The sequence below is a fragment of the Neofelis nebulosa genome, chromosome 7, assembly GCF_028018385.1.
Source record: "Neofelis nebulosa isolate mNeoNeb1 chromosome 7, mNeoNeb1.pri, whole genome shotgun sequence".
Classification (NCBI taxonomy): Eukaryota; Metazoa; Chordata; class Mammalia; order Carnivora; family Felidae; genus Neofelis; species Neofelis nebulosa.
In genome coordinates, this window is record NC_080788.1 from 64,248,765 (window position 1) to 64,537,122 (window position 288,358).

At 39.9% G+C, this 288,358-nt stretch overlaps 2 long non-coding RNA genes across 7 annotated transcripts; one reads left to right on the forward strand and one right to left on the reverse strand.

The window, feature by feature from the left end:
* The first annotated feature begins 11,414 nt into the window (after nt 1–11,414).
* On the forward strand, nt 11,415–146,133 carry LOC131516774 (uncharacterized). Of its 6 annotated transcripts, XR_009264231.1 has the most exons (5): nt 56,568–56,787; nt 67,055–67,258; nt 106,940–107,100; nt 126,788–126,856; nt 145,978–146,133. It is a non-coding gene; the product is annotated as an uncharacterized LOC131516774 (long non-coding RNA). The 6 variants fall into 6 exon arrangements; XR_009264233.1 differs by lacking the exons at nt 56,568–56,787; nt 126,788–126,856; nt 145,978–146,133 and adding exons at nt 11,415–11,492; nt 29,702–29,843 and having other exon boundaries at nt 106,940–109,489; XR_009264230.1 differs by lacking the exon at nt 145,978–146,133 and having other exon boundaries at nt 126,788–127,277.
* Nucleotides 48,212–72,584, reverse strand: LOC131516775 (uncharacterized). The gene is made up of 3 exons (XR_009264234.1): nt 72,001–72,584; nt 57,942–58,229; nt 48,212–49,299 (listed from the first exon to the last, which is right to left on the reverse strand). It is a non-coding gene; the product is annotated as an uncharacterized LOC131516775 (long non-coding RNA).
* Nucleotides 146,134–288,358: the final 142,225 nt, after the last annotated feature.

Below are 288,358 nucleotides of genomic sequence, written 5' to 3' on the forward strand. Positions count from 1 at the left end.
TTTTCTAGCAGTAGGGTCCAGAACTTCCACAAGATTCTCAAAAGTTTATGACTTTCCAAGAGTTTGTAACCATCATTTTAGAACTTGTTGTATATTCTGGACTTATGTACCTTGGCTCCAGCTGGACATAGAGTGTACCTAAGGTCTATTGCCCATACCTTCAAGTGAAGCTGTCCATTTATATAGCATTTATGGGTGGGGCTGCCCACACACTCTGAAAAATATATGAAAGCCCAGAAACCAAAGTGAAGGTATTTATGTAGGTGTATGTTAGGAATAAGACATAGTGTTAGGTATAGAGATGTATAAGGATGCATAAGGAAATGTCCTTAACCTCATATGTTGGGAAAGCTTCAAAACTACACATTTTCTGAGTCTCATTACCCATGGCATGTCCTGCCTCTTTTTGGCTGAGGCCAAATAGACAGCTCTGCCGTTCCTGACCTTGTGAACAGCCATGCGTTTGCCAAGCCTGTGGCCTCACATGGGCCACGGAGCCCCACCATCTTCATAGGGGTATCTTTGTATAAGCAGCTTCATAAGTGGGTCTGCTCTCAGGAGAGAACTGGGAGAAAAAAAGAGAGAGAGAGAGAGAGAGAGAGAGAGAGAGAGAGGAAAAACAACATGACAATACCAAGTGCTGATGAGGATATGGAACAGCTGAAACTCTCACACATTTATTGATAGAAATGCCAAAGAATGTAGCTACTCTGAAAAAAGTTTGGCAGTTTGTAATAAAATTGAGCATACATTTATCCTGTGATCATCAACCCCACTCCTAGGTGTTTACTGAATGAAAATGAAAACAGGTTTACATTAAACCTGTATGCAAATATTTATAGAATCTTTATCCAGAGTAGCACGAAAAATGCAAACCATCGAAATGTTGTTCAACTTGTGAATCTGATAGCAAGCTCTGGGGCATTCAGACATCGGATTGGTAATCAACAATAAAAAGATGAACTATTCCTGTTTAAAAAAGCTTGGATGAATCTCTACTGCTTTGTGTTAAGCTAAAGAAGCCAGACTCAAAAAAACTGCATACCGTACGATTCTCTTTATATACCATTTGGAACAGGTGAAATAGGGACAGAAAATAGTTGGTAGTTGCCAGATTAAGGGTGAAAGGGCAGATTTTGCCACAAATGAACATTACTAAGGAATTTTTTAGGTGTAAAGGAACTGTTCTGTATCTTGTTCTTGTGGTGGTTATGACTATAGGCATTTGTCAAAACTCACAACTCTGCTCTAAAAAGAGTTAATTTTACTGTATGTAAATTTTAAAATTATAAAAGCAATAAAAAAAAGCAAGTAGCTGCTGGCTGGAGCAGAGCTCATTTCAGAGCCAAGAAGGGAGCTTGAGGTCACAAGGGGACATTCTACTCACTACTGCATGTTCCACTGGCTTTTGCCAAACTCTTGGTGTGGACAGGCTGTGGGCAGAACATGGCCATTTTCAGGATGCAGGAGCCGTAAGGTTTGACTCAGGAAACTAGAAATAGAGATAAATCTTGGGAAAAGGCAGCTGTGTTGAAGTGGACAAATTGGTATTCTCAGAATGAAGTTGGGACCAAATGTTTTGGCATTACCTCGCCGGGAAAGAATAACGTAGATCAGGCTCGTGGTGTTTGGCCAAGAGATCTGAAGGGCTGCTGGAAGACTTCCTAAGTTTGGGCCCTTCTCCATGTCTGTCTTCTCTGCTAGCAATTCAGTGCATAAAGGCTGCATCCATAAAGGGAAACCAATTCTTTGGGGGCAATCAGGTTTTAAGCATTTTTATAAGAGTTGATGGGTTCTGCTTTTACTCTTAAATGTCAGGCAGGGGAAGAACCATGTTGTGGGGGAGAGAACAAAGGGTTTAACCTCAAACTTACCTGGTTACAAGCCTTTGTGACCTTGTGCTGGTTACTTACCTTCTCTTGGCTCCATTTCTTTTCTGGGATAAAAGGTTTTTATAGAGATCAGAGAGGAGGCAGATTGAATTGAGAATGAACTTTCCTCACCTACCTACCTACCTACACACACACACACACACACACACACACACACACACACACACACACATATACACATGGTCATGGTCAGTCAGTGCTCATCAGGAGAAGCTCAGGGTCAAAGTCATGTTCTCAGGAGGAATATCCTTTCCTGATAGGGAATTGGAGATAGTAGTGAAAGATGTCTCCAGAAAAACAGTGCCCACCTTAGCGTGGCAGCCTGCTTCTTAGGTAGCTAGTGAGAGGTTCATTACAGCTCTTTTCAGTGGGAGGCTGTACAGGAATGCAAACACCTGCTACCCTCCCTCTCCTGGCACCTGTTTACTCCTTTGCCTTTGGGTTTGGCAGTATGTGGGCAGAGGCAAGCCTCCATTTGCCTCCTGATCAAGCTTCAGGGCTCAAGTCTGGAAACCTCCATGCTGTGGGGAGGGTTGGAGGTTCCCTGGTGGAAATTCAGGAATGGGGGGGTTGGTGAGTGAGTGGATTCTGAGAAGAAATGGAGAGAGGGAGAGAGAATACAATGTTGTGAGGTCTCATGCTTTCTGACCCCCCATCTCTCTGTAAGTCTTCTTTATGTGGTAAAAGGCAACAAACAAGCTAGGAAAAATGACAACCTCTGTTCCCTTTATACTGAACTGTTCAGTGTGGTGGTGCAAGTGAGCCTTCATCCTCATTTGTGTAATTCCATCGTTGTTCTTCTTTTTTTCTTTTTTAACATTTTTATTTATTTTTGAAAGAGAGAGAGAGACAGAGACAGAGTGCAAGTGGAGGAGGGGCAGACAGAGAGGGAGACACAGAATCAGAATCAGGCTCCAGGCTCTGAGCTGTTAGCATAGAACCTGACACGGGGCTTGAACACACAAACCATGAGATCATGACCTGAGCTGAAGTTGGACACTTAAGTGACTGAGCCACCCAGGCACCCCAAGAATCTTAAGCAGGCTCCACACCCAGCTCAGAGCCTAAGGTAGGGCACAGTCTCATGACTGTGAAATCATGGCCTGAGCTGAGATCAAGAATTGGATGCTTAACTGAGTTACCTAGAAGCCTCTACTTTTATTTTAGAGATGAAGTATGTAAGGCTCAGATGTGTTAAGTACATTGACCTTGATTGGATCTAGGCCATTTGGATCTAGAGCCCATGCTCTCAATCATCTTCCCATCCACAGATCCCCCAACATGAGAAATTGCAAGAATTAATTCTTGGAACTGCTAAGTTATCAGGATGGGTGCAGCAGTAATTGATGGCTTGGAAGGGCGCCTGAATATCGTCAGTGCTATTATGATCAGTGTCATTATCACTACCTCTGTGCTCTGGAGAAAGATGGTAGAGCCTTCACTCTTCGTGTTCTGTTTGTGTTCTCTCCATGGCTGTAGTGTAGTGAATTGCACTTGGGTTATTTTGATTATCTAGATAAACTTTTCATTGAGAGGACTTGATTTGAAAACAAATTGAAAAAGAAGAGAGATCTTGCTTAGTATTGATGGTCTGATGATATTACAAATTCCACACCACCTGAAATGATCACCAATAAATAGGAAGCCTGAAAAAGATTCTGAGGAGCCTTAATTAAGTCCCTGCTTCTATAGAAAAAAAGGCATTGACTTGTTTGTTAACTAAGATGGTTTGAACCTCACATTTCTTACAAAGAAAAGATTCCTGGTGACTTTTTTTTAAAAAAAATTTTTTAGTGTTTAATTATTTGGAGTGGGAGAGAACACACAAGCAGGGGAGGGGCAGAGAGAGAGAGGAGAGAAAGAACCTCAAGCAGGCTCTGTGCTGACAGTTCAGTCCCATGAACTGTGAAATCATGACCTGAGCTGAAATCAAGAGTCAGATGCTTAACCTACTGAGCCACCCAGGCACCCCCTTAGTGACTTTCTATCTTCTACCCACATATTCCCTATATGCCTGGGGTGTGCAGAACAGTGGGCTTGTGGACCCTAGTCCATCCCTTCAGGAAGAGACTAGAAGAAACTGATGATACGTTAAGTATGGATACAAGGCAAACAATAGGATGGGATTTAAACTGAGTACCCCTGGGGCCAAGTCAAGACTGTCCCTTTCCAGGCTGGCTTGAAGTCCCAGTGTTGACAGCTATTCACCACCACCCTTGAATTTTCAGAGCCACAAGGACAGAAGTCCTGTTGTGTGGTTTGGGGGAAGCTGTTGTCGGAGGCTTTGCCTTAGTTGTTTAAAATGGTGTTCAAGGGGTGCCTGGGTGGCTCAGTCGGTTAAGCGGCCGACTTCGGCTCAGGTCATGATCTTGCGGTCCGTGGGTTCAGGCCCCGCGTTGGGCTCTGTGCTGACAGCTCAGAGCCTGGATCCTGTTTCAGATTCTGTGTCTCCCTCTCTCTGACCCTCCCCCGTTCATGCTCTGTCTCTCTCTGTCTCAAAAATAAATAAACGTTAAAAAAATAAAATAAAATAAAATGGTGTTCAAGTTTGGGCCAGGTCTGATGGGTTAATACAGAGATGCAAGTCTTTTCTTCTGAACTTGTCGGCAAATGTTACATACCAAGAATTCTTTCGTTTTTCACCTATGTCTCTGAACTTCTTTACTAATAATACATTAACCAGGCTATTAAGGACTACTGATATTTACTATTCAAAATACTGTTATGTAAGAATTCTTGTTTCCAAGAATTTCTTGTTGCTAAGCTTCCACTGGACCTACCCACAAAGAGCTGAAATTTCCAGCTTTTGGAAAGGATACCTTGGTATCAGTGCATTATCAGTGATACTTTGAATTGATTGGTCATGTTTTTCAGTTGTTGTGCTTCTAGTGTTAATGACTATGCTTAAAGATATAAAGATGTATGTTTGTTAATTGTCTTGTAGTTATTATATCGTTGCCATTTTGATATTTTCATTTATCTTTTTTGTCATTGAGATCTTTGCAATGGTAAATGGAAATTAGTGGAGTAGGTGGGTCACTGGGTCTTTTTTGCTCTATCTGTAAGAACCATTGAGTAGAACATGGGGTTAAAGGTCTAGTATAAAGTTATTTTCATTGATACATTCCTGTGTTTCTATCCCTCTTGCTTGCATTGGTGTGCTGAGTGGCTATGTCTAGGAGTGCAAGACCAGCAGGGTAGATCAGAACCATAGCCTCTTGTCAGAAAAAACAAAACAAAACAAAAACAAGCAAAACGCCAACCAAACCAACAATAGCAAGAAACTCCAAGTGCATGCCCTATTGCTACACAATGGTGCTCTTTCAAATAAAAAGCAAGACCTTGATATAATTTCCCCTTCAAAATATGGAGACACAAGTCCTACTGTTTACATAGTCAAATCTAGATCGTGTGCTTGAGATCAGACATTTGAAGCTCTTCAAAATACTAGTTGACTTTGCCCAGCTATAAATCCTGCCACTCCATTAGCTCAGTTTGGCTTGGGTGACCACACCCACTACCACCATGCACTGCTGTCTCTGTGCCTCAGTTGAGGCTGTCATGTCAGTGTAGGGGTATCTACCTCTTCCTCCACCTCCACGCATGCGCATGCACACACATGCACATACTCCCCTCAATTATCCTTAATGACCTAGAGTAGCCCTTTCTGATTCTCTCCTACAGCTTTTAAAAAAATATTTTTTTCGTTTTTTAATGTTTATTTATTTCTGAGAGAGAGAGAGACAGACAGAGCACTAGCAGGGGAAGGGCAGAGAGAAGGAAGACACAGACTCTGAAGCAGGCTCCAGGCTCTGAGCAGTCAGCACAGAGCCCTATGCAGGGCTCGAACTCATGGACTGTGAGATCATGCCCTGAGCTGTAGTCGGATGCTTAACTGACTGAGCCACCCAGGTGCCCCTAAAATTTTTTTTTAATGTTTATTATTTAGAGTGAGAGAGACAGAGCATGAGTGGGAGAGTGTACTCTCTCTGAGTACAGAGAGAGAGGGAGACACAGAATCTGAAGCAGGGCTCCAGGCTCTGAGCTGTCAGCACAGAGCCTGACACAGGGCTCGAACCCATAAACTGTGAGATCATGACTTGAGCTGAAATCATGAGTCAGACACTTAACTGACTGAGCCACCCAGACACCCCTATAGCTTTTACATCATAATAAATTTTGAGGTTCAGGAGACCTGAACCATCAGTGCACAACTGGATCAAGACCCTCACTTCACTAAGTTTTTTTGTAAAATGACAAGAATAATCCCTTTCATCAGATGAAGTTTATTAAATATTTGTGGGAATCTTCATATAAAAGAATTAATTTAATGGAATGAGTTTTGTGTAACGTGACCAACGAACCAAGTCCTTTCTTGCATTTGATTTTGATTTACGTCTGTTTGCATGTGTGTTTGGAAGAGAAAGGCATAATGTGGAATGTATGTATGTTGTTTCACGCTTTCCCATGAGCTCAGTCAAATGTATCCTGTGGTATTTACATTTTATTCTACACAGAACAGAAAACACAGTTCAGTCTGTGACAACTTTCCAACAGGCAACAACTCTAGGAGAGACATGATGTTAGGAAATGTACAAGGTTACATAGTAGTGCTATAAAGTTTGATTAGTCCATGTGGAACATTCTGTACTTTGCAAAAGGAGCAAGACAGATGTTTGTCTAAATTTGATTTAAAAAGCATTTTCCTCAGATTTATACACTGAACCATATGACCGATATGTTTTTTCATAACTCTTTGCCCCATGTGTTATCCATTACGAATTCAGAAGGCTGGAAACACCAAAGCCATTGTGAGTCAGCAGAGCCCATATGCAGATAGTAGGTTGTTTTGAGATCTTTTCTCTTTGGGCTTCCCTCAGCTCATCCTAGCCATCACGCACAAGATGTCCTCCAGAATCTGGAGCTGGGTTCTGGAGCTCCTGGATGTAAATGCTAGGACTCCAGACTGGATCTCTCAGCTCTTCAGCTGAGGCCATTTTTTTTTATATGTTTATTTATTTTTGAAGGAAAGAGACAGAGAGTGAGTGGGGGAGGGGCAGAGAGAGAGGGAGACACAGAATCCAAAGCAGGTTCCAAGCTCCGGGCTGTCACCACAGAGCCCCATGCGGGGCTCAAACTCACAAGCTGTGAGATCATGACCTGAGCCGAAGTTGGACGCCCAACCGACTGAACCACCCAGACTCCCATCGCTGAGGCCTTTCTATTAGTTAGAATCTCATATTAGCAGGCATCCTTTTATTTACTAGAAAAGGAAAAAAAAACTTTTAAAAGAAAGCTTTGAGATATTTCTTTATTGAAGAAATATTTGTGCATCTAATATGGACTGGGCTCTGTACAGGGATATAAAGGTAAAGAAGAAGAAATCTTTGTCCTTCAAGATCTCTTTATATGCTCCCAAGAGTGACAGTACAGTGTAGGGAGAGCCATACATAGGTCTGGAGGGGGTGTCATGGGGTCCTTGAAGGATTTATGAATAACTGGCTGGTGAGGCTAGGGAAGACCCATGGAGGAGGTGACATTGAGTTGAGTCTTAATGGATGAGTAGGAAGTATTTCACCAGTTTTAACCCTATAGATACAAGCAAAGGATTATCTTGTTTCATTTCAGGCAAAATAAACATGTCAAAAAAAAAATCTAACATATTTGGCAGAGGGCCAAAAAAAAAGATTTTTAGATAATTCCAATTCGGGTGTCAACTGTAAGTTCTCTTTATTACGGTTATAGGCAAATACTGATAGGACATGGTATTTGGATTCCCATCTAAGAATTCACCCCAAATAGGATAACAAAAATGCCCATACAAAGTTTCAGGACCCACTAAAAGGCTTCTAGCAGAATATTTTGCAGTACAGGGAGTCCTCGCTTCACGTTTGTGATATATATGGATTTCAGTTACCCTGGTGTACTTGAATTACCCCTGTCCCCCAACCACACAGTTCAAATTTCAGTTACTCTGTTAATGGAGTATTTGCATAAAGTACCAACTTTCCTGCCGCATCCTCAGCCTACAGATGACTCGGTAAATAACAGACACACTTTATGGTGAGTGACCAATCCTGTGGTCTCCTTGTCACTTGGTCACGAAGTGTCATTTTACAAAAAAGAATAATCAAAGGAGAGAACTGGCCAACAGAGAGAAAAATGCAGCCAAGAACAGAATTTGATGATGCTGGAAGTGACATTTAAAAAAAATTTTTTTTAATGTTTTAATTTATTTTTGAGACAGAGAGAGACAGAGCATGAGCAGGGGAGGGGGCAGATAGAGGGGGAGACACAGAATCCGAAGCAGGCTCCAGGCTCTGAGCTGTCAGCACAGAGCCCGATGTGGGGCTCGAACCCACAAACCGCTAGATCGTGACCTGAGCCGAAGTCGGACGCTTGACCGACTGAGCCACCCAGGTGCCCCCGGAAGTGACATTTGAACCCAGTATAAATGAAGTTACAGAAGACCAGCTGGCTGTGCAATTGTTGACCCTAGATCCTCTATAGACCCTCCAGAAATGTAGCCAGAGGATCTTAGTGAAAATGATCCTGCAAACCTAAAGGAAGGCAGTATTTGACACACAAAGCAGGAGGATGACCTACAGGAAGTGATGCCAGCAAAAAAGTCGTCATGTTAAAGGAGCTCTTGGAGATGTTTCCCAACACTGAAAGCAAAGCACAAAGGATAAAATGTTGGAAGCCGTCAAACTGAGAAGAGTAGGACAATTTGTCAAAGCCGAGAAAAGAACTCTCCTTTCCTAAAGGGTCTCTGAGAAAAAGAAAGCAAGCCCTGTTTAAGCTCTTGTTTTTAAGTTGTTTCTTACAAGGAAGTAAAATATTTTAATTTTCAACATTTCTAATTTTTAAGTTATGGTATGCTAAATAAATATTAGTTTTACTGTTTTTTTTTTCATTTTTCTATACATTCATAATGAACAAAGCTTTTCAAGTTTTGACAGAGATTTTTAAAGGCCGTGGAATAATTGTGATTTTTCCCGTTGATTACTCAGACCGTTTTGCGTAGTGTCAGCTCCTATAGCATAACTGTTTTATAGTTCATTGCCATTAAGCAAAGCAGGAACTTCCTATATTTTGAAAAGACCAAAGACATGGCTGCGTGCCAGTAAATGCCTATCGCAAGGGACTGTATGAATCTGCTTCAGTGATCAAATCCATTCTTAAAATGAAGGCTCTACGTGTTTAAATAAGGTACTTTGCTTTCACATTTTAGAACGCTTCCATCTTGTGGTGGGGGAGGGGAATTTTCCTGAATGCAACACTAATCTTCAGTTGTATGTACATTTTGCAGCATGGCCTGTTTTAATCTGACTATCTTAGTTGCTATTTAAATCTGTTACCAGAGTTCGCCTTCATGGAGGTTAGTTGTGTTTTCTCATTTGAGTAAAGCTCATAGTGAAATTTGCTTTTTATTTATTTTTTTAAGTTTATCTATTTTTGAGAGAGAGTGCATACACAAACATGGGGGAGGGGCGGGGGTGGAGCAGAGAAGAGGGAGAGTCTCAAGCAGGCTGCCACTCAGGGCTGGAACCCAGGAACTGAACCGAACCCAAATGGTGAGATCATGACCTGAGCCTAAACCAAGAAGAGTCAGATGCTTAACTGACTGTGCCACCCAGGTGCCCCCAAATTTGCTTTTTAATTGTGGGTCATGTACTGGTTGAGTCACCAGGTTAGATGAAGGCTCTTGTTAAGGAATAGATTTTGCCTGTTCAGGGTCCATTCCCTGGTTTGCTGGGAATAGTCCTCTGCTTCAGAATATACATTTCCCATTGTATGCGGTATTGGTGGGAATCTTTTAAGGGGCCTCATACTTCTTTAGTCTTTTTGCCTGGAATTCAAGTACTGAATACAACTATTGACTATTGTACTTGATCGTCCTCAAGCAGATGCACCCTGCTTGCTGTTCATTAATTCTTTTCCTTATATTCCCAGAGCTGCCTTAATTCCTACTCTTTCTGAGTTTCATCGTTTAATTTTTCCTTGAATTTTGGAGGCTACTTGTATTCTTCCAATATATTTCCTTTTTTTATCCTGCCCCAGTTAGCCAGAATTAGTTTCTTTGCTTTTTTAAGAAATATGAACTGTATTTTGCTTTTAAACTGAACCTAGTTATAAAGGCAAAGTTTAAAACCATCCTGTGAAAAAGTAATCATGAGATGCATTTCCACATAGTAACAAATCGAAGACTAAGAAATATTAAAGACACTTGGATCAATTCAGAAGATTTCTCCTTTCTCCAAATGGAGAATTTTGTTGCAGTAGTCCTAACCTCACAAACAAGTAATTAGGTATAAAATAATGGCAGCATATCAGAGATTTATTCTTTTGTTCGCTCTAGGTCCAAGTGAGAAGGGAAGGGAACATCTTGCCACAGATTTCATTTATTTATTAAATTATTTGTTGGCCCTTACTATGTAGCAGGTACTGTTCTAGTCACTTGGGATGAATTAATCAACAAAACGGACAAAAATCTCAATGCTCTTTAAGCTCCCATCCATGGGGGAAAGACCTACGGACGACTCTTGTCAACCATTATCATTTTGAGCTAGGGACTGTTAGGTTATAATGTACAGATCAAATAGAATTCTGGCTTTTTGTCTCAAATTGAAATCAAGCCCAAACTAATAGATTTCAGAAATTGCTAAATTATTTTCATATTTCTGGCTTCTCCAGTTATTTTCCTTTTTGTCAGTCCTGGCCAGAGTTGGAAATCAAGCGTGTCTAGGCTGGGTGAATTTAGAATCTCACCATGAGAGTCAATAGCAACTGGGTGCCTGGAGCTTGGCCTAAGACCCTCCACACTCTTGTTGCTCAATAAGCACAGGATGATGGATATTTCTGATCTGAAACTGGATTTCTCAATTGAAGATGGGAGTGATCTTGCCCTGGGGGGAGGAAAACTCCTTTTCCCTTCCCCAACTTCTGGAATGAAAAGAAAATTACTATGGAAATGAATACCCGGAAAACATTCACTGGCTCAATTTCATGGTATTAAAGGCAAAAGAATGAGTCCTTTGGCAACTGGTGTGAATCCTGGCATCTCTAACTGCATCTGGCCAGTTAGCCATTGCTGTTTAAAGGACAATTGAATGCAAACACCTTTATTTTTCGAAGCTGCCAGTCAAACTCCCTTATGAATCTCTAAAGACACGAGCTTGAAAGCAACTCATTATCCTGCTTATAGAATCATTATTTGGGATCTGTTCAGTAGAAATGGTGACCTCTGACGTACAAGGCATAGGACTGGAATTCCATGAACATTGTGGCCAGTGGGAAATAGGAGACAGAGGGAGATCACAGGTAGTTGCTCTATTTGCTCTTCCCATGGACTTGTCAGAGGCCCTTTTTTTGTGTAGTGTGTCTGTAGATGTCCTGCATGACTGTGTGATTGGTTGTGTCTCTTCATGAAGCAGTAGCAGCTCCACACCCATTACCTTGTAAGGGCTTTCTACCCTTCAGTATCTCCCTTCCCTTTCCTCCCACCCTTACTCTTCTAGACCTCCATCTTCCAAAAAGCATTGGCACTTAAACCTTACTTCAGGTACTGTTTCTGGAATACTCCAGTTGTGAGAGGAGGTAATCAATTTTTTTTTTAAACCATTGGCCCTCTGTCTTCACACTATTTACTAAATCATCTGTCTTTCCTCACATGCATACCTGACACTATTTCTGGACTCTATGCTGTTCTATTGATTTATTTGTCTTTCTCTACACTGTTCTCAAACTTTCAATTCCCATGGATTTAGGGTTTGAGATCTGGTAGGTTCTAAATAATCCTTAAATTTACCATCAGCTTCTTTTCTTCCCTCATCCTCTGTCTCACTTCTGTTTCAATTTTAGTTTCTGTTTCAATCCATTCTCTTTCTCAGCATGGAATCTGTCACCATCTCCTCTATGTACTGCCAGCATTTCAGCCAGCCTCACCTCTGAATCCAAAATTCATTGTCATTTGAATATTATAATAATAGTTGGTAATGGGAAAGAGACTACTGGTAATCCTTCATATCTAGTCACTTCTTTTTCCATGGTAAGAGAACTTCTGACTTTTGACTAGACATGGTCTTCGGGATGGTGATCCTATATTCTGGGCTCTCTTGTATATAGATTTGGCCATGTTACTAAATTTTTTCAGTGGGATATATGCAGAGATGTCATGTGAAGGCTTCTGATAAACTTATTAAGAGATAATGTGGGAGTCCTTTGCCTCTACCTCTTCCTTATCCTTCCCTCCATCCTGCTTTCTGGAATGTAGCAGCCACCATCTTGGTCCATGAGGTTGAGGCGAGGCACAGAGGAACAATAATATAGTAGGGACTTGAGTCTGACTCTGTGGAGAAATAGACCTGACCCAGACCCCTTATACTAAGATGTAAATCAACTTTTCCATTGCTCAAAACACATTAAGATCTTCTGCTATTCACAACAAGCTGAATCTGAGCTAATATGTTGGAGAAATAAGATGAAGACTTCAGGGCAGAAGGATAGTGTTGGCCAGAGGTGCAAATTAAAGGTTTCTCGCATCATCTTATTCAGAACTTTAGACATCTTAAAGAAATTTCTAGGTTTGGTTTTATAGGACCCTTGTGAACTTTGGGCAAATCACTTGATAGATAAATCAAGTAATCAAAAGGCTCAGAAAGAGTCACCAAGAACTTACTATATATAGCTCAGAAGCTTAGACATCCCCACCATCACCCCCATCCTGAATTGCCTTAAAGTTACAGAGAAGTCAAACACTTTTTTTTACATGGTTTCTTGAAAAGGAGGCATGAAAATAAAGAGGAAATTTTCTGGTTATATGATTAAATTCTTCCAAGAAGCTCTGTTGGATGAGACTGGTTGAGAAGTTCTATAAGGACAGGCATGCCTGGTTACTGAAAAATGGAAGGAAAACATGTTAATGAGAATTGTATCATTATTATACAATCAGGACTCTCTCTTCTTTTGTCTCTATATGTTGTGATCTCACAAATGAGCACTGTTTTCCAGCTGTGGTGCTTGGCTCACTAATGAGTCAGCATATGATAGTGAAGCCTTCCTCCGGAAGGCTCAGGAAGCCTCTTATAGACATGATGGGCTTTATCTAGTGAAGGGAAGAGAATCTTGGCTCTAGGGCTGAGGATAGGGAAACTTATGTCTCTTCTTTGGAGAACATGTTTATGTAGACTTCCCCATGGGCCTTGATCTCCCACATACCTGCCGATTTGTTTATATGGAAGATTCCAGGAAGCCAAAGCTAAATATTTTCTTAGTTTCATAATGACCATCAGACTGGAAGTATTGGAGGCAGGGGAGAAAGAAGGACAAAGCTCCAGTGCTGTGGGCTCTTTGGAGAGTTCGCTCAAAGATCAGAGACATTCAAGTTTTAGCTGGTGTAAGAAAAATGACAAGCATCAGGAACATTGAATAGAGCACCAGTTGAAAAGTAAAACCAAACGATGTTAATGCTTTTTTTAGTGGTTATGTTGCTTACCTTCTAATTAAAGACTGCTGGAGATAAGAAGGAAGTTATCAAATAAAAATAGGACAGGCTCTGTAGTCACGATATTGGTGGTGGTCAAGAAGGTGGTGGTCAAGAGGGAAAGGCTTACCATTCCTGATGTATCATCTGCACCATCCCCCTTCTGGTGGGGGTTCTGGTTGGACCCCACTGTCTAGGACCTTGAGATTAAGCTATTGTTCCTAAAACACTGTTTAATCAGGGTAACTTAGAGGGTTAAGTTCATCAATCCACCCTCACAGTGAGAGATTTTAACTGGCTAGTTTAGAAGTTCAAGGTCTGTGGGAGTTGAGCCCAAGACAGGTACATTTTGAAGAGTGTTTAGGGGCAGGAGATTTGGAGACCAGGTCACTGCTGGGTTAGGGAAGAGGAAAGCCATGAGAGTGCCCATCTTAAAGGCAGAGAGCTAAGGACAGGGGAAGGTGAAAGGCAACATAATTTTGTACCAAGGTGGCTTTATATTCAATACTTAATTGACAAAGTGTATTTCCAAACACTCAGGCTTTCTTTACTAATTCACACTTTTAAAATGATGGGCTTTGGACATGATGAATGTCAGGGATCTCTTTATCTTCTGTAAATTATGGAGATCAGATGTGGAGATTTAGAAACCAGATGAGAAATGGGGTAGCTGGAAAAGTTTATTTCTGTTTATGTGTGGGGATATCCCAGCTTGATCTTAAGCTATGTTTACTTCTTAGAGACATATTGGGATTCTTGGTGGGGTAGAACCTGAAGAAATGTATTTACATCAATGCTTGATGAACCTCCTGGGAGAAAATCATCCTCAGGGACACCTGGGTGGGTCAGTTGGTTAAGTGTTTGACTTAGACTCAGGTCGTGATCTCATTGTTCCAGCCCCACATTGGGATCTTCATTGACACTGCAGAGCCTGCTTCGGATCCTATGCCCCTTCCCAGATCTCTCTTTCTCTTTCTTTTTCTCCCCAAAATAAATAAACATTAAAAAAAAAAAAGAAAAGTCTTCCTAAGGGAAGGAACAGGTGCACTTGATCTAATGAAAGAGATTTAGTCTATTGGCCATAAGAGGGGAGGAGACTTTTGGGTAATTGATACTCCCACCTGGCTTTTTCTTCTGGCCCAGGCTCTCATGGAGTGTTGGGTCCGGAAGAATGAGATGGAAGGTGAAAATTGGATCTTTCGTGAAACTCTGTAAGACATCCTGCACAACAGTATTGTGATGTGATGGTATCAGCTAGAAAGGAGAGGCCACAACAGTGTGTAGGTTCCACTTCTGGTGGAACACAGTGGCTTTGGTGAACTGAGGACCCCAGAGGATACATTTTGGAAACTTCAGGATGTCAGCATATTGGCTCCAACAGAGCTCAGAGTGAGAAAGTTGTCCTCCAGAGCAATGGCTGCAGTGCTCAGTGGAAACCAAAGGAGCCAAGAGCACACAGAAGAACCCAACAGGGCTGGGTAAAAGGGAGGTGGAAGAAAAGTAGGAGATGTGGCATGGCAGAAGGTCTGCCTTAATTGTGAGCTGAACAAGATTGCTGGGACCCCCTTGTCTTTCTTGGGGGAAGGGTATCAAATATATTAGAGTGATGTAGAAGTTCATGAAGCACAGGGTGGTGTGTGTGTGTGTGTGTGTGTGTGTGTGTAAAGAAAGAGATTTTATTTTCAGTTTTCCTTCAAGTCTGATAATTTCTCATGTTTTTCCATTTCAACATGTTTTCATCAGTTACAGTTGCTTATCATGACCATGACAGTCAAGTGTTATACAGTGGGAAGTGATAGGAGAATTCCTTCTTGGTGAGTATGTAGCTGACTCTCCAGTAGAATGTGTGGGATCAGAAAAGCCTCTCTAATATTTCTGTTAAATGTCGTATTTCTTGGAGTGTATGTGTGTGTGTGTGTGTGTGTGTGTGTGTTCTCTCTCATTGGTAAGGTTGCTAATCATTAAAATTACTTTGGATCCTTCCTATCTCTAGAAGACTTCCAGGACTGTCAGAATTATCAGACCCATCTCCACAGCCATAGACCCTAAGTAACTTCTGATTATAGTGTCTGCTCAGCTGTGACTTGATGGCATGAGATGCTAGATGAGACCAGGGTCATGCAACTTGTTCAATAGATCTCATGCCTTGTTGCTTTACCCCTCTTACATGTGGGTGCTGCTATCGCAAGGGGACTCAGTGAATAAAGTGCGTGTGTATGTGTGTGAGGGGGTGGTAGGTACGCCAGATTAACCAACCTACTTTTGGGAATGTACGTTTGTGAGTATCCACTTCACAGGTATATCTTTGTATAAAAAGGGAACATGTTACCATGAATAAAACCAATGCAATTTACTGAGCACTTAATGTAAGTACTTTACATAGGTCTATTTACTCCTTACAATAGCCCAATTAGATAGGTACTAATATTGTCTTCATTCTGCAGATGAGGAAATAATGGCCTAAAGAGGTTAAATAATTTGCTCCAAAATACTCAGCCAGTCAGTAGCAGAGACAGGCATATTGAACCAACTATTCTAAAGCCTATGTTAGTCATTGTGCCACGCTGCCTCATTTTTTAACATGATCTTTTTGGAAATTTAAAAATATTTTTTTCTTATCAAGAAAAGCACTAGTGGGGGTGCCTGGGTGACTCAGTCACTTAAGCATCTGCGACTGACTCTTGATCTCAGATCAGGTCATGATCTCACGGTTTGCGAATTGAACCTGTGTTGGGCTAAGCCCTGACAGCAGGGAGCCTGATTGGGATATTCTCTCTCTCTGTGTCTCTCTTTCTCTGTCTCTGTCTCTCTGTCTCTGTCTCTCTCTCTCTGTCTCTCTCTCTCTCTCTCTCTCTCTCTCTCTCTATATATATATATATATATATATATATATATATTTATATATATATCTGTCTCTATCTCCCTCTCCCTCTGCCCCTCCCCTGCTTGCACACACTCTCTCTCAAAATAAATAAACATTAAAAAAAGCACTAGCAAGTCTTTAAAAATATGGGCAAATGAAAAGGAGGACAGAATTTCTAAAAATACTCCATTCTACCCTCTTCTATTTCTCTCTCTGTGCATGTGTGTGTTCCAATGTGCTTTGGTGAAATATTTCAAGCTTCACTTTGGTTTATAGATGGATTAAACAAGCACATCAAGGACATGAGGGATATAACTAAAGTCACCCTTGGAGGTGAGGCAGGGACAGGATCAGCACGCAGGATCTCTTGGTTGTTCAACTGCTGAGGAAATTGGATCCGACAGATAAAATTCCTGCCATGAAGCTGTGTTTGGGATGGTTTTTACCACAGTAAAAAGCAGTAGGCAGCAGGAGTCTGAATCACTCACATCTCTTAAAGGTCCCCAGGGGAGGCTCCATTTTTCCAGTTTTCTGGAGAGTGTAAGGGACCATGACTGAGGACTTGTCAGTCCAGGAGGGCACTGTTTACAGGCTCTCTCATTCCAGGCAATGCTATGTTCCCCCAGGCTCCTGCTTGTTGGAACCCCCTCTTCTGCAACACTGTTAGGAACTATTGTTCTGTTCATTTCGCCACACCTGTTTTTTGCCCTATTTTGGTTAGGGCTCTGAAATGGGGGCAGTGATGCTCCTTCTATGCACAAAACTCTCCATGCAGCTCTCTAATTTTGGGGAGACAGTGTGAGAGAAACCACACCTAAATGATGAAACATGCATGCTGCCCAGTCCATGCAGAGAGAGCCTCAGCAGCAGGATCTGTCTTAATGGAGTTTGATGCTCCCATTGGAATGAGCATCTGAGGCTGGAAAGGAGCACTCTGCTCTTGGCTCACTGTCCTCTGGGAAAGCAGTAACCATCCTCTCCACTGAGACCTGAAATGTCAATGTGATGGGCAGATTGGGATTAAGCTGGACTCCTGGCAACTAGCAGCTGCAACAGAGCAAAATAACTTCACTTGAGTAAAAAGAGATAAGAGGACAAAACTGGCTCCCTTTTCCTAGCTGTCACTGATGGCTTTGGAGAAAAGGTCTCAAAAATTCCTGGGCTCTTACCTCTTCAGTGATTTTTTTTTTTGACATTGGAAGTTGTCTTCCTCCACAGGGACACTTTAGGGTCTCACAGGGCTTCTGAGAGCTGTCCTGCCCACCTGTTCCCCCATTTGGGCCAGTGGGGAAGTATTTATGTTGGAAGCAATACTTGTAGGAGGGCTTCTCAGAGTATAATATACAGATCACCTGCACCCTCTGATGTAGTTTCTTGAAAGGAAGACGCCTGAGCCTCTAGTACCTAATGAATCAGGGTGTTTGGATTTGATACCTGGGAATCTGTGTGTGAACAAATTCTAGGTGATTCTCCTATCTGGTATGGTTTGGAAACTGTCAAGGTACACTCATGACACAGATGAGCAGTAACCAGGTTCCAGGCATGGAAATGCTTCATACATGATCTCATTTGATCCTTGAAAAGGATAGTATGAAGTCCGTACTATTTTATAAATAAGGAAACTGAGGCACAAAGTGGTTATGTCCCTTATTCTAGATCACACACTTGTAAGTGGTTACAGGCAGATTTTGAAGCCACATGTGTCCTCTTGCCCATCTACAAAACATTGCATCATTCTGCAGAAATGTTGAAGAGCATGCAAGCACCGTGGGGGAGAGCCAGGGTGAGTCCAAACACAGAGACTCTGAGGGGAGAGTGAAACATGCACAAAGTAGGACAAGGGCTCTGCCTCATGAAATGGTTGTAAAAAGTGGAAGGACATTATTCAGTCAGTTTTTTCCCAATTGTATTAAAATCATGCTGGTAGCCTCATGTGCATGGCTGGCCATGTGCAGGAGAATGCCTGATGCTTTCTGGCCTTGGGGGCCACTGAGGAAGAGAGTGAGGAGACTGGGGATCCCACTGCGGGGGAGTAACAGAACCTTAGCTGAGTTGAGTCTATCTGTACTTCCTCCTGTTGCTGAGTATTATTCACTCAGATCTCCACAAACCCAGAGGCCCTTGTATTCTGTGTTTTTGAGACACTTTACTGTCATGATATGATAGGACCAGATTCCCAGCCACTGGGACTTGAAGGATGTTTGAGTCTTATTTTTTTCTAGACCCAGGGTGGCACTCACCATACACCCTCACAGTAGGATTATTAACCACCACACTGAGCTTGGAGGATCAAGTTTGGGTCTAGGTCTAGGGCCACCTTGGGATCACTGATCTTTTTATTTTTTTATGGCCTGATAAATTTGTTGCCATCAACACCATTTTGGGAAATGCTTAGTTCTTAAATGTTGACTATTAAGGGGGAGCTATCAAAAAAGGCAGCCCATGTTTTCCTCCCTCTTTTCTTCTATTTCTTTCCTCTCCCTTCCATTTCTCCGCTGCCCTGCCTCTGCCCTGCCCTTCCAAAGTAATGACATTAATTGCTATTTTCCTACAGTTTCATGCCATAATCTTGAGTTTAGACAAGAGAATTGGATGTCAAATTTATCAGCAATGAAATCATTTCTTTTTGGGATTTCATTCCTGATTCACTTGATAGAAATTTAAAAACAAGTGAAAAGATCCTGTCTTCTCAATATTGTGACATCTTTCTTAGGTCCTGCATACCTGGGATGAAACTGAGTATTGAATACAATGGATTGTGCTGATCTCTGCTCCCTTAGCATTTGTGGGTATAGGTTGGAGACCCAGGATAACTGGGTCTGTGGGATACTTGAAGCATTTCTTTCTGCATCACAACAGGCATCTCAAAGGTGTAGGTGCATGCACATGTGTGAGGACACACACACACACACACACACACACACACACACAGCCTTGAACGATCCAGGCTCCTTGGAAGAGGGAAGAGAAAAGCAAATTTGGAGATTGATATCTCTTTTGCCCCTGCCTTCTACTAAAATAGGTGAATTCCTCATATCACTTTGAGGAGTCCTATTTTGTGCATCTTATTCTGTGTGTATGATTCTGGTGAGTAGGATCTCCAGATGTTTTTCTGCTAAACTTCTTATACTCTTTTTTGTCCTATCTCTATAAAGGGTTTGCCATCTCAAGTTTTAGGAGGATTATTTTGCAGTGAGAGGTGGTCAGGATCCATCTTATCAGGTCAGTAGGTAATTGCTGCCTGGTGGGTCTGACGTACCTCAGACAGTGCCCACATCATTTAGAAGTTCCAGCTGCTCCTGCAGAGAGGGGTTAGAGGGTCCTGAACTGGAAACTGGGGGATCAGTGCCTCAAGATGGACCCTGCCATTAGCCCATGGCATCAGCTTGAACAAGTATGTTCCCCTCTTTTGGGGCTTATCCCATTGCTTCCAGAGGCTTTTCTTCCAACACACTCCCATACAATGGCCAGAGTCAGTTTTCTGAAACAGCCAGAATCACATCACCTCTTGGCTTCAGCAGCTATCTACAGCCTACCTCAGTGCCTTTCAGACCCTGGTTGTGACTCTGAAACATCTACAAAGCAAATCACAATGTCTGAGCATGGAACTTGGGAATCTAAATTTGCTAAAAAATGTTTTAAGAGCCCTTGAACCCCTGTATCCCAAAGATAGTCTAATCTCATTGCAGTCTTGCCACAGATTCTCATTCCTTCCCCGTGTCCTTTGGAGTCTAGCTTAATAGTCCTACTGCTCTTTCTTCAAGGCAACATGTTTTCAGACCCCCCATCCCCTGTCATGTGCTTGGGTGAGCCTTGCCACCCTTCTCCACCAGGGAGCCCCCCCATACAGACCAGCTTACACATCAACTCTTTTGCAGGGCTTCCCCACCTCCCAGAAGGAGAGTAGGAAGCCCCGTCCTGTATCTCTAGAACTCTTCATATTCATATTTTTATTATAAAGAGTATTGTATTGTTGCAAACATTCATTTTTATGTCTATTTCCTATGAATTTTCCAAATGAATAATCCTATCTTTTCTTTTCATTTTCGGGTCTATTTCCCTGTTTATATCTACAGGACCTCCTTGGGAATAAAAACAATATCTGAAACAATATTGGGCACCTTGCACTCTGTCCCAGTGTCACATTGCTTTACTATTACACTGGTAGGTTTTACCATGTGGAAGTCATCCCTCATTACTCTTCTTTTTTTCATAATTTTCTTAGTTACCACATATTTTTTTTTCCAAATGAACTTCATATTCACTTTTAAAATGCAACACAATAAGAGCAGCAGCAGCAGCAGCAGCAGCAATAAAGAACAATTCAAAAGCAGTAACAACAATAGCAAGAATGAACTTGGTGGGGTTTGGTTGTATTGTATAATAGTTATAGATCATCTTATAAATAGTTGGCATGACTTTGACATTAAGTTGTTCCATCTGTGAATAATGGATGTCTGTGCATGTATTCCAACTCTCATTTTCTTCAGTAGTTTATAGTTTGATTTCTTTTAATGATAGATACTTCACATTTCTTGATGAATTTATTCTGAACTTATGAGTTTTTTAATAGACTTTTCTGTTTTCTCTTATGCTGGGAAGCTATTGCATTTGTTCTATTTTTTTTCACTGGATGTTTTCAGGAAATCTCATTTGTTCAAATCATCTTTCAGTTGACTCTTGTGAATGGTCCAAATGAACAATCCCACCTTTGCTAAAAAATGTTCCATTATTAGAATCTTATTTTACAGTAACTTCTGTCAAGTTACATACAGCACAGCTTCTGTGACAATGTGAAATAATAGTGGTGGTGAAAGGTGTGACTGTCTTATTCCTGGCTTTGATGTGAGTGTCTCAACTACTTGAGGCTTAAGTTTAAAGGTGATTATTGGTAGTCAGTAGATACGATTGTTATCATTTTAACAAACTGTTTTTTCCCCAACTTCCCTATTATCATTTTAAATGAAGGAATGAAAATTACACTTTATCAAATGTCCTTGAGGCATCTGTTGAGATGGTCATCTGCTTTCCTTTGATTTACTAATGAGTTCCTAATACTGAGTAATTTTTATATTTTTGGAATGTAACCTATTTGGCCACTTTGAATTGTTCTTTTAATACTTAGCTGGATCATATGACAGACATTGTATTTATGCCTCTATATAGTGTACGTGACATTAATACGTGTATAGTATGAGTAGTGTGTGTGTGTGTGTGTGTGTGTGTGTGTATGTTGATGTCAGGTTTTGAATATCAGGCTTCTACCAACTCTTAAAATTAATTAGAAAGCTTTTCCTCTTTTGAAATTTTCTGAGATAATCCCCCAAACTTAGGAATTATATACCATTACCATTTAAGGCTGGTGTTTTCTCCCCATCGTATTCTTTTTACCTTTTTTTTTCTTCCCAATTTCAATTAGCATATTAATTGAATATGTCTTGATGAGTCATTTTTTTCTGTTCAAGTGTTCAAGTTTCCTAATACACTGACAGTTTTAAATGTATTAGTGTAGAAGTGTCTGCACTGTTCCCTTATAATATTCATATTTTTCTTAGTGATAGTTATATTCCTTTTTCTTTCCAAAGGTTGATTATTTTTTCTATTTTCTGCTCAGCTTATTTATTTTTATTCTTTCTTGCCTAATGCTTGAGGCATATGAAACCACAGTTTTTCTCTAAATAAACTGGCTATACACTATGTCTTTGATATGTTGTTTTATTGCTATTATTATTATTATTATTATTATTATTATTATTTTTGCCTAAAAACTCTAGCACTGCAAATTTGGCTTCCTCTTTGACCCAAGAGCTATTCAGGGAAGTGTTTTATCAGCTCCTTTCTAACACTGGCCATTCTCCTGTGGTACAATGAAAGGCACAGAGAGTATATTTTTAGCAGGAGATACTGAGGGAAGTCCAGACTGAGACTGTGCTAGTACAGGCAGCGTGGACAGAGTGCCTGATAAGCAGTCTGGGGTTCCTCGGTGAAAGATGCAAAAAAAAAAAAAAAAAAGGGCAGAGCATGCTCTGAGGAAACTTGGGAGAGAATTCAAAGCAAACTTCAAGATTTGACAACCAGTTGGTCTTGGTTCCGCCTTCTCTGGAGGTGATGGTTGATGGGTGCCGTCCTTCTCTGGCTTGACCATCTCCAGACTAAGCAGCTGATGAGTGCTGTGGGGGACATCGAGATTCACACACCATCTGTCTCTCTCTTCTCTGTGCTGCAGCAGCCACTCAAGAAGCCAGCATGACATGACAAGGTGTGCATGCCACCTGGGAAAAAGAGGCCTTAAAACTGCATCCTCTGTCTTTCCCCATCCGTAGGGATCTCCTCTCAGGAGCTGTGAAAATGACCTCCTCTCTCTAACTGGCAAAAGGTGGAAAAGCTGGATGATACACTTGTCTCTCTTCTGTCTCTTTTTTTTTTTCAGTCCATATTTATCCCTTTTATTTTCCCCCAGATTTATTAAGATGTAATTGACATATAACATTATATTAGTTGAAGGTGTATGTGATTTGCTATGTGTATATAGGGTGAAATGATGGCCACACAAAGTTTCATTAACATGCATTACCAGTACAGATATCTTTTTCAGGCCACCTGGGTGGCTCATTCGGCTGAGTGTCTGACTTCAGCTCAGGTCATGATCTCACAGCTTGTGGTTTTGAGCCCCACGTTGGGCTCTGTGCTGACAGCTTGGAGCCTAGAGCCTGCTTCAGATTCTGTGTCACTGACCCCCCTCTCTCTGACCCTCCCCCACTTATGCTCTGTAACAAAAATAAATAAACAAACATTTAAAAAGTATTTAAAAAAACAAGTATCTTGGGGCGCCTGGGTGGCTCAGTCGGTTGGGTGTCCGACTTCAGTTCAGGCCATGATCTCACAATTTGTGGGTTCGAGCCCCATGTCGGGCTCTGTGCTGACAGCTCGGAGCCTGGAGCCTGCTTCAGATTCAGATTGACTCCCTCTCTCTCTCTGCCCATCCCTTACTACTTCTCTGTCTCTCTCTCTCTCTCAAAAATAAATAAAAACATTAAAAAAAGAGAGACCAAATATCTTTTTCTTATGATGAGAGCTTTTAAGATGTCCTCTCTTAGCAACTTTCCAATGTATGATACAGCATTATCAACTATAATCACCATGCTGTACCTTCCATCCCCTGAACTTGCTCCTCTTATAACTGGAATTTTGTACCTTTTGATCCCCTTCACCCATTTTCCACCCCACTCCCCCTACCAACACCCTGCCTCTGACGACTACTGTGCTCTATTCATGGAGTCCAGTTTTGTTTTTTTTTTTTTTTTTTTTTTTTTTTTTTTAGAATCCTTATACAAGTGAAATCATATGGTATTTGTTTTTGTCTGATTTATTTCACTTAGCATAATGCCCTCCAGGTCCCTCCATGTTGTTGCAAATGGCAGGATTTTCTTCTTTTCAATGGCTGAATAATATTCTGTTGTGTGCACATACACCACACTTCTTTATCCATTCATCTACTGATGGAAAGTTATGTTGTTTCCATATCTTGGCTCTTGTAAATAATGCTGCAGTGAACAGGGAAGTGCAGATTTGTCCAAGACGGTGATTTTGTTTCCTTCAGATAAATACCCAGAAATGGAATTGCTGGATCAGATGATAGTACTATTTTAAATGTTTTGAAGAGCCTTCATTCTGTTTTCCATAGTGGCTGCACCCATTTATATTCCTACCAGTGGTTCACAAGGGTACTGTTTTCTCCACATCTTTATCAACACTTGTTATTTTGTGTCTTTATGAAGATAGTGAATCTGGCAGGTGTGAGGTGGTATCTCATTGTGGTTTCGATTTGCATTTCCCTGATGATGAGTGATGTCGAGCACCTTTCCATGTACCTGTTGGCCATGTGCATGTCTTCTTTGGAGAAATGTCTATTCACTTCCTCTGCCCACTTTTTAATGGGATTGTTTGTTTTCTCTTTTCTACTTGGATATAGCACCAGTGCCTTTTGCCACAAATGACACAGCAACTCCCTTTGGCAAAGATGGACTTCATTTTTGGATTTTTTTTCTGTTTTCTTTTCTCTTTTTGGTACAGCTTAAGCACTGCCTGTGTTTGGCTTGACAAGTGAACCTTCACATTGACAAGCAGCGGCTTGGAGGAGGCCTGAAATAAATGGAAGGCAGGGTCAGCCTGTACCTCTTTCTTTGTCACAGGTGTTGGCATTCATTTTTCTCTTCCTTCTTTCATCTGGAGCAAGCTCGCTGGGTTCTGGGTGTGGGGGGTGTTTGCCCACCCCTTGCCTGTTGTTTTCCGTTTGCAGGTTGGATGGGGCTCTCAGAGAGTTCTGGCTGAGCCAGTAGCTTTGCTCTACCCCATACGATGGCTTTGGAAGGGAGCTTCCTGGTTGTTTGGCCTTAAACTGGCCCTTCTGTATTTCAGACTTGTAGCAGGACGTCACATGATGGCTGGTGGCCCTGGCCAGACACAGCCTGGATTTTTGGAGGAAGGTCACAACTTTTGATCTGAAGCCAGCCTAGGGACAGCATGACTTTTGAAACAAACTCTATGCAGTAGTGTCAGTGAGTCCCAGGAGAAGTTTGAGGAAATTTATCATCAGGTCTATTCTCTTCCTTTTAAGTATTTTCTCCAAATATGGTGATGCCTCCTTTCTCCCTTTAGAGAATTTGGTATTTCTTCTTCCAGTTCACTTCTGTTCTCAAGAAATGATTTGTTAGACTCCTCCCTCCTGGGGCAGTATTTCTCCATTGTGGGTGAGACTTCCAGTTGCCCCCTGATTCCCAACCTTCAGGCCCCGAATGCTTGAACATTGCTTGGGCCTGCAGAAGCCCAGAATGAAAGACTATATTCCAGCTTCTCTCACAGCTCTCCATGGCCAAGTGGCTGGGTTCTGGCCTGTGCTGCCTCTTCTCTGCCTGCATCCTCCCTTTCCAGTGAGTGGAATGCAGATGTGCGGAGGGCCCCATTGGTTCACACGAAGGAGGACATCTGACTAGGGTTGACAGAGCAGCAAGATGGATGGAGCCTGGGTCCCAGATACTGTGGGACTTCTGTTTACCCTTAGTCTCTGGTGTAGCCTGATCCTCATGATGCCCATGAGATATTGGTTGACAGGGTCTGAGTCAGAAAGCAGCACCTGTTCTGTCAGAGGGAATCAGTAAAGGCAGGTTGTGGCTTTATATTACTTTCGGGGGGACTTGTCACATCTCTGATCACACTTGTGCTCAGGGGCCCATTTTAAAGTCTACAATGATGGTCTTTCCAAGTGAGTTTTCTACTTCTGAGCTCCCTGCAATCTTCATCCAACACAGCATATGTAGGCAGGAGAAAGTCCACCATGCTTTCTGAGCAAACATTGTGAGCTGTCCTTGGAAATTGTTCTATATACTGATGTTAGAACAGCCAGTAGGGGTACCTAGTCGGTTAGGTGTCTGACTCTTGGTTTTGGTTCAGATTGTGATCTCATGGTCATGAGTTCGAGCCTTGCATCAGGCTCTGCACTGACAGCATGGAGCCTGCTTGGGATTCTCTCTTTCTCCCTCTCTCTCTGCCCTTCCCCCACTTGACTTATTCCAAGTCAAATAAACTTTAAAAAAAGAATAGATAATAAATCTTTTTCTTGCATATGAAAATCAAATGTTCTTTATGTTTCTATGAAAAGCATTTGTAATTTTAAGCAGTTCTCTGGCATGAGATATATCAGGTAAAAATAAACAACTAGAGACCACTTCTTAGAAAATAAGTTGTGTGAAATAGTTTAGGACAAAGGTTGGCAAACTGTTACTGTCAAGGGCCAGATAGTAAATGTTTTTGGGTTTGTGGGGCCAGTATGGTTATTGTCACAGCTACTCAACTGTGCTATCATAGACTGGAAGCAGGCATAGACAACAAATACGTAAATGAATGGCTGTGGGTGGATGCCACTGAAATTTCATTCACAAAAACATGCAGCAGACTGGAGTTAGCCTGTGGACTGTAGTTTTGCTGATCCTTGATTTAGAGTTTTTAAAACTGTTAATTTTCAGGGAAGTTGTATACAAGAGTGTTTAAAGGATTAACTGCTTTTTGCATTCTGCTTGTTTTGAATCACAAGTATTTTGACAATTGCATCAATAATAATCTATCTCATGAAAAGTGTGTTAGCATTTCAGTAGTCTCTTTGTTTGAACATGAATGATATTACTAGTAAATTAGAAAATGTGTTTGCCAATAGGCAAACTCTCCATATTGACCATATGAAGTAAATGCTTCCAGATAGCAGCGAGGGAAGGGAATGGGCTGGGAGTCTTGGCTCCTAGATGTGGTGGAAATATTTTTTTCAAGAAAGTAGGTTTTTTCAAGACAAAAAACTCTGAGTTATGAGTTGATTTCTTTCTTACAGAATTATATTTTTAATTTTTTAGAAGTTAATTTGTTTATTTACTGAGAGAGAGAGAGAGTGAGAGAGAGAACGCAAGCAGGGGAGGGACAGAGAGAAAATCCCAGGCAGGCTGTGCACTGTCAATGCAGAGCCCACTGCAGGGCTCGATCCCACAGACTGTGAGATCATGACCTGAGCCAAGATTAAGAGTTGGACGCTTAACCAACTGAGCCATCCAGGCACCTCTATATTTTTAATTTTTAATATCATTTCCAGTAGCTGTATGGAAGACACCAAGCCTAGGAAAGAGTTCAAAGCTGTGTGCATCTTTTGTGCCCCTAAGGTTAGAGTTTTAGTGCATGCCTTTTAAAGTAGGACTCAAGGATTATTTGTTGGTCTTTTCTTCACAAGGGAAGAATTAGAGATGATTGGACGTTTTTGTGCTTTCATTTTTATTTAGGAAATCCTGACAGGAAAGAGGCACACACATTGAGAATTTAGCAAAACCAGAGAACCATGCCATAATATTGGGGGATTTATGTATGTGCTTTCTAAGGTACTTCTGTAGTCAAGTGTCCCTGTGGTTTTGGATTGAGGAATGAGATGTTTATTTTCCTCTTGGAAATCTGTGCCTGTGCTTTGATTTCAGTTCATTTAAATTCAATGTCTTCAGTGAATACGTTCTATATGCTCATTCCATATAGGCTAAAATTGGAAAAGAATGGGAGATCCCGGAGTTTCCACACAGAAAAGAGGCTCATTGTTTTAGATCTGATGCCCTATTCCCATTGTTTGCATAGATCAGCATCCTAATATAGGAGGACTTATCATGGTTTTCTCTGCTGTTTTACATCGGTACCTAGAAGAGAAAATATACAACCCTCTGGTCCTTCAATCCATCCAAAATTGCCGGATGCTTCTGGGCATTCCCCTTCTCTCTGATGTGTCTTGTGGGCACATGATTTTTTAAAAAAGTAATGTCATCACAGTTCTCCTCAGAAAAGTGTCACCCTGTGGTACTGAAAGGGATCCAGGCTCGCCTCATCAAATTCCTGCTTCAGACCCAGGGAAAACAAACCATGTGGACACAAGATAACCCCTTCGGCAAACAGGGTGCCCTTTGAAAGTGAACACAGCAAATACTTGAGGTGCTTTTTTTCTTGCCTTTCCTCTCCTAAGCCATTTATGGCAGAGAGGCCATAAGGAACAGCCTTGCTGCTTTTAATAAAAAGAATTCTTTGATGTTGGGGACTGAACTGGCCGTTTTGGGACTGTCAGGGGAGGGAGTCAAGGGAAAGGGGAATTAAAGTTCATGGAGGAAGCTGTAGTCTTAAGGCCAAGCTGAGATGTGACCCTCAGAGCTTGCCAAGTCCTGAGGGAACATAAGTTGCCTTTGGATGGCTTCTCAACAGCACTTGTGTCACCCTGAGTCCCAGGCCCTGTTAAGATGCTCTCTGATGTGAACGGGAAGGTCAGCCCACACAGCAGGGACCTGCCCTATCCACACAGGCTGCTAACCAGTGGCATCTTCCAAGTAGAGACTTGGAGAATAGAGACATACATATAAAGCTCTTAGCCCAGTGCCCTAGCTACCTAGTTCTGTTGATTGGTTTCTCTTCCACCAATAAAGAGGAATGCTAACTTTTTGGTTTCCACCCCTACAGAATTCACTGGTGGAAGGTAAACTACTTTTTTCTACTTAATTTACAAGCTTCCAGCCCTCCTCAAGTCCTGCTAAAATATTTCAAATATGTCCTGCTGATCCTGAAACTCCAAAAATGACCACTGCTTTCTGTGACCCAAACTCTTGTTTTTTTAATCCTCTTAAAAGTCAGAATTGTTGCCAGGCCATAGTTTTTGTTTGATTTTATGTTTTGTATTCTCCCAGGGACACAAGCAACATCAATTTGAAAAGGGGTCATGTTTATGGTTATTGTCTAGTCAGTTGGCCTTTCTAGTTCTTAGGCACTGACCTAAGACTGTTGTGTTTGGGTTCCCAACACTACCGAGAATGTTGACATTTCAAATCCCTTTTGACAATCAATCAATCTCTCTTTCTCTCTCTCTCTCTCTCTCTCTCTCTCTCTCTCTCTCTCTCTCTCTCTCTCACACACACACACACACACACGCACACACTCCATATTAAAGGAAAAGACTTTAAAAATACATCAAAAAAAGACTTAGTTTTTATTTTGCCTTTGTATCACTAGCATATTTTTAAGGCAATTTTTTCTTTTGGACTTTAAAATTAGTTTCCGGAGCCTAGACATTTGTGGTGACATGTTGATGGCCAGTCAGAATGCCTGGGAGACGTTTTAGGTCAACAATCAACATGCTCTTCCAATCTGGTTGTTTTCCAGGCCTCTTGAGTTTGGAATGCAGGTTAAAAAAGTCTTCTGCATCCTGATCTCATTTTTTTCAGGAAAGTTTCAGAGGGATAAACAAAGACTTTGACATAAGAAAGCCTCGGGCTAGAACCTCACTCACGTTCTATCTGTGTGAAAAGTTACTTGCAGGGTGCCTGAGTGGCTCAGTGGGTTGAGTGTCTGACTCTTCAGTTGTAGTCATGAACCCAAGTTCATGGGATCGAGCCTGTGTTGGGTTGCACTGAGCATGCAGCCTCCTTGGGATTCTCTCTCTCTCTTTCCCTCTTCCCCTCTCCCCTCCTCTCACTCTTTCCCTCAAAAACAAAAGTTACTTGTTTTCTCTAAATCTCAATTTCCTCATGTGCAAAATGCAGATAAAACCTGCTTGATATCCTTCTGAATATTGTGATCTTGTCTATAAAATGCCCAGCTCAATGTCTGATAATAGTGCATAGGAGATGTTTGCTTGGCCCTGTTCCCTCAATCCCTCCATGTCTGTCTATTGGCCCTTCTCCTTGCAGGTATGTGGCCTATGGCCGAGCTAGCACATCACTCTGTTGTAGCCCCAGTGAGGGATGTTGAGACTGGCCAGACGAGGTTGCATGGTCAACCCAGGTAGGGCAGAGAATCCACCCTTCCTGTCCATGTTGAAGGCAAGGAATGCAAGCTCACCTTTAGGGAGCTTTCTTACGTACCGGGTACCTTTGAGCCTTTTCTTATATATTCATTCATCCTCAGAATTAACAGCCAGACTGAGCTGGAGACACTACCACATGGGCTGGTCTGGCTGGACGGTGTTTGGCTGCTGCCCACCTGACAAGAATGAAGGATAATCAATACCTGTTCCTGATGATGTGATGCACACTGTGGCAGGCACATGGTAGGTCACCTATCTGAGGGGCCACCCTTTATCTTTTGATTTTCTGTAATTGAAGGGTAGGAGAAATGACAAGACACACAACATTCTCTAGAGGCAGGAGGCCAGATTACAAGAATGTTACTTATTCCCTCTGAACATTCATTGTGATCATACTTGAGGTGGGTAAGTACAGTACTAGGTGGTTTTTTTTTTCACAGTGCTGAGCACATTGTTGGCATTAAAAAGAGTTGGGTTGATGAAGGAAAGGAGAACCTTCTCTTCCAGTGCTGATAGCCCCTCCTACCAAAGATGGTTCATATGATACATACTTTTTCTTTTAAATATTCTCGCTCTCCCAGAGTATGAGGGTATCAGCTAGTAAGCCATTGGCCCCTGTGCTGACTAGTATTCTCAGAGGAGTTTATTCATAGAATCTGGCCCATGTTTGCCCACTTGATATATTTCTTCTAATATCCCCTCCATACTTCTTGATCTTTGGACTATAACTCCAAATGGTTGTAGATACTGGCTCAAGTCATCTCAACTTGCCTATTTATTTGGAAGCATAATAGTGCAAAACACCACAGATTCGGGCCTTAAAATAAGTGGAGTCATTCATCAAGAGAAATTAAGCTGGAATCAAGTGAAGACGTATTGAAGACTGAAGGATATCACCACAGCACCAGCAGCATATTAGTTAAAGTCACCAGCACTCAAGGCTTTTGGCCATCTCATTGTCTTGACATTGATGTATGGGCTAAGAATGTTGATTAAACTAACAGACTTTAGAAAGCATCTTCTAATGTAGTTTCTATTAAATACTTCCCCTGAGTTTATGAAAGATCCCCAGAGTGCTGACTCTGACAATCTATTAATGAAAATGTACACATGAAATGACTTGCTGTCTTTATATAAATGCTTACCCAGGAAGCTGTTGTATTTGGGGGGGGGGGGGTGTTTTGTGACCAGGAAAATGCAGTCATCTGAGAGAACTATGGCAGAGAGCACTGTGTGAATAAGGAGGTGCTCCTTGTGAGACAGAACCCTTTAAAGAGCAAGAATGGAGAGGGGGATGTGAGAAGGACTGAGTAGCACTGAGAAGTGTGGAGCAGACCTACTGAGCTGGTTTGCAGCATGGGAAGAAGGCAAGGAGAAACTGGGCTGCGATAAGGTGCCCGGAAAGTGCCCAGAAAGTGATCTCCTAAAAGCCATTTTGTCAAGTGTCTCCCTGAGGAAGGATTCATGCCCTTGGGATCAATGGGGGATACTTTAGGTTTAATGGAAGATCTTCCAAGGACCTCTCAACTTGCTGCATCCAGCCATCTCATCAGCAATTATTCTGTGACACCATGATAGGTAGTAAGGTTATGAAAAGGTATGCACGAGGCTACCTGTCCCTTCACTGAGCCAGCAGTCTCTGAGGGGACCAGATCTACACAGACACACGCACAATCTTATTTGTTTCATGACGAACGTCACGGAAAGATGGCTAATGCAGTGTGGCACGTACTATGCGAAGGATGAATCAGCCTGGCAAAACCATAGTCTGATTCACTGCTTGACAATCTTTTTCTCTGACAATGAACTATTTTTTAAATGTAAATGAATTTCAGATTTCTCTGAAATGACCAAAGACTACTTTTGTTAAAAAAAAAAAAAAAAGCCAAGGAGCTGGCTTCCTAGTTTCTTTTTTCCCTGCTCATAAAGGCAACCATGGAAGAAGGCTTAAGAGGGGCTCTGTGCTCAGGGAGGCCACATGACATGGGTAGCAGGTTCCACCCCAGGAACTCAATGTGGCCAAAACAGAGGCAGTGGGATATTGCTTCCCCCACTGCCCTGGTATGAACTGTTCTCTGTCTGAATGTTTTACCCTTTGAACTTTCTCCCACGTCACCAGAGCCTTTTATGGATGATCTCATGCATTTACTTATTTATTGATTCAGCACATATTTTGACCCCCAACTATTTGTCAGGCATGGTAAAAGTTACTGCAGATTCAATGATAGACAGGCCCAAACAGTCCCTGCCCCCAAAGAGCTTAAACTCTAGTGAGGGACACATTATAATTTAATAATAATTGCATATACTGTTTTTGTTGTCTGATTACTGCCTAAAATTACAGTTAGGCCAATTATAAGATCATTTACAAAATGCCCAACAGCTAATGATTATGAGTAGTCAGTTTCTGAAAGGTACACACGTCATAATTTTGTTATAGTGCCGATGGGTGCTACGCTGGCAAAGGATAGGGTGTGATGAAAGACTGTGGTGGTCAGGGAAGGCTTTGCTGAAGAAGTGAGTTGTAGTGTAAGACTGGAAGAATGAATAAAAGTTGGTCAGGGGAAAAGGAAGTAGAGATGAAGAACTGACAGTGATCCAGGCAGAGGGAACAGGACAAACAAAGTCTGGATTTGTAAACCCTTTGGGGGATGCTCCAGACTGGTCCCCTTCTACTTTTCAAAGAAGGTTCACAATGCCTTCAATTACCCACATCATGTACTTTTCTGTCTCCCTGCTTTCAAGTTCTCTGCCTGTAATGTTGAGCTGTGCAAGAGGCCATGTATTTTACAGATCTCCTCCTTGACCCTGGTCAGCAGGGCTTTGGTAGAAGACATAAGTGTCTAGACAAAAGATTGGTTAGTCTTTGCAAAAATCAATGTTCCAGGTCTGACTCAACCTGACCAAGAGCCAAGAGAGATGATAAGGCTGACGGAAAAGATCTCCTTAATGAATGGTAGTAAAAAACAGCCCAGAGGTGAAGGCACGAAACAGCCTTGGCGTTTCCTCAGGCTGCTGGCCCCAGACAGGCTCTTGAAAGTATCAAGGATCAGAGGTGGGCAGGTTATTTCATTTCCTCTCTGCTACTGGTGCTTTAACGCTTTCCTGCCTCTCACTCGGGTCTCCATTTCCCACACCTCCTGCTCCAAACAGTCACCCTTCAGTGTTGAGGAGGTAAGCACTATCCCTCTTAAGTTGGATTAAATGTCTAGGTTCCACAGTCTATAGGAAAGGAGATTATTCAGTCCCCTTTCCTGGTCGTCCCCTGCTTTTGAACCCTTTGGACCTTAGGATGTTCATTTATAAAATGGTTGGAGAGATGAGCCTATGATGTCACCCTGAGGGCTGAGAGTTTAAAGAACAGATTATAAATTATATGGAAAGCTGGATATTAAAGACAAAAATTCCCTTATTATTGTCTAGTATCCACGGGTGGCCATTACCCATGGTGAAGTTGTCACCTTATGGGTACTTAAGGGATCTCACTTCAGGGGACTACTAACACACCAGTGACCTTGCAAGGCTTTTTTTTTTCTTCCAGAAATAAGAGATATAAACAAGGTTTAATTATTAGCCAGGAGACATACTTTGGTCTGTCTTAATGAGAAAAATTTCAAAAATAAAGCCACATCTAACTTAAAAAAAAAAACACATAATGTAAGAGGCCTTTTCAAGATAGTGAAATATAGATCTCATTTAGATGTCTTCCTTTCCTTTTCCAGTGATCCTTGTGAGGTAAGGAACACAGCTCTTTATATTATAGACAGGAATTGGGAGGCTTAAAAAAGTGAAACTTCTGGCTCAAGCCCATGTCACTAGCAGGTAGCAGAGATAGGTTTTTGACCTAGATGTTTTGATTGAAGGTTCTGCTTTATTTACTACCTCTGGGCCCAGGAACCCATGCTCCTGGAATAAGAAACACCTCAGTCAATGGAGGGAACCTGCTATGATTTGTCATGGCATTCTGGTATGTTTTGGGAGCAATATTGGAAAAGGAAGATTTTTTTCCCCATTTAGTATCCTCGAGGGTGACTCGGGTCTTATAAAGGAGCTCCTGATTGTCATCTACTGGCTGGGATTTTGGTGCATGCCCTGAAGATCCTCAAAGGGATTAGATCAGAACTCAGTCTCCAGTTCTCTGGGTGGGTGGGTGGAGGTAGGTGTTTGGGAATGAAAGGGAGGAGCACAATGCAGAGAGTAATGAAGATTCGTGTTCCTTGTGCTGAGACCCTGTATGATCATCTTGCTCTACCCACTTCATGATGGAAGCACTGCTAGACGTTTAGAAACGCTTTTAAGCTGAGGAAGTGGGACTCAAAGAAACCCTTTCCATAAGGTTTAAAGGCTTGTCCTGGGCTCTCTTACTTCATCGGGAGAGACAGAGAAGTGGAATGATAATGGCCTTTGGAGTCAAGTAGACACAGGTTCAAAATTGGGCACTGCTGCTTTTGAGTTTGTGTGAGCTGAACTTCAGTTGTCTTACTGGTCAACTGAAACTAACAATACCTCTATCAGAGCATTTCCCTGAGGATTTAACTGTGTGAATAAGGGTCACCCCACAGTACATGTCAGAGGCAGTGCTCAAATGTTAATAGCCACACTCCTGCACCTATGATAAGAGAACTCTTATTGTATGATTATTTATTTTACTATATAATTGTTATTTATCATCTGCCCTTCTATTAGAATATAAACTTGACAAGGGCAGTTACATCATCTCTGATGCCTATACTAGTGCCTAGAACGTGGTACATATGAATAAACATTTGCTTAATAAATAATATTATTTAAATAAATGTATTGATGCTAAAGCAGAGAGGTAGAAGTCCTCAGAAAGCTACAAGAAGATTCAACGTTTTAAATCTAGGATATGTCAAAACCGTGAGTGGCCCAGGGAAGGACGTAGCTGTCTCAGGCAACTGCAGGTCTTGCTGGGTAGTGGCCTCCCTGAGGCGTGTGGTTAGGGGGCTCTGGAGGGTACCATCTCCCTTCTGGAAGAGGGTCTGCCTTCACCCCTGGAAGACCTGCATCCTGTAGCTACAGGGGTTCGCTTGCATCTGGGGCAGGGAGTCAGGCTGACCACAAATGCCAAGAAAAAAGTAGCTCCTGTTTCAATATATATAGGATCCATCTTCCCTCCCTCTGGGTCTCTAGGATCATGGTATTAGGAGCTGGATAAACCTATGTTTGGACAGTGAAGAGGGTAGCTGTGCTAAGCCTCTCCTCCGCATGTGCCTAGGAATGCTCTGTGGCCCAAAGAAGCAACTGGTTGGAATTCAGGCATCCTTGGTTTAGCACAGAGCATGAACGGGTAGACCCTTCTGCCTTTGCTTGCTTATGGGAAAGCCCATCTCTGCCTGAACTTCTAGAATGCCTACTACTGTTACACAATCCTAGTTGGGGGAAAAGTGTCGAAGGAGCAGGACACACAGAATTTCCCAGAAGTCAGGCTGCAGATTCACTGTCTTTATCAAAGGTGGTGGCACGTGTCAAAACCATGATGACACATGGGGCAACCTTTGGTAGTTGCTTAAAAATAGCTGAGGGTTTGGTTAACCACAGGAAAGCCTGGGCAGGGGGCAGTCCCTCCCCTCTCACGTTCCCTCCCTGGATGATTCAGGGTGGTCTCTAGCTCAGTGTCAGGAAGCCAGATCTCTGCAGGCCACCTATTGCCAAATGACAGGACTCATCTGGCACAAGTCATAGACAGTGACCAGAGAGGGCAGGGCAGAGGGGTGGAGCCTGGAGGACTCATGGAAGCTGCTACAGCCACATGCACATGGCCTTATGTTAGAGCTCTGTTGCTGATGATCCAGAAAGACATATGGTTGACAGATGTTATTTACAAGCAGGACTGAAGAAACTGAAAGAAGCAGAATTCTATGTAGTGTAGTCAGAAAAAAAAAATTAAAAAAAACACAAGCCATTACCACACCCATGACATTTACACATTTCTTTGTGTTTGGGGTTTACTTGTGAAACTCACATTTTCTTGTGGACGGGCTTGTGTAAAAAGAAATGAAAGTGAGCTCGGAGTCACTTTGATCTCTTTTGCCTCAATTTGGGCAAGTTCTTTACCACGCATTGTAGCACAGTTATTAGAGAGAAGGTCTCTGCTTCCCCTCCCCCCCAAATGGTGAGCTCCTTGAGGGCAAGAGCCAGATAAGACCATCCTAAATGCCAACTGCCCCCTCCCCAATATTCCACACATAGTGTTGTTACTGTTTTGACTTCTCTTCTGCCATTGCTGCTATGCATGTAGCATATTTTGTAGGTGAGTATTCTCTCCTTCTCTTATGTGTTGGCATGCCATACAGAACTGGCTTTTTGTCCAAGGTGGTCCCAAGCTTGGCATTGGGATGTGAGTTCATGAGGGGAGTTGTTTGGTACTAGTCATGGAGAGGGATGGGAATGAGAAGGACAGAGGCACTAAGGGCTCTCCTCCTGAGAATGCGGGTCCTGCTATCCATGTGGTGGTTCTGAAAGCAGACCTTCCCCACAGTGGCTTCTCTCAGATTCCAGCAGCGTCTTTGGCAGGTCCTCTCAGCCTGCAGGATTGGAAAGAGCAGGCCTGGAACGGGACACCCAAGCCCTCACTGGGGCTCTGCTCTGTGACCATGCAAGCCCTGTTACATCCTTGGGTTTCAATTTCTTCATCTGTGAAAAGAAACTGTGGGGTTGATTACCATGGTGGTACTTGTTAGCTCAATATGTAGTGAACCATCTCCCCATCCAGTACTAGGCCTCCTCCTTGTATGAGTGTCTGCCTACCCACAGGTGACCTCCTGTCACAATTGTGGTGACTCTTAGAATCATCTAGCAAATGACCGGATTCTCTTCATCCTGGCTCTCTTGGGCAAGGTCTATGTTTATGAGTGTGGGGCTGGGGTCTAGGAAAGCAATTTATGGAACAGGAAGGCAGTCTTGTGTAGTACCGTGGGGTGCCCTTCTTGTGGGAAGAGCTGTCACCCAGGAACTGTTGCTAGAATTCCCAGGACTGCCCTCATTCAGCTTTAGAATCTGATGTACAAAATCTGACTGGGGCCTATGGCCCTGGCCTGAATCAGACTAATGTGCCAGATGCCAATTTATAGAAACAGCAAGGAGAGACTTGGAGTCTACATGCCTATCTTCCTCTTGGTGGGCTTAGAAAAACAAGTCCAGTGGAATTTACAGTAATACAACCTTACAAATGCAGACTCTAACAATTCTGTGTGTGACCATGATTCACAATATATCCATCAGAGTCCTCTGCAGTTCAGATTTTCTTGGGGGCTGGTTGGTTCACCCCATGCTCTCCTCCTTCATGCCTACCTATCTTCCTTCATTGAAATCTAGGTGAGAGTGAAGATCCAGAGACTGGCAGCTTTCCCTTTTGCTGGACCTCACCCTGTTCACCTGGGGAGTGGGATAAATTCCTTCCTTCCAAGACTCTTATAGTTATGAGTAGTTTATGCAAAGCCTTCAAGGTATTAGGATGCCAAGGTAAGGCCATCCAGTGCCTTAATCTGCCCATTTGAACTACTAAGGACATTGCCAAGAAGAGCACATGATTTGAAATATTTCAACGCCAATGCAGAATGGCTCATCAGAGAACCTGAGATTGCATATGGATGGCTGGATCAGGCCCACATGGCAGAAAGGCTGAGTGCTCACTCTACTTCTCCAGCAGCATTTCTGGCTCTCCAGGAGATGCCACATGCATTGAGTTGGGAGTGATGACAAGGATATGCAGCAGGTGCTCTGTCCAACACAAGGGTCATTCCAGGAGCTTCTTTCTGAATCAAGTACAAAGCATGGTATTTGATTCCACAATTCTCTGTTCTGTTAGAACACTTGGAAGTCCAGTGAATGATCATCTTATTTGGAGTTGATTAATTCCATAAGCCTCAATTTATAAATGTCTGCAATAAAGAGCAAGCAGATACCAGTGATAATTGACAGAGCTTCAAGTCTTTAATGTCACCCTTGGACCAAACAGATGAGTCCTTGTGGGTTGACTTTCCTGGTGGAGCCGGGCATTGGGCCGGTAGGGAGGCATCTGGCCTGTTTTGCAGGCCCACCAAGGCCCAACTCAGATCCCGTCTCAGGGGACCTGTTGGAGAGTTAAGACTTGGCAATGTCTTGGATATAAAGTTGGAATCTGCTTTAGAGTCTTCCGGAAGTCAAGGTCAGTTTCTTGGTAGTTTATGAACTATTAACTTTTTACAGAGATGAGAAGTAAAACAGTAACAAAAAATAACTTTTCAGCTTTATTTTTTTATAAAATTTATTTTTTTATAAAATAAAATAAAGTTCACCAAGCACCCCAATACACATTACACATATGATCTGGAAACCATATCTAGGCTAGTGCAGGAGACTTGCTGTTTGCTTCTGAGGTGTGGCCTGCTTCCACATCTGGAGGTTTTTCATCTCTTATGAAGAAGTCTCTTTAGGTGCTTGGAAAAACCATATATACGTTTCTCTCGTGCCTTGTCTTCCCATCTAGACAATAGCCTTCTCAAAGAGCAGTGATGCTGTCGAAGATTAATTCGCATGCTCCGTTGTACCAGGCATAGTGCTTGGCCAAACAGGTGCTCTGTGATAGTTGAATTGATGCACAATAATCCTGCTATTTCTTAGTATCTCAGGGAGCCCATGCAGATGCACGTAACAGATAATCATGAGACGGCTCTGATCCTCCGTGTGAGTTGAATTCCCGGGGAAGCAGATGCTGAGATGGAGTTTGGAAGCGCAGGAGGTTTATGGAGGGGAGCAATAATGCCTATAAAAGATAAAAGGTGGGGAGGAAACAGGATCGGGCAGCGAACGTGCTCTGAGATTAGTGCACATCTCACACCTGTGACAGGAAAAGGGGGAGGAGGCAGGACCCGAGCCAAGGGAGTGGCAAACTCCAAGGCAGATCCAACAGAGTCTTGGGGAATCCAAAAGGGAGTTTCTGAGAAAGAGATCGTTCTTGCAGGAGTGCGGTACTGGGCAGAAAGGACTGGGCCCTAGCAGCCCTGCCGTGTAAGAGCTGCCCGAGGAAAGCGTGTCTTCAGCACAAAGGCCAAGGCAGATCTAGAAGGCGCCAGCACTTGGGAGGCTGTCCACTAAGTGAAAGTCATGCAGCTGGACTGCAACTTCCTTCTGGAAGGGAGGTGGAGGCAATGCGCGTCTGGCTGCACACACTCCTCCCTCGTTTCTCCACCTCACCTGGTTGTACACATCCATACCGCATCTGTAGCCACTGCCATTAAATTTGCCCCAAAGATATTTTGCAGGTTGGATTACTTCTCTGTGTCTCCTGCACGGGCCCAAGGGAGCGTCCTCTCTTTCCTGGACTCATAATCAATTTCATGAGAATGTGGCCAGTGCTGTCACACAGAGCCCCACACTCCAAAGGACACTCCACTTAGGCTTTTGTGCTCTGCCTCAGCTGTTTCCAAATTCTTAATTTTATCTTTGAATTTCTGTCTTGTAAGTGAAGCCTGATGGGACAGTGGAGTACCTGCAGGGTTCTTGGAACCTTGGCTTACACACATTTCCACATCCTGCTGCCTCCCTGCCACCTCTGGGAAGAGGTGTGTGTGGGGGTGGTGCTGGGATTGGGTATGGGTCTTGGGGCGGGCCTGGGAACGCCTGTCTCTGCCCTGGCCTGGAAGTGCCCGGATGTATTTGGCAGGTGGCTCAGCTGGGGGGAGTCTCTCGCTCACAGCCAATCCAAGGACCTAGCGTGTCCAGGTGTGGACGTTGCAATACTTTTGAAGGTCCTTCTCTGCCATAGGCAGGCTCACGGGAAAAGGAGATTTCTGGCTCAACTTCCCACTCCTAGCTCAGGCACACATCAGTAGGGCTGACAGCATGCAGGGGCGGGGTGGGGGGGTGGTGTTGGCAGCTTTTGGGCTGCATGTGCATATTGAGTCACGGGATAGGACCCCAAGGTGCCTGTGATGGTCTGCACTCACTGTATGAGTATCTCCATGCCCAAGGGAGCGTGACACTAAATAGCAAGTAGATGGGCCCTAGAACATTCCCCTCTGATCTCCGTCCCCCTCCCAGCACACCATGGCTGGGCCTCTGCACACCCCACTGCTCCTTCTGGCTGCCCTGCCCATGATCCTCGAGAGGGACTCCAGGGAAGAAGAGCCTTACATGGACTGCGCTGGGTGGAAAGCTGACATCGAAGAGGAAGACGTGCAGGAGGCGCTGAATTTTGTCCTCAGCGAGTAAAACAAGACCAGCAACCACGAGAACCCCAGCCACGCGCTGCAGGTGGTACAGGCCCACAAGCAGATCATGCCTGGGATGAACTACTTCCTGGACGTGGAGTTTGGCTGAACAAAATGCCCAACGTGGACAGCTGTCCCTTCCACGAGCAGCCAGACCTGCTGAAGAAAAAGCTTTGGTGCTTCCAGATACACACAGTCCCCTGGCTGGGCAAGACTTCCGTGGAGAAGTCCAGCTTCCAAGGTGCACAGGGGACCCTGTAACAGACCCCTTCTCACCATCATCCCCTCTTGTAGAGCTGCTAAGCTTGAGATGGGTGCCCCTGCCCTGGTGAATGTCCCATCGGCATGCCGGCTCCAGGAGGCAAATAGAGAAGGGTTCTGGGATGTTTTTGAAAAGCTTAGTGGTTCCACCTCCTTTCTTTTCATTGCTTTCCAAATGCACCAGATGTAGTGCACGTGTTCTGCTCTGTCTTAATCAATAAACACTAACATCAGCTAATAAATAAATAGCATGTTAAAAACACAACACCAGGACAGAGAGCAGAAGAAAAGAAAGAGCTTAATATTTTAATCTAAGCACTTTTATCCTGCTTTGTGAACCAGGGGCCTCATGGTTTCATTTTGCACTGGTCCCTACAAATAATGTAGCTTGCCCTGGATTACTTCCGTAACTTCCTAGCTGTCTCTTGACATCCACCTTAGTTGCCTTCCAACCTATTCACATTGCAGACAGATCCAACGCTCCAGACCAAAATCTGATTAGGTTCCTGCCTCCCTCCAGATAGGGCTGCTGATAGCTCCCCATTGGTCTCAAGGTAAAGTCCTTTAAGGCCTGTCACAGACAAGGACCATGCTCCGCCTGTTTACTACACCCGGAGGCGATTCCTCTGCGTGCAAACCGTTTTCTACTTTCTCTTTACCAGAAGGCATGGGAGGTTTCCAGGAGCACCCCTTGAGACAGTGGGAGTTGGGGATCAATGGTCCATCATTCTTTGCCCTCAGTGGGACAAATCTGAGGTATGTTCTACATGGTCTTTCTGCTAAGCTCACAGCACAGAAAAACCGTGTAGCACTTTTCACTGCCTGCATTATTGCTTTCCTTTCTTCCCTCCCTGCTTCTCCCTCAAGGAGCTCTCTGGAATGACCGCCTGTTAAACTACATGAATCCATTCCTCACCTCAGAGTCAGCTTCCAGAGGAACCCAAACTAAACCTGGCCCCATCTGCCCTGTAGCCTCATCCTGCACTGTTCTCCCTCTCACTGCCCCACATACAGGGCCTCTGTATGTGCTGCTCTTTCTTTCTGAAAAGGATTCCTACCCCTTTCTCCATCCCAACTCCCCCTTCCTGACTAACTCCTATATGCCCTTCAGATCAGCTGGAAAAACCTCCACAGGGCAGCCTTTCCAGAGTCAGTCACAGATTGGTTCTCTCTCTGACCACTTAGATTGGTTTGTAAATTTGTGTGCATGATTATGATAATTTGATTAATACTTTACCCTCAGTAGACTGTCAGCTTCTTGAAAGGAATGACCACATGCCTTATTGCTTTCCATTTTCTCTCCCAAAAGCACCACAAAGCCAGGCTTGTTATTGGTGTCCAATTAATATTCATTCAAGCCAAAAGAATTTGAAGATATTTTAAAATTGTCATGGAGGTTACTCACAGCAATGACTCAAGAACTCTCAAATCATTTAAGCTGTGTGACCTTGGGCACTTTCCTTCAACTCTCTGAGCATCAATTTCCTAACGTGGAAATGGGGGTCATAACAGCCCGTAGGTTACAGGGCTTTCTTAAGAAGCGAATGAGATCTCGCAGGTAAAGTACTTAGCAAGGTGTCTGACACATTCTAAGTCTGAATTAAAATATTAGACTTATTTCTTTCCATCAACGCAGTTTGTGAGAGACTGGGGATTACATGGAAGGATGAGGAAGAGATAGAAAATAAAACCTATGGGAAAGGCAAAAATGATGGAATCAGTAGGTCTGGAAAAAAGAAAGATGAGGGATTCTGATATGCTACACCATGAATGAAAATAGGTAGGTCCCCAGGATGTTCGAGTGGGCTCTTCTCCGTCTTCACTCAATATGAGATCTGAGAAAATTTCGACAGACGTGAGCACGTGAGATAATTTCACTGCAAAGTAAAATTTCTATTAGGAACCCAAGTTAATTGCTGCTTCCCATCTCTTATTTCTATTCTTCAGTATCGTGATAATTTGGTCTACACGTAAGCATCTCCGTGTTGCAAGAGGCTTGTGGTGTGTCACTAGAAACTGACATCCGTGTTTCAGGGCAGTGTATTAATTTCTATGCAGGCATAGTCAGCCAAGGCACATCCTGCCTTTGCGTGTTTTCTTTGACATGTGCTCTCCAGATGAGCAATTAACATTTAAATGTGCATTTCAGTGCTTTTTAAAGATGAGGAAATGTAAGACAATGGAACATACTTGTGACATAAATTCTCTGACATAATTAAAAGTTGAGATGGGTGAACTGTTGCCTAGGACTTAATTCCTATAACCTGAATCCTATTTCATTTTTGGATGTTTAGTTTAGTTGTCTACTTACATACAATGTATTGTATTTATTTTTGCATTTAAATATTTAATATTTTTATCCTGTTATATGTGTGCTTATTTAGACATTGAACAAATATTTATTTATTAAGCATCTTCTAGGTGGAAGGGGTAATGTGAGGACTCAGGAAAGAGCTTGAGATGTTTCCAACTCTAGAGGGCCTCCATCTGACAGGAGTGAAGAATCTAGAACAGAGATAATTCCTCACGCAATCAAGGATTATTTGGCACTGCTATGTTCCAGACACCATTCTAGGCACTGATGATACAGTCTTCAGTAAACAAGATAAGGTTTTTACTTTTTACAGGCTACAGAATATAATTCCAGATTATATATGATATGTTTTATAAAGAGCAATACCAAGGCATTCACAAGTTTGGAAAGGAAAGAGTACATCCATCCAGGAGATTTTCAAGGAGGAGAGGGACCTTAGAGAAAAAATAAAAATGTGACAGCTGGATAAAAAGCCCTGGGATTTCCAGGGGGGGTGCGAGATCATAGAGGGGGTAAGATTCTGATTCCTAATTCCAGTGTGTATGGTTTTTAAAAGCAATTCTCTGTAACGCCAGTTGGATGTCCTACAATTCCACACAATTCTGACACTATCTACTGGGAGATAGCACCAGATGCCACAGGTTGAGGGCCTATTCCTACAAGACTGTCTCTACTTCAGATGCCAATCTCAAGTTCCTGTACTTCTGACCAACTGGCTATAAATCAGATGTTCCCATGTTCCCCGCTTTGGGTTCAATTAATTTGCTAGAGCAGCTCATAGAACTTAAAAACTTGCTTACTCACTAGATTACTGATTGATTAAACAAAAGATATTAAAAGATAGAATCAACAGCCAGATGAAGATATATAGGGCAAAGTCCTGAACAAAGGGGCAAGTCCTCAAGGAGTTTGGAGCTTGGCGTGGTGGCAAGTAGAAGAGTTCCGGTTCACCAACTTGGAAGCTCATCCTTTTGGGCTTTAATGGAGGCTTCATTACATGGGCACAATTGGTTAAATCATTGCCCGTTAGTGATTGATTCAAACTCCAGTCCCACACGCCTAGAAGTTAGGGGTAGGACTGGAAGTTGCAACCCTCCAATCACATGGTCAGTTCTAACAACTAGCTCCCACCCTTAAGTGTTTTTCAAAAAGTCACTCGATTAACATAACTAAAGATACCTTTATCACTCTTTTCACAAGAAAATTCTAAGGGTTTTAGGAGCTCTGTGCCAGAAATGGGTCAAAGACCAAATATGTATTTCTTATTATAAATCACAGCATCATGGGGTCTTGAGTGGTTGAACACATGAGCCATGTTCAGGGGATTGCATGTTATCCATTAAAGAGTTGACTGTGAAAAAAGAAGTGGAGATAAAGTTGTAGAACTCTCTCCATAGAGCTATACAGGGTTTCTCAACCTCAGCACTATTGACACTCTGAGCTAGATAACTCTTTATTGTGGAGGCTGGTCCTGGGCATTGTAGCATATTCAGCAACATCCCTGGCCTCTATTCATTAGATAACAGAAAGTAGTGTAGGGGAGGAAAACTTTTTCCTTCATCGCTTTTAGGTTCTTTGGCTGGTCTAGTAATTAAATTGACATAAGACAGGTTAACAGGAGGAAACCAAATTTAATTACATATATACAGGAGCCCCACAAAAACATGAGATTGTTAGGAAGCAATTAAGGTGTATAGGCCATCCTGAGCTAGGAGAAGGGGATGGGGTCTGAGACTAGAAAATGGGGAAAGATGATTCACAGGAAGATGGGCAGAATAAGAGTTTGGTAAACAAATATTTGCCATGCCACCAGGAAAAGTCTTTCTTATGTAAAACAAAACAAAATAAAACAAAAAAGATATTTCTTCCTGGTACAGGCTGTCTACCTAAATTCTTTTATTAAGGGTGAGGTAAAAAAGCTCTTATTGAGTCTGTTGGGCCCTAATCATCTTCAGTCAAAATAATTCACATGCCGAAATGGTGCATTCTGGGGCAGCCTGCCATGAACCTCATCAGTAGCATGTTCCCAGTTGTGGCAAACAAAAATGTCTCCAGACATGGCCAAATGTCCCCTGGAGGACACAGTGACCCCACCTGAGGACAACCACAATATAGGAAGACTAGATTGTGGTGACCCTTCACAACCAAAGTAGAAAGTACTGATTTTAATTGGATGTAAAGGGCCCATCAGTATCAACTCAGGATTGAGCTATTTGCTTTGGATGTCACATGGAAGTTTGAAGACATTGAGAGGGTGATGGAGAGGTCACTGAAGGAGACTTGGTAATCAGAGATTAGCCAGGTCATGAGAGGAAGAGGAGAAAAGAAAGACAATGGTAGAAATATTATTTACCTACCTTTTTTCAAGTTTCCAAGTCTTTTCCAACTATCTGTTTGTTTTATTCTTCTGATTGTTGAAGGGCTAATGGCTGAAATTTGCTCTTTGAAGGAAGATACTACACAATGTTATAAAAGTAACTTCAATCATTTCTATGTTATAGGTGAAGTAGATTTCTTAAGGGACACTTCTGCCTTGGGGAGGTAAAGGATAGAAAATTGTGCAATTATGTGGGTTGATGTGGGACCGTGGGAAATTGGAGACAAGAGATTTAGTCCTCTCAGGGCTCCCTGGTGGTATTTCCAGGCTGGTGAAAGTTGAAAAGATGTGCTTGGAAAAACTTTCCAACTGTAAATTCAGCCATCTTTATAGAAAACTTTGGAAGAACAACTCTGCATCCATCTTGTAGTATGCGAGTTGTGTGTGTGTGTGCTTGTGTGCATGTGTGTATCTACATATGTGTGGTTCCTTTTTCTTGCCTTAACACTGTTAGGACTTGAACTTATCTGCATGCCCCAGTATGGTTCTCTGTTTCAGAGTGGTCGTGAGCAAGAAATATGGAAACCTGGTGGTTTCCAAGCCCAGTACTTCTGCTGATACACTGTGGGATGTTGGGCAAACCATTTAACCTCCCTATGCCACTGCTTTAGGTCATTGAGAATGAGGAAGCAAGATTCCATAAGACATTTAACTTTCAAAATAGGTTGTGGTCAAAGAGATTGAGTGTCCTGGCTAATTGGCTCTCTCTCAGTCAATCTCCCATTTCTAGATTATGATAAAATTTTGGAATGTGGTGGAGTCAACAGCTACTCAGCCTGTCTGTGGTTTTACCATACGTTTGATCTTGAGCTTAGATACATGGGTCCAAATTGTAGCCTTTAAGAAGCCCTCTCAAATTCTTCCTGAGGCTCCACTGGTGGAGAGCAAGGTGTAAGATGTCAGGAAAAAAGAGAACACCTGAATAATCGAGTGGCCAGAGCCAGCTTTTAAGAAATAATTTTGCCACCCTGCTTAGACCATTGATCTTTGGGCTTAAAAACAACTTGATTTGTCTTACACATTTTTTTGGTTTAACTCAATATGTACTAAATAAGTGCTTCCTAGCACCAGGAGCTGGGCAATAAGCAAAAAACAAAATAACACCTGAAGTTCCTTTTGTCATGGAAGTTACATTCCAGTAGGAGGAGACGATCCATACACAAATAAATGTTTGTGTAATTTTTATTTGGGTGATGATAGGTGACAAATAAGTTATAGTAGAGGAGAAAGGATGATGGGAAGGTTTTAGTCTTTTAGATAAGGTGGTCAGAGGAGGCATTTCTGAAAAGTGGCTTTTGAGCAGTGACCTGAAGGTAGTGGAAGAAGGAATGTCACAGCCAGCTGGGGAAGAGCATCCCTGGGCAGAGGGGAGCAGAGATGAACAGATTCTGAGAAGGAAGACCGGTGTGTTTGCTGAGCACAGAAGAGACTGCATGAGGCTCAGACTATGGATATAAACAGGCTAAGGAATATCCTGAGGTCCTGAGATACAAGCAAGGGTGCTCAGCTATTTTGTGTCCCTTTCTGTTTTTTCTATTTCCAGTTCAGAAATGTGCAAAAATACCTGTTGCTCTCTAGTTCACTGGGAAAAGCTAGGTTCTGGTTTAAGGCAGAACAACCAGCTTGTTGGAGAAAGGAGAAATTCAGAGAAAACTCTAAATGATGTAGTTTTTCTACCTATTGGAATGAGAGCCAATACAAATGAATTAGGGTTGGAGAAATGAGTGAGAGAGATTTGAGCATTATGATTACCATCTGTGAATATCAGCACCAGGACGCTGTGAACCTTTGGAGGGTCCTCTTGGCCCAGGGAGTCCAGAGAAGGTCAGCAGTATGTAGAATGTGGCTCCAAGTCCATGATGTTTAGTTTCTTTTTCAAGAGGGGCCATGTCTTCATTTCCTGGCACCTCTGATGGCTTAGAACACAGTACTAGACAAGTCATCAGCACGTAATCAATGTTTACTGAATGAATATGTTGTAATTGCATCTGGTGGAGCCAGAAGAATCTTGGGGGAGATTGAGGTCCTGGCCCTTGCTTATTAAAGTATGAGTTTGTTGCAAGGCCAGTATGAAAAATATCTTCTAAAGTTATCTCAGTATAGACTCAGTAGTCATAAACCAATCATTTTCCATAAAGTGGACAGCAAGGGGTATTGTCCTGATAGAGATTTGTTACCAAAGCTGTAGTGGTCACAGGATTCTGGTCTCATATGAACAATGACTTTTCGATGACCACATCCATAAAACACTTGCATACTTGCCAAAATTGAGAAACATATTAGTGGCCATGATTTGCTCCTGTATTTGTACAGCATGTGAGATCTCACTGTTGAGTGGAATATTCCAGCTCCCATTCTTGGGAGATGAATATCTTATATTTTATATTTATCTATTTTTTATGAGATGTTAAGTGAAAGAGATTCCACAAAATCACTTGGAAAAAGTGTGAGGAAATACTAGCATTCCTTTATTTTTTCTATCATCATCATCGTCATCGTCATCATCATCATCATCATTTTCATTACTACTGTGTTAATTTTTTTATTGCTTAGAGTGACCTTTAGTTATTTTTCTTCCAGATATGTTACTGAGGACCCTTTGCCATAGGGTAAATTAAAGAGTTGCTAGTTTTTTTTCAAAGAGAGTAATGATTCAAATTTCATTGATTGGAATAATAATCCATCAAGTCATGCAGAGCTGATGCTATAGTCCCACTGTTCTGCAAAATAGCATTGCATTTGTTTGCTCTTGTCTGAAACCTCTAACTTTCTTCATGACCTTAGAGTACATTACTTAGCATCTCAGAACCTCATTTTCATCACATGTAAAAATAGATTTTTTTTACATTTTAAAATTTCTTGAAATGATTGGTATATGCATTCTTTCAGGTCTTGTGAGCTGAAATCATTAGCTGTGATCATAAATAGAACTGGATAAAAACTATAATAACTGTCAGAATTTACCTATGTTAATAAGCACACTGCTTAGCTTTTTAGACATTCAAAGAGCTCCTAGGTAGACTAAAGTCTTCAGAAATAGGATTGGTCTCTACATGTTGAGACCAGCATAGGTTAAGCAGTTTAAATGATTTTTTTTCCCTCGTTGTCAACACTTCTCGCATCTGATATCCTGATTACACATTTATACTTCCCTCAGCATTATCACTCAAATTTTGATTTTTAAAAAGTCAGTATAAGCAGGGATAATCTGTACAACTATGATCAGAAAATTGTATGGGAGACCTCATTCAGCTCTGAGATTCTCTGAGCTTCAGCCCTTATGTACCATGGGTTGGTATACTCAGTCATAGCAATTATGGTAACCATTTTCTAGAAGAGCACACTGACATGCAGAGGTATAGTAACTTCTCAGCACAGGCTCACACATTATATAAAGTGGCATTCACACCCAGGCTGACTTGACCTCAGTGCTAATTTTCTTAAATACTACATTACAATGCCCATACCAAAGAAAATTATAACCCCTCAAAAATTCTCAGGCAATACATTTTATTTTATTTTATTTTAAAATATGAACATAGTAACAAGTCATAAAATGATGGAGATTTAAAATAAAGCAATGTACATTTTATATAATATCTGGGGGTATGGATATGGAGTTGGATTTAGACAAATGAAATAGTATCAAGGTTTCTTAGCCACTGTTGTGTTTTATTACTTTAGGTACAATTTGACCACCATGAGTCACAAGCTAAGAAGACTGAGCAGTTCAGCTTAGTATTGTCACTTAATTCAATTACAATAAATTTGATCATATTAAGATACATATGAGTTCTGTTGTATTTTTTTGGTGAGTGGCCATAGTTTCATGGACATTGGGTTACATTTAGTATTTCAATGATTACTTTAGTGTGGATTTTATAGGAAAAATAAAACTTGTCTTCTCCCATTTTATAGTTTAACCAGTGTTAAGAATTGGTCTCATTAGGAATGCTTTTTTTCTGGTGCTATGTTCTTTTTCATTGTTACCATCATCACCAGGCATATAATCACATTCGGGCCCTAGATTTTACTCTCCAGTAGAGTTCTCTTGTTCTTGATTTTGAATATGCTGTGTGCAGTGCTGGGATTTTCTGTACCCCAGTCTAATGCTTCACGCTTCCTGGCCTTCTAATTTGTTGGGGCATCTCCAATACTATGATGCAGGTCTAATTTGAAATCTCTTTCATTCTTTGCAGAATATGGGTCAGTCCATGGACCTTGTTCAGAAAGATAGAGTCAGCATATCACTTTGGGGTTAGTTCCAAAGAACTGGGTCATCAAGAACCTATAGAAACTGAGGTTGCCTTGGGGGCCAGGTTAGGATCAAAGCAGGCCATGACTCCTTTTGAGGAATAAGATTGTCTTCAGGAAGGGGAGAGGGCCGAGTCAGAGTGTGCCCTGGACTCTGACTTTGGACAAGTGGGGCAGGAAAATGGGAATAGACCAGATACCTTCTTGCTCCTTTTGGTTAAGTGTCCTGCCACCTCCCATTCCACTTCAACACTGGAACACAATGCAACAGAAAAGTTCCTGCAGGAAAAGGTTAGGTTGGAGGTGAGTTTTAGGTATAACAGAGCGTGAGGGGTAGGGAAACTTCCTTGACTTCCACCAAAGCCTCCTGCCAAGATCTCCCCATCTGTTTTCTATTGTCTGAGATTCCTTTAACATATGTTTTTAATTGCATAATAAGAGATTAAAGGCTTGAAATTGCAAATACGGTAAATGATGAGTTCTTTGTTGAATTCAAAGTAGGGGTGACAAAGGGGACTTTAGAAATACATGAAAAAATGCCTGACCTTTATAATGTTCCTTGGGCCAGTCCTGTCTATTTTTATCCTGGTGAGACCCTTTGTGTAACAGGTTTTTTTGTAGAATGATTCTTCATGCTCTGAACCTCTAATCACAAGTCATGAGTGTCTATTTTTAAACATTTTTTTACATTTATTTATTTATTTTTGAGAGACAGAGAGAGAGCGCACACAAGCGGGGGATGGGCAGAGAGAGGAGACACAGAATCCGAATCAGGCTCCAGGCTCTGAGCTGTCAGCACTGAGCCCAATGCGGGGCTCGAACTCACAAACTGCGAGATCATGACCTGAGCTGAAGAAGGACGCTCAACCAACTGAACCACCCAGGCGCCCCATCAGTGTCTATTTTAATGGTGTTTTCCACACAATGACACTGTCATCAGTGAATAAGTCTGACACATTGGAATATTCCAAGATTCTTTTAAAAAGTGCTTTTGGAGGATTTATGTTACCTCTGGTAGGTGACAGTGGTGTTCAGTGCACCTGCTATATATATCTAGCAAGAAGGCAATCTGGGACATCATCTAGAAAATTGAAACAAAAATGAAAGGGATGTTAGTCATTGAGGGAAAAGAGGAGCATTGTCTTGACTTTTATGAGTGAGATGCTTATTTTGGATTGAACTGAGCATTTTATTTATTTGAGTGTTCATACATTCAGCAAATACTGACCCCAAAGCAATCTATAGATTCAATGTAATCCTTATCAAAATACCAATAGCATTCTTCACAGAACTAGAAAAAAAATCTTAAACTTTTTAATGGAACCACAAAGATCCTGAATAGCCAAAGCAATCTCAAGAAAGAACAAAGGTGAAGGAATAATGCTCCCAGATTTCAAAGTTTACTACAAAGCTGTGGTAACCAAATCTGTATGGTACTGGCACAAAAACCGACACACAGATCAACAGAACAGAACAGAGGGCTAGATAAACTCATGCCTGTATGGTCAATTAAATAAATGAGAAAGGAGGCAAGAATATACACTGGGGAAAAGAGAGTCTCTTCGATTAATGGTGCTGGGAAACCTGGACAGCCATATGCAAAAGAATGAGACTGGCTCTCTTTCTTCTACCATATACAAAAACGAACTCAAAATAAATTGAAGACTTCAGTGGAAGACATGACACTGTAAAACTTCTAGAAGAAAACATAGGCAGTAAGCTCTTTGACATCATACACATATATATATATAGTAACTGTCTCTTGAGGCAAGAACAACAAAACCAAAAATAAATGGGACTACATCAAACTAAAAAACTTTTGGGGACTTCATCAAGATAAAAAGCTTCTGCACAGTGAAAGAAACAACCAACAAAACTAAAAGGCAGCCTCTGGAATGGAGAGAAGATATTTGCAAACAACATTTCAGATAAAAAGTTAGTATCCAAAATCTATAAAGAACTTATTGAACTCAACACTAAAAAAACACAAATAACCCAGTTAAGAAATTGGTAGAAGACATGAATAAACACATTTCCAAAGAAGACATCCTGATGGCTGACAGACACATGAAAAGATGCTCAGCATGACTCATCAAAAGGGAAATACAAATCAAAACCACAATGACGTATCACCTCACACCTGTCAGAATGGCTAAAATAAACAACACAAGAAACAATAGATGTTGGTGAGGATGCAGAGAAAGGGGAACCCTCTTGCACTGCTGGTGCAGCCAACACTGAAATGAAAACTGATGCAGCCATTCTGGAGAACAATGTGCAGGTTCCTTAAAAAAACTAATAATATAACTACTCCACAATCCAGCAATTGCACTACTAAATATTTACCCAAAAGAAACAAAAATACAGCTTTGAAGGGGTACATGCACCCCGATGTATATAGCAACATTATCAACAATTGCCAAACTATGGAGAGAGCCCAAATGTACATCAACTGATGGATGGATGGATAAAGAAGATGTGATATATATATGCAATGGAATATTACTCATCCATCAAAAAGAATGAAATTTTGCCATTTGCAACAACATGGATGGAGGTAGAGTGTATTATGCTAAGCAAAATAAGTCAGTCAAAGAAAGACAAATACCATATGATTTCACTCATATGTAGAATTTAAGAAACAGAACAGATGAACATATGTGAGGGGGGGAAAGAGAAGAGAGGAAAACAAACCACAAGAGACTCTTAATGATAGAGAACAAACTGAGGGTTGATGGAAGGAGGTAGCTGGGAGGTGGGCTAGATGGGTGACAGTTATTAAAGAGGGCACTTGTAGTGATGACCACTGGGTGTTGTGGGTGTTGTATGTAAGTGATGAGTCACTGAATTCTACTCCTGAAACCAATATTGCACTGTATGTTCATTAAATTAAAAAAATAAATAAAAATAAAAAGCTTTTGCAACCCATCATTGAAATGAAAAGCAACTTACTGAACGGGTGAAGATATTTGCAAACGATATATCTGACAAGGGTTTAATATCCAAAATTATAAAGAATTCATAAAATTCAATATAAAAAAACCAATTCAATTAAGAAATGGGCAGAGGACAAGAATAGACAATAGTATGGAGGTTCTTCAAAAAATTAAAAGTAGAACCGTTTGAGCAATTCCACTTCTAGGTATTTATTAGAAGAAAATGAAGACACTAATTTTAGAAAACATATACATCCCTATGTTTATCACAGCATTATTTACAATAGCCAAGATATGGAAGCAATCTAGTTGCTCGTTGATAGATGAATAAATAAAGCAGATGTGCTTTATTTATAATATCTATCTACCTATCTATCTATATAATATATTATTATAGATTACATCTATCCTTTATGTATCTCTAGCTTTCTATCTCTATCTCTGTTGAACACAAAAAAGAATGAAATGTTGCATCTGTGACAACATGGAAGGACCTAGCGGGTATTGTACTAAGTGAAAAGTCAGACGCACAAAGACAAATACTGTATCATTTCACTTATATGTGGAATCTAAAAAGACAAATGAGCAAATGAAACAGAGACACTTTACGGTACAGAGAAAAAACTGATGGTTGCCAGTGGAGGGAGGGTAGGGAGAAGGACAAAATAGGTGAAGGAAATTAAGAGCTATAAACTTCTGGTTATAAAAGAGATAAGACAGGAGGATGTTACGTACCACATAGGGAATATCGCCAACAATTTTGTAACAAGGTCATATTGTAAAACACAGCAACCAGACTTAGTGATGAACATTTCCTAATGGATCTAAGTATTGTCACTGTGTTATACACCTGAAACTAATGCAATAACTTATGTCAATTATACCTTAATAAAACAAAAATACTCAGCACTTGTTATGTTCTAGCAAGAGTACTCAGTGCTGCATTTACAGTAGTCAACAGGAAAGATGTGGTTCCTTTTTGCATAGAGCATAGTCTGGTGTCTAGAAGTGAGCCAAAAGATTCCATGAGATCAGCTGGTCTAAACCTCATTTTATAGATTAGAAAATGGAAGCACCAAGAGGTAAAGGAAATTGCCCTTTAGCATAGCTGGGTAGTGGCAGAGCAAGAACTGTAACTTGACTCTTGCAACTCCCAGTCCAATTCTCAGCTTAAACTAACCAAGTGAGTTAGCACAGGCCCACAGGCATTGTGGCAATAATCCACCAGACAGTTCCCAGTGGCCTGAAAAGGTCCCTGCCCTTCCTTAAGTCTCAAAAATGCTCCAAAAGTGACTTAAATGTTGGGGTGGATTTGGTTCATGACATTGAGCACGTTGAGGTGTGATGAAGAAGCAGAGCCATGAATTCATTTGGGAGAAAGTCGTCTTTTCCCCCTCCTTCCCCACCCTTCCCGCAGCCCCTCCGTGCATTTCTGGGCCTGCCTGAGCAGAGGAGTTTGGCCGACTACTGGACTGTTATTAAAATGATAATTAAAGAGGTAAGAGGAAAGGAGCACCTTCCAATACCATTCAAAAGAGTCAGCACTTTCTCTGGATAATGAATTCTTTATACCCTGGGTTATTGCTCAACTGAAGGGAACCTGCAACGCAGTTGTGTCTGGAATCAATGAGTATACATTCTCAACCAATAGATTCAAGGTTGACTTCTTGTTTATAAACAACACCTTAGAACAGGAAAGTAGGTGATGGCCTTGAATCATCATCCAATGCAATCATATTGTATCTGCTGCTGTTCTTTGCAAGGCTTTTGCAGGCAATTTTTAACCTCCTTTTAAGATTGCCTTTTAGAGAGCTCCATATTCCAGGGATTTTCCTGGAAAATAGGAGTTTTAAGAGTTTATTGGGAGCTTTCTTTTGGGGCACCTGGATGGCTCAGCCGATTAAACATCCAACTCTCGATTTTGGCTCAGGTCACGATCTCACGATTTGTGAGTTCTAGCCCCACATCGGGCTCTGAGCTGACAGCATGGAGCCTTCTTGGGATTCTTTCTCTCCCTCTCTCTCTGTCTCTCCCCTGTACTCTCTCTTGCATGCTCATGCTCTCAAAAATAAATAAATAAATAAATAAATAAATAAATAAATAAATAAATAAATAAATAAGAAAAAAGTTTATTGGGAGCTTTTAAATTTATTTCATATGGCACTGGAAGTGCATTTTAGTATGGAGGGTTGGGGGTTGCTCCTGCAGGCCACCCAAAGTCACCAAAGAGAAGGGTCTTTCTTGGAGTTTCTCCCAGCACCAATTTGACTAGTGGTCTTTGCGTGTGCATGCATCCCACGCCCATGGGTGAGCCCGGGGTCCAGGGAGCCACTGGATGGCACTACCATATCCCCCCTTTGTCTCCCACTCAAGTTTCCCACTCAATGAGTTTCCCAAACTCATTTGACCTCTGAACCCTTTCTTTCTGGGTTTTCCTATCAATAGTTCATGGAACTACTGATCTGAAGAACCAAACTTGAGAAACAATGAGAAACAGACATGAAGCTGGGTGAATGTAATGATGTTGCAAGACTAACCTTGCAGCAGTTCAGTTTATGAAAACGAAACATGGGATTCACAAAATTCTGCACTTTATTTTTTATCGTCAGTTCCCACAGGAGTTGGCACAGGACTCACAAGTGAATGGAGCTGTTAGGTCTATCGCCTTTAGTTCTGTAGACATGGGAACCACCGTGAACCCCTTGGGCTATGCACAGTGTCCACTTCTGCACCAGAGCACTTGCCCCATGGAGGATGTGTCTTAGATTATCAGGGCTTCCTCATGTCTGTGGGCTCACCGATGCCTCATTTCCCATCAGCAAGAGAGGAAAAGCAGGCAAAAAGATAGTCACTCAATTATTAGTCATGCTGGGAAACTTATCTGTTTCAGGAATTGGTTCCTCTCAAGCAAGGGTGGCAGATATGTGGTCCAGCTTGCAGACTAACGCATTTCCCAGTACTATCACTAATACTCAATGTGTGCTATTTCCAGCTCGTCATTTGTTCCCTGGCTTGCGAAACTACCATACAAGAGCGCAAAAACATTTCTGCTCCCTTGGGCCATTTCCTCCTGACATTCTTTGATGATTACCTCTGAAGCAGTGGGGATCACTTCTTCGCTTGGTCAACATATTTAGTTGATGGCACTTTGTCTCACCAGAAACAGGCCAGCCCTGGCTGGTCCTGGCAACATGCCTGTGCGTGAAGTTCAGGGATACAGGGTCTTGGCCTGGCTCCCAGCTAGGCTGCACTTAACAAAGCACATTTTGGAGGCATGATGATGGGAAGGTGTTATGATGGCGTGAACTGGTGGAATTATAAATATTTAGTCTGTCCCCCAGCCTCTAGCAAGAATGAATCTAAGTAAGCCAATACAGACTAGTAAGAAGCAGGGGTATTATTGAAGGTCCATTGAAAAGGAGATTCTATAGTCACCTTCCTCCCATTTTGGTAGTTATAAACTTTGATGTTTCCTGGTGATGGAAGAACTAAGGTTTGCCATTATCCAGAGAATTTTCCTTAAAGTTCACTGAATTAATCCTATATATATTAATGATATAGTACATATGTCCTATATATATATATATTAAACATATATCATTACCTACTAATATATATGATATATAATACATATCACTTACTATATATATCATATATATGTATTATATATCATATATATAATATCATTATATATATGATATATATGATGTGTATATCCCTTACATATGATATGCTTTATATATAACGTTTATTTATTTTTGAGACAGAGAGAGACAGAGCATGAACAGGGGAGGAGCAGAGAGAGAGGGAGACACAGAATCTGAAACAGGCTCCAGGCTCTGAGCTGTCAGCACAGAGCCCAACGTGGGGCTCGAACTCACGGACTGTGAGATCATGACCTGAGCCGAAGTCGGACGCTTAACCGACCGAGCCACCCAGGCTCCCCTGATATGCTTTATATATATGATATATGTATCCCTTACTATTACCAATAGGCACTGTGGTGGGTGTCCTTGTGAGTGTTGGGGAAATATAAAAATATATAACAGGGGGACCTAGGTGGCTCAGTCGGTTAAGGGTCCAACTTCAGCTCAGGTCATGATCTCATGGTTTGTGAGTTTGAGCCCCACATCGGGCTCTCTGCTGTCAGGATGGAGCCTGCTTGGGATCCTCTCTCCGCCCCCCTCTCTGCTCCTTTCCTGCTCTTTCTCTCTCTCTCAAAAATAAATAAACATTAAAAAAAATGTAGAACAGTCTGCATCCAAAGGGAATTTAATCTATTTAGAAATATAAGACATATGCCAGACTATATATCATAAGAACCGTGTGAGTCTGGATCGTGAGCTGCGATTATCGTGGAAAGTATTATGAAGGAGGCACATCTTCCTCTGGGCTAATGCCCAATAATACTATGATTACCACCACTACCACTTTTTAACATTTATTGGATACTTACCAGATTTCCGGTATGGTTCTAAATACCTTTACATCTTATTCTGGGCGTTTTTTACATGTTTGCTCATCATATTAACACGATAACACAGAAGGAGGAGGAAACGGGCATAAAGAGCCTAAGAGACTTGCCCAAAGTCGCACAGCTATAGCTAGTGGTGGAGCTGGGTTTAAATCACATGCAGACTGCAAAGCCCCTGCTCCTGTCTGCCGAGCACGCTGCCTCTGATGGAAGGATTTCAATATGTGCAGAGAAGGGCAAAGGCACTCTCGATGAGGGGAGCCCGGTCAGCAAAGGAGTGGGAGCGGTAATGTTTAAATGGAAAAGGACTGGCTGGTGGCTGCTTGATGTAACAATTGACAAAATGCCCGAAATAGAGTAAGTGCTTGATAAATGTTTGTTGGATTATTGACTGAATGCTTAGAGAGAATGCTGGGGAAATAGGCTGGTATCAGATCATGTAGGGTTTTGAATTACAGTCTAAGTGGTTTAAAGTTAGTCCAGTGGATAATATCTTCTCTAGAATGCTTGAGTTTCTGGGGAGGGCAGCATACTAGTTCATAAACATGCCATTCTAACCTGTATGTTCTCTTCTTCAGTACTTGCTAAAGAATTGCTAGAAAAACAAAACAAAACAAAACCATGCTAATGAAGTCTATTACAAAATCATGCTCTCTGAGTTTTGTGGAATCTTCACTGCAAAAGTCAGATGCTACTTACACCTGAGAGGTCAATCTTTTTTCTTATGCCTGTAATCCCTTTTAAATACATGTTAACGGGGTCACCTGGGTGGCTCAGTCGGTTAAGCATCTGACTTTTGGTTTCGACTCAGGTCATGATCTCATGGTTCATGAGTCTGAGTTCCCTGTCGGGCTCTGCACTGGTATTGTGGAGCGTGCTTGGGATTCCTTCTCTCTCCCTCTCTCTCTCTGTCCCTCCATGGCGTACGCTGTCTCTGTCTCTCTCAAAGGAGTAAAATAAACTTAAAAAATAAAGAAGGGGCAGGAACTGAAAGGTCATGCCGGAGAGAAGAGCCAAAGAGGACACAACAAATGGCATGTTTACTAACAGGATGAGGGAAGCAGGAATAAGAAGTAAGCAGAAAGCATGATGTAGAGAGAAATTACTTTATGTACGTCTTGAGCCCAAGTCTTTTGATTTCAAATTCAGTTCTGGATACTTCCTGAGATTCTCCATATTATAAATCCTGCCATTCCTTGTGAGTATTCATTGTCCTTGACTTTTCAGCTGTGTTTTATGTAACTGCTCCTTTACCCCTTTTTGAAACTCTTTCCACTGAAGTGCCCTACTCTGGTCTCTTCCTCCTACCACTGCTTTGTCTTTTTAAGCTCTTCTTCCTCTATGCCCAAGGCCTGCCTGTGTCATTTTATCTATCTTCAGGCTTTATGCTTATATCACTTTGTATATGGTGCCCCAAAGTAGGTACATAATCTACTGGTATCTTTTCTGAGTTCTCAGGGAGCTCATATTTCCAACTGTTTGCCCAATATCTCTAAATAGTTAACACTCACCTAATTATAGAAGGCTCCATGCAGTCCCATGGTCATCTTGCTTGGAGTGTCTTGTTTTCCCCCATTGACTTTGGAATGGGTCTAATTTCCTATCCAGAACAGGCTACAGCTTGCAATTGATTATGCACAATTGTTTATGTTGAGGTCACTGGATTTCCGTGTAACACCTAGCTCAAGGGAGGAGACTGAGGGTCCCAAGACACCGAGGTGTGCTTTGGCTTTTCCTCTGCTGGATCATTCAGCTAAGGAACTGCTCTTGCATATCTGTTATGTACCAGGCCAGTGCTGCTGTTGAAGACAAATTAGTCACAGGTATTAGACTCAAGAAATTAGGACTATAATATTAAACTTTTAAATTCCCATCAGGCTCACATTTTATAACTTTATAATTACACATTTATAATTTTTAGCATGAGCTATAGAATGATGGGTTTAGATATCTATTAATACTCTTCATGTGGTAAGGTCAATTTTATGTAGAGGTTAAATAGGGAATCCCCATGATCGAGAGAGGGCATGTATCATTGATGAAAGACACTTTCCCCACAAGGGTCTCCTTTCACCCTTCAAGTTGCCACAATATATGTTTTTTTACTTTGTGTTTCAGGTGATAAAGATTAACACTACGGATTGTTTTTGGAGTGGCAAATTCATTAAGCTTATTAAAATAAGCGTTCAAACCAGTATATCAGTTTAATTTCACCGTGAAGCTCTAGATCTTTCCTTCATGAGTCCTTTCTTCTTTTTTCTTCCTATTGGGTGATTCTGCTTCCCTTAGGCTCCTACATTCTGCTATTTAAGGGAAGAAACACTAAAGGTAGTGAGTGGGAGCTTCCTGAATTCTTAGTGGAAGGAGAGAGTGTGGATTCAGTGGCAAAGATATAAGAACTGTGGTAGTCTACTAACCGTGAGGTGGGTGCTGAGTAACGTACTGAGAACAGGTGAGTGTGCAAGGGTTGGCAATAGCATCAAAGGCACAAAAACAGCTGGAAAAAGTGAAATTTGTGGTCCAGTCAGTACTGTTTGGTTGTTTCTGGTACAAACAAGTAAGCAGGTAGGTGGATGGTGTGTGTGTGTGTGTGTTTGTGTGTGTGTGCATGCGCACGCGTGTGTGTGTGTGAGAGAGAGAGTCAAGTAGAGAGACACAGAGAGACAGAGAGAGAAAAAGAGATAACTAGCTAATAGAAAAAGTGAAAGGTACCTGCTTACTGTTCCCATTTGTCCTAGCCCCACAGAGTGACCCTAATGATGAAAATTTCAAGCTAGATGAGAGGGGAGCCCATGGACTTGCCCCGCTGGGTGGGAGGTGTTTTGGGGGCAGTTGCAACTCTGTAGCCCCCTCAAAATACTCCTTGAAACCCTCTGAAGCGCGAGGCTACCCAAATTTTCTCTGGATTGAAAATGATGAGGATCATGTTGGACCATCCCAAATGTCTTGGGTGTAGCCTCAACTAGCCCTCTAAGAGATTGCCTGAGGCCAGTACATTGGAGTAATACCAGCAATACAACAGCTGCCATATTGCAGGCCAATTCCATGGCACACCCTCACCCTAGACTTCTTTGCTTCCATGATTTCCTTTAATCCTCTCAATGAGCACATGAAGTATTGCTAATGGGTTTATGGATGCAGAAACTGAGGCTCAGAGTGTTTAAGTAACCTGCCCAAGATCTAAAATCAGGGGGTTTTGATAAAATGCATTTCTCTTAGACAATGTCTTGATTCTTTCTTGACCTATGATTTCACTTAAGTGCATGGCTTTCTGAGAAGGTTCTGTATTCTGTCCTAGTGAGAAAAGGTCACAGGGCCTCAAGGTCTTAGAGCTGATCTCTCTAATATGACGCAGAACAGAGGCCTCATTTCCACACTGCCATCTCTCCTTGCATGCTAGCTTGCTACAGCTGGCTCTGTGATGCAATGTCCATCTTCCTACTCTGCTCATAACTTGGTGATATCAACAGCAGAGTGGTGGAACATCTGTCCCTTGAAGACCACAAGGGAAGCTACTGTCTTCTCTCTGACAACATAAGTGGCAGTGGAGAAAGATGGGAACTGCCCCAGCCTGGGGAATCATGATGTTAAGTATCAAAGGGTTAAGGAAGAATTGTACTGAATTTGGTATACAAGTTGTTAGTTTGGTTAATCTTTGTTTCCCGGTGAACTGGTCACTCCAGACAAAGAATTTGCCTTTTTGTACAGAGCTTGCATGTATCTCAAGTTTCTGAATTTGCACACTCAGCTGATCCCCTAAAAATTGTCAACTGATGTAAAACAGCAAAAGTCAAATTGTTCAAATGCTTGGTGCTGCTGTTTATTCCAGTATGACAGATTTTACTTGTCTTTGGACTATGCAGAACAATTGAAAGCAGGTTTAAAGAAATTTGAGGTGCTCTGGCACTAGCAAACCTGAGAAGCCATTGGCTGATCTGGGCCTAGAGAGGCAAGGGGAGGAATAGCTTTTCTGACTCTCAGAGAAGGCTGGAGCCATGGAAGATGGGCTGCCAGGAAGGAGCTATACTAGTGAAGAAAAGTGATCACAGTCACCCCTCAGAGATGAAGTAAGGAGGGAGCAGGAGGAGAAATACGCCACCCTTTTTCTTGCCATTTCCAACCTCCCACAAGGGCTCCCATTGTGTGAGAGTAATAGATAACCAGAGGTAAGGTGCCTGGAGGTACAGTGGGAGTTGTATTCATGCAGTACAGGGTACAGCAGGAAAAGGACAGGATGGATATGGCAATGAGGGAGTAACAAATGGAGAAAAACCAGCATAATGTCGAATTACTCTTTGGCTCCTCAGTGGATTGTATAGTGCCCAGCACTGAGTAGAAAGTTAACAGGTGTTTTTAATTAGAACAGAACTGGAAGAGATCTCAGAGCTCAGTGGGTTCAGATCTCTGACTTTATTGCTGAGGAAGCTGGAATTGAGAGATGTGGAGATGACTTACTGAAGACCATGTTAATGGCCAATGGTTAAATGAGGATCCTGGGGCAAGTGTCTGGTTCCACGACTAGTGTTCCCTCCACACCACCACCATCTGTGGGTGAGCACAGTCGATCTTATTCTCTCAGCTCATTCTTCTGCTCCTCATTATATTCATCTTGGTCTTTTTAGTCCTTCTTGCCTCTTTCACCTTACTCCCACATCTGGAACAGTTTTCCTTTCCTTCCTCTTCGTGATCACATGCATTACCAAGCACCTATTGTGCACAAGACAATGCACTCAGTCCAGAACTTACAAATGTAAGTCCATGCCAGTCTCCACGCTCTTTCTGCAGCCACTCCTTAGCACTGGCCATTCCCTATCCTTTGGAATGTAATTCATGTCTGTGATGCCCTGACCAACTCCTGTCCAGTAGTCACAGCCTAGCTCTCATGCCACTTCTTCTGAGGGGCAGCCCCGACTCCCTCTTTCTGGCACTTAACTCATTGCACTGCTATTATCTGTGTATACATGGTGCTCCCTTAATTAAAAACAAGCACTTGTATTTTAGCATGGTTCCTATCACACAGTAGGTTTTAATAAATGCTTGGTGAGCAACTGAATAAAGGGTGATGAGGAAGGGATCTGCCGAGTGACTACATTTGAGACCCTTTGCTTCCCCCTCTATCCTGCCATGGCTACCTCCCAGCCACTCTCAGAAGATCAACACTTTTTATCCTTGGGGGTGTTACTACTATTTGTGGGGCACCTATGACCTGCCAAAAGCTAATTTAGTTGCCATTCGGCTGGTGAAGAAACTGAGTCGCAGAATAAAGACCTGCCCAAGGTCACATGGCCAGCAGATTTGTGCTGAAATTTGACCTCAAGACTGCCTGGCTCTAAGTGTATGAACTATGCTGCATTGTTTAATCTATCTTATGCTTATAAGGATATATTCATTGATTAACTCATGAAATTCAAATATTTAATTAAAATGCCACATGAAGAACACCTTCTCCAACATTTTCTTCATCACGTTCATCTCTTCTGCTCTAAAAGTAATCATTGCCTTTCACTTTATTTTTTTATGGCACTAAGATGGTCACTATGCTCCTACCATGTTCGTTGTGCTACATGATTTTCAAAGACTAAGATAAATATCACGTTTTATGTTTTCTGAAATTACCTTTAGTGCTCTGTATGCATACAGTGAACAGATTTTATCATCCTGTGACATTGGAAAGAGATTGAAATCTCCAGTTTTGAAAGAAGGCCAGATTGAGCTTGGTGTAGTTAAGCAATTCAGCCAAGTCCTCACAGTGAATGGTGGCCTAAGTTTGACCACAACTGGGAAAAAATGGGAAGCACAATTTGTTTCTTGACCTACTTATCTCAGTATCAGAACTTTTTGGGTCTTAAATATTGAATTATAATCTAATGAAGCTGTGGTCTGTCCTAAGACAAACTGCATTTTTTAAGTCCATCTTTAAGATTGGAAAAAACCCTCTAAAACTTAAAAGTGTTGAATCAAAATGGCAGAATGGCAGATAATCCCATTAGTAATTTGGGCAGCAACCAGTTGTTTATACTGAGAATGATAAAAACAGCTTCATGTAAGAATAAGACCTCAGCTTCTCCTGTTCTCTGATTTCTTAGGGGTGTTGATGCCCATCTTCACCCTTGATGGTCATTTTTTTCTTCATCTGCACAAGAGCTCTGACATGACCACCAAAGTAAACCCAGGGCCGTCCAAGGCCTAGCAAAGACACCTGGACTGACATGAGCTTAGAGTGGGTGTGATGCATGGTCTTGTAGAAGGAAACTGTGGTGCAGACAAAGCTTAACGTAATTTGTTTGATCCTGAGAGGGACTCATATTTTATATGGAAGACAAGCTGAAAGTTAAGGAATTTGTTAAGAATTTGCCTTGGTAGATCCTGAAACTGTAGTGGGCTACATAGTTCCAGGAAAGGCAAAGAAACTCTTCTGGTGTTCAAATGTGTGTATCCAACAGGGAAGGAAGAAGGCAGAGAGAGAGAGAAAGAGAGAGAGAGAGAGAGAGAGAGAGAGAGAGATGGAGGGAGAGAAGGAGGAGGAGGAGGAGGAGTTTTGATCAATATCTTTCTGGTCTCTAACCCTGAGGTGTTGATCATTTCTGTCATTATGATGGGTCTGGCAGCTGACAATGTCAGGCATGAGGTCAGCAGGTTCCTAACAAGGATGATACATCCATGAATACCAATAGAAGGGGCTCCTGGCCACCCTCCTGGAGAGGCAGACACTCAGGCATGGCTGCTGCCTGGGGAGGACAAGGGAGGCCGAGTTCCCTGTGATGAGGAGGCCGAACAGGGAGGGTTTGTACGCAGGTGTCGTGCATCACTGACTTGCTGGCCTATTTGTGTTCCATGGGTTTGTATGTGTGTACAAGGGCACGCGGGTATGTGTACCTTTTTCTGTTGCACCTTAATATATTTTTTCCCCCTCAATATATTCAATGGTTTCCTGCATGAATTCTGGCCCTGGAATTGTTGCAACCACCGATCTTATTTTTTCACACTTCATCAACACTTTAGATCTCTGGGTACTAGAACATCATAAAGATTCATGTGTTGGTGTTTCTCATCTACCCAGCTTGGTTACTGCCTAAACTCCTGTAGGCACTGTCCTTCATTTATTTGCATTTTCCTGGTCATCTTATGTCATTGTTTCAGCACCTGGCAATTACCTGCAGGATTGGCAAATACTTTTATTATATGCACTAAGAAGAAAGTGGTCACTTTGCTCTTAATTGCCATTTCCACATTTCAGTGCTGTTTCTGGTTGCACTGCAATGATATATCTGTAGACTTTGCATGCTTACCGCTAGATCTGTGGGCTAGGAGCCTGTTTGTAACACTGCCCACACCTTATATCCTACTCTTGTTCTTTAGATTCCTGGGATAGAAATAGGATTCTTTGCTCCATAAAAAGAGATTAAAGCTCTCAGAGCTCTGTTTTGTTTTGTTTTTGATTTGGAAGGTTAGAGGTAGATCTAACTAAGATCAAGATACTCTCTCAACCAACAAATGAAACATGCTTTGGCAAAGATACATATACTCGTGTGAACAACAGGTTTCAATATTTGAAATCCTAAACTAAACCTTTCTTTTTTCATGTATAAAAACACCTTTATTTTTCTCTTCACTCAAAAATTAACTTGGATGGCTGTTGATTTCTCAGTTGAGAACTGCCATGCACAAATGTGTGGCATTATCAAATTTAAGAAAAAATATCCATCTCCCCAACAAAAATATGGCTTAAAAGTTTTTAGCCAACCCAATATATAATATTTCACATGGAACAAGAAAAGAGTAATCCATATTTATAATTTTGCATTCATTAATTTTGTAACATGAACATTTAAAACAATGTATTGCAAAAATCACATTTTCGTTTGAAATACTGCTTTCTTGTTTTCTTAAATAGCTCATATTTCCATTATGAACTAAACTGAGATAAAATGTGAGGCTCTTTCATAGGTCTTATTCAGCTCTCAGATTCCAATGCAACAAATATTTATTGAATGGCTAATTTTGTGTAAGGCAAGGAATTCGCCTCTTATGATGTGGTGTCCTGTGCTGAGGACATGAGCTCTGTGCTTATATCTCAGCCTGTGGTTAGTGTCACGAGAATTCTCTCACAGAGCAGATGCTATGACCCCAAGATGGCAGTGGTAGGGAGCATCTGCTCGGGTGCAGTGGGTCATGCTGTGACTCAGGAGCGATAATTTGACATGCAGGGACAGGCTCTCAGTTTGGAAGGAAACTTGTTTTAGATTATCCTTAGGCTAGTAGAAAACAAAGTCAGAGAATGGGTAACCACATTCATTCATTTGTTCAACACTGAATGAACAATTAATGTAGAAGGCACTCAGGAAAAGAGAAATGAACAAGATGATTGTTTTCTCCAGCTCTTATGGATTTTACATTGGTAGGAACAACACACTTTACCAAAGACCTCAATATTTAGTCGTTACATTCCAATTATAATTATTTTGCAGGTGGAACAATAGGCTGCTGTGAGAAAATACAACAGGGACACCTAATTTGGATATTCCAAAAAAGTGACATTTACGTAGAACTATGGTGGGTAAAAAGAAATTAACCCAGTTAAAGTGGTGGGCTGGAAGTGGGAGGAAGGTTGTGATTCAGGCGAGGACATGGCATGTGATAAAATCCCAAGGCAGGCAGGTGTGGTCAGGGAAATAATAGAAGGACAAAGTAGAGCTTAGTGGGTTTGACCAGGCTGAAGGAGGGTTGCTGACTATGGTCTTGACTTTAACTTTATTCTAAGAACAATGAGAAGGTTTTGAGCGGGGGCACAACACGAGATGTATGTTTCAAGAAGAAGGACCGGCTGCTGGTGGGAATTGTGTTGAAAGGTGGTGAAGAATCCAGAGAAAGTGGGAACAAGGCCATTTCAACAGTGGAAAGTAGGGATGTGGTTTCTGTATATGTGTCTACTGTGTTTGGGGTGCTTGATCAGGATTAATTGGTGCTATTGAGAGTATGCGTTTCATGGGTGGCTTCTCAGTGTTAAGGTGAAAGCATTAAAGGTTTGGCACCCAGTCCCTTGGACCAATGACACATCTCTCATTTGGGGTTGTGTTTAGGGATATGTATAATGATACATGTTTCCTTAGAGCTGGGCACCCTGCAAAATTTTTTATTTATTTTTAATTTTTTTGACATTTATTTAGTTTTTTTTAAAGAAAAAAATTTTTTTAATGTTTATTTATTTTTGAGAGAGAGAAAGCAGAGTGTAAGCAAGGGCGGGGAGGGGCAGAGACAGAGAGGGAGACACAGAACTCAAAGCAGGCTCCAGGCTCTGAGCTGTCAGCACAGAGACTGACGCGGGGCTTGAAATCACAGACTGAGAGATCATGACCTGAACCGAAGTTGGACGCTCAACCGAGCCACCAAGGCGCCCCTTAGCACCCTGCAAAACTTAAAGCAGCAAGTTCTGTGAGCTCTGGCTTTTGTAATAGGCAGCGAAGTTTTGATTATTTAGCAGCTATCTGGCTGCCAACATTCTTACTCGTGTTATTTTGACAGTTAGCGTGCCATGCTATTGGACATGCCCTATCTATTGCGCAACAGCAGGGTGACTAAGTGAGGCAGGATTCCCCACGTGAAGGAAACGCTCCTACCTCCTGATGAACATCCTAAATGTCAGTTTCGGGATCAGATGCACCCAGACTCTGCAGGTTGGGTGCCCTGTCTTCCTGCCAGTGTTAGGGGTGCTGCTGCTAATGATGGAAGCTAGGCAGCTCTCCAGCCCCTTAGATGCAGCCTCCTAAAGACAGAGCCAGCTAATAGTGGACAAGTCTTCTTGCTAGTTGCTTGTTAGGTTTCATCAGGTTTCCTAGCCCTTGGTAGGTGGGAGAAACAGAGCGGAAAGACCGCAAGCTCTGAAGATAGGCACATTTTGATTGCGCCGTATGAAGCTCTGTAAGCTTAAGCACGGTGTTTAGCCTCTCTGAGCCTGACTCCCCTCACCTGTGAAAAGGGGATAATACAATGTTAGCCTCTTGGGATTCTCTTGAGGACTAGACGTCACAGCACATGCAAAGGGCCCCATAGAGGTTTCCCACACTGCAGGCATCTGATACATGTGAGTTTCCTTCCCTATGTTAGCCATGTAATAACTAGCTTGCCTAATGAAACCCAGGGGCCCCTGTTTTGCGGTAGTGGTATCAACCACATCCTCATATTTTGTAGCTGATTTGTAAGATTGTCACTTATCTGTGCTGTACCTTCCTTCTGAGGGCCAGGTTAATCGACTTTGCAGTAGAAGCAAGAAGCAGATAAGACTATCAGCTCTGAGTATATCTGACTATGATTTGTAGACTGTCAGTAACGTAATGTAGCCAGTCTGGCACTGGTCTCAGACAAATTCATGGGAAGATGCTGTGCTGCTCTCAAATAGTTAAGAGAGTGGATCTTTTATCTATGCGTTTATTGAAATCTCATCAGAACCTGTGATGCCCATCTACCACATTTTCAAGCTCATAGGTCCATGAATGTATTAACTCCATTCAAAGAAGTGCTTTTTCATCAGGTCTTAACTTGCCTTTTGCTAACCTCATAGCATGCTCCTTGGTTCTAATATTTTCTTGGATTGGGGAATAAATTCTAACCCCTGTTTTCATTTTAGGCAGGTGAGCAACAGTGAAAAAACATGAAAAAGCACTGGCCCTGGACTCAGGAAATTGGCTGAGACTTTCATTTCTGCTGCTTGTCAATTGGATAAATGTAATTTCTTTGAGACTCCATTTTCTCCTATTTGGAATGGTGATAATGATACCTATTCTGCCCACTTTATACATTGGCTGTGAGGATGGAAGTTTATCCCTGAAAGGTATGTGAACTGTAAAGCACCAAACAAATGATTTTCCTCAGATGATGGCATCACCACAGGGGCTAAAATCAATTCTGATGTCAGTCCTCCCCCCAGTTCCACTGAATCAAGATGTCTAGTGGCGGGATCCAGGCACTTCTATTTATTTGTTTATTATTTTTTTAATGCTTATTTATTTTTGAGAGACAGAGAGAGACAGAGCACGAGTGGGGGAGGGGCAGAGAGAGAGGCAGACACAGAATCGGAAGCAGGCTCCAGGCTCTGAGCTGTCAGCACAGAGCCTGATGCAGGGTTTGAATCCACGAACCATGAGATCATGACCTGAGCCGATGCCAGACGCTTAAAGGACTGAGCCACCCAGGTGCCCCTGGCACTTCTCTTTAAATTAATGAACAAGCAGTGTCTGGGTGGCTTAGTTGGTTAAGCACATGACTTCTGATCTCAGCTCAGGTCATGATCTCACAATTTGTGAGACGGAGCCCTTGCCTAGGGCTCTGTGCTGACAGCATGGATCATGCTGGGGATTCTCTCTGCCCTCTCTTTCTGCCCCTCAGCTGCTTGTGTCTCTCTCTCTCTGTCTCAAAATAAATACATACACTTTCACATAAATAAACAAACAAATGGATAATATGTATATATATACATTTAACTAAGTGTGTGAAGCAAGGGTGGAAATCCACTGTCCTGTAAAAACAGGATGATGTCACCATTCACAATATTAGAGTCTTTATTTTTCCAAACGATGAGCTTGACTCCTTCTGGCCCATCTTCAGCTGCAAGTCTTTGCCCCTCACACTCTGAGTATTTTCGGGTTTAGCCACATTCTCCCCTCCTTTCTCATCTTGCGACAGCACAGTGCTCCAGCCATGTTAGACTAGCCTAGCCTCCGTTGGCTGAAAACCCCATTCCCTTCCTTGCCTTTGTGATCCTGCCCTGTGATTCCTTGGGAGGACATTCTCACTGGGGAGCAGGGACCTGGTCTTCACGTAGCACCGATAATTGAGATGTAGACATTTCAAACGGGAAGTGATCTTATGACCATTCAGTTTATCTTCTGTTTCACAGAGGAAAACTCTGAGACCCAAAGAAGGTAACACAGGCCAGACCACAAGGTAACATAGCCGGTTAATGATAGAGTCACGATTAGAATCCAGGGTTTCAGACTCCAGACCACTGCTCTTTACACCACTTACCTAAAGCCATTAATGGAGCAGCTATTGTGTTGCAGGTGCTGGCATAGAGTTGTAATGTTAACATGCAAAACTGTGTCATGTATCTATCATTCCAAGCACAGAACGCTTATCTCTAGCACTTACAATTTTTTATTTTTATTTTTTTGCACTTATAATTTTTTGCAAATGATTCCTTTTAGTATACTTAAAAATGCCCTAAGGTGCCTGGGTGGCTCAATTGGTTAAGTGTCCAACTCTTGGTTTCCACTCAGGTCATGATCTCATGGTTCGTGAGATTGAGCCCCACGTCGGGCTCTGTGCTGACAGCACGGCGTCTGCTTGAGATGATCTCTCCCTCTGTCTGCCCATCCTCACTGGTGCTCTCTCAAAATAAATAATTGAACTTAGAAAATAAATAAAAATTAAAATGCGCTTGATCTTTAAAGCTTTTCAGGACATTATACTTTCTTCTAAGTATGTTCAGCTACCACCCACAACCTATGCATATCTACCCTGCATTATACATCAGACCTGAGTTACATGAGAGCTGGGCCTTTTCTTCAGGGATTTCAGCCACCTCCTCGGCCAGGCTCAGACCATTAGCAGAGATGGGGCTACTTCTGGCCTATTTTCCTCAATCTAAGTGCTCACGCATGGCTGCATCACGGTCACTCTGCCAGGTTGTCTGGCATTGTCTTTAGAACGGACCCTTTAACTTCTAGTCTGGTGTCCTAATGCCAGTGCTAAAGGACTGATTACCTGACGTTTGTTCTCAGTACTTTACTTTGGGAGAAATTTGTAAATGATGGTAAAAGAATTTGACATAAGGATTTTGTTAGGATTTACAGAGACTGGCTTGGGCCAGCACATCCTCAAGCTAACCTCCAAAGTTGTCCTGTGTACAGCTATGGGGTCACACTCTCAATCAGATTCTTAGACAGCTCAGGGCAGGAAAACTCCTAGTAAATGTAAAGACTAAATGAGCGTGTAGGGAGCGGTGGGTTAAGTTCAGGAAACTGTGATTTCTTTTCTCATGGCTCCTTACTCAATGTGGTGTAGAAGCAAAGACGCAGAGTTTGGAATTGCTGATCTCTAGAGAGTTCCTCCACGACATACACTTCTCTATTTGACAACCTGGTGTCTGAAGGACTGCGTTAAGCAACGTGTGCAAAACACACTGTCCTTTCAACATTTCCTCTGCGTCTCTGCATTTACAAGGCCCCTTTATTTCCAGCGTATCGGCAACATCAGTTTAGAAAATGAAAAATAGCCGGGCGCCTGGGTAGCTCGGTCGATTGGGCGTCCGCTTCGGCTCAGGTCATGATCTCGCCGTCCGTGAGTTCGAGCCCCGCGTCAGGCTCTGTGCTGACCGCTCAGAGCCTGGAGCCTGCTTCGAGTTCTGTGTCTCCCTCTCTCTACCCCTCCCCTGCTCACGCTCTGTCTCTCTCTCTCTCTCTCAAAAATAAAGAAAGAGCAAACAATTTTTTAAAAAAGAAAATGAAAAATAGTGATGGATCAGTAAGTACTACAGGTCCTAAGATCAGATGTTTGTTAATCAAGTATAATTAACATACAGTGTTATACTCGTTTCAGGCATACAATAAAGTGATTCAACAATTCTATACATTTCTCAGTGCTCATCAGGATGCATTTGCTTTGAATCCCCTTCACCTATTTTACCCCTACTCCATTCCCCCACCTCCCCTCTGGCAACCACCTGTTTGTTCTCTGTATTTAAGGGTCTGGTTTTTTCTTTGTCTCTTCTTTTCTTTGTTCATTGGTTTTGTCATAAGGTCAAATACTAACATGTATTTGAAGCATTGAAGAAAAATTGGCAAATTTATGATCTCACATAAGTTTCTAATGCCAGAGCCTATCTTGTGTTGTTTAAGATAAAGCTGCCTTCGTTTAAACCACTAGGACTTGTAAGGAAGTTATTATGAGTCTGAGATCTTTAAAGATCTCTATTTCCCTCTAGGGGTTCAGAATCAGGCAAGGGTTGAAGGACATTCTCTTAAGCTATTACTTACTTTTCCTTTTTTTTAAAAAGAAGACCCATGCATTTGGTTGTTACTGTTTTCTGCTACAGATATTTGTTAAAACTTGGTCTTATCCACATTCTTTTTTATGCTTTTTTCATGCATTGTTTTTTGTTTTTTGTTTTGTTTTGTTTTTGTTTTTGTGTTTTTAATTCAACCAATACTTACTGAATGCCAGACATGATTCTAGCTTCTGGGAACACCACAATGAACAAATGTGTTCCTGCTAGTGCAAGAAGACAAATGTCGTATCTTTAAAAGGCTTAATAAAACTGATAAGCTTTTGACAGAAGTGATGAGTAGAAGAAAGAAAGAATAAATGGAATGAGAAAAGAAATAAAACCACAGATCTATATTTATTAAAAAGATAATAGTGTGTAGAACTGTATATGCCATCAAATTAGAAAAATTAGGAGAAATATATAAATTTCTTAAAAATAGTATATTAAAACATACTCGAGAGGAGATAAAAACAAGTCTAAATGATCTGGTAACTACTAAAGGAATTGAACAAATTATTTAAAATCTACAAAGAAAACATTAGCTTCAATAATTTTAGGGGTGCATTCTGCCAATTACCCAAGGAACAAGTAATTCCTTTCAGATAACATAAAAGGAAGAATAACCTCTCAATTTATCTTATAACATGAGTAAAAACCTGGTGTTGAAACTAGACAAGGACAGATAAGAAAGAAAAATTACACAGCGGTTTTTCACTCATGAACATAGATCTGAAATGCTAAATGAAAATGTTGACAAACTGAATCCAGAAATATATTAACAAAATATAATAAGTTACGACCTAGTTAGATGTTTTCCAAAATGCGAGGTGAGTTGAACATCAGAAAAAATATTATTGTAATTCACCATTTTAAAGTTTGCAGTAAACAAAAATATGGTCACCTTCATGTAGGAAAAACATTTGATAAAAGCCAACAACCATTCATGGTAAATACGTATGGCTAAGAAAGCAAGTTTCCTGAACCTGTTTAAGAGTAGCTGCAAAAAACCTTACAACAAACTTGATACTTAATGGCAAAATGTTAAAAATACCATTCTGTTTAAAATCAGGAGCAAGACAAAAATGCCTGGTAACTGGTTCAACGCAAATGGTAAAGCAGGGAAAAATAGCAGATGTATAAAGATTAGGAAAAAGGAACCAAAATGTCAGTTTGCAGATGAAACAAATTTCCGCATAAAAGCGAGAAGGCTCTAAAAGTTTAGGTTGCATTGCAGATATCTTAAAGTCCTTGGACTCTCACATGTAACTTACTTGAAGGAAAGAGGAGTGTGACGGTTAATTTGTGTTGGACCTTAGCAGGTGTCAGGCTCAGTGCTAGATTGTTTTAAAATAATGATAATTATTATTATAACAGCTACTATTTATTGTACCAATTCCTCTGTCGAAAAGTAGGTGAATTTTTACAGTTACTGTTTCTAATCCTCACACAAATTACAAGTATTATTCAAGAAATTATTATTGCTATTTTACAGATGAGAGAACTAAGATTCTAGAAGTTAAGTAACTTACCCAAGTTGACTCCAAGCCTGTGTTCTTTACAATGCATGAGGCTTCCCAAAGATACGGAACTTGTTTCTGGTGGTGTCCTAGATGCCCAATTAAGTATCTGTGAACTGTTGCACTTAGAGTCCGAGTCAAACGCTTGTCTCACAAAAGGATCAGCACTTCTTCAAAATCAAGAGTCAGAGCCATTAAAGCAGCTATCACTTGTCCAGGATTTTCTGGTTCCTTTGCTTTTCCTCTTGGGGCCAGAAGAGAATTTCTAGGGAGCTTTCACTGTTGGATACTGGAAAGGATAGACGACGTATGTATTGATGTGCTCAGGCTGTTATAACAAGATACCACAGACCAGTGGCTTAAACAACAGCAATTTGTTTTCTCACAATTCTGGAGGCTAGACGTCCAAGAGCAAGGTGTTAGCAGGTTTGGTTTCTTCTGAGGTCTCTCTCCTTGACTGGTAGTGGGCTGCCTTCTCCCTGTGTCCTTCTCGTGGTCCTCTTGCTGTGTTGTCAGGGTCCTAATCTCCTCTTCTGTGGACACTAGTCATACCGGAGTAGGGCTCATCCTAATGACCTATTTTGACCTACTTGCTTCTTTCATGGACCTATCTCCAAATACAGTCACACTCTGAGAAAGCAGGGTCTAGGATTCCGACATATAACATTTGGAGGGACACACTTAAGCTCATAACTATATCTCAGGGGAATAATAGGATAGAGTTGCAGTCTCAGAGAGGTTGGATACTTTCGGGGTATGTGTGATCGTGAGTCCTTATGGGGAATCCTCCATGGACAAAGAACAACAGACAGCAGCATCACCAGGTTACACTGGCCGTTGACAGAAGTATAGATACTTAGGCTTTAGGCTTAGAACACTACTCTCATTGGGATCATCGACGAAAAGGCAAATTCAAGTTCAGATCTCCATTGAGAACAGGAGCAACCAACAGGATATCCCTCCCTCCTTGTTTTCCCTTCATCTTTTATGAACCTGCCAAGGCTGGTGAGTGGGAGCTTCTAAACACCCACCCAGCTGGCCATGCATTCATCAATTCATCAATTCTGTTAGGACAATGAGAACTTAGTCTCAAATTTCCAGATAGATTTGGAAAATAACAAAGGTTTGACATTTCATGAGAGTATTTTTTTTCCAGGCCATGTTTTGTCATCAGAGGCCATGCAGGGGCATACAAATAGAGTATGGGAGCATTGAAGAAACCTGAATAATAAAGTTGGACTTGAAAACATCCCTCAGTGTTGCCTCTCCTTTATTCTTAGCCTCTCCCCTCCTCTCTTCCTTTCCCCCGCCCCCTACCATGTTCCTTTATGCAGAGAAACAGAGCTCCCTTTTGAAAGATAAATCTGGAGATAGTCTCGACTCCAACACAAGGGCAAGTTCCCAAAGAGCCAGGCCCTCATTTAGTCCCTGCCCAGCCCTTCAGTTTGGTGAAGAGATACTGGAATGATCTTTATCTGCTGAGTAGAGACCATGAGTCTCTAGGTAACTTTTTTAGTCATCACCTGGATTGACATTGACCTCCAATCTGAAATTGAGGTACTCATGTATAGCTGTATTCTTTAATTGCCTTAGCATTGTGTTCACACAAGGACTTGCAGAGAATTGGAGAATTGGAGGTTAGGTCTCTAGGGTATCAATAGGGAGAATATATGGTGGTTTGAATGATAGTTAGAATATTAGAGCATTGAAGGATCATCTTTTCTAACCTTACGTTTCTGGAATATGCCAACCTTTGAGTCATGATTTATCGCATTTCTTGACTCAGGGCTTGAACTCAGAATATAGGATGTTCTTGAACCTCACAGTTTACTTAAAGCATCATAGTGATATTAGAATATCACTAGATAGTAGAAAGGAAATAGTTCAACTACACAGAAGGTAGTTAACATTTATCAAATGTTTTGCTCTATGCTTGGTCCCGTGCCTGTAACTTTATATTATTTCTTTATTTAGTAAAAAAATAATGTAGTGGCAATATTTAGCATGAAGATACACCTCCAGCATGGATTGAACCCTTGAAGGGAGCCATGTGAAATGTAAGATGCTTTATCTACTTACACTCTCATGTCTCTCCTTTCTCCTTTGTCTTCCAACTCAGTTCCCACAGGCATAGTGGCTGTACTTCAGTTATTCCTATTAAATGGTACTTTAGAACAGGTGGCCTTTAGAAGACACTCTGAACTTGAACACCTCCAGTGAAAGACCTTCCTTGACCACCCTATCTAGAGAAGCCAGCAAGTATCCCCTCCATCAAATCCTTTTATTTCATCATCTCATAGCATTTCTTATAATTCTATATCTTGTTTATTACTATCTTGATCCCCTTCTAGAATGCAGCCAATCTGTTCTCTACTCTGTCCAAAGGACCTCCAACAGTGATGGGCACAGACTAAGTTTCAATGGTTATTTGTTGTGTGACTCAGACAAATGATAGCAGCCCCACTAGCTGGCTAACTGGAGTAGTTTGGATCATGGCTTTAAGAAATCAAAGCTCATGCTGATGTGGCTGAAATCTCAAGCTTTCCCATGAATTCACAATAATGTAAGGTCTAATCTGCCATTGTAATACATGATGTCTTAATTAATTCACTAAAATATTCTTCCATTTCCTTATAATTAGTGTTGCCTGAATGGAGTGGAGTGAAATAGTGAGTGGGGCTTTGCCATGAACACTTGGGCAACTTTGCCTGCTATATCATATTTTATTGCTTGGATATTATACCTTTTTAAATCTTTTCACTTTTTGATGGCCATTTGGATTTTTTTTAATACTTAGAAACATTTTCATGCGTGTCTCCTGGCAAAGAGTTCTCTGGGGCATTGGTTTTCAAATTGTGATCCTCAGACAAAGAGCTGTGTCTCCATCCCTGACCTACTGAGTTAGAATCTCTGTGGATGGGACCTAGGGATCTGGGCTTTAGTAAGATCTCCAGGTGATTATCACACACAGTATAACCACCTATGTAACTTTAAAAAAATACCAGTAGCCAAGCCCTACCTCAGAATAGTTAAATCATAATCCCTTAGGATGGGGCCAGGTGATTCTACAGTGTTGCTGTAGAATCAGGCAACTACTTATATGAGTAGGATTGCCGTGTCTTAGGGCACAAGTTTATTAAATTTTACTACATGAAGTCAAATTGCTTTTCCAAAATGGTTGCCTGAGTTATGCTCCTACCAGCTTTTTATGAGTGCTCCTTTTGCTCTGTGTCTTCATCAGAACTTGTATTATTTGACTTTTTAAAAGTTTATTTCTTTATTTTAGGAGAGACAGAGACAAGTGGGGGAGGGGCAGAGAGAGAAGGAGAGAGGGAATCCCTAGCAGGTCCCATGCTGCCAGCCCAAAGCCCACTGGGGGGCTCAAACCCACGAAACTGCAAGATCATGACTTGAGCTGAAACTAAGAGTCAGACACTTAACTGACTGAGCCACCCAAGTGCCCTTACTTGACTTTTCAGTTGTTGCCATTTTTATAGGTACGAGGTAGGCATCTTGTTATAATTTTAATTTGTATTTATTTGGTTAATAGTGGGGCTAAATATTTCCTTATATGTTTAAAGGCCATTAATATTTTTAATTCTGTGAAAAATGCCTATTCGTGGGGCCATGGGTGGCTGATGGTTTAAATGTCCAACTCTTGGTTTTGGGTCAAGTCATGATCTCACAGACCTGACACTGAGCCCTGTGTCAGGCGCCCTGTGACCCTCCCCTGCTCATGTGCACGCATTCACTCACTCTCTTTCTCTCAAAATAAATAAATAAACCTCAAAAAAAGTCCCTATTCATATCTTCTGCCATTTTTTCCCTACTGGATTGTCTTTATATTGATTTGTAGTCATTCTTTATGTATTCTGGATGCTAATTCTTTGTCAGTTATACATGAAGGAACTACCTTCCTTCTACTTTTTGTTTTGTCTTTTAATTTTCTTCAGGGAATATTTTGACTAACAGAATTTTTTTAAAATATCATTGAATTTCCCTCTCTTTTCTGTTAGGGTTTGTGTTTTTTGTATCGTGGGTGAGAAATGTTTTTGTACCCGAAGTCTAAAAGATATTTTCCTGTACTTTCTTCTAAATGTTTTAAACCTTTGTCTTTCACATTTAAGTACTTAATCCATCTCAAATTTAAAAATTATTTATTTAGTTAGTTTGAGAGAGAGAGAGAGAGAGAGAGCGCAAGTAAGCACAAGCTGGGAAGTGGCAAAGAGAAGAAGAGACAGAATCCCAAGCAGGTTCTGCACCATCAGTGCAGAGCCCAGTGTGGGACTTGAACTCACAAACTGTGAGATCATGACCTGAGCAGAGATCAAGAAAGAGTTGAACACTACCAACTGTGTCACCCAGGTTTTCCTCAAGTATTAAAAATCAGTGGTCTAAAGTAAATATTTGTTTTCACTTATTTTCCTTATGGATAAGGAATTGTCTAGTACCATTTACTATTTAACCCATCCTTTGTTTCCTAAACTGCCGTGCCAGTCTTGTTTATATATCTATGTTGAAAAAATACATGGGTCTGTTTCTGATTTACCTATTTTATCTATACATGAATTTTTTAAAAAAAACAATGAGTCAATACTTCATTGTTTAATAATTACAGGTTATAATCAGTCACAATACATGACCAGGCAAGTCCCCTACTTGGTTTTTTTCCAAGAACATCTTGGCTATTCTTCGTGCTATGCTCTTCAGTGACTTAACAATTAGCTTATCAGCTACCACGAAAGGCTTGCTAGAATTTTAATTAGAAATGCATTGAAGGGGCGCCTGGGTGGCTGAGTCGGTTGGGTGTCCAACTTCAGGTCAGGTCATGATCTCACAGCTCATGAGTTTGAGCCCTGCATCGGGCTCTGTGCTGACAGCTCAGAGGCTGGAGCCTGCTTCAGATTCTGTGTCTCCCTCTCTCTCTCTACCCTCCTCAGCTCATGCTCTGTCTCTCTCTGTCTCAAAAATAAATAAACATTAAAAAAAATTAAAAAAAAAAGAAATGCATTGAATCTTTACATCAACTTAAGGATCGATCTCGTGAAAAATGGGACTCTTTCATTTAATGAACATAGTATGTCTCTCTAGTTATTTAGGGTTTCTTTAATGTCTTTCAATAAAGTTTTATATTTTTCTTACAAAATTTTTTATTGGATTTATTGTCTGGATCCCTTATATTTTATTGTTATTATAAATATTACTTATACTTTTGAGTGGCATTTTAGAAATGTTGGTATCTATGTGTAGAAATAAAATTGATTTCTGGATGTTAGTCTTATGTCTGGCAACCTAAATTCTTTTATTAATTCTAACAATTTCATAGATTGTTTTGAATTTGCTATGTAAACTGCTATGTTAATCTATAAATGATTGGTTTTTTCTAACTCTTTAAAAAATTTTTTTTAAGTTTATTTATTTTGAGAGAGAGAGAGCACAATTGGAGGAGGGACAGAGAGAGAGGGAGAGAGAAAGAGTCCCAAGCAGGCTCCACACTGTCGGCGCAGAGTCCAAAGTGGGGCTCGAGCCCACAAACTGTGAGATCATGACCTGAGCCCAAATCAAGAGTTAGTGGCTTAACCGAACGAGCCACCCAGGTGCCCCAGTTTTTTCTAATTCTTATACAATGTGTGTGTGTGCGTGCGTGCGTGCATGTGTGTGTGTGTGTAGGACTGTGTGTATTTGCCTTATTACTTATGAGAACACCAAATTGTATGGAATTGGTGGAAGTGGATCCTTGCCTCATTCCTGATTTTAAAGGTACTAATGCTTTGGACATTTCATCATTGAGTAATCTATTTGTGGTAGGAGTTTTGTCCTATTTTGTTTACTTTCTTATGGTGCTACTTTTGAGTGGGCTCAAAAAGTTATCCTTCTTTTCGTCTTTAGCTAAGAAATTTGGCTTGAGCCGTTGCTGAATTTTATCACTTGTTATTTCTGTCTGTATAAAAATAATTATTTAGTTGTTTTCCTCTGTAGTCCATGAATATGGTGAATTGTATTAATAGATCTTCTCACGTTGACTCAACTTTGCACCCCCCTAGTCATGATTCATTTTTCTCTTTTTTACAATGAGCATTTGGTTTTCTAATGTTTTAGTTCAGGATATATTTACATTTATTTTAGTGAGTAATACCAGCATGTAATTTTTCTTCCTTGTACTGTCCTGTCTGGCATTGGGATCAAGGTTTTACTCACCTCACAAAATATGTCTGGAGACTAGCCCCTCTTTTCCTACTCTATAGTTTGTACAGATAAGAATTACATATTCTTTTCTTTGTGTAAGGATTTTGTTTTTCCACCTTTTACTAAAGTGTAACATACATGCAGGGAAGCACAGAGCAGTTGAATGATCACAAACTGAACACACCCTTTAACCAGCACCCAGACCAAGAGACAAAATACTGCCGGCACCACCGAAGCCTCTGCCATGCCCGTTCCCACCATTCCTCCCACAGCAAGATTTCAAAGGTCGCAAGTGCTTGGATTTCTAGCACCATGTATTATTAGTTTTCCCTGTTTTTTGAATTTTATATAATGAAATTCTATAGTATGTATAAGTCAAGATATTTTGAGAACTCACACATTTCCATAATGATTATGGAGTTAGTATATTTCTTGTCTATTTTCTTTTTATAATGCATATTCTAAAAATGCATTTTTGTTCACCTCAGCTTTCAAATACATGGGTGTACACTTACTCAAAGTATTTTTTTATATTTAATCAATGCGGTATTGGTAGTTAGGTTTCCATTTTACTTTATTTCTGTGATATATTTTACTAGAGCAGTTTTGTTGAACATTTGTCAATCTTACACTTTTTGAAAAGTAGCTTTTGGCTCTGTTTCCTCTGTTTTGTTTCCATTATGTTACTTTCTGTTTTATCATATTTTTCTTTCTGCTTTCTTCAGGTTTATTGTACTGTAATTTTTATAACTTAAGTTTTATTCTTAGCTCATTAATCTGTAACCTGTCCTCATATTTATATTTTTTAGAGATTATTTTATTTTATTTTTTCCTTCAATTTTATTTTTTATTTTTTTCCAATATATGAAGTTTATTGTCAAATTGGTTTCCATACAACACCCAGTGCTCATCACAAAAGGTACCCTCCTGAGTACCCATCACCCACCCTCCCCTCCCTCCCACCCCCCATCAACCCTCAGTCTGTTCTCAGTTTTTAAGAGTTAGAGATTATTTTAAAACAATGAAGCCCTGTGGGTATCATTTTGGTTATATCCAGTTTGTTTCATTAAGCAGCATTTTATTATAATTTAGTTCTATGCTTCCCCCTATATTTCATTACATGTTCTTTAATGTATGAATTACTTAAACTTTTTTTTTTCAAAATAGAGTTATCATTCTGGTTTTGATTTTTTAAATTTATTTTTGAGGTTTATTTTTGAAAGAGAGAGACAGCATGAGAGGGGAAGGGACAGAGAGAGAGGTAGACAGACGATCTGAAGTGGGCACTGCAGTGACAGCAGAGAGCTCAATGCAGGGCTTGAACTCAGGAACCGTGAGCTGAAGTTGGATGCTTTGGCTTTGATTTTTACTTTATTGCCTTGCAGTAAGACTATGTGGTCTGTGCAACACCGACTTTTAGAATTTTTTGAGACTTTCTTTGTGATCTAGGATATATTTGATCTTTATAAATGTTTCATGTCTCCTTGAAAAGCATATCTATTTTCCAGTTGTTGGGTGCAATGTTCTAAATATATACACTAGATTTATCTTTTTAATTGTGTTGTTTAATTCTTTTCTATCCTTACTGTAACAGTGAGGATGGGTTAGGTTGTAACAAAGCTTCTCACAATTAAAGTTTACTTCTGGTTCATGCTCACTACTCATCTTTTCTGAGGAATCAGGCTAGCAGAGAATCCAACTCTGTGCTTTCAAAATTGCCACAGCAGGAAAAAGAACTTGTATGGTGTCCCACACTGATCTGGAAGCCAGCTTCTGCTGACATTAACTTCTCACATTTCATTGGCCAAAGCAAGTCACATGCCCCCAAAAAGCCTCACCTAATTTCAAGGAGTCAGGAAAATGTATTCCTACAATGTATCATGAAGGAGGAGAACCAGAATTTTGGTGAACAGCACTAAGGAATACCATACTTTGGATTTATTTTGTCTGCTTTATTGATTACTGGGAAAAAACGGAGGGGGGGTGGTTAAATCTCCTATTATAATGATGGACTCATCAATATGTCCCTATATATTGTGACAATTTTTTCTTTATACAGTATAAATATATAAATATGTATATATAAATATATATTATATATAAATATAGTTAAATATATTCTGAGGTGGCTACATTAGAATTCTAATGCTATCAAGGGAATTATGTAGGGATCGTCTTTGCCTTTCAAAATGTTCTTGCTTTGGGGCGCCTGGGTGGCGCAGTCGGTTGAGCGTCGGACTTCAGCCAGGTCACGATCTCGCGGTCCGTGAGTTCGAGCCCCGCGTCAGGCTCTGGGCTGATGGCTCGGAGCCTGGAGCCTGTTTCCGATTCTGTGTCTCTCTCTCTCTCTGCCCCTCCCCCGTTCATGCTCTGTCTCTCTGTCCCAAAAATAAATAAATAAAAAAAAAAGTTGAAAAAAAAAAAATTAAAAAAAAAAAAACAACAAAATGTTCTTGCTTTAAGTCCCATTTTGTGTGTTTTTAATATTCACTCTTTGGACAGCTTAGTAGTTGCCTTGTATAGAGCTTCCCTATTTTAATTTTTTTAAATTTTAACATGACTATTTGTTAACAGACATGAATGTAATCAATCTCTGCCCTACTCTTGAATAAGGATCTCAAAACCTTGCTCATCAAACTTTGATTCATCAACTAGCAAAATAGACACATCTGGGAACTTGTTAGAAATGGAAAATTTCTGCCCCAACCCACTGATTTAATACCTGGATTTTACAAAGATCCCCCAGTGACTGGGTGCATATTAAAGATTGAGAAGCTCTGCCCTAGAACATATTAAATCCAGTTACAGCCTTTCTAATTTATATGCTTTTGGTGCTTTCTAATTTCTAATACGCTTTCTAATTTATATTGCTTTTGGTCTGGTTTGTTTTTAACTCTACAAATTAGCCTTCATTGTAGCTATTTTATACAGTTAATGCTTGTTTTAGTGTTACCCACAAATCTACCATTTCTTTGCTTAGCCATTCCTTCTTGTACATCAAACCTTTCTTGGATCTGTTCCTTCTTTCTTAGATATGACTTTCAGAAGTTCCTTTTGTAAGGTGCTATTGGTAGTGAACTCAGCTTTAGTTCATTGGAAAATATATTTATTTTGCTTGCATTAAAAAAAATTTTTTTTTTAACGTTTATTCATTTTTGAGAGACAGAGCATGAGTGGGGAAGGGTCAGAGAAGGAGATACAGAATCGGAAGCAGGCTCCAGTCTCCGAGCTGTCAGCACAGAGCCCCACGCAGGGCTTGAACTCACAAACCACGAGATCATGACCTGAGCCGAAGTTGGATGCTCAACTGACTGAGCCACCCAGGCGCCCCTATTTTGCTTGCATTTTAAAAATATCCTCACTAGATAACATTTCAGGTCACTTGTTATTTTTCTCAGTATTTTTTAATATATTTCCATTGCCATTTAATGTCCTTTATTGTTGTTGAGAAGTCAGCTGGAAGGTAATTGTCTCCCTTTGGTAGTAGCCTGTCCATCACTGTGTCCCTCTATTCTCTCTCTTTTCTCTGTTTTCTTTTAAAACCTTGTAATGTTATGTATCTATATTGATGGAAGACCTGAATCCTAAAGTTCAAGTAACCTAATGGGTTGTGTGTTCAGCGTAGGACTAAATTATAATAAAAATACTGCTTAATAAAACATATTGGATGCAACTAAAATACCTACAGGCCTTAATTATTTTTAAAATAATCTTTAAAAACATATATAAGAAAATAAGACAGGCTAAAGATTAATGAGACAGGAATAAAACTTAAATTATAAGATATAAAAATAACATTAAATAAAGTCATTAATCATTATATCTTTGAACATGGTCTTTCTTCCATTTTCTTTTCCTTTCTGCAACTCTCATTTTGTGTATGTTGACTCTCCTAATCACTATATCTCTTAAACTTTCATATTTTCCATCTTTTTGTTTATGTGTATTTGCCTTCTAGGTTATTTCTCATATCTGTCTTCTATTTCATTAATTCTCTTCTCACCTGTTTCTCTTGAATAGAATCTGTGGAGCCCTTAAATTTGCAAATGCCCTTAGAGAAAATGTTAGCTGCAGCACTGGCTTTTTCTTCTTCTTCTCCACACTTCCATGTCATTTTTGGACTATATCTTTGCTTTATTTATGTCCCAATTAGCCATGATTTTGAGAAATATTTATATTTTATCCAGATTTTTCTATTTTTATCCTGGGATAGATTTTTCTATGAAACTATTTCACCATATTTCCAGAAATGGAAATCTGAATTTCTTTTATATTTTGTCTAGTATTTGGGGTATTTTTGTACTTACTACCATCTGTTGTTGTTAGGTTTCATCTCTTTGTGGGCAAAATTTTCATCTGATCTATTTTGAAATTTCCAAATTAACTAGTGTCCTTAAACAATTCTTGTTAAATAAATGATTCCAGTAGTTAGGGGAGCCTTCTCACAGTAACAAGACCTGCTTTTGAGGAAGTACCAGATGAGGCAATCACATGCATTTAACCATTAAGAAATCAAGCACACAGCCAGTTCAACAGAGGAAATTCCTGTTCAAGTCCCAGATTTTCTTTCCTCTCCTCCTGGACAACTTCATGGGTTGAAGAAAGTTAGGGAAACAAAATATTTTCTCTAGATGCTGACAGGATTGTACAAAAATTTGTTTTCCATGAATCGTTTCACATTTTAAATTATTTTTAAAGGACTCTAAATTTTTTTTCAAGTTCCAGACCACAAAAATTAAAATGCAAATAAATAATACAATTAAGGAAGACACTGAAAGATAGATTACAAACAATCTTAGAAAAGTATCCTCCCTCTGCTGTTCTGCCTCATCTCATCACATAGCAGCTGTAGGTCATATAAATTCCAGTTGAATATGGGCTTTCCAATTTTTCCATATTTAATCAATTAAAAGAGTGAAATCCCAACATCTACATAATATTCCAAATATGAAAATTTATTACAGTCAAGAAAGGAGAAGATATTAGCAACATTATCTAAAGATGACCAAGCCACTCAGATCAGATGTACCACTCTTCTCATCTTATGACTTAACAATTTAGGGTAAATCTTACCCCAAGATGAGTGTCTACTCTTAATCTTCAAAGACTGCCACACTTGGAGTTCATTTCTATTTATGGCAGAGCAATAAAATGTTCAAGCCTACAGTTATACAAAAAAAAAATCCTAATATTGGGAAGGATTTTCACCCAATTTATAGATACTTGACTTCTGACCTAAAGGAAGCACAGTGTGAGATATTCATGAGGACTGGAAAGGCATCAAAATAATATTGGTAAATCAAATGGTAATACTGATGTTTACACTTATTTCTTTCTGGCTACTTAGAACAACAAGAAACCCTTCAGTATACTATATAGGACCACTTAGAAAGTTTAGTTCAGTACTCCATTAATAACATTGAATCAACTGTATCTCTCTCTATTCAATTTCTGCCACCTTTGATAATAGTGGCCAAGACCAGCTCATGGAAGAAACTCACGCCTCTCTTGGTTTCTGTGATAGTAAACTCCCCTGGCTCTCCTCTTATCTTTCAGTCTGCCTCTTTTCCTTCACCTCTCCCCCCACACCCTACCCTCAGCCATTAAATGTTAGCATAATTTGAGATTTTATAGTTTGCCATGAATCATCTCATTGGATCTCACACTTGAACTAATTCCAAGTCTTTACCTCTATATATTTCTTTCATTTCTTTAGGTCTATGTTTTTAATTGCCTATTTAATGCTTCAAGCAGGACACCAATTGAAGCAGAACTTCAATTCACTGTGTAAAAAACAAATCATAATTACTCCATCTCACCTGTGTAGCCAAACTAGAAATCTTAGCTTTCTTAATGTTTCACTTTCCTTCACCACTCATGTATAATCACCAACAAAATCCAAATAAATATACAAGCAGGTGTATTCCTCTGCTTTTGCACATGGTGCTTGAAATCCTCTTGACATTCCAGTAAAAATTCAAGTCATTTTTCAAGAACTAACTCTAAAAGTGACACTTCTGTAAGTCTCTCTCAATATCCCTCAGTGGAATGAACCATTTCTTATTTTGAATTTTCCCAGTTTTCTTTTAAATATCCCTCTTAAGAGGTAAAATATGATTGCCACGCTCTAGGCATGTGTGTGCATGTCAATCACTTCCTGCAAATTGTACAGTTTAGGATACGACCTGTCTCTCGTTTGTGTATCCCCCACGAAACTTAATATAGTGCCATGAAGTGTTAGATTTTCAATAAGTATTTCCTAGAAGAAAAAGAGATGTGCATGGATATTACACCTATTCCAAACCCAGCTAGCAAAACCTACCTCTACTGAAAAAACAGAAGACACCATCCCCAAAAGAGCTTTCATGTTTATTTGTACTAAAGTTATTAAAATGAGAGTTGCTTTAAAAAATCCTTTTATTTACTGTAGGCTCTAAAGTCAATAGAAGAGGCAACTTTCATATGTATCAACTCTTAAATGGCGATAAGCAAAGCAGGCAGACACTAAACCAAGCACATTCTCTCTCCTCTCTCTCTCTCTGGCCAGTGCAAGAAAGACCCAATATCAATTTAAGTTCGGTGTAACATATGTTTAGCATTTACTATACATAAGGCTTTAAGGCAAAAAAGATAAATGAGACCTTTGCCAAGGAGTTTTTCTTCTTTTGCTTTACGAAAAAATTTTCTCTTAAGCTCAGAATGACTCCACTGTAACCAAGGAAATTTTCACATGATGCTATTGGCTGCTTGCAAAATAATTCTGTTTTCGTTGGTGATGTTATTTGCTACTTGCAATATAGTTGCAGTTTCACAGGCTTGCATATGGTAACAGAATGGACAAGAATAGAAATCACGTGGGTAATCCTGAGGACCTTAGGAATGTTTCAAGATAACAAAGAGTGATATTCACTTACTTCTCTAAAATTGTCCCAACTATCAAATTTAATTGACTTGAGCTTTCCTTAAACAACTTGTCCAAAAGAGGTAATTTACAAGCTCTCCTCAATAATTCCTGAAGTATGAGCACAATAATTACGCATACAATTCTAAATTTCATGTAAAATCAGAAATAAAAATAATCCTCTTAAGTGGACTGTTTTTGGACTTGCTCTCCACTTTTAGGATCTAATAACATAGTACACTTCCATGGCCTCTGTGAACCACAATGTACATGCTGTACTGTTTACCTCCAACAGGAAAAAAAAAAAAAAACTACTTCTTAATACATGCTATTTAACAATAATTGCTGGGGCTATTCATGTCTGAGTCCTAGAAGTGGAATTTCCTGCATTATGGATATTTCATGTTGGAAATATTGCTAGTTTGGCAGAATGAAAAATAGATGGCTTTGGCTCTGTGGGAAATAACACTCTCAATGGGTTCACTGTGGCATCCTGGAGGCTTAACTTCTGAGTTTGGTGAGTTGGACTGGATTCTGGAGGATGAGCATGTTTGGTAGGCACCAGTAGGTGCGCTAGAAGAGGAGGTTATAAATTGGCTGTACTTTACTTGAATTTTTTTGGGGGAGGAAGAAATGGGGAAGAACAAAGGAGAGCATCTAAGCCATAAATTTATATAATAATTTATGCTACAAAGTGGTTGTATCAGTCGGATACACACTATGTTATCCACAAAGGGAGAGTTATGTCACGTGTCATGTCTATCGATAAGCAACTAATTCTTTCAGTAAATGCTTCTGATGTGATTGGGTTATGCCAGGGGGTGAGGGCACAGTCTAAGAAGTCATAGCACTGTGCTCACAGACATGATACTCTAATGATTTTAGTCTCACCAAATCCTTTAATAGCCATCAAATTAGATGTTGCTTGTGAAGGTGGGTTGCATTCCAAGTTAGAAGATAATTTAGTATCTGAACTTGCATAGTTATGTGGCAACCTACTATCTCTTCATCAGATATTTAAAACTAGGGTTGACCATATAATTTATCACCTAACCCGGGGTAGTTTTGAGAGTGAAAGGAAGAGCTGCTTATAATTGTGTAGTGTGTATAAACCTGGAGAGAAACTAGTTTATATAGGGTCACCCTATCTGAAACCACAAATGTTCCCTTAATCAATAATGTATGCTGCCCAATCTGGAGCCTTCACCAGGAAGAGAAACTCCAGTTTGTCTGTATTTCTTAATGAATGGCTAGCAGAAGTGATATTCAATGGAAAGAGTCTGAAAGACACATTATTGATTCCTTCTTCCAGGTATTTAGTTTCACCATTCCCTGATGATCAGGAAAGGTCAGAAATCACATATATGAGTGATATTAGCTGAGTCCCCAACATAGCTATCTTCTTTAAATTATGCTTTTCTGTTCTGAGTGTGTGCTAACTGTCTGTACAAGACAGAACAGTGCAGTCATGTGACCTTGCTTCTGTGTGATTAAAAATGGTGGAGATTTTCCCCACTGTGTTATTGAATGGCATGTAAGAGTTCACAGGATTTTGCCTGAATGTTTGCTCTCCTTTCAAGAACTCATGAGTGTCTTTCTATCAGATAAAGATTCATACAGGCTTCTGACTTACCCTTTCATGCCTGGCTCCCAATGTTTGGTCACAGGAATCTGTTCCTGAGGTGAAGCATTCGTATTCTACTAATTCTCATGTTTCACTTTCTCTCTTTTTTTGATGTGGCACTGTCTTCTAAACTGGCTAATTTTCCTCAGTTTTATCTTTTTGTATTCAATATTTCCTAATGACCAAATAAAGTTGAAACTTTTTGGCCTGATGGTCACGGCCTCCATATCTAACCCTAAGCTCCTGGCCATTCTCACCTGCTAATCTTATCCCTTGTGTATTATTTCTCCATTTGAACTACTTGCTCTCCCCAGCACCTGCCCTATATTTTTTGCCTTTGTGCCTATGTTCATGCTATTCTCAGTCTTTTGGGATTTGAAGGAAGTTCATTGATATCTGCTGTGAGGAGTAGAGAGTTAAGAGGGAGAAGATAAAAAGAGTGTCCACTGGAACATTTGGAACCTGTTGAAAGAGAAAATATGCAACAGTCTGAACCCTTCTTCATTGTGTATGCTCTGGCTTGGTACCATTTTCCTTTCCATATGGAAGACTTGTCCTGGAAAATTCACCTCTTGAAGGAGCAGAGGCTCATTTTTAATTCTTTTTTCTGAGGTGTGGGAGAAAGTGAGTGGCTTGGAAGTAAACAAATTATGTGTTGGCACAGGCCTGCTGACACCATCTGTTTCTCTTTGGGTAGTCATTCAAACCTCTTAGGCATTTACTCCCCAAACCCCAACCCCAAGGTCAAAACCCAGGGCATATCTTAGGAATAGGATCATAGGAATTTACCTCATGCTTATAATCGTATAATCTTCTTGGGTGGGGAGGAAAGAATGGGAAACCCTTGGAGTTATTCTTGTATATGACTATGCATTCAGAATCTAGATGTTTTTGTGCAGTCGTGAGAGAAAAATGTAAAATGAAAATGTGATGTATGGGATAATAGTCACAAACCCTAATTTTTTCCATGGCCCCTTCTTTATTTATTTCCTCCTTTTTTTTTTCCTCTTGTTCATTTTGTAGGAGGGGCTCTTGGCTCTTGTTCAAGCACATTGCTGAAGAACGGAGGAAAGGGATTGTGGTTAGTTAGGTTATACGGAAAGACAACAAAGAAATCGAATACCCACCTTGGCAGTGGCCCAGATGCCTTCCAGTGGATACTGGTTTACTGTAAGCACAAAAGACCCATGCAAAAAGTCTTGAAAATGTGGTTAGAAACCTATTTACTTTTCAACGCAGGAGGAAATTGGAAACAGAAGTCTGGCTTGCCATTGAGAGGCAATTTTAAGTTAATTAATCAAGTGAGGGAATCCAATGGCCAGGAAATGGTGGCAACAGAGTCAGTTTTGCACTTTGGACCTGCAAGCAGGTCCTCGGCTGTTCCTAGTAATATAACTGTTGCATAGTCCTGGGGGACTGTTTGCCATCACAGCATACCTGGTCACTGAAAGAATGCAAACTTCCTTACTTTTTTTTTTAAATTTATTATTGTTTAAGTGTATTTATTTATTTTGAGAGAGAGAGAGATTGTGCGAGCAGAGGAGGGGCAGAGAGAGGGAAAGAGAGAGAATCCACAGCGGGCTTCACACTATTCACGCGATCAGGGCCAGCACTCACCGAGAACCATGAGATCATGACCCGAGCAGAAACCAAGAGCCGGATGCTTAACTGACTGAGCCACCCAGGTGTCCCCTTACCTGTTTTTGTGTTGTGCTGTCACTGGTGGTTGGAAAATATTTTGCAAAGGTAGCTGTAGAGTGACAGCTGCAGAAGGATGGAAATACAGGCGTTTTTATGATGATGACAGCAGTTTGTTAGGAAAAAGTTGTAAAGACCGGAGATGAGATATAAGATGACAGTGTATTCTTATACTGGAAGATGCATCCTAACACAATCTTTCCATTAGCTGGCAAGTTCACTAAAGACAGAGGTTGTGTCTCACTCCGTTTTAAGCCAACAAACTGCCTAGTTGGTTATCAGTATGAACGAAAGACTCTTCTAACCCATCTCTTTTGCCTTTTGCTATGGCTTGAATGTGTGGGTCCCCCACCCTCCCAAATTCATGTGTTGACAATCTGACTCCTGAAGTGATGTAGTTGGGAAGTGGGGCCTTTGGGGGTGTTTAGGTTATGAGGGTGGAACCCTTGTGAGTGGGATCGGTAACTTTATAAAAGAGACCCCTCAGATCTAGCTTGTTTCTTCCACCATGTGAGGACACAGCAAGAAGGTGCCCTCTATTAATCAGAAGGCAGGTCATCCTTAGACAGTGAATCTGCCAGCACCTTGATCTTGTACCTCTCAGCCCCCAATACTGTGAGAAAGAAATTTCTGTTGTTTATAAGCCACTCAGTCTATACATTTTGTTATAGCAGCTCTAACGGAAGAAGACACCCTTAGAACTATCTTTCTATAGATGTGTGCCTGATAATATTCTTCAGTATTATTGATATATTCACGATCTCTGTGACAGACTATTCCATAACCAACTCACTAACTTATATTCCAGACTACTTTATTCTCAAAAAAAATTTTTTTTTGCATTCTAACCTGGATCCTACCTGTTATTGAAACCTTTATTTTGTTCTGTCCTTCATGAAGATAGAACATGTTACCTTCTGCCATTTAAAATACTTTCCTTAAAAAGTGAATGGCCTTGGGGCACCTGGGTGGCTCAGTCAGTTAAGCATCCAACTTCAGCTCAGGTCATGATCTCACAGTTTGTGGGTTTGAGCTGACAGTTCAGAGCCTGGAGCCTGTTTTAGATTCTGTGTCTCCCTCTCTCTCTCTGCCCTGCCCCTGCTTGTGCTCTCTCTCTCTCTTTCTCTCAAAAATAAATAAACATTAAAAAAAATTTTTTAAGTGAATGGCCTTATTGAGCCACTATTGTCTACAAGCAGTGAGAAGACAAGATCACCATATATAAAACATTCATAAAACCACATTAGATGGAGTGGGTAAATGAATAATACATATGCAATGTGTTGTAATAAAGAAGCAACAATGAAAAACATTTGCATGGCTAATGAATGTTTCCTTGGGCCAGCATATTATTACTACTTTTTTGTTGATGCTCTATTTCTAAATATATTTTTTTCTTGTAACCTTTTAATTTGAAGATTTTTAAACTTAAGACAAAGGAAATCCTTGTATATCTTTCCTTTACACTGATCCACATTTGATTTTGCTTTCTCTTTCCCCACCCAACCCTGTCTCTCTTCCTGTGTTTCTCAAAACTTTTTTTTCATTATCACTCCCTCAAGAATACATTTTAGACATTTTTTTCCTAATCAGGTACCCCCGTAAAAATTTAAGACCACAGATAAACTGTGTATCTGTTTATACCATTGTATCATCTAAGAATTTTTTGCCCTCCAGGAACCAAAGCTTACTCTCTCCTTTTCTGTACCATTTGAGAATAAGTTGGAGACATTGTGTACTTTTCCCCCTGAATATTTCAGTATTTATTTCCTAAGAACAAGGACAGCCTTTTACATAAGCAAAATACAAATATCAAAATCTGGAAACTTAACACATGAACACAATATTATAATCTAAAATCCATAGTCCATATTCAAAATTTGTCAGTAGTCTCAATACTGCCCTTTGTAGCTCATTTTCCGAGCTCAGCTAGGATTCAATCCAGGATGCCACATGGCATTTAGTTGTTATGTCTCTTCAGTTACTCTTACTCTGGAGCCTTGCCTCAGCCATATTGACCTTGACATTTTTAAAGAGTACCTGAGGTATTTTGGAGAATGTTCCTCGTTTGGGTTTTCTGATGTTTTGTCCAGATTAGATTCAGGTTTTACTTTGTTGACCAGAAACCCATAGAAGAGATAGGTCTTTCACAGTCGAGCACGTCAGGAGAAACATGATGTCAGTGTGTCCCAGTCCTGGGATGTTGACTCTGATCATGTACAGAAGGTGGTACTTGCCAGTATTTCCACTGTAAAGTTACTATTTTCCCCTTGTAATTAACAAGTAATATTTTGATACTGTGTTAATGTCTTAGTTCTCATAAAACTTTCCCCTACATAGTTTGATCATCTATTAATACTTTTTTATTTGTGTTTTTTGTTTTGTTTTGTTTTTAGTTTCTTAATTATATATCATTCCTTCCATAGTTCTTACTTGGAATTCTACTGTCAGGAAGAGCTTTCTCTCTACATTTATTTTATTTTATTTTATTTTATTTTATTTTATTTTATTTTATCTTATTAAGATTACAAGATTATTTTATTAAGTAAGATTCAACATTGTATAAGTATGGACATACAGATTCTAATTTTGTTCATTGAGTCGTAATCCATTGCTATCATTTACTTTAGTGTTCAGATTGTGCCAAATTTGGCCTGCGGAATCTCTTTCAAGCTGGATCTTGTGTCCTCTGATTCTCAATGTTGGGTATTAGCCATCCATTTCAGTATCTGAGATAGCTTTTCAACACATATCTCCCTCAGTTGAATTCCAACATGGTGGGAGATCAGACACAGAGGGCATTGCATCTATAATTGATAGATCATCAGGCGCTGTCATTGGCTGACAGCTGACCTTCAACTTTTGAGCCTTAGTTTGCTCATTGGTAAAATGCGGCTAATAATAGTGTCCTCACTATTTAACTGGGTTGTTGTGGGGTAGCAAAATATTGCATAAGATATATTAGACAAGCAATAAAGCTTCATTCCTATGTAAGATTTATTATTATCATTATAATGTTTTTATAATGATAATGATATAAGCCTATGTTAGCAACAAAATACTCTGGATGATTCAATAGGCAATGGTCCAGAAACAGGAATACTTTTGATAAATAGTGAGGATCTGGATATGATATTAAAGTCTTTCAGACCAGCTCCATCTTCCAGAGTACTTCATATGCACTATTTTCATTCCTTTGATGAAATCCCAAATCACGAGGCATGGAATTGTCTTTGTAGAATATTATTCCTTTAGTGGATCCCTGCCTGTCATTCACACACTGGCACCTGCCTGACATGCAATTTATTAGAAAAGCATTCACACACACGGGCTAGATGAATCTCATTTGCGCTGTAATATCTGGAAGGCCTGGGAGACTGCAGTGCAAATGGGGCTGCTCAGAAGAGACTCTTCCCCTGAGAGGAGACATTGTTTTGTTGGTTCTTTGTTTGTTTGTTCTCAGTGTGGTCCTCCTCTGTAGTCTCAGAAAACCCTTGGAATTTTTGCAGCTGTGGGGAAGAGGCGTCGCTTCTTTAAAGTTAAGTTTTTTCTTAAAGAGTCTTGGGCTAACTTATTATCCAATGAATAAAACTGTCTTTTACTTGGCTTATAGCATTTGCACAATTACCAGGGAAAAGGGAATTTTTGATAAGTGGCATATTATAATCAGAAATCCTCTCCTATTTGGTGCGGGGTGTGGGGGGGTTCCTAGTAGGACAGAGGATTTGTTTCATATCCTCTGAGTTGAACTTTGAGTTCTGAAAAAACCTGAAGACCAAGGGGAAAAGGCCTTGCTATGTCCTGGTTTGTTGGCTGTCAGGTCAACATCTTGCTAGATTTCTAGGTTCCAGGCTTAAGTTGGAGAAACCTGAACCATATTTATGTTAGACCATCCATCATTTTCACAATTCAACTAAGCCCAGAAATTACTCCTGCAAATACTTTGTGTATTAAAGAAGTGTAAAGTAGCAAAAACCCAAACAGTATTCCCAGCCTGGAGAAGATTCCTGTTCTATGACCTGCCTACCCCTCACCAATGTCCTGTGCTAGTTTACCATAGAGGGGGAATGGTAATCAGGCCACGCCTGTAATGGTGTCTCTCATTGTTAACAACCACATTGAATGGACACTCACTGTCTACCCAGGGCCTATGAGAAACACCAAGAAATGTCAGACATAGTCCTGGCCTTCAAGGAGCTTTTAGTCTCTTCTCTTCCTTAGCCTCACTTTGACTAGGGCTGACCTAGATAGTTTTAGTCTTTGGACCTTTGGAATCCATGGAATAAGTCCCTGACATTGGAAAATTTTCTGCTCCCATCTTGTGGGTGCTTTAAGAAAATATTTCTATTCTTTTCTCCATGTATTTACTATTATTCAGGATTGAGAATGTTTGAGGAGTGTTCTGTGGCAAATTGAAGAAAGGAAGTCTTGACCTTCCCAGTCACTTCCTCTCTCTGATATCAGAAGTATAAAGTAAGATGGAAAAACAATAGCCACAACATTCTGCATCTCCTCCTACTGTGGCTGGAGTCTGTTATCCCATCCTCGGAATTTGGGTGGGATTTGTTTTGCAGAATGGGATTGTAGCAACTTGATGCAAACAGAGACTTGTAAAGAGCTTACATGTTAAACCTGACTCTGTTGCTGCTTTGGAACCCTATATTGCCACCATGTAACCAAGCCAGGGCTGGCCTGCTGAACAGGAGGGATGAGTGGCAGAATGGCCCCCATCACCCCAGCCAACAAAACTCCAGAAACAAGAGACATCTAGCTGACCAGCAGCTAACTGCAAGACTTGAATCATTGGAGCTAAAGGAGCTCAAGAACTGCTCAATGGATCCCAGCCTGAATTAACAGCTCATGAGAATGTTGTGCTAGAAATAATGATTGTTGCTTTAAGCCACTAATTTTTTCAAACTGTTAATTTTGACTCAAAAACTGCAAATGTAACAAAGTCTGGTCCACCCTTCACTCAGCTTTCTCTAATGGCCACATCATATATAGTTGTAGTACAATATCAAAAGCAGGAAATTGACATAGGTACATTACTACTAGTTATACTGAACTTACTCAGTTTTTACCATGTTTTTAAAAGTCTTCATTCATTTATATGTATGTGCATGTGCATATGTAGTTCTATGAAATTTTATTGCATATATAGATTTGTGTAATCTCCATCATGTCCACAAAAGGACTTCTTACTCCCTCTTTGTATTGGCACCCACCCCCCACCACATTCCTATCCACGTCCCCTGGCAGCCACTAATCTGTTTTCTCTTCCTATAGTTTTGTCATTTCAAGAATGTTATGTAAATTGAATCATGCAGTACGTGCCCTTTTGAGGTCCATCCAAGTTGTGAATCAGGAGTTCCTTCCTTTTTATTGTTGAGTAGTATTCCATTGTTTGGTGTACCAAGTTTGTTCTAGAAACTAGCTCTTTGATGGATATATGGTTCGTAAATATTTCGCTCAGTCTTTAGCTTGTCTTCTTACCGTCTTAACAGAATCTTTTATAGTACAGATATTTTTAGTTTTGATGACATCCAATTTGTTAATTTTTCTTTTATGTATTGCGCTTTTGACATTATACGTAGAAACTCTTTACCTACCCCTAGCTTCTAAGATTTCAGTGTTTTCCTCAAAAAGGCTTATAGTTTTATGGGTTTTTTTTTAATTTTTTTTTCAACGTTTTTTATTTATTTTTGGGACAGAGAGAGACAGAGCATGAACGGGGGAGGGGCAGAGAGAGAGGGAGGCACAGAATCGGAAACAGGCTCCAGGCTCCGAGCCATCAGCCCAGAGCCTGACGCGGGGCTCGAACTCACGGACCGTGAGATCGTGACCTGGCTGAAGTCGGACGCTTAATCGACTGCGCCACCCAGGCGCCCCTATAGTTTTATGTTTTTAATTTAAGTCTATGATCCATTTTGAATTAATTTTTGTGTAAGTTCATTGTTAGCTTACATTGGTCCCAACAGTTTATTGGGAAAACTATCCAGCCTTTACTGACCTGCTTTTGCACCACTGTAAAAAAGTCAACAATTGGAAATCATTAGAAAGAAAAATCTACCAAATTTCTTGGTTTTCTATGTTGTTCAATTGATCTGTGTTTCTGTTAATTTGCCAATAGTACACAGCTATCATTAAGCTATGTAACTATTAAAGATTACTATATTTATACAGTTTTAAAATCAGGTGCAGTGATTTCTTCTACTTAATTTTTCTTTTTCAGAATTGGTTTAGCCATTCTAGTTCCTTCCCATACAAATTTTAGAATGAGTTTTTCTATGCCGCCAGGAAATCTTTCTCGGATTTTGATAGGAATGACATTAAGCCTATAAAATAATTTTGGGGGGCGCCTGGCTGGCTCATTCGGTTAAGCGGCCGACTTCAGCTCAGGTCATGATCTTGCGGTCCATGAGTACTAGCCCCGCGTCGGGCTCTGTGCTGACACCTAAGAGCCTGGAGCCTGCTTCAGATTCTGTGTCTCCCTCTCTCTGACCCTCCCCTGTTCATGCTCTGTCTCTCCCTGTCTCAAAAATAAATAAACGTTAAAAAAAATTAAAATAATTTTGGGAGAATTGATCTCTGTACTTCCTTGAGTCTTCCAATCTATGATCACAGTGTATCTTTCCATTAATTTAGATCTTTGATTTCTTTCATCAGACTTTTATAAATTTCAGTTATAGAGTCTGTACATGTTTTTTTTTAAGATAAGTTACTCATTTTTATGGAGTCTTTCATGAGAAAATTGATAACTAATATCAAAAGCAGGAAATGGACATGCTGTGGTTCTAACATCCTGACAAGGTTATAAGTGCCAAACATGGCTCAGTTCTATGGACCGATCTACTCTAGTCTCACAGCCAGAAAATGAGAGGGAAAAGTCAAAACTACAAATCACATACGGCCTGGTGGTAGAGAGGGTCAAGAGGTGGGTTTTATCCCTGCTGAAAGCCCAAACTTGGAATGACAAGGCTTACACCAGGCTTCCAGAAAAAAGGCAGGACTTTGCTTCTAAGACCAAAATTAGTCTGGAATTGTCAACTAAAATTTAGATTTTCCCTGCAATAAAATGTGTACATTAAAATTTACATTTAGATTTCTCCTCAGGATGGTAAAGTGAGCACGTGTACAATCCCCTTGGCTCCTAGCAGGGTAGAATGATAAAAACTTATGTTTACATTGTCTGAATCTGGATGGAGCTGCCTTTATGTTTGTGACTATAGCTGTACCAGAGACATTTGATTGGGACTCAATTACTCTTATAATAACAGGTTACCACTAATGATAAATTATAGTTTTTCTTGTCATGTTGATATATCTGCTCTCTCACTTAATTTACCCTGTTTCTCATTTTTTAAATTTTATTTATTTATTTATTTATTTATTTATTTATTTATTTATTTAATATATGAGATTTATTGTCAAATTGGTTTCCATACAACACCCAGTGCTCATCCCAAAAAGTGCCCTCCTCAATACCCATCACCCACCCTCCCCTCCCTCCCACCCCCCATCAACCCTCAGTTTGTTCTCAGTTTTTAACAGTCTCTTATGCTTTGGCTCTCTCCCACTCTAACCTCTTTTTTTTCCCTTCCCCTCCCCCATGGGCTTCTGTTAAATTTCTCAGGATCCACATAAGAGTGAAAACATATGGTATCTGTCTTTCTCTGCCTGACTTATTTCACTTAACATAACACTCTCCAGTTCCATCCACGTTGCTACAAAGGGCCAGATTTCATTCTTTCTCTTTGCCATGTAGTACTCCATTGTGTATATAAACCACAATTTCTTTATCCATTCATCAGTTGATGGGCATTTAGGCTCTTTCCATAATTTGGCTATTGTTGAGAGTGCTGCTATAAACATTGGGGTACAAGTGCCCCTATGCATCAGTACTCCTGTATCCCTTGGGTAAATTCCTAGCAGTGCTACTGCTGGGTCATAGAGTAGGTCTATTTTTAAATTTTTGAGGAACCTCCACACTGTTTTCCAGAGCGGCTGCACCAGTTTGCATTCCTACCAACAGTGCAAGAGGATTCCCATTTCTCCACATCCTCTCCAGCATCTACAGTCTCCTGATTTGTTCATTTTCGCCACTCTGACTGGCGTGAGGTGATATCTGAGTGTGGTTTTGATTTGTATTTCCATGATGAGGAGCGACGTTGAGCATCTTTTCATGTACCTGTTGGCCATCTGGATGTCTTCTTTAGAGAAGTGTCTATTCATGTTTTCTGCCCATTTCTTCACTGGATTATTTGTTTTTCAGGTGTGGAGTTTGGTGAGCTCTTTATAGATTTTGGATACTAGCCCTTTGTCCGATATGTCATTTGCAAATATCTTTTCCCATTCCATTGGTTGCCTTTCAGTTTTGTTGATTGTTTCCTTTGCTGTGCAGAAGCTTTTTATCTTCATGAGGTCCCAATAGTTCATTTTTGCTTTTAATCCCCTTGCCTTTGGGGATGTGTCAAGTAAGAAATTGCTACGGCTGAGGTCAGAGAGGTCTTTTCCTGCTTTCTCCTCTAGGGTTTTGATGGTTTCCTGTCTCACATTTAGGTCCTTTATACATTTTGAGTTTATTTTTGTGAATGGTGTGAGAAAGTGGTCTAGTTTCAACCTTCTGCATGTTGCTGTCCAGTTCACCCAGCACCATTTGTTAAAGAGACTGTCTTTTTTTCCATTGGATATTCTTTCCTGCTTTGTCAAAGATTAGTTGGCCATACTTTTGTGGGTCTAGTTCTGGGGTTTCTATTCTATTCCATTGGTCTATGTGTCTGTGTTTGTGCCAATACCATGCTGTCTTGATGATTACAGCTTTGTAGTAGAGGCTAAAGTCTGGGATTGTGATGCCTCCTGCTTTGGTCTTCTTATGCAAAATTTCTTTGGCTATTCAGGGTCTTTTGTCGTTCCATATGAATTTTAGGATTGCTTGTTCTAACTTCGAGAAGAATGCTGGTGCAATTTTGATTGGGATTGCATTGAATGTGTAGATAGCTTTGGGTAGTATTGACATTTTTGACAATATTTATTCTTCCAATCCATGAGCACGGAATGTTTTTCCATTTCTTTGTGTCTTCTTCAATTTCCTTCATAAGCTTTCTGTAGTTTTCAGCATACAGATCTTTTATATCTTTGGTTAGATTTATTCCTATGCATTTTATGCTTCTTGGTGCAATTGTGAATGGGATCAGTTTCTTTATTTGTCTTTCTGTTGCTTCATTGTTAGTGTATAAGAATGCAACTGATTTCTGTACATTGGTTTTGTATCCTGCAACTTTTCTGAATTCATGTATCAGTTCTAGCAGACTTTTGGTGGAGTCTATCGGATTTTCCATGTATAATATCATGTCATCTGCAAAAAGTGAAAGCTTGACTTCATCTTTGCCAATTTTTATGTCTTTGATTTCCTTTTGTTGTCTGATTGCTGATGCTAGAACTTCAACACTATGTTAAACAACAGCAGTGAGAGTGGACATCCCTGTTGTGTTCCTGATCTCGGGGAAAAAGTTCTCAGTTTTTCCCCATTGAGAATGATGTTAGCTGTGGGCTTTCCATAAATGGCTTTTATGATGTTTAAGTATGTTCCTTCTATCCTGACTTACTCAAGGGTTTTTATTAAGTAAGGATGCTGAATTTTGTCAAATGCTTTTTCCGCATCGATTGACAGGACCATATAATTCTTATCTTTTCTTTTATTAATGTGAGGTATCACGTTGATTGAGTTGCGAATGTTGAACCAGCCCTGCATCACAGGAATGAATCCCACTTGATCATGGTAAATAATTCTTTTTATATACTGTTGAATTCGATTTGTTAGTATCTCCTTGAGAATTTTTGCCTCCATATTCATCAGGGATATTGGCTTGTAGTTCTCTTTTTTTACTGGGTCTCTGTCTGGTTTAGGAATCAAAGTAATACTGGCTTCATAGAATGAGTCTGGAAGTTTTCCTTCCTTTTCTATTTTTTTGAATAGCTTGAGAAGGATAGGTATTATCTCTGCTTTAAACGTCTGGTAGAACTCTCCTGGGAAGCCATCTGGTCCTGGACTCTTATTTGTTGGGAGATTTTTGATGACTGATTCAATTTATTCGCTGGTTATGGGCCTGTTCAAGCTTTCTATTTCCTCCTGTTTGAGTTTTGGAAGTGTGTGGGTGTTTAGGAATTTGTCCATTTCTTCCCGGTTGTCCAGTTTGTTGGCATATAATTTTTCATAGTATTCCCTGATAATTGCTTGTATCTCTGAGGGATTGGTTGTAATAATTCCATTTTCATTCATGATTTTATCTGTTTGGGTCATCTCCCTTTTCTTTTGAGAAGCCTGGCTCGAGGTTTATCAATTTTGTTTATTTTTTCAAAAAACCAACTCTGGGTTTCGTTGATCTGCTCTACAGTTTTTTTTAGATTCTATATTGTTTATTTCTGCTCTGATCTTTACTATTTCTCTTCTTCTGTTCGGCTTGGGGTGTCTTTGCTGTTCTGCTTCTATTTCCTTTAGGTGTGCTGTTAGATTTTGTATTTGGGATTTTTCTTGTTTCTTGAGATAGGCCTGGATTGCAATGTATTTTCCTCTCAGGACTGCCTTCGCTGCATCCCAAAGCGTTTGGATTGTTGTATTTTCATTTTCGTTTGTTTCCATATATTTTTTAATTTCTTCTCTAATTGCCTGGTTGACCCACTCATTCGTTAGTAGGGTGTTCTTTAACCTCCATGCTTTTGGAGGTTTTCCAGACTTTTTCCTGTGGTTGATTTCAAGCTTCATAGCATTGTGGTCTGAAAGTATGCATGGTATAATTTCAATTCTTGTAAACTTATGAAGGGCTGTTTTGTGACCCAGTATATGATCTATGTTGGAGAATGTTCCATGTGCACTCGAGAAGAAAGTATATTCTGTTGCTTTGGGATGCAGAGTTCTAAATATATATGTCAAGTCCATCTGATCCAATGTATCATTCAGGGCCCTTGTTTCTTTATTGACTGTGTGTCTAGATGATCTATCCATTTCTGTAAGTGGGGTGTTAATGTCCCCTGCAATGACCACATTCTTATCAATAAGGTTGCTTATGTTTATGAGTAATTGTTTTATATATCTGGGGGCTCTGGTATTCGGCACATAGACATTTATAATTGTTAGCTCTTCCTGATGGATAGACCCTGTAATTATTATATAATGCCCTTCTTCATCTCTTGTTACAGTCTTTAATTTAAAGTCTAGTTTGTCTGATATAAGTATGGCTACTCCAGCTTTCTTTTGGCTTCCAGTAGCATGATAAATAGTTCTCCATCCCCTCACTCTCAATCTAAAGGTGTCCTCAGATCTAAAATGAGTCTCTTGTAGACAGCAAATAGATGGGTCTTGTTTTTTTATCCATTCTGATACCCTATGTCTTTTGGTTGGCGCATTTAATCCATTTACATTCAGTGTTATTATAGAAAGATACGGGTTTAGAGTCATTGTGATGTCTGTATGTTTTATGCTTGTAGTGATGTCTCTGGTACTTTGTCTCACAGGATCCCCCTTAGGATCTCTTGTAGGGCTGGTTTAGTGGTGACAAATTCCTTCAGTTTTTGTTTGTTTGGGAAGACCTTTATCTCTTCTTCTATTCTAAATGACAGACTTGCTGGATAAAGGATTCTCGGCTGCATAATTTTTCTGTTCATCACATTGAAGATTTCCTGCCATTCCTTTCTGGCCTGCCAAGTTTCAGTAGAGAGATCAGTCATGAGTCTTACTGGTCTCCCTCTATTTGTTAGAGCACGTTTATCCCTAGCTACTTTCAGAATTTTCTCTTTATCCTTGTATTTTGCCAGTTTCACTATGATATGTCATGCAGAAGATCGATTCAAGTTACATCTGAAGGGAGTTCTCTGTGCCTCTTGGATTTCAATACCTTTTTCCTTCCCCAGATCAGGGAAGTTCTCAGCTATGATTTCTTCAAGTATACCTTCAGCACCTTTCCCTCTCTCTTCCTCCTCTGGAATACCAATTATGTATAAATTATTTCTCTTTAGTGCATCACTTAGTTCTCTAATTTTCCCCTCATACTCCTGGAATTTTTTTATATCTCTTTTTCTCAGCTTCCTCTTTTTCCATAATTTTATCTTCTAGTTCACCTATTCTCTCCTCTGCCTCTCCAATCCAAGCTCTGGTTGCCTCCATTTTATTTTGCAGCTCATTAATAGCATTTTTTTAGCTCCTCCTGGTTGTTCCTTAGTCCCTTGATCTCTGTAGCAATAGATTCTCTGCTGTCCTCTCTACTGTTTTCAAGCCCAGCGATTAATTTTATGAGTATTATTCTAAATTCACTCTCTGTTATATTGTTTAAATCGTTTTTGATCAGTTCGTTAGCTGTCGCTATTTCCTGGAGATACTTTTGAGGGGAATTCTTACATTTCGTCATTTTGGATAGTCCCTGGAGTGGTGTGGAACTGCAGGGCACTTCCCCTGTGCTGTCTTGAAAAACTTGCATTGGTGGGCGGGCCGCAGTCAGACTTGATGTCTGCCCCTAGCCCACCGCTGGGGCCACAATCAGACTGGTGTGTACCTTCTCTTCCCCTCTCCTAGGGGCAAGATTCATTGTGGGGTGGCGTGGCCCATCTGGGCTACTTGCACACTGCCAGGCTTGTGGTGCTGGGGATCTGGCATATTAACTGGGGTGGATTGGCAAGGTGCACAGGGGTGGGAGGGGCAGGCTCAGCTCGCTTTTCCTTCAGATATCCGCTTCGGGAGGGGCCCTGCCGCACCGGGATGGGGACAGACCTGCCGCCGGAGAGGTGGATCCGCAGAAGTACAGTGTTGGGTGTTTGCACGATGCAAGCAAGTTCCCTGACAGGAACTGGTTCCCTTTGGGATTTTGGCTGGGGGATGGGCTAGGGAGATGGCACTGGCCAGCACCTTTGTTCCCCACCAAGCTGAGCTCTGTCATCCGGGGCTCAACAACTCTCCCTCCCATTGTCCTCCAGCCCTCCCACTCTCTGAGCAGCGCTGCTAACTTATAACCTTTCAGATGTTAAGTCCCGCTTGCTGTCAGAACACACCCCATCTGGTCCCTCCACTTTTGCAAGCCAGACTCGGGGACTCTGCTTGGCTGGCGGGATGCCCCTCTGCCCCGGCTCCCTCCCGCCAGTCCGTGTAGTGTGCACTGCCTCTCTGTCCTTCCTACCCTCTTCCGTGGGCCTCTTGTCTGCACTTGGCTTTGGAGAATCCGTTCTGCTAATCTTCTGGCAGTCTTCTGGGTTATTTAGGCAGGTGTGGGTGGAATCTAAGTGATCAGCTGGACGCGGTGAGCCCAGTGTCCTCCCATGCTGCCATCTTCCCCTCTTCTCCCTGGTTCTCATTTTTAAAGAGAGAGAAAAAGAGAAAGAAAAACAAAAATTTATGTTTCTTTATTTTTATTTTTGTTAAACACAGTCATATTCAGAAACAAAAGGATAAGTAAGATCCAATGATTTGGAACTAACATAAACCTCTAGTGGGGAACAGAGGCTAAAGGAAATTGGCTCATAGGAAACAGACACTATATACAAACAGTAGAAGCTGAGCTTCAAAGATCATTTGATGATGAGGGCTTTGCTCATCCCTCAAAAGGCAGAGCAGCTGAACTAGGCTTCCCAGATAAAGTTGAGATCAGTGTTTACAACTCATCTAAGTCAGTGGATAAGAAAAAATTCCACTAACTTTCACTGGATCCTTCTTGCCTGTGGTTCCGGGATGGAGAATGGATATCCGGGGGAGAAGGGGAACAATAGCCCTCAATGTGGCACTACCCGTGGTGGCTGGGAATAAGGAAAATACACCCCTAAAATCACTAGATAGACAGGGGAGTCTACCAGAAAAATCTCCAAAGCAAGATAACCTTCCAAACACAAATAATAAAATAGGTAAGGAAAATTTCTGTCATGAGGATAGTTAGCAGAACCAACAGTCTATGTAGACTCTATATATGAGGAAACAGAAGTCTGTATAATCTGTAGATTTCACACATAAGGAAATAGAAATAATGGTACAATATAAAAATATGCTAAAATAAATACTTTGTAAAATGTTTACTTATTTTGGGGGGAGAGAGAGTGCATGTGCATGTATAGGGGAGGGCAGAGAGAGAGGGAGATGGAGATTCCAAAGCAGGCTCTGCACTGTCAGTGCAAATCCTGACATGGGGCTTGAACCCATGAACCCTGAGATCATGACCTGAGTCGAAATCAGATGCTCAACCAACTGAGCCACACAGGTGTCCCTAAAATAAATATGTACTTTGGAATCATCAAGTAAATCAAAGCGGAATGAGAACAAGGGATTATGAATCAAGAAAGTAAGGTATTAAAAGGATTAATCTAGAAAATTCTTATGTGTACTTATTGGAATAAAAATTGGAGCGGATAAGGTAAACTGTACACTAGACATCTGGGCCAAGACTGGGATGAGGCAAGGGAGGCACCCAAGGGGCACAATTTAGGGAGGCACTCACTGTCAGATGCAGACCTTGAACTTGCACAAGCCTGAGAGTGAGTGCCTCCTTAAATCGTGTGCCCTGGGCACCATGTTTGCCTCACCTTGTCCCAGCTCTGGTGGACATGGCTGAAGAGAAAGTTAAGAGTTACAGAAGATACAACTGAGGGAATGACCTAGAAGGCAGATGAAGAGATTTAAAATATGAAAAGTGTAGTTGAGAGACATGGAAGAAAGTACCTCCCCCACCAATATCTTAAGAGTTCCAGAAAGAGTAAGAAGAATAACAAGGAAGAGATATTAAGAGAAATAAATTGAAAAAATTTTTAACTTGAAGGTATTAATCTTTCAGTTGAGATGATTTTGTCTTAATAGAAGAGATTTTAAACAGTTTATTTTTCATTGTTGAAAATATGAAGGGCCCAAGTTCCTGATTGTCCCCTGACCCAAGCCAGTTTAACTGGGTTGGGAAAACTGTATTTGATCCTGGGGCATTGGCCCATTAAAGAGGACTGTGGATGGGGGCCCCTGGGTGGCTCAGTCACTTAAGCGTCAGACTTTGGCTCAGGTCATGATCTCACAGTTCATGGGTTCGAGCCCCGCATCGGGCTTTGTGCTGACAGCTCAGAGTCCGGAGCCTGCTTCAGATTCTGTGTGTCCCTCTCTCTCTGCTCCTCCCCAGCTTACTCTCTGTCTCTCTCAAAATAAATAAACGTTAAAAAAAAAAAAAAAAAAAGAGGACTGTGGATGGTGCAGAGGAATTGTGTCCTCAGTTTTACTTGTCTGGCTCGTAAACATTCCACCGTTTCCGGTATTCAGGTGCTTCTGAGCAGAGGTGGCTCAACAGCGAATGGATTGGCTCATCGCTTGTTGGGGAAGGTGAAAGTCTTCTGTTTGCAATGAGTAGCTTGACATTAAGCTGGATGCATGTTTGAGAACCACTCCATCTACAGGTCTTCCTTCCCCGCTATTGCATGTGAAATGTCTTCAGCCCCCTGTTATGGTCATCTGCCTCCTCTGCCAAGGGAAATGCATTTTGCCTGTCAGGCTGCAACGCTGACAGCAGAAACTGCTTGGTAGAGACAGTACTGCTTTAGTCCTTCAAGCTGTTTGCTTTTCTTTGCTCCTTATCACAATGAAATATGTAGCTAAGGCAGGAAGCCTTATCATTGCGGCCCAGCCAGTGCATAATTAAAGAAAGAGATGGGTCATTGCTTCTTTCTGTGCTTCCATGAACCCTCATGGCAATTTAGGTCTAGTAATGAGGGCAGAGTTCACTTTCCCTTCCTAACAGGTTCTTTACCACATGCATGGTAGGGTAAACAAAGGCTCAAGTCGTGAACTTGAGGCAGGAAGAAATCCTTAGCCTATAGGAGAGGGAGAATTTTGAGTAAATAATTTGAGTAGCCTTGCAAGACTCTTTGTTTATTTCAAGGTAATTAAAATGTTCTGGGTTTGGAGGAGAAATAATGCTTTGGGAATTACTCATTTGGTGTTTTTGAATTAGGGTTTTGGCATCTCTTTCCAGGAGTGAGTAATTTCTTTTTGTGGTGTCTGTGTGCAGATAACACAACAATCAAAATAACTCAGAGCCTGCAGTCAATACGTGCCTGAGAAGGATTGAAGAATATCACATTGTAAATTGGGGCTCAGCTGATGCTAAGTTATAAATTGTACATGAAAAACATAGAATCTAAATTAGGACACTCAAGGATTGGATCAACGTGTTTGTGAATATATGTGTGTGTGCATGTGTATGTGTTTACATGAGAGCAAGACAAAGAGGTGCAGAGAGACTAAGAAACAGAGACAGAGTGGTAGGGAGACAGAAAGAATGAGAGATTGACAAAAAAACTTAACTATTGAGAGCTCAATTAAAAATCAGCCAACGGATAGGGCACCTGGGTGGCTCAGTTGATTAAGTGTCCAACTCTTGGTTTCAGCTCAGGTCATGATCTCATAGTTAGTGAGTTTGAGCCCTGCATCAGGCTCCCTGCTGGCAGTGCAGAGCCTGCTTGAGATTCTCTCTCCCTCTCTGCTCCTCACTCCCCACTGTTCTCTCTCTCTCACTCACTCTTGCTCTCTCTGTCTCAAAATAAATAAATAAGCTTTAAAAAAAATCAGGAAACTGAACTAAATGAGAGAAAAATTACCTAGTTATCATAAAAACACAAATATAAAACATGAAGATCATTCACCATGTACCAAGTGTAGTATAGGATGTAAAACACATACAAAGGCATGGCTCCTTTTAAGCAGGAGGAGTGGAGAAGAGAAGTAAGGTTGGCTATAGTTGTGCGACACACTAGTGCAGGATTAAAGGGGAACACACTGCAGAGTCAGGTGGGATCAGCTAACTTTCCAGGTAGATCCCAAGATCTTGTTTGTGTGGTCCAGGGTGCTGGTTGTACAGGGCTTCGGTGAATATCAGCTTGATGTGGTGGCATGGTCTGAGAAGCCTCAAAATAGAGACAAACATCTGTCTAAATGTTTATCTTCCTCATTTGTGCCATCTCAGATAGAAAATAGATTGTATGCCAACTAAGGAATACATTCATTTTGGATTCATTTAATACAATAATAATATTTATGTTAGGATTGAACTTGTATGTTTTACAAATTGCTTTCACTTATAGCATCTGGTGGTCGCATCTTTAAGACAAGTCTGTATTGGGAAGATGTGACTGTTTCACAAGCAAAGAAACTGAAGCACAGAGATGTGGAAATACTTGCCCAAGGTTACAGAGCTAGGGGATGGCCAAGCCGGGCTTGAATTCAAGTTCATTATCCTTTCACTGTTCCATGTGTCTGATTGCCTGCCATATGAAATGCTATTTATGATTCTGCATTTTGTTTAATTTCCTATTACAACTATGTTAACAAAAGATTGTTAGAGTCCAGGGACTGATAGAAAAATTCCCGTATCTGGGTGGCTCAGTCGATGGAGCCTCTGACTCTTGCTTTCAGCTCAGGTCACTATCTCATGGTTCATGAGTTCCAGCCCTGCGTCAGAGCCTGCTTGGGATTCTCTCTCTCCTCTGTCTCTCTGCCCCTCCCCTGTTCTCTTTCTCATTCTCTTTCAAAATAAATAAATAAACTTTAAAATTTTTAAAAAGAAAAAGAAAAATTCCGCATCTAAATTCTCTCTTTGCTTGAAGTTGGTGGAGACTCATGATAATTTTTTTTGTTGTTAAGTCACAACTTTTACAGAGAGCCAAGAGGTTTGGTGACCTTATGTGTTAAAAATCATTGCTGCATTAATCATTTCGACATAATAGGCTTTAGGAAGGCCTTTCTGAGTTCCATTTAAGATAGTTTCTTATTAGTGTTGAGTGAATTGGTTTGACTTTTCTGTCAAAGTCTGTCCAAGCAGGAGCAGTGTGACCAGTTCCTGAGCCAAACACAGAGTGGGGAGGCTGGGCCAGGCTTGTCTCTGGCTTGTTTCTATAGCTGGAGGAAAATGGCTCAGAAAATAGTGTGAGATGGGCACACCACATGTCCCCCCACCCCCACCCCAAGAAGGTTAGTTTGGGAATCAGAGCCTCATTCCATTTGAAACTTTTAGCTTCCTAACCAGAAATTTTTCATTTAAGACTTAGAAAAAAACTCAGAAATAGGTTATGAGGGTCAAAGGAAATTTAAGGGAGATAGCCCTTTTCAACTTGAGCCTACATAAGATGTCTTAAAGATGAAAGTAGTAGGGGCACCGGGTGGCTCAGTCGGTTAAGTTTCTGACTTTGGTTCAGATCATGATCTCACATCCATGAGTTCAGGTTCCACATTGGGCTCTGTGCTGACAGTTCAGAGCCTGGAGCCTGCTTTGGATTGTGTGTCTCCGTCTCTCTCTGCTCCTCCCCTATTTTTGCTCTGTCTCTCAAAAAAAACAAAAACAAACAAACAAAATAAAACTTAAAAAAAATGTAAAGATAGAAGTAGTAGATGAAAAACTGAATAGGTGATTAAAGATAACGTTGGTCTCTTGTTTGGCATTGCAAATTAAATTTCTCATGTGTTTATCCCATAGGTGGTTGTTTCATATTGATAGATATTGATGATCAAGAGAAAAACAAGTGTTTTTTTCTTTTCCATTCAGGCATATATTCTTGGATAAATGGCCCTGAAAGAAACAATCGTGACGATTTGGACTTCCTATAGATAAAGCTTTGGCAGGACCACCACTAACCCCAGCATTCAAGTCCCTGAAAACCCTTGGGCTTGCCGCTGGTTACTTCCTAGAAGGTGAAGTTTCAGAAGGTTGGCACATTCCATATATCTCCAGAGTCTGAATCCATATTCTCAAGAGGACTGTGTGAATGTTAAGGCATCTCAGGCTTGTGCTTCCAGAAAGCTGAATTGGGAGGCATGATCTCATGCTTTTCAATTCAGTGTCAGTTGTGTATCCGGATTTCTGGCCGCTGATTTGACATTTCCTAACCTTATAGGTGTTTAGAATGGTGTGATAACCTCCATCGCACAGACTGAGGACCGGAGGCTCAGAGACGTGCCCTTTGTGACAGCTTACATGTGGCGGTGGTAGGATTGCTTCAAACATGAAGCCCTCACACTCTCTGTGACAAATCTGTGGGCACACGCATCAGGGGGTTTCACATGGTCTGAGCCCAGAGGAGTTCTAAGTCACTAGAAAACCTTTGCTTCTTCCTATGTTGTTTTTCTGCAAGGCTGGAGAAGTATCCCCAGAACTCAAACATCATGGCATTTCTTTTATAAAAAGCAGGCTGCTTCTTCTTCTTTAGTTTTCTTTGTGATTTCATGGCTACAAAAATTTTTTAAGTATAATTTTTTGTCAAATTGGCTAACATACAGTGTATACAGTGTGCTCTTGGTTTTGGGGGTAGATTCCCATGATTCATCAAAACAGTAGGCTTCTGATGCAAGGCCCAGAATAGAGGCTTTATAGGTCCTTACCTTTCTTCTCTGGGAGGAATTTAAATCATTACCAAGTATGATCTAAAATGCTCCCCAAGGGAGGCATCTAGGGGAAAAATGGAATTGGTAGGTTATCTGACTGATTTATCCAAGGAGAAAACTGAATTGAGAGGCATTTTTGCAGAGCTGTTTCAGGGTGTGGAAGGACTTACTTGGTCTGTGATTTGAATGCCCAAAGAAGGAGAAAAAAGAGTCAACTCAGAGGGGAAGAAAAGGCTAAGCAAAAAACACTCATAACATGCTGTTTAGCTCCTCATTGAACTTTGTGTATGCGGTCATGATAATGACCATGATGGAGCTCTACTGGGAAGACAGGAAGGCACTGTACGCAGTGATGGTGATGGGGAGGTGACGTCATCTCTTCCATCCAAAGTCCCTGGACTGTGAGTACATGTTCTGGGTCAAATTTCACTCCCAAAGAGCAAACCACTCAGTCTCTAGATGGCTTGGGAGAACGAGTCTTATTTTGTTTTTAAATACTTTTTAGTACAATCCTTATGAAAAGACCTACACGTTTCAGCCTTTATTCTGAAACCAGAAAAATGCCTTCAGAAGAACTTCTGCACATCTCCAGTTTCAGAGAACTAACCGAAAAGATCTTACTGTAAGACTTTTTGTTTTGGTGTAAAAAAATATTAGAACTTTAACTGTTGCCATGGGTAAAAACTCCATTTTTACAAATGTGCAGGTTGAGATCCTCTTTTCTAGGTGGGAATTGGAATTATGAAGCGATGAGCCTTGAGTTACAGAACAGGTGGTCTTTCTGTAGGCAGGCCACTTCCTCTCTGGGTCTCATACTCCTCATCTGTGGAATGAGGGAGTGGAACCAAGAGAAGCTTCATTGTCCCTTCTGGCACAATTTTTGATGGCAACAGTGTTTCTGCAGGCCTGGCGCCCTGACAATTCTACTGATCGGGTCTCCCAGGCCCCCAGGAATACCTGCTTAGGGTTAGGCCTGGGCCTGCCTCTGTGGAAGAGGGCTCCAGCCCCGGCCATTCCCAGCCACATGAGGACAAGGATTGTTTAGCAGGTCTCTGAGGGCGAGGGGACCCAAGAAGCTGGACTGGGCTCGTACCACGGATATGAGTGTTGTGTGAGGGCTGTTTGTGTCCCAACAGGCCGACTTCCAGCAGCACTTTTCTGGGGAAACATTCTTTGTTGTTATCAGGAAAAACAGGCTAACAAGATTTTTACATGTTCACACTCGGCCCTCCATCTGGACAAATGAGTAATCTGACTTACAGAGAGTGTGTTTACAGAAAACAGCCACGAAGAGTCTCTTGGAGCCAGAGTTAAACACAAAACGGGAAAAGGCAAAGCTTTTTAGAATCCCATTGTTGAGTCAGGGTCCATCTGTTGCCACTGGGAGTGCGTCCACCTACCAAACCCTAACTGCCCACCTCCCAGCCACAGCCAAAAGAAGCAGTGTGGTCGGTGGGTGTCTATACTCTGGTGGTGTACTGAGCCCCAAACCCTCTAGCTTCTCATCATCGGGGCTCCATAACTCATTTTAGTACTGCTTATAAGCTGCTCATCCCAGAGGCTGGTAGCTGACTCCCTCTGGCACTGTGACCTGAGACCTGTGACTCAGAAGTCCTTCTCAGGTATGGCATTGCCTTGTCCCTGACGCTTGAGGGCTGGAGATCTAGTTTGCAGGGTCATCCACCCGTGATGGGAGAAGACAGCTGGGAGCCTGAGAGACTCCTCCCTACTGTTCCAGGACCAGCTGTCCTGGCTGAAGACTCTATTCAAATTTTGTCTTTATTTTTCACATCCACCCTCATTTTCCCCTCCTTATCCTCTCTGTGTGTCACCAAAAACATACAGAGGCTGGAATAGAACTTTATAAAGATAATACTCTGTCTTTCATGGTCTTCTCTGAATCCTTAGTGTCCGGCATTCTGTTTAGCATGTTGTAGATGGTCAATAAATGTTCACTGAATTAGTGGATGTGTGAAATGTGTTTCCTCTACTGGAGTCTGAATTCTTTCACAAGTGATATCTGTTTCCAGGGCCAGGGCTGGAGGCTCTGGCTGGACCTGAGATTATTATTTTTTTAACTGTAGAAATAAAAAAACAACTGTAGGGGTACCTAGGTGGCCCAGTCGGTTAAGCATTCGACTCCTGGTTTTGGCTCCAGTCATGATCTCACCATTCCTGGGTTGGAGCCCCACATTGCGCTCTGTGCTGATGGTGCAGAGCCTGTTTGGGATTCTCTCACTCCCTCTCTCTTTGCCCCTCCCCTGCTTTCTCTCTCTCTCAAGATAAATAAATGAACTTAAAATTTTGTAAAATGTTCCATTTTAACTATTTTTAAGTGTACAGTTTGGTGGTATTAAATACATTTGCATTGTTGTGCAATCATCACCAGACATGCAATTTTTGTAGCCAGATCTGTGTGTGGGAGATGCTGGAAGGAATGGAAAATAAGGGTACAAAGCCAAAGAGGGCTTTGGGAATTGAGGAAGAAATGAAAAATGCAAAAGGTCAAGTCTACAGAGGCCGATGGTGCATAAGAAAACCTAGATCTCTGTGAAAGGGACCTGAAGTGAGCTCAGAGAGCAGGTGGGTTCCAGCGAGACCCAAGGGGGCAAAATGGTAGCCAGGAGCCTTCCGTGGGCTTGTAACTGAGTTCATGGGCCGAGGTGTTGGGATGCTTGAGGAATTGGGACACTGGCAGTCATGTCTTCGTCATCTCTCTATACCTAGATTCTCCCACAGGGTTTGGTCCATGAGAAGGCATAGAATGAAAATTTTAAATGAAATTGAACTTGTGGTTTATGGTAACGGGATGGGACATTCAGGGTGGGCTGGATAATCAGCCTGTGGCTACTGCCCCTCGGACTGTACGCAAAGGGTGTTTAGAATGCTCAGTTGCCTCTAACCTCTGCTTTCATTCCCCTCCAAAGCTTTGGCTCTATTATCTCTGAAGGGCTGTTTCAGCCTTTTTACTTTTCAGAGCATAACAATGCAGAGGAATTGAAGGGCCATTGAGGACAAGAAACCAGGTTTTCCAAAGGCCCAGTTTTTACCCAAGAAGCGGGTTAGCTAGAGGAAGCAGGAAGCACATGAATGCTTGTGTCCTTTCACTAACCTCTGGCAAATCTGACAGAGCCTGTGAACCTCCTTGCCCTCTTCCCCCAGCCACCCTGCTGGACTTGGGTGTTCCAGGAGCTGTGCTAAACGAAAAACCTCTTTGTAGCCTCTGATGGGTTTTACTCTCTGCCATGTGACTCCATTCACATCAGTGATGACTTGGACTCGCTTGCCAAAACCTTAGGACTGAAAGAGAATGTCCTTTCATGGATGCTGGGAGCACAGAGGGGCCAGGGAGTGCTCCTCAGAGGAGGCAGGGAGGGGAATGGCCGTCATTCTTTGTTTGGAAAAGCTGCCACAGCCAGGTGCAGAGTCAAGGCCCTCTGGATGAGAGGGAAGGAGGACATGTCAGGCAATAGACACTGGAGATAAACATGTGGAGATGGGAATTCGTACGAGGGTTTGAAGGTTGTGAAGGAATAAGTCTGGGAAGTGCAGATGAAGCAGGTGGCAAAACAGGGAAATATAGTATAAAATAGACAAATTTTGGCCAAATAATGAGGGACCATGAAAATTAAGCAGAACTATAGAGGTTTGATGCAACTAATTATAGGGAGTCATTGAGTTCTTGAGAATTTATTTATTTATTTATTTTGGGTACTATTTTATTTTATTTTATCATTTTTTAATATGAAATTTATTGTCAAATTGGGCACCTGTTGGGATGAGCACTGGGTGTTGTTTGAGAATTTATTAAATAAATTTTCTTGGACGTTGTTCTACTTCAGATACTAATGTAGACCCTGGGGATACAACCTGCCCTTATAGAGCTTACAGTCTAGAGAAGGAGGCAGTTAAGCATTGGACAATTTTAATGCAGTATCTACATGAAGTGATAAGTTTAAAATTTATGTAAAGATGTAAACAGGAGTAACATCAGAATCGTGGAGGTATGATATGGAGCTCTGGAAATAAATGAATACATAGGTAATGAATATCTTGTGCATGGTGGTGGAAATAGGAAGGAATGGACAGAGAGAAAGTGTATCTCTAAGGAGAGACAGTACCTGAGACATAGTTTGCCGTTAATTTGCCTTCAATATAATACTTGAATGAATGACTGAACTTTGCAATTCTGGACTTTTAAGAAGATGGCAGAAAAATCAGGTGTCTGGTTTTGAACTTGGGTGATAAATGGAGATATGGGTGACACAACAAAGGATTTGGGGAGAAGGGAAGGAAGGAGGGTGATAGGACATGCAGGGAAAGGAAGATGTTGGCTTAAGGCGTGTTGGGTTTAAAAAGACAGTAGAACACCCATAGCAAATGTCTAGTTTGTAGTTAGAGAATAAAGCAAGCAAAGAAACAATCAAGCCTTGGAAGGAAGTACCGAAGAATGCGTGTAAGAACAGGCTTGGAGGTACTCGTTGGGAGTAATTAGTCGAGTAATAATAATGGAACACATCAGATTGAGTTCTCCGTGCAAGAAAAATAAAACTATAAAAAAGGAGCAGCAAGTTAAGGATCATGGCTTCGAAATTACTCACACTCTTCTCCTAATGAATGAGGTCTGGGCTTGGTCTTGCTGCTTGACTTCTTGGTCCCATGTATCTGCGTAAGTCTGAGGAGTCTTCTCTTGGGTGCTCTCCAACTTCAGCCTCTCCTCTGTATCTTTCAAGGTTGCCTACTCTATGCTGGGGCTGCAGCTCTCGACACAGGTTTACATGCAAGGAGCTGAACCTCTCAGCTTGTGTTTTCTGGCTTCTTCTTCCCAGCAGCTGGACCCTGTACCAGGGTGAATTAGCTATAGGTAGGATCTGAATTTAAATTAGGTTGGAACTCTCTCCCTGCACATGGCCTTAGCCCTTGCCTATCCGAGATACCAGTGTTTCACTACCACCTAAAGATTTATGCTGTTTATCTTCACACATCAGACCAGATAGCCCAGATCCAGAAGCCAGGACCCAGAGATCTCATCTGTCTGCCTTGGGGTACCCTGTCCCTTTGCACCTTGCCCCATTGATCTTAACATCCCCAACCCTGACCTGTCCTGCATTTATCTTCTGCCTCTTTCCGCATTAGCCCCTAACTAAAATGCTGGCATACCTCCATGACTGGGGCAAAATGGTGAATGCATAATTCCTGCCATGACCTTCCTCTAGTCCTGGAGAGAACTGAGTCCTAATCAGGATTCTATGAGTCTGTCTGGAATTTTTTACCTCCATTTGTTTTTTGTAGTCATCTCAGGAAATTTTGAGGAGAACCCCCATTCTATGATGTGCCTGAACATCCTGGTACTGGTGCAAACCTTGGCAAAATTTTGTCCATTTCTTTTTGACTGTTTATTACCATTGGAAAATTCATGAATTCCTCTTGCAAATGAGCTGGAAGCTTAACTATTCTAATTTGGAATCTAATCTGGAAGCTTAACTATTCTACAGTAATCAGAATGGAAGCAAAGGAAATCATCATGGAAACTAAGAACTGTCACGTTTTAGATTTTCTGGAAAAGAAAGTATAACATAATTTTTTTATTAGTTGTGAAATTTTCCAAATGTTCCAGTCATTAACAGTCCGTAAAGTAACCTGAAACTATAATAGGAAGCTTCATTTGCCAACTTTACTTTCAGAAAGTCATTCTTTGAGTAATATGTTTCTGAACCAAAATTCAAAATAAATAAAAAAGGGTATAGTAAAATGTGATCTCATATCCCACTCCTTGGCTTCCCAGCTCCCTGTCCCAGGCCAACCATCTTATATAATTATATAGTATACCATTTATTTATATATATTTATATAATCACCCCTTACTTATATAATTCTTCCAGAGGTGGTCTTAGTGGTTAAGCACACAAAAAAGTGTGTAAGTACACAAACACATATGCACATACTATCTCTTTTTCCTTCAAATAGCGGTATACTACGCAACATTCTGTATTGGTTTTCACTTACCAGTATCTTAGAGGCTATTCCCTGTAAGGTTTGTTTATTTATTAGTTTTTTGATTTTTTAATTTTTTAAAAAATTTTTATTTAATTTTATTTTTTAAATAGTTTCATTTTTAATATTTGTTTTGAGAGAGAGCACGTGCAAGCATGCAAGCAGGGGAAGGGTAGAGAGAGAGGGTGAGAGAGAATGCCAAGCAGACTCAGCACTCTTAGTGCAGAGCTCAACATGGGGGCTTGATCTTATAAACCAGGAGCCATGACCTGAACTGAAATCAAGAGGTGGATGCTGAAGCTACTGAGCCTCCCTGGCACCCTTAATTTTTTATTTAAGAGTGAGAAAGAGTGAGCTGAGGATGGACAGAAAGAGAGGGAGAGAGAGAATCTTAAGCAGGGCTCAATCTCATGACTGTGAGATCATGGTCTGAGCCAAAATCAAGAGTCAGACACTTAACTGAGCCACCCAGGCCACCCTATTTCCTATAAGTATTGAGTGCTACATTATTATTTTTAAAAACTGCAGAGCATTCTGTTGTTTGAATGTATATAATTTATTTGACCAATTAATAAATTAAAAAGTACTTATTAATTCATTGAAGATCACATTTATGTTGTTTCCAATCCTGGCTATTAAAATAATATTGCAATTAATATTTTTATATTCATTAAGATAACTAAGAAACAATGAAAACACTGCACCTGTGCAAGTATAACCATAAAAGAAATTGCCAGAAGTGTCTTTCTGGGTCTAGTGGTAAGGGCATTTTAAATCTTCATGGCTATTGCTAAATTGTTCTCCATGTATACTAAATTGCTTTTTCTCTATTTATACTCTCTCATTTCTATTAATGTATATAAATGTCCCTTTGAACTGTGGCCAATTTTATAACACATAGAAGCTTAACAAAGTTTCTGTATAAAGTCAACTTAGTAGAATTAACATTGACATTGTCAAATAAGCTGAATATTTCCATTTAAAAAATGTTGGACATTTGACCTAAGGCTAGACTTAGCCTCAGGCATAAGGAAATGAAATAAATCACTCTATATAGTATGATTTGAAAGGCCCAGGAGACCTACTTGGTAATATTTTCTTAATATTTTCTGTGGACTGAATATTTGAGTCTCTGGCTTCCCCCCAAATGCATATGTTAAAATCTCAATCCCCACCGTGATAGTGTTTGGAGATGAGACCTTTGGGAGTTCTCCTATATTTCTCTTTTATCCAGATCAAGAAACTGAGGCTTAGATGTTAACAAGTTTATTCAAGATCACCAGGTCTAGGATTCAGGAATTCTTTCTTTTATATTATTGCTCCTGGTCCCTTCCATTACTTTCTTTTGTTCTGAGAGCCAGATTGCTTGTGGCATGCAAAAAGTAAATACTCTTCCTGGTTCTTTTCTTCCTTCCTTCTCTGAAATTGTGGGTTCAAAGATTATATTTTAAGGTATACTTTTCCTAATGCATGAAATATCCAAAAAAGGTGAAAGAAAAAATTTTATGAATTGAGTCAAAAAGTAATATACAAGTGTTGTTCATTTTCCTAAACACGGAATATAGTAAATCATAAAATCGTTTCAATGGACATTGAAAACGAATATTCCTGAGGCAGTATACAGAATTGTAGAATTTCCACACTGCAGCACTTGGATTGATGGCCAGTTTGGTTTAAGAGTCAGGGATTATCCATTTCAAAAAGAGAGAAGTTAAGATGGCTATATGTAAGAAACTTTTTCTTATGGTCCAGGCATCTGTTGAATTGTCATGATCATCTTAATCCACTTTGTTGAAACACTATTTTATTTGATTTCAGTGAAGTCTTGTTATTGAAAAAAGTGGCAATGAAAATCCTGAAATTCCTGGAAAAGACTTAACCAAAGCCACTGAGGAAAAGAGGAAAAGCTGGACAATACAAAGTGATTCAGAAAAGAGTGTTAGCTGTAGAGACTTGGCCTTTGACAATAGACTTGACCTTCCTTCCTCAAGAAAAAATTCAGAGTCATTTTTTGTCACCAGCATCTTTACCTCTGGCACATCCTTTATTCCTTCAACAGTAAACTGAAAAAGATTTCGTGTGTATAGACCTTCCTGGAGGACAGGGGGATGCATTCTGGCTACTTTCCGATTATTTAGTGAATATCATGTGTTAGAGCAGAGGTTGGTACACTTTTCCTGTAAAGACCAGATAGCAAATATTTTAGCCTTGTGGGGGCCACATGGTTTCTGTTGCAACTATTCAACCCTGAATGCAGAAGACATTCAACTTTGAAAGGGAATACATAGAAACAAATGGGTGTAGTTGTGTCGAATACACATTTCTTTCAATAGTCAGAGAGAGTTGGATTTGGTCCATGGACTAGTTTGCCAACTCTTGTTTTAGAGGATGGATAACTTTCTAGTCTTTCATTATTTTATTGATACATTCATCCAGTGTTTGTTGGTCATTGCCAGGTACTGTGATTTACTGTATTCTAAACTTTACTTTGTTTTAATAGAAGAGAACCAGATAAGCATCTTTACCAAGCAAATTAACAATGGCAACAATATCTGAAAGATTTAATTTGCGTTAGAAACTGAGGATTAGCCAACACTTATACTGAAACGGGTTCTTTGGTTCTAAGCGTAAAGTAATTTTATATATAATCACAATACCATTAGTCTATATTGAAGGTCTGCTTGAATACAGTAGAGCAGGATTAAATACAGTGTGTGTAGGAGCACCTGGGTGGCTCAGTTGGTTAAGCATCCAACTTCAGCTCAGGTCATGAACTCACGGTTCGTGAGTTCGAGCCCCACATGGGGCTCTGTGCTGACAGCTCAGAGCTTGGAACCTGCTTCGGATTCTGTGTCTCCCTCTTTCTCTGTTCCTCCTCCACTCACACTCTGTATCTCTCTCTCTCTCTCTCTCTCTCTCTCTCTCTCTCAAAAATAAATAAAGATTAAAAAATAAAAAAAAATACAGTGTGTGTATTTCACATAACTCAAGGGTATGTATACGGGTCAAAGACAGTGATAGTTTGGCAATGCTATGTAACAATATTTGTAATAAAATATAATGTTATATTTTAAGTCTATTCACACATTAATATTAAGGATAAAGTGTACTCACACATAAATAATATGTATGCAGGGCTTACAATGCAAAGCCAATGCACATATTATTAAGTCACAATTTTGAGAGTTTTCCAGGTCCTTGAAGCTAGTATTATCTCAGCCACCTTCCCCTCTTATAGTTTAGTATGTTCTCCTGTCAAAGGTATGGTGTGTATGGGGAAAAAAAGAGAGGAATATCTATTTCTGGCTGAAAGGGAGAGCACTGGGTCACAAGCTTTCCAGAGTAGAAAATGTAGAACACTTGTTAACATTTTCCATAAGTCCAGTAAAACTCGATTATCAAAATTTGACAAAGTATAAGAAAAAAATTTCACAGGCTAACTTCTCTCATGGTCACGGATATAAAAGTAATTAATAAAATGTTAGCAAAATGAATTCAGTGACATATGAAAATGATTTGATGTCATGGCCAACTTGAGTTTATTTTAGCAATGGAAGGTTAGCTTACCGCTCGACAATTGACATCATTACCACATAAGTATTACAAAAGAGAAGAACCATATACTTATATAAATGGATACAGAAAATATTTGATAAAATGAAACCCCCACTTATTGCTAAAATAATCATAAAAAAGACTCAGCATTTAAAGATCTAAGGGGAACATTATTAATTTTAAAGTATTAAAAGGTGTTTTACCTGGTATGCAGTATTGAACAATTACATCATTTATCACCATTTCCATTCAACCTGTATTAGAAGTCACCAGTGCAGTAAGTCAAAAAAAATGAAATCATAAAAATGGGAATATAAGTAAATAAACTGGTATTATTTGTGTGTATAGAGGATTTAAAGAATCTATAGGTAAACTATTAAAATTAATATAAAAATTCAGTGACTTTAAGAAAGTCACTGAATACAAAGTAAACGTACACAAATTAATTGCATTTCTATATGTCTGCAACAAGGAACTGGAATTTAAAATATGAAAAAGCAATTAGAGCATCAACAACATTAAATATGCAGGAATGAACATATGAAAAGAAATGCCAACACTCTAACCAGAATATTAAAAATCTTACTGACAGAAAGTAAAGAAGATGTAAGTAAATGGGGGAAATCCTTTATGGGTTGAAAGACTGGATCATATATGACTTCCTTGGAGGTAAGAGGAAAAGTAAATTTTTTTTTTTTTTTTAAATAGGCAAGTTGGGGAAAGATGTTAACATGCTTTATCTGTACAGTTTGAGTAGCTCCAGTTCAATGTAAGATTGTAGAACACTAAGCCCTGGGCACTTGGACTGTAGAGATGTTGTGTGTATGTGTGCACAGGGAGCACAGCCACTTAACACAGATTCAGTATTATCTTACAATGGCATTGGTGAAGCAAAACAGAATGTATACAGGGCTATAGATACATGATGGGAGAATGGTGCATTTTACCAGAAGTTGAAGTGTCCAGGAGAAGATATTAAGATAGTGACATTTGTTCTGGTTCAGAGATGAACCAGAATTTTCCAAGTGGATAGTATGTGTGCATGTGTGTGTTTGTGCACCGTTTGGGGTTTGACTGGGAGCAGAGCATGTGGGATTCCCAGGCAAAGGGATTTGCATAAAAAATGGCACAAGGGAGTTCAGGGAATGTATGTATGTTACAAAGCTGTAAGGCTAGGAGTATTATAATAGCTTCAGATGAAGTCAGAAAACTAGTTTAGGATCTGTTATGAACGACATCCAGCCTTGTTAATCAACTTTTCTATCCATGGGTTACTCTTCAAACTGGATCGTGCATAAGAATTATTTCCATATGTGTTTAACGTGCAGATTCCAAGGCCATATCTCCAGAAATTCTGGTTTAGTAGATATGGAAGCTTAAATTTGACCTCAGTGGCCCTTGAACATCGGTTTGAACACAACCCTTTCAAGCAAGGCAGTTTTCCAAGCAGGTGTTTTTCAGATAACACAGCACAGGTGTGGAGATTGAGTTCATGTGGGGGTTGGGAGGCAGCAGGGGCGATATGAGGCAAAAAAAGAAAAACTTATTACACTAGCTCAAATAAGAGATGACTTTAATCAGTCACTTGTAAAGTGTTAAAAGGTCTTTAATGGGTCTGGTGGCTTGCTTTGTGGTGAACACCATGAGTGAGGGAAACTAACCCTTGTGGTGTTTTGTAGCCCCCTTGTGCCCAGCATGTGCCCTATCATTCCAAAGCTGGTGTTTTTGAGTAAATGCAGGATATGGCCTCCCCACCTCAGCAAGATTTTAAGGGCATATATATTTCATTTTTTGGATTCTCCAGTTTCTCCTCATTTCTCTTTCCCCATCTTGGATTTGGTGACACCACCTTCCTGGTGACAGTGTCCTTGGGTGTCCCTGACCCTTGCCAGGCTTACTTGAGTCTGTCCTGGCCTCTTCTGTGCTATTGAGTCTCCCCTCTTTCCTCCCCTCTCCTTCCCTCCTCTCCAGAAGTTTTTCTGCAGGTGTTCTCCCTGCGTGAAACTAATCAACCATCGAGTGCTTCCAGGACCCTGATTTATCAGTTGGTACTGATGTAATAATGTATTGTAATGAGCCTTCCACTGAGCAACATGTGTAGATGCACTAATGATGCAATAAGGAATAAACCTGAAGGCTGAAATTCTGGTGACTGCATGTTCACTGATGAACCATCAGTGCATCTAGCCTCATGCCTGGCATATGTGTTTTAAATACAGAGTTGGAGAATTCATGATGAAATGTGTGAATGAATAAATACATTTCAGGACAGGCAAGACTTTGAGCATATTGTGTCCTCCCAGGAAACCAGCACAAAGTCTGCCTTGTAGGTAGCGAGTGCAAAGATGAACCTCAGCTCAGAGACTCTCAGCGCCTGCCCCCACCCCCTTCTGCACCCCCACCTCCACCCCCACCCCAAGGGGACTAAAGGAGCTCTGGTTAGCAAGGTAGATCCTGGCAGCCGGAGCCCAGAGCATTCATTCCAGACTGCTCCCTAGACATACACACCCTTCTGACTTTTGGAAATGACAACTTCTATTTGAGGCTGAACATTACTTTTAATTTATGGAGATTTGCTGGGTTGGATTTCAGATATTTCCTAGGATTTTGGAGTCCAACATTTGTTCTTTGGATTTAAAGATGAAATAATGAAGATATAATCCAGGCAAAGCTTCTGCCTCTGGGAGAAGATCTATACACAGGATCCCTGAGTAAGTGCTGGAGACGGCAGGGATTGACATGCTGACTCTTGGCAAAGCCGGCTTGGCCCTTGGGTGTGGATGAGCAGCCAGGAAGAGCTGGGTAGGGTCTCGGCAGCCACAGACCCCAGCTTTCGCAGGAGGAGCTTGAAACCCCTATGGCCCTCTGCCGTGCATTCTCTGTGGCAAATTCAGGAAAGGGATTAAGTAAGACTCTCTTCCTCTTCTCCCTGCTCCCCAATTTAGACATCAGTATGGTAAAACGATCATTTGAAATGAAAACCCCTTAATGAATATTAAACTTTCTCTTTTTTGCCACAAATTAGTTTAACATTCCTTGGAGCCTCTGCCCCCCTCCTTATTTTAAGAACTTTCACATTTTAATGTCAAAACAACTCCAAGAAGTAGGAACAGTTTGCCCATAGATCCTGACTCTGGGAGGCTAACCTGTTTTGCAGTCAGACTCCCGTGGTTGGGGTGTTTAGGGTTAGTTTTAACACGCTGTGTCTTGCATCAGCTTGGGGTTGGTTTTCCATTTCAGAACACATCTCCAGTTTCATGTAGATTTAAAGTTATCACTCTTCAGTATTAGTTGGCTCTCCACAGAGAGTTATTTGTCCTATCTGTGTTCTTTGTGATCCTGGGGGTTTTTCTTGACTGATGTGAGCCTCAATTCCTCACCTGCATAATGTAGACAGTATTGCTAGCTTCCTGGTGAAGTAGCTTTGAGGATTACATTAAAAGAATATGTTTAAAGCACTTAACACAATGCCTGGCACACATAAGTCATTCAATAAAGTTAGCCTCATAGCGATGCTGAACTGACTACAATACTAAACAGAAAATCACTGTTCCTCCTGAAGAAAAATATCATGTAAGGTTTTATTTTTTTATTTTTTATTAAAAAAAATTTTTTTGACATTTATTTATTTTTGAGACAGGGAGAGACAGAGCATGAACTGGGGAGGGTCAGAGAAAGGGAGACACAGAATCTGAAACAGGCTCCAGGCTCTGAGGGGTCAGCACAGAGCCCGACGCAGGGCTCAAACTCACGGACCGCCAGATCATGACCTGAGCCGAAGTCGGCCGCTTAACCGACTGAGCCACCCAGGTGCCCCTCATGTAAGGTTTTAATGTGTGCTGTCAAAGCCCACGTCACATTGTATTATACTTAGTTACATAAATGCGTGACCCTCTCCTCCGTTAGACTGTATTCCTTCTGGGCAAGATGGCGGTACATTAAGCTCCAAAGGCCAGGGTTAGCATGGAGCCAACCACATGTTCACATTTAAAAACCACTATTGGGTTAAAAGCCAAAGTGTGGCAGTCAGGAAGTCCTGGGCTTTAATCCTGTAGATTCCTTGGCAAGTTACCTCTCTGAGTGTTGATGCTCTCATGTATAAAATGGAGATGATAATACCTCCCTTGCTGAGTCATTCTGAACATTAAGGAGGCAATGGATGGCAGTGTTTAGTCAGGCACTGGGCTGTCAGGGTGTGTGCTAAATAAATTATAGTTTATAACGACTAAGGAAGAAGTTGACAGCATGTCTTTTTTTAAACACTGTATGCTTTTTCTCTCTGCTGCATAACCCCTTTATTTTCAGTGACATGAGAAACCTGTCAGAGCCTTGCCTTGCGGAAAGGAGTCCTTTCTTCCTGGGGTGAGAGATGAGAGCCCTGAGGAAAACACTGCATACATAGGACCTTAGGTGTCCTTGGTGTTCAAGCAGTGAAGTCTCTACCACCAACCTCCTACTCTGGGCCCGGCCATTTTTCTGGGCCGCAGGCAGCATGAAAATGTTAATCTGATAATGCCACCCTACTGCTTTAAATCACTTATGACATGCCATTGTTCTTGGGATAGATAGAACTCCAGGCCCCATATTGGTCCCTATACACCTTTCTTCTTCCTCTTCAATTACTCTCTTTCCTCTCTCTCCTCTAACCATATCTGCCTTCTTCCCATTCCGCTCACCACAAGACTTTTGCACATGTTGTCCTTGTGTTCAGCACTTACTTTTATTCCCTCGTTGATTGATTAATTCTTATTTATCCTTCAGATCTTAGCCTAAAGCTTGCCTCCTCAAAGAAGCCTTCCCTGATCAATCTGAAATGGTCAGATTTTACTATTGCGTGCTCTCACGGCATCGAATACCTATCTTTGTAATGTTATTTACAGCCACGGTTTTATATTTGGTAATTTTTAACCCACGTAGAATCTTATACTTTTTGTATGAGTATTTGATTACTCTCTGTCTTAGTCCATTTGGGCTGCTATGACAAAATATCACAGACTTGGTTGCTTGTAAACAACAAACATTTATTGCTTACACTTCTAGACTAGAAGTCCAAGATCAGCATGCCAACCTGGTCAGATTCTAGTTAGGGCCCTCCTCCTATCAAACACTTCCTGCTGTGTCCTCACATGGTAAAAGGTTCTAGGGAGTCTATAAGGTCACTTTTATAGGAGCACTAATCCCATCCACGAGGGTTCTACTCTCATGACCTGATCATCTCCCACAGGCCCCACATCCTAATACCAGAAATTTGGGGGGTTAAGACTCCAATATGTGAATTTTGGGAATGATACAGATATTCAGATCACAGCGCCATCCATCTCCTACGATATACTATGGGATCTGTGAGGTAAAAGGTCTCCTTCTATTTTGTACATTACCATATCAAAGACTCATCTTCAGGGGCGCCTGGGTGGCTCAGTCGGTTAAGCGTCGGACTCTGGCTCAGGTCATGATCTCGCGGTCCGTGAGTTTGAGCCCCGTGTCGGGCTCTGTGCTGACAGCTCAGAGCCTGGAGCCTGTTTCAAGTTCTGTGTCTCCCTCTCTCTCTGACCCTCCCCCATTCATGCTCTGTCTCTCTCTGTCTCAAAAATAAATAAAACGTTAAAAAAAAAAAAGACTCATCTTCAGCAGCCTACACCGGCATGGCCCTACCAGTTATTAAACTGCTGGAATAATTCAATGCCAGTAGACAAAAAACTGGCCCCTAAAGCCCCTGAATGCCCTCTCCCCTCCTCCCTGCTCTGCCCCAGCTGCCCTGGTCACTCACCTGAAAAGCCTGGGATGTCCCCACAATTTAACAACAAATGGAATAATCTAGCAACAGCAGTGCTCCTCAAAACCCTGGTCCAACACTCTGGCTGGTGCCCACATCATGCCCCTGTCTCACTCATTCCTGACTGTTTTGAATGTCACTCTCTTTTATTGTCAGTAACCACAGAGCAGCCACATGGTAAGTGTTTGATAAACATTTATTGAGTGAAGTGTATGATTACTGCAAAGGAGATGTGGACATGGCTGCAGAGTGGGACTCAGCTGGCCCTGCAGTTGTGACAAGGGCTGTGGCTCTGTTTCCTTATCTAAAGGGTCCCAGGAGCTTCTCAGCAGAGGTGTTTCTTCTAACTATGCATACCATCCCTATAATGTCTGGTTTTTGAGGCCTCAGATCCAAACCAGGGAATGCTGCAATTGAGGGGTTAGGGGAGGAGTGGAATGAGGGGGAAAAAGGGCCAAGGGCAAGTTCAAATTCTCTCCTCCTCTGAATCTCTGGACCTCTGAATGTTTGCTCCATGATGGAGGGATGAGTTGACAGGAATAATGAGAATTGCTTCCTCCAGACAGCAGTGCCTTAGGCCAACCCCCTTATTTCCCTATATGAAATAATTAAATTTTGACACAGTTTAGCACATTTCTTTGTTTCTTGGGTCAGGAAACAGGCATCTCAGAGCATAGCTGCCCAGGGGATATGGAAGAGGGGGCAAAATGAAGTGCAGTGTTTGGTCTCTGTCGGAAAAGTGTGCTAATTATGAAGGTGAAGACAGAGGGCAGGGAAAGAATTCAGGTTGCACCTCAAGGGAATCTCTATTTCACAATCCATGGGGGTAAAGCCCCTTTAGCTGGCCTGCCATGGCAGCTGGGAATCCTGCAGTGATAAAACTTGCAGTAAGGCAAAGGAGTGACTGCCTTCAACTCTCAGACCTTTGCCTCTGGGTGACTTCCATCAGGAGAAGTGGTCAGAAGACACAGGGTTATAGAAGAAACATTTGTAAGTCAAACAACAGCATTCATGAGTAAGCCTCAGGTCCAACCTTACTTGGATCTCATTTATTGTAAGTGGGGATAAAAAGGCGAATGAATTATAATTTTTGCTCTCAGGGACTTTGGTTCAAAAGGGAAGATGATAGTGCATAAAGATAATCATATTGAGTATGGAAGAGTCATGTGCCCAAGGAGTTTAGACACCAGAAACATTTTCTATAGGGCAGATGATGCTTCATGGGGAAGGTACCATTTGGGGTTTGAAGGCTATGTGGGTTTGGCTATGTTACGATGAAGGAGAGACTGTTCTAAGTGTTTAGGGGAGTAGTGACCTGATCCGAGCTGTAACTAGTGCACTGGGTGGGTTCAGGGTGGGAGGGGAGAAAAATGTGAGGCAAAGGGTGATAATTCTACTGGTTGGGGCCACAGCAATTGAAAGGCCTAAAAGGTGGTGGTTGGCTGGAGAACTGCCTACTCACACAGGCTTTGACACACAATTAGTCTTGGGAGGAAGCTTGGGAGAAGGAGGCTGTGAAAAAAGGAAAGTCTGAAGTCTAGGTGAAAGTCTGGAAGAATGGCAGAGCCATTTTCATAAATATGAGACCCCAGAAAAACAAAAAGTATAGATGAAGAGGTCCCATTGAGTTTGGTATAGTTTTTGTTGCACTTAAGAAGCTAACAGGATGGAGGATGAAGAATATCACGTGGGCATTTAGAGTGGAAGACAAGCTGAGGGTGAAGGTTAGGAGTGAGCTTCACATTTGGGGGTGAAGTATATAAGGTGAAAGAGGCCCCAGGCAATGATAGATTGCCCAAGGATAGACTCCAGAGAGCAAATGGGCCATAAGCATGTATTAACAGCAATCCCAAGGAAATAGGCATGGGGGTCCGGGAATTCCTGGGGCATCCCTGGTCACTGGTTTTGCATGTGACCACCAGGGGAGGTGAACTGGGAGAAGTAGGTCTAGAAGCTGAGAAGGTTGAGCAGTATCTAGTCCCAGATTGCTGAGGAAGTTCCTGGGTTTTAGCATGGAAGTTCCAGAGTCTCAGGAAACCCCGCCAATCTCAGGAAAATGAGACAGCTGATCACTCTCTGTATGTCAGACCTCACTGATGAGAACCCTGCCATAAAATTCTAGCATAAATAAACTGTCTCGCCTTCTTACCAAAGGATGAAACCTTTCTTGTCGAGGCAAATGTGCATGAGAAAAGCAACTTTGTTCACAGGTCACTCAGCAGCCCTGCCATGTGTCCAAAAGATGAAGTTTTACTTGGATGAAGCTGATCAAATTTTCCACCTAAGGGCCAGTGTTCTTACTTGAGACTTGTAAAATGGGCTCCAGCTTTGGGGAAAAATGGACAGACCATTCATGTTTTGATGTTTGCGTCTATGAGCTTGACAAGAATGGGTTTTTCACTATTGGGTGTTCTTCTTTTGTTGTGCATGTCACCTGGTTGGACTGTGGGCCTTGGTAACGGGTGAGTGACAGAAGAGACATAAGAAGAACGTCAAGAAATATGAAATTTGATATTCAAGGCTTCAACTTGAAAGAAAACTCAGTGCAAGCGGATGTGTTCAACCAAGGTCCCCCTGCCTCACTTAATGGAAATAAGCCAACAACCATTTTTGTTCTTCCATGCATGGTGGCTCTTTGGAAAACTCTTATCAAAATTATCTACGCAAAAACACTAGATGCTTTTGATATGTTCAGCTCCAAACTAGGCTATGTGGGAGAGTAAAATAGAAGAAGGAGAAGGAGAAGGTGATTGTAGATTGCTTGTTTTAAGTAATGACATAGAGGAAAATATACTTGACACAAGCAGAGAACAATGTGAAAGAAAATCTGAAAATTTTCCATCTTGTGAGGCATAAAAAAATAGGTGCTCTAGGAATTCAGAAGAGGAAGTGTGGGTCGGTGAAGTCCTTGAGGACTTCATGGAGGAAGGGGAGCTTTTGCTAACCTTATAGAAAAGAGGAAGCTGTGTGAGGTTCTTACTTCATTCTCTGGTAGGGCCCAGCTTCACCTCTATTTCTTTGTTTTTGCTTTATCACTAATGACTGTGTTTAAAACATGATAGATCAGGTGCTAGGTGGGAACAGAAGTTTCAACTTGTTTCTCTTCCCTGCAGTCATTCCCAGGTTGATGAACAAACTCTAGCTTGTTTTTTATTCAATTTCCAAACTTTCAATCCAGCCATGTACCATTGCGTAGATATTGGTGTCATTAGTTTTTGTGTTATATTGAAAATGATGAGAGTTTCCAGTGTTTCTTTTTTCTCTCTCTTATGTTTGCTGAGGCAGAGGAGTTGGAATCATATTTCTAAGAATCGTTCATTTTCCTGCTACAGTCCAATGAGATAAGATTGACTTTACTCTTCATCTTGTCAGTATTTGGTCATTTTCTCAAGTTATACCAAAAAAAAAAAAAAACAAAAAACACATGGGATTCAGTTTGACCCTGTTTGGCTTATGTTTCTGGATAATCTAATGTTTAGAAAATGACCCTGTCAGGCCCTTCCTTAGCTGGGACAACTGGGCTTGAGCTGGGTGCCACAGAGCTTGAGTTCAACAGCCTGCAAGGCAAAAGCTGAGAGCTCTTGAGTGACTCACTCTGATTTCCTTGTGGGGCCCAGTTTGCACCACTTTCTTGGTAAAGCAAACCTCTTCAGAACATGTCACAATCACTGTGTCCTTCATTTTTTGCAGAAAAGAGGAAATGCAATTAGACACGAAGCTTATTGGAAGAAGGCTTAGAAATGGAGTGGACATACAAAAGTGAGTCCAAGAGCCTGCATGGGTGGTACATGATGGCAGTGATGGGGCTGTGGGGAAAAGTAGGGGAATAAGACAGTACCCCTCTTCCAAGGCAATGGAAAGGGGCAACCAAAGGGCTGTGGGGCACTCCACACAGAGTGATGAAACACCATTCACTCTTTATGTGTGTCTTTCACTAAACTTGCAAGGTTGGGCAAATAGTGTGGTTCCTCCCTGAAGGTTGATGTCCCAACCTTTGTGTTGGCTTAGTGTGACTAACATGGAGAAATGTTAGAAGTAAAGAACTTTGGTGAGTCTTGACTCAAGAGGCTGCTTGAAAACCACCACGACTGAATTCCTAGTTGTTAACATTGCGTATCCTATCCTGTTCACGCTCAGTGCCTGGCATGTAACAAATGCTTGTTGATCGAATGAATAAATGCATGGGACTCATGAAAGAACTGTTTCTTTTTTTAATGTTTATTTATTTATTTTGAGAGAGAGAGAGAGAGAGAGAGAGAGAGAGAGAGAGCACAAAGTGGGGGAGGGGCAGAGAGAAGGAGAGAAACAATCCCAAGCAGGCTCCGTGTTATCAGCGTGGAGCCTGACACAAGGCTCGATCCCACAACTGTGAGATCATGACCTAAGCCAAAATCAAAAGTTGGATACTTGGCCAACTGAGCTACCCGGGCGCCCTAAAAGAACTATTTTTTGAAGGAAAGGGGATGAATAACAGGCTTGCCCTTTTCTTGGCAGCCATTACAATGAATACTCTCAAACATAAAGATCGATCAAATATTCCAGCCATGTCAGCTGCCCATCATCATCTTCCCCATGCCTGCCTCCTCATTCTCTAGACTTAAGCATGGTTAGGTGAGAATAACTCACAATATCTTAAAAATGTGACAGAGTGGGTCTTTGATCTAAATGTTTTTATTGAGCCAGCTTTTTTAGTGAGTTCAGTTAATGTCGCTATGGACACAAAGGATGGATTCAAGCTTTGCCTTCTGCATCTGACTTGTCCATTGCCACTTGCCACAGAGGGAAAGCGTTAGGAGTTCAAGGCCCTTTTTTGTTTACTTCAGAGTCCTCCTGCTGCTCCATTAGATGCCTGTCTAGAATTGCAGAGAACAGACGTTGGGACTTGAAAAGTTGCATATGCTGATGTGTCCGGGGCTTTGTTATCATTTTGTGGAAAGTCTTGCACTGCTCTTAAAGTTCGTCAAAAATTATGTTTTCACCACCTCAGGGGGACCAACCCAAACATTTGCTAAATTTCTGCCTGAATTGTTTGGAATCTTTTTATGGATGAAAGATGCGTGCTTCACAACCTCCTCACTGCTGGACCTGGGTGATAAGATTTCCTTTGGCTTAAATACACACACACACACACACATACACACACACGCATGCACATACAGTACAAGTGGGAGGAATCCCTGACGGAGATATAGCAATGTTGTCAAAAGAAATGACTCTTATAAATAAATAAATAAATAAACAAACAAACAAACAAACAAACAAATATGTAGGCTCAGAGCAGTTGGAGACATAACCTGGACCAAGTCAGTTCTGACCTAGGCCTGGAGAGCTTCTGTTCAATTCTGGTTAGATTTAACTCCTATTTACAGTGACAGGGAGTGGATATAAGTGTCATCTGGCTCACATTAGGAGTCTTGTCTCCCGCAACAGAACCTGTTGTACCAGGAAGAACTGAAAACTCTGGGTCGAAGTTTAATGACTGGGCTCAGGCTAGATAAGTGAATAACACTGAATTCATGTCCAACTTTTGCCAGAGAGTCAGTGCCTTTCAGCAAACGCCAAACAAAACAAGCACATGATTGAGGGTTTGTCCAGCACTTCCCCACCCCACCTTCAGAAAGGCCTTCCCGGATAGTTCTTCAAATACATCTGATGGCTATTGGCCTACAGTTACCACGTAGGTGATACTTTGGCCAGATTATATTATCCTTCAGGAAATTTATTTACCACTAACAGAACAAAATGGAACATACATCCAGGGCCCGAGGGCATCTGCTTAGCAGATAATCGTAGCAATAAAAATTAATCTCTCCCTTTAGCAACCTTGGACCTGTAAAGAAAATGGTGAGAACAATATCTCTGAAGGCTGCCAGACCAAAAAGATGAGTCTTGTCCATTGTGAAAAGAATATCCTCCCTGTCTGGATGTCTGTTTTTGTTAGGAATCATATGTTTTTCTTATGTGAACTTGTGACCCAATAATAAACTACCTGGCTATTAAACCTGCTTTCCATCCTAAACCTTTCGCCTAGGCCTGCTGTGAATAGGTGTGCCTCTGCTTGTAGCCCGAGCCCGTTGCCTACCCTAGCTTTAAGCATTTGTTCTAGGGTACTGCAAGCACCCTTCCGCTGCCATTTGACCTCGTGTTCCTGGCTGGCATATGGACAGTGGAGAACAAAGAGAAGATCCGACCCCTAGCTGCCTCTGGCAGGGCTGATTCTGACCCACGTTTATCCTCTGGTTCGTGTAGCGTGGATGCTTCATGAGTCCAGCTTGGCAAGCACTGTGGCCTTTCCATGTGAGCAAGTTTCAAGCTGGTTGTGGTTCTGGCTTGCTCTATGCCGTTCACTGAAGGGGTTTCTACGTACATCTCAGAACCCCATGTCGACCCCAAAACCTGAGAACTGCAAAAAGGCCTCAAATTAGTTTCCTTTCTATTTCTTTCAGGCTGGTCTGTGGGCCCCTCATTTGTACACATATGGCCCAGGCCCTCAGTAACTTCTCCTGTTGGACTCTCAAGAGTCTTAAACAATTTTCATGCTATTCCCTTCCCCTGAAACAATCGTTCCTAGGTCTTCTTCTCATGGCTGGATCCTTCTTTTCCTTTAGGACTTGATGTCTTCTGAGAGGCTTTCTCTGACTGAGCTGCCACCGTGCTGTTTGCAATTTTCTATCAGAGCACTACGTTCATTTTCTTTGAACCGCTTATCACAATTAGTTTGATGTATATGTCTATTTGTTTACTGCCTTTCTCTCCGAATAGAGAGTAAACTACCAAGTCTCTGTTATTCATTGCTTTACATCTAGCACTTAGCACACAGTAGGTTGTCAATAAATATACGCTGATTGAATGGATGAATGAGGCTATTATCAGCCCCTGAAAGTGACCAGAACCCTACTTCGGTTTTCCCAGAAAATTTCAGAAAACAACTTTGTTTCAGAAAACAACTTTGTCTCTCTCTACCTAAATTAGGAGAGTGGAGAGAAGAGTTAGTGTAAGAAGGAATAGCAAGACACTTCCAGGGAGACTTTCATTGCTGTCCAAGAAAAATATTGGTAGGCTAAGCTAACACCCTTGTGCCCAGACATGTCTGCCCCTACGAGCCACCCTGCCAACATTTCCCACTCTGCCTGGTGAGGCAGCTTGTGCCAGAAGCCCCTGTCTCCCTTTATGGTTAACTATTAGAGTTGACTGATGTTGGCACCTCGTTTATCCCCTGGCATCCTTACAGCAAGAATTAATCATCCCAATGAGACTTGTTTATGTGCTCAATTGATTTTGATAGTTCTGGTGCCTTCAGCAGGGGCAGCCCCTTTGGATAGAGCTTGTGGAGGGCCCGGTTGTTTCTCTGTTCTGCTACCCATGATGCTCTGAGTGACGTCGATTCAACTCTGTTCAATTCTGTCCAACCCAACCCAATCCAATTTTTACTGAACTCCTACAATGTAGGAAAATGCTGGTTGCTGAATCCATTCACTAAGGCATATGAGGATTTCTTCAATCCCCCAGAAGTGAGGTTGGCTGGGCTCATTGAGAACTTGTAGGTGCGGTGCCTCTCTCTAGATCTCAGGACCTTGCTGGAGAGTGATGCTGTGACTGCTTGTTTTCTGCAGCTGCAGAGTGACCAGTTCTGTCAGGACATGGCCCAAGGAAGGTCAGTTGAACCAATGGCCTTTTTAGTGTCCCTTCCCCCCCCCCCCCATTTCTCTCTTCTTGTCTCCAGCCCTGATACTTTCTTTCCTGCTCTTTCTTCTCTGCAAGGTGCACATTGACACATTCAGGGATATCTGTCCCCACCTGGGCTGTGGGTCATGGTAGAATCTGTCCTGAGCCAGAGATTCTACCTCAAAACCTTACTCATTATTTCCTTCATTATAATTCATTTCAAGTGATTGCTTTTGTTATAAATTTACTATGATGTCTTTCAAAAGTCTTAACTGAGTTCATATAATGGGCCAGGTACTCTGAACCTTGCTTTCAAAATAATTCACAATGAGTTAAAGAAAATAGATGCTTAAACAAGCAAACATCAAGCAAAACAAGTCCTCATGTTTTTATTTTACGTATGTATGTACACATATGTGGATGTGTATATACAGTGTTCTACGAGGGCTGTTGTCAGACCCTGAAAATTCTAAGTCAGGAAAATTCCAAATTCAGGACGAAGTCCCTGAATTAGTTCTTCTTGCCATATTTCTGGGTAGTAAGAATTTAGCTCTTTACATAAGGGGTTGTAAATTCAATTGCCTACATGACTGAGGTTATGAAATGACCTGGTCAGAAATGAAATAAGTTGTAGGACTTTGGTGTTTTGGAGAGAGCATGCCCAGTCCAAGGAGGTCAGTGGCTACCTGAAGTTGTCTGATGATTGTTATTCAATAATGAAAACCATGAAAATGAAATAATGAAAACAATAAAAAACCACTATGGCCATATATTTTCATTGTTCAGGAGAGCAAGGAGACCTGGATTTCTCATGTGACATTTCCCAATATTTGAATCCATGCCAAAGGCAATAAACAAACAAACAAACAAATAAATAAATAAATAAATAAATTTTAAAAATCCATCCTGGGTCAAAATATAGCTCATAGTCACCAATTTGTAAGACTTATTTATGAACATTTTAGCTCACCTGCAAACCATGTGGGTTAATTTCATGGGTTTTCAGGTACTCTGTGTTAATTCATCTCATGAGGCCTAGGGTCCTGAGCTACTATTTGTCACTGGCTGTTCTTTGATCATCCATTATTCTCCCCAAGATTCACCTGACTTGCTGCTATTCACGTACTGAGGCCTCACAAGATGCCTCCGCAAATCACTCATAGTCCTGTAGTTGCTTTGAGTAGCTCTGGCTTTCGTTTTCTCTTCCTTTCTATCTGACTTTTTGTGAATTCTGCCTTCCCAGGTTCTGCTGTAGACTCTCCTTTTCTTTTCCTCATTTCCTGCACTCTCCTTATGTCCTGGCAGAGACTGACTAGCTATTTATGAAAACTGTTTGTTCTTCTTCCTGGGCACCTGACTGGATCTCTGGATTCCTGGGTACATTTCCCCATCTTCTTTGAAGTTAGAGGAGACCATGTGGACTGTGTGACCAGTGATATGTGCATGAACTGACCCAGACTACCTCCTGCATGCAGTACTGCCCCCTGCTCCACCTTTCCTTTCCTTCTCCAGTGGCTTGATGCACATAACCATGGCAACCTTAAAAGCCAAGAGTTGAATATGGGAGGGCCACAAAATGGAAGAATCTTGGATCCCTGAATTAATACTTTTAATATTTGTGGCGGGGGCGGGGGGGAGCTGCCTGTTGCACAGAACCTCCTGTTTTCTACTTTGCATGAGTGAGAAATTAACTGTTGCTGCTTTTGAGTCATTATCTGTTAGATGTGTGCTAGCAACTATTAGATGCCAGCTAGACTGAAAGCAGCATAAAATCAGAGACGCTGCTCTCGTGGCTTTTTCCTAGCTGTATTCCCAGAATGCTAACACAGGAGCAGACACACCAGTGGTGCTCAGTAAATGCTTCCAGAATGAAGGAATGAATGAGCAAATGAAATGAATGTCTCCATAGAACTTCAGAGCTGGTAGGGACTGAGGTATTATACATCCCTGTTATCATACTGTAACAATTAAAGAAATGAAGGCTCGCAGAGAGGAAGTGACCTGTCCAAGGTCCAAAAACTAGTTAATTCCAGAACAGGGATCGGCAAACAGAGAGCCTCAGTCTGTTGTCCTTCACCATCCGTGCTTCCCTCCATGGTAACCATAGTAAATCAGCAGTTGCTAAGCAAAGAAAGGGATACTTTCATGCCTTAACTTCTAAGGTCTCAATGAGAATGAGTTGCATCGTCCCGCAGTGCACGTGTGAAATATGTTGCGAGCGGGCCATTCTGCTTTGCTGGGTCTTCATGGGAAACCCCTTTGTACATCACATAGCAGGAAGCCCGTGTAAGTGTTGTCTGATCTGCAGCTTGTACAGTTAGGGAAGCCATCCTCCAACAAGTGGACTTGAAAGGGTTTTACAGAAAGGGTTGGATCTGGTGTGGGGGATAAAGTCTTGGAGTAGAATGCTGTGTATACCAAAGCTCCGAGTCTGCAGAGTCTGCTGTGTGCAGCTGCAGTAGTCGCAGCAAAACGAGGCACGGTCTGACTAAAGGGCTGTTGGGGACTTCTCCAAAAAAAAAGGGGACAGATGGATAATAATAAGACTTAAAGATTATATTTGATAACTGGTACTTAGATCTCTTTTATTTGAATGAAAATAATGTGGTAGGCATAAATATCAACTCCATTTCATCTTTTAACCATTTATGTAGAGCACCTTTCCCCACACATACACAGACATATCCCAACCCAACCACTGAAAAACTGGAAGCTTCCCACAAAGACCTTGCAAAACTCAGCTCTTTGATGGAATGACTGAAAAATACAGACTCTTCTGAGGTCATTGCTCTTTGTTGCTGGGTTTATAAATCCATAATTTTGTAACCTATGTCTTTTAACTGTCTTTCAAAGTCAGGTATGTCTTGAAAAGTGCTGGTTGCCACATTAACCCTCACCATGGCATTGACCGTGTCTGCCATGGAACCTCTTCGGATGGCTAGGTAGGATGAGGTGATGGAAGCAGCATTCATGATCATTCATTCTCCTTGAGTGGGACTCCATTGCCAACTTCAAGAACTCAAGGTGGGGGTTAAATGTTTTTCCTAAAAGATGCTTTGTGCTTGCAACTTATTCTTTTGAGGGTACAGTGACTATATTTGATCAGCTGATGCTAGAGAAGGGATAGGTTCTAAACCTGCCGAGATGAGGGATATATCTTCTCGAGTCTGTCCATGTTCAGAATCTTTGGGGCCAAGATGAGACTGGTTTTAATGGGTTGGCATTTTAGTCCCAGTGTGGTAATGACAAGTGCTATGTCACTAGTAATTGTCCCAAGCCAAGGACCATAGTTCAGGAAGCTAGCATGTAGTGATACCTCCAGAGAGTCCTACCCACAACAGCATGGGCTGGGGCACCTGAACTCGTGCCACCCCAGCTAGCACACATCGTTTCTTTACTCCTAAAAGTGAGCCAAATGCTGAGCCCAACACTGGCTCCTGAGAGTCTGAGGGACTTAGTTAAGGGAACCCTGTCCTGTCCATTTCCTAGGGGGACTGCTCTCATAGGTCACCAAGGCAAATGTTTGTTGAATTAAGTGCATAAAAAAGGTAGCTTGCCAGATCCTCAGAATATGTAGGACTTTCCCAGGAGGAGTATCTACAAAGGTAAACGTGGTTGAACTTGAGGAGAGAAGTACAAAGGAGAAGCAGGTGTATGCAATGCTGTGGAAATATTTTAGTGGCCAATTTCTCTGTGCTTACATGTGTCATGAAGTTACCTGTACTGTGAATGTTTGTCTTAATTTGTTCTACCCTGGGGATGAGGTAGGGTAGGGAGTGAAGCAGAGAATTGTAGAAATTGTATCTTAAAGGTCGCTTTTCGTTTTTGACTTTTAACAAATTGCATAGAAAGTTAACAAATTGCATAGGAGGAAAGGGGAAACCCCTCTTCATCTGAGCTGTGTCATTGTGGTATTGTGCAAATTTGTGTTTCCGCAATCTCAGGGGGGTATAAACGACAGTCTTCTAAGCATGGGACAAAAACTGCTTCTCCCTATACCTTTTTGAGTTTCCCCATAGTCTTCACACACGTGCCATGCTCCCCAACCGTCCACCCCCCCCCCCCCCCACAACCAAGGAACACAATTTGCAGCGCTGCAAGATTGGGCAATGACCTTTTCACACTTTTGAGTCCTGCTTGTCATTTTGCAATCAACAAACGTAATAGATGGAATCTGCCTCAGGCTCTGTTTTGAGCCTTCCTGTTTGGTTGAGCTTTGTTCAGCTCTTTGTTCTTTTGAACTGGTCACTGTTCCCAGTGTACAAGCAGGCATCTGAAATTAGGTTCACCTTATCTATTTTCAAAGCCTGATTTTTAAAAAAGGGAATCACATTGAAAAAAGAAGCACATTTTCCCACTCTCACCCCAAGCCAAGGCACTTCAGCATTTCCAGGGTAATCTACAGGTTGGACACAGACTGAGCTTGAGAAGGTTGAGCCCAAAGGGAAAAAAGTGTTCGTGAGAGTTATGAGCAGGTGGAGAGAGGGTTTTATTTTTAATTAGGGGCTTATTTAGAATGGAAATCTGTATGTAATCTGAACTCCTGCATGCACTCTGGTGGACACTAAATGAGCGAACAATGGGAACCTCTGTTCGAACTTTATCTGAACTTCAACTCTGTTTTCCATACCTCAGTTGTCCAGGTAACTATATTGTGGAAGGCAGTGACTTACCTGTAAGGGAGTTCTCAGATCGAGGGCAGGGAAACTGTATACAGCCCCCATTGATGGGGAGGTGGGGAGGGAGAGGGAGACAGAATGAATCACTGTTGCAAACTGAAATGCCTTTGTCCCCCTGTATTAAATGCTTGTTTCCAAATCTGGAGCAGGTACCTAGAATTCTTTCTCTTTCTTCTGCGGACCAGAAGAGTCTTTTCCTCATGCATCTTCCTAGTTCTTGGTCATCTGACAGCTTCTAGGGGGACCGGTTAAAAACTTAGACTTGAGGGGGCGCCTGGGTGGCGCAGTCGGTTAAGCGTCCGACTTCAGCCAGGTCACGATCTCGCGGTCCGTGAGTTCGAGCCCCGCGTCAGGCTCTGGGCTGATGGCTCGGAGCCTGGAGCCTGTTTCCGATTCTGTGTCTCCCTCTCTCTCTGCCCCTCCCCCGTTCATGCTCTGTCTCTCTCTGTCCCAAAAATAAATAAAAAATGTTGAAAAAAAAATTAAAAAAATAAAAATAAAAAAAACTTAGACTTGGAAATGCTTCTTCTCCCCTCCACAGCACTGAGCTGCACTTGGTAGCCATGTAATAAACCCATGTAAACATATTTTCTTTTCACATAACCTTCTTGACCTACTTTCTATACAATAAGATGAGAGCCAAAAAAGTACTTTGCTTCATTAGGTAGAGGCTTTGCCTGCCTTGTCCTGACTTTTCTCTGTGCATCAATATTACTCTGCAGAGGTATTTCCATTATGAACTGCTGTCCTGGGACTGGGGAATAAAAGCACCCCAACACCTACTAATAATGAATGAGCTAAGTCTGACGGAGAGAATAACTCATTGATTCAGGGTTTGGGTGACGGTGATAGACATATAGCTGTGCTTTGCTCAAATCCAGTCCTCTTGCCTATCGTCCTATCTTTTGAAATGGATGAGTGTTTTCAAAATAATATAGCATGCAGGAAAAGAGTATAAGGCATCATTTGAGAGAAATCCATCAGTGTGCAGACAAACCTTGAGAAGGATTAAAACGTATCACTTCAGGATTATTGTTGTGGGTTTATTAAACAGTTTTCTTCGAAGGTGCTTTAGGAAACATCTGTAAGTGAATTTGATCTGTTTCTTTCTCCAAGATCTAAGAAGAAATTCATTATGAGTTGCAGTAAGGAGGGGTTGCCCTTCTCTTGAGGAAGGAGGCAAATAAGAAGGCAGCCTTTGATGTAGTATAGGAATGGCATCGATGAGATGGGATAGAGAGAAGAGAGGAGTGGAATTTTCAAAGAGAAAATCAAGACTCAACATGCCTTTAAAAGTTACTTACGAAAGTTTTTTTTAATTTTATTTAATAACTTACTGTCAGTGGAATGGGGCCAATTCACTTATGATAGGTAGAATCAACTGTAGTTAAAAAAAAAAGTGCTAAAGGGAAAAAGAAAATACCACTGCCTGGGAAGGAGGGGAAGCTTGTGAACACAGTCATCCATTAACAAAATTTTCTGCTTATGAAATTTAAAAATTTTCTCACATTATTACTCTCTTTGCACAATGCAAAAATGATTATTGTTCCTTGTGGTATGTAAGAAAGGTGAGTCTGAAAAAAGTATTCCAGATGTAAAATTCAGATTGTCTTGGCAGGTAATTCAACCAAAGGCATTTATTCTCTATGGTTTTCCAAGCCACTCTCCTGGAAGCATACACCTGACGGGAGGCAGATACAAAGCATGAGGTGAGAGGAGTAAGAAAACCCGGGCTGGTTTTTTGAGAGAATGAGCGGGCCTTTAGAGTCCTGTCTGGGTAGGCAGAAAGGCAGCCATGCCCACCAAAGAGGGAATTTCAGGAAGACACAGGCAAGAAGTAAATACTGGCCATTTCAGCATGGGAATACATCCTCAGGAACAAAGCACATACATCTTGTTGGATTTGGTGGTAAAACATTGGTTATACTCAGATTATCAAACAGAATTCCATGGATCAGTGCCTCATTCTGATGCATTTACAAAATAAACATTTTAAAGAGTGAAAGTAGAGGCTAATATTTTTACCTATTCATCGGTGAGGCTAAAATGTTTATTAACCTAGTAATATTTGGAGGCTGGGGAGTCAGGGGGGTAGACAAACTTAGACTTCAGTTTTGAATAACGTTTTGCCTTATCGTAACCTAACCAAGTCTTTCAAGGCCCTTTAAGGGTTTCCTTCATTGTCTGGACACTTATATCCACCGCCCCTTGCGTGCTGTTACGATCACCATGAGCTATTCATCTTAGTAAGAGCTTATGTTAACCCGTAGAGAGAGAGGAAAAAAAAGAATGAGACCAGAGAAGAGATCTTTATCTGCAGCCAGACCCAGGGCAGCACCTGGGAATCTTGTAACCAACAAATTGAGCTGTTTGGAATTGGGGGCCGAAGATGGGCTCTACAAACAATTATGATAGTATTAACTGAGAGTCTGTTAGGTGATTGGTGCTAAGTGTCTTCCTGTTGTGAAGCATAATTTTTATGTGCCAACTTAACTGGGCTTCGGGATATTCAGATAGCTGGTAAAACATTATTTCTGGGTTTGTCTGCGAGAGTGTTTCAGGAAGAGATTAGCATTCGAATCAGTAGACTGGGTAAAGAAGAGCCACCCTCACCAATGTGGACAGGCCTCATCCAATCCATTGAGGGCCCAAATAGGACAAAACAGCAGAGGAAGGGTGGATTCTCTCTTTTTTTGAGCCGGGACCTTCACCTTCTCCTGCCCTTGGACATGCCCTTGGAAGCTCCTGGTTCTTGAGCCTTCAGCCTCAGACTGGGAGTTACACCATCTCATTATCCTGGTTCTCAGGCCTTCAGACAGGTACTGAATCATACCACCGGCTTGCCTGGTTCACCAGGTTACAGACAGCATATTGTAGTTTTGACCTCCATAATCAGGAGTCAGTCCCTATAATAAATCTCCTGTTTTGCATGTACCCATAGCCTGTTCGTTCTGTTGCTCTGGAGAACCCTGACTAATACACCCATACTCTCTCTTTTAATCCTCAAAGCAGCCCTTTAGATAGAACCGCTAACCTTCCCATTTTACATATGTAAAGACTGAGCCCTAAAGGGCTTTAGCGATTTGCATGAAGTTACACTGCTCACAGATGACAGGACTAGGATTAGAATCTTACTTTGTCTGGCTTTAGAGCTTGAACTGGCCCCCAAAGTGTGAAACTACTTCTAATTTTATGAAGATTGATGTAGCAGATACCATTTACTCATAAAACAACGACAACAAAAACCCTTTAGACCAATCCTCTAAACTGGAGATTGAGTTTTGTGCTCACATTTGGTCACTCAAGATACAGTGATAAATTACTGACATAGGTCTACTCTTCCCAGCTCTTCTGGAGGAAGCTCTAAAGGCAAGTGATAACCAAATAAAATATTAGTACTGGAATGAACCCTAGTCAACTGCCTCACCTTTCTTTCTCCTGAGAATGTGCCTCAGTTTAATTTACTTTTACAAATATTAATTAAAAAGTAAGTATACAGTCTAGTACTGTAATAAGTACTATGATAAGCTCTGTTAACTAAGGCAAACTAATAAAAGCAAAATGCATTGGAAACAATCAGGTAAGCATAGGAGATCACATTTGTGTCTAAATAAATAATATAATTCATGTCTCTACTCCCCAAACAATTCTATATTAAAATGGTCCCACAGAGGAGTATCTTTGATCTCTGGGTGATCTAATAAAATGATATTTTTCCAAGGATCTGGCTTCAGTATCCACTTTTCCCACCAGTGGGTCCATGTGAGAGGAAACTAGCTGAACCATTCTCTGAGCCTCATACTTGCTGCTCAGTAAACATGAGCCCAATAAAGGACAGCTCATAGATCAATTTAAGGACATCACTGCATGGTTCCATTAAATCAGATAAATCAGGAAGGAATAGCTGAAGAATTTAGAAAATTACAAGAAAGAAATTAAGTAAACGGGGAATATAGAATGTGTTTGTATCTTCTGCTCATATTAAAATAGCATTTGATTGTTAAGATAATTAAAACTTAAGGGCGCCTGGGTGGCTCAGTCAGTTAAGCATCCAACTCTTGATTTGGGTTCAGGTCGTTATCTCATGATTCCAGAGACTGAGTCCCGCAATGGGCTCTGTGCTTACAACGTGAAGCCTGCTTGGGATCTCTCTCTCCCTCTCTCTCTGCCCCTTCCCCCATTAGTGCTCTCTGTCTCTCAAAATAAATAAATAAACATTTTTTAAAAATGACAATTAAAACTTAAACTCTTACTCTTGATTTTTAAAGTATCACATTAATAAACTATGTGTTCATTTTTGAAGTGATTCTTGAAATGCTTCTGGATTTTTTTTTTTTTTAGGTCATTATGTGCCCATTCAAATATGCAACTCTTGAAAATCCTCAGTTGAGTTTTTCAGAAATAGCTTCTGCACTTGGTTTTGGGATCAGCATCAGTCCATAGGTGTGTTATGAAGGTATTTGGATTTGTTTTCATGGAAGCCTCTGTGGGTTCTGATAAGGCATCATTAGATGGTCAGCTTTAGGTGCCAAGGAAAATAAAATCTGAATTCGGACCCAGCTGTTGGCAAGCAGACTCGTGAGAGTACAACTGGGATAAATTCAAGGGGATTATAGTAAAAATTATGACAACTGACAAGGTTTGAAGTAAAGATGGCTCTTTTTGTATTGTGGCCATGGTAATATGAAGGAGGGAACTCACTGGGGGAGCAGACCCCAGCCTAAAGAAATCTGTACAGACATCACGTGCTATATGGATTCTCGGTTTTGTGCTTCTAGTTTTTTATCATGATTGAGAAAATAATTCTAGAACCTTTCTTGTTTAATAATGAGTTTGTTTGGAATGAGATTTGAACACCGTCTGTGAGCAGCACTGTCTCCCACAAGTGGCCATTATTTCAGAGTTTTATTTAAAGTGAAAGTCAGTGAGTTTACTTTTGCCTTTTAAGGAGAGGTGTTACTAGACCCAGCCTTTGGTTGTTATTTCCAGAGAAAAGTTTTGTTATTATAATCCTCATTGACCAATAAATGGTCCGAGGACACCCTGGTTTTGAAAGCCCACCTCTCTTTTTCACAATGAGATTCCCTTGAACTTTTGATCAGAGAATTCCTCGGGGAATGAGAGAGACCCTGAGGTTGGACATGGTTTCCTTGTGATGATTCTGCAAAGATACACTGCTTAAAAAACCAGTGTGCGAAACAGTTGTTTTCTGACTTAATAATCACAATAAAAATACAATTAATCTAATTGAGTTCTCTTAAATCCCCCATACTTTATATATGTAGTGTCTCTAAATCCTACACAATTCCTGTAAGGTAGTCGGTATTATTGTCATTGCATGTATAAGGAAGCAAAAGCGTGTAGAAGTTAGGAAATTTGCCTACGAGCACACGGCTAGTTTGCTTCCAAAGCCTTTTCCAGGTCTAAGACACTCATTGCAACAAAAACAAAACCCGCTCCTTGTTCAAAATGATCGCACCACAGCACCACACACACACACACACACACACACACACACACACACACGTGCGCACACATGGTCTCTCTTGGGATTGATAGTCATGTTCATATCATAAGTGGCACAAGTGATATGTTCCTCTAGTACTGGACATGGGTCTGATGCTCTGTGCTAAATGACACCACCAGAATTTGGGTTGAGCGGTAGTGTTTGTACGTAGTAGCAGTGAAATGCACAAACCGCGCCCCCTACACCCTGCTCAGAACAAAGAGAGGTGACCTGCTGAATTGGAACAGGTAGCAGTGAACAGTTCCTAGTCTCCTTATAGCTATAAAGCAGCTGATAAAAAGCAAGGCACATCATCAGAGACATAAAAAACCTCTCCTTTTCTCTCTGGGACAATTCTTGAGTATACTCAGATTATATACACACCGCCGTGATCACAATGAGGCTCCTCAAGGATTCATTCCCTGCTATAGATACGGCAGTATGGAGTAGCTGCCTTGTGTATTCAGAAGAGTTGAGTTACGTAAGATACAGACAAGCTTAAGGTTCATTTGTGGTTGGGGAAAGGGGTTTAGAAGGCATTTCTCTCTACCTGTTCTGCATTTACACAGGCCTATGTCCCTCCCCACAGACCATGTCAGGCTGCAGTAACTTTCTGAAATTTAAGTGGTTTGTCTTGACAAATCTCTTAGAGGACTGCATCTTTCTCCTTCCAGCTGCCTTTTTTGCATATAACCTAAGACTCCTTAAGTAGGACATTCTATCAAATGTTCAGTTGACATTTATGCAAATGTCTTCCTCCCAAGGCAAAGGCAGCTGCTTTTCTGGTATCTTCTTGAAGACTAGACAAGAGGACAGATAGAACTAGATCCCAGTGAGAGGGACACAGAAACAGTTGGATTAGCGCTTCTCACATGGAAAGGATTTGGGTCAGTGCTGTGTAGCTATCAGGGTAGATCCTCAAACTCTGCAGTACTGGGGGCTCTGTGATGCAGTGGGAAATCCCAAGAGCTCTATTTTAGATGAATGAGTCACTTGGAGCCCTGTTATTGGTGGTGGGAATCCCAACTTGGCAGGAAATTAATCATTATGCAGGCATGTTCCTAAGTGTCCATCTATGATTGAGCCCCTGGTGGGCCCTTCCCCAAGTTTCTGTCACACAAGCCAAAAATAAGCTAAGGAACCATGTTACAAACTATGTGAAAAATGTTCTGGAGAAAGCACTGAGTTTTTCACTCTTAAATTCAAATGGCACCACATTTCTGGTTTAGCTTTGCCCCCTAGCTGAATTCCTTGCTTCAGGGTTTGGGTATCTCTGGCATGATCTTTAGAGAGATAAATTAATGGTTGTCTTAGCAATCAGGGGTTCTGGATTTGTTTACATTTTGTAGTCTGTCAAAGCAGAAGACAAAATTGTATTTTGGATCTCACATCTATCCTTTCTTAGTGATCTGACATAATACACATTCAGATGTTCTCCTTGGACTAGAGTTTAGTCTCAGCCATTATTCTCCACATTGAGTGTCTGGAGGAGATTCTTCTTTTCCCTACTATGTTCCAGTTGACCAAAATTAACTGGTGCTTCACTCTGAGCAGTGACATCCCATGAGGCATGAGTTGGAGGCATCCGACTGACTTTGGTTTTCCATTGTTCTGACTTAATGGACATACAGTTAGTGACTGCTTTTGTTGAACCAGTATGTGAAGGTCCACTATTGTGGATCCCATGGCATCCTTCTCCAAACACTTACAGAATTGAAAACCAAATAAAAGAGATATTAGACTCACTGCATTTAGGGGAAAAAATGGCATCAGCTCTGTGCTCGATTGAGGATATGAAAATAAGTAATCTGTGTCCCCACTTTCATAAAGGTCATAGTCTGTATGCATTGTGGGTTGAGCCATATAAATAAAAAATCAAACTCAGATCAAAGGAATAAGCTTGAAAATAGAAGTATGGTTAGCTGAGAGGGGGGTTGATTTTGCTGGATGAGGGGAGGCTTGGGAAAGACCAAGAGGTAACCCAGAGGTGGGATTTTAGAAGATGAATAGGGCCTTGACAGACATGTAATATAATGAAGGCACATTTCTGGCAGAGAGAAAACATGAATGATAACATGACTGGAATCTTCAGAGAAATGAGAGCACTCAAATGCATGAACAGCATGAAGTGTCCGGGGAAAAGGTAGAAATGAGAAAGTCAGTGAGAGCAAGATTGTGCAGCCCTCAGTGCCAGTACTCAGAACTTGAAATTCACCTTCTTCCTCAGGCAATGAGTAGTCATTGTGGGCTTTTCAGTAGGAAAATTATGTGACCATGAGTGCAATTTCTTTTTTTTTTTTTTTTTAGTTTATTTATTTATTTTGAGAGAGATTGAGAAAGACAGCATGAGTTGGGGAGAGGGAGATTGAGGGGAGAGAGAGAGAAAATCCCAAGTAATCACCACACTATCACCGTGGAGCCCCATGTAAGGCTCGAACTCATGAACTGTGAAATCGTAGCCTGAGCCAAAATCAAGAGACGCTTAGCCAACTGAGCCACCCAGGTGCCCCATGATTGCAATTTCTATTGCTGACTTTCCATCATTGATTTTCAAGGTAGAAAAGACTAGAAGGTGCGTCTGGCCCCACCTTTCACACTGTCCCAAATCTGAAAGGGATATAAAAACTGTGGAGACTCAGCACAATAAAATTTAAAAATAGCATTTCTTTTTTTTTTTTTTTTTTTTTTTTTCAACATTTTTTATTTTTATTTTTGGGACAGAGAGAGACAGAGCATGAACGGGGGAGGGGCAGAGAGAGAGGGAGACACAGAATCGGAAACAGGCTCCAGGCTCCGAGCCATCAGCCCAGAGCCTGACGCGGGGCTCGAACTCACGGACCGCGAGATCGTGACCTGGCTGAAGTCGGACGCTTAACCGACTGCGCCACCCAGGCGCCCCTAAAAATAGCATTTCTAATATGGTTTCCTAAAACACTTTTTCCTTTGGTACTACTGAGGCACTAATTCAAATTGATAGTGGCAACACTTGAGTGCTATAGGCAACAGGGAAACTTTATCCCCTTTTTTTGTTCCTTCAGATTTTTACTACTGAATATTATGAACTTGAGAGGCCACTTGATGCCAGAGGTAAAGCTTTCACAGGCAGACACAGAACTGAAATATTAAAAAAAAAAAAAAAAAAAGAGGGAGGGGCTCAGGGGTGCCTGGGTGGCTCAGTTGGTTAAGATCCAACTTTGGCTCAGGTCATGATCTCACCATTTATGAGTTCGAGTCCCAGATGGGGCTTTGTGCCAACATAGAGGAGCCTGCTTGGGATTCTCTCTCTCTCTCTCTCTCTCTCTCTCTCTCTCTCTCTCTCTCTGCCCCTTCCCCACTTGTGGGTGTGCACTCTCTCTGAAAATAAATAAGGTTTAAAAAAAAAAAAAAAAAAGAACAGCTTCTTTGAAAAAAAAAACAAACTTGGGGCACCTGGGTGGCTCAGTTAGTTAAGTGTCCGACTTCGGGTCAGGTCATGATCTTACAGTCTGTGAGTTCAAGCCCTGCATCGGGCTCTGCGCTGACAGCTCAGAACTTGGAGCCTGCTTCAGATTCTGTGTCTCCCTGCCTTTCTGCCCCCTACCCCCCCACCACTCACAGTCTCTCTCCCTCTCTCAAAAATAAACATTAAAAAAAAAACTTAAAAAAAACTGATTTACTTTTAAAATTCCTCTTGCTAATGTTATTTGTATTCATTGTCTATCTTCAGTATGTTGTTTGATAATGTCTTTACATCAGAGTACATGCTTATTGCATTCCAGAAGTAAAATGTGGTAGTATCTAAAATTATGCAGTACTGTTGGGTCTGGCATATAAAAATACCCACCATGGAGTGAAGTAAGTATCAAATAATTAGGTAGTTGGTGAATTGTAGATGTTGCATAGTGTTTTTAGTGATATTTGGGAAAATTGGCTGGAAATTTTGGAAGAGTTGGGAACACCATGAGCTGCTTTATTCCTATTTAAAATAATGAAACCTAGGGTCCTACTGTATAAATTCACTGGCAGGCTTTCAGGGATGGATTAGGTTTGGATTAAATTTGTGAGTCACGCAAATCTGTTACCAGTTTTGACTTTTCATAATGATGTACTCAACTCAGTTATGTCAGAAGGCAAGAGGACAAGGATGCAAATTTACACGTCTTCCTTATTTTGCTTGTCTTATGAACTACATTTAAAAAAATCTATAGTTGGGTAAAGGTGAAGAGGAGGAAGGGTGGGGAAAGGGAGTGATTTCTGGTAATTGTTTTCAAAATAACATTATAGATTTTTAAGGATATTAGTGAAGAATATATACAGCGGGCCTTTTTCAACGACTCAAATATTCAGCTTGATTTTCATATTAACTGTCTCTAGTGACACACACTGGCTTGGAACGCATGTTCCTACATCCTCTGAGAACTTCATGGAGTTTATTCTACTATGACTAGAGACTAATAGTCTCTATGCTTGTTTTATCTTATTCTTCTTTTGTGTACATTTCCCAGTCTCAACTTGTGGAAAAGCCTTATGGGAAAATGATAACAGTAAATATATTCAATGCTTCTCATATGACTAATAAGTTAACAACCCAGTTTGAGTAGCTGGAATTTTGAATTTTGCCAAGGGCTTTTCTTCCCTTCTGGGTCTTTGTTTGGCTTCAAAACAGACTTGTTTGACTTTAAAGGGATGGCTCCTTTGATACACATGTTAAATCAAGGAGATAAGCTTCTCAGCTTCTCAATGAATGAGAAGTTTTTTCTTGAATGTGTAAGGTTAGATTTTGTTTGTCTGCATTTCATTGTTTTTGGACTATTTTATATACCGCCTCAGCCTCGGTTCTTCAACCAATAGACATTGTCCAGTGGAAGTACTCTGAAAAAAGTTTAATATTACTTCAAGCAAATATCATAAAAGGCTCTTTGAGGCAACTTTATGGATAAGAAGATTGGTTATGAAAAATCAAGTTTTACTTACTTTTGTTTTTTTAATTTTTTAACTTTTTTTTTTAATGTTTATTTTTGACAGAAAGAGAGAGAGAGAGAGAGAGAGAGAAAGAGAGAGAGAGAGAGCAGGAGCAAGGGAGTGGCAGAGAGAGAGGAAGACAGAGAATCCAAAGCTGGCTCCAGCCTCTGAGATGTCAGCACAGAGCCCGACATGGGGCTTGAACCCACAGACCATGAGATTATGACGTGAGCCGAGGTCCGACCCTTAACTGAGCCACACAGGTGCCCAGCATTTGTTTTAATGCTTATTTATTTTTGAGAAAGGAAGAGAGAGATTGGAGGAGGGGCAGAGAGAGAGAGAGAGAGAGAGAGAGAGAGAGAGAGAGAAGAATCTGAAGCAGGCTCTGTGCTGACAGCAAAGAGCCTGATGCAGGGCTGGAACTCACGAACCTTGAGATTATGACCTGAGCAAAAGTCAGACGCTCAACTGACTGAACCACCCAGGCACCCCTAAAAAATCAAGTTTGAAAAGATTAGATAATTGCATTCATGAATGACTGAAAGGATTTCCATTTAGGACTGGCCTACCAAAGGCTCCTTTGCTGTCAGGAAATGGGCACCTCCAGGGAAGTTCTGATCACTAGCCTGGTGTTCTGTTTATTACACCATGTGGCTAATGAGTCTTTGTTTCCGTTTGCCAACAAAAAAAATCATATTCAGAATCGTGAGTGAGATAGTCATAATAGTGCGTTATAATGATAATTCCCTTTGTTTTTTTTCAAAGAGATTTCATTTTTATCATTCCTTTTTTTTGAGCCAGGTTGGTGAAATGAAAAGAGCATTGGATTAAGAGCCAAAGGATCTACTAAAAGCAGCTGGCACGTCTCTCCCTGGAGAATCTTGAGGGGTCAGTTAGGTAGCATGAGGGATACTCCATGCAGTTTTACCAAGGTAAGAACTTTTCATAGGTCCTTTGAGCTCTCTGAGTTTTGATATCTTCCTTGATAAAATGAAGGAGTTAGTTGGCCACTAACAGTCTCCACCTTTCTCACTTTCATATTGTTATTCTTGTTAGACTTTGGGAGGTAAGTAGACTAAGGATGGGTGATACTGTGATTTAAAATAAGAAATATAGTTTCAGTCTTCCTCCAGATTCCTGGCACAGAGCTCCTAAAACCCTAGGAGCTGCCCTGGGGAGGAGAGGCATAAAGGTGTCTTTTGTTATGTTAATGAAACGACTTCCCGAGGAGGGTGCCAGTTGCCAGGGAAACCAACTATGTATTATTTGCCCCTCCAATGAGGGGCAAGGGGCTAGGGATTGAGTTTAATCACCGATGGCTAAGGATTTAACCAATCGTGTCTGTGTAATGAAGCCTTCATAAAAATCCAAAGGGGCAGGGTTCACAGAGTTTCTGGGTTGGTACATCTGTAGAGAGGCAGGGAGAGCAGGGTGCCTGGAGAGGTCATGGAAGCCCTGCCTTCCCACATACCTTGCCCTGCGCATCTCCTCCATCTGGCTGTTCCAGAGTTATATCCTTTTTTTTTTTTTTTTTTTTTTCCCAACGTTTTTTATTTATTTTTGGGACAGAGAGAGACAGAGCATGAACGGGGGAGGCGCAGAGAGAGAGGGAGACACAGAATCGGAAACAGGCTCCAGGCTCCGAGCCATCAGCCCAGAGCCTGATGCGGAGCTCGAACTCACGGACCGCGAGATCGTGACCTGGCTGAAGTCGGACGCTTAACCGACTGCGCCACCCAGGCGCCCCTATCCTTTTTTTTTTTTTTAATTAAAAAAATTTTTTTTAAGTTTATTCATTTTTTGAGAGAGAGAGAGACAGAGTGTGAGTGGGGGAGAGTGTGAGTGAGAGAGAGAGAGAGAGAGGCAGACACAGAATCTGAAGCAGGCTCCAGACTCTGAGCGGTCAGCACAGAGCCTGATGGGAGGCTCGAACTCATGAACGGTGAGATCATGACCTGAACCGAAGTTGGACACTTAACCGACTGAGCCACCCAGGTGCCCCTGGAGTTGTATCCTTTTATAATAAACCTGTAATCTAGTAAGTAATCTTTCTTTGAATTTGGTGAGTTACTCTAGCAAATTAATCAAACCCAATGAGTGTTGTTAGCAAATTAATCAAGCCCAATGAGGCTTCTGATCAGAAGCCTTTTGGTCAGAGCACAGGTAACAAATTGGACTTGTGACTGGCATCTACTATGGGGGACTGGGCAGTCCTGTGGGTTCTGACACTATTTACAGGTAGTGTCAGAGTTGAGCTGAATTGTGGGACACCCAGCTGGTGTCCAAGAATTGCTTGATGGTGTAGAAAAAAAGCCCACACACTGGAATTGGGCACAGAATCCCAAGATGGTTAAAAAAAAAAAAAAAATCCTCTTCACTGAAGAGTAACTGAAACAAAGAGGTAAAGTGAGCATCCTGATGAAGGAGAATGAGATCTGAGCAATCACTTTCCCCACCCAGCTGTGTTTTCTTATATGTGTTAGAAGCTGATGGGGCCTGTTGTATTCTATGAGGAACTCTGTGGCCCCCCCTGTGGACAATGTTTCACTAAATGCAAATGATTTTAGAATAGAAAGTAGTAAGGTCAGACTCCAGGTGCATCCTAGAGGAAATCTGATCTCAAAGGAAAGATACCGAAGCTGCTTCTCTGGGTAAAATGGAAATGTTGGGGGTCTGAGCTGCTTGCATCTGTGAAGAGCTGCCCGGACCATGAGCAAGGACAAAAATTGTCTTTCTAGGATTTGTCAGTTGTCCAAGAAATAGCTCTGTGAGAAATTTAAGCTTGGTATTCTAAATCAACTGTATTTCTTTTTAAAACCAATGGTTTTTATCATTTTGATCCATGAACTGCTTTGAGAGTTTTACGATGGGTCATATGATCATTTTACAAAAATACAGTATGAGCCATCACAGAGAATTTTTGCAAATGATTTCAGTGGGTAAAAAAAAAAAAAAAATCCTCTGAATGCCATGGATTGGTTTTGAAAATTCAGTACACGTAAGAACAATACTTGGACTCCATTCTCAGAAATTCTAATTAATTAGATACTAAGGAGTTGGTCCTAGATTCTGAATTTTTATAAGCACCCAAGAGAATTCTGATTCAACTGAGCTGGACTAAATACTGTGAAACATTATGAGGGGGGTCCTTGGCTCTCAGTTAAGAGACACTGCCTCAGATTGCCTGAGAATTCCTGTGTTCCTGAGTATTCAGGAATTAATCCCCCAAATTAATATCATCTTTTCCAATTTCAACCTAAAAAGAACCCCAAGCCTCCCATCAAATGAATTAGCCAAATGGGAGCAAAAAAACCAAACACAAAGTAAATAAGGTTTTGTACTGATCGAGCCAGTTTGCCTGGCTTCCTAGCCGGGCATCACCTGTTGAGTGTTCGATTTCCAAGTCACTGGGTGACACGAGGCCTGGCTTTATACAAGTACGGGTGCTTGTCAGCTGCATTGTACAGTGCAAGCACAATCACATAAGAATGAGCTAGTCTCAGTGAGACCATGAGTGGTTTGTTCAGAAGCAGCATAATCAAGAGTGATTGCAAGTGGGAGCTGAGATCAGAGCCAGAGAAGTGGTGTTGAGCAGCAGATCTGGAGTAAGGCAACACAGTCATTGGAGGGGAAATCAAGGCCTCATAGGACTAGCCCTCAGTAACCATTTGGGTAATGGAATTGGAGTTGGATAGAAGCAAGCAGTTCAGGAGGGAGGCTGTGAGCAAAATGAAGTCATTGGTCTGATCAGATCCAGGCCAGTTACACACACTAGACTTGACTGGACATAAGATGTTCTATATAGACATTCACTGATGAACACTTACTATGTAGAGGTCCAGAATAAGAAACCATTGTGGATGGTAAAATTTCTCCTTTCATCTTATTTCTGATGACTACTTCTTAACAATGAATTTACAGAAACACTAGTTACTTCTATGCAATCTCATTAGCAATCTTCTTTATTAGGGTGTTGTCTAGTTCAAGAGGTGGAAAGTTTTTTCTCTGCAGCACTGAATAGCAAATATTTTAGCCTTTGTGAACTACAATACCACCTCTGTTGTTTATTCTTCATTTTTTCCTTTTTACAAGCCGTAAATAATGTGAAAACTATTCTTAGCTCTCTGGCAGTACAAAAGAAGCAAAAAAACAAAAAACAAACAAACAAAAAGGCACAGAAAGGATTTAGCCCCCAGGCTGTAGTTTGCTGAAGTTCCACTTGAATATCCCAACAACAGCAGTAATATTATTTTGTTTTTACATGACATTTAATATTTTCTATTAACAATTATAGTTCAGTGGGAAAAAATAATAGTTACTTATTTCCCATTGAGAATATGTCTCCTCCCTTATGTACTGATAGGAGAGCCTAAAGCTGTGGGATGAGAAATACTGTTTTCTAAACTTGAGTCCTTTTGGGGGCGCCTGGGTGGCTCAGTCGGTTAAACATCCAACTTCAGCTCAGGTAATGATCTCACCATGAGTCGAGCCCCACTGTCGGGCTCTGTGCTGACAGCTCGGAGCCTGGAGGCTGCTTCGGATTCCGTGTCTCCCTCTCTCTCTGCCCCTCCCCTGCCCTCCCCTGCTCTCTCTCTCTCTCTCTCTCCTTCAAAAACAGTAAACATTAAAAAATTTTTTTTTAACTTGAGTCCTTTTATAGCCGCCTAATATTAAAATCTGTAGAGGCAGAGTTGAATGTTAACTTGGTGTCATTTGACATAAAAATTCAGATGTAACAATGGTCTGTCCCTTTTGGGCTCTATTTTAAAAACTAGCTAATGTGATTTTTGGATTACTTGGATGATTATTTTATTACTTGAGTGCTACCATGATATTTATTTAAGTCCAAGTAGACATTTGAACATAAGATCCTTTTGCTTCTCAGTAGTATTACCTTAACTGTTGCCACATAATAAGATAGGAACAGAGGTAAATTTAATAAAGGCCAAGTGATTTCACAGTTTTCAGGTCTTTTAATAGAGGAAAAATGGTTGGATATTGAATCATCATATAACACATGGCCTGTTTAACACCAAACTAGAAAGATCCTGCAACATTCTGTACCCTAAAGAAAAGGATCAATTTCAGCAAAAGAGCATTCTGGTTACATCCAATTTATGTTGTTTCTTCGAATTTTGGTGATGATGTATTTGTAAATTTGTGTATAATTTTTCCTGTTAGGAATATATGAATGTGTATGTTTGTGTGTGTGTGTGTGTGTGTGTGTGTGTGTGTGTGTGTGCATGTACTCAATTTAGATCGATCCCAGAGGTGTTAGGAGACTATCACAATGGTCAGTGTGAAAATGATAAGAGTTGGGCACAGGGTAGTTACAGTCAGCATGGTTAGAGCAGGTCTCTGCTGGTCCATGCAGGAGCATTTTACATAGCAGCAAAAGACAGCCCTTCCTCTGGGCAGATGAAGAGGCACGTGACCTACAGCAGTGATCGACTGGATTTTAGCCTCATCAGTTTCCTCAGCCGGGCCGGGCACTCTTGCTCAGGGGCGTGCTTCTGTCCTGACTAAAAAGCAGTGAATCTGAGAGAGAATGTGGAAATGTAATATTCAGGACCTGGTAGCCAATTAAATCTAGAAGTCAAGGACTGCTCCCCAACTTCTGGCTTTGGTGACCATTGTTTTCAAAATAATCTGATTTATTGAATCTTTTGCAACAATTGCAATAATTATTATTAGCTTTTGAAAAGCTTTGATGTAGTCAAGGAAAACAAAACCCATGGAAAGGCTATTAAAAGAAGACAACATGGCAGCAATAGGAATGGACAAGACACTCACTACAAAGTAGAAACCTGAAAGACTTGACCACTTCCTCTTTCCTATGTGTTTACTTGAGAATGTCGTAGGCATGAATCCATAGTGCCCTCTACTGCCTCACCATGGGTCTGGGGCAACATGGAACAGTGTGACCTACTGTCACCTCTATGTTTTAATGCCACCTTCCTTGTAGATGGACTTGGAGCTGTGGTTCTGGGAAGCAGAAGCATGGCTGAGTAGAAGAACCAGGAGAGGATTTGGTAGGCACAGGGGAGCAGCTGAACCTTGGCCTGGTCATCCCTTTCCTCATTTCTCAACAGACAGATAAAAATATTTATTTTGTGCTGGATGCTCGCTAGGTCATACAAAGTAAAGATGACTTTACTTTGTAAGAGAAATGAAAGCACTATTCTTCATCCTTTAAGAGCTTATGCCAAAGCGGGAGGCAGAACCCACCTGCAGCACACTGAGAACACTTAAGGAAGCAAACATGGGCAAATTAGTGTCTTCCACTCATAATTGGTCTTAATAACCTTCTCACAGTGTCCTCTCACCATGAGAATATAGCATTCTGTCTGTAGGAGGAATGCCAAGTGAAGATGAAACCTGAGTGCAAGCATGGGTTTGTGAGTGCCTCTTGAATGTGTGTGTGTGTGTGTGTGTGTGTGCGCATGAGTGTATTCTGTTACATTAGGGGGTGGTGAATAATTTGCAGATGGCTTAGAGGGGGATAAATTAGGTCTGTATTTTTGAGTATGGAGAGGAGGGAACAAGAAATGCTTAGCGGAAAGGAGAGCAAATTCAGAGGTAAGAATCAACAGTGAAGTTCAAACACAGTAAAAGGAGAAGTTAACAGCATTTCCCAGCTGGTTACATATGACTACTGTCTTACAAAACGTTTCCATACCCAAAGTCCAATCACCAAGAGCCTGAAGGTTTATGGCCCCTTAGTGGTATCTTCTTTTTTTTTTATTATTATTTTTTTAAAAATGTATTTCTTAATATTTTGATTCTTTTTGAAGGTGAGAGAGACAGAGCATGAGTGGGGAATAGCAGAGAGAGAGGGAGACACAGAAATCAAAGCAGGCTCCAGGCTCTGAGCTGCCAGCACAGAGCCCGACTTGGGGCTCGAATTCACAAACTGTGAGATCATGACCTGAGCTGAAGTCAGACGTCCAACCGACTGAGCCACCCAGGCACCCCTAGCGGGACCTTTTTAATGTTGAGCCAGCCTTTTGCTTGCTGGAGGCCTGATTACTGTAATACTTGGTCTAATTCTTTTCATCTTGAGCCCATGGTCTTAGGCAGAGCTGAGCAGCTGGTGCATATTTTTGTTCTCTTGTGGTGGTGAGCACTTTAGCTATTAATCTTTGTAGCACAAAAACAAATGGCAAATAGCTCTTAACCAATGTCCCGGAGTCCTCAGTCAAGTTGATGTTTTGTTTGGTTGTGTTATAGAGATTTAAGGACAGTTTGCATCGTATCCATTCCTTATAGTTGCATATGTTAAATGCAGCCCTAGAACAAGGTGTAAATTATTGGAGACATACTTGGAGACAGTTTAGTGATGAAATGCCAGGTCTTTAATAGGCTTTGATGGGATTAGCTTAGTAATAGTTACATGATGTGTGATTTGTGGCAATGAAAATGCTAAAAGGGACAATTGCTTCATCATAATTGACACACCTTTAACAGAATGATATTATCTGTCCCTTTGCAGTGTTCATATATGTTTAAATGAAGGATACTTGTCATCATGGCAATGGCAAGACTAGCTGGCAGGGATCATGTTGCAACTCTGCTTCAGCCAGTGAGGACACAGAGCAGCATTGTAGAAGCAAGACTGTGGGCCATGGAATCAGGTTGCCTGTTGGCATCTTGGTTCTACTGCTTGCCGAGCAACCTTGGGCAAGTGACTTAACTATTCTCTGAACCTTGATTTCTTAATTATAAAATGGGAGTCATATTAATGTGTACCTGTTATGATGGGAATCAATGGAGACAGCATGAGTAAATCACATGCAAGTGTTAGGCACGAAGTAAGTGGAGTGTTAGTTTCCTTATTGTTGTTGGACCTGTTACTTTCTTGTACTTTATTTATCTGGAATTTAAAATGGAGGTAATGCTTCCTGGGAATGTTTTAAACTTGTACAGTTGAGCTCTTCCTGGAAGACGGAGTAAAAGGACAATGTACGAGAAGAATTGATATGTTTTGATTAGAAACCTAGTACCTAAACCAGCTACTGCCCCGCCTCTATTTCTGCTGCCCAACACACATTTTCTTTGTGTCCAAACTTTATTGCCCTACCTCAAGAAACATATGGATTTAGGAGCCTTCAGATTGAACTGCCTTCACCCTCTTGCCCAGGCTACAATTCCAAACTCATTTCCCAAATTTTTAGTCCGCAAATTTGACATAAATCCTTTTGGTAAAAGAATCTTTGAGATGTGTTGTTGTTATTGTTATTGTTGTTGTTGTTGTTGTTGGTTCCAAGCTGAAGAAGTAACATGCCTGTAAGTCCTCCTAATTGAATGAAGGTCAAATCTAAGATACTTGTCCATGTGGGTCAGACTGTCTAGGCTGAGAAATATTCTAGATAATTTAGGCCATATGTGCACACTTCACTCCTTTCACCTTTGGAGCTCAGCATGCATCTACGTATGGGCAGAGCGTCTTCCTCTCCACAGGACAGCCAACTCTTCTACATGCACCTGAGCTAATTTTGACCCATTGCTGGTTCTGAGGCTTTAGAAGCTTGACTTTAGCTTCTGGAAACCTGCCTGTGCTGGGCATCCCTTTTCCAGAGCCCTGGAGCACTCAAACGTTAAGATGCCAGAAAGACAAGGAGGAAGCAGCAGAGGGGATTGAGGAGAATCAACCAGTTGAAGTAAAACAACAATAACCCAGGAGACTGTGGTTTCCAGGAGGTCAAATAAACTATTTCAAGATTGAGGAGGGGGCCAATGATATCAAATGCTATTAGTAGATGTAGTAAATGAAAACTAAAAATTGATTATTGAATTTGGCAACACTGATTAGGTTAGTAATGCATGAATTTCATCTTCTTTTTAATTCTGGTAAAATCTCTGAGAAGATTACTCTTTTGTATTTTTTGCAAAGAACCTAAAGATACAGGACACATAACCTGTCCAGATTCACACACCTGGAAAATGGTAGAGTGAGGCTTGAACTCAGATTTTCTGACCCCAATTCCCATTATCTCTGATATTAGCTACTTACATTTTTGTTTGACTTTAAATCACAGATTTCCTTTTTCCAAGGAAGTCACATTTTAAGACTCATTACACAGTGTGGATATAAGATTTTGTTCCATTTTTATGAATCTTAAGTGTTAAGAATCTGGTAGAATAAATGCTTTTAGGAACCCCCTTTATTATCTGGGAATAAAGCTAGGCCTGAGCATGACCACCTTTAACACTCAGCCCTCTGAACACCCTGAATGTTTTGTGGAAAGTAGAATGGGAACAGGAAAATGTAAAGAGAGAGAGAGGATTCCTGCATCCTCAAATGAATCCTTTTCCTGAACACAGTTAGCCGGCCTCCCCTGAAGAGACTTCTAAGAAGGTCAACATGTATTGGTCATGGTCATTCTGTGCTCTAGGCAACATGACAGGCAGCTAGTAAGTCTGGAGCTAACAAGTTCAAAGGTTCTGGAAGAAACAAGACCTGGGTATAGAGTCCAATTTTATTGTTTCTATTTTGCTATGAGCAAGCACATGTATGAGACTACATCAAGGTCATCTCACCTCTGTCTACTCCTTCCTTAGCTTAAGACTATCCTAAGTATTTTCAAAGAGTAATGTACATGCAAAGGGTTGAACATTTGTAAGTATTTGTGCACAGCATTGAAGTACTAGAATTCAGGCAGTAGCATCAACTGGTTCTTTTTTTTTTTTTAATTTTTTGTAATGTTTGTTTATTTTTGAGAGAGAGACAGAATGTGAGTGGGTTAGGGGCAGAGAGAGAGGGAGACACAGAAGCAGAAGCAGGCTCCAGGCTCTGAGCTGTCAGCACAGAGCCCAACGTGGGGCTCGAACCCACGAGCCGTGGGATCATGACCTGAGCCAAAGTCAGACGCTCAACTGACAGAGCCACCCAGGCGCCCCCATCAAGTGGTTCTTTTGTAGCTCAATGATTAATGCTATAAAAATGGAACACTCAAATAAGGATATGCCTGTGGCTTTGGAACAATGCGAACAGGACTTCTGTGATAAGGGACAAATGATTTTTTTTGTCTGTTCATAAGCCCAAATGGTTGGGTAGATTGAGAAATGCCGTAGATATTTATTTCTTAAGGACTAGAGAAGAACAAGAGGGAGATTGATTTGACTGATTCGTTGGTTTTCATCACTTTTGTTCAACATAGAGATTTCTAACTGTTTCTCTTACTGAAAAAAAAAAAATCACCGGTGGTGTTAGAGATATGGTAATGCTACAAAATGATGGAAAAAACAACCTGAAGATAATTGGAATATACATGAAAGTGGCTTTCTTCTCACAGATATCAGATTCATAGTCACCCACCAAATAATTTCAGATCAGATGTCTTCTGTATTTCTTTTGCTTTTCCACAAGCTACAAAAGATAGCTGTCATTATGAGCTTCATCAAAACCTGAAAAAAGTCATGCTAAAAATTTGGCACCACAGACATCAACGTAATATTTAGGACATTCAAGACTGGAAAGAATCTCTTAAAATTTAACTTCATTTTGAGACATAAAGTAACGGAATTCTAGAATTGCAAAACGCTAACAAACAGAACTCACTAAAAACCCAACATTAATTAAAATAACCCAAGTCATGGGCCAATTCTAAGTTTTACAGGGCTGTTTTGAATAGTTTTAAAAAGCTGAGACTTATGCTAAGTCAACATGCCTGGTCCATCCAGAGCCCTGGGAGTGTCCAAGACAGCCACAAAAATGCTGAAGAGAGTCCATAGCCTTGAATTCAGAGCCTCCATGACTGTGCCTATTATTTGTGAATGTGGTTGGAAACTAGAGCTCAAGCCTCAACGCAGTGAAACCTGCCTGATAAAGAAACGAGTTTCTGAAATGGTAGTGCCTGGAACAGACTCTGGAGGGTTGAACGGCTCCAGGATCTAAAGATTAAGGATGGATATTAGGTAGTTAATCTGTTAGTGCTTGACATGTTGGTCTAAGGTGGGTGGGGCAGGATGTAAAGGCATCACCTCAAGTAGAACCAGGAATTCATCCACCAGCCTGCCATTAAGTAGTTGCACATCATCTTGGCTCACTCTGAATCTCTCAGTGGTTCTGTTTTCTTACTGGTAAAATGTGGGGAGAGTGATTGTCACTGCCTCTCCCAGGATTAATGAGGTGGTATTCACAAAGAGCATTGTACCCTAGAAAGGAATGCTCTGTGGCCAGACATTATAGGGCAATAACATTAAGCATGTTTGAAACATGTGCCTGCTGTTACCAAATGGATGCTACGGCTGAACAGTCTTGTATCTCAAATACAAATGAATGCATATGGAACTGCTTATGGGTAACAGATGACAGGCTGAATGAGTGAGATAGTTGATTATTATACAGAAGGTAATTCATGCTTAAAAAATGCTTTATGCCTGCTATTTCATCCTCAATACACTGAAGACATACTTGAGAAATCCCATTTAGATAATCACTAGCCATTGATGGTGGAAATTAGAAATGGAGAAAAGGATTGGGTCACCGAAGCTGTTTCCTGGGAGACAACATGGAAGAGGCAATTCCAGCAACAATGCCTGGATGCTCCTGCTGTGTGTTAACTTAGCTTCATAAATTTGCCTCTGTAACTGTGACTGTGATAAATGCCAGACTGAGCCCAGGATGGCTACCCTTAGACTTAATCTTCACAGTTGCCTGAAATCTTTTATACAAGGACCACACTGTAAACCTCCGGGATCCACAAATAAATAACAAGGCTCTATCATCAGAGTGGCACCTGTGAACACCCCCCCCCCGCTTGCTTGTGCAAGTTATTCAGACACATTTCCATTTATCAGGCAGATAATAAGCCAGCTGCTTCCTAAAGAGCATCTTTTCCTATATTTGGAGGTTCTGGGATTCATAGCACAATCAACTTGCTGAAATTAGATAACTTTATTCCTCTAATTAAAATTCTCTAATGGATTCCCATTGCACTTAGGAAAAATCCCATCTGTTTACCACAGTCATCAGGGCCCTAGCAGAGCTGGCCTCTAACCTTGTCTTGGACCGGGTACCCCTTACTTGCCATGCGGTATGTTCAGCTCATTCCCAGTCTAAGACTTTGCCCTTGCTGCCCCTTCTGGCTAAAGTGCTCTGCCCCAGATTATAGGCTGGAAGCTTCATATCTCAGCTCAAATGTCAGTTTCTCAGCAAGGCCTTCCCTCACCGTCTGATCTAACATCCTGCCCTCCCCATCCCCACTTTTCATCATATCACCTCAGTATATTGTCTTTCAAAACACTTACAGTAATGGCAACTACCTTACTCATTTGTTGCCTTGATTATCGTTTCCTCCTCATGGAAGTAGACAGTTTGACTATCTTCTTCATGACTTTGTAGCCCTTGTGCCTGGAAGAGCACTTGGAACATAAAGTAAATATGACTTCAGTGGATGGATTAGTGGACAGCATTCATGATTTAGATTTCTGAATTCTTTATGGGATTTTTAATACTACTCACTGTGACCAATTCCTCATGGCAATATGCTTGCTCTGAGAAAGTCTTTCATCCAGTGTATAGTTAAGATAGTCTGGGATCATTCCATTCATTACAGCTTAGCTTTATGAACAAGAGAGAACTTATAGATAATGGGATCTAGAGAGACAGCTATTTCTGGAGTGGTTAAACCTGAAAAGACTTCTTACTAACCTACTTTTAGTTTTCTACACAGATAGAGGGTGTTAAAAAAGACCAGTGCTCAAATTTCAATTCTCATCCTTACCAGCAAAGGTTTGGAAAGAAATTTAACCTTTCTGACTTTGTATTCTCATATATTGCCTGCCTGATTTATATCTGAAGGACCAAGTGAGACAATATGGCTGAAAGGCTCTGAAATCTTTAAATTGCTATTTGGATGTAAGGTATCAGTGTTTACACATGAGCATTTTGAATAATCTATCTGTTGACTCCTTTCTTCCTCACCAAGTGATCACTTTTTACTTCTTTTTGTATTTGCAGTACTCAGTGCAGTAGGTATTCAATACATCATCAAATGAATGAATGAGTGAATACTGTTATCATTCCTATCTTTCTCTTGGCCAACTCCTATCTCCTTATTGTAAATCTTATTGACTTTGTATTTATTTGTCACTCTGTCTTTTTTTTGTAAGCTATTGGCTGTTAAACAGAACAGTTTCATAGAAACTGACCCAGTGACTTTCTGCTGTTATTGTCACTGTACATGGTTTGCACATGGGTTTTAGCATCCTAGGGTACTATAAGGGAGAGAGGGAATCTGTCCAATAAACAAAGTGAAAGGCACAGATCTACTGGCCATGGCCTTCTATGGTGTAGACTCAGAATATCTGAGACTCTTTATCAACCACAACCCCAGCCCACTCCAATCTATGTGCCGTAACCATTGAGGAAACTGAAGTCAAGACCTTAGTGAATCATGTCCTAGGCTGTTGGGCAATACCTTTATTTTGGGATTTGGGTTATTTGTAGATTGCCCTTTTTTAGTAAAATGAGCATCACTGTTTGTTTCCATTTTGCAATAAAAAGCTACTGGCTATTTAGCCAGAAAATAAATATTTTCATTTTGAATTGCTTTCTGGACATTTTTCCAAGAGTTTGATTTGAAGCTGTGAAACACATTATTCTCCTTCCCTCCTCCCATTACTCCCCCCCACCCCATTTCCTCTGAGGTGGATCAAAACCAGTGCTTCAAAAAATAAAGCCAGTATTCTGTGATTGTTTCTTTACCATATGAAAGGATCAGAGAAGCTGAAATAAATGTTTGAAGAGATCCAAAATCCTGCAGTCAAGGAAAGTCTGCCAGCCAACCAGGTATTCCAGAATATCTTGCCATAAGGCCAGCCTGCTCAGGGACTGGCATTGAAATATGTCTGGGCTTTGGTATTTTCTGTGTAGCTTAAAATGCTATCTTTGGGCACATTTATTGGGCTGCATAAGAAATATTGTACAATCTGCATAGTGATGAAGTTACGTATGTCTTAAACATGTTCTCCAGTCATAGAATATTCCTTTTGCAGACCTTTGGATCCCTTAGGTTGTTTTTAAATTTAATTTTAATTTTCTATTTTTCCATCTGGATGCACTTTCCACTCTCCATTTCTTTTACTAAAATTTTCCAGCTTGTTTGGTTCTTTATCCACTGAAAGCCTTACCTCCGAACCTATGCCCTTTACACAATAGCACGCACACACACACACACACACACACACACACACTCAAAAACAAATGTTAAAAACCTTAAATTTAAGAGTTTAATTTCACTTCCAGCTGTAATTTACTATCAGTAGCCTGATGTCCTCAATTTTAGTCATTTCCACTCCTGCTTAGTTGAACTCAAGGCACTCAAATCCTGATTGACTCATAGTCTAAGTATTTAGTAAATTTGTATCTCTCCTTTTTATTTTGGTGACATTGCTTAGGTATGCCCTGCCATTCTTGACATAGCTGATAATGGGAAGCCTTCAAAAGACATTTTTCTTACTTTTTTAATAACAGCAAGTAATAGCAGTTGAATAAAAAAAAAGAATAAAAGAAAAATAACAATAATCTCCAAAAGAATCATCATGAACAAAATAGCAATGAATTGCACATTTTCAGAAATGGATCAAGGATTCGTATTTCAGATTCCTCAAAAGTAGGTGAACTGCTTTCTTCTCATTTTTTCCATAATGTCCTTTAAGTAGAGGATGAAGGATGCTTTACAGAGGTGAATAAAATTCACTGCCCTATCATTATGAAGGGCTGACTCAAACTTTCAAATATTTTGAGTGGTAGGAAAAAATAAGCACAAGATGATTTTATGAGTTTTAAAAGTGTTGTCTGACCCCCAGGGAGAGATCCAACTGGACCAAACCTGCTTTATCCCTCCTGGATGCATAACATGCATTGGGAAATTAAAGGCTTTGAGAAGTCCCGTAGTAAGGAATCTTGTTTCATATGGTATTTCCCACACTTCTCAGACTATGATATTCTCTTCTCACAGAATAAGAATGAACTCTCACAGAAAATGTCCACAGAACACAGTTAAAGAAAGGTTCTGATCATTCTAGAAGCAGAGGGAGGGCATATGGGGCACTGTCTTTGCCATGTGATCAGCAAGAAAGAACCAGGAAAAGTGGCCAAGTTCAATGGCTACCAGCTTGAACTTAGGGATGAAAGCACAAGATATGCTCTTGAGTGGAGAGCCTCTGCTCACAGTGAGAACAAGACTGAGGAGAGAAAAGTTGTTGAGATGTTCCATGTGACCCTAAGCAGGCATGCAGAAAGGCTCCTCCTTCTGGTAAGCTGAGCTTTTCCAACTTGGTTGAATACTTGAATCATGTCGTTCTTTTATGTTGCCTTAAAGACAATTGACTGAGTTTCTGTTTTTCAACGTATATAGAAAAAAAAACATTCTTGAGTCATTAGTTCAATAATTACTCAGCATATCCCTGGTGAGTATTCATAACCATATTTTTAAAACAGGTTCAAATGACTTGTCATTGTTTTCATTTAAAACCACATCAGTTAGATTTCCTACAAATTACACATGTGCGTATGCATGCACGTGCACGTGCACGCGCGCACACACACACACACACCACCAACACCCACATGTCTGTTTCTCATTCTCTGGTGACATGTAATGAAAGGTTATTGTGAACCAGGTCTACATAAGACAGCTGCCCTGCAGATGTTCCAGAACTATATTAAATGCTCTACACATTAATGTTGGCTTCTAGGAGTCTGAAGCTCTCACCCCAACCCAAGTACTTTAACTTCTCATTCCTCTTCCATTTACTTTCAAACTGAATGATTAAGGGACAATATGAAAACCACATGTAAAATGCCCACTGCCTTTTCTTTTCTTTTCTTTTTTTCCTTTCTTTTTCATACATAAAAACAATGGGGGAAAGCCAATGCAGAGATACTGGGGCCAACGAGTGGTTTACTTTGAAGCTTACCAGGGACACTAGGGAAATTTGCCAGTACATGGATTGCGTTTGAAGAGTCAGATCAAAGAAAGAAATATGGAGTGTCAGAGCCTGGCATCTCTTGGGTTTGGATGTCCAAAGTGCAGTGTCCAAAGCAATTTTCATTCCTTGTCGGTGTTGCATTTTGTGTCACTCTTCTCTTCTAAAAAGTCCTTGAAACAAAAAGGCATATGTTCAGTGTGGACAAAGATGTAAACCGTCATCACATTTTTAAAATGGAATTGTCAAGTAGCCTGGGATTTGGATTTCATTTGGGGATCTACTGATCTCTGGAAAAGTTTAAATCTCTGGTAGTGAAGTACTTCATGTCCTTTATCCTTTCTACAGATATTTCACTTAACTCCTAATTATTTTTTTTCCTTAATTTGCCAGGGCCCCCAAAGGAATAATTTTATCCAACTTTACTCATCTTGGAAATGATGGGGGAAAGGTCAATAGGACTCTCTGGTGAAACTGGACGTGAGAAATAGACTGATACATGGTAGCCTAGACTTTGCACTTCTAAGACATTACACCTTTTGGGATATTTAAAGTATCTGTGGCAAACCTGTGATCTTCTGAAGTTCCAAGTGGAGGTGTGGAGTGCTCCTGATGGCAGAATTTCCTGGAGAACGAAATTGATGTTTGTACACCAAACTTAAAACCTAGCAGGTAGTTTGGATGTGATAAGACAGAGAAGAAAGTTGGTGCCTTCATCGTCTATCATCTTCTGCCCTTTTCATAGACCCCAGACCCATGAACAAGCAGAACCACTTCATTTTGCATTCCACTGCCCAGTCCTCTCTGCTATTGTGTTCTTCAAAGATTCTGGGCATCTTCTGAGTCTGGTAAAAAAAAAAAAAAAAAAAAAAAAAAAAAAAAAAAAAAAAAGGTGGATGCTACATATGCTTCTGATTTGGATTTTCATAATAACATTCCCTAAGATTTCCAAAAGGCCAACACCTTGAAAAAGTATGTTAAATGGCTTAGTGTTTGTTTTTTGAATGTTTTAAATGCTGCATGCAACTTTGTTTGGTTCTGGGTATGCATTTAGCATTTAATTAGAAGTCAATGCAGTGATCCTTTTCTGCTTTATTTTCTACAAAAAGATTTAGTAGTGGACAACTATGTCTGTGAAGCTGGGGTGACTTTCCAAAAGGGAACATATAGCCAAGGTTTTCTTTCTCCTTAAGCACCAGGGCGAAGGTTGGCCTCACACATATAAGTTGTGACAAGTCCATTTCTGGCTGTGTAGTTGGATTCCCAGAATGTCATTTCTTCTTGTATTTCATGATTCTGTCACTCCAGGGTTGGAGTCACTCATTCTATTACCATCTTAGATTTCAGTTTCCATAATGTGCCCATCTGAATTCAGCATTAATTTTCTTTTCCCTGGCAAGAAAACACCAAATAGTGTGTTTAACCCCTTGAGTCATCAATTCATCAATAGGCCAGGCTCTGTACTTTGGGATAGCTCAACAAACAATTTTACCACTGACCACAGAGTTGGATAGAGTAATCCCTTTCTGCAGAGAGCACAGAGGATGATCCAAGTCAGGGCATATGGGGAATGATTTCTTTTGCCATCTGTATTATGCATAGGGTCATGTAACCACCAGACCAGTAGGCCCCCTAATTCACCCTGTCAGCTCCAAATGGGGCAGACTTCACACACAAAAAGTGATGTATCTAAACCTGAACAAAGCAATGGTTTATGATCTTCTCTTCATATCCTTGGATCTTAGGCATTACAATATTTTTCTTTTCTTCCTAAGATCTTTTACTATAAAATTTTAAAAAGCTCACAGTGCATCATCATGGTCTTCTTAGATGTTTGTTCACTTCTGTTCTTGTTGCTTAAGAATTAAACAAACAGAAAACTTCCTCCCTACCCAGTTCATACTCCTTGTTTTGTTAAACTGGTATTATTACCCTTTTCATTAGGGTTCATTTAAATTAATCCTCAAAGGTTTGGATTAAAATTAACTAACATATATGTTAATGGTCATGTCTATACACAAATCTGTTTGAGTATTTTGACTAAATATGTGAAACTACTAAGTAAATGGAATGAAGGTTTGGGACTCTCTTACCAACCAGTTATCTGGGGATGTATATCTCATTAAATGATTTGGGTGAAACTTGTACTTTTCCGCTAGGCATTTGTGTTCCATAGGTAAACAAACAAACTATAAAACTAAGGTGGAAATTCAACTGAAAATAATCACAGGGGTTTTTTTCAGTAACTGAGAGCCATGGTACTGTGAGAAGTTTTTGTTGCACTCAGTTCTTCTCGTGTGTGTGTGTGTGTGTGTGTGTGTGTGTGTGTTTCTGAATGCCTAACTCTGATGGATACTCTATTCATTAATATTCCATGTGTTGCCAACTGATTCCTTTGAAATTTCTTCTCATTTTGTGACAATGCTGAGTTCTATTGGTGGTGGCTGACATTGTGAGAAGAATAAGTTGTGCATATAGTCTTTAGATTGCACCTGCATTCATTCCAATATGCCAAATTATAAAAGAGCAATAGGAAACCACAGCGAGGAGATTATTGGATTATTGGAGAGTTTTTGCCTGTGGCTGTCTCTGCAGAGTGTCACATAGGTGGCCTTTCTGACCAGGGGTTTTAAGTGATGCTTCATTTGTCAGTGTGGAAAACTTCAGAACGAGCATCCTCTCAAATCCCAGAAGAACATCTTTTTTACTTGCTATTCCCTCGGGAGGTTCTAGAAGATAGAATGGGAGACCATGGTGATTTGGAAAGAAAAAGAGGCCAGTCTTCATATCGACACCTGAGGAATCAACCTATAGTCTGCCCGCTGTAATCTCAGGGGGCTGAGGCAACTGTGTGTTTAATAATATCGAGGACTTTGTGACTTACAAAAAGCCAGTCAAAGCAAGGTCTGGAATCAATGTGCATCCACCCTTCTCAGTTTATAAGACTCTAGGGAGAAAGATTTGTGCTTTGTCATTTCTGAATCCCGCAGGGTGCTTAGTAGTGAAATGATGGCACTACTTGTAACTTCAGCAGCCAATAATTACTGAGTGTTTACTCTAAACTAAGCAATACACTAAGCAGTTCATAAACATTACCATATTTAATCTTGATTATTATTCTACAGTGTTATAGTGAGTATTCTTACTTATTGTCAAGAGAATGTAGGCTTAAAGTTTATATAACTTGCCCAAGGTGACAGCCAATATAGTAGGTTGAATAGTGGTCCCCAAAGGACATGTTCACGCCCTAACCCCCAGTCCTTGTGAATGTGACCTTACTTAGAAATAGGGTCTTTGCAGATATCATTAAGGTAAGGATCTTGAGATGAGGTCATCCTGGATTTAGGGTGGGCCCTAAATCCAATGATAGGTCTCCTTATGGAAGAAAGCAGAGGAAGATTTTTGACACACGCAGAGATGGCCATATGAAGATGGAGGTGGAGACTGGAGTGACATGTCTACAAAACCAGCAACATCAAAGATTGCTGGCTACCACCAGAAGCTAGGAGAAAGGCATGGAATGGATTTCTCCTCAGCCTCCAGAAGCAACCAACCCTGCCGATACCTTGATTTCAGATTTCTGGCCTCCAGAAGTGTGAGAGAATAATTTATGTTGTTTGAAGCCACCCAGTTTGTGGTCATTTGTTACAGCAACTCTAGTCAGTGATGGAAACCAGATTGAAAACCAAACACCAAAGCCTATGTTTTGAGCCCTAGTCCTTACACATCCACTGTATTGACTAGGCTCATGCTGTGTGTCTAATAAATGTTTAATAAATGTTGCTGGGTTTAAATGTATTTGAACAAAACAGATGGCTGAATTTTGATTCTTCTCCTTTCTTTGGAAAAATGTCAGTGAAAGAAAGCATTTGGAGTAAGAAAGGGTGTATTTTTTGGTAGTAGCCATTTGGAACACTGTGAACATGTTCCTGTAGGATTTGCCTTTTGTTTTCATTAATAGCAGATAATTTTAATAATCTGAGAGATTTAGTATTTTGGATCCATTGATGAGACATTTGTTAAAAAACCTCCTGAAGTGATAGAGGCAGTCTCCCAAATGGGCAACTCCCTAGAACATCTCCTTAAAGCACCCCCCCCCCCACACACACACACTTACTTTTCTTATTTTTCTTTGGTGGAGATGATTACGAGCATCTCACATTAACTAGGACTGCTGTTTGCTCTGCACAAGTATAAAGGGGTGGAGTAAGTTAATAGTGAAGTGAACATGGGGAGGAGGGAGGGCAGAATTTCAGGTAATACCCACAACAAGAGGTCAAATGCGAGAGGAGAAAGAATTACCAGGAAAATGGCTGATGGAAAAACACAACATTTTTCTTGTGGTACAGTTGAGAATAAAAGAATTGACTTAAACTTTTCTGCCATAAATGATTTCTCTGAAAGAGAAGATTTTAAAGGATTAGACCAGAGGCATGGATTGCTCTCCTTCTCAATTTACTTGGAGTTTGGTTTTGGTAAGAAGCATTCTTTTCCTATGCCCTTTGTCAACACCATTCAGTGGCTGCCGTCATCAAGCAGAAAGGTCACCCCACAACTGTCTAACCCCTGAGAGTGCTGGCAACATCTCACCCCAATGAAGACTCAAATCTCATTCTGCTGGAACCAATGGCTTTTTCAGTGTGGCACCGAAATGGCAGAACATTTGTATGGCTTTTTCCCCCAATCCATTTTTACCCTTTTTGTAAAATTTATTCCTTATTGGAACTTGGTAAGTTTGGCATTACTATCCCTCTTTTTCAGATGAGGAATTGAAGCTTGCGGAGGTTAAGTGGCCTGCCCCAGATCACATGGCTCGCAAAGAATCCTAGGACCTCTGGGGATATTTCTTGATCTGTTTCTAAGTGGAGGAGTGATTGGGAGCTGAGGGCCATTGCTTCACCACCCCATAGGCCATTCTAGGCCAGTGTAAGTCTGGTGCCATTGCTGACAACTAGCTGTAGAAATGCTTTAAGAGTTGGATGCTACAGTAGACTAAAAGCACAGGAAAGGAAAATGGATTAAATATCCATTCCATTCCAGGGGAGTTATATATGTCTAGTTATAGAAAATGCCCTGGAGCCGCCAATGTTTCGTTTTTGGGTTTTTTTTTCTCCTCATCTCCTTGGGGGAAGATAAAGCAGAGAATTTTTAAAAATACTGTTGACATTGTTAAATTCTAAACCTCCCTCTGCTCCTACCAGTAACTTTCCAATAGCTAAACAGAAGCAACTTAGGCATAGTACACAAGACAAAGTAAATCCACTAATACACAGTTGTCTGTTTTCCCAGGTGTTCAAGTGCAGATTTCCAGCAACTAAATTAAAATCAAAGATTGGCAGCAACTTTTTCTACCCAACTGTGTCTTGGTGCTTGAATTTAAGAAGGATATAGTTCAAAAACTGTAAGACTATCTTTTGGTCTTGAAAAGAAACCCCTCTTTAGAGACATAGCTAAAATACTTCATTCCACTTTAATTACCTTACTCTTTATCTTTGCTATTTTAATAACATTTTCCTCAATGAAAAAAAAAATCATCACCTTAAATCTACATAAAATTCTTCATCTTTTATAAACACATAAAAGCTTGGGAAAGAAAATGAAAATTATTTGTAATCCCACCATTCGATGGTAATAACTGGTAGCATTTTGAGGTATAATCTCCTAGTTAGTTGTGTGTTTGTGTGCACACATGTGTGCATGTGTGTGTGATTTTACAAAATGAAAACCGTATTATTTTAAAATATACTTTTTGCACTTAGCCATATATTATGAACTTTTTTTCATACCACTATTATTCTGTGGCATCATTTTAAGTAGCTTTATAATATTTACTTTAATCTTTTTATTGTTTTCCATTTTTGAACTATAAATAACATGCGATTAATATCCACTCCATAAATCTTAGAAAATGTCTTTAATTTTCTCAGAGGAGTTTGTGATTAAAAGAGTATGCACATATTTAAGACTTTGGATACATTTTGTCATTTTGTCCTCCTAGAAAGTAAGAAATATTTATACCTTTTACCAGTAATAGATTAAGCCTCTCATTTCCTTGCACAATAACTATCACACTTAGTTTCAATAATTGCCAGTGTGGTAAGCAAAATGCAGTATTTTCTTACCTATATCTAAATATTTTATTAAGAAGTGTAAGAATGCAGTTGCTATTCAGTCATGTTTTTCTTCTCTGAATTGTCTGTTTTATTATATTATTTATAACATTTTATTGAACATATTTTTAGGTCTTTATTTTTGTTGTTTTTATTGCTGATTTCTAAGTGCTGTATAATTAAAGAAAATTTTTTTTCTTGCCATGAATTTCTATTACATTACTATTTGTGTGTGTGAGTTTTCCACTTTTAATTTTTAAATTATGTTTTAATTTTAATTAAGCTTTAAATTTTGTTGAAGGCATTTTTGGCATTAAGAAGTTTGCTTTTTAGATAGTCAAATCTATCAGTATTGCATTTTATTGGTTCTACTCATAAAATATTTACTTATTCATAACTATTATGCCCCAAGATCAGAAAAATGTTGATAATTTTTTCCACCAGATTTTTAAAATGGTGTTACTACTCATATTTAGTTCTTGAGTACATCTGGAATTTAATTTGGTCTCTGTCATGAGGAAAGATGTTAATACCCTCCTTTTATATTTAGCGTAGCCCCTAAATATTTCACTATTATTTGACATGAGACCCTTTCTTTCATAAACCATGTTTTATATGTATTTGAATTTGTTTCTAAACTTCATATTTTGTTCTATTCATCTTTTTATTCTTAGACTTCTACAGTTTCAGTTATTTGTTTTATAATATGGTTTAATAACTCCAACGAATTCTCTCTGCTCGTTGCTACTTTTATCTTCATTTTTTTATTTAGAGCTTATTTCTTGGATACTTTGATAGTTCCCCTCTCCCGGGTATATTTTAGAATAATTTTGTCACATCAAATATTAAAAAAAAAAATGTCCTATTGGTATTTCAATTTCAATTAAAATTGCAATTGAGTTTAATGTGTTAATCTTGAGAGATCTGACATCTTTTCAGTAGTCTTACTCAGGCTCTTTATTTGTTAAGTGACCTTATCCTCTACAATTATGGAGATTGTGTCAGATATTTCTAATTAATTCACCACAGGGTGTAGATGACATGCTCTATATTCGCCCCACAGTTTGCTTTAGAGGCTGTCTAAACACTGACATTTGGCAGCGGTGTGGCCAGTTTGCAAAGACTAAGTATCTAACCTGGACTTACGTCATATGCACGCAGGCACGCACGCACGCACGCACCCACCCACCTGCCAGCCCCCACGCTTGCGCCGCTTGTCTTTCAAGCAGGGGACTTGAAGTTGGTTAAACAAGTAGGAGGCGGAGGAGAAATTTGGTCAAGAACTGGAGCGAGTAGGTGATTTTTTTTAAATCCCTACTTTCGTTGGTGGAGAGATAAATTACCACCGAGTAGAAGGTAACTTTCCCAGAACCGTGAATAATGTTATTTGGATCAGAGACCATTGGAGATGACAAAGGCTGTGGCAGAACTGAGCTCGTGTCTCAGGATAACCAGCATTCTGCTCTCAAAGGTGAGAGTGGGAAATAAGCTGAGCCTGAGGACTCAGGTCCTCTCAGATCCCCTTCCTTGGTGCCTTTGCTCTCTCTCTTCTCCCTTTCTCACCTCTGTGCTTCTGTGTGTAGTTAGGTGGGCAGTGAATGTGGCTGCACTGTAATCAATGATTTTGACTATTAAAAATCTTGGGTTTTTTTAATTTTTAAAAATGTTTATTTATTTTTGAGAGAGACAGAGACAGAGAGAGAGACAGAGTGTGAGTGGGCAAGGGGTAGTGAGAGAGGGAGTCACAGAATCCAAAGCAGGCTCTAGGCTCGAGCTGTCAGCACAGAGCCCGATGCAGGGCTTGAACTCACGAACGGTGAAATCATGACCTGAGCCGAAGTCCAATGCTTAACCGACTGGGCTGCCCAGGCACCCCTAAAAATCTACTTGATAAACTTACTCCTCATTAATTATGGATTCACCCAGTAAGATAAATGTTTAAAGGCGCTGGGAATGGGTGCTGCATAAAACACTTAGACATTGAAATTATTTCACTGATCTGTGCTAGTGTTTTCTCTCTTTTACATACATACAGAGCTGTCAGTTCCCCTGCTATTTTATGAACTACCTTTTGGGACAATGATTTTTTATCTTAAACTGCTATTTAGAAAATAAATATTAATTTCTCCTGCTATTTAGTGGAAGCTGTAAACACATTCTTAAGTAATTCTAAGATTTCTCTCCCCAACCTGTCCTTCCTGCCATCTGAAGCCTCAGGTTTTTGTGGCCCCTCATATCCTTCTTCCCTGACACTGAATTGCCCTCTAACAGGGATTTTCAGAACCCCAGTTTATGCATTTTCTACCTTCCGTAGGTCCTGCACTCCTTGTTTAAAAAAAGTTTGATTTATTTATTTTAAGAGACAGAGAGAGAAACACACACACACACACACCTGCACGGGCTCTCATGTGTGCGGGTGCACTCATGAGCATGAGTTGGGGGAAGGGCAGAGAGAGGGAGAGAAAATCCCCAGCAGGCTCTGTGCTGCCAGCCCAGGGTAGGGCCCCAACTCACAAACCATGAGTTCATGACCTGAGCTGAAATCAAGAGTTGGATGCTTAACCGCCTGAGCCACCCAGGTGCCCCAAGTCCTTTACTACTGATTGATATGCCCCAATGAAAGGTGCAACAGTTAATCACCTGGTTTTTTGAAGGGGAAGGGACCTTTGTCCTGATAACTGCAAATACTTTAACAACAAAAAACTCCCAGAAGGATAACAAAGTGAAACATGTTCTTTACGTATTCTCTGGGACTTCAGAGAAAGATAAGAAAGTCAACATAGTGTGTAGGATAACAGATTTCTCCCTGCAGAAGAAGCTATAGGAAACAGTACTGCATTTTCAGTTCTAGCAGTGTCCTAACAGATGCTTAAGAAGGAGAAGGAAATGGGAGGGAGACATTAGGAAGTAAAGCGAATCAAATCACTCTGATTGTGAGCCTTAGAGTTTGGATCTCTTGCACCCCAATAACCTTCTGTTGTGGTACGCCTGTCTACTGAATCCCAGGATGCTTAACCCTCTTCTAGGGACTGTTGCACCTGGACACAGCTGACTCAGCGCGACCTGGCTGCCTGCCTTGTTCTCCTCAGGAAACAGCCTGTGCTGGCAGGTAACAAAGGATCCCATGCCTCTTGTGACTTTTTCACAAGTCTAGGGTCCGGGGCCACCTGTTAAAGGTATTTGAGTAATTCTAAGCAGTGCCTGATGTCAGAGTTTTTCCTGAATGGTCTCAAGACTTGACTTATTCCTTGCTTTTCTCTCTTCCATTACCCTAGAAAATTGGAGGGGGTGGGCAGGATTGGGAAGTAGAGTTCTGGTTTTTTTACCTGGAAATAGTCCTAAAATTGCCTCACAACTCCCACATTAGCCATCTGGTCACTTTTACCTTGAATACAGGACCATTGAAGGTTAAGAGTTGAATTAAAACTATGTAAAGATTGTTTTTATTTCTAAAGCAGTTATTAAGAAAAATAACAGGTTTTGTCCGTAGGGAAGATGTATGTACTTGTGCATCTCATATTTTGTGGCCTGATACTATATTCTTGTATTCTAGTATAGTATTCTAGTATTATCTAGTATTATAAGACCAGCAACCACACAGATAAGGATAATATGTCTCATGAACCAACTCCATGTAAAATTTTGCTTTAACTTTCCGTTTTAAGAATACAAACAAATTATTTGAAAAAAATTCTGGGAAAAGTGAAAATCCTGGGGACGTGAGGAAAAGGTGATGGCAAGTTGGTCTTTGCTTCTTTTTCCACTCTAGGTTTTGGATAGTCCTACCTTTTTGATGTTTGTAATATGAAAGAGCAGTTAAGTATTGTTTGTGGTATGTTTATCTTCTGGGTGCTGTTTCTTGTAGTTGGATTGGAGTCTCGTTTTGTGAAGAGTTGATTTTGAGCCAACAGCCTGTTCCACACTTGTAGGAGGAATTCATTATGGGGAATGCAGGGGATAGGAAGCTTTTCTCTGTTGTAGCCAGAGGACTAGAATAAAACAAGCATCTCTAAATTGCTGGCCTTTGGGTTAGAGTCTTGCCTTTGGTTTTCTGTGGTGCATATACAGAATCCCTGTTTTATTTCTGAGCTATGGGCAACTCTTTTTTTTTTTTTTTTTTTTTTAATTTTTTTTTTTCAACGTTTTTTATTTATTTTTGGGACAGAGAGAGACTGAGCATGAACGGGGGAGGGGCAGAGAGAGAGGGAGACACAGAATCGGAAACAGGCTCCAGGCTCCGAGCCATCGGCCCAGAGCCTGATGCGGGGCTCGAACTCACAGACCGCGAGATCGTGACCTGGCTGAAGTCGGACGCTTAACCGACTGCGCCACCCAGGCGCCCCTATGGGCAACTCTTAAAGTCAAGGTTTTGTATTTTTGATCTTCACAGCGTCCCCATTACAGCCTGAAAACAAAGTAAGGTCAGGAGACATGAAAAATGTTTCCCTGGAAAATTCTGGATGTGAAATCAAAAGAGAGTTTTTAGACTAGAGTTTTGGTATTTTTTAATCTTCTTGAACAAAACATAACTTAGATATCAGAGCCAAAATAATTTGGTTCAAACCAAGTCCTACTTTTTTTATCTGTCCTGTTTTATCTGGGACTCTCAGAAACATTTATGAATTTCTGCCAGAGAAAAGGAAACATAGGTATGGAATTAACTATAAGAAAAGGAAGGGTAGATAGGAGCAAACTAGAAGGACAGATAATGTGTTGTGGGGAGTGTAGAGAATGAGGAACAATTCATTCTAATTGTGGGCAGTAAAGGAGAACTCCAGAGAGGAGGTGGTATTTGAGTTAAACTTAAAACATTTCAATACATTGAGAATTGGAGGATGGAGAACATTTCAAGCTGAGGCAATAATGTAAACACCAGCACAGAAGCATGGACAGACTTCCTGCCTTAGAATGATCATTTCCCATAGGCATTAACTACAAGTAGAATGACTCCATGTGTGCTCACAGCAGAATATGTAGAATATGCTTGTGTACATCAAGTCAGCTTCTTAAGTGCAAAATCAGGTGCAGATCACTGTCTCAGGATGACACCTTGGAGTCCTCAGACATCTCAAGATGTAGGCATTGACCAAAAATGAACAGAGCCTCGGAGGGGAAGAAAGCTTTGATCAGTTGTTATGCTGTCACATAAATGGATTTTTCAGATTACTTGGAATCTTAGAAGATTTTTTTTCTTTTATTCTCGTATAATTCACCAGTCTCGAAAATAAAAAAAAAAAAATAAAATTCCTTAGAATTTATTCCATATGGAAAGAAACACCCTTTCGTGATTAATAGTGACCATGACTTATCACTACTCAGAATTTTCAGCACTGGGAATACCAAACCTTCTGTTCTTGTTAATATTTCACTTCAAGCAGGTTAAGCATAGACCTAGACAGAGTTCCTCTGGAGTATGGGTGGATTTTAATAACATCTCTTACTTTATGGCTCCATAATAGAAAAACCAGGAGACGTTTTACCAGCAGATGAGAAATCTACTTTATGGCATCCAGATGTCATTCTTGTTTTACATGGATCCATGTGAACACATTTTCTCCTTTTTTTTTTTTTTTTCTTGGCCATATTCATTATCTGGCTATAATCTTTGTGGAGCACAATATCTTTCTTAAAATATAAGAAATAGCTATTGCTATTTCAAGCCGAGGCAGTGAATGAGCGAATGAATCAAAGAAAGAGAAGGAGGATTCAGAAGTTTGAGAGTTTTTTTTATTTTTATTTTTTTTGATTAACCACTTGACTATGTCAACATATGAGTTTTGAATTCCAGGTCTTTGAGAAATATCGAATGCTGAAGCAAGGAACCAAGATGGACGATTATAGAAAATGTCTGTGCATACACGTGAATGCAAAGAAGTGACTACTTACCTGCCCCCAGTGATGCCCAAAAACTGAGAAGGAAAGGCAAATGAAAATGTGCACGTGTCTATGTCTTTGGGTTCTGTTTTTCTCTAGAAAACAGGGGCTATAAGAAAATCCTAGCTGTCCCATATGGTAAGGATTGGGATCTTTGCATTAACTGAAGCTCCTATATCTAAGATGACCAGTTCCGAAAGAGTTGGAATAATAAGAGTTGCCACAATGACAAAGGTATCTCTAATGAATCTTTGTTGATTCAAAAGCAGTTTAGGCTGATGGCAATAGTATCTTACATTGCCACAGAATCATCATTAGGAACATTAAGATGGTTAACATACTTTTTGACAGACATCTCCAAAGAAAACTTAGTTTCATTGACATAAAATGTAAGGACAAGTTGAATTCAAGAAATGCCTGCTTTATGTAAAATTTCAAGTTTACCAGCCATCTCTCAATTTGCTGGAATGAATGTGCCATCACTGCTTAGTACTTAAGAGAGGAAGTATTATCCCACTGACCAAGAGAGGAAAGAAATTTAAAATGCTTCAAGTACTATGCAACCAAACTAAATAAGAAGAAAGAAGCATCTGTGTTCTTATTGATTCAGAGAATTAACCACGAAAATGCATCGTCTCTAAAGAATCTGGGATTTGTATAAGCACCCTACAGAGTGCAAAACATTGTCATTTATATTTATTGATTGATTTTTATGTCAAGTCTCTGTGCTCCGTTTCACGGATAAGGTTTGGGGAGATTAATTATGGATTCCAAACTAAGCAGCTAATAAATGGCCAAGATGGGACTTGAAACAGATACTCTTACTGCAGGCGCCATCCTTTTTCTACCAAACCAGATGCTTTAACTTTGAGTCTTCATTTGTTCAAAGCTTTGAGCAGAGATTTGCAAATTTTCAAAAGAACTTTTCCAATAGACAGGGTCTTGAGGTGAGCTCGTGTTCTCATGAGGCAAACATCCTCCATTTCCTGTTTCAGCTGTGGTTTTGGTTTTGAATCTTCTCCGTCTTCTCCTTTTTTTTTTAAGCTCCTGTTCCTCCTTCTCTGAATCTTCTTCCACTTCCATCACCAACATCAGCATCAGCATCATCACATCTCATCATCAAACTCAGCTTGCAAATGGGGCACAGGGTGTGGTGGCAAGGGAGTAGTCATCTGTGCTACCCCTCTTTTTCTTTCTTTAAGTTAAAATTTATCTGGTTATTATCCACCAAAGAAAGGGGAAAATATTTCATTTATTCTTTGTCTATCTCTCTCTTGCAATAATCCTCCTCTTTGCTCTTTTCCCCCTTCACGTCATCCTTTATGTTTTCCCCACTTTATCAGCTCTCCTCTAAATACCTAACCACAGAAATTCCAAAGCAGCTGTTTTCTGGGGCAGAACAACCATCTGCCTCCCTGCTTGGGCACCACCCTTACATACCAGAGATGGACAGGCTGTTCTGATCTCTCTCTGCCTCAGAATCTAGTTAACCACCTTCACAGGCTTCGTTCCACAGGCCACACATCAGCCTGTGGCTTCAGTAATATGTAAAGATGGATTTGTTGAATTTCAGTGCAGGAGCAGAAACCAGTGTATGTTGCCCATGACCCACCCCCCCGCCCCCACTGCCTGCCCCACTACACACACACACACACACACACACACACACACACACACAAAATCACTCTCAGCTGTATCAACAGAGCTTTAATTTAAAATATGAACTCTGAGATCATAGTTTCTCTACTTCAGGAAGTCTTCTCCTAAACCAGGCCATATCAAGCCAAAAGCAGCAGTGTGGGGACTTGTATGGATATGGAAGTGCATTCTTCCTCAGATGTGGCATTGCCCTCTGGTCCATTCTAAACAGCACCATGGATCCATGTAACAAGATAGACTTAGTTTAGGGAGTAGAAGTTCCAATCTTCCAGAGAGTCAAAAATAAGCTAAAAGCAGCAACAAGACCAGCCACAAAAGATGCTTAATTTGGCATTTATATAAGTTGCCAGCTGTGGCCTTATAGTCGCTGGTCATTGGTTAGTCTCAGGGACAGGTAGATTCACAACCTCTGAGGCTGTGGAGTGGAGGCAGTGGTACTCCACTTGGATCCTACTTCAGTACTGGGGTACTCCTTACTCGGAGGCTGAAAGTATTGATTCTCCTCCAGGAGTTGCCCGTGGCCATCAGTGCTGCCTTGCCCCAGGCCATGCACCCTCCCCAGGGATCAGCCCATATCCAGTGGCTGGTCCATGTGCTTCAAGTTAGGAAGACTCTGCAGAGCCATTCTTGCCCAGAGCTCCCTGTAGAATCTCAGCCAGCCTCTGTCTTGGTCCAACCCTAAAAGCAGCCCCCGAAGAAAGCTCTTGCATGCAATTTTGGAGGCTCTGAGTCTGTTCCCTGGGGAACCTGATCTACTACAGATTCCTTTGAAACACTTGAAATATGTCAGGACTTGGTGGAGTAAAAAGCCCCTGGACATCCGCCACAGTGATTCTCTCATATTCCAGGGAATAAAACAAAAGCTTTTCATTAGGAATTCTTAGAATGCCTCTTGCTAAAAAAGAAACTATTTCATGTCCCATTGACCTATGTAGGTAAGATGTGAACTGATCCATCCGGTATGGCAGCTGCATGTGTCATTGGCCTCTGGTCGTTACCAGTTCCTTTATGGGGGATAGTTTGATCAACAGATTTTTTAAGAAGTCAGAAAATGTTCCTTCATTGATAGCTATAAAATGGTAATCATAAAATATAAAAGGGATTTTTACTGTTTTCATATAGCCTAAGAATCACTTTCTTAAACATATGACAACTGTATGTATGTGATATAAAAAGCACAATCATCTATGAAAATTCTTTGGGATAAAAACTGAACATTAATAAAGTGTTATCCTTAAATTGCTTTTTTTGTTGTTGTCTCTTTGAGTTGTAAGAGGACAGTATAATAATACCTAGCATTTACTGAAAAATTACTACCCTTCAGTAGCTATGCTAAGCACTTTGTATATTGCTAAAAAATGATTACAGAAGACAATTCAAGTGATACATACAAACTTTGACACTTCGTGAAGTGGACAGTCTCCTTTTGGAGAACAGCAAAAATGGGCTGGAAAAGCAGAAAGCTTTTATGGGATATAGAATAAAGAACAACGAAGAGATAAACAGAAAATATCTAATTGGTTGGGGCCACATAGTCAACTTTGTTTGAGATGAGAAGGCTCAGAGTTGGTTTGGTGTTTGGGGATTGACACTCTGGATACACTGCATTTCTGGTCAAGCAGGACATTTACAGGCACGTGAAAATTACGTAAGTTTTGATTTGCTAATGTGGCACCCCAGGCAGAAGCAGCTTCATCTTGGGCCTAGGAAGTTATTTCAACAGTTTCCACTTTTGAGCGTCTTCTTGACCACTTTTCTTGACTAAGAGGTTTGATTAAAAATATGAGTCTTCTTGGGGTGCCGGGGTGGCTCAGACAGTTAAGCGTCCAACTTTGGCTCAGGCCATGATCTCATCGTTCGTGAGTTTGAGCCCCGTGTTGGCCTCTGTGCTGACAGCTGAGAGCCTGGCGCCTGCTTCCGATTCTGTGTCTCCCTCTCTCTCTCCCCCTTGTCCACTCACACTCTGTCCGTCTCTCAAAAATAAATAAACATTTAAAAGATTAAAAAAATATGTGTGTCTTCTTGAGCACATTATCCTAAGCAAGTGTTTGGATGATTGACCCCTCAGAACATACAATGAGGGAGGCCCAGGTGTTTTAGGTTTCTGGACTTGGAACTGTTGTAGTTGTAATGCCACTAATTTGGTGGATTTCTGTTTACAGCCTTGTGGTCTCTTTAGAGTGGAAAGGCAATTCAGATAGAGGATTCGTAGAATGAGTACTCAAGAAAAGGAGTATAGGGGGCTGTAGTAGGAGTCACATCAGTCTTACACAGTTATTTATTTTGGGTACCTCTTGTGCCTTCGGTTTTTCATTAGCCTTTTGCCATGAATCTTCCAGTGTAGCTATTTAGGAATCTTGAAGCCTTTCGGAGTCTTCTGCTTTCCAGTTAAAATAGGTATCCCATTCTATTTGTTTGATTTGAGAACCCTTGTTTTCAAGTGCACTTATTAGATGAAAGATTTGTCTAATTGGAATGCTCCTGATAATGGCCATTGTAAATTCTAGTTGTCTTAGTAAGATTTTGCCATTTTTGTAGCTAGCTAAAGCTTCTGGGGCCATAGTTCTTGGACATAAAATAAGCATGTGGGCTAGAAGGTGAGGTGCTCAAGTCTTGGAAACTTGAAGATCCCATATCTTTAGCTAAGACTGGACTCTCTCAAAGTCACATTAATGCATAAGAGGGATGTGGGGCCGAATTGGGGATTTTGTGGTGTTTTACAGTATACCTCGTTGCATGGAAATTTTCTGAAGGTTGGCAGGTGACCTAGTGTTAATCTAACCCATTCTAGGCACAATTTATCCTAACATGGGAATCTTAGAATTAGGTGGCAAGAGTGCTGTCACAGCTTTTAAGTGTACATACTCTGCCCATCAATTTTATGGCTTTGGCTTCTGAGATTCCCATATGCAATAGATTTGTATTATTTCCTTCATAAGAAGATTTCTTTACAGTGGCAGATGCCTTGATGGCTTTTAACAGTCTGATTTGTACAGACTTGAATTTTTATTTTGTTGGGTTGAACAGTCTGAATTTCTTGTCCTAATTTATTCCCCCAAGTCCTCCAATGGTTTATGCTATGGACTTACCAGAAGGTTTTGTGAGGCCCTAATGGCTGCCACCCATTGTGGGATCTCAGTATGATTATCCCAGTAACTTCATGTGATCCCAGAACTTTTCCAGGAAATTTAACAAACCCTGGCACCTTTCTGGGACTCCAGGACCATATGGGAACACACACTCTCTCTCTCTATGTTTGTATATATGTATATGTATATATTATTATTATTTTAAATAAGATTTATTTGGATCAGGGAGCTATATGCAAGGGAGCATAGCTCACATCTGAGAGTGCCTTATTCATGGGCCTTGGTAAGAACAAGAGGAACAGTGAAGTTGAAGGGTTCAGTGGGCGCCTCACCTATGCATCTCCTACTGTTGGCCATTAGTCATCTTTCAGTGGGTGCCTCACCTATGCATCTCCTACTGTTGGCCATTAGTCATCTTTGGATCTCATTCCTTGCCACCAAAAAGGGTTAAAGAAGGGTTAAAGAAGACAGTGTAGGTGATGCAATAAACTTTAACACATCATAAAGCAGGTGGTCTCCTTTCAGAAATCTACTTAATGAGGTGAAGGACAGGAAGCTTTTATAGGATAAATAATAAAGAACAAAGAAGAGACAAATAGAAAATATATGATTTGTTGAGAAGGCTCCAGAAATGGCTTAATGTTTGGGGACTAGGTAGCTGGACATTCTGCATTTCTAGTCAAGCAGAGTATTTATGGGGACACAAAAGTTATCTAAGTTTTGGTTTGCTAATGTGGCACTGTGGGTAGCAACAGCTCTGCCTTGGACCTAGAAAGTTATTTCAGCAATGTATATATCATCACATTTAATATTTGCAGTGTCTTTGTGAAATTACTGCCATTCCCATTCTCCACATCAAGGAATCAAAACACAGCGAGGCTGAGTAACTTGATAGTTAGAGGACAGAGCTAGAATTTGAACTTAGATATATCAAACTTAGGCCATATTTTTAACCACTATGCTTAATTTCCCCCACTCGAGTCACTGAAAATTCTTTTGTTTTAAAGGTGAAATGTTTTTTTGTCCAGTACACGGTCTAGCATTATTTTTTTTTTAATTTTTAAATGTTTTGTTTATTTTAGAGAGAGAGCACAAGCGAGGGTTGGGACAGAGAGAGAGAGCAGGACAGAGGATCTGAAGTGTTCTATGTGCTGAGAGCAGCAATCCCGATGTGGGGCTTGAACTCATGAACTATGAGAAATATGCATGGGTTAGAGACTAGTTTTAGCAATAAAAGGATGTAAGTAGGTAGATGGTGTCTTCATACACTCTGATTTCCTGCACTTGTTTTTGTCAGTATCTTACCCAGAGCCTTGAATTTGTTTTGAAAGCTATAGGAATTATGACTATTTCACTGTAAATATGACTATCTTCTTTTGTTTTTTAAGATGACTCCCACATCTTTTTGTTTTAAATGTTTATTTATTTTTGAGAGAGAGAGAGGGAAAGAGAGAGCCAGAGCACAAGTGGGGGAGGGGCAGAGAGAGAGGGAGACATAGAATCCGAAGCAGGCTTCAGGCTCAGAACTGTCAGCACAGAGCCCATCGCAGGGCTCAAAGTCACAAACTGTGAGATCATGACCTGAGCCGAAGTCAGACGCTCAGCTACCTAAGCCATCCAGCCTCCCCAAATGTGACTACCTTCTTGCCATCACTTCTGTCCTGGTTCTTGAGTTTTTAGTGAATCAGCAATGTAGAATTGGCTTAGTTTTTTAACAGTGCCTCATGTTAATTCTGGATAATTAATTTATTTCTTAATTATCTGAATACTTGTAGTTTTAAAATTCTTTTAAGTCACTATGAAACCCTGTGCTCCCATTTCCATACCTGACTAGATAAGTTTGCAAACTTCTTTTTTTTTTTTTTTTTTTTTTTTCTTGACTGGGTTTGGGAGACAAATGGGCAAAACCTTCTCTTCTGAGCTCCATAGGTGCTAGTCAGAAACATGATTCTTATTTTTCAGTAAGAATAGTCACTATGTCGGTTTCAAATTTGGGGGTTTCAGATTTATGACTTCCAAGTCTTATGCCCTAAAGTCAGGTTATTGACTAAGCAGGTGGATTAGCAGTCTTACTTTGTTCTTTATGTTCAAGCAGACACCTGCCAACATGTTAGCTTTTGGTGGATTGATCATAAATGTGGTCATTCTTTTCTGGTTGGAAAGTCCCTTTATTTCAGAATTTGGGGATGACCATAGCTTAGAGTTCAAAAGCCTATCCAAGGCTGGGAGCTGAAAAGAACTGGGGTATCATCTCTGTACCTTCCTCCTTTAGTAGCTTTGAGGGGAAATCACTGTCAGTGAAATACAGCAAGAAAGGAATAATGTCCTTTAAAAAATTATTTTGGTATTTTTATTGAGGTATATGTGATCACATCATATAAATGTAATTATAGTAAAATGTAAAAATCTTAAGTTTTGACAAATTTATACATCTGAATTAAGACATGGAACATTTCTGTCACTCTAGAGCATTCTTTTATGCCCCTTCTCAGTCGGTCCCCCAGCCCCAGAAAGTCATCCTCCATTGATTTATCACCCCCCCCCCCCACAATTAGATTTGTTTGTTTGCTTGTTCTTGAAATTCACATAAATGGAATTATGCAGTATGGATTCTCTTGTCTCTGGCTTCCCCCCCCCCCGCCCCCCACTCCCTCAACACATTATCTTTAAGATTCATCCATGTTTGTGTCAGTAGTTTATTCTTTTGTTGTTGTTGTTGTTGTTCAGTCATTCTGTTGCATAAATATACTATGATTTGTTTATCTACTTTCCCGTTGATGGAGATCATGCTTTTAGTTTTTGGCTCTTAGGAGTAAAGGTGCAATGAACATTCTTGTACAGTGTACTTTGTGAACATTATGTTTTCATTTCTTTTGGGTGAACACCAAGGAGAAGAATTGCAGGATTGTAAATAATATTTGGCATTTTAGGTTTTTTAATTTTAAACATTCTAGTGGATGTGTGGCATATCTCATTGTGGCTTTCCTTTGCATTTCCCTGATGACTGACAATGTTGAGCATCTTTATACCTTTTTTTGTAAAATGTCTGTTCAAGGCTTTGCCCATGTTTATTGGGTTATTCATTTTTTTAAATTACCTAATTTAAAATTTAGTAATTTTTTATATATCCTGAGTACCACCTATACTTTGTCAAATATATGTATATTTAGGATAATGTTTTATGTATATTTTGGATAACCTTTTTTATCGTTTGCTCTTTTTATCGTTTTTTATCGTTGCTCTATTCTTCACTAGTTGCTCAAGGACTACAATGTATGTACCTAAGTTACTATAGTGTATCTTGAATTAATAAAATCTCTCTCTATATATAATGTAAGATGATTATACCAGTATAATTCTCTTTTCTTTTCCTGTTCTTTTTTCAATTGCTGTAATATTATTTGCTACATGTGTTACAGATCCCTAAGTCAATGCTTTTAATTTTACTTTAAACAAACGTATTCCAAAGAAATTAGGAAAAAATAGTATTATATATTTACCTACTCGTTTACCATTTCAGGCACTTTTCAGAACTTTCTGTAGGACCGGATTAGCCATTTTCGAACGGTATCATTCCACTTGAGCCTGAAGAACGTGATTTAGCATTTCTCACAAGTATAGGTTTACTGGTAGTGGGTTCTCTCAGCTTTAACTTATATGAAAATGTATTTTATCTTTTTCTTGAAGGATATTATTACTGCATGTATGTAATTCCAGGTTGATGGACTTTTTTTTTTTTTGAAGCAGAATTGCATTGTTTTGCTTCAAAAGTCAGCCATTAATTTTCTTATTTTAGCTCAATATATTCTGTTTTAAGGATATTCTCTTTCACTTTGTTTTTCAGAATTTGTTACTATATGCTTATAATGTAGGACCATTATTCCTTCAGGTATTTTTTTTCTGGTCCATTCTTATTGTTTGAAAACTCTCCTTATGTGTATGTTATTTATTTATTTGTTAAAGTTTATTAATTTATTTTGAGAGAGAGAGAAAGAAAACATATGCTCAAGAATGGGGAAGGGGCAGAGAGAGAGGGAGAGAGAGAATCCCAAGAAGACTCTGCACTGTCAGTATGGAGCCCAATGTGGAGCTCCATCCCACAATCCCTGAGATCATGACCTGAGCTGAAATCAAGAGTCTGATGCTTAATCAACTGAGCCACCCACACACCCCGCCTTTTTTTTTTTTTTTTTAATTTAAATTCAAGTTAGTTAACATATAGTGTAGTATTGGTTTCAGGAGTAGAATTTAATGATTCATCACTTACATATAACACCCAGGGCTCATCACAAGTGTTCTCCTTAATGCTCATCACCATTTAGCCCATCCCCCCACCCACCTCCCCTTTAGCAACCTTCAGTCTGTACTCTGTATTTAAGAGTCTCTTATGGTTTGCCTCCCTCTCTGTTTTTATGTTATTTTATTTTTCCTTCCCTTCCTCTATCGTCATGTGTTTTGTTTCTTAAATTCCACATATGAGTGAAATCATATATTTGTCTTTCTCTGACTGACTTATTTCATTTAGCATAATACATTATAGCTCCATCCACATTGTTGCAAATGGCAAGATTTCATTTTGTTTGATCACCAAGTAATACTCCATTGTATATGTATACCACCTCTTTTTTTATCCATTCATCAGTTGATGGGCATTTGGGCTCTTTCCATACTTTAGCTATTGTCAATAGTACTGATAAAACATTGGGGTGCACGCACCTCTTAGAATCAGCATTTTTGTATCTTTGGATAAATACCTAGTAGTACAATTGCTGGGTGGTAGAGTAGTTCTATTTTTAATTTTTTGAGGAACCTCCATACTGTTTTTCAGAGTGGCTGCACCAGTTTGCATTCCTACCAACAGTGCAAAAGGGTTTCTCTTTCTCTGCATCCTTACCAACATCTGTTGTTTCCTGAGTTGCTTACTTTAGCCATTCTAACAGGTGTGAGGTGGTGTCTCATTGTGGTTTTGATTTGTATTTCCCTAATGATGAGTGATGTTGAGCATTTTTTTCATGTGTCTGTTAGCCATTTGGACGTCTTCTTTGGAAAAGTGCCTATTCATGTCTTCTGCCCATTTCTTCACTGGATTATTTGTTTTTTGGGTGTTGAGTTTGATAAGTTCTTTATAGATTTTCGATACTAACCCTTTATCTGATATGCCATTTGCAAATACCTTCTTCAATTCCATCACTTGCTTTTTAGGTTTGTTGGTTGTTTGTTTCACTGTGCAAAAGGTTTTTATCTTGATAAGGTCCCAATAGTTTGTTTTTGCTTGTGTTTCCCTCACCTTTGAGACATGCCTAGTAAGAAGTTGCTGCAGCCAAGGTCAAAGAGTTTGCTGCCTGTTTTCTCCTCTAGGATTTTAGTGGTTTCCTGTCATACATGTAGGTCTTTATACATTTTGAATTTATTTTGTGCAAAAAAGTGGTCCAGTTTCATTCTTCTGCATGTCATTGTCCAGTTTTCCCAGCACCATTTGCTGAAGAGACTTTTTTTCCATTGGATATTCTTTCCTGCTTGGTCAAAGATTAGCTGGCCATGTGTTTGTGGGTCCATTTCTGGGTTCTCTATTCTGTTCCATTGGTCTATGTGTCTGTTTTTGTACCAGTACCATACTGTCTTGATCACTATGGCTTTATAATATTACCTGAAGTCCAGAGTTATGATGCCTTCAACATTCCTTTTCTTTTTCAAGATTGCTTTGGGTATTCAGGGTCTTTTCTGGTTTCACACAAACTTTAGAATTGTTTGTTCTAGCTCTCTGAAAAATGCTGATATTATTTTGATAGGGATTACACTGAATGTGTAGGTTGTTTTGGGTAGTATAGACATTTTAACAATATTTGTTTTTCTAATCCATTAGCATGGAATGTTTTTCCATTTCTTTGTGTCTTAATTTCTTTCATAAGCTTTCTATAGTTTTCAGCATATGCATCTTTAACCTCTTTAATTAGGTTTATTCCTAGGTATCTTATAGTTTTTGGTCCAATTGTAAATGGGATCAATTCCTTTATTTCTCTATCTGCTGCTTCATTATTGGTGTTCCTTATGTGTATGTTTGACTGTTTGATGCTGTCCCATGAGTCAAAAGTACTCTGTTGAGTCTCTTCTTTGGTCATTTTTTCTTTCATTTTATTTCGGATAATTTCTTTGTGTGCTAAATACAATATCAGGGGCCACCCAGTTTCTATTGACTATTTCCTGAATACAGGTCATACCGCCTTATTTCTTTGCCTACCACATACTATTTTGTTGAAAACGAGTAATTTTAGAAAATATAGTAAAACTCTAGGTTCTGATGGTTTTCCCCCTGAAAGTTTTTTTTAATTTTGTTGTTGTTGTTGCTTTGTTGTTTTAGCAACTTGCTTGGAGCTAATCTGCAGAATCTGTCTCCTCCATAATGTCAGGCATTTTTTCCATTGTTTTCTTTTTGATTCTTAGTTTCGTTCCATTAGCCTGTCTTCCTAGTGTTTCTCAGTGGTCAACCAATCACTGGGCAGAGGTTGTGCTTAAACAGCTCGAGCCAGCAGAATCTTCACTCTCTGCCAATGGATCTGTGAGTGCATCAGGAGCATGTCCAAGTCAGGCAGTTCTTTTTTAAGTTTTTTTTTTTTTATGTTTATTCATTTTTGAGACAGACAGAGTGCAAGTGTGGGAGGGGCAGAGAGAGAGAGAGAGAGAGAGAGAGAGAGAGAGAGAGAGAGGAAGATACAGAATCCGAAACAGGCTCCAGCCTCCCAGCTATCAGCACAGAGTCTAATGCAGGGCTTGAACTCAGGAATGGTGAGATCATGACCTGAGCTGAAGTCAGATGCTTAACCAACTGAGTCACGCAGTCACACCCAAGTCAAGGGTTTTTAAGTTCATCCTGTATTTTACTTTGTCTGGGACCTCTTGGATCTCCCCTATGTGTGTATGAAGCATTCCACCCAGCTGGAGGTCTTATCCAGGCCCTCTAGCATGCTCTCATTTCTAGGATGTCCCCTTTAAATGTCTGGGTAGTCTGCTACTCACCCCAACTTCAGCTGTATCCGTAGGCTACAAGACCTGAGGGTTCCCCACTTACTTCCTGCCAGTCTTGCTACTTTCACTGACAGTCCCACTGGGCACAAGTGAGCCTGTCTAGCAGGAGAAAGCAGCTCATTTTCCAGCTAGCCCTGCCGGGTTCTGCTAGACCAACCCAGCTGTCAGAGCTGGAGGGATGGTAGCAGAAGCCCCAGGCAAGAAGGCCACAGGTTTCCACTCTTTTTATCCAAAACTTATCAATTTTTTGCAAGTAAATACTTCTCAGTTTTTGTTTATCTTTGCTTAGTTTCCAGAGTTCTGAAATGGTTGTTTTTGACAATTTCATCTTATGTTATAGTTGTCTTTTGGGGAGAAGATGTAATGATTTCCTTATTTTATCATAGTCAGAAGTCTTCCCCTGACAGATACATATATTTTAAAAAATTTTTTAAGTTTTTAAATTTATTTTGAAAAGGCGGGAGAAAGAGAGAGGGAGAGAGAGAATCCCAAGCAAGCTTTGTGCTATCAGCATGAAGCCTGACATGGGGCTCGAACTCCCAAACTGTGAGATCATGCCCTGAGCCAAAATCAAGAGTCGGATGCTTAACCGACCACCCAGGTGCCTGCTGTTATATTTTAAAAAAGGAAAGGAGAGGCAGAAGACAAAGGCCCTAGGAAGAAGAAACTGGTGGGAACAGTATTCCCTGCAATTTTTAAACCTGTAGTGAAATCACCAGGCTGTTTGTTCAAGGAGCTATAACAATGAAATGTCCCTGAATAGAGTTTTTTTTTTCACCAAATGACTCAAAAGTGAAATGTGTTTAATAATATACATAATTATTGTGTCACAGGAAATAAATACAAGTGATAGAGTTCACAGCAAAATACATAATTATTCATAGAAAAAATATAATTATTAACACCTTACCTAACCTAGAAACTCTTTGGATTTTCTTGTGAGATTTATTATAGATCCTAGAAGGTTATCAATATCAACATTTTTCCTTGATACTTCCTGTAGTGATAAGTGACATCCTCCTAACTCATTCATATTAAACAGTGTTTTGTCCTGGGGCACTGGGGTGGCTCAGTCAGTTAAGTGACTTGGCTCAGGTCATGATCTCGAGGCTCATGAGTTTGAGCCCCATGTCCAGCTTTGTGCTGATAGTGTGGAACCTGTTTGGGATTCTCTCTCTCTCCTGCTCTCTCTACTCTACCCCTCCCCCGTGCACGCTCTCTCTTTATTTCAAAATAAACAATAAACTTAAAAAAAAAGTGTTCTCTTCCTGCTTCCTCATTTCTGTATGAGATTAGGAACATAGAGAAGTTATTCGCTTCGTCTCTGGCTTTCTTAGGAGCTCTGATGCTTTTAATTAGGAACAGAGCCCTTACCTTCAATAAGTGAAGAAAGGTAGGTAACACTAAGGGGTGATCTCTTTTCAATCCATTGCCAGGTGGGTGGAGCCCAGCCTTCCCTGCTTGTAGGAAGAAAGGAGTTTCTGGCCCTGAGGAGATAGAAACAAGTTTGTGGGCCTTGGACAGGGAGTTAGAAAGGAGAAAGCAAACTTCTGGGCTTCACCCTGCTCACCTTCCTCCAGGTTCTGGCAAACAGAGCTGCTGCCTTGGCCCTTTAGGCTAGTGTGGTAATCCCCGCCTTAGGGCTTCTGAGGAGAGCACCTGGGCCCTGAGGGCCTGTGGGAGGGGGCAGGGTGCCGGCCACGCTCACCTATTTCCTCCTGTGCCTGGAGCAGCAGTTACGTTGCTTTTCACTAAACTCCTGCTAGGTCTCCTGTAACCTTTTTTTCGTGGCTCAAGAACTGTACTCCTAAAGCTTCACCTTTTGTCATTTGTGTGTTTTGTCTACTTCACCAGATTTCAGGCTGGGGAGCAGCGACGTTTTTTCTTTTATTTATCTGTCTATACCTCCTGCCCTATATCTCTGCAGTCCCAGCTTTTAACATCTGGCATGAACTCACCAGGCCAATTTTAATGGTGGCTCCAAATAGAATACAAAATACTCTGGAAATTCTCGAATGTAGTTTCTCATTCGTAGCTGCTCATTAGAATCACCGGAGGAGTTTTTAAAACTCCTGGTGCCCCGGCTGCACTTGAAACTAATGAAATCAGACACCGGTGATGGGATCCAGGTGGCTTGTGCTAAGAAACAAAGCTCCCTGAAGAGGCATCCGGTAGTCCCTCCTTATCTTGGCTTTTGCCTTCCGTGGTTTCACTCTAGCAGTTTCCAGTAACCTGGGGCCAACGCAGTCCCCAAGCTGATGATCCTCCTTCAGGTCAACAGTAGCCTAAGGCTTCCTCACAAGGCCTACGTCATTCACCTCACCTCCTCTCATCACGTAGCCATTTTGTCATCTCACACAGTCATAAGAAGAAAAAAGGTGAGTAAAGTAAAATATTTTGCGACACCACATTCATGTAACTTTTATTACAGTATAGTGTTAAAATTATTTATTACATTATTACTTATTGTTGCTAATCTCTTAGTATGCCTGGCTTACAGATTTCAAGTTATCATGGGTATGTCTGCATAGACAAAACATAGTATATATAGGGTTCAGTACCATCTGCGGTTTCAGGCATCCACTGGGGGGTCTTGGAATGTATCCCGCATGGATAAGGGAGGTCTCCTCTACCTTTTTATGTAGCGTGCTAATATTTGTCTTTACTTTTTTATCTTAAACCAACATTTACCACATCCTTGAGGGACATATTGGAATATTAGTTGGCAGAAAGTATAGCGGTACAGAAATTAATTATTTCACGATCTCATTGCAGTGTCAATACTTCTGAGGTCATGTTGGCTAAATGCCCCTCAGTGTCCTCTATTCAGCAGCCACTTTGGAGGCTGACAGCCTAAGAGACTTACCTCATGAGAGCAAATAAGAAGAAAAAAAATAAACGTGTAGATATGAAACACGTCAGATTTCAAAGACTGCTGGCCCATTGTGTCAAATGCAGTGATACATTTGTACAAATATTTATCTTCACCTTTCTCCCCTGGAGGCTTTGTTCTCGTTTAAACACCAAATGGCCATTGACTTCTTTTCAAAGGGAAAAAGCAAAGTGGTAAATCTTTCATTACCTTTTTCATAAGAACTTTTTAAGAACTTAGATTTCCTATTTGTGCTTTTTGTGATGACATGATTGTCTCTGTTTCAAGCTTCATGGTTCAGTTCTCCAACCTCAAGGACAAGTGAAACTTCCTTTTGGCTATGGATGGAAAGTTGGTTGAAAAAACACCCCGCAAATATTTGCCACATATTTTGGGGTCCCTGACCTGCACAGACCAATTTTTGAGTTGTTTCTTTTTAATGAGAAGGTGAGTGGAGGAGTGAGGATAAGTTTCAAGGACCTGGAGGAATGTTTTCGGCACTGAGTCCTCTGGTACTTACTTAGCAAGGTGCTGGCAAATGGTATGAGACCATGGATGACTGTGGGAAGCCTGAAACTTTTGTGCTTGATAAGCCCTCTTCTCTTTTCTGTCCATCCACCTGTGAGTTATGGGCCTACCATGGCTCTTTTCACACTCTCTTCTGTTTTTTACTAGTGGTGGTATTGAAGGGCTAGCAATCGGGAAGTTTCCTGGTAGGAGAGAGGTGGGAGGCAGGATTGCATCATTCAGCAGAATTTTAGCGATTTGTTTTTAGATTTTTTTTTTTTTTGAGACGAAGGGAGATTGCTTTTTTGTTTTTTTTGTTTTTTATATATTTTTAAATGTTTATTTGTTTCTGAAAGAGACAGAGCTCAGGTTGTGGGGGCGGACAGAGAGAGAGGGAGACACAGAATCTCAAGCAGGCTCCAGGCTCTGAGCTGTCAGTATAGAGCCTGATGCGGGCCTCAAACCCATGAACCGTGAGATCATGACCTGAGCTGAAGTTAAACGCTTAACTGATAGTCACCCAGACGCCCTTGCTTGTTTTTTATTTTTTTTAATTAAAAAAAAATTTTTTTTAAGGAAGACTCAGTGTGATTTCTAGATGAGTGAAACTTTTATTCTTGACACTAGGATTTAATAAGTCCTGAGGGTTCCTATTAGGCCTGTTAATTCTAGAAGGTAATATATTCAGGGATATTTAAAGCAAAAACACGTTTCAAGACTCAATACCTCTCCTCCAAGTTTTCTCATATTTTACGTTTGTCAGGTATGTTTCTATACTCATGAGAAAGAAGAAATGATAATTTGAAGTAGAAGGTTCAGAAGAGCCACCGTATATGACAATGACAGTTGTGCACTGAAGGTGCCAGGGGGCCCCATTCCTGAGACTACAGTGTGAGCACTATTCCCTGGAACTGTGAATGCGGTGGTCCTGGGAAAGAGATTGGCCTTTGTGCCAGTCATAGCAGGTGGAGTCACAGTCTCTGCCTGCCGTTTTTAGTTGACTGCATATTTAATGTAATCAGTGACTTCATTTTACAATCTGGTCTGTGTATTGCTAATTTCATCCATATTAGGGGAGATAGCAGAGGAAAAGGATGCTGTAATAACATAGGCATCATGCATTAATAATCCTAGAAGGAAAGGTCAGTGGGTCCCTTTCGTCGTTGTTTCAAATTATCCTCTTCCAGTTAGTGGCATCATAGCCAGGGGATTATGATGTACCGCTTGTCTGGAAATACAGATTGTCTCATATAGCAACCTCAGCCTAGAATTTTTATTGTTATTTTCTCCTAGTTCATCTGGGCATTTCTATTGTGAAATATTAGCTCATTACTACCCAGGTGTCACAGGAAAGTGGAGGAATTGCTTGGCTTGGACTTCTGAGTTGAACATCATATGCCATTGTCAGAATGAGGGTGTCCCTTAGCCCAATCACCTGGACTTCACATGGTTCTGGAATCTGAGTACCCCTTGGATGCTCCGAGAAGCATCTTCCCAGTGTACAGCCAAGGTGGGATGGTGTAGATATGGAGGGTTCTGGGCTCTTAGGAAGTAAGAGGAAGATTCTCATGCTAATGAGCTATTCCTGGTTCACTTCTGGAGGAAGGTTTGCTAGATTGTTATCCCAGTTCAAACTGAGTGTTTGAGGACCGTTATTCATATATTTCATGATTTATAAATGTCTGTGGTATTCAGGGCATAGGCTAGGTACAGAATAGAATGTAAGACACAAGTTTCCCCCATTTGAGGAACTTAAAGTCTTATTGAGGAAAAACATACCCATGAAAGTGTTAAAAACACCAGCATGTTGGGGCACCTGGGTGGCTCAGTCAGTTAAGTATCCAACTTCAGCTCAGGTCATGATCTCACGGTTGGTGAGTTTGAGCCCTGCGTCGGGCTCTTTGCTGACAGCTTGGAGCCTGGAGCCTGCTTTGGATTCTGTGTCTCCCTCTCTCTCTGCTCCTCCCTCATTTGCACTCTGTCTCTCTGTGTCTCTCAAAAATAAATAAACATTAAAAAAATTTTGGAAAAAAAAAACAAAACACCATCATGTTGGAAGATTCCCCCATTGTGCTCTGGAGTCATCAAGGAGGTTCTGGGAGGGAATAGGACTTGAGTTGGGCCTTAAAACTACAGAACATGTCTAGATGGAGGGGAGGGAGAAAACCTACTCTGCGTAGTGGTGGACTACAATAGCTTGGACCAAACCTGAGGTTGAGAGTTTCTCACCAAGAAACTGGAACCATTGTATTCATTTGACTTCTAAACACTTGTTCCAGGAATTAGCTGTTAGTGTGCCTTGAGGTCTGGCAAGGTTTTGGACTTTGACTAGAATGTGTCCTCAGACTCATGGTCACCCCATCCCAGTATGTTGGGCCAGCACTGTGCTGAGGGCTGGATGCTCTGGAGCATAAATGGCAAGAGACAGAATGATAAAGCAGGACACTGGGGAGATGTTTTTACTGTTTTGTTACAAGACTTGCTAATAGCATCTTGCTCCCCATTTGGCTTGACCTTATTTCTTTTGAGTTCTGTGCCTATCTCTAGAGATAATCTCCTCCTTCTCCTCCTAAAGAAGAAGGCCTAATTTGGAGCTCAGGATAGCTCTCTGGATTATTCTGCAGCTTTAGCTCAGAGAGCCACACTGTCTCCTCAGGGATGATGCCCTACCAGGCCCTTATAGAGCAGGTCTGGCATATGACTTGCCTGGGAATCTTGTTTAAAAGGTCCTGATTTATTAAGTCTGAGATGCAGTCCAATATTTTGCATTTTTTTATTAAAAAACATTTTTTTAATGTTTATTTTTGAGAGAAGGAGACAAAGCATGAATGGGAGAGGGGCAGAGAAAGAGGGAGACACAGAATCGGAAGCAGGCTCCAGACTCTGAGCTGTCAGCACAGAGCCCAACAGGGGACTCGAACTCATGAGAGGTGAGATCATGACCTGAGCTGAAGTCGGCTGCTTGACTGACTGAGCCAGCCAGGCCACCCCCAATATTTTGCATTTTTAATAAGTCCTGATGTGATGCCAATGCTGATGGTGGAGGACCACACTTAGTAGCAAGCCTCAGACCAGACCATAGTACAGATGCTATGGCAACACAGTGGTCCAGAAAGGTTGAGTGTAGGAAGGAGCAAGATGGAGTGGATGTGCTTTTCATGTGAGATCCTAGCCACCCAGGTTCCCACATAGACTTGCCAGTGAGTCATGGTCACTAACCACCCAGACCCTCACTTCTCATTAGAAGGCATTCACCCAGAGCATGCCTATGCTGAAGCCTCAGCCTTTTCCATCAGAAGCCCAATGAAGAAGCTTATGACTTTCCAGTAGTGAAAAAGGCAGGGGTAAGCTGAATGCTCGTTTGATACTGCCTTTTCTCTTCATCAATAGCATTGTAAATTGAAGGTGAATCTGGTGGTTCCTTCCACTCTGTTCAACTCAATGGGTGTTTATTGCATTTATGCTCTGAGCCTAACCCTGTGCTGAGCATGTGGAACTCGCATGAAGGGTGAAAAGTAGTCCCTGCTTCTGGGGACTTACTGTATTATTGGGAAGAAGAAAACAGAACACTTAGAAGCAATGAAAGAAAAACATGAGAAATTGAATATAACCAAGCACCAAACCTATGGCATGAACATTTAGTGCTGTGGAAAGTCAGGGAGGTTTAGATGTTGGCTTAGTTCTCTCAGTCGAGGGTTACAGGTTTTAAATTGAGATCTCTATTTTTTGACTTGCTTTGGGGTTTTAGAGATGTTGTGCATACAGAATTTGTGACTACTGGGTGGGAAAGGGAAAGGCAGAGTCCAGCACAGAAACACTTCATTCGTTTCAGGTAGTAAGGGCCCCACAATGAATGCAAACCACACCTCCTACACGCCAGGGCTTCCCATCCCTCTGGTGAATGAAGCATTTCTTTAAATGAAACCACCTCTAGATAATGAGATCATGGCTACATTGTGCTCAGTTTGATTGGACACTCCCACAGCTTGTAGGGGATTCAGACCTAAAGTGAGTTCTTTCCATAGAGCATGAATAATAATGGGGCTTAACGGGAAAGGCCATCTCAGGATCTCAGGGCAGATACCTTATAGTTTATAGATGGGGAGGACAAAAGGAGAAGGGGCTGGGAAAGGCCCTCAAAGGCAGAGAGGGATGCCTATCTTTTATCTTGTCCATGAAAGCTATGTGAAAGAACAATGCCATTCAGTGCTTATATGGCACTGTAAACTTTTATAAAGATCAGCTGGTAAAGTCACATGACACCTCTAGATAGCAAAGGCACATTGGTCTTCACCTATTTCGAAGAGTGAATTATGGGCACAGAGCCTATGTGTTTGGCAAAAAACACTCATTCATATATCCCTTGGCCTGCCAGACTGGGAGAACAGGCCAACCCCAACTATACCAGGCAGCCATACCAGGTGAGGAGCAAATACCAGGTCCTCTGAGTTGTCCCGCAGAACATCCCTCTCCTAGCCAGAACTGGGGGAGAAGATAGCACCTCCCCTGCTTCCTGCCCCTCTTAGGGGTTAGGAGATTCACTTCTAGTTCCCTTCAGAGATGTCATCCTCAGATTCTCTCTCCTCTCTGCACTGTGCCTAGTGTTTATATCCTTTTCTGGCCAAGTAGACCAAGAGTCATAGGACCTCTTGTTGAATGTTTCCTACATAGATTTTTCCATATGGGGTCTCTTTCATGCTTACTTGGGTATCTGAGATCTGTTGTGGTGGTGCCTCAGGCTAGACTGAGGCAGGAAGAGTGCTCCTGTAAACCTTGGATCATACCAGCAGCTGTTTTCCATCCTTGGGAAAAGGCTGATAGGAAACTGCCAAAATTTATCTTCAGGCTGAACTTGAAAGAAACTTTTCCTTTGCTGGTCTTACCTTCTCTATCAGGAACATTTGGAGGCCCAACCGTTTCCAACTAGAAGCCCATAGGCCAAATCTGGCTCTCAGATGCACTTTTTTTTTTTTTTTTTTTTTGAGCTGGTCTTGTGGTTTGCAAAAATCTGGATTAGTTTTTAACGTTTTTAAATAAGTGTATTTTTACATAAAAATAGGAATTTCTGGCTTCTTTTGAAAAAACTGTGAGGAGTTGGCAATCCTGAGCCCTTGCTCCTGCTTGAGAACATTAAACATAGGTTGTGGAGGAACCCCATGCTCTTCATTTTGTCTCTTCCACTCTTGGCCCACTGTGTCCATTTCTTTACTAGCCCAGCCTCTGTGAACATTTGAGTTTTTGACCCTGATGAGTCAAAAATATAGCCTGCATTTATTTCATCTTGATATCACGGTTGGTGTGTCAAAGGCAGCAAAGAAGTCAGTGTCGGTTTGGGTAGGAGTGAGTGGTTAAAGAAAAGTAGAGTGCTGATTTGGGGACAGCTTAGAAACGGTCCAAACTGGAAGCAGAGAAATAATTTAAGAGTGTACGTTAGACCATCTATGGAAAAGGACCGATTTGTTGGATTTTTCCTTTGTAATACATCACAAACCTGTACTTTTGTAAAATACAACATGTATGAATTCCTAGAAAAATAAAGGGAATGAAAGACATAAAATACAAGCAAAAGTTTATTATTAGATTCTCTGAACATTAAAATTATTTTAATGACGATGGTCACAATAAACGTAACGGGAAAAATAATTACAAAGCTTATATTGTCCATTTAAGGTATGAACATAGACCATAATGATAGAGAATCACTGTTATATTGATAGCATTCTGTCCCTCTGCAGTTAGACACTAATGAAAAGTTATGAATCGAATAGCAGTTTCCCGTATTTAGTGCCTGTATGCATGCTTTTAACAAGTACCGTGAATATTAATATTTAAAGTTTTTAATGCAGTGAGTAAGCATGTTTCTTGCTTGTAAATTTCACCAGTATAGTTGCGTTTGCAGTGACATTACTCATGGGGAAGATGTTCTTGAGTTTTGTTTCAGTAACACGCACAGTAGAGAATCTAGTCTCACAAAGGTATCTTGACACAAATGGGTGAACAAATTTTAAAGTAACTTCAGCAAACTCAGGATATTCGTTTTTGACTTTTCTCCAAAGTAAATCAAATAATGCAGTATTTCTAAAATTTGTCTTTAATCGTTAATCAGCAGCAGACTTGGACAATATATTGATAAAGTTAAAATTAATTTAATTTCAATAAAAGAAATAGATTCTGGATTCATTAATTTCCTGTTTGTGACTATTCTTAAAATGGAAAGTAAAATTCAAGGCCTTCTACAGAATTTTAAGATGTATGACAATAACTTTGTAGATGTATAATTTCAAAATCATCACCTACTTTATTATTAATTATTATTAGACTATGGACACCCTGTGGGAACTGTTTATCTAAGCTTCTAAACTTTTCTTTTTGCCCTTTGATCTGACATGCCATTGAAAACATGTCACATCCTATATTTGAATGGAAGTATTAAGATCTTTAAAAATATAAAAAGTATCAAACAAATTAGCATGACAGACCCTCTGATCTGTATCTTTTGAAATGTTCAAACTGGTTCTTGTCTTGAAGAAACACAATAGGTTTGTTCAGTAGTTCAGAAAATCCTGATGGAACTTTTCACCTCAGTAACAATCATATCTTAGTGGTTGTTTGTAATCAGCTTCCATATTATTACAAATAAAAAAGAATGATTTCAAATTCGGCGCATTAACGGTGATGTGATTTATAGTGTGCGCTATGTGTGCTTTGTAGTTCAGCCAACATTTGTTTTGTTTTGTAATAAGACTGTTGATGAAGGAAGCATTGCCTTGATTTATGCTGTGGTACAGCTATTCCAGAATGCTTGCCTGTTATTATACTTGTGCCATCAGTACATAGTCCTAAAATCGAAAGTCCATGTCTCATTTGTTGATTCATCCTACATTGTTCTATATAGTTTAGAATAGGTTGTTTTTGAAATTAGTTCTTCCTTTATATCACCATCATGTTCAAATTACACATATATTAAAGGAATTGCCATTTTAGTCTGTCTAGTCACAGTGAAAATTGTCTTACTAGCTTTATTTTGTAGTTGATCCTGCATAATATTAAGCTTTGGTGTCCCTGGAAAATGGTAATTGAGCTGTTTTATTTGATGACCTTCTTTCAGCATTTCCAACCAAACATCTTTGATACAGTCTCTCAGTACTATTTCAGCAATATAAGTAGGACTTGAGTCTAAGCAACTCAAAGTGTTATTTTAGAAAAAGCCCCCAAAGCACATTAGTTTCTGCTGGCTTTTAAATTTAATATGCTTTTTTGAAAATTATTCCTTTGGTTTTGAATTTACTTTTTATAATTTGGAGAAAAATATCCCTTAGGTCTTAATAGTTTCATGGATTGAAACATCTCTTCAACTAATAAACTGTCCTTTTAGCTTTTAAGTACCACTTATGGCTTCAAAACCCAGATCAGTATACAGAGGATCATACAGAGGATCCAAGTAAAAGTGAGTGGTACAATTTTTGGTCTTTATTTCTTTGGAGTGTTGTTGATTGCCATCATTTGGTTACCATTATAGTTGTGATCAGGATAGATTGAATCTGTTCTTGACAAAAATGTTCAGTGAAGTTTATTTTTTTTTCTGTAATTGTGGTTAAAATTAATACAGATTTCCCTTGTAGAAAAGTAGAGTGTTCCTATGAAACCTTTCATAAGCCGAAGTGGCATAAGGTAAAGAAGAAATTACCATTACTTTATGTGGAAACATTTTTTGAACCTTCCCAGACTGAAGAAACACCCTCTCTTAGATTTCTGTGATACCTTAGGACATCTCTTGCTAACGGATGTGTAAAATAAATTGAGATAAAGCACAGATGCTCATGGACACAGCTCAGCATTATGGTGGCTTAGTGCTGAGATGCTGAGTGAGTTTCTCAGGGAAAGAGCTTGGTGGGGCCCTTCTCACTGGTCAGGGTGAGTGCTGCCTCTGTAACGGCTTACCACAATACAAATGCTGAATGCTATTTTTGCTTTTCCCCTTTTGTCATAAATGTAAAATTCCTCTTTGGATTTCTTTCGGTTAGTTAAAACAGGTACTAATGCAGATCTTGTGTAAAAGCGAAGTGGCATAATGTGAGCGTTAGGAAAGAAAGTAAGGGATACCTGTAATGCCAATTTCAGATTCCTAATACAGCTAATGATGTTAAAAGGTTTAAAATAGGTTTGGTTAACATGAAACCTATCAAAGTAACCTCAAAAGTCACATGAAGTTCTATTATATATGATTAGTAGGCAGCTTATATTACATGTGATTTACCAGGAAAGTTTACCAACATCCAGGTTGGTTCAGTGAGATGAGTTCAGCAGTGTGAAATTGCTATAACAGTTTCTCGGGCACCTGGGTGGCTCAGTTGGTTAAGCATCGACTCTTGATTTTGGCTCAAGTCATGATCTCACAGTTTGAGTTCAAGTCCCATGTAGGGCTCTGTGCTGACAGTGTGGATCCTGCTTGGAATTCTCTCTCTGCCTCTCCCTTACTCTTTCTAAAAATAAATGTATCAACTTAAAAAAATTTTTTTAATGCTTATTGTCACATTCTCTTTATTATCTTGACATGGACGCATGACAAATAGCTTGTGCATTGTCACTGGTCCATGGATAACATTTTGTGTAGAACTAAAATAGATGTCTCCTTAAAACCCATATGAGAAACTACCATAAGTTCTCCAATATTTGCTGAGAGTTACCAGACTGATAACCGACTCCCCTCAGTCATAAGATGAGATTAGGGATTATAATTGGCCCTGAGTACCAAAACAAACAGGGCAAATAATGTGACTTATACAAGATAGCAGTTATTTAATCATTTTAAAGGTGTCTCGAGTGGGCTTGAGTTGTATAGTCAGTGATCTTTTGCATCAGGAACTCAGGCTTCTTCTCTTATTGTTTGACTCGATGGCTTTTTTTTTTTTTTTTCATTGTACCTCATGATTTAGTGTGGCTACTGGGACTCCAGCCATTATGTCCACCTTCCAGTCAGCTAGAAAAGGTGAGGAGTGGGAGAGTGTGGAAGAGCCTTTGAAGGCACTTTTTGGAATTTGCATGTATTGTTTCTATATACATTTCATTGACAACAGTTTGAATTGTGAAGCCACCCATACCAACTTGCAAGAAAGGCTCTGAAATGTAATAATTCCAGCAAGTTGTTCTCACCTAAGATACCTTCAGGACATTAGGATATCAGGTAGAAAAGCATGTCAGGATTCCATTAGGTAACACAAATGTTACAAATTTTTAGCACATAGACAGTGTAATTTGCCTCCTTCAGTGATAGGATCTACTCAGGGCCTATAAAATTTTATCCAATGTGAACTTGTATAACTGACTTATATTTTTAAGCAAGCACATAGTCATTGCATGCAGATTTCTAGCCCAGATGCTAGATTGGTACAAAGTTTTCCAAATACAGGTATGTGCAACTGTGAAAACAATATGTACACCTGTGGCAACAGGAACCCTCAGAGCCAAGGTTCAAAACGTGTAGCAAGATAACGTCTATGCGAGGTGCTGGGGATATGGCAGTGGACAATGCTGTGTCTGTCATTAGAGAGCTTACAGTCTAGCAACGGAGATAACAAGTTGACAGATAATGGCAATATGGTATGAAATGGGCTATGAAGGGTACTGTCGGAGTGATTTCAAAGCAAACTAAAAAACTTCCAGTTGGAGTCAGATTCAGTCTATTCTTGTTGAAGTATTAAGTCCAGAAGTTCTGCCTTTTAGCTACAAATTACTTGTGGCCACATGGACTGCCATTAGGTATGTTAGCATAATATTTCCAATTTGTTTACCCTAAATTCAGCTCATTAAGTCTAGATAGGTACACCCATTATTGGAGAAATCACACATCTTAGAAATCCTAGAAAGGAGCCTCTCTATAGCAACACTGGCTGTAGAGAGCTTCTCTCTCTCTATAAAATTTACTTAGGAGGCGCCTGGGCAGTTCAGTCAGTTGAGCATCCGACTTTGGCTCAGGTCATAATCTAAAATTTCACGAGTTCAGGCCCTTTATCTGGCTCCCTGCTGTCAGCATAGAGCCTGCTTCAGATCCTCTGTCCCCCTCTTTCCCTGCCCCTCCCCTGCTCATGCTGTATTTCAAAAATAAATAAACATTTAAAAAAATTTTACTTCACATTAAGCCTTTTTTTTTTTTTTTAAGCCATAGTGAATTTGCTTTTAACAATAGAAGCTCTTAAAAAATGTGTTCATTTGTTCAGGTTAGTAAATTAGAATCAAGACCTCTGAAACATGTGGGTGTGGGGAAATAGTTACATTCTTGTATATAGGTATAGATATTTAGATATTCTTGCTTATTTTAGTTTAGACTTATTTCTTTGTGTCCAAAACCCTGATGCTGAGGTCTGTACGTCAGACTTCTGTAATAAGCAGAAATGCAGCCACTTTTACATATATCCAATTACTCAGTTCTCTCAACAGGGACTTTTTCCAGCTGTTTCAAACTTTTGTTTTTCATAGATCTTGTTTTCTTGCAGAGATTTTGTTTCTTTCTCCTATGGTTAGATCGTTTCAGATTGCTAGATTTTGAAATCTGCCTTGGAAGGAAACTATTATGGACACTTGTATTTGTGGAACTATCTAATGTATCTTTAGTGAAGCCTTTGACGATCATTTCAGAGCAAATTCATTCACTTTCCCTTTGTCAGTCTCAGGACGACTGTTTTTTACTGCTCTCTAGGAATTCTTATCAGGTTAGGCGCAACAGTTACACATGAGCGCGTGTGTCTGTACTTCCACTCCCAACCAACTTGTAGATTGTATGCTTTTTGAGAAACTCAGTGTCTGATCCATATTCTCTAATTTATTACCTGTTGTGCATTGAGTCCATCTGTCCCACATTAATACATAGAAAGCCTAAACCCCAAAGTGACTGTATTTTTAGATAGGGCCTCTAAGGAGGCAATTAGCTTTAAGTGAAGTGTTAAGAGTGGATCTCTAGTCAGGACTGGTGTCCTTCTCAGAGGGGGAAGAGACACAAGATCTCAATCTCTCTTTCTCGCCACATAGGGAACATGCCATAGATGGCAGCCACCTGCAAGCCTGGAGGAGAAGCCTTACCAGAAACCAAATTTTTTGACACCTTGATCTTGGACTTCTAGCATCCAGAACTGTGGGAACCTTAAATTTCTATTAAGTCCCCCAGTCTGTAGTATTTTGTTATGGCAGACCCAGCAGACTATAAATTATCTAACAGGCAGTATTTAGCATATAATTTCTAGTCAATAGATACTTACTTCTTACTGACTGTAACTAATTATTTTTGTGGGGGAGAATTTAGTTTTATAGTTATCTGGCATTCTTGTATTAAATAATTATAAATAATTATAAAAAACTATAAATAACTATAAAAAATATATAATTATATATAATTTCTTTCTTTCTTTCTTTCTTTCTTTCTTTCTTTCTTTCTTTCTTTCTTTCTTTCTTTCTTTCTTTCTTTCTTTCTAAGAGAGAGTATTAGTGGAGGAGAGGGACAGCTGGGGGGAGAGAATCTTAAGCAGTGGAGCCCAATGTGGGGCTCAATCCCACAACCCTGGGAATATGACATGATTGAAATCAAGAGTCGAACATTCAACCAACTGAGCTACCCAGGCACCCCTTTATTATAATCACTTCTATTTTAAAAATTTTTTAATGTTTATTTTTGAGAGAGAGCGAGAGCGAGAGAGAGAGAGGAGGAGAGAGTTAATAGGAGAGGGGCAGAGAGAGGGAGACACAGAACTTGAAGCAGGCTCCAGGCTCTGAGCTATCAGCATAGAGACAGCTGTGGAGCTCAAATTCACAGAGTGATCATGACCTGAGCCAAAGTCGGACACTTAACCGACTGAGCCACCCAGGTGCACCTACAATGATTTCTAAGAATTTCTTTAAATGCCTGTCCCCAACATCTTGATACACCACACATGCACACGTGTGCTTAGTATAAGCCATTTTGAATACACGGAGTGGCCTCTAAAGTTGCTTTTGTAAATCAAGAAATTACTTAATTTCAAACAGTTGATAGACAGGAGATATTAAAGAACATAATCTGTTTCCTTAGAACACTTCTCCTTGCAAGATACATTCCTGTCATCCTAGTTCATGATTTACTCCAACGCCCATGTTTTCTATCTGAGTCCATAACTTTCTAGTCACTTGTTGGCCATTAGCACCTGTCCAGACAGGCTGATGTGGATGAAAAGGGAAGGGGGCATTTAAACATTCATTCACTTATTTACTCAATCATTTAAAATACTTTTAGATATTTCCTATTGCCAAGCACTATTCTGGGAGCTATAATAAATACAGGGATGAAAAGGCAGAGTATGTCCCTACTTTGCTATTTATAGTCTAGTGATGGAAGATGCAGGCTATATACATATGAACAAGCAAATGAATAAGATGATTTTATTTTATTTTTTATACTTTTTTTATTTTGGTAAAATATACATGACATAAACTTGATCATTTTAACCATTTTAAGTATACAGTTCCATGCCAGTAAATATTATCACAATATATTTTAATCTTTTCTTTAAAAAAAATGTGAGCGTAGTTGACAGATAATGTTACATTAGTTTCAGGTGTATAGCATAGTTATTCAACTTTTCTATATATTATGCCCTGTTCACCACAAGTGTAATTGCCATCAGTTACTATGTACAATATTATTGACTGTATTCCTTATCCTATGCCTTTTATTCCCATGATTTATTCATCCCATAACTGGAAGCCTGTATCTCCTGCTCCCCTGCACCCATTTCTCCCACCCCTACCCCCCTTTTCTCTGGGAATCATCAGTTTTTTCTCTCTATTTACAGATCTGCTTCTGCTCTTTATGTGTGTATTCATTTGTTTTATTCTTTAGATTCCACATATGAGTAAAATTATGCCTAAATTTGTCTTTCTGTGTCTCGCTTATTTCACTGAGCATCATACCCTTTAGGTCTATGTTATCAAAAATAACAAGATCTCATCCTTTTTTATGGCTGTGTAATATTTCATTGTGTATATGTACACACACAAACACACACACATGCATACCTGTGTATAAACATGAAGACATCTTCATTTTTATTTATTTTTTTAATATGAAATTTATTGTCAAATCGGTTTCCATACCATACAACACCCAGTGCTCATCCCAACAGGTTCCCTCCTCAATGTCCATCTTCATTTTTAAAAAGGAGTATAAAATATGTGAGCATTTTAATGTCAGGGTTTGTGGAAGGTTATATTCCAATATATAAGGATCAAAAGACAAAGGTATCCGAATCATTGTGAATTCAGTAGTTCAGTTTGAGCCCCAACAGTATGTTCATTGTTACCATATTGCTTTACCTTCCAAACTTCAGCCTGTGAATCTCTTGTTCAGGGAATATAATGGACATTATTCTGTACTGTTTCTGTTACTTAAGAGCCACATGAAAAAGAGTGTAAGAATTCAATGGTTCTAAAAGGTTTGAGAAATAAGCAGCCTCAAGCATTTGGTAATTCCTCATACTTTCCCAAACATACATTCAAATACCCCAGAGACAACCAACTAATATCAAATTATTGAGTTAATCAAACTATCTGGGCAGTTGTCTCATTTCCTTGCTATTTAAGCCTGAGTAGTAAAGGTGACTCAGTGAGAAAATGGCATGTAGACATGCCAGGGAAAACCACATATGGGGAGCAAATACACCTGTTATGGAAACATCTGTGACCATTTCCAAGGAAAAGAACAGGCAGGACTAACACTATGTGTCAGTGACAGATGTTGCTCTACATCTATAGCCACAGAGCTCATGCCCATTTGTCCACTATAGGACTGTTGTACCCCCTGAATCACTCACTCTTGATTCCCTGATCATGTTGGAGTAGTAGGCTATGGCATACCTGTGGGAAAGTATAACATGTGCTACAGTGGTTGGAGTTATAAACTATAAACATATATTTAGCAGGTAAATATCTAAAGTAATCTCTTTTCCTCAGCATGTGTCCTCTGTTAACCCTTTTGAATCTCATGCTGTTTTTATAAAATGGTCTTTATTACTTTATTAGTCTGCTTGGGCTGCCTTAACAAAAAATCATGGATTGGGTGGCTTAACAACAGAAATTTATTTTTCCACAGTCCTGGAGGCTGGAATGCTGAGATCACTATGCAGGCCTAGTCAGTTTCTGGTGAGAGCTCTCTTCCTGGCTTGCAGATGGCCATCTTCTTGCTGTGTCCTCATGATAGAGACAGGTATCTTTTTCTTTTCCCTTCTTATAAAGCCACCAATTGTACCGCACCCTTTGATCTTTAACCTCAATTGTCTCTTAAAAGCCCTATCTTTAAACATAGTCACATTGGGGATTGGGACTGTAACATAGGAATTTGGCAGTGGGTGGGGGTTGAGGAGGATACAGTTCAGTCCACAGCATATGGATATGTGAGGATCCATATCCATGGACCCATATGTGAGGATGCTATGTCACAACAAGGTCAATTGTGACAACAAGGTCAATTGTGAATTGTTATTCAAGAAAAAAAAAATTGCCTAGGAGTTTCATGTCCAAGTCACATTTTATTTAAGTAGAAGTCCTAGGTCAAGTATCATCATTCCTGGAATTATCTTCTTCTTTGATTTAAAAACTGGTGAAAGGTGATGTGGGCTTGAGTTGAATCAGAGGGGAGAAGACAAACTCTCTTAACAGGGAAGAGGGTGAAGCACACAACATTTGGCTCAAATATTGCCTCAGTTTTTAGTTCAAGCAAATCATTTAACCTCTCTAAGTTTTATCAGTAAGTTGGAAACAATGATGACTACTTTCTTTTTTTAATTAAAAAAAATTTGGGGGCGCCTGGGTGGCTCAGTTGGTTGAGAGACCGACTTCGGCTCAGGTCGTGATCTCATGGTTTGTGAGTTCGAGCCCCGCGTCGGGCTCCGTGCTGACAGCTCAGACCCTGGAGCCTGCTTTTGATTCTGTGTCTCCCTCTCTCTCTGCCCCTCCCTCACTCATGCTCTGTCTCTCTCTGTCTTAGAAATAAACATTAAAAAAAATTAAAAAAAATAAATTTTATTGAGGTATTGACATAACATGGGAAGTATCAAATTAAAATGAGTCAATATTTGTAGACACTGTGAAATGATAACTACAATAAATCTAGTTACTATCCATCATTCATAGTTAAAAATTTCTTATGATGAGAACGTTTAAGATATACCCTATTAGCAACTTTCAAATAAACAATATAGTAGTATTAACTATAGTCACCATTGCATCCCCCTGAGTTATTTATAACTGGAAGTTGGTACTCTTTGACCTGTTCACTCAGTTTGCCCACCCACAACCCCTCCCCTCTGGCAAGCAACGATTTGTTTGCTGTATCTGTGAGCTTGAGTTTTGTTTATTTTGTTTTGATTTTTTTTTTTTACATTCCACATATAAGTGAAATCATATGGTATTTGTCTTTCTCTGTTTGACTTATTTCACTTAGCATGCTTTCAGAGCCTATCCATGTTGTTACAAGTGGCAAGATTTCATTCTTTTTTATGACTGAGTAGCGTTCCATTTGTGTGTGTGTGTGTGTGTGTGTGTGTGTGTGTGTGTGTGTGTGTAAACACACTACATTTTCTTTGTCCATTTATCCACTGATGGACACTAAAAAGACATATAGATGGCCAACAGATTCATGAAAAGATGCTGAATATCACAAATCATCAGGAAAATGCAAATGAAAACCACAAAGATATCATCTCACACTTGTCGGAATGACTAGTATCAAAAAGACGAGAACTAAGTGTTGGTAAGGATGTGGAGGAAAGGGAACTCTCGTGTACTATTGGTGGCAGTGTAAACTGGTGCAGTCACTATGGAAAACATATGGGGAAATAAAAACTTAAAAACAAAAAATAAAGAAAATGTGTGGAGTTCCTAAAAAAGTTAAAAGTACAACTACTATATGACCCAGTAGTTCTGCTGGGCATTTATCTGAAGAAAATGAAAACACTGGGTATTTATCTGAAGAAATTTCAAAAAGATACATGCACCCCCATGTTTATTGCAGCATTATTTATAAGAGGCAAGATAGGGATAGCTACTTCTTAATGTATCTTTAGAGTTTGAACAACTCAATAAAAATGCTTAGCACAGGGACTTGGACATAGTAAGATGTTACATATATTTCTTTTTCTTCCCCTTTCATATCCTTTATCAAGTTAAGCTACAGTTTAGTTTCTTATGAATCCCAGTTTGTGGATTCATTTCCAATTTGCAGTTCCAGGAAATTGAGAAATACAGAGCCATCATATGAACAATATCATCAAATATAAGAAAGTGGGAAGTCCAACTTTAGTAATCCTTAAATTCTCCTTGATCTGAAGGTGAAGTTTAAGTGTCACAGTTGAGCAATAAATGAATTAACCTTGCTTGCAGTAGTAGGCAGTCTTTAACAGATTCATGGAAGCCTGCTTAGAAGTTTCCTGAGGGTCAGGCTTCAGGTTGTCCTGTTCTGTGTTTCAGTTAGTGACCTGGATCAAGAAATAAGTTGCTGTGTTTGGTATTCAGCTAAGAAAAATGGCACTGTGTTGATGCTGAGCAGTGGACTGAATCCAGTAGACACATGTTCTGCACTTGGGTCCTGAGAAGCATTGCTTGTAAAACAGTCTCAAGCATTTTAGTGGATGCTACACTCTGTGTCATTAAAAAATGTGTACACTTATCTTCACATCCTTTAAGGTTGAGCTCAGCCCAGGTCTCCTCTGCAGAGTTTTACATGAGCCCTTGGTTTGAGCTAAGTGCTCTAGTAATTCCAACCTAAAGTAACAAACGTGGTCCAATGATGTTGAAGGTCCCTTGAAGCAAGACACAGTACCTTAGAGCTTATTAAATTTTTTTTAATGTTTATTTAATTTTGAGAGAGAGAGCAAGTGCAAGTGGGGGAGAAGCAGAGAGAGAGAGGGAGACACAGAATTCAAAGCAGGCTCCAGACTCTGAGCTGTCGCACAGAGCCTGATGTGGGGCTCTAACTTAAGAACCCTGAGATCATGACCTGAGCCAAAGCTGGACACTTAACCAACTGAATCGCCCAAGTGCCTCATTGCTTTTTATATTCCCAATGTTCTGGCATATAGGAGGACATTTTTAATAAATTCTGGGCTGTTAGTAGAATAAAAATCGGGAGTAGGCAGTGTTGAATTGATGATCTGATTTTTTAATTGATTAAATTAAATTTTAATTGATTTAATTGATTAATTGCCCACACACATAGACAATAAAAACAACAAAAATATCCTGCGAAGAAATTGGTGTCTTTGAAGTGCCTTGTGAATACTCATGATCATGTTTCCTATTCTAGTGTTGGTCAAAAAACTAAACTCAGTAACTTCATTTCTTTCACCCTAAGGAAGGGTCTGCAGTTCTTTGATATCCAGAACAACCAGAGTGAGACATGTTAAATAATTCAAATGAGAAATTTCTAGTTTCAACCTTTATATATCTCCTGGGCTTTGCTTTGTTCACCCAGTCATCTGCAAAAACCATCAAATGCTCAAATTCACAGTCTGTGATTTGGTGACCCTGAACCTCTTGGTGGCCTGGAATGAACATGGAATACTCGTATTTAGCACTTGGAGCCCAGTCAGACATTAGTTTTCCTGACGTGAAATCCTCTGATGCCAACGAAGAGGGAAATCAGAAACAGAAATCAGACAATTCTGGCCCACTGCCTCCCAATGCAATGATTCCCTGACATAAATGGGGCTGAAGGCTGGATTTCTCTCTCCTAAATCTTTTTATCCAAGTTATTAAAGTTTGTTACTTCTCGGAGCCATGAAATTGAAGAATACTTTGCTGAGATGATGAAGATTTTAGATTCTAAAATGTCCCCCTGTGTCTCCTGTCAGGAAGTGTGGGCCTTGACTGGGGTGAGAGGCAATTTTCTGATGCTCATATACTTGTGTATAACTCATGTTCTACCCAAGAGACTGAGTTTTCTGTACAAGAAGCCATGCCAATCCATTGAAAATCCTTGGGTTGCATGTTTCCGTGTTTATGACTTCTCCATGTAGTTGGTTCTGCTCCAACTCATTTGAAAGGGGGGACATCTGTTGGATTATTTCTTGTGATATCTATGTTTGCTGAAAGTCTACTCTGACAGGTCAGTGTAAAATAACCCAAGATGGGGTGGGGGCGGGGGGTCTCAGTCATTTGCTGAGTGGCTCTTAAGTGCAGGAACACATTTGAGATGATTATCCAAGACAATGACTTCAAGATCAAACCAGGCCACAGAGTTAGCCACAGGGCTTTGCAGATTCTTTGCAGCTCAGCCCTCTGGGGTGTGCTGTCACTATGCTTGCCAGTAATGAATTTCACGTCCATGTGGGAGCTTTCAGGTCTGGACACACTCTAAAGCCATATGTACTTCTTTAGTCACTTCAGACATCATTCTGCTTTGCAACTTGAAGAACGGTCTGTGTAAGTCAGGGAGGTTTGCCATGGCATCAGACCTCCTTCTAAAACCCACATCTCTTGTATAAGAACTGTGATTCTGAATAGTTGACTCATTAGTATTTCCTGGTAAGGAACAATGGGAGTAGCCTGAGGAAATGACATCCACACAAGTAATTACCGAACTTTATTTCATTCGGTGTTTGGATACTCTTTAACCTCAAATGTTTTTTCCAGACTGGTAACATATAGCAAAATCAGTTGGTATGACTTATCCTTTTCTTTTTTCTTTCACTTCTCTAGTGTGATGCCAAGTGTAGAGAAGTTACCAAAAAGAGGTGGCAAGAGAAAACAAAAGTCAAAGGTCCCAACCCATTTCTCTCTCTCCTGGAAATCCTATTTTTTGATGGTAGCCACTAACTCTCAGAAAGGTCAAGCCAAACTCAGTCAGAGGTGGGGTTGGAAACTTTGGTAGCCACTAACTCTCAGAAAGGTCAAGCCAAACTCAGTCAGAGGTGGGGTTGGAAACCTTGGTAGCACTGTGGTACATGGTAAGTGTATGTAAATAGCCCAGTTGAAAGTCATGGGCACTGAGTATCTTCTTTACGTTTATTTATTTTTGAGACAGAGAGAGACAGAGCATGAACGGGGGAGGGGCAGAGAGAGAGGGAGACACAGAATCAGAAGCAGGCTCCAGGCTCCGAGCCATCAGCCCAGAGCCCGACGCGGGGCTCGAACTCACGGACCGCGAGATCGTGACCTGAGCTGAAGTCAGATGCTCAACCGACTGAGCCACCCAGGTGCCCCCTGAGTATCTTCTTTAAAATGGTCTTATGCTCTAGGCACCTGGGTGGCTTAGTCAGTTAAGCGTCCAACTGTGGCTCAGGTCATGATCTCAGTGTTTGTGGGTCCGAGCCCCACATTGGGCTTTGTGCTGACAGCTAGGAGCCTGGAGCCTCCTTTGAATTCTGTCTCTCTCCTCTCTCAAAAATAAATGAGCATTAAAAAAATTAAAAACAAAATGGTCTTATGCTCTTGGCATAACTGTAAGAGTGAATCCCCAGGAAAGCCTGCCTCAAAGCACCACATTGCTTAAGAGTATGACAGTTCATTTAATAGTTTTATTCTCCAGTATTACAAAATGATATAAAAATATCCAGGTGCCTTCTGAAGTATAGAGGGAGCCAGAAGTATACTTCTTTATAGGAAGAGTGACACTATAATCCTCCTGAGCCCTCTGAGGTTGGTAAGCCTACCACCCAGGTGATATCCTGTAAGTGATTAGACGGTGGTAGATTGTAGAAGAGTTTCTACATATGAAAAAATCAATTTTGGAAGATGAGTTGCCACCCAAAAGATACTCATTTATCAAGTACCTATTAAGTACCAGACTCTTGGTGAGGGACATTACAGATACTTTTTTATGTGCTTCTCACCAGGAAACTCTTAGGTCATGTTCACATTTTACAGATGAGAAAAATGAAGCATCCAGAGATTAAGTAGCTAGTCTACAGCAGCTCATTTATCAAGTGTTAGAACCTGGAGTTGAGTTCAGGTCTGAATGAAGCTCCTTGAGGTCAGAACTTTTTCTCTTTATGCTCATGAGGGATTCCCCAGTGCCTAGAAGAGTGCCAGGCAAACTGTAGATGCACAAGGCACATTGTCAGATGATTGTGTTAATGAGAGATTCCCGTGTGTGTGCTAGTAACCATTACTTGGTACTGTCTTATCTCAGTCTCTCCACTCTAGTCCTTTTCCTGTCTGTGTCTCCCACACTTTTCTAGAGGAAAGTGGAACCCAGGCTGCATCAGCCTGCTGGGCAAAGTTTCATCTCTGTATGTATACATCCTGCTGAGGGAAAGCAGCAGTTGTCAGCAGGAAGTTGTCTCCGTGGGTCTGGTTCCCTCCCTCTTTCCATCTCATCCTCCCTCTCACAAAGACACTCTGAGGCCCTGCTATGTGGGCTGAGCACTGGAGTTTCACTATGAACAAAGCTAACGTGGTCCCTGTCCTCATGCAATTTCTTGGTTAAATTATATATGTGATTAATATTCTGACAGAAAAGTAGAGGGTGTTATAGGAACATACAAAAAGAGGACCCAACCTATTCTTTGAGGTCACAGAAGACCTCCTTGCACATTTGAACTTGAAGATAAGACATAAGTAATGCTGGCAAGGATGTGAAAAAAAGGGAATCCTTGTATCCTGTTGGTGGGGATGTAAACTGGCATAGTCCCTGTGGAAAATAGTATGGTGGTTCCTCAAGAAACTAGAAATAGAACTGCCATATGATCCAGCAATCCCACTTCTGGATATATATCCAAAGGGAACAAAATCATTATAAGAGACATCTGTGTTTTCATGTTCATTGCAGCATTATTCACAGTAGCCTAGCTTTGGAAACAGTCTAATTATCTGTTAATGGGTGAATAGATAAATGTGATATATACATGTGAGATACATATATTTATGTATACACATATGTACATGTATGTATACATATATATATACATGTATATATTTATATGAATGCTATTCACTCTTAAGAAAGAAGGAAATCCTGCCATTTACAACAACATGGATGAATCTGGAAGGCTTTATGCTAAGTGAATAAGCCAGAAAGAGAAAGACGAATACTTCATGATATCACTTATATTCCTGTGGAATATGTAAAAAGAGTTGAACTCAGAAACCAGAATAGAATGGTGGTTGCCAGAAGCCAAGACTGGGAGAAATGGGGAGAGGTTGGTAAAAGAATACAAACATCCAGTTAGAAGTTGAATAAAGTCTGAAGATCTAATGTATAACATGATGACTACAGTTGATAAGACTGTATTGTATAATTGAAATATGGTAAGAAAGTGGCACTTAAATATTGTCACACACACATACACAAGGTAAATATGGGAGGTGATAGATGTGTTTAAATTAATTATGGGAATCCTTCATAATGTATATGTATACCAAATCATCATGTTGACACATTAAATATATTATAATTTATTTGTCAATTATACCCCAATAAAGCTGGGGGGAAAAAGAATGAGTACGAGTTCATTGGAGGTCTCTCCCTAAGATACTTTTAGTGGGCTCAGGAATCAAATCTATTTTCATAATAATACTAAGAAGTAATTAGCTGTTTTAATTCTCATTCTTTTTCAAGTGTACGGGGGAGTTTTCCAGAGGCTACATGATGTATGATGCTGCAACATATTAGATGTAGATGTAGATATGCAAATCCATCTGTATTCTATTAAACCACACATTAAAGAGATTTGCAAAAAGTGAAACAGTGCAACTCTTTTCACTAATATATTTTTGGTTTGGGAAAATAAAGTTACTTTTCATAAAATATTTATGTTAAAGTATAATCAGTTTACTATGTTATTTTTAGATGAATACAATAGTTAAAAGTTTCCTGGTTTTGATTTATAACATGTAAATATCCATAGATAGATTCCACATTTTTTTAAAAAGCTCTTGGGAATCCTTAATAACTTTTAAGAATGTAGAGGAGTCCCGAGTCCAAAAAGTTTGAGAATTGCTGAGCTAAGTAGAGAGGAGGATGGAGTGTTTCATGTTGAAGAAAAACATGAAAGCATATGGAAAGCCCTGATTTAGGACACTACGTATAGTTTTGAGGAAATTTAAGAAGTCCAGTATTGCTGGAACGTAGCGAAGATGAGAGGGTATAAAATGAAGGTCATTGGGTAAGCAGTACCAGATTTGGGGGCAAGCACTTCATCTCAGCTCATTGGGAAGTCACTAAAGGTTTTTAAGCACGCTGGAGTTTTTCAGATTTATGTTGGAGGAAAGAAAGAAAAAGGAAGGAAGGAGGGAAGAAGGGAGGAAAGGTAGATCAGTTGGGGAAAACTTGGTAAGCCATAAGATGAGGGCAGTAGGATTGGATAGAAGAGAGTGGACTTAAATGATATTGAAGAAGAGGAATTTAGAGAACCAGGTATTTGGATATCAATGGGGAGAGAAGTTATTGCATAAAAAGGAATGAATTGTCATATGACTTTTTAATCATGCAGCTTTATCTTATTTTTATATCATTTTCAGGTGTACAACATAATGATTTGACATTTGTATACATTGTGAAATGGTCACCACAATAAGTCTAGTTGCCATCAGTCACCATACAAAATTATTGGTATTATTGACTATTTCCCAGCTGTACGTTATACTCCCATGACTGACTTATTTATAACTAAAAGTTTGTAATTCTTGATCCCCATCACCTATTTCCCCTGACATATACCCAACTCCCTTCTCCTCTGGCAACCACCGATTTGTTCTCTGTATCAATGAGTTCGGGTTTTTTTTGTTTGTTTTGTTTGTGTTTTAGATTCCACATATACGTAAAATCATTCAGTATTTGTCTTTCTGTGACTTACTTCATTTAATGGCCATCCTCAGTGTCCATCTGTGTTGTCACAAATGGCAAGATCTCATTCTTTCTCATGGTTAAACAGTATTACATTGGTATATATATATATATATATATATATATATATATATATATATATATATATATGAGAAAGAATACGTATATATATATATTTCGTATATATATATATATATTTCGTATATATATATATATATTTCATATATATATATATATATACGTATATCTCATTACGTATATCTCAGTATTACATTGGTATATATATATATATATATATATATGAGAAAGAATACGTATATATATATATATTTCGTATATATATATATTTCATATATATATATATATATATATATATATATATATATATACGTATATCTCATTACGTATATCTCAGTATTACATTGGTATATATATATATATATATATATATATATATGAGAAAGAATACATATATATATATATATATATATATATATATATGTATATCTCATCTTCTCTATCCATTCATCCATTAATGGACACTTACATTGTTTCCAGAACTTGACTATTAAAAATAATGCTGCAACGAACATAGGAGTGCATGTATCTTTTTGAATTCGTTTTTTCATTTTCTTCAGTAGTAGAATTGTTACACAGCTTGATTTTAAATCCCAGTGCTGCCCTACTAGTTCTGCGACTATGGGCAAGTTATTTAATCTCCCTAAACTATAATTTTCTCATCAGTGAAAAAATAGGGATAAGAACCACATCTCATGTAGCAATTGAAATTATTAAAAACAAACATACTTAGTAACGAATATCATAATTATATTACGATTAATATATTAATAATTGTTAGTTTCCCTTATTGTCTCTTTAAATTCATTTTCTTCCTAACTATTTTTAAATGCTGCCAGTAGCTGGCAGGGTTCCTCAAGTAACATGAAGTTCTTAGGAAGGGGAGGGTCTATACAATTTGCAAAATGTTTCTCCTGTGATTCCCATATGTCACTGGGGGTGTGTTTTCCTCAAGTGCATACAAGCATGTTTCTCTGTCTCTCTCACCTTGAGGACAACTCCATCTTTTAGATTCAGTTCTTCTTGTCCTATTTGTTCCCTTTTAACTTGAAACTTTGTCCAGTTTCTCTTTTCCACAGTCTGATTCTGCTGCCATATCCAATTCCTTTTGCCTTTGTTCTCCAAATCTTAAGCTAGTCTCTTTCCATGCCTTGTCAGGCCCCTAACTTTGCAGAATTTTCTTCCCCAGTAACTTCCATCTACAGACAGAATAATTTATGGGGAGAGTTAGGACAATCTTCGTATGATTATAAATGAAACCTGATAGTCCTTAGGGAAAATCACATGACTAGGGTGTGAACTACCTTCTGTCCCTGTTTCTATTAGCTTTTGAAAGGCTGTTCTCAAAGGCCTTGACGTGAGAATTTAGGGTGGTATTTCATTGAAGAGTGGGAGGAAAAAGACTCAGTGAGCTACAGGGTCACAGGACCATGAGAATGCTTTGCATTTTGTCTAGCGGCCCTTATAAGAGAGAAGCAGAGCCCCGGAGGTGAGCAGAGGAGAGCCTGAGTCTGGCAGTCTGCCCTGAGACAATGAGCTTCGTCTGCACGCAGATTCCCAGCTCACAGACGGTACACATTTGAATAGAGCTCATTGTTTATCACTTGGGTGGAAAACAGAGGAAATAGGCCAATGAGTCAGGCACCTACTTGTTTTAAAAGGAATTTTTCTAAGGATTTCAGAGAAATAGAAGAAAATCCAAGAGTTCAAGACAAGATAAAGGGGACAGGGACAAATAACTCCTTGATGTTAATGATGCTCTTCAGTCTTTGCTAAGAGCCTGTGATCCCTGAGATGTGGGTTCCACCTCTGAACCTAAATCCAGTAGGGAAGCTAATTCCATACTGGGGAGGGATTCTGACTAAGATATAATTTGAAGTAATTTGAATTCATTGATCTTCTCCCTTTCTCCATTTAAAGGACAGTTCTGTGAAATACCTTCCTCTTCACAGAAGCTGAGGAACACAGAGAGGGTGTTATACTCTGTATAATTTTTTTAAAATATGTAACTGATGAGCAAATGGCATAAACTTACAATCTTAGGCTGGTCCTGCTCTGTGACTTGATTTCCTGATCTGCAGAAGCTCACACTGACATTCCATTTTCCAGTAGCTCAGGACTTGGTGTAGGAATAGTCTTTCCATTGTGTCATCTCAGTTGGGAAAAATGTGTGGTAGTGATATAAATGCCACTAAAAAGAAGGAAATGACTTGGTGTCCATGGCAAAAACTCAACTATGTTTTGCTGAAAGCTCCAGATTGCAATTCAAACTTGATTCATTTTCTTTTCTTATTTTCAGTAACTTTTTTTTTTCCAGTTTGGTTACAAAGGAATAAAATTTAGAAACTGCAGAAAATCCTAAGGAAGATAATAAAACAACCTGTAACCTGACCCTCAGAGACAACCTAGTATGGTGCTATATCTTTTAACATTCTATAATTAATGGAGTATTCCGTACTGTTGAGTAACCTGCCTTTATCATTCCTAATTCATATTACAGTTTTTACATTAGTATGTATTCTGTTTTTTCTCAATACAATTTCAAAGACAGCAAAACACTTTTGAGTAGTTCTCTATTTTTGAACATTAAGATTAGTTTCAATTTTCACTGTTAAAATACTTCTTACTGAAGTTTTGTACTGAGCATTCATTCATTCTTATTCAATAAATATTCTTTGCTTACCTACCATGTTCAAATCATTAAATTAGGCATTGTTTGTAGGTGACAAAAAGAGAAATGAAAATGCAAATACTCCTTTCCTTCAAGGGACTTACTGAAAAGGGCCCGTATCTCCATAATGATAGTAACTGTTTAAGAAGTGCCTCTTTTTCTTCTGTGAGTTTCATGTCCCTTTGTAGTCCCTGTAAATGTGACTCACGAAACCAACTCTTGGAACTGATTTTGGTCCATATTCTTTACTTCAGAAAGTATTGTGTAAGAGCCCAATAAAATTATATGGGGTTTATTTGTTAGATATGTTGCTAACTCATAAGCTAAATATGTAAATTAGAAAATACTCAGAATAGTATTACAGTGATTATAGTTGGTATACTTTTGCAACAATAAATACAAAGTACACAGAGAAATAGCTGAAATTTAATTCCGTTATAATCATATTTAGCTCAGAAACTCTAGATTGCATAGTATAACTAAAATCTTGGTTCAACAGCAGGATAATTGTGTTTCCGACTCAAGTGGTAGTCACGACCTTACTTTTTTAGGGTAGTGAAATATTTTAATGGAATTATTGGTATCTCATTCTGCTACTGAAATCAATATTGCCTTTGTTATTACTTGCCCAGTGGGCATGGCTGCTTTGCTTACTTGTGTAGTACACACTTCTGAAGTTAAGACCATAGGAGTGATTCCATTTGAATCCGTGATTCTGTTTTAGGACTGCAAGTTGCAGTTTTTAATTCTAAGTGTCCCCTCTAGAAAATCATACCCTTATTATCGACAAAAAGATGAAAAACATGCAGATACATTTGGTTAAAAGCAGCAGGATCATGGTAATAGAAGGCAGAATTTTAAGATGACTCCATGGTCCGTACCCCTCTTCTTACTCCCATAATTATGTTAAACTGTATGGTAAGTGGGGTATTGTTGGATGGTCCAAGCTAAGTATACAAACCTTTTAAAAGAAGAGAGTTTCCTCTGGCTGCGAGTAGAAGAGGAAGTCAGAGAGATTTGAAGAATCATCAACTCACCATTGATGGCTTGAAGATGGCAGGGCCATGTAGAAAGGATAGTAAGGAAATGAATTCTGTCAACAACCAGTGAGCTTGGAAGAGAACCTCAAGATCCAAATGAGAAGTGCAACTGGCCACCACCTTGAATGTGATACTTTGAGTGGAGGAACTAGCTAAGCCCACCTGGAATTCTGACCTACAGAACTGTCGGATAAACTAGTATAGTGGTCATAACAAATCAGACTTTATGCCTTACTGTTGGTTGGTCACATATTTACCACCAATCAAGGACATAATATTTTTTTTAAAAATTAAATAAAGTAAGAGTAAATTTTATGAAACTGTTCACTGAACTCCCAAATAATAAAAGAACATGGTATATCATCAAAAGAATGAAACCCATAATGTATGCATTTTTTGTATTACTAAAAGTTACTATAAATTACTTCTTATAATTTATAACAAACCAGTGCATAGTAGTTCAACATATGACATAATAAAAATATATTTAGGCTGGTGTTAGGTACAGAGGAGGGTCACTTTAACCCTACCTGGGCAATAAAGGAAGTTCTTCCTAGAGGAAGTAGTGATTGTCAAGGAAATGCAAGAGGTAACTTGCCTTATGTTTACAGACCCAAGGAAAATCATTTTTTTCTGATACTATGCATGAAAAAAATTGGGGAAGGATAAGACAACTGTGATAAGCTAAGAGGATGGGAATAGGAGACAGACAAGAAAATAGGATTTTATTTCCTCTCCTGCTTCCAAGTCTTAGGATGATCATCTTAGGAATGCTCTTGTCAAGACCCTTCCTTCAAAACCTCCCCTGGGAATGAAAGGAGCCTCAATTACAGGGGCTAAGGATGGCATTTTATTAATTAGTTAATTAATGAGTTAAGTTTAATGGATGATAGCCCTACTGGGGGTGGGGTGGGGGCTAAGCCACAGGCATCTGAAACAACCTTAGTTAAGGGCTGAATGCAAATAATTATATTACCTAGAATTGACAACCTAGAAAGGACTAAAAAAAAAAAAAAAAAAAAAAGCCACAATCATGGCTTATTAATGCTTTTACTTCAATTTATAAAATTAGGGTAATAGTCATTCCTGTCCATCTTATTAAACCAATGTGGTGACAAATGAAAAGTTGTTCTCACTAAGATCCTTTTGTAGAAAGAAAGTGGTACAAAGATATAGAAATTGAATCCTTTCTTATTCAGATGTCTTTGCGCCCTGCAAAACATGGCAGACTAGAGAGCTCTCTGTGTCCTTTTGAGCCGTCTGTGCTTGCAGTGAGTGCACCTTTTGGAACATACGGACTTGAAGGTGATTTCAGGGAAAGCATAGGTGCCTTTTGGAGAATTGTACCTCTACCAACTCAAGATTGAGTCCTAGAAGTCAAGGGAGAGACAGAGTATTTAGAGTAATGTCAAGCAAAAGACCCATTGGATCTATATGAGCATAAAGAGAGATGAAAACATGCAAAACATAACTGAGCTACATAACACTCATTCTTATTATGCTGTCACTCCACAATTGATTGCAAAAGTAATCTTTTCACTCTCCAATGACCCTGTCCATCAGGAGTTATGTTAATCATGCCAACCCAAATGTTTGCCTTTGTCTTATATTATCATTGATAATGTTGTGGAAATCAGGATGTTTTTCTCCATTCTAAGATGTCCTGTTGAACAGGTTTGAATATGATCAAGGAAATATCCTTGTTCTCACTCTCACTGTTCTGGCTGCCTTGGCACTCTTCCAGGTACATGCTGAATGAGATCATATATTTAGTAGGGTGATGTCTTACCTAAGAGAACTGAGACAAATAGAGACATTTCTGCATCCACCATTCAGGAACAAAAGCTACAGGAAAGAGATTTGAGGATATAATGTAACATGCATGGGATTTAGAAGGAGAAAAACCTGGGCTTACACCCTGTGTGATCTTGAGCAAGTTTTTCATCTTCTCTCAGTTATATAATTGCCATGAAGTTTGCCTGGGATTATGCATCAGAGTATCAGCTCAATAAATGTCAATTTGCTTTCCTTTCTTCTTGACCATCCAGTTTCAGGAAAATTTGCTACCTGGTTTAAGAGCTCAAAAGAGTTACAAATGCCTATGTCCTATGGAGCAAGAAACTTTGCATTATTATTTTACCTTTAGCTCAGAGTTTTTCTCTGAGCCAAACTAGAGTTTTCAGGGCTAGTGATCACAGGAACGCCAACCAGTAAAGGGGGTACTTCAAAGCCTGAGGTAATGAGATGGATAGTTGGAGAAGCAAGTCAGAATGAAACTTCATAGGGGCGCCTGGGTGGCTCAGTTGGTTGAGCGGCCGACTTTGGCTCGGATCATAATCTCACAGTCCGTTCGGTTGGAGCCCCGCGTTGGGCTCTGTGCTGACAGCTCAGAGCCTGGAGCCTGTTTCGGATTCTGTGTCTCCCTCTCTCTGACCCTCCCCCGTTCATGCTCTGTCTCTCTCTGTCTCAAAAATAAATAAACGTTAAAAAAAAAAAATTTAGAATGAAACTTGATAATTTTCACCCTGGGCATTTACATACTGTCTGAAACTGATATGACCAATTTAAACTGTTGTTTAAATCATTTTTGAAATTTTTCACTTGAAAGTTTTTACATGAACATTTGGAAAGATTTTTGGTGGGCAAAGGTGATAGGTGTGATATTCCCTCTCTGATTTGTCAACAAAATGGCATTCAGGTAAACATAGCTACACTTTCAAATAGTACTCCGTATAACTGCCTAAGACTTTAGAATTCAAGTTACAAATCAAGTAGACACATACAGATTCATTTTTGAAAAGAAAAATGCCTATGTGTGTGAAAATTTCAACTGAGCTTTTGAGAATGGTTTATAAGCATGTTTTTTGGTTTTGTTTGTTTTAGCCTCTGTTTCATAATGGCTTCTACAAAGGGGTCAGGAGGTTCCCTCCTTGGCCTCCTAATATGATGTGACTAGGGACCCACTTGGTCCCTCTTGTCTTGAAGATCCTTTGGAAGACCGTGGAATGTGGTAGTGATCCCTCTATTAGTTTCTTCTGACCAGCACAGACATTTTTCAGAGGGAGAGCAGGGCCCTTTCCAAGTCTGATCTCAACCCTCGCTGTGTCCAGATTGTGTCACAGACTGTGTCTACATTGTGGTTTCAGGCACTTGCATTTACCAACTTGGTTTTGGCTGGAGAATGAAGAGTTCCTATCGTGAATATACCCAGTTGCCTCATAATCCAAAGATGAAAGAAAGCAGATAAGCACAATCTACTCTGTCCTCACCCAACTTTTATTTCTCTACATCTGGCTGTACTCAGGAACAAGAAAATTTTAATTTTAGCTCTTTAGTTCTTTGAGGCAGATTTTTACTTTGCAAACTCCTAGGTGTTTAATGGAACTTTCTGAGACTAACTTTGTTCATAATTGTTTAATATTATCCTTCAGGGAAATTTCTAAGGTCAAAAGTCTATAAATTTATGTGGTATTTGTAATGGATAGCTGTTTTTTTAGCATTTAGGAAGCCAATAGTTTTCTTAAAAGAACTCACACATGTTCGATTGTTACATGTATTTTTGCTTTAAAAAAAACTTGTGATAACTTTTAAGCTAATAATAATAGTGGTGACAATGGCAAGAACAACAGCATCAATAATAAATGAGTCCTTATATGTTTCAAGTACTATGCTAGCTCTTTACCTGAGTTACAGAACTTAATCCTCACCAAGGCCTAGTAAAGTAGATAATTTATTTTCTCCATTTTTCAGATGAGGAAACTTGAGCTTAGAGAGATTTAATGACCTGTTCAAGGTCACAGAAGAGATGAAGTGTTTGCTAGATTTTGAACCAGGCATCTCCTTTCAATTTAACGCTTATCTAAGAGCAAATGCAGCTCAACATCACTAATTGTTAGGGAAATAGAGATCAAAGTCACAAGGAGATACTGCTTCACATCCATTAAAATAGCTATTATCACACACACACACACACACACACACACACACACACACGTGTGCACACACATACACACAAAACCCAGAAAATAACAAGTTTTGATGAGAATGTAGAGGAATTGGAACCCTGTAAGCATGGCTGGTGAGAGAATGAAAATTGTATAGCTCCTGTGGAAAACAACATGGTACTTCCTTAAAAAGTTAAAGAGAATTACCATTTGATCAGCAGTCTTGCTTTTCAGTATTGCTTATACTTATTCATAATAGCCAATAGGTGGAAACAACAACCCAAAATCTATCGACAAAGAAACTGATAAACAGATACAAACAATATATGTAACAAAAGTAAACAAGCTTGTAAAACAAATTCTATATATAGACAACGGAGTATTATTCAGCTTTAAAAAGGAATGAATTCTGGCACATGCTACAACATGAATAAACCTTGAGGATATTATAAGGCTAAGTAAACTTAGCCAGACACAAAAGTATAAATATTGTTTGATTTTACCCTAGGAGTAATCACATTCATAGAGACAGAACATAGAATGGTTTCCAGGTATTGAGGGCAGAGGGAAATGGGAAGTTAGTGTTTAATGGGTATAGAGTTTCAGTTTCAGAAGAGGAAGAGTTGTGGAGATGGATGGTGGTAATGGTTGCACAGCAGTGTGAATGTGCTTGGTGCCCCTGAACAATACGCTTAAAAGTGGTTCAAATGGGGGGCGCCTGGGTGGCGCAGTCGGTTAAGCGTCCGACTTCAGCCAGGTCACGATCTCGCGGTCTGTGAGTTCGAGCCCCGCGTCAGGCTCTGGGCTGATGGCTCGGAGCCTGGAGCCTGTTTCCGATTCTGTGTCTCCCTCTCTCTCTGCCCCTCCCCCGTTCATGCTCTGTCTCTCTCTGTCCCAAAAATAAATAAAAAACGTTGAAAAAAAAAAATTAAAAAAAAAAAAGTGGTTCAAATGGTAAATTTTACGGGGTATGTATTTTTTACCACAATAAAAGATAATTAGAAATAAATTTTTAAACTGAATAGTGACCAGAGTGTCTTCAAATGATGGATTCAACTATGTTTTAACTGAAATCAGTGAATTCTGTTGTAAGTGATGAGTAGCAATTACCTTATGGGAGGTAGTCCTTCTCTCTTTTCAATAGAAGCATCGTTTGACTTCTTTTTTTCAAGGCTTTGGGTTATATTCTCCTGGCGTCCTTTAAGAGAAAGATAAGATAAAGTACCCATTTTTATGCCTTCAATATTAGTTGTGTTTCCTCATCCATTCCCTTCAGCTAAACCATTTACTTTCCACACCTCCATGAGTGGAGTGGAGTATAAGCTGTTAGCCTTCACTGGTCTGAAGAAGATGGCATTTCATTTTTCCTCTGCTTTCTCTGTCAACCCCCTGTGGACTTAGCAGCAGCCTCTGTGACACAGATGATGCTTGGTTCAGTTTTTGTTTGGCCCACCTCATTTTCCTTCTATTCACTCAGGGGAATGTCTCTAGCCTTGGGATCTGACAGCATGTGACGAAGGACAACCAAAATGGCACACACAACACAGATTTTAGCCTCAGCCTTTTCCTTTTTTTTTTTTTTTTTTTTTTTTTTTTTTTAAGTATGGTGAGTCCTTGCCTGTAAAATACCTAATTAAAGGTAAGGCCTAATATGGGAAAGAAAACTTCTCCCAAGGCCCTTGAATGGGCCATGACTTTCTTTTGTTGTTGTTTTGTTTTTGTTTTTGTTTTTGGTGGGTCTCCTACTAAATCATAGTGAACTGTCCCCTAAACTAACAACAAAATCTGGAGCACTGGACCACTGTGTATGTCCTGCCTCTACTTGGTATAGTTTTTAAAAAGATATAATTAGTATGTGGACATTTTCAATTTATTTTTAGATACGTATTTATTCATTTTGAGAGGAAGAGATTGAATTTGGAATTATGGCTTGAATTACCATAACTAGGTAATGTTCTTTATTTACTTAGGCATAACAATTATTCATTTCTTTGGACAAATATAAACATTTGCAGTATTATTTTGCACTAAGTCCACTAATATGCATTTGTGTGAACATGCTTTGTTGATAAACGTTTGTAAGAATCAATGTTGTAGGCCTTTTTCACATCATCAGAACTTATCATTGTTAGGGAATTTATCAGCCATGAAAAATTGGTGACGAATATAATAGCATATGTGACTTTTTAAGGAATGTAGATTAACTGAAGAAGTGAATTAGCTATGAGTATATGCCAAATAAGCAGATAACCACATAAAACTTGTCATAAGATGTCAATAAGGGTAAGTACTTAGGTAAAAAATTAGATTGTATTTTTTGAAAAATGGTAGATGTGGCTTAAAAAAAAAAGAATTGTGAAAATTGGAAACTTCTGATGACTGTCCCTTCTAGACATTTTTTGGCCTATGCATGTTGTTCCCTCACAAATTCAGTGGGAGAGAATACCTGTATACTAGCTGCACTTAGGAGAAGTGAGTTGTTTGTGCTCTCAGCCTGGACACACAGAAGGATACATACTGTATGATTATACTCTAGGACTAATCAAATTCATAGAGACAGCAAATAGAATGGTTTCCAGGTACTGAGGGCAGAGGGAAATGGGAAGTTAGTGTTGAATGGGCTCCCGTTTGGGTTTCTTTCCCATGTAACACATTAAGGAATAATTTGTCTCAGTCACTTGGCTTTTTTTCCTTTGCACTCCATGTCCAAAATTCCTATTTCTACCCTCTATCCTTTGCTTTGCCCTTTCTCTCCCAGCAACATCTTCTTCATGTTCAGTGGTAGAAGGAAAATGGAAGAACCAGTTATTAGGTATATTCCCAGGAGACCCCTGAAAGACCTCTTACCCAGAGAAGTTGGGGATGGAAGGCAACACACGTACAAGTGTGGTTTAGTTCAAAACACATGAGTTTCTTATAGGCTCCATCACCTTAGGTGAGTAACTTGTCTTCTCTAGGACTTCAGTTTTTGATCTACCCAATGTGGGGAGTAAGTCTCTTCAGCAAATGCTCTTAGGAAAAATGGATAACTACATGTAGAAAAATGAAATTGGATCCCTATATTATACCAGTCACAAAAAAGTAACTCAAAATAGATTAGAGTCTTAAACCTCATCTGATACCAGCGGCACTTCTAGCCGCCATTCTGATTCAGCACTGCATGATTTTAATAGATTTTTGTTTAAATAAACTCTTAAAAATTTTAATATGCCCAGTCTATCTTTTAATAGCTTTGGTGTCAGAAGAGGGAACTGAAGGAGATCTCCTGATGCCCCCAGAAGTGATGAGACTTAAATCCAGAACATAAAAATCTTCTAATTTCCATCTTAGTGAAGATTCCTCCCTGACGTAAAGAAGAAAATTGAGGATAATGTATCTGGATGGCTTGCTGTCATTCAAGTGGCAACCAAATTCTTTGAGGAATTAAAAACAAGTGTACTTGTCTGACAAATCAGGTCTTTATAAGAATAGAAATTCAGCTCTAGAAACAGTTCAAAGCCCTCTTACCCTTTTTACCATTTCCAAACCTGGAGTTGTTAGAAACTGTGCTTGTGTTGAGTCAAGTCTCCTAGTGGGTGTATGTGGGGGTGTGGAAGGACATGGATGAAACCCTTTGTGCTGGGAGTCTGAAGTTTTCACAGCGTAAAGTTAAGATCTAGTTGAGAAAGGGCTCAGAGAGGCCTGCCTGAAGTTGGGACAAGACGAGTCTTTGCCACCTCTTCCACTGGGTCCTGTCAATGTTCCAGAATCATCACTGTCAAAGCATCGGGCATCAAGACATCAGGGGAGTTAGGGAGGGGCCATCTGGACTCCTCTCACTGCACTCCGAATATTCATTTTCCTTACCAACATGACCTTGCAGCTCTGACAGCCCTTTGTTGCTCCTTGCCACACTCAGCACACAGGAATGTTCAGTAAATCCCAGTGGCCACTGACTCATGCCCCTACAGACAACTGGAAGACAGTTCTGGAATACTGCCATGAAGCAGGCGTGAGGCCTACACACCTGCCCCCAGCAAGGAGGTTTCTTTTAGGTTAGGGATAAAACTCCTCTGTCCTATTTTTTTTTTTTTCAAGCTTATATACTTTTCCCATCAAACCCTTTTCTCTTCAGTGAGCTTAGGCTTTTGAAGATACAATTTAGGAAGTTTTTTCATGCTACTGCTATTTCTGCTCAGTTGCATATCTCTCTGAGGCATTGAAACACAGAGCCTCTTGAATTGACTAGGGGAAAGGGAGAAATTCAGAGAGAGAAAAACAAGAATGAGTATCTTAGAATATCTTCCAGCCCCACATACCGGTTGGCATGGAAAAGATAAACCTAGGTTTAGCAGTTTCACCCCTGGACACGACAGAATAATTCTATCAGTTCTTTGGCTTTGATAATACACTTAGGTGGATATAAGAGGAGACATACTGGGTAGGTTGGAAAAGCATTATTCTGGGTTTTTTTTGCCCAGTGTCACCTGACTGCAGTTCCTTATCTGTGAAATGAGTGAGTTGGAAGTTCATCTCTTCCAGCAATCATATTTTTAACTTACAGTAATAAGTAATCTTCATGGCAGTAAATATATTAACGCATAAATTACCACATCAATTAGCACCTAAACAACGCTGCTGGCTGATTTTCATATACTTCAAGAGAGGAGACTGCTCGATGTTCAGTCCATACCGTACAATCATTTCATTTGATTCAGAAAAAAATCCATCAGATCAGTTACTAATGTGGAAGATTACCCTTTTCTGATGGAATTTTTAATTTTTATTATATAATGTAGTACAGATAGTCTCTTGTCTGGCATAAATGGGACATCACCTTGCTTCTGGAAAGAGTAATGGACATGTGCCCACATAGCTTCTCTCCCTGTTCTCTTGGAACCACTTTTCAGGATGACAGTAATTTTCCTCATTTCAGAAGTCTAATTTTTTTTTTTTTTTTTTTTTTAAGAACCACAATGTCTGTGAATACCATTATCCTCTTTTCCTTTTACCAAGTGGCCTGGTTAATGGTTGGAGGGAAATGATAATCAATAAGGTTTCTGTTTTTCACGGAAATGTATTGATGCTCATCTTGTGGGTAAAAAGACACAGGCACAAAAAGGTGCTTTGAAACGCCTATTTGAATACCTGTCTGAAGACCTCTTGTCAGCCCTTTCCGGACATTTCCTTCACCACAGTTTCTTTCCTGTGTGATGTAACATGACAGTTTAAAGGGTCTTCTGTTGCACTCAATATTCTATCCCTTTTACATTTTATCCCCATTCCTCTTGCTTGGCACTTAGTAGTGCTGCTTTGCTGAAGCTGTTTATAATGTAGAAGATTAATGTTTTTCAAGGGTGTATTCCTAACTTCTCCCTCCTGAGTTGCATATGAATATTGGCATATGCTAGAATTTGTTATAAGCAAATGGATGTCAGAGTCCTGTGCTGATTTCTTTCTTTCTGTCTTCCCTCACGGCTCCCTCAATATGTGCAATATGTGTGTTTTGTGGAGTATGTCTTACTCGGGGCCAGATGTTCTTGGCTGAACTTCAGGGCACATCCTGATTCTGTTTACAGGCGAGGAAGGCCCAAAGTCTAGTGCCCTGGAGAGAATGGGGGGCATAGACTTAATCATCATAGGATGTGTCAGACAAAAGCAAATAAGAAACTAGTTGGCTTCCTCTGGAGTTTGATGTCACAATCAGACTTGTTGTTTCCTGATTTTGGCAGACGCTTAAGCCAGGACAACTATATATTATGTTTATTTCCATCTACTGAATTACAATTGCTTCCTGCAAAAAACAATGACTACTGAAGAGGTGGAACGATTTCTTGGTCACATGTTTTCTTTAATCTCTGCATAAGTCTAAAATGGAAATAACTGACATTTCTTGAATGCTATTCTGTCTCCAGAACTACCTTTCTCTAAAAGTGTCCTGAAGCTTTCACTGAATTGGGAGCCTGTTTCCCAGGTTCTGAGTGTGCACCTGTCATGGGTTTGTGAGCAGGGGAAGCCAGTGAAGGTCAAAATGTTTTTTTCTTTTACATTTTTTAAATATTTATTTTTGAGAGAGGGAGAGAGAAAGAGAAAGAGCGAGCATACCCAAATCGGAGAGGGGCAGAGAGAGGGAGATAGTGGATCCAAAGCAGGTTCCCTCCTGACAGCAGATAGCCTGATACAGGGCTTGAACTCACGAACCATGTGATTATGACCTGAGCCAAAGTCGGTTGCTTAAATGACTGAACCACCCAGATGCCCTCAAAGCATTTTTTTTTAATGAACACACAAAAGCCTGGTTCAAGAACCACAGTTTCTTAAAAACATAAATATGGTAAATGAGATGTGTTCAGTGTTATTTTATATCAGAATTGGCTTTTCTTGAATTTAATAGCAGTCCATTTCCCTGAAAGTTACATTTATTTTTTTTTTTATTTGGTAATTCTTTATTTGCACTTATATACAAATAAAAACTAACAAAACTAAAGGCACAATAATTAAGATATTACATAACATTGGCTTTTTCATCATTTTTCACTTGTTCATGAAAGTTACATTTAAATATAACTCTAAATATAAGCATTTAACTCCCGTTTAATGATTTATCCACTTGTATTTTTTAAATTATTTTTTAATGATTTACTTATTTTTGAGAGAGAGAGAGCATGAGTGCAGGAGGAGCAGTGAGAGAGTGGGCAGGGGGGACAGAGGATCTGAAGCAGGCTCCACACTGTTAGCAGTGAGTCCCATGCAGGGCTCAAAGTCATGAATGGTGAGATCATGACCTGAGCTGAAGTTGGACGCTCAACTGACTGAGCCACCCAGTCACCCTGATTTATCCACTTTTACTAATAACCATTAATTCCAGTTATGAAAGATGAAGAGTTTAGCTCATTTACATGTGCTTTTCCTCCCCACCTCGTCTTACCAATTGTATATTATTTAAAATATTATTAATTAGTAAATTAACTATATTACTAATTTATCAACTAATTTAACATTTTATTAACTTTTATTTGCTTATTAAGTTTATTTCTTAAGCCATTTATATTTAACCCCCAATATTTAGGAAGAAGCTAGCTCCATATACTTCTGTCAACTGAATGACATTCTGTCAAAGTCCTGTTTTATACCAGAGTTTGATGCTTTCTCTTAAATTCATTCTAAAAATTGAAAGCCACTAACTATAATTTGTAATATTTTAATTATAAAACTATTAGTCAAAGCTAAGTCGATGAAACCTATAGATTTGGGGATATAATACTATGTTTTTAAACCTGTGTAATGCAAAGGAAAATGTTGCAAGCCTCAATATCCCAAAGATCCTCTCTGTCTCTTAAACTTTGTCAACATGACCTCCACTGTGTTCCTGAAATTTATCTACAGAGTATTGGTTTATTCAGGTTTTCTAATTTCTCTGGGGTCTTCTATTGGGTAAGTTACTTTTAAAAATACTGTTTATTTCCGTGTCTTCAATTTATATGAGCAGTGTTGAACAAAGAATCCCTTATATATCATATGCATCTTTGATTATACTCTTTTTCACAGTTTTACTTCTGTGTATTTTCTCTCTTTCTCTCTCATTTGGAATAAGCAATATCGTATCTTTTATTTTTCATGTGTCTGTTCCAAAGAGCTGTCTTGGATTTATTTTTCAATTTTATTTGTCTTGTTTTACCTTTTCTGCTTTTGTCGGTGTCTGCTTTTGTCTTTCTTACCTCTTATATTTTTCTTGGGATTTTATTGTTGTTTTTCTGATGAGTTAACATGATGTTGTCTATGCATCCAGATAAGTACCCTGGATTGGTCTACAGACCTATGAGAAAAAAATTATTTATGGAATCCTATATGACCACAATGAAGAGTAGGTTTTGGAAGGTCAGTTCTCAACAGGAAGCTTATTAATAACTTACGGGAGCAATGGGCACCAGTGACTAGAGACTCAGGGCATCTTTTCACCCAAAGCAGGAGGGATATTGCAGAGCAAGGCCAATTTTGAGAACTCTCATTCTGCAAACACCTTGCCTTCTAAGTTAACCCTTGCCATTCTCTTTCTGCTCTCACTCTTCTGATCTTTTGCCTCTAATTTGAAAATTGTTTGTTTCTTATTGAACACTTCTCCCAAAAGGCAGTAGGCAACCCAAAATATTGTATTAGAAATTATTCATAGATTTGGGTTAAGTCTTAATACCTGTCAGCTGTATCAATGAAGATTCCATCAAGAACCATATAGTGTTGTGAAAGAAGGTAATACAAAGAGAGTTTAATAAAGGGACTAGGGACTGTTTACAAAGGTTTGGGTAGCATGTTATAAAATGATGACGAACAGTTTAGAAGCTTGGAGCAGATAACATTGGGTGGTACTGCTACTGGTTCTAAGCCTGAAGGGGTGAAGGGAGGCAGAGGGTTCTGGAACCTGGAGGTAGAGATAGCTATGTGGAGAGGGCCACAGGAATGGTGCTCTCTGATCAAGAGAACTGGCCAGCTTGTGTTGGCCTCAGAGGGAGGCAGCCAGTAGAATAATAAACACCTTGACTCCAGTCTCCTCTTTCCCTCTTCTTCCAGCACTTCCCATGGTCTGAAACCACTGAGAAGTAAGAGGGTGATAGTACTTGTGGATGTCATCTATCAGTAAAATGTTGTGAGGCAGAGAGCAAGGTGGAGAAGGACAAACAATGACTATCCAAGGGAGAACAGAAGATACTCAGTACACCTACCCACCCAGGAACCACCCGGTGTCATCCTCCTCATAGTCTGAGAAATCTATCTACCCAATATTCAGAATAACTTTGTGGGGTTCATTTACCACTTGGTGTGAGTTTGCCAGTTACTTTCTTTGTGAAATTTTTGGTAACAAATACAAATTGTTTAACACATATGGAGATGTTCAGATTTTCTATTTTTTCTTTCTCTGCTTAAGCTGTAGTTTTCAAGGAAATTATTTCCATCTAGTCATTCAACTTATTTTTATAAAGTTTTTCATAATATTCCTTTATTATATCCTTTTTGATATGTGCAGAATCTCCTGTGATATATTCTCTTCCATCTCTGATACTGGTAAGGTGTAGGTGTGTTTCGTTTTTCCTTGATCAGTCTTGCTAGATGTATATCAATTTTATTAATATCTTGGAGGAAACAACTTTCAATTTTTCTCTATTTGTTTTCTAGCTCATTAGTGTCTTTTCTTTACTATTTTCTACTTCATATGTTCTTCTTTAACTAGCTTCTTAATGTGGAAACTTAGATCATTAATTAAAACCTTTCTGATTTTTTTTATTTTTTAATTTAATTTTTTAATATAGTTGACACACAATGTTACATTAATTTCAAGTGTACAACATATTGATTCATCAAGTTAGTGCATTATGCTATGTACAACCATAAGTGTGTCAGCCATCTGTCAGTGTACAACACTATTACATAGGCAGTGCCTTTTATTCCTGTGACTTCATTCCATAACTGGAAGCCTGTATCTCCTACTCCCCCTTACCCTTTTTATCCATCCCTCCACCCCCAGTCGTCTGGCAGCCATCAGTTTGTTTTTGGTATTTATAGATCTGATTCTGAATTTTGTTTATTTATTGATTTATTTTTTTTTAAAAACTTCCACATAAGAGTGAAATTGCATGGTATTTGTCTTTCTCAGTCTGACTCCTTTCACTTAGCATGATACCCTCTAGGTTTATCCATGTTGTCACAGATGACAAAAACTCATACTTTTAATAGCTGTGTAATATTACGTGTACGTGTGTGTGTGTGCGCGCGCACACACACTCATTTGTCTATCGATGGACACCTAAGTTTCTTCCATAACTTGGCTGCTTGTAAACTGCATACAGTAAACATAGGGGTGCACATATCTTTTCAAATTAGTGTTTTTGTTTTCTTTGGATAAATACTCAATGGTGGAAATACTGTGTCATGTTATTTCTATTTTCAATTTTTTGAGGAACCTTCACACTGTTTTCCATGGTAGCTGTACCACTTGTAATTGCACCAACAGTGCACAAGAGTTCCTTTTTCTCCACATCCTTGCCAACACTTAATATTTCTTGTCTTTTTTATTTTACCTATTCTGACAGCTGTAAGTTGATATCTCATTTTGGTTTTAATTGCATTTCCTTGATGATTAGTGATTTTGAATATCTTTTCATGTGTCTGTTTCCATCTATATGTCTTTTTTGGAAAAATGTCTATTCAGGTCCTCTGACCACTTTTTACTCAGATTTTTTTATTGGTGTTGAATTATATAAGTTCTTTATATATTTGGCTAGTATACTAGCCACTTATTGAATACATCATTTGCAAATATCTTCTTCCATTCAGTAGATAGCCTTTTCATTTTGTTGATGATTTCATTTGCTGTACAAAAGCTTTTGATTTTTATGGAGTGCTAGTAGTTTATTTTTGCTTGTTTCCTTTGAGGAGACTTATATAGAACAATTTCTCAGGCCAGTGTCAGAGAAATAATTGCCTGTGTTCTAGACTTCTTATGTTTTCAGGTCTCACTTTTAGGTCTTTAATTCATTTTGAGTTTATTTTTGTGTATGGTGTAAGAAAGCGGTCCAGATTCATTCTTTTTGAATGTGACATTCATTTTCACAGCGCCATTTGTTGAAGAGACTGTCTTTTCCCCATTGTATATGCTTGCCTCCTTTGTCATAGATTAATTGGCCATATAATCATGGGTTTATTTCTGAGCTCTCTATTTTGTTCCATTGTTCTCTGTGTCAGTTTTTGTGCCAGAACCATACTGTTTTGATTACTACAGCTTTGAAGTATATTTTGAAGTCTGGAATTGTGACAGAATGGTTTTAAAAAAAAAAAAAATGGACCCATCTATATGCTGCTTTGTTCATCTTCCTCAAGATTGCCTTGGCTATTCAGAGTGATTTTTGGTTTTATAAAATTTTAGTATTATTTGTTCTAGTTTTGTGAAAAATGTTGTTGGTATTTTGATAGGGATTGCATTAAATCTGTAAACTCATCTCAAAACTGGGAGTGCATTCCTCATCCATTAACACCATGCAAGTTGACCACACAGAAGAAGCGCTTTAGGTAATGTGGATATTTTAACAATATTAATTCTTCCAATCCATGAGCATGGGATATCTTTCCATTTCTTGGTGTCGTCTTCAGCTTCTTTTATCAGCATTTTATGTTTTTCAGAGTACAGGTCTTTTACCTCTTTGGTTAAGTTTATTCCTAGGAATTTCATTATTTTTGGTGCAATTGTAAGTGGAATTATTTTTAATTTCTCTTTCTGCTACTTCATTAATGTATAGAAATGGTACCAATTTCTGGGTATTAATTTTGTATCCTGCAGTTTTACTGAATTCATCTATTGCTTCTAGTAGTGTTTTGGTGGAGTCTTTAAGATTTTCTGTGCATGGAATTGTGTCATCCGCAAATAGTCACAATTTAACTTCTTTACTAATATGGATGCCTTATTATTATTATTATTATTATTATTATTATTATTATTATTTGCCTTGTGTGATTGCTGTGGCTAGGACTTATATACTATGTTGAATAAGAGGTAAGAATGGGCATGGCTGTCTTGTTCCTGATCTTAGGGAAAAATCTCTCTGTGTTACACCATTGAGTATGATGTTAGTTGTGGGTTTTTCATATATGGACTTTAATATGTTGAGATATGATCCCTCTAAACCCACTTTATTGAGAGTTGTTTTTATTCTGACCATTCAGGAGAAAATTTTTTTCAAATGCTTTTTCAAATGTTGAATTTTTTCAAATGCTTTTCCTTCATCTATTGAGATGATCATAGGATTTTTATCCTTTGTTTTGTTGATGTAATGTATCACATTATTTTGTGAATATTAAACCATCTGCCTCCTCAGGGTAAATCCCACTTGATTGTGGAGAATGATCTTTTAAATATATTGTTGTATGTGGTTTGCTAATATTTTGTTGAAGATTTTTGCATCTACGTTCATCAAAGAAATTGGCCAGTTGTTTTCTTTCTTTCTTTTAGTGTTTTTTATTCTGGTTTTGGTATCAATGTAATTCTGGCCTTATAGAATGTATTTAAGAAGATTTTCTTTCTCTTCTACTTTTTGGAATAGAGGAGAGTAACTATTATAACTAATTGTTTTAAATGTTTGGTAGAATTCACCTGTGAATTCATCTGATCCTGGACTTTATATTTTGGTAATTTTTTGATTACTGATTGATTACTGATTCAATTTCATTACTTATAACCAGTCTGTTCATATTTTCTATTTCTTCCTGATTCAGTTTTGGAAAGTTTTATATTTCTAGGAACTTACCCATTTCTTCTAGGTTGTTCACTTTGTTGGCATATAATTTTTCATACTACTTTCTTATAATCCCTTGCATTTCTGTGTTGTCAGTTGTTACTTCTAATTTCTTATTTTAGACATAAACCTATCTGGCTAAGGTTTTATCAATTTGGTTAAGTTTTTCAAAGAACCAGCTCCTGGTTTCATTGATTCTCCTCCTTTTCCTCCTCCCCCTCCTCCTCTCTATGTCACTTATTTTTGCTCTGATCTTTATTTTCTTCTTTCTACACACCTTTGGCTTTGTTCTTCTTTTTCTAGTTCCTTAGGTGTCAAGTCAAATTGTTTATTTGAACTTTTTCTGTTTTCTGAGGTGGATCTGTATTGCTGTATATTTTTCTGTTAGAACTGCTTTTGCTATTTTGGACTGTTGTATTTTTGTTTTCATTTGTCTTTCTATATTTTTATTAATTTCTTTTTTGATTGCTTCATTGACCCATTGGATTGTTTAGTATCATGTTGTTTAGTTAGCCTCCATGTGTTTGTGTTTTTTCAGTGTTCTTATAATTTCTAGTTTCATACCATTGTGGTCAATTAGGATGCATGGTACAATTTCAACCTTCTTAAATTTATTGTGGCTTGTTTTGTGGCCTAACGTGATCTATTCTAGAGAATGTTCCACATGCATTTGAAAAGAATGTGTATTCTTTTGTTTTTGGATGGAGTGTTCTGTGTATATTTGTTACATCCATCTGGTCCAGTGTGTCATTCCAAGACACTGTTTCCTTGTTGATTTTCTACCTGGATGATCTAACCACTGATGTAAGTGGGTGTTAAGTTCCCCTACTATTATTGTATTACCATCAATTTCTCTCTTTGCACTCATTAATATCTATCTGCTTTATGTATTTAAGTGCTCTAGTGTTAGGTGTGTAGATATTTATAATTGCTACACATTCTTGTTGAATTGATCCTTTTATCATTAGGTTATGTCCTTCTTAGTCTCTTGTTTCAGTCTTTGTCTTAAAGTCTATTTTGTCTGATGTAAGTATTATTACTCTGGCTTTTAAAATTTTTATTTATTTACTTCTGTATGCATGGTAAATATTTATTCATCCCTTCACTTTCAGTCTGTATGTGTCTAGGTCTGAGATGAGTTTCTTGTAGGCAGCATATAGATGTGTCTTGTTTTTTATCCATTACATCACCTTTCATCTTTTGACTGGAGTATTGAGGCCATTAACATTTAAAGTAAGTACTGATTAGGGTGCTTGGGTAGCTCAGTTAGTTAAGCATCTGACTTCAGCTCAGGTCATGATCTCACAGTTCATGGATTGCAGCCCCTTGTCGTGCTCTGTGTGGACAGCTCAGAGCCTGGATCCTGCTTCCGATTCCTTGTATCCCTCCCTCCCTATCTCCCTCTCTCTCTCTCTCTCTCTCTTTCTCTCTCTCTGCTCCTCTCCCACTCGTACTCTCTCTCAAAAATAAATAAACATTTAAAAAAATTAAAAAAAAATAAAGTAAGTACAGATAGGTATGTACTTATTACCATTGTGTTACTTGTTTTCTGATTCTTCTTGTAATTCTCCGCTGTTACTTTTTCCTTCTTTTGCTCTCTTTGTGATTGATGTTTTTCTGTAATGTTATATTTGACTTTTTTCCTTTGTATTTTTTGTGTGTCTATTAAAGATTTTGGCTTTTTGGTTACTGTGAGGTTCATGTATAACTTCCTAAGTATATAGCAGTCTATATTAATTTGATCGTGATTTAAGTTCAAGCACATTCTAAAAAAAACACAAAACACAACAAAAAAAACTTTTTTCTTTTTTTTTACTTCCTCCTCCACATTTTTTGTATATGCTATTGTATTTTACATCTTTTTATTAATAATTTTCTTAGGTCTAATTATGGCCATTCCCTTTCTACTTAAACAAGTCCTTTCAACATTTCTTATAAAGCTGGTCCTTTATCTTTGTTTTTGGGGAACTCTTTATCCTTCAAATCTAAATGATAATCTTGCCAGATAGAGTATTCTTGGATGTAAGGTTTTTTTTGTTGTTTTGGTTTTTTTTCCTTTTAGCAGTTTGAATATATCGTGCCCCTCCCTTCTGCCTGCAAAGCTTCTGCTGAAAAATCAGCTGATAGCCTTGTAGGTTTCCCCTGGTAGGTAACTTTTGGCTTCTCTCTTGCTGCTTTTAACATTTTCTCTGTATCTTTAATCTTTGACATTTTAATTATTATGGGTTATGGTGTGGACTTCCTTAGGTTCATTTTGTTTGGCACTCTGTGCTGTTTAGACCTGGATATTTGTTTCCTTCCCTATGTTAGGGGAGTTTTTAGCTATTATTTCTTGATATAAATTTTCTACCCTTTTCTCTCCTTTCTTTTCTAGAACCCCTATAACATGAATGTTTCTTTGCTTGATGTTGTCCAAGAAACATTAACCTATCCTCTTAATCTATCCTCATTTTTTTAAATTCATTTTTCCTTTTGCTGTTCTTCTTGGTTGCTTTCCACTACCCTGTCTTCCAGTTGTTGATTTGTTATTCTGCATCTTGTAACCTACTGTTGATTCCCTCTAGTGTTTTTTTTTATTATTATTGTGCCAGTTACTGTGTTCTTTTTTTTTTTTTCTATCTCTTTATTGAAGGTCTCACTGAATTCCTTCACTCTTCTCTCCAGCCCAGTGAATATCCTTATGATCATTACTTTAAATTCTTTATCAGGCATATTTCTTGTATCTATTCCATTTAGTTCTTTTTCCAAGTTTTTTTTTTTTTTTTTTTTCCTGTTCTTTATTCCGGAGCATATTCTTCTGTCTCATCATTTTACTTGACTTTGTTTGTTTGTGTTTCTGGATTAGACAGAATAGCTACTTCTCCTAAACTTGAATGAATGGTGTTGTGTGGTCATTCCCTATGTATACTGTGTTTACTTAGTGACTTTTGCTGGCTATCAGGAGCAGTGGCTGGCCTGTGATGAGGATCCTAGAGCTTTCCACATAGTGGGCACCCTGTCAGGAAAGCTAAAGCTCAAGTGGATGTAGGCCAGGGTGTTACAGAGTTCTATGTGCTGAGGGTACTGTTAGGACAGCTGAAGTTAAAATGGCAGAGTGTCCTGGATCATTCTGTGAAGATAAAGCCTTGGGGTGGCTGGAGCTAAGGTGGTGTGAGGGCCAGGAAGTCCTTGAGTTCACTGCACAGAGGGTTCCCTGGCAGGATAGCTGAAATTAAAGTGGGTACAAACTGGGGGACCCGGGCTCTTTACACAGAGGGCACCTTGGCAGGATAGCTGAAGTCAAAGTGATTTTTGGCATTCTGGGACTCTCTGCACAGAGAATGCCCTGAAGGGGCAGCTGGAGTTGAGGTAGGGCATAGGCCAGAAGGTCCTGGGGTGGGCCACACAGGAAGCACCTGGCAGGATAGCCAAAGCTAAAATGGACATGGACCAGTGTGGTCTCTGGGCTTTTTTCACAAAATGTGCCCTGGCAGGACGTCTAAAGCTGAAGTGGTTGGAAACCAGATTGTCCTGGGTCTCTCCACACTTTGTCCCAAAGTGCTCACTGCAGGGGATTCCCTGGCCAGGCAACTAGAGTTGGGGCTCGTGCAGGGCTGAGTGTTCCAGGGTGCTCTGTGCAGGGGGCCCCTGACAGGGTGGCTGGATCTGAAGCAGACCTCATGCAAGAGATTCTGAAGCATTCTATACCAGGGATGCTCTAGCAAGCCATGTGAAGCCAAAGTGGTGTGGGCCTAGAGTATTCTGGGAGTACTTTGCACCTGTGTCACCTTGGCTTAAAGGCTAGGGTCGTAGTGAGTGCTAACTAGGGGTGTCCTGGTCTATACCACCCTGTGGCCATCTTGGTCGGAACACGGGGCTGTTGTAGGCTAGGGGCCCAGGACTCACTGAAGCAATAGGCTGGTTAGGGTGTCTGAGCTATGGACAGTTCTGTGCTTTCAAGGTGGAGGGAGAGTTTGGACTATTTCCATCAGCTTCTCCCACCTGGAGAGCATTTTGGCAGCTCTCCTCCTGCTGTTTGGCAGAGTTCGGGGCTGGCTCTTTTATACACTAGTTGTGCTTTTAAATCATAGCTTTTCAAAGACGAAAGGAAGTAGGGAGGGAGGGAAGAGAGAAGGAAAGAGGAGAGGAAAGAAGGAAAAGAAAGAAGGAAAGGAAATAACAAAAAACCCAAAAGAGAACAAAAAAGAAAAACCCCAGCAACAACAAACCCATGGGTTTTTTTCTGTGCCCCATTGCAACTGGGGCTGGTGTGGACGTGGGGACCTGGGCTTGCTGAAGCAGCAAGCTGGTTCTGGGGACAGACTCTGCTCCTGTCTGTACTTTTAATGTGGAGGGGAATTGTAAACTGTGTCATTCTCCAGCCCCTTAACCTGAAGTGCATGTATTTCTGCAGCTCCTCCATTTGGAGGAATTCTAGTGCTGCCTCTTTTATATGTTAGCTGCCCTGTTAAACCATAGCTTTTTTTTTTTCTATGCCCCAGAAGAGAGGGATCTGTTCCTGGTCCTCACTACTATCTCTCCACATTACGGTCTGCTGCGGGAATAGGAGTTCCCTTTCTTACCATCTCTCTTGCTACTCTCATTTGCCCTTCTCTCTGCCTTTTGTTGTGCAGATGGTGGTCAGTTGGCCCTCAGTTCTTCTTCAGAAGGAACTGTTCTATAGACATTGTTTGGTGTGGGTGTGGAGGGGTGAGTCTTCCTATGTTGTCATCCTGGACCAGAACTCCCTTAGTGCTCTTCTAATGTAAGCATTTAAAAGCCACAGACTTCACTCCAAGCTTTGGCTTCATCATACACGCTTTTATATGTTGCATTTTCACTTTAACTCAGTTTGAAGTATTTTCTAATTTGTTTTGTAATTTGTTCATTGTCCTATGTGTTATGTAGAAATGTGTTATTTTTTCCCAAATATTTGGGGTTTTGAATAACAATCTATTGATACCAATTTCTAATTTAATTTAATTGTGGTTAGTGAACATATGCAGCAGGATTTCAATTATCTGAAATTTGGTGAACATAATATTTTTATGGAGCAGCATATTTATTATCTTGGTGAATGTTATATGTGCTCTTAAAAAGAATAGTATTTTGTACTGTTGGTTGCAATAGTCTATCGATATCAATTGGATCAAGGGGATTGATGGTATTGTTAAAACTATATCCTGATCAATGTTTTTGTCAACTAGATCAATCATTGATAAGTAAGTGTTAAAATGTCCAAATATAATTGGGAATTTACCTAATTATCCCTTTATTTGTGGGTTTTTTTTCATTTATTTTGAAGCTGTTATTAGGTGCATGAACATTTAAGGTTGTTGATTTCTTGACTAATTGACTCTTATTAAATTTTCTTCATCTTCATCCATGGCTGTAATGCTCTTCTGGAAGTTCTCTGCTTTGTCCATGGCAGTTGTGATTGCCTGGATATTATTATAGCTATACCCTCATTCTTGGGCTTATTGTTTTTATGGCATACTCTTTTCCATCTTGTTACTTTCAAACTATCTTCGTCTTTATAGGTAAAGTTAAATCCCTATAAGCTTATTTTTTACTGGTTACTCAGAATTTAAACTATGCATTCTTATTACTTTCCACTTAGAGGTCATGTTATAACTCTTGAAAGAAATGCAAGATGCTTATAACACTATAATTCCATCCTCTATCCTTTGAGTTACTGTTATCATATATTTTACTTCTAAATACTGTATAAACTCAAAAGACAATGTTATTTTGGGTTTAATCAATTTTCTTTTAGGGGCGCCTGGGTGGCGCAGTCGGTTAAGTGTCCGACTTCAGCCAGGTCACGATCTCGCGGTCCGTGAGTTCGAGCCCCGCGTCAGGCTCTGGGCTGATGGCTCGGAGCCTGGAGCCTGTTTCCGATTCTGTGTCTCCCTCTCTCTCTGCCCCTCCCCCGTTCATGCTCTGTCTCTCTCTGTCCCAAAAATAAATTAAAAAAATGTTGAAAAAAAAAATTAAAAAAAAAATCAATTTTCTTTTAAAGAAATTAACAGAAGAGAAAAGGTTGTTTTAATTTTATTTTTCATATTTATTTTTGAGAGAGACAGAGAGAGACAGAGCATGAGCAGGGGCAGGGGCAGAGAGAGAGGGAGACACAGAATCTGAAGCAGGCTTCCAGGCTCTGAGCTGTCAGCACAGAGCCAGATGTGGGGCTCGAACCCACAAGCTATGAGATCATGACCTGAGCCAAATTTAGATGCTTAACCTAATGAGCCACCCAGGTACCCAGGCCTTTTGTCTTTGTAACTTCTAATGTTCTTTTTACCTTCCTATAACTTTCAATTTCCAAATGAAATACTGTCTTTTCATGCAAAACAACATTTAGTGGTTTTATTTATTGGTTTGTTTATTGTTTGTTAGTGCAGATCTGCGGTTGAAGAATCCTTGGGATTTTTAATTATCTGAAAATTGTTTTATTTAGCTTAATTTATGATTTTTTTGCTGTATATGGAATTTAAGTTAAAATAAAATAAAGTTAAAATATAAGTTAATTTTTTTTTTAATTTTGGCACTTCAAAGATGCTGTGTCATTGTATCCTGGCCTCCATTGTTTCTGATGTGAATTAACTACAACCTGAATGATTGTATATAATAAGTCATTTTCTCTGCTTTACATATTCATCTTTATTTTAGGATTTCAGCAGTTTGCTTATATGTGCTTACTGTGATTCTCTTTTTACTTTGCTTTCTTAGAGTTCACTGAGCTGTGTGAGTTGTTGCTTTTTGCCAAATTTGGGAAATTTTCATCTTGCCTTCTCTCTCATCTCTCTCCTCTCCTCTCCTCTCCTCTCCTCGCCTCTCCATTTAGGATTACATTCATAGCTATGTTAGATTACTTAATGTTTTTCTATGTCAATGAGTCTCTGTTCACTTTTCCACACTTTTGCTTTTCCTCTGTTACTCAGAGGGAACAATGTCTGTTTATGTGTCCTACACTGACCTTTTTCTCTTCAATGTTCAGTCTGATATTAAACCCATACAATTATATTTTCATTTCATTTAGAAATTTTGCAGTTTCAGAATCCCTCCTCCCCCCCCTTTTTTTTACAACTTGAATTTCTCTTCTGATATTCATTATATTTTCAATCAATTGCTTGTCTTTTTCTTTAAGTTCATAGATATATTTATAACCTCTGTTTTGAAATCCTTGGCCCTTCCAGGATCTGTTTCTCTTTACTATTTTTATTTTTTCATCACATTTCCCTGACTTTGCACATCTAGTAATTTTGATTGTGTGCAGGACATTGCAGATTATATTTTGTAGGAAGTCTATATTATGTTGCCTTTCTTGACATAGTTTTACATTTTGTTCTGGTGGGCAGTTAAATTTCTGGTGGTTTCAGTTGATCCTATCAGTCTTGGTTTTATTCTTTGTTAGGAGGATCAGTTTGTGTTTTACCTTTTGTCCTTGAGTATAGCCACTTATCTAGGAAAGATTTCTTGCCCATAAGGGATGCTGTATGTGGGCTCTCGAATGAATACTTTATGTGCTCAGTGAGGTCTCTTCGCTTTAGCTGTGCCCAAACATAGGTATTTCTCAGTATTCTGTGATCTCTAGTATCTATTCAGCTCTTAGCTGCGTGGCAGGCAGTGCTGTGTAGGTCTTACAGAGTCTAGCATTGTACAGACATATCCCAGCCATCAACCAAAGACTCTGGCCTCACCTAGACTTCTGGCAATCCTCTCACTGGTGCAGCGTCATCTTCTTTACCACTCTGCTCTTCAAATTCCAGCTGCTTCACTAGCTTTAAAATTCAATCTCGGCCTCATTAGCTTAGTGAAGTTACCACCTTGACTTGAGTGCCACTTCTTTGAAGTATGGGCTAGTGTGTGCCTCGAGTCAGAAAACCAAGGAGGATTTGGGACTCACATGTTATCCTTCTGTCAACAATCACTGTCTTCTGTTGTCTCTGGTCCAGTATCTCTGTCCAGTGAAAACTGTTGCTTCAGAATTTTTTCCCCATTTTTATAATTATTTATGGAGAATGGGCAAGTTCAGTACCAATTACCTTCTCATGGCCAAAAGTGTTGTTGCTGGTTGTTTATAGAAGATTTTCCAAGCCATTTGTCATTTGCTTACAGAGGCACTTAAGCCTCTTTTTTACTAACCCAGTTTTACTTCATACTTGATGAAAAGCTTTGTGACCTATTGTACTTTTTTTCAGTGCAGTCCTAATTCTGGCTCCTCTCTGCTCATTTTCCTTTCTAAGACCAAAAAAAAAAAAAAAAAAAGATTAATTAAAAGTGAACTGATAGGCTACATACTATAGGATTCCAACTCTATGACATTCTAGTAAAGGCAAAGCTATGGAGACCATGAACACAGGAGTGGTGATGGGGAAATGAATAGGCAAAACACAGAAGATTTTAGGACAGTGAAAATATTCTATGTGATACTAAATTAATGCTATATGTCATTATACATTTATCCAAATCCATAGAAGGTATAACACTAAGAGTAAGCCCTTAGGGAAACTATGGACTTTGGGTGATTTCAGTGTGTCAATGTGGGTTCATCCTTGATAAAAAGCATACCATCCTGGTGAATTATGTTGGCAATGAGAGAGGCTGTGCATGTGTGTGGGCAGGGCATATATGGGAAATCTTTGTATATCCCCCTCAATTTTGTCATAAACCTAAAACTGGTCTAAAAAAATAATCTTAACAAAAGTGAACTGATTAATAGTGTTTTAGAGCAAAACTAATAACTTACATGACTAGTAGTTTCATATGTTTATTTAACCCATACTACATGTAGTTTTTCTCATTTTTTATTAACACAATTGCATGATTTTTCAAAACATCAGTTTTATTTTGAGCTTTTTTTTTTACTGTGTATTCACTTTATTTACTTTGTGTCTTAAAATGTAGCGCATTTCGTAAAGGTTTAGTTTATTAACTTCTTTGGCATCTTCTCTTCCTTAAACAGGAACACCTGATCCATTTTTTCAATCAGTAAATGTCTATCATATATATATATATATATATATATATATATATATATATATATATTAATGTTTATTTTATTTTTGAGAGAGAGAGACAGAGCACCAGCAGGGGAGGGGCAGAGAGAGAGAGAGGGAGACACAGAATCTGAAGCAGGCTCCAGGCTCTGAGCTGTCAGCACAGAGCCTGACACAGGGCTCAAACTCACAAACCGTGAGATCAAGACCTGAGCTGAAGTCAAATGCTTAACCAACTGAGCCACCCAGGCACCCCTAAATGTCTATCTTATAAAGGAAGCATGATAGTGTATGACAGAAATGTACAGGTCCTAGATCAGGGCTCCCTGGATGTGAGCCTCCCTTCTGGCACTTAACAGCTGTGCAATTTTGAGCAATTCTTCTGCCCTCTCTAAGCCTTCTCTGTAAAATAGGGATAATAATTATACCATCTCTTAGGTTTTTTTAATGGTTTCAGACTGTGCAAAAGCACTTGGCATAATGCCTGATACATAATATATGTTCAATAAGTATTAATAATATCTAGTCCTTAAAATATTACATTCATTTATTAAAAAAAAAAATGAAGCATGAAGAGGCAGCATAGTAGAGTAGAAAAGTCAGAAAGTAACCGTTCTATTTCTACCTCTTAGTATCTGTGTGACTTTAGCTGTATCCCTTAAACTCTCCAATCTACAACTATAAAATGAGCAGAAAATGTGCCTACCTTATAGTTTGGTACAAGAATCAATTAGGTTAATGTTCCAAGGCTTGTTGAAAAACAAACAGACAAAAAAATAAAAAAGTTTACACAGTAAGTAAAATACAAATAATTTAATAAATCAATAATTTTAATACAAATATACAAGTTACATGTTGAATCCTAATATTCTCCACATAGAATCTTCCTGCCATAAAGAAAATACAACTTTTTATTTCCTACAGGAAAAAAAAGGAATGGTCCCCTTCTGAGCTTCCATAGTTTCTGCCAGGTGAACCTTTGCTTGGAGAAGAAAGACCCGTATATTCTTGTCTAAAATATAATGAGGACTTAAGTGTTGTATTAGAAACCATATTACAAAAAAGAGTATGTTGTACATTTAATATAGGAATACAGTGAATGTGCTTTATACGTATGTATGTGGCACACATGCATAAGTGTATGTTTCTATTTAATGAACAACACATTCGAAAGAGAAAAATATAAAGCCCAACTATGGAAATTTAAAGTAAAGGTTTGACTCCCATGACACTCTCAATTTCCAAAAAGTCCTTTCAGGATATTGCCAGACGCTCTGACCTATTGCTAAAAGGATCTTGATTTTCCATACATGTGAACATGATGCAGACATTTCATCCCTGTCCTTATGAAGAAGCGTCCTTGAGATGACAGCTCCCGAGGGAGAGCTGGGACTGCTGTCGGTACCTCCTCTGCTGTGTGTGATCCAGTCAGGGGACAGGAGCTACATTAGTAATTTGAACAAGGAAATTTAGTAGAAAGAATTGTCAACTCAGTAAAAGGTTAAGTTCTAAAGGGGCTATTAAAGAGATATGCACAGTTTAATTGGGGAAGCAACAATGGAGAGCAACCACCATCCCTTGGCGTTAGGAACAAATGTAAAAGGAGGAGACTCAGATACTTGGCAGATGGTGGGTGGTGATGGCTGCACATTTTTAGAAGGGTTAAACCCTGCTGTTTTTGGCTTAGGAGTTCTTCCATATGAAATTTGCTATTAAGCATGACATTCTAGAAGCAATTTTATGTCTGGGAGTTTCCTGAATTCTACTTGAAATTACTACTTTAGGCAGAAATAAGATATTTTCCTTTGAAGCTATGTTCTTGCTTTCTTCTTTTTTTTAAATCTGAGCAATAAAACAACCATCAGAGCTACAAACTGTGTGCCACAGAGGTACACTTACCACATGATGGATCTTCCCTCAATATTCACTGAGTGTGCAAAATTCTAGGCTTAATTGTGTGGGATACTTTTGAAAGTTATTTTGAAAATAACTTGCTGTCTGGAAGGGAAAGAGAAATATTTAATAGTCACTGTAACACAAAGTAGAATGTGGTAGAGTTAAATACAAATAGTAGGTACATGTAGGAGAAAAGTTATGATGATAATAATTTGTATTTTCTTGGACTTTACAGTTTTCACAGGACTTTTTATGTAGTCCAGCTCACTGAATTCTCAAAATAACCGTAATTAATCTATATCATATTATCCCTATTTTATGGATGAGGAACGTGAGGTTTAAGAGATTGCCTCCCAATCTCACAGGTAACAAGTGGCAGACTGGGGATTTAAACCTATTCCTCTTAAAACACAATCCCTTGATCTTTCCAAAGAAACTCAATACTCTCTGAGGAGTGTTAAGCTACTCATTGTAAGTGAGGCTTCATCTTGATATGGAAAGACACACTTCATTTTCTCATCCTGGGGCCCCCAAACTTCACAAGTTAAATGGGGTTGAGGAATCAGTCAACTAACCAGGTTCCCTAACCCGCACAGAAAAACAAATGATGTCTTCAAGTGGGGAAAGCAGCAGGAGGCTCTTCAAATGGTTAAACAATGATTTCTGCATAACAAGTGAGATTCAAGTAATGCTGAAGCAAGGTCCCCGCTGAACCATGACTTCTGGCCTCATTCCAAGAAACTCTCTGTCAGGTTTTCTGGAAGCTCAGCCACAAAGGCAGGGGAAGGTTATTTGAGACAGAACCATTCCAGTGTACCTGAAAAGGTCTTCTCTTCTCCAGCAGATAGCTGACCTCACAGGGAGTGTCAGGACTGCTGAGTCACTTGCCTAGGGATCAGTTCAAAGACCGGCCCCCTATTAATGTGGCCTCTCATTCTGGTATCTCAGGAATTTAAGACATTTGTCAGCTACATTCTTTATATTCAGTTTATAACCTAGGCCTGTGTGGGTCCCCTTGCTTTACTTAACACTTCAAATTTCTGGTCATGGGCATATGCTACCTTCTGCATTCTTTCCCCCTGAATATATACTTTTACCCAGGGGTGGGGGTGGAGGGGGGTTAAATACACACACACATATGTATATACTTATGTACATATGTATTTATAGTACATGTTACAGTATACACAAACACATGTTACCTATATACAGCCAAAATTTTGTTCTTATTTAGGAAGTGGTGTTATTTTACCTTGAACATTTGGCCTTTTCTTTCAGCGGTGGGTCTTCCCAGAGCAAGGAACAAGAAGCCTAAGAGAGAAGGACTCAGAGAGTCTATGGTTATGTATTCTTTCTTCTTTTGGTCATATCTCCTTCTCTTAACGTGTCTCACCAGTCACTTGTCCTTTTGGACCAAAACCCCACTATGGTTTGGGCCTTTTCAGCTAGGCCATGGACGGTTGTGGAAGAACTGATACTACAGTTTTTTTCTATGTTTTTTTTTTCAAACCGGTAGAAGTGGGAGTCATTTCACCCACCTCCAAAATTATCCCCTCACACCTCATTAATGAATATGCTGGGCTGGAAAACAATATTCAGTTCCTACAACAAAGTCTAATATAGTGGTCACCAGTTAAGTACTGCTTAAATTGGTATGAGACTTAATTAGGCTATCAATTAAAAAAGAAAGCTTTTCTAGTAATATGAAAAATATTTTCAGTTATAAGTTCTTAGTGAAGATACTGACTTTAACATCTATTTGTTGCCCCATAGGACTTAGAGAGCCTTGCATATAGTACTTAGTACCCATTATAAATGAATGAATGAATATAAATTAACCACACTTGGATCTGAATAAATATATCAACATAACATAAAGAGATACCTTGATAATGGAATGCATTAAAAGTACACATATATTAGGGAAAGTCTTACAAAATATAAATGTTGACTGTATGTCTTACAACATAATACATTATAATAGGTGCTCTGGGGACCTCAAAGGTGAATCAGACACTGAACTTATGTGAAGAGACTTAGATATAAATAACATTAAAAAGGGAAGATAATAAGTGACCTAAGGGATCTGTGAAAGGTCTCCTGCAGACATCTTTTCTGATCTTCCAAAGCTTTGGAATTGCTGTGCCCACCACAGTCAACAGTTTCAAGATGGCTCATCATTTCTTGCCCCCTAATCACATGGTGACATGGGCATTATTCTCCTCAGAACAACTGCCCTGCTTTGTCTGAGAGAACTGCCTCTCATCTTCCTGAAGAGCTGTTCCTACCCTCTCATTAAGCAATATTCCTTTTTTCTGAGTGAAGCTTTCTCCCTTCAGGAGATACATTCCAGCTTCAGTAGGCTCCCAGTCTAGGTTAATGGATTTCTTCTGTACTTTTCAGTTTCAATTCAACTGTAAGCAAATTAGGATCGATTATAGATAGATCCCACTAGTGTGATTTAAAGCAGAGCTTTTCCCATTTTTCTCTTCCACCACATCACATGCTTTGCTAACTTCTTGTTGATTTGATTAAGAAACCATACCAGAGTAGTAGGAACACGGTGTTTCTTTTGTTATGATGCCAATTAATTGATGGGTAAATATTGTTAAATATACCTAGGAAAACATTACCTCATATGAGGAACAAAGTTTATAACCATTGTCGTATTTAACACCAGAATTGAAAAAGAAACCAGGGTTTGTTCTTTTTGATGAGTCCCAACTAATTTCATCTTTAAATTTATTATTTATTTGCTTCCATTTTTATTTGTTTTTTTGTTTTTTTGTTTTTTTTTTTAGAGAACGCAAGTGGGGAAGACAGGCATTGGGGGAAAGAGAGAATCTTAAGCAGGATCCAGACTCAGCATGGAGCCCGATGCATGGCTCAATCCCACAACTGGAGATCATGAGCTGAGCAGAAATTGAGAGTTGGACACTCAACCAACTGAGCCACCCAGGCACCCCTAATTTCATTTTTTAGTTTATATCTTAAACAAAATGGTGTATTAATGTAGATTATTCTGTCAGCTCACCACCTTCATTGATATAGACACATTCAGAACAGTTATTCAGGAAAATAGGGCCAGTGGTATATATTCACACTTACACACTGTGGACCAGATCTAAAAATTGGTAGTGTCAGGTCTCAAACACCATGGCTTATGTATTTGGTTGCTCAATGGAGTATGAATAGGCACATGCAGTAACTTTTGCTGGCATAATATTAATGGCATATGTAATTTACTTCTTTGGAAATGGTATATATCACTGTACCCCGCAGTCATTTTTCTAAGGAAAGGAATAAACAGCAAGCACATGAATACACTTGTATATTGCTTGTCAGGACAGCTTTCATCATTGCAGACAGCCTTCATCCAGAGTCTGTTCTCAATGTAGTATTCTGTGTACTTTTCCTTTCTTCTTTGATCCTCCTGCCCCTTCCTTACTGGGCCTCCTATACCAGAAGTATCTAGCAACCTGGGACATTGAAAAATGTTTTTAGACTGCTTATGACCCTTGGGTCATATCTTGGAAAAAATTGTTTTCATTTTTAATCCCAAGTATGCCAAAGTTTTCCCTTATATTTGAAGGTATCTTTCAACTTTCTATTAGTTTTTGTTTTCACTTTATTTATTCATTTTGTCTTGTATTGTTAACAGGTTAAAAAATTCAAGGATCAAATTCTTTCCATAGGAAGTTATTCCTATGTTTCAAATCCTGTTATGCAGTTTTTCACAGCTTACATAGTTTTTCCTTGTTTGGGGTGGGAGGAGTACATCCTAAAACCTATTTTTTGGGGGTTTAAAATGACAAGAAAAAAGGGTCAAAGTTTATGGTGTTGCCTTGTGAATGGAATGGTAATTGGAATTGAAATTGGATGAGAGAAATTGAAGTGTGATACAAAGTAATTGAAAGACCAGAAAGATTGAGGTTGGTAAAGGAGGAGGACCAAGGGGAGGTGAACTTTACTCTTATAAAGGTGTGCAGCTGTTGAGATGCTGAATGGACTAACACTGCTATGCTCGTGTCTACTAAGAAACAGTTTGGATGGTCCTTCACCCTCAGCTGAACTGCAGAATTCCAGATGCAGGAGCATATTTTCTATAGATAGTAGTTCAAGGTCTAGTAAATTTTGTAAATTGAAGTAAACTTTAACATTCAATCCGAAGAGCTCTTTTTGGCTTATACCTCTGTTTCAAAAAGTGTAATTCTGGTCTTTACAACTTCCATTTAAAAAGAAAAAGTAGGGGCACCGGGGTGGCTCAGTCGGTTAAGCATCCCGACTTTGGCTCAGGTCATGGTCTCACGGTTTGTGGTTTTGAGCCCTGTGTTGGGCTCTGTGCTGACAGCTCGGAGCCTGGAGCCTGCTTCGGATCCTGTGTCGCCCTCTCTTTCTGCCTCTCTCTCTCTCTCTCTCAAAAGTAAATAAATATTAAAAATTAAAAAAAAGAGTGTATCAAGTCTCTGAATACAGGGCCAAGTACTCAGGGGAATTTTCTCACCAGTGTTTTCTTCAAAGGGTCAACAAATTATCAGACCATTAAATATGACCGAGCTGACATATTTCAGGAGAAGTTCTATAACCATGACTCTCAGTGACTTCAACATTTCTATTCCTGCTGCCTAACCTTAGAATTTCTCTGCATCCTGATTTCTATAACCTACATTCTCTTTTACCTCAACTATTATAAGCCTCAGTTAAGGGCTCCTCATCTCATGGAAGTTCTCAACTCATAACTTCGATCTTAACCTTTTGTACTCTTTCATTTCTGGTGTAATTATGCTTTCTGACCTCAAAATGTACTGAGCACCTACTCTCTACCAGGTATTGTTCTAAGCACTGTAGATATAAAGATGAATTTAGGATATAAAGGATATATTTAGGATTTTAGGATTTAGGATATAAATTTAGGATGAATTTGTGGATATAAAGATGATGTTCTTTCCTCATGGAGCTCGGAGTTGAATGGAGGGACAGATAAATCAGTGGGTTAGTATAATATGTCTCACTAATTATTCATATAGGAGGATTCAGGGGATCAGAAGAGAGCATAAGAAGGGCTTGGTAGGGTGGTAAGCAAGATAAGACATCCTAGAGAAGGTAATATCTGAGCTAATTCCTAGAAGAGGAAGACCAAGGGTCAGGATAAGGGGGCAGTTGGGAGTTGTTCTAGACAGAGAATTTTTCATTGTCTGATACAGAATTTAATACTTCAGCACTCATCAGTCAGTATCACTCACGAGGCCCCATGGTTTATACTACAAATATCCCATAGCTTATATTGTAGTGCAGGATAAAAGAATAAATACTGTCACTTAGAGGACAGCAGCAAATTTTGCTCATCTGTTTTAGCTGCCACTCTTCAGAGACACAGATGGGAATCTATCTGGAAACTGATCCAGTTGGCAATAGCATTTACAGATACTGTAGTTTTAGCACAATCTTTCCTCTTCTGGGAGAACAATAATAATTGTAATAACTTATATCTATTATTTCTTGCTAAGGCTTAAATGTATTTTCTTACTTTAGCTTTGGAACACCTCTATGTAGTGGGTGGTGTTGTTGTTATTTTGCAAGTGAGAAAGAAGTTAAGTCAGTAGCTAATAAATGGCTAATAAATAGAGGAATCAACATTTGCAACCAGGCATGTGAGTCTAGCCTGCACTCTTAGTACTAGATTCTGCAGCAAGGTATGATTCAGTACATTTTGTCACTTGAAGACCTGGATGAAGACTTGTCATGGTCATGGAAAACTTATACTCACACTTCAGCGACCAACTCAACTATAATTACTTTTAATTCCTTCCCTACTGTAGCCAAGAAAAATTATTTAGTTTCTCTGCTCAGCATGGTGCATGGCATATGCTAAAGTAGAATAGTGGCTGAATCGGCAAATGAATGAATATTTCTATAACAATACACGTTTCTGTCATGGCTGGTCTTACACTGAATTACGGTTACAGTAGTGTTTATACACTTATTTGCATGTTAGACTGTGTACTTCTTGATGAAAGTGATCAATTTTGTTTTGAAAGTGCAAGCAGGGGAGAGGGGCAGAGGGAGAGAGAATCCCAAGCCGGCTCCATGCTCAGCGTGGAGCTTGATGCGAAGCTTCATCCCACAACACTGGGATCATGACTCCAGCCAAAATCAAGAGTCACATACTCAACCACCTGAGCTACCCAGGTGCTCCTGAAAGAGATCAGTTTTAAGCATCTTTTTATGCCATCTCCTAGCAGAAATCCTGGCAGACAGGTACTGAATAAATGTGTACCAAAATGAGTGACTTAGTGAATGAATGAATGAATGGATGGATGCTAGAGATGAGTGTGACAAGTAGACAGAGATCCCAACAGTGTCAGGGTGTACTTTTTTGTATGCCTAAACATCCTCCAGCTTGTATCTCATTTTCTTGCATACAGTAGCTATGAAAGACATTGAGTACTTCCTGAGGATCCATGTGCTTACTTTTATTTATATGGTGTGTTGTGACTGGTTCTGGCTGTGAGCCAAAATGATATGTATCACTTTGGACTTAAGTTTTTAAGAGTAGGTGAGTTCTTTCCACTTTCTTATCCTTGTACAAAAACCTTAGAGATGACACATTGAGATGAAGGCTTCACATGATGAGGAGAGCCTAGATACCTGTGTTATTGGATAGAAAAAGCTACCCTGGTGAATCACTAGAACTACAGAGTACTTTGTGTGATTGAGATACAAACCTTTTTTGGGGATAAAGCATTGAGATTTGGAGACTTATTTATTACTGCAACATAATCTAGCCTAATGGGATTAACACAGTGAGTATTCAATAACTGTTGAAAGACTAGGTCACACCATTACCTACAGCGTTAAGACTGGTCTCATTACCGTACTGAATATGATGTCAATTTTTGTTCTTTATTCAGTTGGTTAAAGCTGTGTGACCTTTCAAAACCAAGCATGGTCAAGCCCTAGTGTGAAGGTTTTTCTGTTGAGTCCTCTGACCTAAGTGTTGCAAAAGATGTGTATATTCCTATCTCCCACTTGGTTAAATTACAAGCAGGATTAGAATCAAAAGCAAAGCAGAACCAAATCTTGTGGTTAAGTGTTGATTGCACATTAATACTGCCATATTAGTTATTTGTGCCTTTCAAAGAGTTGGAGCAAACAAGGCTGCCTGAAGTTTACCAGTGTGAAAATGAATGTTTGATTCATACAGTCATATGTGGATATGCATCCGTTCCCACCAGTAGAGAGTCATTCATTCATTCATTCATCAAATATTTAGTAAGCACCCACTCAGGACTACTAAAATGGCCACAGTGAGCAAGACTGATTGGAAGTTTTGTTTACCCTCAGATCTTCTTTGGACTTAGAGGCCAATTTTAATTGAAAGCAACATACTTTATGCAGTCTGGAGTTTTACAAGCAAGGGGTAACTCGTATGGCAGACTTAGCCTAATGCTTTATGTTTCTTTTTCTTCTGTTTACATTTGTGGCTGTGGTTTGAAGGTGGCTTGGAATCTTAGTTTTCTTATCAGAGATCTGATTTATTTGGACAAGTAGACCCATGTTTTTTAAAAAGGCTCAACTGCTTTGCTTTTTTTTCCAGCATTAAGCAAAATCACCCTAAGGGTCTCCCATTAACCCTCAGGCTGGTGAAGTAGGATAGTTTGGATGCATAATTCATTCTGGTGGAATGAATTAGTTGCAACTTGTTGGATGCTTCTTTAGCAATAATGGACTTAAGTGCATCATCCATCTTTTGTTTTTCTTTTGATGGAGTCTTCATGTTTTTTGGCTATTGTTACTTTCAAACAATTTAAAAATGGGGGATGGAAGCCTGCCTATTTCACCCATTTCTCCTTGAGTTTAGCAAGTTTGGACGAGATTCTCCTGACCAAATCATAGCATGATTAAGTAAGGCCTTGCTGCATGGGACCTTAGGCAGTGGCAGAAGCTGGCCTCTAGCTCAGGATTCCCCATTAAAGAGTTTAGGCAGTCAGAAAAACAAGGAAGAGGTACGTTTATTGCCTGCATTGGGTAATCTAATCTGATGCCTTGGGGTGAAGTGAGCGAAAGCCAGACAACCTTTCTGTAAGTTCCTTTGAATGGGAGCTGGCAGCATCTAGAACCGGCAGCTTTCCATCATGGAATATCCATTAACCTTGTTTATCTCTGGAAAAACACTGCCCTGTTTCCACAGTCTGGTGCTTGTCAACGGTGCAAGAGATCATCTTTGAGTTCAAGGAGAGGATGAGCTTTTCAGCTATGGGGAAAGAGTCTGGGGGTATTGGTTTTTCCCCTTATTTTGAGATCGCAAGCAACATGCAGCAGTATATGATCTGAACACAGGGGGACTTATTCACAAAGGTCCTTCTTAGATTCATTGATCTCTTATGGACAGAGCTGCCCCTTCTCCCTCCCTTTTTTTTTTTTTTTTTTTTTTTTGCCTAGCTCTTCCTAGAGTTCATGGGTGTTATTTATATCTTGGAAGCTATAAATAAATGTAAGATTCACATTCTTATCTTGCTTTTCCAATTTCTCCTTGAGACCATGTCCCAGTATATGTTTCTGGCTAGTTCTTTCTCTGTTGTTCATCCTACATCCATGCGTGACTTTTCAACACATTCAGAGTTACAAAGCTGTCTTTCATCTTTCTTCATAACAACCTAATTAATAGGTGTTTGATATACATGTTTATTAATGACAGAATCTAGATTAGAGTTTAGAAAGAGAGATTTTGATCACACTTGTGAAATATGTTATTCCCAGTAACAGTTATTAAACCTGAAAACAGGCTACAGTATGAAGCTTTAAGTTACCATATGTAGCAATCTGCCAATAAGGAAGAAAAACATTTTCTTGGTTGATTAACTGCTATCTCGCCTCAAGACCTTTGAGGTAGATGGGTAAGGATGCTGTTAAAATTGATGTCAAAAATCTTAATTTTTTAATTGAAATTCATTTATAAATGTATCTTTGTAGAAAATAACACTGCAAATTGGAGCTTAATTTAAAAATATTTAAAAATGAGTCACAGAATATGGACTTAGATGAACAACATGCTATACAGGTTGTCCCTTAGTCTCTAATTAGCACAGAGTAAGTCAGCTTTAAATACTAATTCTTAAAAAAACAAAAAATCAAGGATGTCACAGAATTCTATTATGCTACTTAATGATTATATCAGGAAATTTTTTGCCATACCTAAATAATATCAGGCCTAATATTCTACATTTCAAATATGTTTTTTCTCCTTTAGATGATGACAAATAATATTTATGTATCATATAGTTAAGTACAACATAAATAATAAATATCCTTATATGTATGGTTGCACATATAGGCTTGATAGCATTAAAATATATTATTAGCAGAACAGCATTTATCATAATAGAATAGTTTTGCTTGTTCGATCACATTTGAAGAATAACAGATATTGTAATCTTCAAAATAACTTCATAGTTTTATGCTATTGGTTGTCCTATTAAATACCCATGAAAGCAAATTTAAGGATATGTAAATTTAGTTTTGAATATCCTTGGGGCATTTCTAGTGGGCCAATCATTGTGCTGGTTGCTGTCAACATGTTATGTCATTTAATTCCTCTGATAGCTTCTTGATGCAGGAATTTCCCGAACCTCTTTACAAATAGGGCTTCAAAGCCCATAATAAAGTTCAGCTAGCTGAAGCAATACAATCACCAAAGCAAAATGTCTTGAGGTGATAAGAACTCTTGTGACTTAACCAGACAATTCTGTCTTTATAATTGGTTCATTATGGAAAAAACAGAACAAAACAAAACAATCAAACAAAAATAGAGTCCTCTCTATGAGAGAGAGAGAGAGTATTAGATAGGAATTAGAGTCCAGAGGTAGAATACTGCTTTAGTTGTCTACAACCCTGTGACCTGACACGGGGTTGTGTTAGAGCCACAGTTTTTTCTTAATCTGCGAACTCAATAAAACAGTCATAATGAATGTTTTTTTTTTTTAATGTTTTGACTATGACCCATAGTAAGAAACACATTTTACATCACACACAGCTCAGTACACACACAAACACACACCAAAAACAAAGTTTCACCAAACACTACTTATTGTTACTATGTATAATGCATTATGATATTTCCTATTGTGTTCTGTTTCCCTTTTTTCTTTTGAAAAATTTTTAACGTTTATTTATTTCTGAGATTCCCAAGACAGAGCATGAGTATGGGAGGGCCAGAGAGAAATGGAGACACAGAATCTGAAGCAGGCTCCAGGTTCTGAGCTGTCAGTACAGAGCCTGACCCGGGGCTTGAACCCACGAACTGTGAGATCATGAGCTAAGCCAAAGTCAGACATTTAACCAACTGAGCTACCCAGGCGCCCCTGTTCTATTTCACTTTTAAAAATAATGTGTGTGACTTACTGAAATTATTTCAGAACCCACTGATGAATCTTAATCTGTGTTTTGAAAATAACTTAAGGTCTTAAAAACAAATTATGATAATCAATGCTATGTTTTACCACCATGCAAAAAACCGATCTGTGCCAACCCCCACTCAAAATGGCTATCACTTTAAAACAACTGATCTGTACATATTTTAAACACACGATAAAATTTAACTGATTCTTTGTGTGTGTTTGAAAAATTATGTATTTCAGGAAAAAATAGTGAAATCCTAAGCTATTGAATAATATGAAAGAGCAAAGGACAGCATTATTCATTGGACAAATAGGCTTATTAAAGCGTCTGGAATGTCGTAACAGGGGGTAGCTATGAAGACCCTGTCTGGAACAGTTCCCAAAGTGCAGAATTTATGTTTATCTTTATTAAAGGCAATAAGAGGGGCGCCTGGGTGGCTCAGTCAGTTAAGCAGCCGACTTCGGCTCAGGTCATGATCTTGGGGTCCATGAGTTCAAGTCCCGCGTTTGGCTCTGTGCTGACAGTTCAGAGCCTGGAGCCTGTTTCACATTCTGTGTCTCCCTCTCTCTGACCCTCCCCCATTCATGCTCTGTCTCTCTCTGTCTCAAAAGTAAATAAATGTTAAAAAAAATTTTTTTTAAAAAGGCAATAAGGGAATTGATACCCACTTTCACTACATCTTTTGTAAGAAAAAAAATAAGGTGATTGTTCATTCCCTGTGCTTTGGGCAGGATTTGCAAGGAGAAACCTTTATGTTTTCTAATAATAAGGAAATAGACATTCCAAGAATTAAAGACATTTTCATCAAGAATATTCTCTTCTTTGTCAAATAACCTATCCTGTTTAGTATGTATTTGCTTCTCTAGGAATTCAGAGTTTATTATTGAATAGTGGATCAGTGATTCATTCCACAAATGTCCTGTTGAGCTCCTTCTATATGCCCCACACTGGAGAGAAAAAGGTAAATAAGACAGATGAAATTTCTGCTCTCACCAGGCTTTCCTTTCTATGAAAACTGAGTGGATCTTCACATCTATTCAATTAGTTGAAATGCTATGGCATTTTCATGTACACATAGACTGAAGAGTGTTAACAAAACTTTATGTAATTTAATGCATCATGGATAAGGCTCAGGACTTGGAGTTATCACTTAAAATAATTGCATAGGTACAAATTTGAATTTTGTGTATTAGTGGTAAAAATTTGTGAGTTCAAGCCCCGTGTCGGGCTCTGTGCTCCACAGCTCAGAGCCTGGAGCCTGCTTTGGATTCTGTGTCTCCCTCTCTCTGCCCCTCCCCTGCTCATGCTCTTTCTCTCTCTCAAAAATAAATAAATGTTAAAAATTTTTGATTTGCTTCAGATAATGCAGGATGTGATTAATGAGGTGTGAAGGGCTGGCGTGAGATCTGGTGGAGGACCTTTAAGGGTAGATAGAGCACTTGGATTTTTGTATGGCAGATAAGCCATAAGCAGCTGGTCTAAGCTATAACCTAGCTTTCCTTGGAGAGAGTTCATGAACTTGAAAAAGAAAAAATTGCATCTTTATCTTCACTAAACTGTTACCAAAATGTGACATTTCTTTCATTTTTGAAGTAACACATAACATCATAATTATTGCTACCTATAATATGGTCACCAGTACATGTCACAGATATTTGCATTTTCTATTACAGTGGCTAGAGATGATATCTTGAAATAGTGTTTGTGCTTCTCAGTACATTGAAATGACAGTACTTACTGGTTGACTACTAGATCTTGTTATTTAATGTACTAAAAAAGATACATGTTCATTATATCTCAAATTTATTTTTCAACATGTTTTGAGAACTGTGTTTCAATGTGATTAGTTTGCTTTGTAATCCTCAGTGTTTTATGTTATTCTTGTGAAGACATTATTATGAGAGGGGTCCACAGATTTTCCAGACTGACAAAGGGGTTCATATCACAAAAAAGGGTTAGGATATCTTGCTCTAAAGCAAAAGGTTGCAAACTCAAATGCCTACACAACAGGCAGGTAACATCAAGGACTGAATGGAAAGAGAGAGATCCCTTAGAAGACCAGTATAGTGATCTAGAGAGAAAAGAATATGGGCTGTGTGGCAGGGGGAAGGTTCTTGAGAGCCTAATAACACCCCTGTATTCCTCCCAAATGTAGATATAACTGAATAAAGGCTGAAGGAATAGGTCAGGTCGAGACCAAAACATCACCTTCTTAGGGAACAAACCTGGTATTAGAAAATGTGGCTTATTTCCTGGCTTCCACAACTGCAGGAGGTGCCATTCAAGTGGATTATAAAGTGAAGGAGCCCCCTAGAGTCTTAGAGCATACAACCAGTGCCATGGTAATATGCTGCTGTCCGCTTCACCTATGGGACCTGAGCCTCTGAGTCCTGCCTGACTTAAACCAGCTTACCCAGCACGGTTGGTTTGGGCAGGTCTCATCAGGGAGGAGAGTTGGCCCTGGGAGGCCTTGAAATGGGCTAGAACACTGCATTAATTACATTGACTTCAAGGCCAAAAATGTTCTCCCCATTCTATTTCCCTTCCCAAGTCCTGTTGTACTCCAGCTGTCCAATAGAGCCTATCAGAGGTTCTGCAATAAAATTAAAGTGCAGACAGAAACTCAGTTAATTAAATGCTAACCATGTGGAGATGCTCTAAATTTGAATATAATTCATCCCATTGTACTTGCCTCAGAAAAATTAAAATCCAGACAATGACCCATTTATAAGTTTAAGTCTAAAATGACAAAATCCAAAGGAATTAAAGCCTCAAATCAGATTCTATTGCTCTTATAAATCAAAGTCCAAAGTACCTAAATATACTTTTCTAAGTGCTACGTTGAGGGGTTTTCTACCTTGGCAGAGTGAGGGGTTCTGGCAGGGTTTGTAGCTGGGGCTTTTCTTTCCTTGAAGCTGCAGTGGTTCCTGCAGAAAATAGGCTGTTTGGTGCTGGATTGCTGCTCATGGATTTAAATGGTTAAAAGTTTTGGGGCGCCTGGGTGGCGCAGTCGGTTAGGCGTCCGACTTCAGCCAGGTCACGATCTCGCGGCCCGTGAGTTCGAGCCCCGCGTCGGGCTCTGGGCTGATGGCTCAGAGCCTGGAGCCTGTTTCCGATTCTGTGTCTCCCTCTCTCTCTGCCCCTCCCCCGTTCATGCTCTGTCTCTCTCTGTCCCAAAAATAAATAAAAAATGTTAAAAAAAAAATAAATAAATAAATAAATAAATAAATGGTTAAAAGTTTCAATAAACTATTTTCACTAGTGGACCATACCCACCACATTAAGAAGAGAAGCCAACTCCACCTCCTCAAGCAATTATTTCAGAAAAAATTACATTCCCAGGATATGGGGCTTAGTATGTCATCAAAGACCTTGGCCCAAAATGCAGTGTCAGGTGAAGGAGAGGCAGGGCGTGTGCCAGTGTGGTAGAGAGAATAATGGTCTCCCAAAGATGTGGACATCCTAATCCCTGGACACTGTGATGGTGCCTTACATGGCAAAAGGAATGCATAGATACAATGAAGAATGTTGAGATGGGGAGATTATGTTGGATTATCTAGGTGGGCCCAATATAATCATAAGGGTCCTTATGAGAGGAAGGCAAGAGGGTCAGAGTCAGAGAAAGTTTAAGGGTACTATACTACTTCTTTAAGGATGGAGAAAGTGGGCCAGAACCACAGAATATTAGTGGCCTCTGGAAGTTGGGAATGGTAAGGAAATGGATTTTCCTCTAGAACTTTCAGAAGGAATGAAGCCCTGTCACTGCTTTGATTTTAGCCCTAGTAGGTCCTATTTTGGACTTCTGGCCATCAGAAGTGGGTAAGATAATACATTTGTGTTGTTTTAGGTTGCTGTTTATGGCAGCTTGTTGCAGCAGCAAAAGAGAACTAATACAGGTTGTTTAAAAACTTGAATTCTGGTACAGACCAACCTACATTCAATCCCAGCATGGCCACCTCCTCAATGTGCAGCCTTGAGTCCTCCCAACATATGCTGGGGTCCCTGAATCACCAGCACAGGTGTGCTCTGATGAGGGATTGTACTGTTTAAGGCCAAGGTTTCACCCTAGGGTTGCCTGTGCCCTCTGAAGTCCAGGCCTCTTCTAGGCCCTGTGCAGTTGGTGCCTTATGAGGTCAGTCCCATGCATGTGCCTTGGCTGAGCCCCAGGTTTTTGGAAACCCTTGGCCACCATGGTGTTGAGGCTCAATTTTCCAGATATTTCTCCTGAGACTTGTGTCTTTGCTGAGGGCCATGCACCTTTGCTTTTAGGTTGTTACAGTCCGTAAAAGAAAAAAACAGAGAGCCGCATATAAAAACCAATCCGTATAAAGCAACCACAGAACAAGTTGTAATCATCCATCACAGTTGAAATGTCATGTGACCTAAAGCTTAAGGCTCCTTTTCCAAGTCACAGAATTTTATTTTTTTTAATTTTTTTTTAAACGTTTATTTATTTTTGAGACAGAGAGAGACAGAGCATGAACGGGGGAGGGTCAGAGAGAGAGGGAGACACAGAATGTGAAACAGGCTCCAGGCTCTGAGCTGTCAGAACAGAGCCTGATGAGGGGCTCGAACTCACGGACCGTGAGATCATGACCTGAGCCGAAGTCGGACACTCAACCAACTGAGCCACCCAGGCGCCCCTACAAGTCACAGAATTTTAAAAGAAGCCAAGTGCAAAAATCAACCTCGTGGCCCAGTGAAAGCCTCCACAGCCCGATAAGGTCAAAACATCTCTCCCATACATAAAATGCCAAGGCCCGTCAAGATCTTTTAACATGTTTATTTTATTCCCCCACATTCCAGTCATTTGTTTCTCAGTGTTCCCAACCAATGCACCAAATGTTAGGAAGTGTTAGGGAAAATGCCCTTTTCCTGCCCAAATTCAAACACACTTGAGAAATAAGACAAAGAAATAAGGCAAGCATAGATGAAAACATAATTTTTATGACCTATAAAGCTGACATTAGAGGGTGTGGTTTGTATATGCCATCAAGGGAAGAGCAAGTGAGGGTGTGGAGAGAGCCCAGGAGTGTAGAGATAATGTGTGTTGTTCCACATGGAAAGAAGTATCAACAGCTGGGAAAGCTTTCTCCACTGATGCAGGTTAAAGGCCTGCCTTAGATTGACATGGTAAAGAAGACTCAACTCAGCCAGTCAGTTACATATGCTGTTCAGGTTAATTGGGTGCAATGGTTATGATACACAAGCCATTTCAAGTTGCATAAGTGCCCACCCCACGGACTTCCAGGTCCTCTCAAATCCACTTGTTAGACCTAATCAAAATGTTCCCAGTGTAGTGGAAAGAGCTTTGCAATACCAGTCAAGTGATGATTTTTTTTTTGTACTATGACATGAGTAAACACTGAATTAATGCCAAAAGCAGAAATTTAGGCATTGTTATAAAATTGACATAACTCAGTGACATGGCTTACAGTTGCCTAGAAGACCCTGTTGAGGTAACACTGGAGAAGACACGGCATTTGAGGATTGAGCCTAGAATCCTCAAGGGCTACAAAGATAAAATCAAATGAAATTCTCATTCATGAAACTCATTTATAAGACTATCCTTTAATTTTTGTTTTTAGTGGTTCATATGAATGTATTTAGAGGAGACTGGCCTATTTTAAATAGAATTTGATTTCCTAGCCTGCCTTCATTTAATTGTGTGGGGAAGAGATAGCTGAAAGGTGAAGGCTAATTTATGTGAAACTGTGTGAGCTCAGAAGTGTGTAGCAAGTGATGCCAGTAATGGGCTCATCAATCTCTAAAGAATCTAGAACCAGCTAAAATGGTGCTGGTAGAAGAGCATGTTTACAGCTGATGCCCGTCCTTTGGTAAATGTGGATTTTGCTTCACACAGGAAAAGCATACTTCTCTACTTTGTTGGTTGTGCATTTCATGTCTTCTGGTCTTATTTTCATTGTCAGCTAATGCTTGAAAGTTCATTCATGATTTGCTGATTCACCACCCTAGCCCATCTGTGTTCTCTGGTGATATCTGAGAGTAATTCATATTGCTGAGATTCATGTATCTGTAACTTCTTGGTGCACATGGGCTCTGCAATGGTACAGAGCCTAGGAGGAGCCCAAACCCTGGGAAGCTCCTTTTGGCCAACATAAATCAAGGATGTTGACGTGGAATTATTTGGACAACTTAAGGGAAATCCATCACCACCACTGAAAAAGCTATACAACATGTGTGCTCAACTGATGTTCAGCTGGGAGCTGTCTCTCCATGAATCCAGGAGAATTAAAAAAAGAAAGGAGTTTTTGTGCTATTTAAAATTATACTTAAAAAATATGAAGTTACTACTTGAGACTTATAGATCCTTTCAAATGGTTGCAATATTTTAGGTTTTATCTCTGTGTTTATTCTTTTTTTTTTTTTTTTTTTTTGGAGGATTTCTAGTGAAGCAGATGCCTTGTGAACATTGTCAATTTTGCCATATTCAGGAAGGATGAATGGTCATTTCTTGTGCCTAAGGTACTTCTTTGTTTCTTGGGAACCTCCTTTGCAGAGTATCTTCAGAACCCAGTAGGATTAGTATTTTAAGCTGCAATGCATATTTAAGAATAGGGGCTAAAACCAGGAAGGTTGGAATCCCACAGCCTTTGAGCCCCACTACAGACAACTTGATTTGATGGCAGAGTGCTGAGGGTTCTTTTAGCTTCCTGCTGCTCCCAGCCCTGGTTTGATGGATTCTGATCTCCAATTGCTTCAGATAAGCACTTGCCTCAACTACCCCACCCAGGTGGGCTTTTGTGTACTGAAAATCTGTACTTACTTTTTGTTTGTGGCCTGAATAATCCCTGCCAGCATTTCTCCATCTATCGCTTTGTCTACCTCATTTTGTCATTTGGTTCAGTCTAGAACAAGGCCAAGAGGCCAAGTTTGCCTTGGAAATTACTTTCTCTCCCATGGCAGGGAGGCATGGGTATGTTTGTATATTGTGCCTGTGGGCAACATGATATCCTGGCAAAGTATGAGGCTGCCCCGTCCAGGGCAGTAGTCATGGGCTTGTTCTTCAGTGGAAGGCTGGGTGTGGCTAATCACATTACAATCTGAAATAATTACTAAAGAGAGAGAGCAGGAGAGACAATAATATTGGTGGCTTCTAAGAAATGACCATTATTGTCTAGAATGGTGTCCTGGTCTGAATCATCATGGTTCTAAAGCTTGGGCTCAAGTGTCTGAATTGTATGATGTTGCCTTCAGCATAGCTCAGTGTTGCTTCATTAGATAATAATCTCTCAAAGTTTTTCTGGGGAAGTCACCCCAGCCTCAAGACATTCTGGAACCTCACTGACACAAATTTGGGAGGACATGAGAGAAATGAGACCCAGGTTGAATGACTTGACTAAGCTTTGGGGATGGTCCCTGAGAAGGGCAGCCAACAGACCAGAATACAGGATCCAAAGGGACTGTGAATAAGGCTGACTTCACTGTTCCTGTTCTTAGGGATGATCTAGTAGGTAGAGATTGGCGGTAGTGGTTCTTGCAGCAGGAATACTAAAAATTAGATTGATGATGCCTTTGTGGGTCCATTTGGATCAAACTCCAATTAAAGATCCAGGTTAGGGGCCTAGCAAAAGCCAGTGTGTCAGCCCAGAATCAAGCCGGCAGGGTTCAGGACAGGATTCTGGATTCAGCAGGGGAGAACCAGAGCATGGAGCAGACATACAAGGCAGAAATCAAACCTACAAGGAGAACACAGTAGGGAGTTAAAGGTAAGTTTAACTCAGTGTGAGCATGAGTTCTTATGGCCCATTCCTGGGACTAGGTCTTCAGCAGCATTCCTCAACCCCAGCACTTTTGACTCCTGGGGCTAGATAATTGCCTCTGCATTGCAGGGTGCTTAGCAGCATCCCTCACCTCTACCCACTAGCTGCTAGTAATACTCCCTTAGTTGTGGCAACCACGAATGTCTCCAGACATTGACAAACATCCTGTGTGGGAAAAAATCACTCTGGTTGAAAACTACTAGTCAACAGTGAAAGGTGAATTCCTGTCTCCAATGTGCTGGTGGGACTGGTACAGAACCAGGCTGGAATGCTAGTGGAAAAACCAAGCGGCACTTGAGATCTTGGTGGATTGGAGACTTATTTAACACCGGCGGGCTCAGAGGAGACTGTTTCTCCAAATATCTGAGCTCTGAGCACAAGCATGGGGGACAATTTATAGTCTGTTACTTCCGTATTCCTCATTAGTAGTAATTTGGTTCACACGGCAGGCAGAACAGGAAGAAGAACCCGGAAGAGGGGTCTCTAAGCTAGAAACTATAGCTTATGTTAGGCCATCTTATGGTGCATAACTTTACTTATTTTCCCAACAGGACTGCTGTCTTGATCAGGATTGGGTCAGAAATGAGGCACAGGTGATGGTCAATTACAGGTCTGAGGACCTGCAGATAAGCAGAACGAGGGCCTGACAAAAACTATACAAAGGTCTCTAGTGCTGAAAACTTTTGTAATGAAAGTGTTGGAGGGGGAAGAACTGTAATTTTGTTTGACATTAGGAAGAAAGGAGAGAAAGCTTTCCAATCTATTGTGCTTTTGAATGGAGACTCTACATTTAAATCGAGGCCTGAGCTCAGATGGATATTTAATGATGAAGTCTGTGCTTGTTGTTCTGCCTTAATAATCCATTCTCTTCTGGGTTGACTGGTGTCACCATGAGAAGCCTGTAGTCACAACTACGATTGTCCATCAGTAAGAGTGCTTTTAAGGCTCATCTCAACTCTATCTAGAAAAGAACGTGTAAGGCCCAGGGTGCTTTCCTTGGTGAATCTTACCCCAAGTTTACCTTTTCCTGAAAGTGGCTTTCTAGAAGTAGGCTTGAGTTGAGATGGATGAGTCCTCCCTTCAGCTTCATTTCCAGAAATCATGGTCACTGCTGGCTTTATCTGTGGCTTTTTACCTGCTGTGCGTTCCCAGAGATGGTCTTGTGCAATCTGCCTCAGTGGACCTTCAACCTCCAGGTAGCGGGCCATTTCTAATTGCAGGGTGACTGCTATTTCCTGTGGTCATTTTGATTCTTCACACAGCGCATCTTTCCTTTCAGAGAAGGAGTTAAATGTCACATTGTGGGAGCAAAGAAGCCAAATTCAGAATGGGGTGCCTGCCTGGGTACCACCCAGGACGTACCGTGAATATTTATTTCTTTATACATAGTCAAGCAGCTCCCAGAACTCATGTGAAGACTGTGTTCCAGTTGTGCTAGAAGGCCACATTAGAACCCTGATTCACGAGTAGAGTTGCCTCTCCATTCCTACCACCACCATCTCAGGCAGTGATAGTGAGTGTGACATTTGAGCACAATAGGCAACAGGTGACAGGGATTTAATACACTATCTTGTTTGTGCATTGAAAACAAAAGTGGGGCACCTAGGTGGCTCAGTCAGTTGAGTGTCTGACTCTTGATTTTGGCTCAGGTAATGATTTTAACGGTTAATGGGATTGAGCCCTACATCGGGCTCTGCGCTAAAAGCATGGGGCCTGCTTGGGATTCTCTCTATCTCCCCCTCTCTTTGCCCCTCCCCTGCTTGTGTCCATTCTCTCTCTCTCTCTGAAAATAAATAAATAAACTTAAAAAAATGAGAATGAAAGTGTTCCTTATGAAATGGCAGGGTATTGGAAGATTTAGGTATGTAAGTACATGTATGAATTTCAGGGATTCAGGAATTTTGGATGGGGTTAGTTTCATTTCTACCTTCTAAGAAAATCCAAAGCAGCAAAATTTAATGTCACTTAAGTGAAAGATGAAGAAGTGACCAACTGACACACAGGGTGGTGGTGTCTTGGCCTCTCCTCCTCTGCTGTGCATTCTCTTTATGCTTACTTACCTCTTTGATTTCTGGGATTCAGTACTGTTTCGTTAGAGCAAAAGTACTCTTTCTACTCGAATATTTTAAAATCAGACTTCTGATCCATTAGGCTTTTTCTTCTCACTAATTAACATCTGTACACAGATTGTAAAACCACATTTGGAGAGGTAGGGGGGTAGAAATTTGCTTAAACTCTGTGCGTTCCTCTTTTAGCATCAACAGAATTCCTTATACTCCAGATAAATTTTGAGTTTATTTTGTATAGTTTAAATGCTTATACTCTTTTTTTTTCATTTTAGTAATTTTTGATACTGGTTTGAGGAATGTGTGCAAGAGAGACAAAAAGATAGAGAGTGTTTTTCTTTCAGTGTCTCAAAAGATTTAACTTGGTTATTCAGGAATGATCTCAATTTTGTTTTGCACATATTTTTCTCTGAATTTTATCCAGAAATTTAAGCCTGGATTAATTCTTCTGTGGTTAAGACCTGTTTTAATTTTAGTAACCTCAGTCTATATATATTTTAAGAGGAGAGGTCTAGTATATTCATTACTCAACATTTAAGTCCTAATTTCCAGTTCTGTCCTTATATGCCACGCAGTATTTCCAGTGGGTTGGCATTCTTCTTGGTGGCCTTTGAAACATGCAAGAAAGTCATTGAAATGAGGACCAACAGAAGTTCTGTCTTTCCTGTTTACTAAGCCTGCTTTCCAGGACTCCTTTCTGAGAGCATACCCCAGTCCTTGGAACTTGCCAGTAAACACTCAAACTAAACAGTGCTGCTGCTCACTTAGGCTTCTGGACGCCTCTCCACTTGCCTTTTAGCTGTGAGGCAGAATGTGGTATACAGAATATTGAAGTCTAGGGAACTGGATAGATGGATCTTAGACCTCCTTACCGGCTCTGAAACTGGGAAATTGGAGACGTTTAAAATTCATACTTTGGATTTATAAAGGTTTCAAGACTCAGAAGTGGTGATTTCTTGCTCAATCTCATTTTCACCATAGACTAAAGGAATCCTGTAGAATTTATACTCTGTTGACTGCAAGGTTATAGTAAAAGAAAATTTGGATTCCAAGAGCCTCATGTAGGAACTTGATCAGTAGAAATGACTCACTTTAATCATGTGTGAAACACTGAAAGTTGACTCAGAACTTTAAGGTGATACAAATAGTGTACTAGAAGACAAAGTCCTTCCTGTGGTCTTAGAATGCCTTCTTCTGCCTTTACACAGGATGAGGTCTTAGTCATGTCAGTCACAGGAATATCAAAAAGTTCTTGAGAATACTCTCTTGGAGACCCCCCCTCCCCTCACACCATGATGTTCCCACTTTCCCTGTTGGAAAGGTGTTCTCCATTCAGTTCCCCTTATCCTGATCTTCCTTCCACCTCTTTGGAAATTAAATATATGTCTTCTTGTTCAGATATAAACAGAGATGTGAGAAAGGCCAGTAACCTCTGTTCAAGAAACCATTCTTTCCCATATGGTATGGTATTGATGTTCTAACATAGGACGTTCTACTTAAAATTATATTTAAAAAATGTGTAATTTCCAACAGTTAAAGTATCTTAAAAAAAAACAAGTTAGTACTTGGAATCTTATGAGTTGATAGAGGGAATTATTATATTTAGTTTTTTTAAAAGCTATTTAGCCAGTAGCTATTAGTGCAAATGCCTCTGAGTAGGAACAAAAACAGAAATAGGTGTTCTTGCCAGATTACTTTAAAAAAGTTATGTATTTGTTTAATTCAATGACATGAGTCACCTGAACCCTTTTGGGAATAACTGTCGGGATGTGAAGACTTGGGGGTTTGTCTAGGTAAAAACGTATCTCACTCCCCTTTGTGTTCAATTTCTCCTTTTCCTCTCCTGCCCAACGTGGCTCCTGGGACCTGATGGCGATGTACACTGTTGTTGAATGAAGAAATGTGGAAAAGCACAGAAATGATTCCTTGGATGAGTTTGTCTGTAGGAGGAAGCTAGTGGGTGTACAGTGGCAGAAGTCTGAAATCAGGATAAGCATTCCTAGTAAGTGAGAGGGAAGCGTCTCGTCAGTCCTACGAGTGAGGCCACAGATAGATGAAACCGCATTCATATTAGTGGAAGAGTGTCTTGGATTTTGCTCTAAAAATTTCATGGGGAGGATCTTTATATATGTTTTGTAATACCATTTGAGTTTAACTGTTTTAATGAAGTAGTCTTTGTGATGCTACTTAAATATAGTAAGTAGAAAGCATATTCATTTTTAGTTTAGCTAATTACATCACTCGTTCGTGGAGTGACAGATATGCTAGTGACAGTTCTTTTTTAACGCAACATAGGTGTTCTTAGAGAACTGTGCAAAGTTGCGCAACAAAAACCACAGGGCTTATGGGAAAGATGGGGTTACACAGCAATCAAAGACTCTCAGTGACCCATAAGAAAAGACGGAAATCTAATAAAAATGGTAGTACAGTTTAACATATGTTAAATGGTTAAGAAACACACAAATGCTCTAATAAGTAGAGCACTTTACCATGAAGAAGACTGAAGTTTGCTTCTGTATGTGGGCATCCAAAGGGCTGCAGGTGACAAAATCCTGGGAAGTGGGAGAAGGAGGTTACTGATATCATAAAAAAAGTTGTAACAATGTGGGTGGATATTGTTCATCACATACATGGTGAACCGCAGTAGCTGGTAGATCTTTCTAGGCACACACTGGGTAAGTGCATATGTGTGTTTTGTGTATTTCTCCATAGCTCAATTCAAGTGGGTGCACATAACACACCTGAAATTTGCATCATGCTCAAATTGTTCCCTGACATATTGACTGTGTTGGGACAAACTGACATTTTCAAAACAAGCACGCAGCGTGTAGTAAAACCAACTGTAAGACAAGCAGCTAATGACAGTCATAGCTTATATATTTTGAACCCTCATTAGATGCCAGGCACAGTTCTAAGCTTTTGACGTGTGTTATTAACTCATTCAATTCTGTTAGCAACTGTATGATGTAGGCACTTTTGTTACTCCTGACTTGTAAATGAGGACATTGTTCTACAAGGAGGTGAAATACCTTGTTCAAGTTCATAGAACTAAGTGGCCAAGACTCCAGGTCTCTTAACTTTCTGCTTTTCTTCCCTCTCTGCTAAAGGAAAGTAACTGGTTTGAATGCTAAACCTGAACTTTACAGAGCAGCAAAATCTGACAGACTTTTCTGGCATATCATTCCCACCTGATATTTATATCAAATGTATGAACTCCTTCAAGCCAGGAGGACATTCATTAAATATGACTTAGAGGGCCTGATGGTGGAGGAATTGTTTAAGCTATGTCAGAAGAATCTAATTTATTAACTCCCCTTGTACTTGATTCTTCTCTGTTTCTTGGGCAGAATTTTCACAATGTGATGATGGAAAGCAGCGGGCAGGGAAGGGCAAACCAACCATTATACAAAGTACATTATCCATACTTGGCTAGGGGTGGGTCTATATTTGGTAAGATTAAACTCTATTATATTTTCATGCTTGAAAGTCACAGAATTGAAACTGTCCCTCAGGACAGGAATTTGCCATTCATGTTCCAACATTCCTTATCTTCTGAGCAAAACCACTGCATTGATGTCATCTAATCCCCTTGTTTTTATATTTCCCCTTTAGCTTAATACCATTTCCTTTTTTCTCTGCTCATTCTACCATATTGTAATGGAGGCTGTTTTTGTTTTGTTTTGTCCTCTCTACCCCAATTTTTTTTTTTTTTTTTATAGCTGGTGAAGGATGATGGTGGTAGGAAGTGGTTTGCAGAAAAGATTAGAGAAACAGAACCACGCTAGGCTCTGAGATAATTAGAAATACGTGGTCCCTTCCCACTTATTCTTACCATCAGAAATGTATCTTTCTTTGCAAATTTATGTAAATCTAAGTTTATATAAAGTCAAATTTTTTAAAAATTAAAAGTTACAAAAATTGCATTTCAGTTTATAAACTAAATGTTAATTTCTTAAAAAAAAAAAAATAAATAAAGATTCTGGGGCTCCTGCATGGCTCAGTTGGTTAAGTGTTCAACTTCGGCTCAGGTCACGATCTCATGGTTTGGGACTTTGAGCCCCACATCAGGCTCTGTGCTGACAGCTCAGAGCCTGGAGCCTGCTTCGAATTCTGTGTCTCCCTCTCTCTCTGCCCATCCCCACCCCCCACTCTCTCAAAAATAAACATTAAAAATAATAATAATAAATAAAGAACCTTGGGGTGCCTGGGTGGCTCAGTCAGTTGAACGTCCATCTTTGGCTCAGGTCATGATCTCACAGTTCGTGGGTTCAAGCCCCATGTTGGGTTTTGTGCTGACAGTGTACAACCTGCTTCAGATTTTCTGTCTCTTTCTCTCTTTGCACCCCCCCACTCCCCCTGCCGCTCATGGGCACATGCATGAGTTCTTTCTTTCTCTCAAAAATAAATAAACATTAAAAATAATTAAAAAATAAACATTCTCATGTGCAACTAGTATTGATAACAATTACTCACGCCTGGTGGTTCTCAACTCTGGTTGAATGTTAGGATCAATACTTGGGGAGAGAGTTTTTAAATTACTTAAACAACAGCAACAACAGCCTTCTCTCCCTTCTTGTCCCTCCCCCTGCTTCCCCCACCCTACTGCCACAAGAGCAGAAGTTAAAATGAGTTAACCAAGGCAAGGATTTCTATCTTTATTACTGTATAGGGTTGTGCTGGATAGCATTGTCAATCATTCATTCATCAATCATTTATCTACCTCCCAAGTGCCAGGCACTTGGGGAAGTGGGGGAGGAATAATGGTATTTAATATATGCTCTGAAGTTAGAAGACCCAGAGATCTGAAGAATGTGTAGGAATTAGTTGGGTGAAGGGAGAGGTGGCACAAGGGAATGTTGTGGGAAGGGTCTGGGCAGAGGGTAAAACCTTGTGGTGGGAAGTACACTGAGCCTTGTGGGGAAGGCTTTTCAGAAGGCTGCTGTGTCGGGGGAATCGATGACCAACAGAGACTGTTTTATTGTGATCTTTCTGTCTAATTTTGGGCAGCCTGAGGTTGCAACCAAGTCTGGTATAGTACGATCTCTCTTCCCCAGTGCTTCTCTGAGCACTAATCTTCTGACAGCTGGTCTCTCTTCACTGGCTTCACTTCAGCCTTTTCCTCTACTGTTCTGTCCACATTAAATTTTCTCTGCAGCCATTTGTTGTGTGACAGTATCTTTTCCTCAGCTATTTAAGAAACTGGTCAGTTTGAAGCAGGGAAGAAGGGAATGAGGCCAAGAAAGGCTCTGGGGATTTAGGTTCTGTTCCTCTAGCATCTCAGGCAAGTCTCTCTTCTTTCCGGGCCTCAGTGTTCTCTCTCACCTCTGGGATAAGAGCATAGGCCAGGGGATCTACAAGGTTCCCTCAAATGGAAAGTTTACTTTCTAAAGAAGCTCTTGAAACCAAAGCCCTATTTCTTGTGATGCCAGACTGGATAATTATTTAGTTACATGACTTTTTAAAATGCCATTGCTAGGACATAATGCCAGTTGAGAAATATCCATTTTAATGTAGATAGATTTAGCCAAACTTAGGATGCCCTTCCCTGATTGCTATGTAATAGTCTAAATATGGACATTCTATTCAAGCGACTCTAACTTTAGTTAACTTTCACAGATCCAGATGCTGCATAAACCAAAGGTAAATAGTAAAAATGTCCTCAGACATACAATATGGAAATATGAAATCTTAATGTGTAGTAATATGAACTCTGAGAATAAGATCCAGTAGTTCAAAGTGATGATATTCAGATTACATTAAGAATAATTTATTTAAAATGAAAAGATCCTGAAAATGCCGAATGTTGGTATTTCTCAGGCACTACTGTTGGGAGTATAGATTGGAACCACCATTTCGGGAAGCCATTTGGCAGTATCTCTTAAAGCTGAATATACACATACTCTGTGAGCCACCAATTCTGTCCAACAGAAATGAGTTCATATGTTCACTAAAAGACATATACTAGAATGTTCATAATTGGGAGTAGACCAAAATTGGAAACAACTCGATTGCCCACCAACAGTGAAAATGATATATAAAATGTTGACTATTCATATAATGGAATCCATATACCAACAATAACGAAGAACCTACAAAAGCACACAACATAGATGAAATTCACAAACTTAGGGTTGAGCTTATGTTTGTTTATGCTGAACAAAAAAGCTACACACAAAAGAACATATAGCATGTGACTTCATTTACATGCAATACAAATGCAAAATGAATTTTTAGGCTTTTAGAAGTCAGAATGGTGGTTACACTTTGGTAGCTTGGTGGCTATCAGGGAGCATGATAGTGGGCTTCTGGGGTGATTCTCAGTTTCTTAAACACGCTGGTGTGTTTGTGAAAATGTATCAAAGTATACACTTGTGATTATGTGATTTTTTGTGTGTGCACTATATTTCAGTAACAACATTTCAAAAAAGGGTTTTGACATTTATTTTTTAACCCATACAACAATTCTAGAACATAAGAAGGGCAAGTAATTTTTCTTCAGCTGTGTAGGGAAAACAGACTCAAAAGTTTGGTTCAAGTTCTCAGGGCTAATTAGTGGTAGAGTTAGATTAGGTATGTCAATCTCTTAACCTCAGGAAGATGACTTCTGTAGGAGGATCTTGTATAGTGCCTGAAGCATAGTAGGTGCTCAATAAATGTCATTTGAAAATGGATCATAGACTGCTGTTCTTTCAGTCCCACAAGACCATCATCTTGCTCTGGGATTGACCGTTTGCTCTGGTGGTCTGATATGCCTCATAGATAGAGCAAGTATATTCTCTCCTCAGAGAAGAATGGAGGTGAGCCCTGAGTCAAATGTCCCAAGAAGCTGCCAAAATACCTGTGGAGAATTACATAACTTTGTCCCTTTAGGGCTTAGAAAAGAATGAGTCAGACACTCAGTTCTTAGACCCAGTGCCTAGGAAAACAGGAAGAAGGTTAACTTAGGCAGAAATCCATCGCTGTGACCTTGGGTAAATCATTGAACTTTTTTTTGGGGGGGGGCAACAGTTGAAAGACAAATTTGATACTTTGTACCTAGGATCATGTGATCCTTCTATGGTTAAACTCCTGAGACCCTGGAATTTTATGCACTCCCATACATATAATGAGATTCTCATTATTTTCAAGGACATCTGACTGCTTTTCAAACTTGACAATTCCTTTGGTGTTATTTAAGATTAAATTTTTATTAATTTACAACTCAAATGTGGATATGCCCAGTCTTCTACCTGTCATATAATTCAGAAAGGAGAGGTACCAACACTTTATATAGAGTAACCAGAGGTTTTATCCATTGTTGACTCTGTTTCTTCCCAAAACATGAAACAGAACTTTTCTTGTCAACATAAAATTCCCGTTATTTATGATGTGGCTAAAGAAAAGATAAGAAGTCCCGGAAATGGAATCTGTTATTGCTTGGATAATAAAAATTCACGACCTTCTTTGGGAAAAAAAAAAAAAGGACAATGATAAAACACTTTGATTTAGGGCTTGGCTGTGATGTCAAGGTCAGCCAATGAGTGCAGAGAGAATCTGAGAAAAATAAAGAGATAAATAGAAGCAGATGTTTGGAAAGTCGTCTTGAATATTGCGAGTGAAATTGTATGGTTAGCTATCAAAATTTCAGGGTTACATCTGTCATCCTAATAAGGTTATAATGAAAGGCATTTAAATTGGTGTTCAAAAAACCTCATTAGAACTGCGGTCAACTACACTTTACCAATGAGTGACATTTTCTGAATTGTGCTGCAAATTTTGTATCTGAGGTGCTTTTGAGCTCAAGTCTCTGTCAGGGTATTTCTCAAGGAGGTCAGCTGCAATCGACTCTTGTTAACTCAAGACCTTTCTTTTAAATTAAGAGAGAAATCTGATGAGAAGGGGAAAGGAAGTAAAGTTGAAAAGTTTGAGCATCTGATTGACCAGCATATGTGTTCCCAAAACAAACTACCGTTGTTATTTGTGGTTGCAGGAAATAGAAAAGTTCTGTCTTAGACTAACCAAAGGCTGTCATTTGAAAAGGTTGAATAGGGGCGCCTGGGTGGCGCAGTCGGTTAAGCGTCCGACTTCAGCCAGGTCACGATCTCGCGGTCCATGAGTTCGAGCCCCGCGTCAGGCTCTGGGCTGATGGCTCAGAGCCTGGAGCCTGTTTCCGATTCTGTGTCTCCCTCTCTCTCTGCCCCTCCCCCGTTCATGCTCTGTCTCTCTCTGTCCCAAAAATAAATAAAAAACGTTGAAAAAAAAATTTTTTTTAAAAATAAAAAAAAAAAAAAAAAAAAAAAAAAAAGAAAAGGTTGAATAGCCTAACAGAGGAAATAGATCACTAATAACATAGCCAAAAAGGAATGAAGCAGAGAGCTTAGAGATAGGATCATTGGAGACATTCAGATGGAAGGCTGGTCAAAGGAGTAAGCACAAATGGGCAAGAAGAGGTTGATTCCAAGACAAGGTTCAGAGAACTTGAAAAAGAAAATGATCAAGATTAGTGAGAAGTGTCTAAAACTGTTGTATTGATATTTGCTTGACAGTTTGCTCCAAAATATCTTTATTTGCTTTACTGATTGGTTTTCAAAAGTGCTACATTTCAACATATAAAATGTAGAGAAGCCATGATTATCACTATCTCAATACAAAGCCTTGACTCAATTCAGTTGAATTCCTGCCTTACTTCTAGTTGTGTGGCCTTGGACAAATTACTTAGCTCCCCCATGCCTCACCTTCTTCATTTGTAAAATAGAGAAATGATAGTGTCTGTTTCATGAGTTGTTTTGAGGCTTCCATGAAATGGTGAATGTAAATAACTTATTTCAGAGCCTGAATTACATAAAAAGAACAGTAAATGTTTCTGCCAATGTAGTGAGGATAATGACCTTGACTATATTCACAGTGAAGGACTCTTTGTTTGCTGCTTTCCATTTTTCTTTCCTCTACCTTGATGTCTTCTCTACCTTGTTTCTGAAAAGATTTGACATCCCTTAAAAGGTTGCAAGTAATAAGTAAAATTTTATTTTATGTGTCATTTAAAGGTGAAATTGAAACAGAATAGTGAGGTTTAAGGTTGTTTTAACCTTAAATACATTATATTTTATATAATAGTATAAAATATACTTAAGGTTATTTTACTTTATATATACTTTATATAATAGTATAATAGCATCAAGGTATACTTAAGGTGATTTTAAAAAGAAAAAAGGAGTAGAATTAGAAACTTTACAAGAAGGAATATGGAGCCAGAATAAAAGATAGCAAAGATGTGAACTAGTGAGTCTGTACCAATAGAAGTTTTAATGGAAAATGGATGACTCATGCAAAATGAGCAATTTTTAAAATTTAATTCATTATTTAAAAATATAATTTATTGTCAAATTAGCTAATATACAGTGTTTACAGTGTGCTCTTGCCTTCAGGGGTAGAGTCCCATGATTCATCACTTATATACAACACCCAGTGCTCATCCCAACAAGTGCCCTCCTCAATGCCCATCACCCATTTTCCCCTCTCCCCCACCCCCTCCCCCATCGGCCCTCAATTTTTTCTCTGTATTTAAGAGTCTTTTATGGTTTACCTCCCTCCCTCTCAGTTTGTAACTATTTTTTCCCCTTCCCTTCCTCCATGATCTTCTGTTAAGTTTCTCAAATTCCACATAGGAGTAAAAACATATGATACCTGTCTTTCTCTGACTTATTTCACTTAGCATAATATCCTCCAGTTCCATCCACGTTGCTGCAAATAGCATGATTTCATTCTTTCTCATTGCCACGTAGTGTTCCATTGTATATATAAACCTCATCTTTATCCATTCATCAGTTGATGGACGTTTGGGCTCTTTCCATAATTTGGCTATTGTTGAAAGTATTGCTTTGAAGAGAGTTTATTTTAAAAGATGGGATTGATGGGGCGCCTGGGTGGTGCAGTCGGTTAAGTGTCCGACTTCAGCCAGGTCACGATCTCGAGGTCCGTGAGTTCGAGCCCCGCGTCAGGCTCTGGGCTGATGGCTCGGAGCCTGGAGCCTGTTTCTGATTCTGTGTCTCCCTCTCTCTCTGCCCCTCCCCCGTTCATGCTCTGTGTCTCTCTGTCCCAAAAATAAATAAAAAACGTTGAAAAAAAATTTTTTTTAAATAAAAAAAATAAAAAAAAATAAAAGATGGGATTGCAGGTGAATGATCAAGGACACTTTACTCCTAGGCCTCAAGGTTTGAGAGAAGGAGGAGGTTGCTGCAACCCAAAAGAGAGAATCTGTAGAGAAGGATGTCTCCAGAGGTCCTTTGAAGGACCAGAGACCTCTGTTGAGGGACACAGCCAAACTGAGGTGACCTCATTGAGACAGACCTGGGGAAATAAATATCTTGAGTTCACTCTACTTCCTCCCTACCATATCCTGCTAGCTCTTCCCACTGAGTGAAGAGAATTGGAAATCAAAGGAATGTGAACTATTCATGTCATCCACACAGGGCCATCTTTCTTCTGAAGCAGAAAGTGGGTGAAGTGTGGGGGGTGAACATATCAGGCAGAGAGGACCATTAAGTTGCTAAAAAACACTAAAATCTTAACTAGGATCCAAAGCAAAAAGTGGGAAAGAATCAGATACAAAATCCATGCTCTCAGCAAACAATAAAAAACCAAGTCATTTACTATGGAGCTATTCTAGATGAATCTAAATTTAAGTGACATTTTGCAAAATTGTCCAACTTGCTAAACACTTACCTATTATGTAATATTGTTGGATATACAGCAATTAAATTTGGGAAGCACCTGGGAAAAATAATTTTGGTTTTAGAAGTTGGCCCAAACTGTTCTTTCTGAAAATAAATAAAATAGGCAATAAAATGATCTGTAAAGGCAACTCTTTACTGAGACAATAAAACGCTTTCATTTTTGTTAAGGAATCTTTTTTATCTTGTGTTCCACGAGTGCAAGTAGGCACGCTGTGAAAAATAGTTACAGACCATTGAAATAGGCTTGAAAGAAGGAACGAAAATTCTGATTTATCCCACTCAGAATTATTTACTGAGGTGTCAGGAGGATATTCCAGAGGCCCAAGTTTTATAGTGATGAATTGCAAGGAAAAGCATCAGGAATTGACATTCTAAACTGAGCACACACAGTTTGCACCATGAGTGATTCTTGTTCACAGAGGAAAAATCTAAGAGAAGGTAAGTAAAAGCTACAGGTCAACTTCTGCTGGTCTTGACAGATCTTTTTTCTAGCTGAACTGACTATAAGTGGAATCAGTTATGGAAGCAATATTCCCTTTATCTGTTTTGATATTTTATTTTATTTTATTTTATTTTAATTTTTTTTTGTTTTAACGTTTATTTATTTTTGAGACAGGGAGAGACAGAGCATGAATGGGGAAGGGGCAGAGAGAGAGAGGGAGACACAGAATCGGAAGCAGGCTCCAGGCTCTGAGCCATCAGCCCAGAGCCCGAAGCTGGGCTCGAACTCACGGACTACCAGATCGTGACCTGAGCTGAAGTCGGACGCCCAACCGACTGAGCCGCCCAGGCGCCCCTGTTTTGATATTTTAAAAAACAAATCTGACAAAGGACACAGCCAGTAGTGCAGAAATTTGCATAACTCTTTGGAGATATCTTCATTTCTGTAAATATAATATTGGATAAAGTGGGGACAGTAAAGTTCTAGACACATGGTTGTTAGTACATTTGTTTCATTTACACTTTTATTAAAATGCATTACTCCCTTTAGATATATTGAAGTTGATGTTAGTTTCCTTTTGGTGATTATTACTAGCTAATAGACCCCATCAGTAGGCTAAATGAAATGAACCATAATCATTTCAAAAAAATAAACAAAATGCGTTACTCTTTTAAAATTACAGACTACCAAAAATTGGGGAAAAGAAAAGACAGTGTCTAGTGCCATCCCTAGTTTCTGTCACATATTTAGATGGATATTTATTGAATAGGAACTTGATGAGTTCATAATGGATTTTCTTACAAAATAAAAATAATAAAAATAATATACTTCACATTTAAATTCTACTTCATAATTTATAAAATCTTTTATATGCATTGTGTCATTAGGGTTTTTCTCTCAAACTTCTGATTTGGGCAGAGAAAAGCATTTTGAGATTTTCAGAGATTAAATCATTTTTCCCAAGGTCATATGTAAGTGGAACTGGGGCAACACTCCTGTTATGTGATTTTTTAGTTACTCCTTTACCAGAAAATTTTCAGATCCCCTATGTGTGTTGTGTTCTCTCAATGCATTGTAATTTTCAAATAAAGATAGAAAAACCTAGAGGCACCACCTTGGTCAGTGCCTGAAAATGATACTAGCAATGCCTAACCAATAGGTCACACTTAGATGCAAATCTTATTTTGTTTACTTTCACCATGTGCCTTCTAATACTCCTCAAGCTATGGCAGACTTCATTTACTAAACCCAAGTTACGGTTCGCTTTTCTGAAAGTTGGACTTAATTGTTTTAGCTTCAGCTTTAAGCCATTATGTGGTTCATCTTCTACCTTAAGAAATCATCAAATGCCCACACAATCCTCTGTTTCTGTCTTGCATAGTAGAACAGTTTCCCTTCATTTTTGTACGGAGGGAGAGGAAAGGATTGGGTTTAAAGGTTGAGACGATATCCCCGAGACTGGAAAAATTTATAAACTCATCTCTGAAGGAAAATCCTTTTGCCATAATGCCTCAATTAACTTAATTTTTGCAGTCTGGCCTTGCCAACAGAAACCTGAGTCCATGGATGTGCTCAAAGTGAAATACTAAGAAACTGTAAGCAAGTAAACTGTGGGTGTTGGGGAACTGCAGCACGTTGGGGAGCTGGAGGGCCCGCTCTGTCCACATTTCTCCATGGATGAAAGGCAATGCAAGCTAGTACGATTCCCAGACTCCTGCTGCAGAGGGATGGGTGGCTAGAGGATGAAGTATTCCAAAGAAATGGACTAGAGGAGAAATGGGTCCTAAGGATTGGTATTGGTTTACATGTTCATTCTTTCATGGTCTTCGTATTTATTGAGTATAACTGCAATTCAGTTATAAAGTTAATTCTGTTAATTCTGATTAAACATAAGGTTCTTGCCTTCCTAGAACAGTACTCTAGGATGAAGAAGGGGCAAAAAGCAATTAAAAAATTAATGACACATCATAGTAAATGTTAAGCATAAATTAAACACAGTGCTATGTGAGTTAACAACAAAAGTGAGGTGAAGGTACAGCCATACAGAGATAGGGAGGTCAGTAAAAATCAGAAAGGCAAAAATGAGAAAACTCTGCCTGGTGTCATTCTCATCATGACTGCAAAGTGAACAAAGCCTGTTCCTCCTCTGCCAAACCATAATATTGGTCTCTCCTAAAGACTGGGAGTAAGATGCCTAAAACAATCGTTTCTCCAAAGCCATGTAATTAACTCCTATGGTGGGTTAGCTAATTTTGTGATGTGGCATTGTCTTGACATGTTCTCTCTTGCTGAGGAAAAGCAATTTCATACTTCTTTACCTTAACCTCTTTCCCTTATAAACTGTGACCACTTCAATGCAAACTCTCCACAGAGCAGAAAGATGATTTCCCTTGGTTGTGACCACTGTGCATTTGTACGGATTAGGAGAACAGCAGGAGGCTCCTGGGTCTATGACTTTGTCTAGGGGCTTTGTGCTCAGGAAGAATATAATGATCTTAAACGACAACAGGAAGGATTCAAGTTTTGAACAAAGGGAGCCTTCATGGCTGCAAAGAATCACCAGGACACGTGATCATTGGCAGCATAGAGTTCCATTCCTAAATACTTAGGTGTTTGAACTTTCTAGAATTGTTTTGGTGCAATACTAACTTGGGACTATGAAACAATCTCCAGCAGACTTCAGTCCCTTTGAGTTCCAGGAAGCTATACCATGGAATGTGGTTTTGTTTTGTTTTTTTTTCTCCTTGATTAGTGTAATACTGTGTTCAAAAGCTTTCCATTAGATACAACCAACAATGCAAAAAAACAGCATATAGTTGGAATTCCTTCTGATAGTCTTTTTTTGGACAAACTATTTAATTGCATGAGCTTTTCCAGATGTGAGGCTTGCTGTATTGGAAATAACAAAGAATTTGTGATTTAAGTAAATTACCCTGCCTTTATGCTATTTTTTCTGTGTGGTTATAGATTATAAATAGAATGTTGAAGTTAATCATCTCAATTTGCTAGAAAATGCATTCTTAGAATTGTTGTGCTTAATAAAAATAAATTTTTAGAAAAAAAGAAAGCAGCTGTTTTACATTTATAACAAGATTTTGGGTTAAATATGTAAAATCTCTGTATTGAGTCAACCAGTTTCATCAAAAATTCTGCTTCACACACATTTCACCTTTTTACTGCTGACTTGCTTGACCTTTCTGGCCTGATGTGATGCTAATACTCTTAAATCCAGACTTGAAATATGACATTTTCCTGACCTAAGTGATGACAGTCGTTTAATCTGTTCTGATGAAATGAACATTTGGAGCTCTTTCTGTGTGAATTATACACACAACTGCTCTAAGCTGTTCCTTCCTGCTACTGAGGGTTCTCTCCTCCTTTATTGAGGGCATCTGCTTCCCTTGGAATTAGTCTAGAAGGCTTTAGAGTATTGTATGAGTCAGGAGTCTCTCCAGCAAGTCCTCTTCTATGAGAACACCCACGTCTTGGGACAAAGTCTTGGACTCCAATCTCACAGCAGGAGAGTGAATTTATACTTTGTCATTCCTGAGAAACATCAATAGATGATCAGCCTGGAGCTAATGCTTCTTGACGCATTTTGTCTTTCACATTGGATTATGGGAGGTACTAGGGAGCTGGAGAAAACATTTGGCCTGCACACCCTCCATTACTGTAGTGGAACACTAGTTGGCCATGGCTTTGATCACGGTCCTGAAAATGTACATTTCTCTGGCATACAAAGGCAAGTCCTGGCCGATATTAGGAAGCAGGCATGATGGGCATCAGCATAAGGACTACAGGTATAAAATAGCCTCATCCTCTTTAACATTTTTTTCTAATGTGTTTGCCTAGAGAGCTGATTCTGGATATTATGCTCATGTCCGTTGAAATAATAGAAAAAAGAAAGGAAAAGTGGTGTCCTTGGTAAAAATGGTTAAAATCATACAAGTTTGGTGTATAGATAAAATGTCTGCAATGTAAAGAACTTAATATTTAGGTATAACTGCTGTATTGGAGCAACCACCTAGAAAATAGATTCATGTACTTATTCATGTGCCTATATTCAAATGTTTCTGTAAAGTTTCCCCAGCATTCCAGCCCAGTGAAGATAAACATGTTGGCATGTATGTAGATTAGTTCAGGAAAAATGAAAATGTTTATGAGCCATATATTTTTACATTTAAAATAAAACAACTTTAATTCTATAAAAAATGAATATTCTTATTATTTAGAATACTAACTCAAGAATATGAGAACTTGAAGGAGAATATGTATTGCTCCTTATTATATTAACACTGGGGTAGGTTTAAAAAGAAGCATTGGAGAGGCAGCTTCCTCATCCTTTTCCCTTGTGACTGGAAGAGGTGTATGCAGCTAAAGGTGTACAGGTTGCTCATTGTTGTACTGGTCTTTGCTCTTGCTTTTTTGGTTTGCTCCTTTCCTCTCCTGCTAAGGAGACCTTGTAGTCAAACTACTTACTTCACCTCTCCAGCGATCAGTTTCCTCCTAAAAAAATTCTCAAGTCTCTTCTGTCTGGAGCATTCAGTGCTTTCACAGTTTAAAAGGAGAATCAAAGTTATAATGGCTGTCATCATTAGGATGAACTGTCTCAAACTGATGTTTACTCTCTGCTTCTTTGGACCCAAATGAAGCCCACCCGAAGAGGCTAGGAGGGAAATGCAGGAAGAGAGGGCGCCAAAGACCTGCTCAAAGTCAGAGCTTAGATTCCCATGGCATCCTAACAGACTGCCTGGAAGACAAGCCTACTCTCATTCTCCTCCCACTGCCTGCCCTCCAAACCACAGCTTTCCTAGATGTTGGTTTTGAGATAATTATGGCTAAAATACATTTCAGATATCCAATTATTTGTAGAGACTTAGCTTTACATACCACAAATGAGGTAACCTCAATTATTTATTTATATCTTGAGAAGGCAGATAATGAGCAGTGAAATGTGTGAGGTGGGAAGAGATGAAGAAAGATCTCTTAATTTTGGAAATGAGGAGAGATAGCTCTGAAAGAGAAATTATAGTTGACCCTTGGACAATGTGGGCATTAGGGGCACCACCCCATGCACAGTTAAATATTGCTGCATAACTTTTGGTTCCCTAGAATCTTTAGCTATTGATAGCCTATAGTCGACTGGAAACCTCACCAGTAACATAAACAGTTCACTAACACATATTTTGTATGTTATGTGTATTATATACCATTTTGTTAAGATAAAGCAAGCTAGAAAAAAGAAAATGTTATTAAGAAAATCATAAGGAAGAAAAAAATACGTTTATATATTGTACTATATTTATCAAAAAAAAAAAAAAACCTCCCTATAAGTGGACCCACACAGTTCAAACCTGTGTTGTTCAAGGATCAACTGTAAAAGGAGATGGTAGTTTGGGATGGTGGATAAATTTATATTTTAGGAAAGGACTCATTTATAGTGAGAAATTCAAATTGATTGTTTATGATGAATATAATAAAAAAGATGATTTCAGTCCAATTCATATATTTAGCCAGCATCCATTGAGACAGTACCATGTGGGGTGTTTTTGTTTGTTTTTTGTCTGTTTTGTTGTTGTTGTTGTTGTTGTTGTTGTTTTCTGCTAGATTGAAGTTAATGACAAAATCTCTGCCCTCAAGGAACCCTGAGTAATGGAGAGACAGATGAGCAAAGTGACAAGGTCACATGAGAGGCTGGCACAAAATACTGTGGGAGTAGAAGGTTGGTACAAGATCTAACCAAGTCTTAAAGCATGAGGAGTTCTACCAGAAAATGAGACAGGGCATTCCAGAACCAGCAAGTGCCTAGAAGGTTGGGGTAGGTGTTCAAGAAAGCATTCAAGATACTGTAGGCACTTCTAAGATTTTGAAATCTGTGATACATACGGAGAAGTGAATGGATATATAGTTATAGGGGTAGGCAAGGTCTTGGTTATGGGGGCTTATTCCAGTAATGAATTGGGCTTTTTTCTTGTTAGGATTGGCTTTTTATGATTAGATCTTTCTTAGGAAGATCACACTGACTCAGATGGTGCTGGTTTTATTGAATAACTTGACATTCTGAGACATACCTACCATAATGAGTAGTTTAGGGGGTTGTAGCTTTGCTGAGAAATCGGTAATGGACGTGCCCAAGAGCCCAACATGAACCCCCCATGGCTGCACATCTGTAACCTCAAACCTATGGACAGATACGATGATTCTGAGAAAATAAATAATGAATAGGAAACACTCCTCTCTAAACCAGGACTGCATATTCATGCTTTGCCATTGGTCATCCTTTAGGGATCAGTGACTAAAGCATGGTTCCTATGTTCTTATGCCATTAAAATAGAAAACTATTTCTTCCTTTCCTTTCTTTGTAACTATGGACAAATCAGGGGACCTTGTTACATTCACACGGGGGCCTAAGTCACAGAAACCGACCCAGCCTGGGAAACTGATATTCAAACCCTTGCTCCAACATGAATTGGAGAAACCACAAGAGTTAACATGGCTTGTGCCTGCCTTGTTCACAGGACCATTCTCAAATGGCTTTTCACATGGTCTGCTTCTGCCTCTGCTTGTTGGCAAGTTCAAAAATGCCTGACATGAATCAGCTGACTTTCCTTATAGCTTTTAGCATGGGCTGGGCAATTCCTTTGAAAAGCCTTGGTCTGACTTTTTCACGTGTCACTTTGATATGGTGTTAGGTAAAAACTTGGGGACTTCCCTGCTCCATCAGAATAAACATGTGTTATAAAGTGATCATTAGAGAAGAAAAGTATTTTTACAATTATGCTGCTGTTTGAAGTATTACTTCTTCAATTAATGAATGGAAGGCCTACACCACCCCCTTAATCTTCTGTTCAGCTCTCATTATCTGAAAAGCTTCTTAGTGAAATGGCATTTAACACAATTTTCCAAAATCACTTACCCAGTCACTGACTGGCTTGGTTGCTGAGAGAGTCATTAAATGGATCATTTGGTGACAATAATCATAGATAGACTTGGGGTAAATGACTCCTTGCCTTACAAGCAATAGGTAGCCATTGAAATGACTAAAACTGATCATCAGAATGCTTTTTTTATTTTTAAATTTTCATTTGACTTGCCATCTTTTCCTATACTGACACCATATTGCTTTTGAAGTAGTGAAAATGCATTCAAAGGTGGACTTTTTTGAACATAGTAAAATCATTAATTGGGTTAGGCTATGGACTGAGCCCCATTATTTATTGTAAGGAAACTATTAGGGTGCTAAATTTCTATTTTAGTGCCTTTTGAAGTGTTGTTCATAGACCCCTGGATGTCCCAAGGTTGTTCTGCATGGCTCACAAAGCCAAAACTCTTTTCATAATAATATTTACATATTTTTTACCTTTTTGTCTCTGTTGACATTTTCACTGAATGTACAAAAACAGCGTTTGGTAAAACTGCTGGTGCCTGAGCAAAAATCAAAGCAGAGCCCTAAATCATGCTAGCAGTCATTCTATCCTTCACCACCACATGCTTGCAGTAAGAAACAATTCTGTTTCACACAAAGTTGACCTGATGAAGGAGGAGGAATTGATTAATCTTATTCAGTTTTGATTTTGGAGTACTTTTATTTTTTTCACGATTCCAAGTGACAAAATGGGAGGTAATGTGTCTGCTACAAATGGAAGTCTGGTGGTTGCCAGAAAAGAAAATGCACACTTATTTGAGTTCAAACTAAAGCAGATAATGCTTTTAATGGAACGGTGCTTTTATTAAAGGAATGAAATGTTATGGTTATTCAGACTCGGGTATTTGGGAGACATTTTGTCAAAATTAACAAAGTCAGCCTGTCACTTCAAAGAACACAACTGTGGAATTTGCTGCTAATCATAGAATTTAAGCTTTCAAGTACAATTAGATTCTTGAAATCTGGATTTTGAAAATCCATCTGTCACTAGGAGCTTGACAGCTTCCCAGTATTAACAATATTTTCTGATAAGGTTAGTGGTGATAGAATGAATGCAATTTTTTCATATGATGTAATGAGAAGTGTAAAAATTTGAAAGTCCTGCACAGCTCAGTGAACTGATATTTTCCAAATGATCAGTGCATGATGTTAAGCCTGCAGGGGTAAAAGCTCCATGCAGAGTGCCAAGAGGTGACAGAATTTTAGTGTAACAGCATGGAAGATTCATTGATGTGGTTTCATTTTCCCTATTGTACCTGATCTTTAAGAAACTATTGTCAGGTTGCGATAGTGTTATGATTATCTGAAAAATGCATTAAAACACTCTTCTCTCTTCCAACTATATATCTCTATGAGGCAGGATTTCATTCATATGTTTCAACCAAAACAACATATTAGAACAGATTAAATGAAGATTAAATGTTAAATATATTAAAAGTTAGATTAAACTAAGAGAATCCAGCTGTCTTCTATTAAGAGATTTGGACATTGGGTGGGGGGTGGGGAGCCCTGGGTGCCTCAGCCAATTAAGCATCCAACTCTTGATCTCTGTTCAGGTCATGATTTCACGGTTTATGAGTTCGAGCCCTACTGCAGGCTTTGTGCTGACAGCACTGAGCCTACTTGGGATCCTCTCTTACCTTCTCTCTCTGCCTCTCCCCCACTCTCTCTCTCTCTCTAAACTTTAAAAAAAGAGATTTTGTCTTGTTTCAGAAAATATGACTATTTTCACAAAATATTTTAATTATGTTTACATATAAAGGATTTATTACTAGTTTAAAATAAATTGATAAACATTAAACAATTTTTAAATGTAGCTTTAGGATGGTAAATATTTACAGGTGTAACCCACATAAACAAAAGTTTTTTTGAAGTCCTCAGTAATTGTTAGGAGTGTAAAGAGGCCCTGAGACCAACGAATTTTAGAAGCACAGTTTTATTTTAAGAACTGGATAAAACTAAATCCTACCATCACTATTATCATCAACATAATAGGTTGATATTAATAGCTGAAATTTGAGGCACCCTACTGAGTAATCATGTAACCAATTTTCTGTGTAACCAGTTTTTTCTTGCTGGTCACATGACATCTGTTCACTGGAATATGATTAATCATCTGGAGGGGCAATCATTGGAAATAGGGAAGATATCTGATAGTTAAGATGATACTTATTTGAAACATTATTTTAGGTGTTTTTAAAATTTTAACCTTTAATCCTGTAATGAGTGATGCAAGTTTTGCTGTGGAAGTACAAATAGTTGCTAATTTGATATTAAAATTTTTAAAGACAGAACCCTCATTCTGCATTTCTGATCGTGACTTTCTCTGCTGAGACATGCAGATTCTCTCTGTGTTCACAGAGAAAGGCAGGCATAATTCCCTTAGCATGTTTTGAAGGACCTTTGCAATCAGGCACCAATCTTCACCAGCCTTATTTGCTGCTTTTCTTCTATCTTTCTTTCCATCATCCATCTCCCCCATCTCCCATAACTCATTTTGTACACCAGCAATGCTAAACTTTCTCTAAACACACTTTTCTCTTGCATGGCTTGGGACTTCTCTATTGGAAAATACCCTATTTCCTCTTCTGGAATGCTTTTATTCCTCTTTTCCCCTATTGATCAAATTCTCACTTATCCCTCAAGATCAAGGTTATGTATCTTCATTCAGGAGCCATTTTTTGTCCATCCATTCATTCAGCAATTGGGAGATGCTAGGCAATGGTGAACTGAATCTTACATGGTTTCTGCTTTCATGTGTCATGTAAATAATCACACACATGAAAGTTGGCAATTGTGATGAATGTCTCTGTAAGAGAGATCGAGATGCTGTGAGAGTTTTAGTGAGAGAATTTGTTCTGATCAGGGAGGTCAGTGGAGGCTTCTCTGAGGAAGTAACACTTGATGTAAGCACTGAACAATGATGGGAATAAAAGGGGAAGAGGGAAGGAGAGTGCCCTGCATGGGCAAGGGCATTTGTCAAGAGACGGCATATGGATACTAGAGACTAGACAGGAAGAAGAACAGTGAGCTGAGTGGAGTGAGTGAGGGAGGGAGAGCATAGCACACTTGAATTTAGAGAGGAGGTATAACCCAAAGCAAGCAGGACTTTGTGTGCCTGTTAATGAGTTTCATCTTTAATCTAAGTGATTTATAAAACTATTAAAAACTGGAAGAATGTGGAATCTCACATTTGCATCTTGAAAAGATCACTGTGGCTGCTATATGGAAATAGACTAAAGAGAGGCTAGAGTCAATGTAGAGAGATCAGAAATGAGGTTAGTGTAATAATCTAACAGCACAGTGATGGTGGCTTGGATTAGGAAGATGAAGGGAAGTGGGTGGATTTAAGTGATGCTAGGCAGTGAAACTGAATGGACATGGTAATGGGCTGGAAGTATGGGGTTAGACAAGGAGTCAAGAATGATACCTGGGATTCTGGCTAATGCAATTGAATGCATGAAAGGGCCATCCACTGAACAAGGAGGGCCCTGAAGCAGGACCACCTTAGGAGGGAGCTTCTGACTCCCCCAGGAAGAGTTAGTGATTGCTGTGTTCCTAGCTTCATGTCTCTGCTACAGAACTCTCATTTTGTAAGGATATTTGCCTTCTTGTTCTTCTCCTTCTTCTCCTTCTTCTTCTCCTTCTCCTCCTCCTCCTCTTCCTCCTCCTCCTCCTCTTCCTCCTCCTCCTCCTCCTCCTCTTCCTCCTCCTCCTCCTCCTCCTCCTCCTCCTCCTCTTCCTCCTCCTCCTCTTCCTCCTCCTCTTCCTCCTCCTCTTCCTCCTCCTCCTCCTCCTCTTCCTCCTCCTCTTCTCCTCCTCCTCCTTCTTCTCCTCCTCCTCCTCCTCCTCCTTCTCCTTCTTCTTCTTCTTCTTCTTCTTGTTCTCATTCTCCTTCTCTTCCTTCTTCTTCTCCTTCTTCTTCTTCTCCTTATCCTCCTCCTCCTCCTCCTCCTCCTCCTTCTTCTTCTTCTTCTTCTTCTTCTTCTTCTTCTTCTTCTTCTTCTCCTTCTCCTTCTCCTTCTCCTTCTTCTTTTCCTTCTCCTTCTCCTTTTTTTTCTTCTATTTATCCTCCTCCTCCTTCTTTTCCTTTTCTTTTGGTTGATGTTACCCTTTCTATAATGGAAGAATCCACCATTGTGTGAACCTCCATAGGAGGCAGAAAGCAGAAAGTACACCTGATGCAACTTTGGCCCAACTCTGACGTGTAGGTCTTAGGTAAACTGGGTTTTGACAATTATTTGCTTCCGTATAGGACTTTGAATTTACAACAGTGAGGAAAAAATGAATTTGTAGTTGATTTCATTACAACAGTGTTTAGTAGTGGCCATGTAAGTGGGGTGATAGTAGTTCCAGCAGTAGTGTTCTAATCACACTGTTCTTAGAGCATAAACTTAGGTATGAATCCTGCTTCTCAATCTCTCTTGATGCCTACCCATTTTCTAAATCTGCTTGCATGGCCTTCTAATTGAAGATAAATTGATGATGATAGCTAACATCTCCTGAATGTTTAATCTGAGTCAGGCACTGCTCCAATTAGTTCATATATATTCAATATTTTAATCCTCATAAGTGATATGTACTACCATAGACCTCATTGGTAAATGAGACTCTAAATCATAGCACGGTTAAGTAATTGTCATACAGGTCCTACAGCTAGTAACTGAGAAAGACAGAATAGAGACCTTAGAACCTGGCTCCAGAGCTAGCCTTCTTATTAAAGATGGATTTTGTGGCTTGCAACCAAAAACCTTCACTGGTACATTTGGATCTGTGGTCTATTTCCCTCTGGAAGACCCAAACGTGTTAAAGGCAAAGATTGGGTATTGCTCTTAGTGCCAGGCATAGTGAGCATGCAGTAGACATTCAGAGCACTCAGGGTAGCAGCAAGAATATTTTCTCCAAGATTCACCCCTCCCCCCTTCTCTGCAAGCATGCATATTACTCCTACTTGCAGAGGCTCCTACTGGAGCAGAGGCTCCAACTGCTGCACAGAGCAGGGTCCCCAAGCAGCACACTCTTTGGTAAATGCTTTCTCTGCTTCGTGGTACTTGTTAACCCAGGGTTGCAGGTGCCAAAACAGGAATGAAAGCTCCTATTGTACAACATCCGTGCAAAGGATCTGTGTTGAGGTTTTTGTGGGGACAGGGGAATGCTGAAAGCCAGCTGACAACACAACAGGACAGAGTGAAACTGTGTGGTTTCGATTCCCTGAGAGCAGAGAACTCATTAGTTCAGAGCCGCCGAAACAGTTAGGAAACCACATAGTGTCCGCATTCCATATGAAGCAAACTCTGTGCCCCCAAAGCCAGTGAAGCACCAGCCCCTGAAGGTGATACTGCCCCAGCCAACTCTACTCCTCCCTGGGCGACTTCCCTTTACACATGGGGCCTTTCAGTGCTGATTTGGGAAGGGGTGAAGTCTCCTGAGTTTGGGATTAAGTCTCTGAGAAGTTCCTGAAGACTGAGGGCCTGGGAACTAGGGGTCTGGGTTACTGTGTGGCCTCTAGCTTACCAATGTGGGACACTGTAGAGCACCAGGTCTATAAAGTTTTATCACCAGACAGTGTGTGGCTGCATAGTTTCCCTGACATTCTTGAATAACTTGTGATCTAACAGCCATTCAGACTGGCTGCAGAGACCCATTGTTCCTAAATCTCTGTGGAGTCTGTAAGGGTCCCCTTCAGTCCAGAGACCAATGACAGGGCTGAACTGTCCCTGCAACTTTCCTTCTGTCTCTAAGACCAAGACAGGGTCCGGGAGAGACCAAATATGTCTGTGATTGTAGGTTTCTGTTCCCTTTTACCATCACCCCCACTTGTGTTCCTGCAGGAGGTGCAGGCCTCCCCATTTCAGTGTGTGTGGTGCTCTCTGCTGGCAGTTACAGTGTTTCTGTTGCCTGGACCAGGATGTCTCTGTAATGCTGTTTAGGCCACGCTTCCTGACTCCTTGTACCCCAGGAAGCAGATTACAGGGGATTTAGTCAACAGCTAGACCTTCCCATTCCCTCAAGCACTTTTCTTGCCCATTTTAAGACTCAATTACCCTTCCTATCAAGATTCGGTCACAGTTAAAACTAACTTCTCTCTCAGTAGCTGACACCTTCGGGTTGTAATGCTCACTGGACTGGGCCAAAGTTGCAGCTCATCTCCTCAGGCAGGAGACCTTCCAGGCAAATCAGCCTTATGTTTCTGTTTGTTTGTTTTTAAATTTTGTTTTGTTTTTCTAAATGGAAGACCCAAGGGCAGTGTTGCTGTCTGACAGGAGTAGGGCAAAGAGTACCTTTATAGAAAGGGCAGAGGGTACGGTTTGGTGCCTCTCCCCCATCATTTTCAGGAAACACTCTCACCCTAAGTAAATATTAAATACAGGTGAAAACAGCACTCTTACGGTGTAAATGCAGCTCTAAGACACATTTCCTGCCACCACCCCCCCCCCCCCCCCCCCCCCCCCCGCCTTCTGGCCAGATCACTACCATCCAACCCTGTGATGCAAAAATTCTTGATGCTGCCAGAGCCACGGGATCAGAAATCAGAACCAATTTCAAAGATCAGAATCCATACTATCGCTCACTTTTCATTAACTGACTTTGTTAATGCCTGTCAATCCCACGTTGCCCCCAGAATAGGTGTTTCTCCTCAATTTCTATCACAATAATGAGAACTGATAGAACAGTAGCAGGAAACCATCATTATCTCTTCTTCAAGCAGAGATACATTGGAAAGGCTAAGGATGGCTTACTCCAAAAGAAAATGTATTCATGAACTTATTTGTAATTAAAGTTTTTTAATTTTTTTTTCAACGTTTTTTATTTATTTTTGGGACAGAGAGAGACAGACAGAGCATGAACGGGGGAGGGGCAGAGAGAGAGGGAGACACAGAATCCGAAACAGGCTCCAGGCTCGGAGCCATCAGCCCAGAGCCTGACGCGGGGCTCGAACTCACGGACCGCGAGATCGTGACCTGGCTGAAGTCGGACGCTTAACCGACTGCGCCACCCAGGCGCCCCTGTAATTAAAGTTTTTGAGATTATAATGTGAGAAAAGCAAGGTGCAGAATAGTATTTGGGGGAAAAAAGGTGGGGAGAGAGGAGGAAGGGAATGTGTATATGTGTACGTATATATGTATATATCTTGCGTATGAATAAAATATCTGGAAGGATACACAAGACTAACAACAGCAAAAGCTTACTGGCATCTACTTTGTGACAGGTAATTTTCTAAGCATTTACGTATATTAGTTTACTTTTAATTCTCACAAAAACTCTGTGAGAGAACTGTCATCATTATGCCTGTTTTTTAGACGAGAAAACTGAGTCACAGAAAGGTTAAGTGTTCTGTCCAAAGTTACATGTCTAGAGACTGCAGAGCCAGAATTAGAGCTCAAGCCATCTATGGGATGCC